This window comes from Mauremys mutica, chromosome 12 (assembly GCF_020497125.1).
Source record: "Mauremys mutica isolate MM-2020 ecotype Southern chromosome 12, ASM2049712v1, whole genome shotgun sequence".
In the NCBI taxonomy this organism is placed as follows: Eukaryota; Metazoa; Chordata; order Testudines; family Geoemydidae; genus Mauremys; species Mauremys mutica.
The window spans coordinates 32,826,858-33,095,889 of record NC_059083.1 but is presented as its reverse complement, the minus strand read 5'-3'; the positions used below and the strand labels follow the sequence as shown (position 1 = coordinate 33,095,889).

Here is a 269,032-nt window from a genome sequence, read left to right as displayed (position 1 = left end):
GTCACTAGAAAGTGTAACATTACTTTTATTTCATTTTCAACCATTTTCTGTTTCTATTCTTTTTCTTGCTTCGTATCACTTAAATCTCTGTCCTTTGATAATAAACCTCTTTATTTTACCATAAATATAGCTCAGTGCCGTTATATTAAGTAGAGCGCTTATTCCTGGTTAAGTCAGGAAAGCTGGTGTGTATGCTTTAGAGACAGTGGATTTGGTAATTGCTGTAAACATCCAATGATGGGGCTGGATGCTGCAGGGAGATTCTTCTAGGGAGTTTAGGAAGTAAAGTGCAGCCAGGTTTAACCTACAAGGCAAAGCAAGGACTGGCAGAGGCCTGAAGATTTTGCTCATGTGGCTACCAGATTGGGATGACAGGGAGCTGTCCCTCAGTTTAGCACCAGCAGATCCCACTTTTGCTAGGACAGAGGGATAACAGGGAGACTTACAGTTCTGGATGCCCTGAGAAGGCATCACACAAAGCCACCCACACATACACATCTGACTGGTGAAACTCAAAGGCCATGTGAAAGTAGAATGAGTTATATTGTAAAAATAAGAATGGATTAAAGAAATGTTGTATGTACCTTTAAGCAGAAATAAGAAATGTTGAAATACAGGTGCCAGGAAAAGAAACATTAGGGATAAACAATGGTGCTAATGGCGAAACATTAACAGAAGATCGGTAATAGTTAGTAAGGAAATAAGATATGCATGCCTAGCCCAGGTAAACTTATCTGATTCTGCTTCCTTTGTTAGCTTGTTAAGTTCTCACCCTTTTATCTGTATAAATAAAATAGTTTGTGTCTTGCATGGTGCTCACATTATCTGGGTGTTATTAGCAGAGCGCTTTGCTAATAAAACAGAGTGGTCTGACAAACTGTGAGTCCTGAGTCTAACTTTGACAATTTGGAGGTTCCACCGAGATGGCAACCGTCTTCACTGGGGCCGTGTGATTCCTGACCGTTTTGTGGGATGACCGTGGCAACCGGCACCTGGGCATTTGGCCTGAGCGGTCCTCCACCAGAACGGAAAGGCGCACGACCACAGTGAAGTCTACGCCATTGAACCTGTTGGTTCCCACTCTGTTCTGGTAGGGATCCCGGGATCTGACATCAGGAATCTGGTCAGGTAATTATTTCTGTGTTTTGTCCGGACTGAGGACTGTCCTGTCTCTGTGTCTATCCATCCTCCTGTAGAGTGTTTGAGTCTGGGTGCCATCTCCGTCCGGGGATCGGCCGACCAAAGGGTTCCTGTCCCCGCGGTCTGAGTGGAATCTGCACAATCGCAGCCGCACCGCACTTTGGGTAAAACCCCTGGTGTGAAAGCAAGGGCGATTGAGGCAGTAGCCTGTGGGCTCCTTTTGTGTGTTGTACCAGGCACCGCTCTGACGAACCCGAATTTCCTCCTTGTGCGATTGGTGTGTGAAGTCCTCCTGTATGGGTAACCAGACGTCTAAGTCGGGACAGTTCCCTAAATGAACGCCGGCTCATTTTACGTATTTAGGATGGGTCCAGACTCCTGTAAGAAGGGTCCGGACTCCTGAAAATTTCTGGAAAAATGGTCTAGGCTAACTCAGGGGGATCCCAAAACTCAGTGGCCACTATTAAAATCTTGGAACAAAAACCGAGTGGACGTCTTAAAGGACAAACTCGGCCAACCTAAAACTAAATTGGCTAAAGAAGAGGTTAATTGTTTCATTCAGTGGTGGGAAGAGGCAAATCATAGCTGGACAAAATCAAAACTCGCCCCTCTCAAATATTCAAATAATAAGTTAAAAGCTTTATTAAAAGCCTCCTCTTCCACCACCAGACCGAGCGCTCCCCTTTACCCCATTCTCAAAAACCCACCCTGGATCGATCCAACCCCCTTAATACTCCCATCTCATTGTAAAAAGGACAAAAAGCCCCTTGTTCTGTTCCCCTTTGTTGTCTGCCTCAGAAACTGATTCTGTAGTGTTCCACTACCAATTCAGCAAAGAAGGTGGGCTCCTCAACTAGCCCCCACCCTTCCTGGTCCCTTTCCTTGAACATTTCTTTCAAAATTGTGAAGTGACCACAATATCACTCACAAACGGTTCATTGGAAAAAAGCAGGATCAGGCCCAGACAAGCAGGCAAGCAACAGATAAAGAAACTGAAAAACAGGTTGGAAGCCCTGAGGGCCTAGTGTCAGGAGTAAGAAAAGCAGTAAGTGCAGGCATGAACCCCTGGAACAATACTTAAAATGGTGAAATCTGAGGTGTGATAAAGGTGTTATTTTGGGAGATAAACAAGTGATTTAAGGAAAGAGAGTGAAAAGTTAACTCTACAGAGGCTGGAGAGAATTACACAGTTAAACTTTGTGAAAATGTTAAAAAGGACCATGTTAAAGAGAGAGAATTCTTGGTTTCTTTGCAGCCGTTCTGAAGGGAAAATGGGCCCTTTTCCAGAAGAATGCCTGTAAATAATCCAAATATATATACAGCTATGTAAAAACAAAGCAGTGTAAAGGAATGTTAAGGAAAAGAAAATGTGTATGTATCTATTTGTCTGTGAAAATATGTAAAGTTCTAAGAATCTAAACCAGCACATCTGGTTTGTAAAACTCCTGTTTTGTAGGTGTAAGATAAATTGTTTTTGTTTTTGTTTTTAATGCCACTAAAAATTCATTTGATTCTTTAATTTAAAGTTTCAAAACTGATAAACCTTTTTGCAAGACACAGGTAATTAGCCTTGTTTGGCTTTGGGATTTAGCATTTAACCCTTAAGGGGTAATTTGATTCTTTATAAAATTTAAAATGTTTTTAAGTAAAGATCAAGTCATGGCTGCAATAGGACAGTCAAAATCAGGAGAATAGGGAGAGATTCTGGAGTCTTTTTGTTTGGTTGGTTGGTTTTTTTGGTAACAATAGCAGATAAGAGCTGTAGTGAAAGAATAAGAAATTAACAGTGACCCTCTGAAGCAACAGCAGAGGTGAGGTGCACAAAACAAAAAGAAGCAAGGTTGCAACACTGAGCCTTAAAATGGCTCTGTGTAATCAGACTGTCACTTTGATAAGTGTACATGAAAACTCTGTAAAAACAAAAGAAACAGTTACACCTTATGCAGGGCCGGCTCTAGGTTTTTTGCTGCCCCAAGCAAAAAAGATTTTGGCTGCCCCCTACCTCTCCCCCCCTGCTACCCCAGCCCTTGGTTCTTTCTTCCCCCCCCCCCACACCTGCACACCCTGCTGCCCCAGCCCTGCCCCCTCCCCAAAAACGTGATCTCCTCATTCACCACGGCAATCCCCGTTTACACTTGCAGTGGGGATCAAACCGTTTCTTCTATTTTTATTTCACTTTACTATAAATCTTATCCCCTCGTCCCCTGCAACCCTATCTTTAGTGCTCCACATGCACATGGAAGGCATAGGGACTAACCCTCAAACCTTGTACCCGGAAAGGAATGGTGTCAAGGTTCTTTCCCCACTCTGAACTTTAGGGTACAGATGTGGGGGACCTGCATGAGGAGCTCTAAGCTCAATTACCAGCTTAGATCTGGTCTGGCTGCCACCATTCACAAGCACTCCCTTCCTTGGGTAGCCTTGAGAAACTTCACCAATTTCCTGGTGAACACAGATCCAAACCCCTTGGATCTTAAAACAAGGAAAAATTAACCATCCTCCTTCCTTTTTCCCACCAACTCCTGGTGGATCCAGATCCAACCCACTTGGATCTAAAAACAGGGAAAAAATCAATCAGGTATTAAGAAAAAGGCTTTTAATTAAAGAAAAGAAAGGTAAAAGAAACCCCCCTGGGAGAGATTAGCATACCAGCTACTCTCACAGACAACAGATTCAAAACACAGAGGATGTTCCCCTGGGCAAAAACTTAGTACACCAATGAAAATACCCAAATACCCAATTTGATTCTACCTCTAATCACACAAGACAGGTTACAAAGAAATAAACATAAACCTATTTATCCCTTTCTAAAACTTACTACTCTGATAAGAGGCTGGTTCCTTGATCTTTTTCATTCTGGCTGAAACTGAAAAATAAACAAAGGAAAAATCCTCCTTCCTTTTGAAACATCTTGTTCCCCCATTGGTTCCTCTGGTCAGGTGTGAGCTAGGCTAGGTGAACTTCTTAACCCTTTGCAGGTAAAAGAGGCATTAACCCATAACTATCTGTTTATGACAGATGGGGATCTAGTAAAGAGGGTTCAGGCAGAGGAGCAGGTGTGGGGGTGCTGGGGGCTCTACACTGGCAGAGAAGTGGCGTGTGATGTACTCACAGAGGAGGGTGGAGGAGAGAGGGTATCGGGAGGGTTTCAGGAGAAAAGGTGCAGGGGAAGGTGCAGGAGGAGAGGGCTGGGGAGAAGGTACAAGGGGAGAGGTGCAGGGAAAGAGAGAGTACAAGAGGAAGGGGTGCAGCGAAGGAGTGATGGGGGGAGGTACAAGTGGAGGGGCTGGGAGTGGGATGGGGGGTGCAAGGGCTGAGAGGGGCAGGCACTGACAGCTGCTTCCCCAGCCCCGTGCAGGCAGAGCTAAGAGGACGGACGCTGACCTCAGGTGCCCAAGCCAGGGGAGTCCCCTGGTGGGGCAGTATCTGCTGCCCTGCTTGGAGCTGGGCTCTGCCTCTCCCCACCTAGGGCAGGCAGCGCAGGACTGAGGCGGGGAAGGTGCACGGCGGGCTGGGTCCGGGGGCAGGAGGTGGCAGCTCCCTGGCAGCTCGGGCTGCCCAGCCACTCGCCCTGTCAGCGCGAGCCGGGATCTGCGCCCCCTGCACAGCCCGGCGGCGCCCTGCACAGCCCACTCGGGCAGGGAAATGCTGCGCCGCCCTGGGGAGACTCAGAGCAGAGCAGCAGAGCAGCAGCGGCAGCAGGACGACTCCCCCCACCCTGCACCCTGGGCCCTGCTTCCCTCCCTCCCCTGCTCCTTACCCACAGGCTGGGCTGCAGTTCAGGCTGCCCTGCCGCTGGGGAGCCCGAGCATCATCCCCCGGAGCTGAGCCCCCCTCGCCGCCGCAGCCGGGCTCAGCTCCAGGGATGATGCTCAGGGCCGCCTGAACTGCAGTCCAGTCTGGGCAACTCAGGCTGCCATGAGCGCCATCTAGCGACTGAATTCAGAACTGCAGGGTCAGTTCCAGCTCAGCCTGAAAGGTTCAGCTGAACATCTTGGTTCAGGGCCGGCTCCTGGCTTTTTGTGCCCCAAGCAAAAAAAAAAAAAAAAGCGGGGGGGGGGAGGCGGGGGCTGGAGTGCCGCCCCTTGGAAAGTGCTGCCCCAAGCATATGCTTGGAGCGCTGGTGCCTAGAGCCGGCCCTGCCTGCACCCAAACTCCCTCCCAGAGCCTTAGGCAGGCGGCGGGGGAGGGGGGACTTGGACCCGTTCTGAGCACCACCAAAAATTATCCAAACCTGCCACCTCTGGGGAGAGGCCCAGGGGAAAGGGCTGGGGCCAGGCAGGAAAGTGACTCTGCACCAACAGCCCCTTCTTGCCCCAGCTCTGCTCCCAAGTGGTGGGGGGGGGGGGTTGTGAGTCCTAGAGCTGCTGCCCTCCCTCAGCGCCCCCCCCCCGCTCCCCTCAGTGCCTACAGGAGCCGAGCCTGCTCCAGCCTGCCTGAGTCACATTCAGTGCGTTCTGATTCGCCCACCCACGCTGCATTGATCAGCTGTTGCTTCTCGCTACCCCCCCCCCTTTCCCACTCCGGATTTCAGCTCCCCTCCCCCGGCAGCATCCCCCCTCCCCTTCCACCTTCCTCATTCTGCCTCCATCCAGGACGGTGGCATGGCGGGGGGGGGGGGGGAACTGGCTGGTGCTTTTTGCTGCTGTTGCGTTATGTCCCCAGCCGGGGAGGTGCTGGGCAGGGGAATTACTGAGAACCCAGCGATCCCGGGGGGGCAGGAACAGCAGCTGGGGGGGGTCACTGACACCCCTGCACTGGCTCACCTGGCAAACTGCCCCTGCCAGGCCCATCCCCCCAGCTCCGGACCCTGCGGGGGCTGGGGGGGCTGGTACTTTAAGAGGAATTTACTCCGCCCCAACCAGCCAGGGACACGGACCGTTACTTTCACTTTTGAAGCGTTTATAAGGCCCAGGCTGGGGGGCTCGGCCCCGTCAATTCAGCTACAGATGTAACACCGGTAACGCTGACGGATCCGGTCCCAAACCCTCCGGCTCCGTGACCCGTGTGCGGAACTGGGGCTGCAGCCTCGGTGAGTGACCGGGGGACCAGGGCCGGATTTAGGGGCACGTAACCGAAGCGACTGCCTGGGTGCCAGGCTGGGGGGCGCCGGGCTCGGGGGCTGTGTTTGTTGTCAGCGATAAAAGGAAAAATCGAACGTTTGACGTGAAATGTTTCCGCTTTTCCTGCGCTCTGCAGGAATTTGCTGCTTAGGATGCGCTCTGCAGCCACACACAAACTGAGCATGCTCAGTAACATCTGCTGAAGCCACCGCCCTTCACCTGGCCCTTATTAGGGATGAGATTCTGCTTGTGGCTTTTTTACAAGGGTTAAAAATGGGCAAAGGGGCGAATCGGAGCAGGGGAGTGGCCAGGGTCTGAGCAGGGGGCGAAAATTGACTGGTCGGGGGGGGTCAAGCAGCTAAAAGCAGGGTTAGGAAGGGGCTGAAGGGCAAAATCAGGGATGGGGGTGGAAGGAGCCGGAGTTAAGTCCAGGGGTGAGGGGGTGCCAGCGGGTAAAACCCCGGCACAGGCAGGGGCAGAGGGGTGGGTGCAGCAGAGGGGATTGTTTATTTCCCCTCTCACAGACAAAAACCTCTCAGCATCGGGTTCCCAGGGCTGGGTTCTTAAAGGCACAGGCATCCCAATGCCTAGTCACTGCAGCTTAACCTACTGAGCTGCTGCAGCAGAAGACTTTATTCAGTGAGACTAGGCCTTCCCTACAGCCTCCCAGACTTAGTGAGGGACAATGGGGCCGGGGAGGTATTATGTCATTCAATCATTCAACCCATAAAGTAGCACACATTCTGCCACACTGAACCCCCCCAAACAGTAACCTAGCTAATAATAATAATAAATAATAATTTCAACTCATAATTAATGAAAAATGTGTGTATACTGTATATGAGATGATATGAGAAATGAAAATGAGCTTGCTTTGGGATTTTACAAGGCACTTATATCATTTAAACATATTTGGTACCTTGAGTAATGATAATACTTCTTGTAAATCACATAAATAGGGGTCTCATGGTCCCCTTCCCTCATCCATTGCAAAGGCACAGGGGTTATTGCTGGCTGCCCTAGGGCTGCAGAAAACCCTATGGGCAAAACATATGGAAAGAACAGGATCAACTTATACAGAGGGCTGAGGGGGGACTCCCATAGTGCATTAACTAACACTTAATAAATACATCAAAATTAAACACATTACAGAGATAAGAGCTTGTCATGACAGATTTTACTTCATGAGAAGGTCCAGAGAGAGAAGACCCAGAGGGAGTAATGGGAGGGGCAATCCTAGGGAGACCAAAGGGGCTGGTAGAGGGAGCAGACAGAAAACAAGGGTAGAGGTAGAGGCAGAGTCACTGCAGGGTTGACCCAGTCTTCTGCCTCTCCCTGTGGGTGGAAACACTGATCACTGTCACTATAGGAGGGAACAGTAGAATGGATTGCCCAGAAGAATGAATGACTTGAAGACAATTTCCTGAGAGACCCTTACCCTTGCAGAGCTTTTCTGGCTCCGACCTTTACATTTCTACACAGGGTGGTTTTGCTGTCGAAGAAAAACTCAGTTCTCACTTTTATGTTTAGGTGCAGCAAAAACAAATACTTTATTATAATACTCTAGTGAACACAAGAGGGAGAGAGTGTCAGGAACTGGGTTGCCCCTTGTCCTGGACGGATCTCTCTCAATTAGTAAACAATTCATAACAATCTTTATACCTTTCTAGCAGACAATGATTAGCATACTTGGAGACGTTGAAGATAAACATTTGCATTTGTTTATACATAAGCCTATTCGCTATCTTATTTGTCTGCAATACTAGAACAGAAAACAAGACTGCAATTCACAAGGTCGTAACGACTTTTCACACAATTCACTCTGCACCAGATACAGGGTAACATCTTAACCTTTGCTAATTAGCTAACATACATTAAGATCCCTTCAAACCTCTATTAATTAATTCTTGGCCTCCACACTCCCCCCTTTTGTACTTTTAGTACAACAAATACCTCAAATCTCAATTTGCATTAAATCATGGATCTCAGAGTCTACAGGAGACATGGCAACATTAGGGGTTTTCATGGGATGTAATGACAATGAATGATTAGTATGAACATGAAAAGTATTATTACCATCATTACGTCTATTACAACAACAACAACAATAACATAATCCCACACCAACTAACAACACTACAAACAATAACATCCCCATAGGAATAAAATAATGGGGTTGTCGTACAGTTTCGGTAACAAAGCACAATATATCAAACTTAGTACATAAAGTAGAAACTCTATAAGCTGTATGAAAGGCATTCTGTTCAGCATGATATATATTCTGAAGCATGTGAATTTGTCCTTGCAACGCAGAGATTCTGCGAACCTCTGGCAACAATGAAAGCAAATTCTGAAACCGATCAGGTACTACTCTAGTCCAATTAAAATATACCTGAAATCTAAGAGCTACATGTAACATTCTATCTGCAGGCCAGTAAATGATATGATTGCCTGCAGCAGTGGTAAGATTAATATGTATATCTTGTAACGTGGTGGTATTAACGTACACACAGCTATCATTAGCCTGAAAAAGTGGGTGTCCTGTAAGGGTAGTTCCTTGACCACTACCCTCCCAGCAAATATGGTCATAAACAGTGACAACTTCCCCTGGCTCCAGTTTCCGTATACACTGAAGCTGTGGTGGTTCTAACGGCCAAAATGTCCATAAATTCCCTAACCCCATCCAAACATCAGCTGTAAGCCCAGGAGCACTAACTAAAAAGCGATTAGGAGAATCAGGTGGCCTCACTTCACAGATATCTCGGTGAATCACCCAATCCCACATGCATCCTCCCCATGGACCCGGCAGGATTCGGTATGTGGGAGCCCACACCCCCTTAACCGGTCCATATGCTTGGAAGGAGCACTGTGAACGTCCACACTTCCATCCAGAAAGTCTCCAAGTATGTCTCCATGGCCACAGATCAGATGGTACTCCTGACGTGTCTGTAAGGGCAGTGGGCCAAGCTTGGTGCACTAGATCATTCCGAATGGCCATCAGCTGGTCATTCAGGAAATCCTGAATTTCCGAACATGCTAGATCCCACTGCAATGCCTTCCCAGCCTCAGTGATATTCAGTACCATCTCTCTCAATAAATTCTGGGTCAGAGAACTAAGGGCGGAAATGACATGTAACTCACCCACCCCAGTTTGTACTTGTGTTAGCTGTGCCCCAGAAATCAGGCCGGTGGCCTTTTCTAATTGGCCCAATTTCTCATCATGTTCCTGGGTCTTAAAAATATTCCAAACAGCAGCTGCAGAATTGGCCCCATCCTACAAGGATCCGGCTAGATCCCTCTTCTTTCTAGAGGAAATAACCCAGGCCCTCTGTTGTGCTAATCTAATGGCAGCCCCTTGTGAACAATTTGGATATGTAGAGGTGATCTGAAAACTAGCTAAAGGCAATGTAAACTTCACAGTCCCTACTGTAGTGTTAAGTACAGTCCACCGATATTCTGGCACATTTCCCCTCAGCGTAGGTCTATACCACATCTGCTGGTTGTAGACCTTCATATATTTCTGAGAGGTATTAATATCAATAGCATAAGAGGGAGTGTATTGCAATAAAGTACAGGTCACATTATCAGTCACCGGAATGGTCTCAATACAGGTAAAATTTCCAGTAGCAGAACAAACTCTTTGGGTAGTCGTTTGATTATTCACTAATTGAGTAACCAAATAACAATAAGGGCCTCTTTCAGGTAACATAGCACAAATTCCAGGAATAACCATCATATCTACTTCACTATGGAACCCATCAATTTCATTTATAAAATCTTGGGGCTGATGTGCAGTAATATTATGGATCCCTATTTCCACTGATCCATTCGTTTTCCACTCAATGGTTCTCTCATATGAAGTTTGGTGAACTTTAAAAAATAGGCTTTCTGAGCAATATTCTAATAAATCACTAAGATGGGAAGGTCTGGGCCAACGAATCTCATTAGAATATACAATTTCGTTTACATCTGGATAAATTACAGAAGTGACGGCCAGGGTTGAGGGGCTAGTGGGAGTAACCTTTGTGGTAGCAAGATGCTTTTGGTAGTCATTATCTGAAAGCCAATTAGGGAGGGCAGTACAGCCCCAGGGTACTTGTCCATAAGCACAGAGCCCTGCCCCTGGAAGAAATCCAAGCCACCATTCAACCCCACATGCCCAAGCACGCTCCCCACAGTTCCCTCCTTGCCAATAAACGATGCTTCGTTTCTTCCACCAGGGCCAGTTCATAATGTCTCTTTTAGTCAGGAATCCCTGGACTCTGGAGGAGTTTGCAGAACGAATGTATCTTCTTCTCTTCCCCAAAAACAATCGTGGTCTAGCATGATAAAGGGAAGAGGGTTGTAATGTGGGGATTCCTTTAGAAAAATCCAAAGGCACAGTAGGTCCGTCAGAGGACAAGGGAGAGGTCACCAGTACGTCACCTTGTCCTCTTTTTCCGCTGTCCAGCAGGAACAGCAGGGCTAGAAGAAGGAGCACGTTGATCATCAGTAGGTGTGTCCTCCCGAGGTGGAGGGGTCTTTTTGCAGTGCGATGCATGGGTCCAGGCAGGTAGTCCTTGACACTTCACAGCAGTGTTGGTAGTCAACAGGACTTGGAAAGGGCCTTTCCAGCGTGGAGCCAGGGCAGTCTTTCGTTGATGGACCTTTATGTAGACCCAGTCTCCCGGTTCCAACGAGTGGCAAGGTTGCACAGGATCCTTCGGTAAGGCTTCCTTCACCTGTGTATAAAAAGACTTAACACATTTCATTAGTGCCTGACAATACTTAAGCTTTATGTCATCCATCAAATGAATGTCCATCTGAGCTAAGGTCAGTGGGGGTGCAGTTGGTAGTCGCATCGGGCGTCCTGTCAAAATCTCATGAGGGCTGAGTCCAGTCTTTCGATTGGGAATGGCTCTCATACTCATCAATGCCAAGGGAAGGGCATCTGGCCACTTTAAGTTTGTTTCAGCACAAATCTTGGCCAGTTTATTTTTTAAAATCCCGTTCTGGCGTTCCACTGTCCCAGCAGATTGTGGGTGATGAGGGCAGTGATGGTTGTGTTGGATCTGCAAAGTTGCACATAACTCCTTTACAATCTGTCCAGTAAAGTGAGTTCCACGATCACTGTTGATACTCACAGGAATGCCAAAACGAGGGACAAAATCCTTAAGCAGAAGTTTCACAACAGTCCTGGCATCTGCCTTCCTGCAGGGAAAAGCTTCAACCCAATTGGTAAATACATCAACTAAAACTAATACATATTCATAACCACAACATTTAGACATTTGAATAAAATCAATCTGAATATTTACAAAAGGTCCCCAAGGAGGAGGGTGGGCTGCCTGCTTAGCTTTAACAGCTTTACCAATGTTGTGTTGTTGACAAATCACACAGTGTTGACAGTAGGAATGGGCAACAGAAGGGAAAATGGGTGCAAACCAATCTCGGGCAACTACAGCAACCATCCCCCCTTTGCTCACGTGTGCCATCCCATGGCATATGCGAGCAAGATAGGGCAATAACATCTTTGGTGCCACCAGGCGACCATCCGGGGCACGCCAAAGATTATCAGAATGTAAAATGCAGCCAGCAGCACTCCAAGAGTGCTTCTCAGTTCTCGATGCTGCCTCCTGGATCTTAGCCAGATCGTCAAGGGAGGCCAGTGAAGGCTGCTCTATCAGTACACAGGAATGTGCAGCCTGAGGTGCAGAAAGAGCTGCTGCCTTAGCTGCAGAGTCAGCCAAAGCATTTCCACGGGTAACTTCATCATGAGGGGTCTTGTGAGCAGTACATTTAACAACAGCTATAGCTTTAGGCAACAAAAGAGCATCCAAAAGAGCAGAAACATAAAAACCATTCTTAATAGGAGAACCAGTGGATGTAAGGAAGCCTCTATATTTCCAAAGCAATCCAAAATCATGAACCACCCCAAAAGCATAACGAGAATCCGTATAGATAGTGACCGTTTGATCTCTAGCCAGAACACAAGCTCGAGTCAAAGCCACAAGTTCAGCTACTTGAGAGGAAAACACTGAAGAAAGGAAAGCACTTTCAACAACAGCACAGGTAGTGCAGACAGCATAACCAGCAACTAATTTACCCTTAGAATCTCGCAAACATGAGCCATCCACAAAGTAAAGGAGATCAGGATTCTGCAAAGGCACATCCAGTAAATCATCCCTAGGACGAGTAAGAACAGACGTTACAAATACACAATCATGCGGGTCTCCATCATCAGGCCCAGGCAACAAAGAGGCTGGATTAAGAACAGGGCAACGAGCCAAAGTAATATGAGAGGAAGATAGCAAAACCAGCTCATATTTGATAAGACGAGAAGCGGATAAATGCTGCGTCCTAGATTTTAACAAGAGTGCAGCCACAGCATGCGGAACACACACACGCAAAGGAGAACCCAAGACAATAGAGTCAGATAACTGAACAGAAAGGGCCGCGGCCGCTACAGCCCGTAAACAGGGGGGAAATCCTACCGCCACAGCGTCTAGGGCAGTACTGTAGTAAGCAATTGGACGGTGTTTGTCTCCGTGCTTTTGCGTTAGTACAGCCAAAGCAAACCCATTACGCTCATGACAGAAAAGAGTAAATGGTTTAGTATAATCAGGAAGTCCCAGGGCCGGAGCAGTAGATAGTCTCTGTTTAATAGCAACAAAAGCACTTTCAGCCTCTGGAGGCCAAGGAAGAGGTTCAGGGGTACCAGACTTAGTCAGATCCTGCAAGGGTTTAATCACTGTTGCATAACCTAAAATCCACTGTCTGCAATATCCAGTCATGCCCAGAAAAGTACGCATTTGAGAAACAGTACTAGGCCTAGGCATATTTAAAAGAGCTGAAACACGAGAATCTGATAAATGACGCTTGCCATGAGAAATATCATGACCAAGATAATAAACCTTGGGTTGACACAGTTGGAGTTTCTCCTGGGATACTTTGTGACCTTTGGCAGCTAAAGCAGTTAAAAGTGTCAGAGTATCAGTTTTACAAGATTCAAAAGAGAAAGACGCCAGCAAAAGGTCATCCACATACTGTATAAGAACTGATTTTCCAGGGAAAACCACATCATCCAGATCCTTCTTTAGGATCTGAGAAAACAGGGATGGAGATTCAGTATACCCTTGGGGTAACCTGGTCCAGGTATACTGACATCCTTTATAAGTAAAGGCAAACAAATACTGACTATCCGGGTGAATTGGAATTGAAAAAAAAGCGGAACACAAATCTACAACCGTAAAATGAGTGGCTGACGGTGGAATACAAGAAAGAATCGTAGCTGGATTTGGAACCACTGGAAAAGAAGGCAAAACCACAGCATTAATAGCACGAAGGTCTTGAACAAACCGATAGGTGTTCCTTCCTGGCTTCTTGACAGGAAAGATAGGAGTATTACAAGAACTAATAGTGGGAATAATAATACCCTGTTGCAATAAAGATTCTATAACTGGAGCTATGCCTGCCACTGCTTCAGGACGCAGTGGGTATTGTGGAATCCTTGGCAAAAGCTTAGCAGGGTCCACAAGAATCTTAACCACTTCGGCAGTTCTAATCTGTCCCACCTCATTTGCATGACGAGACCAGAGATGGGGGGGCACTTGTGACAACAAATGTACAAGGTCAGAGCTGAGTGGAGACTTCGACGCAGCTGGCTCGGATATATGGAGTGTGGCCAACACCAGGTTAGTATTCTCATCAGGAACCTGTAAGAATACGCCATCTGGTGTACAGTAAATGGTACAACCTAATTTACACAACAGATCTCTTCCCAGCAAATTCACAGGAGAAGTAGAACTGAGTAGAAAGGAATGTTTATCTTCTAGAGGGCCAAGACAAATTTCGAGGGGTACTGAGACAGGATGCGAAACAGGACAGTTCGAAATGCCCACAGCACTAACAGACAAAGTGGACAAAGGAACAGAGGGAAACTCTGAGGATCTCAGAGCAGACCTACTAGCCCCAGTGTCCACAAGACAAGTAACAGATTTACCAGCAATATTACAATCAACAAATGGGCCTTCTTGATTAATAGGAATTAAAGGATTCATGATGCAGTTACGTTTCCTCAGGCTGTCCTAGTAAGAGGTTCCTTGTGGGGAGAATACAGGAGCTTCAGGATTTGGGAACTGAGTAGGATTTTGAGCTAACCGATTTGGACACTCATTCCTCCAGTGTCCCTCCTGACCACAAAAGTGGCACGCAGTGCTCCCAGTCGGGGCAGGAGTCTGGGCAGGATATGAGGAACCCCTTCCCATACCTCGCCCACGAGCTCGTCCCCGTCCTCTTCTCATTCCCCCACGACCCCTGAGCTGATAAGTTTGTAACTGTAAAGCCATAAGTTTTGTTTCACTAGTTTCTTTCTTCTGGTCTATGCAAGCCGTACAATGATTTGCAACTGTCACCAATTCCGAAAGGGGTTTAGTTTGCCAGCCAATACAAATAGTTCTCAATGGTTGCTGAACCTTTGGCAAGAGTCCCTGAACAAAAGCAGCTCCTACCGCTTCCCTGGCATTATCAGCTGGATCAGTAATTCCTGAATGCTGTTCAAAGACCTTTGTTAGTCTATCAAGATAATCAGCAGGGGATTCTCCCTTATTTTGTTTACAATTCGCAATCTTAGTCCAATCTGTTTTCTTAGGACAAACTTCTGAAATAGAGGTCAAGAGACGATTCCTAGCCTCTGTCAAAGCATCCCCAATACCAGGGTCGGCATCAGGCCAAGCTGCCTGTCTGTTAAGTCGTTGCTGAACTTCAGCTGGCAGTACTGCTCGTAAAAGCTGATTAATATCTGCCCAAGATGGATTATAGCACTGAATCACTGTCTGGAGCTCTTCTCTAAACTTTACCGGCTCCTCCCTGATTTTAGGAAATTCTTTCACCAAGTTTCTAAGATCTCCAGGCGTCCAAGGGGCATGTACCTTAACCAACCCCCCTACAGCCCCAGCTCCAGGCAAGTCTCGTAAAGGAGCCTGGAGTGCCTGTGTCGTGCTTCTAAGAAAGTAGCCGGCATTGTTACCAGCAGAAGCAGGGTTAACCGGACTACTGGTGTCAGTGAGTAAGGAAGAAGATAATTCTTCCGAAGAAGGAGAATGAACAACTTGTGCAGTTGATATTTGCGGCGGCGAGACAACCACTGCCTGCACAGCCCGAGAAGGGGGGGCCGTGGGGGGAACTGGCAGCGGCTGTGGAATGCTGCTAAAAAAATCCACTATATCTTCTGTAGTCTCCTTCTCACTTTCAGGTTGAACTAATTGAGGATAAAGAGAAGCAGAGGGCTGCACTGAAGCAGGAAGACCTTTGGATGTCTTACATTTAAGTTTTAAATCCTGTACTTCAATTTTTAATTTATCTTGGGAGTCCTTCAGACTCCGCACTCGAGACTCATGGAGTCTCTTTGTTGCTTCCTCCCACCAAGACAGAAACTGCTCGCACTGCGCAGCAGAGGCGTGTGATTTAAGGGTTTCTCTGAGGTATGTACGTTTATCTAATTCAAAGGTACCTTCTAATGGGCATTGTTTAAATGAATTTTCACGCGTGTATAGAGTCCAATCATTTAAATACCTGCAGGTTTGAGGACCATAATGTACGTACATGTAATATGCAGGGGTACCCTTAGGGGGTAAGGTGGAAAGTTTAGACTGTCCCTCCCCCATGTTCCAATCACACAAACTCAGAGGGGTTCCCTGTCCGCGCTCGCAGACCAGAATCTAAGGAGTTCTCCCTACAGGGTACTCACATACAGGAGACACTCACAAGAAAGACTACGACCCTCGTACATCTCCTTTCAGCAAAGAGCGTTGGCTAAAGACTCCATTTCCGGGAGATAAAGCCGCATACTCTAATTGCTTCCAGGGAGACGATCAGATTGTCAGTAGCCCACACAGAAGGGAAAGGGGAGGGAAGATGGGTGCACACACTCCTAGACCCAGGCAGCTTCCTCGCCGGACTATGCCAAGCTGAGTCAGCCCACCGTGGGTCGGATCTCCTAAAGATCCACTAGTTACTGGGCTTGCGTTAGACTACTCCTGATCATTAGCAATCGCTTCACAGGGCAATCTGGGCGTCTTCCAGCAACAAACACTCACACAGGTAAACACACACACACACACCAAGGCCTCTTATCCTTTTTTTAACCCTTTTTTAACCTTTTTATCTCTTTTTAAAATTTGTTCTTTTTATCTTTTTTTTTTTTTTTTTTTTTTTTTTAACCAAGATGCATCGTTACCTGGTCCGGACCAATACTATGAGGCGGTATGACAACCCCTCTTGAGGCGGTAAAACAAAAACCCCTCAGCACCGGTGCATTCTAATGCATTTACCTATGCATTATCTCATGCATTACCTTATGCATGTACCTGTTGGCCAACTCAGCAGTTCCCAGTACTGCTATAAACTAACCTTATTGGGGCCTCTCCCCAATACCACTCTGCATTTGATCCTGCTGCACAGTCAATAAGTTCAGATGGCGTGAGCCCAGCAGAAACAGACGTCCCCCACAGACAGTCCTCCTCCGATACCCCAATAGAGATTTCAAAAGGTCTCTTACCTCTATTGTGGCGCCATGGGGTTCGAAGGGGAACGATCCGTAGCAGCCGTCTGTGTGTCCGTGGGCGTTGCCATCCCGGACGAGCCCCCAAATTGTCGAAGAAAAACTCAGTTCTCACTTTTATGTTTAGGTGCAGCAAAAACAAATACTTTATTATAATACTCTAGTGAACACAAGAGGGAGAGAGTGTCAGGAACTGGGTTGCCCCTTGTCCTGGACGGATCTCTCTCAATTAGTAAACAATTCATAACAATCTTTATACCTTTCTAGCAGACAATGATTAGCATACTTGGAGACGTTGAAGATAAACATTTGCATTTGTTTATACATAAGCCTATTCGCTATCTTATTTGTCTGCAATACTAGAACAGAAAACAAGACTGCAATTCACAAGGTCGTAACGACTTTTCACACAATTCACTCTGCACCAGATACAGGGTAACATCTTAACCTCTGCTAATTAGCTAACATACATTAAGATCCCTTCAAACCTCTATTAATTAATTCTTGGCCTCCACATTGCCCACAGAAATAAAAATCTGCACATCTTCCATGTGGTTTTGGACTAATGGAAAAAAACAGGTACAATTCAAGTGACTTTTTAAATTGCCTATAAAACCGAGTTAACAAAATAAATGAGCTTATGAACAATCAGAAAATCTACTTCTCAAGTTAAAAAAACTATAACTGGACTTCTTGGCAAAGACATTCTAAGTTTTCTTACAGGAGAAGTCACAAACTGTCTGGAAAGGAAGAGTAGACTGAATTACTTGCCTCAGTGAAATTAAATACCCAGAGAATTGCTGGGCCTGTGATGATGATAACCAGGGCTTGCTCACCTGTGGCTCCCCTCCCCCCCCCCCCGCACACTGTGCTGTGGCGGCACTTCCAGGCAGGTCTGCATCTGCAAGCAGGCACCGCCACAGGTGCAGCTCCCACTGGCCATGCTGGCCAATAGACTGGGAGCCTCCCGGCCAATAGACTGGGAGCATGGGTTGGGGTGGGGGCAAAGGCAAAGGGGGAGATTGTAGGGAGCTCTGGAGTGGGGGAGGGGAGTTGTTTGGCAAAAAGGGGGGGCTCTCTGGAGAGGGGTGACAGGGGCACAGGGTCATTGGGGGTCTCTCGGGGAGGCAGAGGGTTGTGTGGGTCTTTGTGGGGTGTGTTATACAGACAAACCCATACAGGATCATTTTAGGGGTCAAGACAAAGATGCCACATTTATTATTGATCTGTAACTATTAGCAAATTACGCACACACACACACACACACAAAATGTAGCTGCTGGATAGTTACCGGTCCTGATTGTAGCTTGAGTTCACAGGTCCTGGCTCGTGGCAGCTAACTGGCCAGGAAAGCTGAGCACGAGGAGGAGCCGGGTCTCTGTTGGGTGCGCACCGATGCTCCTTGATGTTGATAGCAGAACGTTACCCAAAGTCTCTCATCTCACCCTTCCGTTTTATAGGCTTTTAGTTCGGATTCAAAGTCTCTAGGCCTCTGGGTGATCACCCGTCAATTGCAGGCGTGACTGTCAGCCTGGGACCTGGCTTTGATCTTCCTTCTGTTGTTTCTTTTGTCCTTTTCTTTTTAGGGTGGATGCTTCTTGCTTTGTTTAGGGCTGTTATCTAGTTCTTCAGCCATTGGTATTTGAACTTTATCTCATCAGTACGGGCTGGTGCTGAAGGTTGATTCTGTCACCCACACATACCTCATTCACACATCTCAACTAGACTAATAAAATTACAGTATGGCTTGCAAAAATGGAGGCTGCAGCACAAGCCTTCTACAAAATGGAGTACGCATTTTAAAATGGGTTTTGAATTACAATATTGCACAGAAGTTATATTGTAAGTAAAATGGCAAGTGTAATGAAATGGTGAACAGGAGTTACAATGATACAGTGAATAACTAAAAACAATTTCATTCACATCGGTTCTACATTGTCCCCCTTTTGACCTTCAATCCAGGGGCATTGAATGGGTCACACTTTATGCAATTGTTTTAAGGCTACATATTGGGAAACAATGTGAGCTTGTGGTTTTAGCTTAAAATACAGACTTTTCATCCAGCAGCACATACCACACATTATAATTAACATTAAGCTTATCAGAATAAAGAAAACAACAATTGGATGTAACATAATTGTTAAAGTTGAAGACCAAGGGGGGGACCATCCCTTTAAAATATCATACCAATGGTGCATCATGATTTGTTCTGCTTGTGCAGATACTCTTAATATTTCAGATCCCTGATGTAAAATAGCCAAACTGCATGTTTGAACCTGGGTCCGTGTGGTTTCAGTCAGTTGGCTAACTTGTTCATTTGTACAGATTTGTCCAATTGACTTCCAAAGTGAAGTTAAAGTTTAGAATATTACTGGTATCCAGCATGTTAGTTCTTTTATCCTCATGAGTTGGGAAGTAATAGGTTAAACGGGTGGGAGTTTTTAACATAGTTATATTACACATACACTGTTTTACGGGCGGTTCTGAGATGTATTTGTCTTGCCATACAAGCCTCTCTAATCCAATGGCACAGACACAACTTTTCCTATCAAAATACACTTTTGTGGTACTGTTATCTAGTTCATCCCAGTAACATGTTGCCAAGCTTTTATGTTGTAAGGAGCAGGGCTCTTCTAATTTTGGTAAGGGGGGACATACCCATCGTTGTGCAGTCCACCTGGAACACAAGCGATGGTCTATGATTTCCCCTTGTTCATTTAAATACGTCCCCACCAATCGAGGAGCCCAAAGATGTCTGCCTTGAAGAACTGGGAGGGCTATGAAGGGCCACAGAGTAACTTTATATTTCTGTGGTTGGACCCGTATAGTGATGTGCCCCATGAGGGTTGATGTGTACATGTTTGATTCCAGGGCCTTGTACCATCCAGAAACATAAGGGAGGGAAAGGTTATTTTTATGTTTTGTCAGCAGAGGAGTTAAGACTGTCATATCTTTAGCTCGTACCCAGTCCATTTCCCTTTCTGTCAGCATAATAGCTAATATTTGTTGTTCAGAACACCACAATGCTAACGCTGTTTTGTTCGTTATGTCCCTCATGGTGGCATATTGAGCCCAGAACGCCTGGTTAATATGTTTCCAAGTATGCCATTGCAAGTTCATTGTGTCTGCCCCAGTTTGCACCAATTCAGCGATCTGGTGCTCTTGCCCCTGGGCAATAGTACGATGCAATATTTCTACCACACTGGCCTTATTTTTCAGTGCTTCTAGATCTACCAAATTTAGAATTCTGGTTCCTGTTCCTATACCTCCTAACAAGGTATCTGTTGTCCCTCGTCGCTGACGCGGGAAGGGATGCTCTGGTTGTAAGGATTTGAACCATGCTTCAAAGAGGGGGGGGCTATAGTATGCACATTCTGGCCGAGTTAGAGTTAAATTATTCCTGGTCCAGTTTATTGAAAGGTGTAAGGTTACAATTAATGGCGCCACTTGTGCCTCTGTGGGAGGCTGCATCTTAAGCAAATGAGGACAGGGTACTTTTATGGGTTGTGGACCATTTAAAAACAGTACTGTGGTACTTCCTACTAATTTGGTTTCATTCACCCATACTGTTATTGTCCGGGTCTCTAGGGGTCCTGGTTTAAAGGGTGGGAATGTATGGTATCCAGGGAGGACGGGGTGACAATGATGATTGTAATCTACTATAGGCTGGATAGGTGAGCTAACCTCAAATATACAATCATGGTCATAAGGTGTGATATTTACCCAGACATGTAATGTAAGTAGTTCAAAGGGTCCATGTAATGTATGGTTAAATATTGGTACAATTTGGATCTGGTTTCCAGTGGTAAAATTAAACCACTGGATCCCCCAATGTGCATTGGATGTCCCCAAGGTGTATAATTGTGCCAGGAATCCCCAAAATAGTAACATTTTTGCTTCCAGCGGAGTTCTCCTGTAAACGCTTGTGCAATTTGTGAGAGGGAAATAAAATTGTTGATTAGTTTATGATACCAGTATTCTGATTGAAGGCAATCAGCTGAAGCTCTCTAGATTCCTTATAAGGGATTCGATGCCAGTGATACCTACAAAGGGATGAAGCACATGCTATTAAGAAAACAGTTTTATCTGGGATACATGGACCCATTTAAGTTTACCATCTTTCTCAATGCGATATACCAGAGGACTGAGACGATCAACTATGGAATATGGACCCACCCATTTAGATTCTAAGGTGTGATCCTTCTTACCCAATTTTAAATACATTACTTGATCTCCAACCTCCTATAAAGTGGGTTCATTGGTTCTTTGTTTCTGCATTTTCTCATTCATATGTTCAATAGCCTGATTGATCCTGTACTGTAATGTGGTTTTATCCTCTTGTAATTGCTTTAGCCATTGGAAATAATCATTCTGGGTGGCTGTAGGATGATCCTCTGGGTGTATAGTAAAATGTTTAGGATCAATCATTAACTTCATTGGTTGTCCAAAAAGAATTTGATATGGCTGGATCTTAGTTCTCAGCCTGTCACTACTGTGAATGGCAGCTAAGATAAGAGGTAGTTTCTCAGGCCAGTCCTTACCAGTATGGTTTACTACTTTTCGCAGTGCCTCCTTAATTGTGCCTTTCCACCTGGCCAGAGGACTGGGGTCGGTATGGAATGTGGAATTTCTGGGTGATCCCTAGGGCTTGTAACATCATTGTGAAAATTTGTCCCACAAATGCACTTCCATTACACTGCTCTACAGCCAAAATGCTTCTGAAATAAATGTAGTCAAACTTTACAAATTCTGGGTCACTGAGAACGAAAATGATGCTTAAAATTGTTGATTGGCTCTAGTTTTCAAGTTATGCTATTGGGTCAGTATATACGACCGATGACTTGGGAATGGCAGAGGATAAGTGAGTTATAAAGGGAAGGGATCTCAATTTAAACCAGAAATGACTAAAATACATCTTTGACTGGATCTATGAATAAATCTATGACTGGCTTTGGACAGTACTTGCTTTTTAGGCAAAACAATGAATGATGCAATCTGAAGCTGGTATTGCGTCATACATGATATGAATTGCATCATTTTATTCCTAGAAGTCATGGATGATGCAATCATAACGAAGCTTACATCACTCTGCTGAACAAATTGCCCTATATCAGCTCTAGAAATCATACAGTGTCGTGCTCTCTTATTTGTCAGTGTTTGATTTTGCAAAGGGACACATTTCTGTCTAGCCAAAGTGAGCAGAGATGCCTCGTACTTGTGTGAACAGTGCAGATAACTTCTGCTATGTTTGTGGTGAAGTGACTTTTGCATCACAAAAGCGCAGTATAACCACTATGGTTAAGAAAACCTATCACCTTTATTTTGGCTGCAAAATTGGAGATCAGGACAAGAGGTGGGCCCCACACATATGGAGCAACACTTGTGCAACAAATCTTTGCCAGTGGTTGAACAGGAAAAGGAAATCTATGCCTTTTGCAGTGCCAATGATTTGGAGAGAGCCAACAGATCATACCAGCAATTGTTACTCCTGCATGGTGCCTCCAGTTTGGAAAGGTGTGTCAAAGAAGAAAAAGTGGACTGTGCATTATCCAAATATTCCATCAGCTATACCCCCAGTACCCCATGGAGAAGGACTGCCGGTTCCTGATGCACCAGAATCATTCTCACTTGAGTCAGATGAGAAAGAGGAAGAGGATGAAACTTCTGGTCCTGAACCATTAATGTCACAGGACCCACATTTTCTCCCATCCTCCTCCTCTGAACCACACCTCATAACACAAGGTGAACGGAATGACCTTGTCAGGGATTTGGAACTACCCAAGAGTAAGGCAGAGCTGTTGGGCTCCAGACTACAGCAGTGGAATCTCCTGGCAGGTGATGTTAGGGTTTCCATGTTCCGTGACTGTCAAAAGGATCTTGTCCCATTCTTCTTCATGGAAGGTGATCTTGTAGCCTGCAACAACATCGATGGTGTGATGGCAGCCCTCAACATCATTCACGATCCAGATGGGTGGAGACTGTTCATTGATTCATCGAAGACGAGTCTTAAAGCTGTTTTACTGCATAATGGCAATGTTTTGCCATCAATTCCAGTTGGTCATGCAGTCCATATGAAGGAAACCTATGACAACATGAAACAACTTTTGAGGTGCATAAACTATGACCAACATCAGTGGCAGCTTTGTGGCGATTTGAAGGTTGTTGCTCTCTAGCTTGGTCTGCAGACTGGATACACAAAGTACTGCTGTTTTCTCTGCGAATGGGATAGTCGTGCGAGAGATTCCCACTACACCAAGAAAGATTGGCCACTCCGACAGTCATTGGAGCCTGGGAGGAAAAGTGTTCAGCATCCACCACTTGTTGAATCAAGGAAGATTTTGTTACCACCCTTACACATCAAGATGGGTCTGATGAAGGACTTTGTCAAGGCCATTGACAAAACACAAGCAGCTTTCAAGTACCTCCGTGGAAAATTTCCAAGGTTAAGTGAAGCTAAGATAAAGGAAGGTGTCTTTGTTGGTCCTCAGATTCGTGAACTTCTTCGAGATGATGCATTTGACCATGCACTGCGTGGCAAGGAAAAGACGGCATGGAAAGCCTTCCAGTTAGTGGCAATAAATTTTCTCGGAAACAACAAGGCAGACAATTACAGGTTGTTGGTGGAAAACCTCCTCAAGGCATTCAAAAGCCTTGGTTGCAACGTGTCACTAAAGATACATTTTTTGCACTCTCATCTAGATTTTTTTCCACTGAACTGCGGAGCAGTGAGCGACGAGTACGGCGAGCGATTTCACCAGGTCATTGAAACAATGGAGAAACGCTATCAGGGCAAATGGTGCCCATCAATGCTTGCAGACTATTGCTGGACAGTGAAAAGAGATGCTCCATTTAATGAATACAAGAGACAAGCCAAGAAGCGCCGAGTAGACTCTGAATAGGACTAAACTATGTACATAATAGTTTTTTGCCTTTTGTTTCATAATAAATTTTATTTATATAACCCTTTTGCTGATTTTTAAAGTGTTACATAAACAGGACAGGTGAAATATTATAATGTAAAGCAACCATAAACACATGAAAAGACCTAGGTTTACAATTTATGATTAAAACTCTACTATCTACACAATATACATAGACATAAAATGTAAAAACTTAAACACCTTAGAAACAGTAGCCAATCAGTTGTTTTAATTGTCATATTTGAATTCAGCACATCAAAATACATAATAAATAGCACATTTTATCTCTGAAGCAGACGACTTCTCAATAATTGTAGATCAGTGTTATCTGAGTCTATGACCTCAGGGGTTCCATATCTGCACACCACTTCAGTTAAGAGCTTTTTAGCTGTAGTCCTAGCACTGTTATCCCTAATGGGGAATGCTTCCACCCATCCTGAAAATGAATCTATAATAACCAGCAAATATTGGAATCCTTCTTTACTTCTAGGCAACTTATCAATAAAATCCATCTGTATTCTGTGCCATGGTCCCAACCGTCTCTGGTGCATCATTGGTAGCCAGTGCAGGGGACGGGCTTTGTCCTTTGCACAGCGCACACAATTTTGCACCCATGTTTTTACATCATCCTCCACCCCTTCCCAGTCTGCTACCTGCCTTAGCCTCCTTAAAGTCCCTTTGTCCCCTCATGCATGAACTGATGTGCCACGCTGATTAGCTCCTGCCGTTCCGTCTTTCCTGGAGTTTGGCTGCAATGATTACTGACATCGCTAGATGGCAGCAGAGTGTCAGAAATGAGCTCGCTAGCGCGGTTCTGACTTCTAGTTACAACCACTACGTTCTGCTGCTGGGCCAGAGGTGTAGCGAGCGCCCTCCGTACCTCCGACCGAAGGGGGCCCCGCAAGGAAGGGGGCCCCTAAAAGTGGCAAAAAAATGTAAGGTATAACTAGGTAAGTGACATTTATTGACGCTAGTGCACAATCCATGTCGGTTTTACTAACAAAACCGTGAAGTCATTATGATATATCATAATGCTATTGGCTACATCAGTTGTCTGTCGGTCAGTTTCGAATTTTAGTTGGACCCATTCAAAGAATGTGTATTTGCGTTCATAATGGCGGTCGGCGGATAAATGTTATTAATTTAGTTGTTTAGTTTTTTATCATTTCCAACGCAGAAGCGTGCTTTGTGATGTCTAAGAGAACGTATAAGAGCGGAGCTAGTAAACGAAAGGCGGCAAAAGATGCCGAGAAGGAACTTGAGAAAATTCCAAAGTTGTCAACGTATTTTGTGCTGCAATCCAACGTACAGGTACAGGCACATGAAACGGACAGCACTAGCAGCGACGAATCGTATCCAGAAGTATCCAGAAGTGCTTCAAGTGAGGTCGAAGGTGAAGCCAGTTGTTCTACCAAACAAACTGTGACAGATATTCCAGCTGCTGCTGGGAAAGAAGTATCTGAATCTGAACCACTGACTGATGATCCAGGAGAATGGCCATCTATAATATCGGACAGGCAAGTGTGTGATGTTGTTGGACGTGGCCCACCACAGCAGAATGAAAGTTACGAATTTCCATTTAACGAGAAAAGACGTAGGTTCACAAGTACTCATTTCTATCGAACCATGGCAAATGGCGAGAAAATAAGACGTTCATGGTTAATGTACTCAGTTCAGAAAGATGCCATTTTTTGTTTTTGTTGTAAATTATTTGGCACTGGCGACATACCGCTACGTCGTGGAACATCTGCTTGGAAAGCACTGTCAAAAAGACTTCAGCAGCATGAAACAGGCAAAGGTCATCAAGACTGTATGGTGAAATGGTTTGACCTTCGGTCAGGCATAGTAAACCATACATCTATTGACCAACTCGAATTGCAGGCTTTTCTGAAAGAAAGAGATTTCTGGAGAAATGTTGTCAAACACATGGTTGATGTCGTTATTTTCTTGTCCAAAAGAAACTTGGCATTTCGAGGAAGTAATGAAAAGCTCGGCGATCCTTCAAATTGCAACTTTTTGGGACTGTTTGAATTGCTTGCAAAGTATGATACTGTCCTCAGCAAACTTTTACAGACGATTAAGAAGGCAGAGACACATGTTCAGTACCTCAGTCCACAGATCCAAAACGAGCTGATTCAACTTGTTGCCAGTAACATTCAAGAGGCCAATATAGTGCAGCTTAAAAAAGCAAAATATTATTCAGTTATTTTGGTGGACTGTACTCCCGACGTGTCACATGAAGAACAGATGTCTGTGGTGTTACGTTTTGTTGAATGCAACAGTGAAGATGGTGTCAATATTCGTGAAGCATTTGTTGGTTTTCTTAATGTTCATGATACAACTGGCGAGGGCTTATTGGAAGCGTTTCTTGAAAAGGCAAATAACTTAGGAATAGACATTGCTGACATGAGAGGCCAAGCTTATGATAACAGCGCAAATATGAGAGGAAAGAATAAAGGAGTTCAAGCCCGCATGCTAGAAATAAATGACCGTGCCTTGTATGTACCATGTGGAGCTCACACTTGGAATCTTGTGATCTCAGATGCGGCAAAGTCATCGAAATATGCCGTTGACTTTTTTGGTCTGATTAACAGAATATATGTTATCTTTTCTTCGTCACCTTCACGTTGGGATATATTTCAAGAACATATGCCAATATCTGTTAAAGGGTTATCGGACACTTGTTGTTGGGAGTCTAGAATTGATGCTGTGAAGCCATTGCGTTATCACCTTGAAGAATTGTGCAATGCTTTGTCATCTTTGCGAGAATATGCGCTCGAAAAGAAAGATGGCAATACAGCAACAGAAGCCAGTGCGCTTTTAGACCATGTTACTACGTGGCCTTTTGTTCTGACTGTGTACACGTGGTACGATATACTATTTCACGTCAATAAAACCAGCAAATTAATTCAGTCACCAGATGTGTCAATTGACGTACTGCAGGCAGAAGTCGGTGCTACAATGAAGTTTTTGGAAGACTATCGAAATACAGGATATAACTCTGTGGTCACAAATACACGTGAAATAGCAGAACATATGGGTATTGAGCAGGTGTTTCCAGAAACCAGGGTGCAACGTAAGAAGAGAATGTTTGATTACGAATGTGCTGATGATTCGAGTCGTCTTTCTGCCGAAGAAAAATTCAAATCGCAGTTCTTTCTTGTTCTCACTGATCAGGCCATATCTTCCGTTTCATCACGATTTGACCAACTCGTGGAGTGGTATAAGTTGTTTGGATTTCTGTACAACGCTAACAGCCTGAAGCAGTGTCACAGAGAAAATGAACTGGAGAATCACAGCAAAAATTTTGAAAGAAAAATGGGAGACATTGATGCCAACAAACTCATAATGGAATTGAATTGTTTTATTTATGTCATCGAGAAAGAGAGAGGACTTGTCACGACAAACAATTTTTTAACGTACGTATACAAGAACAGCCTTCAGGAGATATATCCGAATCTTTGCATTTGCATCAGAATTCTTCTGACCACACCAGTTACTGTCGCCGGTGCTGAAAGGAGCTTCAGCAGAATGAAACTGATTAAGAATATCCTGCGCTCAACCATGACAGATGACAGGCTTTCTGCGCTTGCAGTTATCTCAATCGAAAATAAGATTGCCAGATCTCTGGACTATGACGCATTGATTAACCAATTTGCAGAGAACAAGGCTCGAAAGAAGTGCTTTGCGTAAATACGGAATACATGTACACTGTAGGCCTATGTATACATAATATGAACCCTGTATATTGTATAAAATAAATACCGCATTCCAGTTTCTGCATTGTAAGGGGCCCCGGACATATGTTCGGAGGGGGCCACGTTCTTTGTTGCTACGGCCCTGTGCTGGGCGATGGCATCGGCTCGGCTGTTCCACATGGCTTCAGCACTGCGCTCTCTGCTGTGAGCTTTAACGTGCCGGATTTTTAACTGATTGGGGTTCCTTATCACCTAAGCATGGATCCATTTCCATTTGTCTAGGTATGCTATCTCCTTTCCATCTGCTCCCTGCCAATTATTCTGTTGCCAGTCAAACATCCAATACTGTATGCCTTTCATGCAAAAATCACTGTCTGCATAGATATAGATCAGTCTGGGAGAGGATTCATATAACTTTAACACTTGATATATGGCATGGAGCTCCACATGTTGGGCTGAGCCATGATCCAAATACCCTTGAATCACTTCCTCCTCTAGGTTTATAGCAGCATACTTAATATACCGTTTCCCTTTAATTACTACCGAGCTGCCATCGGTAAACCAGATATGCTTCTCCTGCCCTGCTGTGTCTAAATCCCTTAAGGGGGGCGCCTCCACCAGTGCAATTCTCTGTTCTAAAGTAATCTCGGGACATTCATGCTTAGTCCCTTTTTCAATTAAAGCATGAGTCAATAAATCAGGTTTAGATACTGTTTCGGTAACGACCCCTCTATTGACCAGGATGAGGGTCCATTGAGCCATGCGTGTATTGGAGACCTTACTCCCGATCAATTTGCCAGATAAGATATATTTGAGCGGAGTATGAGTACTTTGAATTGTGATAGGTGCTGTGCTCGTGAGAGGTTCAAAGGACTGGATTGCCCAAACGGCTGCTAAACATTCACGCTCACAGGGGTCAAAATTCAGCTCAGCACCTTGAAGTTTTTTAGAATCCTATGCTACAGGCACTAGTTTGCCTTCCTCATTGCTTTGTAAGAGAGTAGTTGCCAATGCAACCTCATTTGCAGTTAGTCTGATAACAAAGGGTTTTGATTCATCAGGGAAGCGTAAAGCCGGGGCTGTGACAGCCTCTTGTTTTAAGTTATTTAAGGCGGACTCTTGTTCTGGTCCCCATTCCCATTGTGTCTTTTTCTTTAATAACTTCCATAAGGGAAGTGTGATCTCTGCATATTTATGGATATGTGGCCCTAGGAAATTGAACCCAACCAACAGAACTCGTAAAGAGTGCACATCTGTAGGAGCGGACATATCCAGTAATGCTTTCACCTTGCACTGATCCACTTGCCTCCCCTCCTTCCCAATCACTATACCTAAGTAAGTGACCTGTGGTTGCACCAATTGTGCTTTTTCTAAATGTACCTTAAACCCTGTTTTTTGGATTAATGCCAAAACATTTTCAGTAAGTTTTTGTACTTGTTCCCTGGTGTTCCCAAAAATCAGAATATCATCAACATAGGAGAAGACAAATGATCTTTCCTGCTGGTTCAGACGATCCAACATATCTACCACATATCTACCAATAGTGGGGGAATCTTGAAAACCCTGTGGTAGTCGGCAAAACGTAAATTGTTGGTGGTTTATGGTGAATGCAAACCTATCCTGGGACTCTGGGTGTAGGGGTATAGCAAAAAAGCAGTTAGCCAAATCGATCACTGAGAAGTATTTGGAGGTGGCTTGTACTTTCTGTATAACCTGTGTCATGTCTGCCATGGGTACAGACCCTTTATTAATCCTCCTATAGTCTATAGTTAACCACCAGGACTTTCCGTCTACCTTTAGAGTAGAGAATTAAAAGGAGAGTTAGTTTTTCTAATAACTCCCTGTTGTTCCAAGTCCTGTACAGTCTGAATCAGTTGGACTTCTGCTTCCTTTGGGTAGGGATATTGTTTTTGAGGGGTACCAGTTCACCTACGATCTTAACACAGGCATTGATCTTTCCACAATCTGTTTTACTTTGAGTCCAGACTGTGGGGAATTTTGAGCGCCACTCCTCGGCTTGCTCTGTAGTGAGAGCAGCAACACGTTTACCTCCCCCTTTGGTTACAATGAGATTCTGCTTTTCCTGGTCAGAGCAGTTGGAGGGGATTTCTAGTTTCCATAATATGCCCCCAGGTAAATCGATTATTATGTTGTTTTGATACAGCCAATCTGCTCCTAAAATAATTTTGTCAGTCATGTCAGGGGTCTGAATTAAGTTCCCTTTTGTTCTAAAACCTTGTATTGAGAATGGGACCTGTGCCCATTCCCAGCCTGTACTTGGCTTTCCCTGAAAAGATTTTAAAGTGACTTGCTTTACTCTCTCCTCTGCCTGTGGAGCAGTTTTAATTAAAGAGACAGCAGCCCCAGTATCAATCAAAGCTAGTGCAGGAGTGTGATTCTCCTGCTGGACATAAATGTGCGGTCTCCCTCCAGAGTCCCAGGACATTTTATCGATGAGTCCCCATTGCTGCGCTCCTGTATTATGTGGGGTGCTCATGTCCAGCAGGCCCCCTAGTCCCGGTTGCTCGGGGGGGCACTTGCGGCTATGCTAGTTACACGCTCCTGATTCTCTTGTGCTTGTAGGGCTTCTTGGACTAGATCTCGAGTTGGGGCTCCATCCCAGCGCTAGCGACCTCAGGAGCCCCCTATTCCCATATTGCCACTCTCATTGGAGTAAGTTATTTGCTCAAGCGCAGCCACAAAGGGAGCCCTTCCTTTTTTTACTTGGAGTGCGGGGCCGGAATGAGTGGTGATCTGTTTGATCCCATCTCGGAGCTCAGTCATGCTCGCGGGCTGGTTAGGTGCCCAGACGCTGAGCTTATTGGCATAGTAAGGGAGAAGAGTCGCAGCACAGTCCCTCAGGGCGTCTGTGCCGTATGCTACAGTGTCAGGGTTATTTGCAGGGGCTCCTTGGGCATCTTCAGGGCGGGTGATGCCTGCCATGACCTGCATAAGTCCCCAGCGGGATAGGTACCCTTCAGGGTCTTCATTAGGTTCCTGCATCATGCTAGCCGCATTAGATGTCGGCGACCCATTTGTTCCCCTAGGCTTGCAAACAGGGGTATGAAAGTATTGTTCTCCCTGCTTTCTCTTATCACCCAATCAATGACTCCCTGTAATTCAGGTGCTGCACCGGCGGTCATGAGGCGTTTAAGCTCAGGGACTGTTAAATCTTCTCTGCCTGCCAATTGCAGCACACGCAGAGTCCATTTTGATAAATTTTCCCGGTTAAGGGGTCCAAGCATTTTTGCCATCGCTTGGAGATCAGCTGCTGATACGGGGACGGTTGTAGTAGCTGTGCTAGTCCCTGCAGCTGTGTCTGTTCTTGTTACAGTAACTCTGTTAATGGCTGCAACCGGCCTGTGGGGCTCAGGATTGCTGCTCCGTATCTCTCTTTCCCATACCTCGCTAGATTCCCTCGGGGCATCTTCCCAGTCAGGGACGTCACTCTGGGGATCAAAGTCGCACTCTCCTGCCGTTACCGCTGATGTTACCGCTGCTATCTGGCAGCTTGCGAATCCCAGCCTTTGTTTAAGGTGCTGGATAAGGGACTCGCATCGGCTGTGATTAGCGGGGAGAGCTTTACTTTGTTCTATGGTTAACCTCTTTACCATGCCTTGCAATACTTGATTTCCTTTTTCTATTTTTTCCTTTTCCCCGACCTGTTCCTCTAACTTCTTTTCTCTTTGTTTGCCCTCCCTGATTGCCTCCCGGAGAGGGTCTAACTGGCTTTGCACCCCCGTCGCTATCACTTTCCATCTGTCTGCCTCTTTTTGCATATGAGTGAGTTTTTCATGCAGGGAGGCATTCTCCTCCTGGCAGGATGCCAAGCGGGAGTATAAATCCCTGCATTCGTCCCACAAAAGCCAGATTGCTGCTGAATCCCTTTTAGTTGGAGTAGGCTTGTACAGGATTATATACCTTGCCAGCCTATCCTCCAAATCTGAAATAGTACACACATCTCCCAGCCCCCCTTCAGTCCACGGGCTGTGTCCAAACCTCTGTAGTACTTGTTTAAAGGGTGTGGGTTCTTGGACAAAAGACAGCGTTCCCTGTTTTTCTCTAAAGATGTCTTTAGACTGTGTCTTCCTAAACATTTTCCCTAACAAGTGTGCCATAACCAAGAACAACACAGGAAACCAAACTGATACATATCAGAACACTATAACCTCCAATTCCTAAAGGACTGACTTACAAATAGCAATTTTCCCTTTTTAACTCCTGAAGGAACAACTTAACCTTCTCTGGGCCAGAGGGAGAGACACTAAGCCTCCCTCTGTATTACTCTGCCCCCTACCACTGAGGGTTCATACACCAATTATACAAATTTGATGGAGCTACAAACTTCTCTGGAAGACATAGTGGAGTACAAGCTTTGCTCAGAAAAAAATGTAACTCTAATCTCTTCAATACACACTGCAGAGGCCTTATGCTCCAACTAGCGCTAGTATGAGCTGCAGAATCTTCACACGGCATTTAAAAAGCTATACATTGAATCAGGTATTGGGGGTAGCCAATAATAAAAGAAGACTCAAAGATTTATTTGGACATAAGCTTCCATGGGTGAAAAACCCACTTCTTCAGTTGCGTGGAGTGAAAATTACAGATGCAGGCATTATTATACTGACACATGAAGAGAAGGGAGTTACCTCACAAGTAGAGAACCAGTGTTGACAGGGCCAACTCAATCAGGATGGATGTCGTCCACTCCCAATAATTGAGGCAGAGGTGTCAATACCAAGAGCCCGGGAAAGTTGCTTTTGTAGTGAGCCAGCCACTCCCAGTCCCTATTCAAGCCCTTACAATGTTTACACAAGCCCCATTGATCCTAACTTCCCTCTGTTTGTGAAAATCTCTCCTTCCAAATGTAAACTGCACCTGTCTGTGCCCTCAAGGCCCTTTGCATTCCGGGGTGGGGGGTGGGGAGGGGAGATACTCACCCCAAGGGAGGGCAGGGGAGGCGGCTGCTGTTTCCCTCAGGGAGGTTTCTGGCAGGGAGGGAGGAGCTTTACCTCTCACTGGCAGGCTATCAGGGGTTGCCACCAAATGCAGGTGCTCAGTGAGTGACTCACCTGCCAGCCCTGCTCTCACCTACTTCCTCTCAGTGTGGCTGCACTTTGGGCTGCTGTCCTGGCCTGAGGCAGGTTACAGCCACTTCACCTTGTCACAGTCCAGAGCCAGCCACAGCTTCCACCACCGCTATGTGGTGTGAGCCCTGAGTGAAGTCAGCCCTTGTCAGAAGCCCCCTGCACTTCCCAGCCTCTTGCGGGCGCCAGGGGCCATAGGGGCCTAGGTCCACGTTTCCAAGAGAGCTCAGCTTTGAACTGCTCCCAGGCAGGCGCCTGTGTGACATGGGCAGGTTTCTGGGGGCTCTGAGCAGCCGCACTCGAAAGGGCAGGGCGGGCGGTGACGCACCCCTTACAGGACTGGATTGCACCCAAAATATCACAGACACTGCAGAAAAGGGTCACAAACATGATTTGGGGGCTGGAGCAAACGTCTCACAGTAGGAGACGGAAGGAGATCGATCTGTTCAGTTTAGCAAAGAGAAGATTAAGAGTACGTCTACACTACAGGATTATTCTGTTTTTACATAAACCGGTTTTGTAAAACAGATTGTATAAAGTGGAGTGCATGCGGCCACACTAAGCACATTAATTCGGTGGTGTGCATCCATGGTCCGAGGCTAGCGTCGATTTCTGGAGCGTTGCACTGTGGGTAGCTATTCTGTAGCTATCCCATGGTTCCCGCAGTCTCCCCCGCCCCTTGGAATTCTGGGTTGAGATCCCAGTGCCTGATGGGGCAAAAATCATTGTCGCAGGTGGTTCTGGGTAAATGTCGTCAGTCATTCCTTCCTCCGGGAAAGCAACGGCAGACAATCATTTCGCACCCTTTTCCCCTGGATTGCCCTGGCAGATGCCATAGCATGGCAACCGTGGAGCCTGTTTTGCCTTTTGACACTGTCACCATATGTGTACTGGATGCCACTGACAGAGGCGATACTGCAGCGCAATGCAGCAGCATTCATTTGCTTTTGCATGATAGTAGAGACAGTTATCAGCTGTTCTGTACTGTGTGCTGCCATTGTAAATTGGCAATGAGATGATGGTTATCAGTCATTCTGTACTGTCTGCTGCTGTCATGGGTGCCTGTGGCTGAAGTTGGCTGGGGGTGCAAAGACAAAAATGGGAATGACTCCCCAAGTCACCTCCTTTATGGTATCTAAAAATAGTCAGTCCTGCCTAGAATATGGGGCAAGTGTACTAGAGAACCAGAGAGCACAGCTGCTCCATATCAGATCCTGCAGAAATGATGAGCTGCATGCCATTCACAGAGGGTGCCCCTGCAACAACCCCACCTGTTGCTTCCCTCCTCCCCCAACCTTCCTGGGCTACCATGGCAGTGTCCCTGCCATTTGTGTCATGAAGTAATAAAGAATGCAGGAATAAGAAACAGTGACTTGTTAGTGAGATAAAATGAGGGTGAGGCAGCCCCCAGCTGCTATGATAGTCCAGGCAGGACATTAAACGGTGCCGGGGAGAGGAGCCCAGCATCCCGCTACTGTGATAGTTCAGGCAGGACATTAAGCAGTGTGGGGGAGAGGAGCCCAGCATCCCACTGCTATGATAGTCCAGGCAGGAGATTAAGCAGTGTGGGGGAGAGGAGCTGAGCATCCTGCTGCTATGATAGTCCAGGCAGGACATTAAGCGGTGTGGGGGACAGGAGCCCAGCATCCTGCTGCTATGATAGTCCAGGCAGTACAGAATCTTTTCTTTACACATGAAAGGGAAGGGGCTGATGGAGCTCAATCCCCAGTTGCTATGATGAGGATGGTTACCAGCCGTTCTGTACCATCTACTGGGAATTACCAGGAATCATTCCAATTTTTACCCAGGAGCCCCCTGCCAGCCAGGAGCACTCACAGGCTGATGATGACAATGGATAGCAGACATATTGCACCATCTGGGGGGAGGGGAGGGGAGCAGATACTGCTCTTCACTGCCACAGCATCGCATCTACCAGCAGCATTCAGTACACATAGGGTGACATTGAAAAAAGTCAAGAAACAATTTTTTTCCCTTTTCTTTCACGTGGGGGTGGGGGAGTAAATTGACGAGCTATACCCTGAACCACGCTGGACAATGTGTTTGAACCTACAGGCATTAGGAGCTCAGCCAAGAATGCAAATACTTTTTGGAGACTGCTGTGGACTGTGGGATAGCTGGAGTCTTCAGTACCCCCTCCCTCCCTCCATGAGTGTCCATTTGACTCTTTTTGGCTTTCCGTTACGCTTGTCACGCAGCACTGTGTAGCCTGGAGATTTTTTTCAAATGCTTTGGCATTTCGTCTTCTGTAACGGAGCTGTGATAGAACAGATTTGTCTCCCCATACAGCGATCAGATCCAGTATCTCCCGTACGGTCCATGCTGGAGCTCTTTTTGGATTTGGGACTGCATGGCCACCCGCGCTGATCAGTGCTCCACACTGGGCAAACAGGAAATGAAATTCAAAAGTTCGCGGGGCTTTTCCTGTCTACCTGGCCAGTGCATCTGAGTTCAGATTGCTGTCCAGAGCGGTCACAATGATGCACTGTGGGATACCGCCCAGAGGCCAATACCGTCAATTTGCGGCCACACTAACCCTAATCCGATATGGTAATACCGATTTTAGCACTACTCCTCTCGTAGGGGAGGAGTACAGAAACCGATTTAAAGAGCCCTTTATATCGATATAAAGGGCCTCGTAGTGTGGATGGGTGCGGCGTTAAATCAGTTTAACACTGCTAAAATCGGTTTAAACGCATAGTGTAAACCAGCCCTGAGAGGTGACTTTCTGTCATGGATTCACAAGGCCTGGTCTGTGCCCTGGCCTTCAGCCAGGCCCTTGAGAGTGACCCCTTGATTGTGCTAGACCCCACAATCCACACAATTCCACAGAGGCAAGTCCATGGCGTCAGTGACTCAGAAACTGGGCCTTTGAGCACCAGCGATCCCTGGCTTTCTCCATGGCTCCCTGAAGCAAGTCCAACGAGCCAGACTCCTGCAGGAGACTTGTTCTACCCCTTCAGGGCTCAATGTTCTCAGGGAGTATCTGCAGTGACACCAGGCAGCCTTTTCCACACCAACTAACAATGTGTTAGTCCCCTGGCCTATAGAGTCTGAAAGTCCTTAGGTCAGCACAGAGAAGCAAAGTTTAAGAGAGGGTTCAGCCTGGCCAGAGCTGGGGGTCTGCTGAGCAGGGCTGCTGGAGGCTCCAGCTTGACTCACTCTCTCCCTGTCCCTTTTTGTCTCTCAGTCCCAAGTGAGTTCCTGTGTCTCTGTCAGCCCAGCCCTTTAACACAGACCCCTGACACCTTCTCCCTTTGTGCTCCAGCTCTGGGCTATTGCTCCTCTTCCCTGTAGAGAGGTGGGGGGAAGAAACTTGGTGTAGGAGTTGATGCTCATTCATTGAGGCTTCCCATTGTCTTTTCAAAAGCCTCCATTGATATGGGTTGATTCCAGCCCAGACAGTCCGAGTGACTCTACATCTCAGATACCCTAGCCTGCTTGGCCACGTCCCAGTGAGAGAAGCAATGCTTTCCCCCAAAGCAGCAGCGATGCCAAGGGGATTGGTACAGAGACCTACTGATTGTTCATAGAAATATTTCAGTAAAATTCCCCACCTCTCACATCTTCATGGAGAAAACACAGGATACTAAAGGGCTCTTTAATATAGTGGAGAAAGTCATAACAAGAACCAATGGCTGGAAGTTAAAACTGGACTAATTCTAATTAGAAATAAGGCACAGAATTGTAACCGTGAGGGTGATTAATCACTGGAACAAACTACCAAGGGAACTGGTGAATTGTCCATCTCTTGCTGTCTTCAGATAAAGACTTGGTGGCTTTCTGGAAGATGCTTCAGTCGAACACAAGTTTGGGCTCAGTACAGGGGTAAATGGGTGAGAGTCTTTGGCCTGTGGCACATATAGACTAGATGTCCTAATGGTCCTCTCTGACCTTAGTCTATGAATATTGGGAAATGGGCTAATGTAAACGTAACTGATCCATGGACCAGGGCTATGAAAGTCAGACAACCTGGCACTGTCACTGCATCCCACTCACTCGCTGTCTGGTTTGTTATTTCTCCTGTTCCCCAGACCAAGCTACGATGACGGGGAAGGTTCCCTCGTTCTCCCCCGGCTCCACAGTGAGCTCCGCTCTGCCTGGCTACGTCGCTCTCTTCCTCGCTCTACAGGTTCACAGGCTGGCGTCAGGTAGGAGCTCCAACCTCCTCATTCATGCTGCACTAGGCACATCTGACTAGGGCTCAGAGCTAGACCTCATCTCACAGTGAGGATATTTGCTGGCTTCTTCATTCTGTGCCTTAAGTGAACCCCTTATATTGTCCCACCCACCCCTGGGGCTGGCTCCACAGCTACTTGGGCATTTTGGTTCCCCCCGCTGTGGTTTCCATCCTGTTAATTTAACCAGCTCTCTCGGTCTCTCCTGATGCTGAGTCTCTGCACCGAGACCCCCACATCCTGTGCAGTTCCACAGTGACCAGTTCTCTGTTTCCTGCACTTTTCAATCTGCCTCCTTCTCTCTCTCTCTCCACTCTCTGACCTCTGACTTTACCTTTAAAGCCATTGCCTGCATAGTGATGATCTGTTTTCATATCTTTACACCTTGTCAGCCTTTATACCACCCCTTCTGCAGATAACGAGGCCCCTGTGCTGGAGCAGCACGAAAAGGCCTTGGTGTATCAGAGACCCAGGCCCCAGGGTGCCTATGAGAAGTTAGAGCTTTATTCAGAGATAATAGGGACAGTGTATGACACTCACATGTGAACTCTGTGTGACAGATATTGCAGCCACATGCAGCATTTTGGGGACTATCAAATTCACGTTATGCATGTTCTGTTTATTTGTGTCCCCTTTATCAATGGTATCTATACATGTTATGTGTATCTTTGTGGGCTCGGGATTGTAATCTATGCCATGGGGGAGGGTTACCCCATCTCCTTCAGAATTTGCCAACCATGGGGGGTAATTACTTGAGGGACAGGTAACAGCTCCAGAGAAGTACCACCCCTCAGGAGAATTGCATAAACTGGGTTAGACCAGGTCCCAGAAGCCCAAGAGAACAAAGATTTTTGGTATAAAAGCTGAATTTGAACTGACCAGAGGCCCGAGATCTTGGGCTGCAAAGTGACAGGACCTGTTAACCAAGAGGACAAACCCTTAGAGAAAGGTTGGAAAGACTTTGGAATCTACCAGAGAGTCCCATGTGTCAGATGAGAATTCTTTGGGATAAGTGTAATGTGTATTCAGACCTTTTATTGATTTATGGTAAATTTTTCTCTGTCGGGCTTTTGTCTTTAAATGGTCTCACTTCTAAATCAGGGCACTCTCTTACTGTGTGTCTTACTGCTGAATTAATGTTACCCCCAGCCCCTCACCAATTAAATTTCCTTTTTTTACTGTACATTTCACAGCACAATTCACAGTGACTGGACCTGACCACCCAGTCACTGCCTCCGTAGGTGGGGAAGCCGTCCTGCCTTGCCACCTCTCCCCCAGGATGAGCGCTGAGAACATGGAGGTGAGATGGTTCTGATCCCAGTTCTCTCCATCTGTGCACCTGTACCGTGATGGGCAGGATCAGTATGGAGAGCAGATGCCGGAATATCGAGAAAGAACTGAGCTCTTGAAAGACAACATCACCAATGGGAGAGTTTCCCTGAGAATACGCAATATCCGACTCTCCGATGATGGGCCATATGTGTGTTTTTTTCAGTCTGGTGACTCTTATGAAAATGCTGTATTGGAACTGCAGGTGGAAGGTCAGTAACTTCTGATGATTTAATATCTTCAGTTGGGTAATAAGTGGAGTCACAGGGTTAATTGTGAGATGACACAGTTTTTCTCAGTATAGTGAGGCAGTAACTGTGCTCTGGATAAGGTTGATTCTAGTTTGCTGTTTAATATCCATTTTTTCTAAAAGCAGCAAAGAGTCCTGTGGCACCTTATAGACGAACAGACATATTGGAGCATGAGCTTTCCTGGGTGAATACCCACTTTGTCGGATCCAACGAAGTGGGTATTGACCCACGAAAGCTCATGCTCCAATATGTCTGTTAGTCTATAAGGTGCCACAGGACTCTTTGCTGCTTTTACAGATCCAGACTAACACGGCTACCCCTCTGATACTTGACATTTTTTCTAAGTTCTCTATAATTCACATGCAGACTCAGATTGTTTTGAAAACTGCTGTGACTCATTGGAGTCTGGGGTCGGGTTAGTGGCCCATATTTGAGGTCTTTAGAACAAGGAATTAATGAGACACACAAATACCCCTAAACAGTCAGGTGGCATTAACATGTTGTGGTTATTACAACTATTTTGTGCGCATCTGGGGATGAACAATGACTCTGATCCTCCCCAAACTGATGCCATCAGCTGGGATTGATCTCGGCTCGTGTCTGGCCCCTTCAGGGTAACAGTGATTGATACACAGGGCCCTGTAGCCCAGACCCTGGGAGAACTGAGAAATTCCCCACCCCCAGCACACGTCGAGGCAGGAGACCTGACCCCTGAAGGTGCTGTCAGAGAGACCAGCAAGGGGACAGAGGTGCAGCTAGTTCTGTAACCATGACATGAGGTTTAGGTCAGATGTAGCGAACTCCTGGTCTCCATTCAAACACTGAGCCTGCTGCACACAAACCACCCCTGACTTGCAAAATGTTATCGCCTCGTCTCCCTTGCCCTGAGGATTCCTTGTGGGATGTTGCCTTCACTTACCTCTCACCAAGCCCTAGAGATCCCTGACATATCTGACACCAGACTGCTGACAATACCCATGGCAAGGAGTCTGTGCCCTGCTACTGACACAACCAGGGGCGGCTCTAGGCACCAGCGGGCCAAGCGCCCGCTTGGGGCGGCATCCTGGGGAGGGCGGCAGATGGCCCCGGTGGACCTCCCGCAGGCATGCCTGCGGGGGAGCCGCCGACCCGCAACCGCCAAAGCGCCGCCCCCCGCCAGCAAATCCTAGCCTCGGCTGGGAGTCAGAAGGCTCTGAGCTGCCCGCCGCAGCGGGCAGCGCAGAGCCTTTTAAATCCCAGCCGCTGCTGGGAATCAGAGCCTTCTGACTCCCAGCCGCGGCTGGGAGTTAAGAGGTTCTGGGCTCCCTGCCCCCGCGGGCAGCCCGAGCCCTCTGATTCCCAGCCGCGGCTGGGAGTTAAAAGGCTCTGGGCTCCCTGCCCCCGCAGGCAGCCAGAGCCCTCTGATTCCCAGCCGCGGCTGGGAGTTAAAAGGCTCTGGGCTCCCTGCGCCCGCGGGCAGCCAGAGCCCTCTGATTCCCAGCCGCGGCTGGGAGTTAAAAGGCTCTGGGCTCCCCGCCCCCGCGGGCAGCCCGGAGCCCTCTGATTCCCAGCCGCGGCTGGGAGTTAAAAGGCTCTGGGCTCCCTGCCCCCGCGGGCAGCCCGAGCCCTCTGATTCCCAGCCGCGGCTGGGATTTAAAAGGCTCTGGGCTCCCCGCCGCGGGCAGCCCGAGCCCTCTGATTCCCAGCCGCGGCTGGGAGTTAAAAGGCTCTGGGCTCCCTGCCCCCGCGGGCAGCCCGAGCCCTCTGATTCCCAGCCACGGCTGGGATTTAAAAGGCTCTGGGCTCCCCGCCCCGGCGGGCAGCCCGGAGCCCTCTGATTCCCGGCCGCGGCTGGGAGTTAAAAGGCTCTGGGCTCCCCCCCCCGGCGGGCAGCCCGGAGCCCTCTGATTCCCAGCCGCTGCTGGGATTTAAAAGGCTCTGGGCTCACCGCTGCAGCGGGCAGCCCGAGCCCTCTGATTCCCAGCCGCGGCTGGGATTTAAAAGGCTCTGGGCTCCCCGCCGCAGCGGGGAGCCCAGAGCCCTTAGGCGCGCCTGGGTCCCTAAGGGCACACGGACTGCCCCCCCCCAGCCCAGGGCGGCAATTCAGCGTGCTGCTTGGGGCGGCAAAAACTGTAGAGCCGGCCCTGGACACAACCTGCACAACTCAGCACTGAAATGAGGCATGATCGATCCCTCAAGGTACACCTGCTCTTCTCTGCATATCTCAGTGACAGCTCTGCCAATAGACTCCAAATAATCCCCTCCACTAGTCATTACAGCTACACCAAGAACAGTGCATGCAGCTTTAGTGCATGCAGCCAGTTCCCAGTGGTTATTACCATCTCCAAATGGGTAGAGTTAAGGTTGTTTGGGTTTTTACCTTCACTGTGGATTTCCTGGCTTTAGAGGTCTGAGTTTTGCTGAATGCAGCATTCTGGAAGGGTAGGAGATAATACAGAGTTAAGGTTGCCTGGAGGTAACTAACTTTTTTGTCAGTGAATAGACATGAGGCAGGATTACAGGAAGGTGGCATTGTTTGTGTTGTGTTCCACTGATTTGAATTGCAGCATGTATCTGCCTGCAGGGCAGCTGCATTCCCTGTGTTCAGTGTAGCTGTACTGACCAGTGGAGAGAGTAGTGGGGACAGGGTCTCAGAGCTGTCACTGTGCTATGGAAGGGCAGGAGATAATATCACCAGGCAGCCTGAACTCTGTGCTAACCAAGGTTTTGTCAATGAATTTTCTGGATTTTTTTTTTAACAGAAGGGGAAACATTTGTTGTAGGAGTTAGTGGCCATGTAGGTGATTGTTGTTCTCACCTAGGTTTGCAGTTGCTACACGACTGGGCCTAGGTAATAACCGAAAGCGTAGTATGGTGCTTTTCCATTAGTAGACCTGAAAGAGCTTCACATGATTATCCCCATTTTACAGATGGGAAACTTAGGCACAGAGCAGAGAAGTGAGTTGCCCAAGGTCACCCAGCCGGTCAGTAGCAGAGCGAGGAATAGTCCCAGTCCTGGGAACTCTCTGTTAGGCCACTCAGTTGCTCCATGGTTGCTCACTGCCCCTCCCCCCTGTATGTTCTGTGATAGTGCATTGGGGATAACGGTCGTGTTTTGCAATGTTTGCAGTGGTTAGCTGGTAACAGGGCTGGTGAGAGAAATCTCATCCCAGGTCCCTGCCCCAACACCTGGACAGTTTTATTACACAGCAGCTACTTTAAGCATTTGAGAGGAGACTTGTGTGTCTGTCTCCTTCTCCACCATCCCCCACAACATGTAGCTCCCCTCTGCCCTGCGTTTCTGGGGGCCCACATCACAGGCAGCAGCTTATTGATTGGCCCCACACTCCATCGGTTATGTAGCCTGAGCTGCACACTGAGCTGGGCTCCTCACCCCAACTACCAGACCTAGCTGGGCCCCCTGCCCCTGGTCCAGCCAGACTTCCCCAGGACCCCAGCCATGTTGCAGGCCCACCCAGTCCAACTCCCCCTCCCCCACACACTCTGGCAACCCCACACAGGGGCGATGTGTATTTTAACTATTCATGTCCTGCATTTAAGATGTTTACATTTTCATCACATTCAGCCCCCACCCCACTCGCCCTTGATCACAGATCATACAAGGGGGTTAGACACCCCAAGAATGACAGGGTCTCCCAGATCCCAGGACATACAGTGGGAAGAAAAAGGAATTCAAATCTCTGCAAAAGGGTAGGGCTCCCCCAGATCCCAGAATGGGAAAAGGGAGAATTTGGTGCTGACAGGACTCCCTGCCCCTAAACTTACAACTTCTACTGCCAACACTCACCATATCAAATACCTCCCACCCCACTCCTTCCCCTTACCTGAGGAGGCCCCAACCCTTTTTCCTCCCTTACCACCCATTCCCATTTATCCCCCTCCTCATAATACCCACATGCCTTGCTGCAGACCCAACTCCTGTTCCCATCTCCTCCTCCATCCCCATCACCCCTCCCAGCGAGTGTTTGCCGTGTAATTTATTTCTTTTCAAATATAGTTTCAGCATGTTCAGAATTATCTCCTGGATACAGATTACAGCTCAAAAAAGAAAATCAAAACAAAAAATCCACCCAGCTTGAAATAGGCCTTGTCTACGCTGCCAAGTTTGGTTGACAAAAGTTACGCTGACAATGAAAAAGCACCATTATAATGTAACCCTTCTGCCAGCTGGAGTGGGCAGCAAGAAGGGCTGGGTTCAATATCCAGGGGGTTCCTTTTCGACAATAGAACCAAAACCGCTTGAGCCCCCACCCAGTAAGGTGGGAAAATTTCACTCTACCCTCTGGGCACTTCTAAGAGGCAATTCTTCCCCTCTCGCAAGCACAGAGTCTGAGATAGAAATAGTTTCTTTAATAAAAGTAACCTAGCATTAATCTGAGAAAACAGCACAAGTGATATTCATGAACTCAAAAGCATCAGCAAGATGAGTCGCTGCTCCCGCCGGCCGGATTAAGATCATTCAGATTAAGTTCATTTTATTTCAGTTTAGCTCACCAGTAAAAGTGTGATCTGGGGCAGAAGGCATTACCTTAACCCTACATTTTTTTGTTATCTAATGTCTGTATTTTGTGGTGTGAGTGTGGGTGTGTTTCTTGTCTCTCAGTGAAGTCCAGTTGTCTGCTGCCAACTTCTGTGCTCTGGAAGGGTACAAGGCACAGCTGAGGCAACCTGGACTCCCCAGTAACAAAGTTTTTGGTAGTGAATTAATTTAATGTTTGTCTATACCAGGGGCGGGCAAACTTTTTGGCCTGAGGATTGCATCGGGTTTCAGAAAATGAATGGAGGACTGGTTAGAGGAGGCTGTGCCTCCGCCAACATTCTGACCCCTCCCTGCTTCTCATCCCCTGACTGCCTCCCCGGGACTCCTGCCCCATCCAAATCCCCCTGTTCCCTGACGGCCCCCCTGAAACCCCTGCCCTATCCACCCCCCTGCTCTCTGTCCCTTGACCGCCCCTAGACTTCCTGCCCCTAACTGCCCCCTGCCGCCCAATCCAACCCCCCCCCTTCCTGACTGCCCCCCTGTGATCCCTGCCCCATCCAACCCCTCTGTTCCCTGCCCTCTGACTGCCCCAGCCCCAGACCATCCCCCAAATGCTCCTGCCCACTATCCAACCCTCCTCCCTCACTCCCTGCCCCCTTACAGCGCTGCCTGGAGCATCGATGGCTGGCGGTGCAGCTGCACCAGGACAGGCAGCCGTGCTGCCCAGCTGGAGCCAGCCACGCACCGCGCAGCACAGAGCACCGGATCAGGCCAGGCTCTGCAGCGGCGCTGCTCCAGGAGCTCACAGCGCCACCACCCAGAGCATTGCGCCGGCGGTGCAGTGAGCTGAGGCTGTGGGGGAGGGGGAACAGCGGGGAAGGGGCTGGTGGCGAGCATGCCGGGCAGGAGGGTGCCGCGGGCTGGATGTAGCCCGGGGGCCGCAGTTTGCCCTCCTCTGGTCTATACATACACATGAACTGGTTACAATGAAGTAGTGCAAAACCCTACATGAACGCTCTTAAATGGTTTGGAAATGGTTTATATTAATTAAGCTTGAGTCGATTCCTTCTTGATTTAAGAGTGTCCACCAGGGGTTTGCACTGGTTTAAAAAAAAACAAAAACTTTAACGAAACTGGAGCAAGTTTGTGCATAGAACAGCCCTGACATTAAGATTAATTCTATCAAATTGGAATCTGATCAGATTAACGGACCAGCTGCACTTGTGGACTCACATTCAATTCTCAGTTTAATAGGAAATGGCTTTTGATAACTGAGTAATAAAACGTTTGGCTCATTACTGGGCACTGTAGGATTATCACAAGTTCATTTATTTCTTCTGTAGGTTTGGGCTCTGCTCCTGTCATCTCTGTGGAGGGACATCAGGACGGAGGGATCCGGGTGGTGTGTCGATCAGCCGGATGGTACCCAGAGCCCAAGGCTCAGTGGAGAGATCTCCAGGGGCAGATCTTACCATCAGCCTCTGAAAAAATATCCCCAGAGGCCAATGGCCTGTTTCAAGCAGAGATTGCCATTGTTCTAACTGAAGAGTCCAACCAGAAAGTGTCCTGCTCTGTCAGAACCCCCCGACTCAACCAGGAGAGAGAGTCAGCGATTTCCATAGCAGGTCAGTGCCCGTCTGTGCTGCACATGGATAGATTGAGACGCTGCAGACATGAGCAGAGAGTGTTTATCATTGTGTCTCCTGTTTATTGGCCTGAACCTTCAATGTGCTGAGCACGTCTTGGAAAGTCCTGAATAACCTCAGTTCTCTTTGGATATGTCTACACTGCAATTCAAAACCCGCTGGTGACCCAGGCCAGCTGGCTCAGGCTAAGGGCCTGTTAAATTGTGGTATAGATGTCTGAGCTTGGGCTGGACCCTGCTACATGCACTAACATTTCTATGCTGTGCTGTGATCTACCCCACTTTAAAACGGGAACAGATCAAAGTGCACCAGGGAACTTTTAGTGCAGTGCAGCAGGGTTCACACAGCCAGTTAGAGCTCAGCAGGCCAGTGCACAGTGGATTTACACCCCAGCCTGCCGCACACTAACTGTGCCTATAGACGCCACCATAGAGCAAGGTGGGTGAATTGTGCCTGCTGCCTTAGGGAGACGCCTCCCTCTCTATTCTGGGGTTCTTGTGTATTCAGGTTCTGGATTCTAAGAAATAAAGTCATGATACACTGCGACCTTCCAGCAGGAGTATTTATGTTTGTATCTCACTTTGTGTGTGTGTGTGTGTGTGTGTGTGTGTGTGTGTGTGTGTATACGCGCACACGCTGTGAACATCACAATTCTCTGTGGGGGTGGGGGAGGGAATTCTCCTTTGTTCTCAGTGAGAGTTGTGGGTGCTAAATATTTATGAAAATCTGGGTAATAAAGTCACTTTTCCTGACTAGCACAAGAGAGCCCTGAATATGGCCTGAGCGTTGCTACTTAGATTACATCTGAAAATACCAGCAATAAAAGTTCAGGCCCCAAATATGCAGAAACAAAATCTTACCTAAGAGCACCTTAATTTTTAGAAAAAAAGGTTGTGATTTTATGTGTTATCTACCAAATAACGTGGTTACTATCGAATGAATATTTCATCACTATAAGAGCAAGAACTTTGTATTTGTAAAGCACTATTTGTCTGAGGTCTCATAGTGCTGCACTGCTGGTTAGTCTACGATATGCCCAGTATTACCTGATTGTTCACAGCACACACGGAGAGTTAGAAACAAAACATAAATTCTGTTCCTGAAAGGCTGCTATAGGCTGGCTCTTTGCAGACTAACTGCAGAGGACCCAGATGCACGCTCCCTACAGAGCCCCTTAGCCTGCAAGTAGGACCAGGAATCCCCTCAGGATTTCAAGTGTGAGCTTGTAATTTTTACACAGTTTTCAATACATCACACTAATCACTTAGCAAGGACCCTCTAGACAGCCATTGCTCGAAACCCAGGGAAGAGGAATCTGGAGGAATTATGACTCTGAATCTCCAGGCTCAACTTTTGTTTTTATTAAAATCCTGCATTAACATATTTTGGGCCAGATTCTTTCATGTGGCTGAGGAGAGTCGGGGGTGTCAGGAAGCTGGTCACAACTCTCTGATTCTGAGGGCTACTCTGCACTGGCTGCAGCTTGGGGATCACTTAGAGCAACGTAGGGAATGCCTGAACGTATGTCAGTGGGGATAGGGGCAGCATAATGGAGCTGCAGCCGACCCCCCAGCATGCCCTCTCCCATTTATGAACCATGTTCAGTAACCAGGCTAACTTGGGCTCTCACTGGTTTAATAATAAAGCACAAAGCAGCCACATCTCCCTGTGTATTTCCCTGTGAGATTCTTTTAACTAGTCACAGTGTCACCTTTGTCAATGTCCTGCCTTCATTCTGCGCGTTTGCTCCTAAGTCAATGGCACTTTCTCTTGCAGAGCTGTTTTTCCCGCGAGTCAGTCCCTGGATGGTGGCTCTGGGTGTGATCCTGGCTCTCCTGGCTGTTCTCATTCCCCTGGCCAGTTACTGCTTCTGGAGGCAGCACAGAGCAAAAGGTGAAGTAACAAGAGGCGGGAACTTGGTGAGAGAGAGAGAGAGCGAGAGAGAGAGAAACAGAGATTAAAAAAAAAAAGAGGAGTCCTTGTGGCTCCTTAGAGACTAAGGGCTTGGCTACACTTACAAATTTGCAGCGCTGCAGCAGGGTGTGAAAACACACCCTCTGCAGCGCTGCAAATTGCGGCGCTACAAAGCGCCAGCGTAGTCGAAGCCCCAGCGCTGGGAGCCGCGCTCCCAGCGCTGTCCGTTATTCCCCACAGGGAGGTGGAGTACGGACAGCGCTGGGAGAGCTCTCTCCCAGCGCTGGCGCTTTGACTACACTTAGTGCTTCAAAGCGCTGCCGCGGCAGAGCTTTGAAGCGCTAAGTGTAGCCACAGCCTAACAAATTTATTTGGGCATAAGCTTCCATGGGCTAAAACCCACTTCATCAGATGCATGGCGTGAAAATACAGGAGCAGGTATAAATACACAGCACGTGAAAAGATGGGAGTTGCCTTACCAAGTATGAGGTCAGTCTAACAAGACAATTCAATTAACAGCAGGATACCAAGGGAGGAAAAACCACTTTTATAGGGGTAATGAGACTGGCCCATTTCAAACAGTTGACAAGAAGGTGTGAGTAACAGCAGGGGGAAATTAGGTTTTGTAATGAACCATCCACTCTTAGTCTTTATTCAGGCCTAATCTGATGGTGTCCAGTTTGCAAATTAATTCCAGTTCTGCAGTTTCTCGTTGGAGTCTGTTTTTGAAGTTTTTTTTGTTGTAGAATTGCCACTTTGAGGTCTGTTATTGAGTGACCAGAGAGATTGAAGTGTTCTCCTATTGGTTTTTGAATGATATAATTCCTGATGTCAGATTTGTGTCCATTTATAAATAAATGAACAAAGAGCCCCCTCCTACACCGAAACTCCATCCTGGAATGTGCACCCCGAACCTCCTCCTGCACCCCAACCCCCTGTCCCATCCGTGGTCCCACCCCAGGGCCCAGACCCCCAGCTGGAGCCCACATCCCAACTCCCTGCCCAGCCCTAAGCAACCTCCTGCACTCCAAACCCCTTTGCCCCAGCCTGGAGCCTTCTCCTGCACCCAAAACCCCTCATCCCAAGCCCACACTTCCAGACAGAGCCCTCACCTCCTCCCACACCTCAACCCCCTGCCCCAACCTGGAGCCCCATCCCGCACTCTGAACCCCTCATTTCTTGCACCACTCCAGAGCCTAGGGGAATCCCCGAGCCTCCGCGCCCTGCCCCCTGCCTGTGGGTCAGTGGCCCCTGATAGAAAAACGTTCCCCACCCCTGCTTTAACAGATACGTTATGTGGGTTGAGTCCATGTTTAGGTGCCAGGGATTAACTAATTTTGAGTTGTATGTAAAGTTTTTGTATATGCCCAGAGAGAGCTATGTTGGGCTCATTTCCAAACACTAAACAATCAGAACAATTAACTGTCACTGTCTTGTTCCCTGGGCCTTTCAGAGAATTCTCCGCACCAACTGCCCTGGTGAGCTGTGGCTAGGATGTTGTAATAACACAAACACACTCAGGATTTGCACGGCTGGTCTGACACGCTGCTCACACTGGGCACGATGCTCTAGCTCAGGCTGTGCTCAGCAGTGATAGTGACCTGAGCATCCAGCTTAGGAAGGGCACCTCCACCCCATTCTTTGCTGGGACACCCACTATCTACCACTATTCCCCCTAGGGGGGGCTCTTCCCTGTTATCCCTAGGACCAAGGGGCAGACACCATCCACAAGATCAGGATCTGGCCTAGGATGGAGCCAGCAAGACCCTGTTCCTTATCCAGCCCAGGTTGAAGTCCCATTCCCATCGCTCTCTTCCCTCCCCCATCCCCACAGTCGGGAGCTGGGGCCATTCAAGGGATGGGCACAGAGGGCACCAGACAGGGAACTCGATAAACAGAGACCTTCCCTCCCACAACAGCCATATCTGTTATGAGTGGGTCTAGGACTCAAGCAGCAGGGTCGGTTGCTCTGACCCATAGAGGCCACACCCTGTGGTGACAGGCTGAACCACCCATCGCTGCAGTTCAGCCCCAGGCAGCAGGGGCACAGAGGGCAGAGGTCTCCACAGACAGACCTATCTGTGTGACCGATTTGTCCAGCTCTTTGTTTCTCCATCTCATAACTACAGCGGAGCTGCGTTCAACAGTAATGGGAACTTCACCCTACACGTGATGGAATGAAATCCAACCTCTCGCCCTTTTCTCTCTCTCTGTCGCACTGACACAGATGGGCTGTGAAGGGGAAGGGGCTGAGCAGCTCTGTCTAGCAGCCCACATGTGCCAGGCTCATTGCTGGAGACTATAAGACTTGTCCAGTATTTAACAGGATCTTTCACTTGGGATCCCCCCTTCCACAGCCATGTATAGAGGGAAGGGGCAGGATTTCACCCACAGTGACCATGTGCTGTGTGTTTATGTGCGTGTGTTTGCTCTCCTCTCCAGGAGGCATTTCGTATTGGGGGAGGGGAGGGAAAGGGAAATGTATCTCCTCTCTCCCTTCCTGGTTTAGCATAAAAGTGGTCGCTCTGTATTTGGATGGAGGGAATTGAATTCACTGTTCCTCACCCCAGTAACCTTTGATGACAGGTAGCTGCCCCACTGCCTTCTGCCCCAGAATCTACCATTGCCCCCCCCCACTATCAGTCCTTGCATCCAGCTGTGAGGGAGAAGCACAGAAGTTGGATGTTTCTGTTAAAATGATCAGCAGTGAGATAATTGCAAATGGTGACAATTAAATTGTCATTGATCAGGCTTTAATGTCAGCATCCCAGCCCCACAGCGCTGCCTGCAGACTCAGGTAGATCTCAGTGGGCTGGTGCACTGCTTACACCCAGGTCACTTGCTCAATGCTATCTTCATACCCAGAAAGGCTGGACACCTTTTAATAAATGGAGCATGAGATTTTCACCCAGCCTTCAACCCCTTTATGGTCAGTAAAAGGACCAAAACAGTGCAACTGGACTCCAGAAGGCCTGGATCCAGCTGAGGGAGGATTCCTCCAGTGCAGGCAGTGCAGAGAACAGCTGCAGGCTGCCCTCTGAGGACCCACTCACAAGCCCTATTGTAGGGGTGTAGGGAAGATGGGGCTGGGAACAAGAGGGGGGTGTCGGGGCAGGACCACAGCGCATGGTGCTGCAGAGATTCTGGGTCGTGCTGCTGCCCATATGCTCCCAGGGAGCTGCTGTAACTAAAGGCACAAGCTAAGCCAGAAAAACTCACTTATGGAATAAGTGTATCATATGGAGCATTATGCTGGTATAACATGAGTGGTTTAAATGCCCAACTTATTTTACACTTGTGTTACTTTGCCCTGCAGACAAGCCCTGAGTTACAGCGGGGGCTGCTTTGGCATCCAGACAACCCAGGGTCAGGAGGATACAGGGCAGCGCTTAAAGCTGCCTGTGCCCTCAAGTGCCCCTGGGCTGCAGGTTCTGAGCACAGATTCTCACGCTGAGAGTTTAGATCACATTGAGCAGAGGTGTCCACAGGGTCACCCAGGTCTTTTTCCTGAGTATTTTAAAGCCAATAACCTGCATGCGCAGGTCTGATTATCCTTGTAACGTGCGTTACCTCCCATTCATCAACACTGAATTTCATCAGCCATCCGGTTATCCAAGCTTGGTGCCTCTGAAATAACTCAGACGTCTTTGGTAACCTAAATCATTGTGTGTTAGCTGCACATTTTGCCACTTTAGGGCTTATCCTTTGTTCCAACTCACTGATAAATAGACCAGGGGCTCTCAAACTTCATTGCACCGTGACCCCCTTCTGACAACTACAATTACTACACGACCCCAGGACGTTGGAAGCCAGGGCCAAAGCTGAATCCCAAGTGCTTCCGTCCCAGACAGGGGGGCCTGTAATCTGCCCTCCAGTGCCCAGGGCTGAAGCGCTCGGGCTTCAGCTTCAGCCCCAGGTAGTGGGACTCCCAGGCCCCAGCAACTCTAAGCCACCCCTGGCAACTCCATTAAAACGGGGTCTTGACCCACAGTTTGAGAACCACTGAAATAGACTAAATACCCAACTTTGAGGCTCCCCATTGCTAACCTTTTTCCATATGAAAATTGACCATTTATTCCTGCTCTTTGTTTTCTGTCATTTAGCTGGTTTCTGATCCAGGACAACACTTTACCCCTCACCCCATGATGACTTAGGCTATGTCTGCACTACAGAGCTTCTAATGCCACAGCTGTACCGATGCAGCCGGGCCACTGTAAGATCTCTAGTGGAGTCACTCTGTGCCGACGAGAGAGAGTTCTCCCATCGGCATAATGATTCACGTCCAGCGGGCAGTGGTAGCTATGTGGGCAGGAGAGTTTCTTCCACTGACATAGTGCTGTGCACTCTAACACTTATGCCGGTGTAAATTATTTCACTCAGGGGGTGGAATATTCACACTTCTGAGTGACTTAATTTTTGGAGCCAAAAGTGGTAGTGTAGGCAGCCTTAGTTTCCTTAATAACCTTTTGTGAGAAACTTCTTCAAAGACTTTGAAAGGCTACATCAGTTATGCCATTGGGTTCTCCTTTGTGCCATACTGGACTGACAAACTCACCAACATTTAATCGATTAGTGACACACAAACCTAGTCTACTCTAGGAATTTATACTGGTATAGCTATATTTTTCTGGAGTGTGAATCCACACCCCTGAGAGATGCAGTTTATATTTACCAAGCTAACCCTTGGTGTAGACAGTGCTAGGTCAACGGAAGGCGGGTTACGGGGAGGTGGGTTACCTATGACAATGGGAGAATCCCTCCCCTCAGCATAGGTGGTGTCTATGCCAGGGGTCGGCAACCTTTCAGAAGAAGCTGTGCCAAGTCTTCATTTATTCACTCTAATTTAAGGTTTCGTGTGCCATTTTAACGTTTTTAGAAGGTCTCTTTCTATAAGTCTATAATATGTAACTAAACTATTGTTGTATGTAAAGTAAATAAGGTTTTTAAAATATTTAAGAAGCTTCATTTAAAATTAAATTAAAATGCAGAGCCCCCCCAGACCGGTGGCCAGGACCCGGGCAGTGAGAGTGCCACTGAAAATCATCTCGGGTGCCTACTTTGGCACGTGTGCCATAGGTTGCCTACTCCTGGTCTATGCCAAAGCCCCTCAGCAGCAGTGGTGCAGCTGCACTGCTGTAGGGGTTTAAGTGTAGACATACCCACAGTTTTCTTTTCCAGCTGTGCTGGTTGGACTTTTTCCCATCATTCTCATACAGCTGATTTAGAATTCTGGTTTAGTTCTTGTTTCAGCCAATTTACCAGGCACTGAGGTAAGGCTCACTGGACCGTAATTCTCAGAATTACTCTGGCCAAATTTTTAAAGCTGGGGACAACATTCCCAACCCTCTGAATCTCTGGAAGTGTAGCTGATTTTAATGAGAGATGCGTATTATTGTTAGCAGCTCAGCCATATCGTCTGATGTCATTTCAAAACTCTTGGGCGTTTGCCACCTAGCAGGGATCTACACTGCTCAGAGTGGCTGCTGGCTCTTTAACTTATCACTTGTTCCAGTATCTCCTCTTCGCACCTCGATCCCTGATATTCATTTCCTGAACAGAGCAGCTCCAGGGCAGGTCTCTCCCCAACATTCTCTGTGGTGGAAACTGATGCAAAGAAACCAGTCAGTCTCTCAGCATTGTCCTTACCCTCCTCAATTGCTCCCTTTCCTCCTTGCTGATCCAGGGGACCCATCAATTCTCTCACAGGCTTCCTGATGCTGATGGACTGAAATATTTCCCTGGTATTTGTTTTATCTCTCTGGATGTTCACTCTCCTCCTAATTCCCATCGTGCACTTCACCGGATGTACTGCATGCTCTTTCTGCAGGCTTCACAGGGTTAATATTTTCCACTTGCTGAGGGATCCCTGTTTGGCTCTAACAACCCCTTGCACCTGGCCGGGTGGAGTTACAATATTTCTCCCCTTGCTGATTGCTTTGCTGCTCAGGAGGTGCCAGGCTCTGGTTGCTGATGTAGCCTCCAGGCTGAGTCTAAGGATTTTAACTTCCTTCCTTAAAGTCTTTTTGACTCACTTCACATTATCTTGCAGAAGAGATATTAGGGTGACCAGACAGCAAGTGTGAAAAATCGGGATAGGGGATGGGAGGTAATAGGCACCTATATAAGACAAAGCCCCAAATATCAGGACTGTCCCTATAAAATGGGAACATCTGGTCACTTTATGTGATATTAACTCATTTCTCTTGGTTTTATTTTTAGACAAACTCCAGGCTGAGCTCAGTAAGTTCCATTCCCCCCGTATCACCCTGTGTGACATTGTCTCCTGCTCAGTGTGTCGGTGTTCAGGGGCGTTCTCACCCCTCTGTCTGTGTTTGGTTGCAGGGTGGAGACGTGCCCAGATCTACTCAGGTACTGTACATACCGATGGTGTTTTATCCATGGTGAGACCCACCTCCCCCTGGGAGCTCTCTGCTCCTTTCCCTGCACAGAGCATTTTCCTATGACATTCAATAGGCTGGACACTGCAATGTCACTGGGGTGGAGGGAAAGGGGCAGACAAAACCCAGGTTTCTTGCAGAGCAGGGACCTGCCCCCTTTAGGAAAGGGCTTATTGGTGAGGAAATGCTACCCCCTGGTGTCATCTTTGCAGGGGGTACCTGGGCTCTGCAGGATGGACATTCTTATCTGGCCATCATTTGCATTGAACTGCTCAGCTCTCTCTTCCCAGCAGCAGGGTTTCTATGCTCAGACCTGGATTTAGCCCACAATTTCCTTCTAGCGTAACAGGCCCAGACAGGAGCTGTTCAGTGTCCCCCTGGATCTGGGGGGAGGAAGGCCCTGTCCCCACTGCAAGGGCAGACAGGTTTTTATAACCAGCTTGTGATGCTGCCCTGACCCAGTTGCAACAAATTGTGCCCCCATGGCAACTTTTCTGCCTCACAGCCGTGGCTGAGGGGTGTGTGTGTGTTTGTACCCAGCCTGCAGCCTGACCGTGTGCGCCCCGGTGCAGGCTGGGACAGTCTGGGCAGCTCCAGGAGGGATCAGAGAGCCCAGGGGCCATGCACACACATTGCAGCACCACTGGCCCAGGGGTCCATGCACTCCGGGGTATCCTACCACACAGAGCTGGGAGGGAGAGGGGCACCCAGGGCAGTTACACAAGCACCACTGGGAGTCCTGTTAGGGTCGCCACCTCTGAGGTGCAACAAAACAGGAAACCTGCCTGCTTCATGTACACCCCCTGTCCCCTCACCCGGGCACTGTCTCCCCCGCCGAATCCTGGGAGAGGGCACCAGCCCCCAGAGGCTCCTGCTCCTGGACTGCCCCAAGTACCAACCTCACTCAGCGGGACATGGCGTCAGATCTACCCTGCTGCCCCCAGCGGTGACCCCCACAGCTGGTGCCTGCACAGTGGTGACTGGGCCCTGCTGGCCCTGCCCTCCTGATCTCACTGCTCCAAGATGCCCCATCTCTGCAGCTCCCAGACACTCTGCACCCAGAGCTCCCTTTGCATAGGCACCACCACCCCGCAACTCCCCCGCTACAGCCACTGACACACCTTGGACTTGTCATGTCCTGGGCAGACTCACAGATTTACCAGGAGAGTGACAAAGGGACAATCCTGAGAAAACCTAGACAGGTCGGGTTGACAACTTTCTAATCTCCCAAAACCAAACACCCCTGTCCCACCCCTGCCCTGAGGTCCTGCCCCTGCCCTTCCTCTTCTCTGAGGCCCAGTCCATCCCCCCTCCCTCTGTCGCTTGCTCTCCCCCTCCCTCAGTCACTTTCACTGGGCTGACGCAGGAGTTTGGAGTGTGGGAGGGGGGTTAGGTCTCCAGCTGGGGGTGCGGGCTCTGGGGTGGGGCCAGGGATGAGGGGTTTGGGGTGAAGGAGGGGGCTCCGGGCTGGGACAGGGTGTTGGGGTGTTGGTGGGAATGAGTGGTGTGGGCTCCAGGAGGGAGTTTGGATGCGGGAGTGGACTCAGGCCTGGGGCGGGGAGTTTGGATTGTGGGAGAGGGTGTGTGAGGGGGTTCAGGGTCCCGGCAGCACTTACCGTGGTGTTGCAGTGACCAGGCAAGGTACTGACAAACTTCAACAGGACTTTAGTTTTAAAGTGGAAACCTCTTTACCAAACTGCTGCTCCACCCTTGGTAGCTCTCACTCAGCCTCCTCAACTCCTTCGCCCCCTCCTTCCTGTTTCCTGTCCTTTCGGACTCCCCACAGCCAGTGCTCCCAGTTCTAATAATTACAAACATCTAAACACGACATTCCCTCCTCTCTTAAGAAACTCTCCCAATTAGAATAAACACTGGTGTTCTAACCACAGGAACAAATATGAAACAAGACGCTATACTGTTGGCAGAAATATTACACTGAAAACACTGTAGATACTACATAACATAGGCTATGGCTACATTAGCGCTTCAAAGCGCTGCCGCGGCAGCGCTCCCGCGGCAGCGCTTTGAAGCGCTAAGTGTAGTCAAAGCCCCAGCGCTGGGAGAAAACTCTCCCAGCGCTGTCCGTACTCCAGCTCCCTGTGGGGAATAACGGACAGCGCTGGGAGCCGCGCTCCCAGCGCTGGCGCTTTGACTACACTGGCGCTTTGTAGCGCCGCAATTTGCAGCGCTGCAGAGGGTGTTTTTTCACACCCTGCTGCAGCGCTGCAAATTTGCAAGTGTAGCCATACCCATAGTCTCTAGTGCAGACAGATGGTCGTCTGGGTCTGACAGGCCGTCTCTCAAGCCCCGATTCCAGTGCAATGTCTTGTTGTGTTGGTTCTACGGTGAAGTCATCCAATGCACACTGGGTGTTGGCATAATCTCCTCTTGGTGCATAGGCAGGTGCAAGATAAGAAGCATTCCATACCTGCCCATCAGAAAGTCGATAGGTGTAAGGTCCCTTCTTCTCTATGATTTTAAGAGGAGCTGTGAATTTATGGTCCCCTTTGCGTAAAATTCCAGGTTTTTGTATTCTAATGAAGGAACCACACTCAAACTTTGGTTCCTTAACATCCCACCACTTGTCTGTGAAAGCCTTATATTTTGCTTGATTCCGTTCAACTGTTTTTTTGCACATCATCCTCGGTAGGTGCCTCACGTCGTGCCTTTAACAATCCAGCAATGTTCAGTTTAGTATTCATCTGTTTCCCATGTAGTAACTCTGTGGGTGATCTTTGTGTTGTGGCATGTCGGGTAGCCCGGAATGCGTGCAAGAAATTGGTAGTGAAGGGTATCCACAATCGCCCTTCCAGTTCAGCCGTTTGCAAACTCTCTTTCAAACGTCTGTTAAACCGTTCGATTTCCCCATTGGCGTGAGGGTAATATAGGGATGACCTTCTATGTAAAATGTTCCTCTCTGCAGACTCTGCTAGAAAAGTTTCAAACTCCAGGGAAGTAAATTGGTGGCCACTTCCAGGAGCTGCACGGATCTAGGGCAGGCAGGGAGCCTGATTTAGCCCTGGGCCCCCGCTGCGCCACTGACCAGACTTTTAATGTCCCAGTCGGTGGTGCCAACCAGAGCCGCCAGGGTCCCTTTTCGACCAGGCATTCCAATAAAAAACCGGATGCCTGGTGACCCTATGGACAGGTGCCAACCCTAGGTCCTGTCCACACGGCCCAGTAACACCAGTGGTGAGCTCCAGCCAGTTCGCACCGGTTCGCACGAACCGGTTATTAAATTTAGAAGCCTTTTTAGAACCGGTTGTTCCAGGACAACCAGGTTCTAAAAAGTTTTTAAATTTAACAAAGGCTCGGGCAGCTGTCCACCTCGCCCCGGCCCCAGCTTACGTCCCCCTCCTCCCCTGAACGCTCCGCCCTCCTTCTCCTCCCCCTCCCCTGTTTCCTGCGAATCAGATGTTCGCGGAAAGCCTGAAACGAGGAGCAGGCAGGTAAGCCGGGTGGGGGGGACGGCGCACGTGGCCCAGTCCAGCTCCACTTGAGTGGCTCCTCCTGGCCCCGGCCAAGCTTCCCAGCCCAGTCCCGGCAAAGCACCCCTGGCTTGGGCTGGTCCCGGCTGAGCGGCTCCGACCCAGCCCAGCTCGGGACTCGCGTCACCGGCTCCAGTGCCGGCCCGGGGAGTCGGGTCCCGCGGCTCCAGCCCCGGTGCCGGCCCGGGGAGTCGGGTCCCGCGGCTCCGGCCGAGCGGCTCCAGCCCCGGTGCCGGCCCGGGGAGTCGGGTCCCGCGGCTCCGGCCGAGCGGCTCCAGCCCCGGTGCCGGCCCGGGCAGTCGGGTCCCGCGGCTCCGGCCGAGCGGCTCCAGCCCCCGTGCCGGCCCGGGGAGTCGGGTCCCGCGGCTCCGGCCGAGCGGCTCCAGCCCCTGTGCCGGCCCGGGGAGTCGGGTCCCGCGGCTCCGGCCGAGCGGTTCTAGCCCCGGTGCCGGCCCGGGGAGTCGGGCCCCGTGGTTCCAGCTGAGAGGCTCTGGCCCCGGCCTGGCCCGGGGAGTAAGGCCCCGCGGTTCCGGCCGAGTGGTGCCTGCTCTGGCCTGGCCCGGCTCGGGGAGTTGGGCTCCGCGGCGCCAGTCGTGGACCCGGCAGAGTGGACCCGGTCCCCGCCCCAGGCAGTGTGATAAGGGGGCAGGGAGGAGGTGTTCGGTGGGTTGTGAGGGGGGTGGATAGGGGTCAGGGCGGTCAGAGGCAGGGGCGGCTCTAGGAATTTGGCCGCCCCAAGCAGTCATGCCGGCGGGAGGTGCTGGTCCCGCGGCTCGGGTAGACCTCCCGCAGGCATGATTGCGGAGGGTCCGCTGGTCCCGCGGCTCTAGTGGAGCATCCGCAGGCATGCCTGCGGGAGGTCCACCCGAGCCACGGGACCAGCGCACCCTCCGCAGTCATGCCTGCGGGAGGTCCGCTGTCCCGCGGCTCCGTTGGACCTCCCGCAGGCATGACTGCGGAAGGTCCGCTGGACCCGCCTGCCCCCCTGCCGGCAAAATGCCGCCCCACGCGCGCGCTTGGCGCGCTGGGCTTTGGAGCCGGCCCTGGTCAGAGGGCAGGGAACAGGGTGATTGAATGGGGGCAAGGGTCTCGGGGAGCAGTCAGGAAAGAGCAGGGTTGGATGAGGTGGTGGGGGCACTCAGGGACAGAGAGAAGGGGTGGTTGGATGGGGTAGGGGTCCTGGGGGGCCATCGAGAATGAGAGGAGGGGTTGGGTGGGACGGCAAGGGGCAGTCAGGGGACAGGGAAGGGGGGGATGGTCAGGGGTCCCGGGGGGTGTGTTTCAAGGAACATGAGGGGTTGGATGGGGCACGACCCCTCCCCGGGCGGGCACGACCCCCTCATGAGGCGAGGAGGAGGGAACCTGTTGTTAATATTTTGGCAGCTCATCACTGAGTAACACCCAGCTGAGCCGGGTACAGGCAGCCACATGCCAGCCCAGGCCCCTGGCAGGGACGCTGAGCTGCCAGCTGCCATGGTCACTAACAGTGTTAACTCTCTCACGTGCCACTCACCAGGCTTAGAGCCCCCTGGGCCCAGCCCCAGGAACTGCTGTAACCTAGAACCAGAGCAATGCAGGGCTGGAAGGGACCTCGAGAGGTCACCTAGTCCAGCCCCCCACGCTCGGTCAGGGACTAGACTATCCCTGGCAGGGATTTGTCCAACCTGTTCTTACAAACCTCCAGTGACGGGGATCCCACAACCTCCTTTGGAGCCGGGTCCAGAGCTTCACGGCCCTGAGAATTAGCAAGTGTTTCCTCATCTCCAGCCTCAACCTCCCTTGCTGCAGATTGTGCCCATTGCTCCTTGGACAGGCCCTCGCCCTGCCTGCTGGGGCACTGGCTGTGTCACCAAGTGTGAGCATCGCTGTTATTGCACTGAATGGCTGGCGGCGCTGGGCTGGCTCAGGGGGGCAGTGAGGGCAGCTGGGGCCTTTCGCTCCCCAGTCACCGATCTCAGCCCAGGCTCAGAGTCTAGTTCCCAATGGACAGGAGCTCACATCGTAACTCACTTTAACGGCAGCCTCACCGGCCACCTCCGCAGGGAGGCCAAGGCCTGAATGGGCCGCAGGGACGATTCCTCCCCAGGGAGAGGCTCCAGAAGCTGTCAGGGCTGAGCCACGTTGGCAGGACAGTGAGGGGCTCACACGGCCTCTATCTCATTATACCCTCAATACAGAGAGCTCCAGCAGCCGGGGTGTAAAACCCAATTCATACCCCCAGCACCCAACTCACTGACACTGCCCCAAGGGTCCTCTCCTACTGGGGTTGGGGAGTGAGTAAGGGGCACTGGAAGAGGGGGGCCAGGGGGCCATGGCCCCATCACTATTACCAATGGGAGGGCTATTCCCTCCCACTTTTTACCAGCTGTAGGGGTGAGCGACACTGGGGCAGGGGGCCGGGAGGAGAGACCAGGGGATTAGGGTGTTGGGGAAGAGGTGGTGTGAAGGCAGGGGCTCAGGAAGGAGGGGCAGTGTGAGAGCGAGGGTTCAGGGGTGCGGGGACAGGAGCTCAGGGAGAAGGGCTGGCACGAGTGGGTGACCCCTCTACTTTTAGGGAGCTTCCTTCACTCCTAGGGAAAGCACCATCCCGGATCCTGATCCATGGGCACATCTGTGTATTTGCCGGGTGCACAGAGCTCTCTGTGTGGAGACACTTTCTCGCTCACCCAGGAACCTGTGCTGGGAGGCCCCACTGCCCAGGAGGCCGAGGGCTCTCACTCCCCTGCCCTGGGGTGAAGGGAGGGGCCCTGGGGCTGCTGTTCCCCATCCCAGGAAGGGGGTGAAGGGGATGTGGACACAGACAATGTCCCCTCTTGCTCTGTGAGGGGCAGACCTGGCTCCACCCTGGGCTTCAGAGCCTGAGCTCCAGCCAGAACCTGAAAATCTTTGTGGCTATTTTTAATTTCAAAGAGGGAGCCCTGCGAGCCTGAATCTGTCCACCCCGTTCCAAGACTCACTTCTGCAGGCTGTGTAGAAGGACCCAAAGTGTCTCCAGAGTCTGGGTGTGAAAGTTCCCAGCGTGTCTGACCCAGGGCTGGTTAATGGGAGCGAGGAGGATGGCTGGCACAGTCATTAGATGGAGACACCTGAGCTCCTGGGGCTCTGAGACGGTCTCTGTGACTGTTATCTGCTCTGGGAGATGCCCAGGTGCAGCTGCAGAGGGTCTGTGCCGCTAGCAGCGTCCATGGGACAAATGGCTCTGGGCAGAGAGTTCAGGCTGGAGCCAAATCTCCATTTTCAGCCTAATTTGTGGGGGTGAGATCAGGGGCCCGGGGGCATTTGTCTTCAAAGGGCAAATTAAACAGCAGCTCTGGAGTGTTTCATAGCTGATGTCCTGAGCCTGGCCTGCCTGTAACTGCGTTTCTGGGGATGTTGACAGTCTCTCATTGCAGGTCACTGGTATTGGGACTCCTAAGTTGCTCAGACAGGTTTGCAGTGGAGCTGGGTGAAATGTTTTCGACAAATAGTTTATTTGCTGCAAAATTATATTTCGGGTCAAGAGAAACTATTCGTGAATCCATGTCGGGTTTGCTGACTAGTTTCAATTAAGAGGAAAAGGTGCCACTGCTTCCCTTGTAGCCTTTAGACCAGGGGCTGGTCCCTCAGCTGGGAGCCCCAGGTTCAATCCCCCCGTGTGATGCCAGAGCGTGGGAGAGAGAATGACTCTTCAGCCCACTGAGTTAGGCCCCCACCTGGGAGCCCAGAGTCCAGCTCCTCTGCTCCAGTGACCCTGTAATTATTTTCCATAACCCCAGTGAGGGCCGGCTCCAGGCACCAGCCTACCAAGCACGTGCTTGGGGCAGCACCTTGGGAGGGGGCAGCGATCGGGGTTTGTTTTTGTTGGTTTTGGTTTGGCCAGGTGATGCTGGGGGTGGGGCGGGGACTTGAGCGGCGCTGGGGGGTGGGGACTTGGGCGGCGCGACACGGCACTTGGGGAGGGGTCGGCGCTCTTTTTTTTTTTTTTGCTTGGGGTGGCAAAAATGTTAGAGCTCGCCCTGACCCCAGTGTGGGGAGGGGTTACGGGCCCTGGCACAGCAGTGTCTCAGCCATGTTTGCCAGGGTTTCCTTTCACGGATGTAGCTGCACCGGTGTAAACCCCTAGTGCAGACGCGCTGCGCAGATGTGAACTGGGACTGGTCCCCGGAGCAGCTTCTCCCACATGGAGGGGGCAGTAAGTGGGGAAATGCCCCCTCCCCTCCCCACTGTCCTGGCCTCATTAGCAACAGCTGATTAGCACGCATTTATACCCCTCCCCCTGAAATGCAGACAACTGCCCCCGTGGGGGTGGGGCTCAGCCTGGCGAGGGGAGGGGCTGGCTGTGGGGTTTTCCTGGCTGGAAGGTGGGGCCCGTGGGGCCTGCCAGCATGGAGAGTCCCAGCTGCTCCCCCTGGGGCAGGGCTGCACCCCCAGTGTGTGTGGGGACAGCACCGACCTGCTCTGAGCGAGAAACCAACCACACATGGCCCGAAAGCATCAGAGATTCCCTGGGCCCTGCCTCTCCTTCCCCCCCCTCTGGCTCCCGCCCCTCCCTTACCCTTCCCCCACCCCTGTGAGGGACCCTGGACCCTGCGTCTATTCTGACCCCTCACCAACGTCCCTCCCGCTCTTCTCACTCCCTTTCTGCTCCCCTGGGCCCCTGCCCCTCTACTCCCACGTTTCCTCCCTGGCACATGCCCCTGCCCTCCACCCATCTCTGCCCCACTGCAACAGCCCATCCCTTCTCCCCCTGCCATCCTGGCATCTGCCCCTCTCCCCCAAACATCCTCTGCATCCTGGAGCCCTCCCATCACTTCACACCCCTGCTATGTCCTGGCATCCACCTCTCCCCTTTCCCTCCTCTGTGCCATGTCTCCCACCCCTCCCCTCACCCTCCTCTGCTGTCCTGCCTCCTGCCCTTCTTACTCCCCTCAGCCCTCCTGGCATCTGCTCCTCTCCTTCTCTGACCCCTGGCACCCGCCCCTTCCCTCACCCCCCTGTGCCCACCCCTCTCCTAACCCCTCTCTGCCCCCTGGTGCTTGTCCCTCCCCTCCTCTGCCCTCCCTGTGCCCACCCTTCCTCTAGCCCCACTCTGACCCCCTGGCACCTGCCTCTCCCCAATCCCCTCCCCTAGCACCTCCCTCTACCCACCTGCCCTGCCTCTCACCCCTCTCTGCCCCCTGGTGCTTCTCCCTCCCCTCCTCTGCCCTCCCTGTGCCTGCCCTTCTGCTCAACCCCTCAATCCCCTGGCACCTGCCCCTTCCCTCCTGCCCCCCAAAACTTGACCCTCCTCTTGTCCCCTTCCTTCCTGGTGCCCATCCCCTCACCACCCTCTGCCCCACTGACCCTGCTCTCCTCTCGCCCCTCTGCCACCATCACCCATGCCACCTTCTCCTTATTTGTCACCACTGACCCTCCCCTCCCCCTCTGGCTCCGTGACACCTGCACCCCTCACCACCCTCCAATCCCCTGGTGCCAGCTCCTCCTCTGCCCCAAGTCCCAGCTCTACCCTGGCCCTATCTGCCTCCCTGGTGCCTGCTGTTTCCTTTGGCCCCTCTCCCTGCCTGGTGCAAGTCCCTTCCCTCACCCCCCTTTGGGACCCCTGGTCTCAGCCCTTCCCCTCACCTCAGCACTGCCCCACCCCTCCCCTCCCCCTCTCCTAGCCCCTGGGCCCCTGGTGCCCACATCTCCCTGCACATGCCTCTGCCCCCCTAGGGCCTGCCCTTCTCCACACCCCTCTCTCTGCCCCCCTTCTGCTCACCTCCTCCCTCACCCCCATTCTGCCCCTTTGGCTCCAATGCCTGTTCATTCGCTCCCCCCCATGGTTTCACCTCTTCACTCCTCATCATCTCACCCCTGGGAGCTCACCCTGCCCTTGATTTCCCCTGCCCCATTGGCGCTCCCCCCATTCCCTCACATCCCTCTGCCCCCTGGTGCCTGCCCCTTCCCTTGCTCCCTGCTGCCTCCTGGGGCCCATCCCCTTCTTCTGCCCTGGTGCCCACCCCTCCCCCCACCCCCTGCAGCCCCCTGGAACCTGCCCTTCACACCCCTCTGTCCTCCTGGTACCTGCCCCATCCCTTGCCCCCCGCAGCCTCCTGGGGTCTGTCCCCTTCTTCTCCAATGGAGCCCTCCCCTCCCCTCACCCCCTGCAGCCCCCTGGAATCTGCCCTTCCCTTCACACCCCTGTCTGGTGCCCCTCCCTTCCCTTATCACCCCATAGCCCTTGTGCCTGCCCCACCCCATGTCCCTCCCTCCCCCCTGCTCCTGTCACCTCCCCCTCCCCTTTCCTCTCCCAACATCAGTCTGTCACCTCCCCTCCCCTGCCACCTTCTCACCCCTCCCCCGCTCCTCCTGCCCTTTTCCCTCATTGTCTCCTCACAGGCAGAGGGGCTCTGACTCCCCTCAGGCAACAACCCCTCCCCCCGCCCCAGTGATTAACGGGGCTGCAGGTTAATTTCCCTTTGATCCCAGTGACCAGCCCCTACCCCCGGCCCTGACTCTGTGACTCTCTCCCCAGTGGACGTGACTCTGGATCCAGACACGGCTCATCCCAACCTCGTCCTGTCTGAGGATCAGAAACGTGTGAGACTCGGAGACACTCGCCAGGATCTGCCCGACAACCCTGAGAGATTTGATAGATATGCCATTGTCCTGGGCGCTGAGGGATTCGGGAGCGGGAGGCGTTACTGGGAGGTGGAGGTGGGAGACAAGACAGGCTGGGAACTGGGGGTTTGTAGGGAATCTGTGAGCAGGAAAGGGGAGAGCACATTCTCACCTGGGAATGGATACTGGGTTGTGTGGCTGGAGGAAGGGGAATACAAGGCCGGCACCTCCCTCAGGACCCCCCTCCCCGTGAGCGTCAGGCCCAGCCGGGTGGGGATTTTCCTGGACTATGAGGCGGGCGAGGTCTCGTTTTACAATGTGACTGACAGGTCCCATCTCTTCACTTTCACTGGCACCTTCTCCGGGAAGCTCCGCCCTTATTTCTGTCCCTGGAACAACGCTGGGGGAACAAACGCGGCTCCCCTGATAATCTGCCCGGTCCCAGCTCAGGCCGGAGGGAATCTCGGTCCCTGACAGTGACCCCGCGGCACAGACTGGCCCTTCCCAGCCCTGCTGCTCTTCCTGCCCCCGGTGGTGGGGGCCAGTTACTGCAACAACTGGACTTTCTGTGCTGACCCGACGCTGCCAGTTTCCCTTTTCAGCTGGAGATTCCAGTCGAAAACCGGACACCTGGGAACCCCCAGCCCCCACCTTCCCTGTCCCCTGCCCCAGGGGTAGCAGATGGTGGGGGATGGGGTCATTCACTCCGGTCAGAATTTTCTACCCCTGTGAAATCTCAATATAAAATATGAAAGAAAAAAGATTATTTTAATTTAGAAAACATTATTGTAACAAGGTGTAAATACAAGAATATTTTAATTTACATTTAAACACTATTTTAAAAACAAGTATCTAAATATATTTGTAGAAATGGAATTATTTACATTTTTTTATCTTTCCCTCAAATCTATAGTGAAGTTTAACTTCTCTAAATAACGTCATTTGTATTTCAACTGTAGAATTTCAAGAAATCCAAAATATTTATCTTAACAAAATAAACTATTAAATTGTCAGACTGGGTTGTTCAGTTACAAATGTACAAGTGTCATAAACATCACAACTACACACATGTGCAGCTGCTCTCTCTCTCTTTCTCTCCCCCCCCCCCCCCACCCTTATTGTCTTGACTGGTTCTCTCTGGAAGGCAGGGCACATATGCTCACGTCCTGCATTACATCTTTGAAAATTAATAGTTGAAAAAAATGATAGAATTAAAAGCAGCAAAGAGTCCTGTGGCACCTTATAGACCAACAGACGTTTTGGAGCATGAGCTTTTGTGGGTAAATACCCACTTCATCGAATGTATGTGGTGTAAATTTCCAGAGGCAGGTATAAATATGCGAGCAAGAATCAGGCTAGAGATAATGAGGTTAGTTCAATCAGGGAGGGTGAGGCCCTCTACTAGCAGTTGAGGTGTGAACACGAAGGGAGGAGAAACTGCTTTTGTTGTTGGCAAGCCATTCACAGTCTTTGTTCAATCCTGAGCTGATGGTGTCAAATTTGCAGATGAACTGAAGCTCAGCAGTTTCTCTTTGACGTCTGGTCCTGAAGTTTTTTTGCTGCAGGATGGCTACCTTTAAATCCTGTATTGTGTGGCCAGGGAGGTTGAAATGTTCTCCTACAGGTTTTTGTATATTGCCATTCCTAGTATCTGATTTGTGTCCATTTATCCTTTTCCGTAGGGATTGTCCAGTTTGGCCGATGTACATAGCAGAGAGGCATTGCTGGCATCCCTGCCTGCGCCCTGTGCAGCAGCACTCTTGGATCAATAATCCATAAAAGCAAATACTTTCTAAAACTAAAACAAAATGTAGCCCCTTCTTTTGCAATGTTCTTCAGGAGGCAGCAAACACTTTTCATCGTTGTCCAGTGGGGGATGGACCTGCCCCTTGCCCTGCCACTCTATGCTGCGCTACCTCACAACAAAGGAACTGCGCCTGCAGAGGCAGGAGGGGAGGAGACACACATGTTATGGCAGCACCCCCCCCAGCACCCACCGGGAGTTGACTGACTCTGAGGGGGCTTCCTGGAGTCTGGACCTGAGCAGCTAGGGCTTGGTATTTGCTTTTTTGGGTTATTGATCCAAGAGTGCTGCGTTGTTTCCGTATTCAAAACAGTATTAATCAAGTTGATAGTCTTAGTTAAATACATTTTTCTGACAATAGTGATATTGTGCAATAGAGGGAAACTGTTAAGCGCTTACTGTTTCCAGTCCATTTTTACATTATTTTAAAAATATATAGATCGGCTTACAAGGCAGGTGGGGGTGGGAGGGGAGGCGCAGGACATGGACCCATTCTGGGCACGACCAAAAATTATACAAACCTGTTGCCCCTGCCGCTGTGCCAGCACAACGGTGAATAGAAGTCGTTGCTGCACTCTGTCATTGTTGGAGAAAAACTTAGTTCTCACTTTTTGGTTGGGTGCAGCAGAGTCAGATACTTTATTTTCTCTTTACAATTGCATAGAGGGAGGGAGAGCCCTAGGACACAGGGTTTCCCCAGTCCTAGGCAGGTCTCTCAACAGGTAAACAATTACAGCAGCATTTATACTTTTTGTTACATACAATAATAGGCATCAGCTGCATTTTGTTTATACCTAGGCCATCTTGATATCTTATTTTTCTCACTTCTATTTAGACGCCAGTCTACATTCATTATCGACACAAGGTCGCAACGACTTCTCCCACAGTTCTTTCTCACTCGCCTCACACAATCCTCGCTTCTATAAACCCCGCGTTATTAGGGTTACAGCCAGCCTGACTCTTGCTCACAGAGACTGTCATGCATTGAAATCCCTGTCCGTTCTTGCTCTACTTCCACATCATCCATTAGTTCACAGGGGCACTTGTTACAGCTGTTATTGTGCAGCAATAATAAATACAGAGAACGATAAACAATTCGCTTGGCCAATGTTTAAAAACACTCCAGATGTATTTAACATGGGGAGAGATGCAAAGTGTTTGATTTAACAGGGAGCCATCCGCTCAGGTCCACTTCATTGCAGGGGTTGTAAAGTTAAGTCCAATCCAAACAGGACTTTTGCCTGGCATGAAATCCTGTATGAACCCCCTCCTGGGATCTTCTCATTTCTGTCCCCACCAACTGCATCTGAGGAGGGGGGAGGCCAATGCTTATGTGGCTGCATCCTCCAGACTTTCCAGAGTCCCCCATCCTAGCTGTGAGGGGAGGGGTCTGCAGGAGGGGATTTGCCCATCCCAGCTGTGGAGAGACCCATCCAGACATGCAGGACTGTGGGCAGAGATATGACTGAGAACAGGAGGTCTCATGGGCAGTGTGAGATGTGTATTGAGAATTGATCTTAAAGTCAGTATTTTCTGTGCCCACCAACTGGGGGGTTCTATTGTTTCTGGTTCTGTTTTTGAACATAAAGAATTTAGGGGCAAAAAGAGCAGGGGGGATGGGGAGAAATTAACAAAGGGGAAAGTGAGGCTGAGTCTCAGGGGAAACTTCCTGGCAGTGAGATCTGTGGGGCTGGGCAACCATCTCCCCCAAGGCCAGCACTGGGCACCCCATTATTCCATGTTGCCTCTGGGAACCCTGCATCACCAACCCCCCTGAGACTTTACAGTGCGTATGAGCTGAAACAGCCCCACAGCCACCTCTGGGCCCTGCTCTGGGCTCCTCCCTGTGCTGCCTGCAGGCTAAGTGGGACACAGGCATTGGTAGCAGCCTGGTGTATTGCAGCCTCCAGGATTCCCCAGTGGCAGCAGGTGGTGCTGCCCCCTACAGTACCTCAGCTGCACTGCACAGCAGTTACATTCCTGCTGGGACTTCAGTCCACCCTCCCCCAAGGAGGAGCTGCCCCTGCTGGTGACAGGTCTCTGCAGGGACAGGGCCCCTAAGCAAGAGCCCCTGGTGACAGGGGTGCCAAGTTTGTATCATTTTTGGTGGTGCCCAGAATGGGTCCAAGCAGAGCCATCTTGTCCATAGTACGGACCGGGGCAACCACCCTGGACCCCGCACTTTAGGGGGCCCCATGCTTCGGGGAACATGGAGTCCAAGCAGAGCCATCCTGTTCATAGTACGGACCCTGTGCTTTGGGGGGGCCCACATTTCAGGGGGATGTGGGGTCCAGGGCAGTTGCCCGGTCTGTACTATGAATGGGACCCCGTGCTTTGGGGGGCCCCACACTTCAGGGGGATGCGGGGTTCAGGGCAGCCAGGGGGCTAGTGGGGGGCCTGGCACGGCAGCAGCAAGGTAACTGGCCCCAGCCCACCCTGCCCTGCCGGCTCTCGGCATCGCTTGTGGGAGGGGTTGGAAGCAGGAAAGAGGCGGGGTGATGGGGGTTTGGGGGAAGGGGTGGAGTGGGGGCAGGGAAGGGGCAGAGCAGGGGTGGGCTTTGGTGAGGTTGCTCACTGCTGCTGGTGCCAAGCCCCTCACTAGGCCCCCCCTCGCCCAGGCCGCCCTGGACCCCGTGTCACCCTGAAGCACAGGGCCCGGGGCGGTTTCCCTGGTCTGTCTTATGGATGGGACGGCTCTGAAAATAGAAGCCCAAACATTGGTGGAGCCGGGCCCACGTTTCTAAATATTGGTGGAGCACGGGCACCACGGGCCCATATAACTCGCCGCCTATGCCTGGTGAGTCACTGGAACGCACAGTGCAACAGGGGAGAGTCTAAGGAGCGATCCTGGGGGAAGCAGAATCAATTGTGAACAGGCCCTAAAATGCCAGGGCTCAGGGCTTTGGGCTTTTCTGCCTGCAGCTCATTTCATGAGGTGAGGCCCATGGTGGTGAAATGAATGAATGAGACTGAATTTCCCCTCCCTGTTCCTCTCCTAGGGCCCTCGATTTCGAACTGTGGGCAGAATTTCTGCTGAGTCTGCATCACTCACAGCTGAGAGGAGTTAGAGGGAGATTTTCATGGACAGGTGTAAATACCGTCCACCGTCCCAGCAGGGCATGTGGAGGCCTTCTGCTAAATCCCTGCCCTGTTCACCAGAACCAAACTGGCTGGGCTGGGGCTTCCCCACAAGGAGTTATTGCTCCCCCCCGACACACACACACACTGCTGTAGGTGGCTTCTCAATAGACCACAGAGGGGATTAAAGGTTCAGTTACCCCCAACTCTGTCATCGAAGGCCCCCATTTGCCCATCTCACCCAGTGCCAGGCCCTCTGAGCGTCTCCCATTTCCTGCTTCCAGATTTCTGACACAATCAGTGCAGTTCTGCCTGCTGATGCCTAGAATATTCGCGGAATTGATCAGATGCAGCATTGAAACATTATTGTGTTACACACAGAGAGGTGAAATGCATTGAGTTGAATATAAAGCCTCTGTACCTCAAAGCAGCACCCTGCAACCCCCATATTCACCACTGTCAGATCATTATGATATGTTTAGTACAAAGTATGCCTTGTGAGGTATCATTCTAAAAGTCTTGATCTGTTGGATTGTATGTGTTATGGTATGTGAAGTTATGAATTGTTGCTACATGTGTTACTGAAATATGTTGTCAGGTTGGGAACATCACAACTAGCCTTTCAGGTACAACAACGGAGTAGCCAGACAGCGGTAAATGGCTCATCAACACCCATTAAGGAAAGAACTCACTCTCCAGAGATTGTGTACTATGGAGACAGCTTGACCAGTGGGGACTGACTGACCCCCATGTCACAGCAAAAGATCTTTCCAGCAAGCTGGAAGAAACTATCACAGAAGGGGGTCCAGGCTGGAAAAGAGTCCCAGCCTGCGTATTGAGGAACTAGACCATCTGTCAGGGTGAGACACTGCTTGATTCAAATCCTCTTTAGTTTGTAGAACTTAGACTGGAAATTTATTTTCATTTCTTAGGTAACCAGCTTTGATCTCTACATTTGCTACATATAACCACTTAAAATCGATCTTTCTGTAGCCAGTAAATCTGTTTGATATTTAACTAAAACTGTGTGTTTTGGTTGAAGTGCTTGGAACATCTCAGCTACATTTACAAAGGCTAGTTCACGTCTTCTCCACATCAAGGGAGGGGGCGGACTGGGTAATGAGCTTATATTGGCCGGGCTTCTGACCAGGGCAGAACCAGGGCCGGTGCAAGGATATTTTGCGCCCTAGGCAAAACTTCCACCTCTCCTCCTCCCCCTGCACATCGGTTCATTGTGGGGCAAATTGCAATGAGCCTTTATAGACCCCAGGGGCCAGCCTGCCCAGGGGCTGCTCCCCAGACCAGGTTCCCCCTCCTCACCCCCTGAACTCCCCTGGAGGATGCACAGTCCCCCCGCGAGCCCTTCCCACCCCACCCCGAGTCCACTCACTGGCTTTGCTGGGATCAATATCATTCCCCATGCACCATCTGCAATGACCATCCCATAGGCACTTGCAGAGCCGGTGTACTCGCTGTGACAACCTGGCTGCAGTCACATACATTACACTCCAAACAGCACAGCAGCTGCAACAGTCACACACACTCCTCATTTGCACACAAAAAAGCCCAGCCCACAGCCACAACCAAACCTCACACAGCCTGAATCTGTTAACTGGCCACTTCACCTTGAATCAGGGCCGGCTCCAGGCACCAGCCTACCAAGCACGTGCTTGGGGCAGCACCTTGGGAGGGGGCGGCGATCGGGGTCTGTTTTTGGTTTGGCCTGGAGGCACTGGGGGGGGGCGGAGACTTGGGCGGCACTGGGGGGGGCGGAGACTTGGGCGGTGCGATGTGGTGTGGGGGGGCAGGGACTTGGGCAGCGCAACGCTCGGGGGCGGGGACTTGGGCGGTGCGACGCGACGCGGCTCTGGGGGGCGGGGCCTTGGGCAGTGCGACGCGACATTGGGGGAGTGGGGACTTGGGCGGTGCGATGTGGCGCGGGGGGGCGGGGACTTGGGCAGCCTGACGCAACACAGCGCTGGGGGCGGGGACTTGGGCGGCGCAACGCTCGGGGAGCGGGGACATGGGCGGCGCTACACGGGGCTGAGGGGGGCGAGGACTTGGGCAGTGCGACGCGGCACTGGGGAGTGGGGACTTGGGCGGTGCGATGCTCGGGGGGCGGGGACTTGGGGATGCGACGCGGCGCTGGGGGGGCGGGGCAGGGCGGCGCTCTTTTTTTTTTGCTTGGGGCGGCAAAAATGTTAGAGCCGGCCCTGCCTTGAATGGTCCCTTGAAATGTGTGTTAACTGCTTATGCTAAACAATCTGTTCCAATTTGTATTTAGCAGTGACTGAGTATATTTCCCAGAGGGAAGAAGAGCTCTGCTTGGCTCGGAAGCTCGTCTCTCTCACTAGCAGAAGTTGGTCCAGTAAAAGATATTATCTTGTCCCACAACCACACCCACCAGCTCCAGCCACAGACTCTCACCTCTCCCCACTGCCGGCAGTGCACCACACACATGCAAGCTTAATGTTGCGCAACGGATTTGGCCACATCCAAAAGTTCCTGGAACTCATGTGAGTCATTTGGGATGGGATGGTCAATGTCAGCCTCAAAGCAGGGGCATAGATTCAGCACTTATGTGAATTCCCAAGTCAGGCCTGTTTCTGAGGTCCTTAATGCAGCGCTGTTTGTGTACCCAGGACTGAGCCCAGTAGAGATGCCAGAGGCCAAAGCCGTACCAGGCCCTGAGCAGTGAGCTCTCAGCACCTTCCCCCTGGACACTCCTGGCTGCTGCCTCAGCTAGTTCCTCTCCCCTGCTTGGCTGCTTCTCAGCACCCGCACCAGGAATTCCAAGATCATTGGGCAGCACTCACCTCTGCGTGTCAGGAGCCGCTGCCGCCGGGGGGGGGGGGGGGGGGGTGGGGGGGGGGGGGCAGCGGTGGCTCACACACCCAGGAGCTGCAGAACCGGAGCCCGGTGAAGGGGGGAGCTGGGGGGCGCGCCTGCCCAGGCTGCGGCCCGGCACACCCCCGGGGGCTCCTGCAGTGGATGCATGCAGGCAGTGCCCCCCGTGTGCTCCCCGGTTCCCCCCTCACCGTGCTCGTGCTCAGTGGCTCCCAGGAGTGTGAGCTGCCACCGCCACTGCCCCTCCCGGAGCAGGCTCAGGGCCCCGCACCCCAGTGGCAGCTCACATGCCCGGGAGCCGCAGAGCCCGAGCATGAGGGCATAACAATGGGGGAGCTGGGGGGGCACATGGGAGCCACCGCCCACATGCATCTGCTGCAGCCTGCAGAAGCCCCTGGGGGGGGGCGCCAGGCCGCAGCCTGGGCAGGAGGGGTGGGGGGCACAGCTGCTCCCTGCTAGCGGCACCACTGCCTTTGCAGGGCTGCTCCCCCCCTGCACCGCACCGGCTATTCCATGGCTGGGGCTCGCCGCCCCCGCAAGCCGGTGCTCTGGCTCTTCCGGTGCCTCCGGAAGGCGGATCCTCCCTGCCGAGCCAGGGCACCGCTTTTTGGCACCCCCAAACACTTGGCGCCCTAGGCAACCGCCTAGTTCTGCTAGTGGTTGCACCAGCCCTGTGTGTAAATGCCCCTGGGAGCCAGGGAGGTTGGTGGAGCTCTGCTCCATTCAGTGTCTGAGCTCTGAATGATCAGCATGGCCTGACACGAGCCTCTACCTCCCATAACAACCAGCTCCAACTAGCTAAGCCAGGGCCTCTCAAAGGTGCAGTTCCCCCCTCTTCCTGCCCCAGCCAAACTTATCCATGAAAACAGTTAACAATCAACACAAACACAACTTGGAATTTCAAATTCTTTCAGCTAGAGCCTGGGACATTCTCTTTATTGTTATAATTTTATGTTTTTTTGTGGGGAGGGGGGAGAATTTCCTGTTATTTAATTGCATCCACATAAGGGTGGGTCCTGCCGTTTGGGGAGGGAGGCCTGGAGTACTGTGAAGCATTCCTGCCCCACGCTCACCCTGCAGCGGCAGCTCCTGTCCCATGGGGCTGAACCCTGTCCCACATGCTGGCTGTTGTGACCTGGCACAAGGCAGGGGCGGCTCTAGGAATTTCGCCACCCCAAGCATGGTGGCACGCCACGGGGGGTGCTCTGCCGGTCGCCGGTCCCGCAGCTCCGATGGACCTCCTGCAGACGTGCCTGTGGAGGGTCCGCTGGTCCCACGACTCCGGTGGAGCATCCGCAGGCACGCCTGCGGGAGGTCCACCGGAGCCACAGGACCAGGCCACAATGTCACTCATTCAGATTTAACCCCCTGCCCTCACTGTCATGATCACCTCTCCATCAGTTGGATGCAAACAACAGAGGTGAGCTTAGGGGAGCTGGCCAAGGTGGACAGCCAGGAAGGGGCATTTCAAAAACATGAGGGGGAAGGTTTAAGGGGGAGCTGGGCTTCTGGTCTCTGTAACCTCTACACAGAGGGGTTTACATTTATGAGCAGAGCGGTAACTATTGCAGGGACTGGGGCACTGTGGGGCGGGGGCTGGAGGAACGTTAGGGATCATATAGGCCAGGCCTGCACAACTCATAAAGCGGTGAGGGCCACATTCCTCCAAAGAAAACAGCCGAGGGCCGAAACCTCCTGTCCCCGCAGAAACACCCCGCCCCAGGGCCGCCCAGCCCTGCGGAAACAAACCCTCCTTCCCCAGAGCCGCCCCACCAAAACAGCTGTGGGCCAAAAAGGAAGGTTGGGGGTGGGGAGGTGATATTCTATTTTAAATCAACCAGGGGCTCCCTGCTGAAGAGGTGGTTGGGAGCCCTCAGGGGCAAATTAAAGGGCCCGGGGCGCCGGCGGCTGGGGGAAACCGGCAGGACCGGCTCTAGGTTTTTTGCTGCCCCAAGCAAAAATCAAAAAAAAAACTTGGCTGCTCCTCGTCCCAGTCTTGGGCTCTCCCCCAACCCACACCCCCTGCCGCCCCAGCCCTGGGCTCCCCCGCATCAGTGCCCCCACACACACACACCTCCTGCCGCCCCAGCCCTGGGTCACTGGTAACTCGCTCCCAGGGCGGGTCATTCAGCCGGAATTTTGGATGTGCACAAGACACAGACAGGACTGGTTCCCATATGGTTACAGAGCTGCAGTAAAGTGGAACAATTTTCAGCTTGTGTGACTGGAGGATATCTGGATGCATATTATAAGACTGTCCTCCATAAATGAGGAAAAGTTGAGGTGCCTTTATTATTCTTTTGTACCACTCTTTCTTTCTATGGGGAATTTGCCAATGCAATATCACTGTCTTCCTTTCAAACAAACAAAAAGGCAATGGCTGTTGAAAATAGCAATTCCAGTCCTAATAAGCATTTCTTGCTCAATTTTATCCTGCTTTTTCTACAGCAAGTTACAGTGGATCAGTATATTTGATTTGGGAGAAATGAAGTAACAGCTGCCCAAACTGAGCTTGAGCACTCCTGAATTTTGAGGTGTTCAAATCTGGAAGGCAGGTGCTGGGGGGGGCTGTGGGCTCCGCGGGGGAGCATGGCAGCAACGTGTCTGGAGCTGCATGGAGACAGACACGCTGGTCTGAGTGGAACGGTAAGGGGGCTGGGGGTTGGAGAAGAGGTAGGGCGTTCCGGGGGGCAGTCAAGGGACAGGGAGCAGGGGGGGTTGGATGGAGCGGAGGTTCGGGGGGGGGCAGTCAGGGGACAGGCAGCAGTTGGATGGCCATGGGAGTCTCAGGGGTTCATCAGGGGACAGTTAGGGGGTGAGGTCAATCAGGGAACAAGTAGCAGCGGCATTTAGATAGAGGGTGGGGTCCTGGGAGAGGGGTATCAGGAGACAAGGACCAGTGGTGTTAGACAGGGGGTGGGAGTCCTGGGGGGCAGTTGGGGCAGGGGTACTTGGAGGGGGCAATCAGCAGCCGCGGGATGGGATTCAAAGGGCTCTGGGCTGCCCTCTGCTGCGGACAGTGCAGAGCCCTTTGATTCTCGGCCGCGGCTGGGATTCAAAGGGCTCTGGGCTGCCAGCAGAGCGCTGTGTGTGGGGGATTCAGAATCCCCCTGCGGGCTGCACAGTGAGGCTCCGAGGGCCGGATGTTGTGCAGGCCTGCTCTAGACACCAGTGGGCAGAACCCTTTTAATTTTAGGAAAAAATCAGAAACCAGACTGGAGAAATGGGGCATACATGGGTCCCTGGCATCTGTTTACATGAGCCACCAGTTTTAATCAGGTCTCCAATTGTCTATAGATAAAGAACCAGCTGATGGCTGCCATTCACACCTTCCTCCTTACCAATAACTCACCAGCCCATCTTGTGATTAACGAGGGAGTAGGGTTGACCTAGGGGAGAAGGCCTTAAAAGCCAGAGGCTTAGCAACCAAGAGGAGCTAGTGAAGAGGAAACTGCAAACCGGAGATTTTGAGAGGGAGAGAAGGAAATGAACAAGGTGTGAGTACTAACTTTGGGGTGAGTAAGTTTGTTTGGCTGTTTGAGTTTTCCTTTCTCATGGGTTACTGGGTCAGTCGGGATTGTGTGTCTGGGGATTGTTTGTACCTTTGTTCCCTGGATCATCTCTGATCAGCCTCAATCAACCCTGTGATCACCCTCTCCCTGTGTGATTAACGAGGGGGTAGGGCTGACCTAGGAGAGAAGGCCTTAAAAGCCAGAGGCTAAGCGACCCAGGGGAACTAGTGAACAGGGGAGTTGAGAGGGAGTTTCTGGAAGGGAGACGTAATATAATCGCTATGGTTAGGAAGGGCCACATCGCCAGTGCCAGCACTGCTCCTGTCTCCTCCACCTGCACCTGTATCCAGACAGACAACCATGGATGCCTCTACCCAGATCCTGGTGTGGATTTCCAGAGACTGTGGCCTGTATTTCCCATTCACAGAAAGCCAAGTGGGAGGGACCATCCAGTGTGAAAGGTGCCTGCTGGTGGAATCTCTTAGGAAGTAGGTGGGAGAGCTACTGGAGGAGGTGGCTAGGCTGAGGATCATCTGCGCTCACAAGAAATTCCTCAAGAGTATTCATATGGAGACATCAAAGGCTGAGGAAGCTATCCAGCTACAGAGGACTGCTGTCACACCACCAGGGGAGGAGGACATGGCTCTGATACAGGAAGGACACTGGCTGCTGGTTACTTCTGGCAGCAGGCAGTGCTCCACCCCTACTCCCAACCCACACATCATGGAGATAGAAAACTGATATGCTGCCCTGGCAACGAGCGATGAGGAATCACCCCAAAGGTGGAAGAGGAGAAGCCATGTACCTCCAAGGCTGGGAGAATCGTAGCTACCACTCAAAAGAGGAAATGTGGTTGGTGACTCTTTTCTGAGGGAAGTGAAGGCACCTATCTGTCGCCCTGACATGGCATCCAGAAGGTATGCTGCCTGCCAGGGGCCCATATCCTAGACCTTATGGAGGGATTGTCAAGGATCATATGGCCTACTACTGACTACTACCCCACGCTACTCATCCACGTGGGCACTAATGATACTGCGAGGTATGACCCTCAGCAGATCAGAAGTGACGACAGAGCTCTTGGAGTAAGGCTGAAGGAGTTGGGAGTGTAGGTGCTGTTCTCTTAGATCCTTCCAGTCAAGGGTAGGGGCCCAGGCAGAGATAGATGCATCATGGAGGTGAATGCCTGGCTGCAAAGATGGTGCTGCTAGGAGGGCTTTGACTTCCTCGACCATGGGATGCTGTTCCAGGAAGAAGGACTGCTAAACAGAGATGGGGTTCACCTATCAAGGAAGGGGAAGAGCATATTTGGATACAGATGGGCTAACCTAGTGGGGGGGGGGGGTTAAGCTAGGTTCAAAGGGGGCAGGTGACCAAAGCCCACAGGTAAGTTAAAAACATGGAGACCTGGGAGAAGGGTCGATATTTGGGGGGAGCATGGGCCGTTAAAGGAGGGTTAAGGGACAGACAAGACAGAACTAATGGGGGGGGGGGAAATCAAGTCAATATCTTAGATGTCTGTATACTAATGCAAGAAGTATGGAGAATAAGCAGGAAGAACTTGAAATAGTAAATAAACACAACTATGACATAGATGACATCACAGAGACTTAGTGGGATAATATGCACGCCTGGAATATTGGTATAGAAGGGAACAGCTTGCTCAGGAAGGACAGACGGGGGGAGGAAAAAGGGAGGTGTTACTTTATATATTAAAAATGTACACACTTGGACTGAGGTTGAGATGGAAATAGGAGACCAAGTTGTTGAAAGTCTCTGGGTAAGCATAAAAGAGGTAAAAAAAAATCAAGGGTCATGTCATGGTAGGGGTCTACTACAGACCACCTAACCATGAAGAAGAAGAGGTGGATAAGGCTTTTATTAAACAACAAAATCATCCAAAGCACAGGACTTGGTGGTGATAGGGGACTTCAACTACTCAGACATCTGTTGGGAAAATAACACAGCAGGGCACAGATTATCCAACAAGTTCTTGGAATGTATTGGAGACAATTTTTTATTTCAGAAGGTGGAGAAAGCTACTAGGGGAGAGGCTGTTTTAAATTTGATTTTGACAAATAGGGAGGAACTGGTTAAGAATTTTAAAGTGGAAGGCAGCTTGGGTGGAAGTGATCATGAAATGGTAGCGTTGATAATTCTAAGGAATGGTAGGAGGGAGAACAAAATAAAGACAATGGATTTCAGGAAGGCAGACTTTAGCAAACTCAGGGAGTTGGTAGGTAAGATCCCATGGGAAGCCAGTCTAAGGGGAAAAACAATTTAAGACAATGGGAAATTTTTCAAAGAGCCATTATTAAGGGCACAAGAGCAAACTATTCCACTGCAAAGGAAAGATAGGATGTATGGCAAGAGACCACCCTGGCCTAACCAGGAGATCCTCAATGACCTAAAACTCAAAAAAAGAGTCCTACAAAAAGTAGAAACTAGGTCAAATTACAAAGGATGAATAAACAGCAAAGAATCCTGTGGCACCTTATAGACTAACAGACGTTTTGCAGCATGAGCTTTCGTGGGTGAATACCCACTTCGTCGGATGCAAGAGTGGAAATTTCCAGGGGCAGGTATATATAAGCAAGCAAGAAGCAAGCTAGAGATAATGAGGTTAGATCAGTCAGGGAGGATGAGGCCCTGTTCTAGCAGTTGAGGTGTGAAAACCAAGGGAGGAGAAACTGGTTCTGTACTTAGTTGCTAACTAGATCAATCCTCCCTGATTGATCTAACCTCATTATCTCTAGCTTGCTTCTTGCTTGCTTATATATACCTGCCCCTGGATTCTTTGCTGCTTTTACAGAACCAGACTAACACGGCTACCCCTCTGATAAAGGATGAATATAAACAAATAACACAAGAATGAAGGGACAAAATTAGAAAGGCCAAGGCACAAAACGAGATCAAACTAGCTAAAGACATCAAAGATAACAAGAAAACATTCTATAAATACATTAAAAGCAAGAGGAAGACCAAGCACAGGGTAGGCCCATTACTCAATGGGGGTGAGGGGAACAATTACAGAAAATTTGGAAATGGCAGAGGTGCTTAATGACTTCTTTGTTTTGGTTTTCACCAAGAAGGTTGGTGGAGACTGGCTGTCCAACATAGTGAATGCCAGTGAAAATGAGGTAGCAAAATAGAAATGATCAAAATGATCAGAAGCAAAATAGGGAAAGAACAAGTTACAAATCACTTAGACAAATTCGATGTCTTCAAGTCACCAGGACCTGATAAAATGCATCCTAGAATACTCAAGGAGCTAACTGAAGTGATATCTGAGCCATTAGCAATTATCTCTGAAAAGTCATGGAAGACGGGAGAGATTCCAGAAGACTGGAAAAGGGGAAATATAGTGCCAATCTGTAAAAAGGGAAATAAGGACAACCTGGGGAATTACAGACCCGTCAGCTTAACTTCTGTACCAGGAAAGATAATGGAGCAAATAATTAAGCAATCAGTTTACAAACATCTAGAAGATAGGAAGGTGATAAGTAACAGTCAGCATGGATTTGTCAAAAACAAATCATGTCAAACCAAACTGTTAGCTTTCTTTGACAGAGTAACAAGCCTTGTGGATGGGGGGGGGAAGTGGTCGACATGGTATATCTTGACTTTAGTAAGGCTTTTGACACCATCTCGCATGACCTTCTCATAAACAAACTAGGGAAATGCAACCTACATAGAGCTACTATAAGGTGGGTGTAAACTGGTTAGAAAACCATTCCCAGAGAGTAGTTATCAATGGTTCACAGTCATGTTGGAAAGGCATAATGAGTGGGGTCCTGCAGGAATCAGTTCTGGGTCTGGTTCTGTTCAATATCTTCATCGATGATTTAGATAATGGCATAGAGCGTATGCTTATAAAGTTTGTGGGTGATACCAAGCTGGGAGGGGTTGCAAGTGCTTTGGAGGATAGGATTAAAATTCAATATGATCTGGACAAACTGGATAAATGGTCTGAAATAAATAGGATGAAATTCAATAATGACAAATGCAAAGCGTTCCATTTAGGAAGGAACAATCAGTTGCACACATACAAAATGGGAAATGTGACTGCTTAGGAAGAAGTACTATGGAAAGGGATCTGGGGGTCATTGTGGATCACAAACTAAACATGAGTCAACAGTGTAACACCATTCCAAAAAAAGCAAACATCATTCTGGAACATATTAGCAGGCGTGTTGTAAGCAAGACAAAAGTAATTCTTCCGCTCTACTCCACGCTGATTAGGCCTCAACTGGAGTATTGTGTTCAGTTTTGGGTGCCACATTTCAGGAAGGATGTGAACAAATAGGAGAAAGTCCAGAAAAGAGCAACAAAAATGATTAAAGGTCTAGAAAACATGACCTATGAGGAAGATTGTAAAAACCGGGGTTGTTTAGTCTGGAAAAAAAAAAAAAGAAGCCTGAGAGGGGATATGATAACAGTTTTCAAGTACATAAAAGGTTGTTACAAGGAGAAGGGAGAAGAATTGTCCAAAAAGCAATGGGCTTAAATTGCAGCAAGGACTGTTTAGGTTGGATGTTGGGAAAAACTTCCTAATTGCCAGGGTGGTTAGGCACTGCAATAAATTGCCTAGGGAGGTTGTGGAATCTCCATGACTGGAGATTTTTAAGAACAGGTGAGACCAATGGTGGGCAACATGTGGACTACACATGGCCCATCAGGGGAATCCACTGGAGGGGCTGCCACATAGTTTGTTTACATTTACACGGCCACCCGCAGCTCCCAGTGGCTGCAGTTCAAAAATGTTTAAACAAAATGATTTTTTCATTAGAAAATGACAGAAAAAAAATTAAGAATGAATTTTCCTATTATTGGAATGTTTCTAATTTTTCAATGAAACGATGCTAAATGAGAATATATATTTCAAATTGATTCAAAATAGGAATTCTAATCAAATCAAAACATTTTATTGACCTCTCCCCTATTCTTGCTAAAAGAAGAATGATTGAAAAAAAGAATTGTTTAAAAAATATTTGATTAAAAATGAAAGTCTATAAAATATTAAACAAAACAAAAGTGAATTATTGTTGTAAATGTGTTTTAAAATTAATTTACTACGTTTAGTCCTAGAAATTTCCTCAGGAAATCTCCCCTCCAGTGACTGTTCACACAGTAGGAGATGACCTGTCAACCAATGTATAAATATGCCTTTTTTTTAAATTATGTCATGAAATCCCTAATCAGCAGTGCACTTGAGCTCACGATCTGCTTTAGGCACATGCTTATTTCCCCCTCACTTCAGAAGAACAGGATGCAATTTTCTGATTTGACTGATTGTGGAAATTTTCCTTTTTCCCCTTGAAAATATCAGAAACAAAAGGATTCAGCCCCACAGTCACAGGTAGAAAACTGTAACGTTAACAGGCAGAAAGACAGAACCGCCGGGAGTGGCACAGAAAATCTCGCCCAGTATTCTCGATACAGGAAATTATTTGTTACAAATCTCCCTGGGACCCCACAGAGAACAAGATCGGGCCCAGTGTTCTTGAATGAAACATTCCCGCAAGAGAAACAAATGACTAATTCAACATGCCGCACAAATCTCAAATTACTCTGCTAGGATAATCTGACAAGCACTGGAATGTAAATCATTGGGAATGTCCTTGTAGTGTTTCCATAACGAGTAAAACAAATGACACAGGATTATTGAATCTTTGTGTCATTTACAATCTGGCGAAGCAATAAGCGGTATAAAGGGGATGTAAGGAGACATTTTGAAGCAAAATTAATCAACCTCATTGTAAAACTGCTCAGAAGGACCAATCTCAGGGTGTGATCAAACTCCACAGGTTTTGTCGCGATGATTTACATTGTGACTATTTCAGTTTATCCCATTGCAGGGCTAATTCCCGGGCTACCACATAGCTGCAGCTCTCAGCTTTTCCTCGCCCTTTGGAAAAGAAATATTTATATTGCAAACAGAGACCGGAGCTCTCCTCTTGCAGCATTAGCCGAGATGGAAAGCGAAAGTAAAGTTACACAGACTGTCATGTGACCAGATTGGCGTTTTCTCTTAAAGAAACAGCCACAGCCCTGATATGCTGGAGGGGTCCATGACAAGCCAGCTGACTCCAGCACCGAGGCGGCCCAAGACACCCAGCCCCATGGCCGTTCTCTGCAATCCTCTGCCGAAGCTGGCTAGGGAGGGCTGCTTTATTTCTTCCACAGTGGCAGGACCCTGTCCCCTACCCCTCAAGAGAACTAAGCTCTGCAGCCCCCCTTGCAGCGCACAAACCAGCAGCAGACAGAGCCAGGTGGGTCCCAGGTGCCAGAAGCGGCTGTGCTGTCTCTGCCTCTGTTCATTAGTTTGTTTGGCCATTCAGTTTACTACAATCGACAGAAAAGCAGGAAGAACTCTCGCTTCAATATCATTCTGGCTTCAGATCACTTGGGACACCTGAATGCTTGAGTCTGCTGGGACAGACTCTTCCAGCGCAGCAGGGCTGTAGCTGATCCTTTAGAAGAAGACTGTAATCTCCCTACACAACCAGTGAAATGACTCCAATTTATCCAGTTACAGCATTATTTTTGCTTTCCATCTTGGCAAAGGTTGCAAGATGGAAGGTTGTTTGTGTTCCCAAGATTGGTACATTGGGAACACAAAGTTTTCTTTTAAACAGTGCAAGGAGAAGCAATGAGAAAACTCTGCAGCTATTTCATAGACAGAATTGGCTGTGCAACTTGCTAAACTGAAATAAGTGACATTTTAAGTGACTATCTCACCGAAAGGAGTGAGGTCTGAGCAGTTTCTTACACTACACAGGCCCAGGAGGGGAGAGGAAGGGGCAGGGCCAGAGCTGCTTCTAGCCACGCTGCTGCCCGGTGCAGTGCAGGATCCAGGCTGACTGGGAGAACAGCAGCAGGCTGCCCCCTGCCCAAGCTCAGCTTCTGGGGACAGTGGCCAAGTGAGTCAGAGCCGCTCCCGTTCCCTCCGGCATGCTCAGAGGGGCTCCTGTGCCCAGAAGCTGACCCCGGGCAGGGAACAGGCGGCTGCTGCTGCTGCCCTCCCAAGCCAGGCTGCAGCTTTCTGGCCTGGGGAGGGGAAGGGGGGGCAGCGCAAAGGGTGGTTTCTTTTTGCAGAGACCCAGAGATACAGCCCAGACCGACTCCTAGCTGCCTGGGGCCCCATGCCCAGGGAGGATCCCAGAGGACAATGGCCACTCCAATTGCCTGGACATTTGGCACCAAACAACAAATGACCATGGATGGTCCCCACCCTCTTTAGGAAGAAAGCTGGGTGTGACCAGCTGGAATGGGGTGGGGCCAGGTGGGGTTGTTAAATGGGGACTGCTGGAGGCAGGAGAGAAGCTTCTAAACTGGGATTACAGAGGGGTCAGAGGGCTGTGGGCCGGACCCAGATGGACCATGCTGCACCTTTCCGTTGCCTGTGTTAACTTAAGCACTGTCTGCGCTGTGTTCCAGACATCTAATAAACCCTTCTGCTTTTACAGCATAAGAGTAAGGAATTGGGGTGCATGGCTCCCTCTGGGGGTACAAGTCTCCCTCAGGTGTCCAGCCTAGGTGGACTTGCCAAAGGCTGCTCACTGCGTGAGGCAGGGGTGCTGAACACTCTTAGGTTCGGACCCAGGAGGTGGAGAAGCCAAGTGAAAGACTGTGACCCTAAGGGAGCTGCCACACTAAAGGGGTCCTCCCAGGGACTATTCCAGAGCTGTTCAAAAGCACCAGACTGTGACAGGCAAACACCCACGTTCCTGGAGATGATGGTGCAGAGAAGGGCCTGGGACAGGCCCAGCAGCTTTGCCCACAGTTACCTTGGAGCTGGGTCAATTTTTCAGTGGGTTGGAGAAGGGGGACCTGCTCCCACAGCCTTACTCTGCTCAGTGATGAAGTTATTGCTGGGCACAAAGCAATGCACCCAATGCAGCCCCTAGAAGGCCTAGAGCCATTGTCTCTGTTTGCAGGAGCAAATTCTGAGCCACCCGCAGCATCTGCAGGAGGAGAGAGAAGAGCCCCTGGGACTGAAATCCAAAGGGGACAAGGAGATTGAGAGGGTCCTGGGAAGTGCCCCTGCCCTGTCCAGCAGCTTTGCACCGGGGTGTCAACAACAGCAGCAGGGGGGTGTCTGCGCAGGTTGGTCTCTGGGTCATTCAGAAGGTTAAAGGGTTTTCAGGGTCAATGCAGGACGACACTTCAGGGTCATTTTAAACCGTGTGGAGCAGACTCTGCTCTGAGGTACCTGGTGTAAATCAGGAGTGACAACACTGATGTCATTGGGGTTGGGGTCAATGTTCCCTATAACTTTTTCCATCCATGTGCAGAATGAATTTTCTTATGTGCACCATATTGAGGTAATGTGCAGATGTGGGCCACCGGTAGAAACCAAAAACCTAGATATAATATATATATTTTTAAAAAGTTACCATAGGGATAATTAGTCCAGCCAGGCCAGGTTAGGCATTTTAGAACTCACTACGCAAATAATTACATTTAAGCATAAGATAAATAAAAATTATGAAATGCATAGACTGGTCAAAAAACTAAAATAACACACTTTGAAAGAAGTATCAAGAAGTAACAACAACAATAATACAAGTTTGTGTTGGGAGGTGAGTGTGAAAGACACTGTGTGTGTGAGTGAGATAGAGAACTGCACATTGCCCCTTTAAATACACTGACTCCACTTAAGTACATTGCCCTTTTAAGTAGATCCCCATGTTCAGACCCAACAGCAGCTGCCAGCAAGCTCCTCTGTCCTGAGCCCTGTCTTGTGACCCCCCACCCCACTCTGGGGAGCTGGGGTACAGGGGTGGGGGGAGGGAGACACCCTGACATCAGTGCCTGCCTCCCCACCTCTGCACAGAAAGGAGGAGGCTCCTTAGAGCAGCTCCACGGCGGAGGGCAGGAGCAGCTGCAGAGGGGAAGGGACACCTGAAGTGCCTGGCACTTGAGAGCCTGCTGGGCTGCTGCCTGGTGAAGTCAATGGGTTCAACCCCAGGGTAGCTGGGAGCAGCCTCTGGCTCTGCCTCTCTAGCACTGGGGGCAGGGGGAGAGGCCAGTAACACTGCTGAACATGCACAGATGTGGCAGGGGTCAGGGTGGAGCAAGGGGAGATTTGTGCTGATCCCAGGGGTTGAATGTCAGACGTTTCCAGCGATGCCATTGGGTGGTTTGGGCAGCATCATTTGCCAAGCCCTGAGCTACACTTAAATCTGTTGCTGGTGCAGTGATGGGGACTGGGGTTGAGGGTTGGTGATTTTTGGTGACATTTTTGTACTAGCAAAAGCCCTAGTGCAGACACAGGTCTCCTGGCAAAGATATCGAATGAAACGCTCTGTGCAGCCTAGACAAGGCTTTGTGCCATTTCCCATGATCCCCACTCACCCCATGTCCCTGCATCTCTCTGTGCACCCCAGAGGCAGAGGGAAGTGGAGAGGCAGCTGGTGATGTCCGAGTGCGAGTGGCTGTGCCAGGTCCTGACTGAGCAAGAGCCTCCTGCTGGCCCGGCTGGGAGAGCTGGACCAGGAGATTGAGAGGAGGAGGGATGAAAACCCCACCCGACTGTGCAAGGAGATTTCCTGGCTCAATGTCCTGATTACGGAGCTGGGGGTGGGGGGGAAATGTCAGCAGCCGGTGCCTGAATTGCTGCAGGTGAGACTGTGTCAGACATGCCCCAAGCCCAGTGCAGGGAGGGGACGGCCCCATAGCCACTGGGGGCTCCCAGGGTAATTCAGTGCAGAGAGTGCCGCCCGCCTGTGTCTGCAGGGCCAGGGGCCCTGGGGCTGCAAAGAGATGGGAGCTGGGGCCGGTGGGGAGCCGGGGGAGGCTGGAAAAGGCTATTCTAGCCCTGGGACTCAGTTCAGGGGGCCTGACCACCCCTGCAGAGCAGCTGGTGTGAAAAGGGCTCTGCTCTCCCTAGCACAGCCCTTTAGTACCTCCACCGTCCTGGGGGAGCAGCCTGCGGGGCTGGGAGAGCAGAGTGACCGTCTAGGGCAGGGGGCCGGGCTGCACCATGGGCACTGACTCTGCTCCGTTTCTCCTTCCCCTCTAGGGTGTCAGAAGCACCGTGAGCAGGTACATCTGGGCTCAGTGCCCAGGGACTCTTCCGCTCCAGCTTCCTGCTGATTACAGCAGTGACAGGACCCTGCTGCCTTCAGCACCAGCCCTGAGCCCCCCAGAGACGTTACTGAAATTCAGATTTGGCCATTAAAACTCCCTCCGAGGTCGGGGGTGGGGGGACTTTCTGTGATGGCTGGAACCACCCCCTGGGACAGCCCCAGGCTCTGCCGACACCAGCTCCTGAGCCTGCAGCTGAGGGGAGCAGGGTGGTGAGTATGGGCCCGTAGTGCCCGGGCTCCATGAATATTCAGGGCCCGTGGGCTTGGCTCCACCAATGTTCAGGGCTGGGTCTCTCCTCCGGCCCCACCTGCTGCCCCCACACGCCTCCCAGCCCCTCCTGCTGCTCCCGGGTGATTTAAAAGGGCCTGGGGCCCCCCAGCTGCTGCCACCACCACCACCGGCAGCACAGTCGGACTGCCCACGTGACAGAGCTTTCCCAGCGATAAAAAATAACCACCCGGTGATAAAGCGCTGCCTATACTGGCGCTTTTCAGTGCTAAAACTTTTGTCGCTCAGGGATGTGTTTTTTTACTCCCCTGAACGACTAAAGATTTAGTGCCAAAAGTGGCAGTGTAGACACAGCCTAAGGTGGCTTCCTGCCTGCCTGCTCTGCACCTCTCTGGGAAGTGGCCAGCACATCCCTGTGGCCTCGGAGGGGTGGGGGTGGGGCACACGTTGCCCCCACCCTGAGCACTGAGCCACTGCCAGAGGGGTGTGTGGGTGGCTTTCAGGAGCTGCCGCTGCCCGAGTTAAGCACCGACCCACTGACCCCTCCCGCACCCCAACCCCCTGCCCCATCCCAGAGCCTGCACCCAAACTCCCTCCCAGAGCCCGAACCCCCTCCTGCACCCAAACTCCCTCCCAGAGCCTTAGGCAGGCGGCGGGGGAGGGGGGACTTGGACCCGTTCTGAGCACCACCAAAAATTATCCAAACCTGCCGCCTCTGGGGAGAGGCCCAGGGGAAAGGGCTGGGGCCAGGCAGGAAAGTGACTCTGCACCAACAGCCCCTTCTTGCCCCAGCTCTGCTCCCAAGTGGTGGTGGTGGGGGGGGAGGGGTTGTGAGTCCTAGAGCTGCTGCCCTCCCTGAGCGCCCCCCGCCCCGCTCCCCTCAGCGCCTACAGGAGCCGAGCCTGCTCCAGCCTGCCTGAGTCACAGTCAGTGCGTTCTGATTCGCCCACCCACGCTGCACTGATCAGCTGTTGCTTCTCGCTACCACCCCCCCTTTCCCACTCCGGATTTCAGCTCCCCTCCCCCGGCAGCATCCCCCCTCCCCTTCCACCTTCCTCATTCTGCCTCCATCCAGGACGGTGGCATGACGGGGGGGGGGGGGGGGAACTGGCTGGTGCTTTTTGCTGCTGTTGCGTTATGTCCTCAGCCCGGGAGGTGCTGGGCAGGGGAATTACTGAGAACCCAGCGATCCCGGGGGGCAGGAACAGCAGCTGGGGGGGGGCACTGACACCCCTACACTGGCTCACCCTGCAAACTGCCCCTGCCAGGCCCATCCCCCCAGCTCCGGGCCCTGCGGGGGCTGGGGGGGCTGGTACTTTAAGAGGAATTTGCTCCGCCCCAACCAGCCAGGGACACTGACCGTTACTTTCACTTTTGAAGCGTTTATAAGGCCCAGGCTGGGGGGCTCGGCCCCGTCAATTCAGCTACAAATGTCACACCGGTAACGCTGACGGATCCGGTCCCAAACCCTCCGGCTCCGTGACCCGTGTGCGGAACTGGGGCTGCAGCCTCGGTGAGTGACATGGGGACAAGGGCCGGATTTAGGGGCACGTAACCGAAGCGACTGCCTGGACGCCAGGCTGGGGGGCGCCGGGCTCGGGGGCTGTTTGTTGTTAGCGATAAAAGGAAAAATCGAACGTGTGAAGTGAAATGTTTCCGCTTTTCCTGCGCTCTGCAGGAATTTGCTGCTTAGGATGCGCTCTGCAGCCACACACAAACTGAGCATGCTCAGAACATCTGCTGAAGCCACCGCCCTTCACCTGGCCCTTATTAGGGATGAGATTCTGCTTGTGGCTTTTTTACAAGGGTTAAAAATGGGTAAAGGGGCCAATCGGAGCAGGGGAGTGGCCAGGGTCTGAGCAGGGGGCGAAAATTGACTGGTCGGGGGGGTCAAGCAGCTAAAAGCAGGGTTAGGAAGGGGCTGAAGGGCAAAATCAGGGATGGGGGTGGAAGGAGCCGGAGTTAAGTCCAGGGGTGAGGGGGTGCCAGCGGGTAAAACCCCGGCACAGGCAGGGGCAGAGGGGTGGGTGCAGCAGAGGGGATTGTTTATTTCCCCTCTCACAGACAAAAACCTCTCAGCATCGGCTTCCCAGGGTTCTTAAAGGCACAGGCATCCCAATGCCTAGTCATTGCAGCTTAACCTACTGAGCTGCTGCAGCAGAAGACTTTATTCAGTGAGACTAGGCCTTCCCTACAGCCTCCCAGACTTAGTGAGGGACAATGGGGCCGGGGAGGTATTATGTCATTCAATCATTCAACCCATAAAGTAGCACACATTCTGCCACACTGAACCCCCCCCAAACAGTAACCTAGCTAATAATAATAATAATAATAAATAATTTCAACTCATATAATTAATGAAAAATGTGTGTATACTGTATATGAGATGATATGAGAAATGAAAATGAGCTTGCTTTGGGATTTTACAAGGCACTTATATCATTTAAACATATTTGGTACCTTGAGTAATGATAATACTTCTTGTAAATCACATAAATAGGGGTCTCATGGTCCCCTTCCCTCACCCATTGCAAAGGCACAGGGGTTATTGCTGGCTGCCCTAGGGCTGCAGAAAACCCTATGGGCAAAACATATGGAAAGAACAGGATCAACTTATACAGAGGGCTGAGGGGGGACTCCCATAGTGCATTAACTAACACTTAATAAATACATCAAAATTAAACACATTACAGAGATAAGAGCCTGTCATGACAGATTTTACTTCATGAGAAGGTCCAGAGAGAGAAGACCCAGAGGGAGTAATGGGAGGGGCAATCCTAGGGAGACCAAAGGGGCTGGTAGAGGGAGCAGACAGAAAACAAGGGTAGAGGTAGAGGCAGAGTCACTGCAGGGTTGACCCAGTCTTCTGCCTCTCCCTGTGGGTGGAAACACTGATCACTGTCACTATAGGAGGGAACAGTAGAATGGATTGCCCAGAAGAATGAATGACTTGAAGACAATTTCCTGAGAGACCCTTACCCTTGCAGAGCTTTTCTGGCTCCGACCTTTACATTTCTACACAGGGTGGTTTTGCCCACAGAAATAAAAATCTGCACATCTTCCATGTGGTTTTGGACCAATGGAAAAAAACAGGTACAATTCAAGTGACTTTTTAAATTGCCTATAAAACCGAGTTAACAAAATAAATGAGCTTATGAACAATCAGAAAATCTACTTCTCAAGTTAAAAAAACTATAACTGGACTTCTTGGCAAAGACATTCTAAGTTTTCTTACAGGTGAAGTCACAAACTGTCTGGAAAGGAAGAGTAGACTGAATTACTTGCCTCAGTGAAATTAAATACCCAGAGAATTGCTGGGCCTGTGATGATGATAACCAGGGCTTGCTCACCTTGCACACTGTGCTGTGGCGGCACTTCCAGGCAGGTCTGCATCTGCAAGCAGGCACCGCCACAGGTGCAGCTCCCACTGGCCATGCTGGCCAATAGACTGGGAGCCTCCCGGCCAATAGACTGGGAGCATGGGTTGGGGTGGGGGCAAAGGCAAAGGGGGAGATTGTAGGGAGCTCTGGAGTGGGGGAGGGGAGTTGTTTGGCAAAAAGGGGGGGGGCTCTCTGGAGAGTGGTGACAGGGGCACAGGGTCATTGGGGGTCTCTCGGGGAGGCAGAGGGTTGTGTGGGTCTTTGTGGGGTGTGTTATACAGACAAACCCATACAGGATCATTTTAGGGGTCAAGACAAAGATGCCACATTTATTATTGATCTGTAACTATTAGCAAATTATGCACACACACACACACACACAAAATGTAGCTGCTGGATAGTTACCGGTCCTGGTTGTAGCTTGAGTTCACAGGTCCTGGCTCGTGGCAGCTAACTGGCCAGGAAAGCTGAGCACGAGGAGGAGCCGGGTCTCTGTTGGGTGCGCACCGATGCTCCTTGATGTTGATAGCAGGACGTTACCCAAAGTCTCTCATCTCACCCTTCCGTTTTATAGGCTTTTAGTTCGGATTCAAAGTCTCTAGGCCTCTGGGTGATCACCCGTCAATTGCAGGCGTGACTGTCAGCCTGGGACCTGGCTTTGATCTTCCTTCTGTTGTTTCTTTTGTCCTTTTCTTTTTAGGGTGGATGCTTCTTGCTTTGTTTAGGGCTGTTATCTAGTTCTTCAGCCATTGGTATTTGAACTTTATCTCATCAGTACGGGCTGGTGCTGAAGGTTGATTCTGTCACCCACACATACCTCATTCACACATCTCAACTAGACTAATAAAATTACAGTATGGCTTGCAAAAATGGAGGCTGCAGTACAAGCCTTCTACAAAATGGAGTATGCATTTTAAAATGGGTTTTGAATTACAATATTGCACAGAAGTTACAATGTAGGCAAAATAGCAAGTGTAATGAAATGGTGAACAGAAGTTATATTGTAAGTAAAATGGCAAGTGTAATGAAATGGTGAACAGGAGTTACAATGATACAGTGAATAACTAAAAACAATTTCATTCACATCGGTTCTACATTGTCCCCCTTTTGACCTTCAATCCAGGGGCATTGAATGGGTCACACTTTATGCAATTGTTTTAAGGCTACATATTGGGAAACAATGTGAGCTTGTGGTTTTAGCTTAAAATACAGACTTTTCATCCAGCAGCACATACCACACATTATAATTAACATTAAGCTTATCAGAATAAAGAAAACAACAATTGGATGTAACATAATTGTTAAAGTTGAAGACCAAGGGGGGGACCATCCCTTTAAAATATCATACCAATGGTGCATCATGATTTGTTCTGCTTGTGCAGATACTCTTAATATTTCAGATCCCTGATGTAAAATAGCCAAACTGCATGTTTGAACCTGGGTCCGTGTGGTTTCAGTCAGTTGGCTAACTTGTTCATTTGTACAGATTTGTCCAATTGACTTCCAAAGTGAAGTTAAAGTTTAGAATATTACTGGTATCCAGCATGTTAGTTCTTTTATCCTCATGAGTTGGGAAGTAATAGGTTAAACGGGTGGGAGTTTTTAACATAGTTATATTACACATACACTGTTTTACGGGCGGTTCTGAGATGTATTTGTCTTGCCATACAAGCCTCTCTAATCCAATGGCACAGACACAACTTTTCCTATCAAAATACACTTTTGTGGTACTGTTATCTAGTTCATCCCAGTAACAAGTTGCCAAGCTTTTATGTTGTAAGGAGCAGGGCTCTTCTAATTTTGGTAAGGGGGGACATACCCATTGTTGTGCAGTCCACCTGGAACACAAGCAATGGTCTATGATTTCCCCTTGTTCATTTAAATACGTCCCCACCAATCGAGGAGCCCAAAGATGTCTGCCTTGAAGAACTGGGAGGGCTATGAAGGGCCACAGAGTAACTTTATATTTGTGTGGTTGGACCCGTATAGTGATGTGCCCCATGAGGGTTGATGTGTACATGTTTGATTCCAGGGCCTTGTACCATCCAGAAACATAAGGGAGGGAAAGGTTATTTTTATGTTTTGTCAGCAGAGGAGTTAAGACTGTCATATCTTTAGCTCGTACCCAGTCCATTTCCCTTTCTGTCAGCATAATAGCTAATATTTGTTGTTCAGAACACCACAATGCTAATGCTGTTTTGTTCATTATGTCCCTCATGGTGGCATATTGAGCCCAGAACGCCTGGTTAATATGTTTCCAAGTATGCCATTGCAAGTTCATTGTGTCTGCCCCAGTTTGCACCAATTCAGCGATCTGGTGCTCTTGCCCCTGGGCAATAGTACGATGCAATATTTCTACCACACTGGCCTTATTTTTCAGTGCTTCTAGATCTACCAAATTTAGATTTCCGGTCCCTGTTCCTATACTTCCTAACAAGGTATCTGTTGTCCCTTGTCGCTGACGCGGGAAGGGATGCTCTGGTTGTAAGGATTTGAACCATGCTTCAAAGAGGGGGGAGCTATAGTGTGCGCATTCTGGCCGAGTTAGAGTTAAATTATTCCTGGTCCAGTTTATTGAAAGGTGTAAGGTTACAATTAATGGCGCCACTTGTGCCTCTGTGGGAGGCTGCATCTTAAGCAAATGAGGACAGGGTACTTTTATGGGTTGTGGACCATTTAAAAACAGTACTGTGGTACTTCCTACTAATTTGGTTTCATTCACCCATACTGTTATTGTCCGGGTCTCTAGGGGTCCTGGTTTAAAGGGTGGGAATGTATGGTATCCAGGGAGGACGGGGTGACAATGATGATTGTAATCTACTATAGGCTGGATAGGTGAGCTAACCTCAAATATACAATCATGGTCATAAGGTGTGTTATTTACCCAGACATGTAATGTAAGTAGTTCAAAGGGTCCATGTAATGTATGGTTAAATATTGGTACAATTTGGATCTGGTTTCCAGTGGTAAAATTAAACCACTGGATCCCCCAATGTGCATTGGATGTCCCCAAGGTGTATAATTGTGCCAGGAATCCCCAAAATAGTAACATTTTTGCTTCCAGCGGAATTCTCCTGTAAACGCTTGTGCAGTTTGTGAGAGGGAAATAAAATTGTTGATTAGTTTATGATACCAGTATTCTGATTGGAGGCAATCAGCTGAAGCTCTCTAGATTCCTTATAAGGGATTCGATGCCAGTGATACCTACAAAGGGATGAAGCACATGCTATTAAGAAAACAGTTTTATCTGGGATACATGGACCCATTTAAGTTTACCATCTTTCTCAATGTGATATACCAGAGGACTGAGACGATCAACTATGGAATATGGACCCACCCATTTAGATTCTAAGGTGTGATCCTTCTTACCCAATTTTAAATACATTACTTGATCTCCAACCTCCTATAAAGTGGGTTCATTGGTTCTTTGTTTTTGCATTTTCTCATTCATATGTTCAATAGCCTGATTGATGCTGTACTGTAATGTGGTTTTATCCTCTTGTAATTGCTTTAGCCATTGGAAATAATCATTCTGGGTGGCTGTAGGATGATCCTCTGGGTGTATAGTAAAATGTTTAGGATCAATCATTAACTTCATTGGTTGTCCAAAAAGAATTTGATATGGCTGGATCTTAGTTCTCAGCCTGTCACTACTGTGAATGGCAGCTAAGATCAGAGGTAGTTTCTCAGGCCAGTCCTTACCAGTATGGTTTACTACTTTTCGCAGTGCCTCCTTAATTGTGCCTTTCCACCTGGCCAGAGGACTGGGGTCGGTATGGAATGTGGAATTTCTGGGTGATCCCTAGGGCTTGTAACATCATTGTGAAAATTTGTCCCACAAATGCACTTCCATTACACTGCTCTACAGCCAAAATGCTTCTGAAATAAATGTAGTCAAACTTTACAAATACTGGGTCACTGAGAACGAAAATGATGCTTAAAATTGTTGATTGGCTCTAGTTTTCAAGTTATGCTATTGGGTCAGTATATACGACCCATGACTTGGGAATGGCAGAGGATAAGTGAGTTATAAAGGGAAGGGATCTCAATTTAAACCAGAAATGACTAAAATACATCTTTGACTGGATCTATGAATAAATCTATGACTGGGTTTGGACAGTACTTGCTTTTTAGGCAAAACAATGAATGATGCAATCTGAAGCTGGTATTGCGTCATACATGATATGAATTGCATCATTTTATTCCTAGAAGTCATGGATGATGCAATCATAACGAAGCTTACATCACTCTGCTGAACAAATTGCCCTATATCAGCTCTAGAAATCATACAGTGTCATGCTCTCTTATTTGTCAGTGTTTGATTTTGCAAAGGGACACATTTCTGTCTAGCCAAAGTGAGCAGAGATGCCTCGTACTTGTAGTGCAGATAACTTCTGCTATGTTTGTGGTGAAGTGACTTTTGCATCACAAAAGCGCAGTATAACCACTATGGTTAAGAAAACCTATCACCTTTATTTTGGCTGCAAAATTGGAGATCAGGACAAGAGGTGGGCCCCACACATATGGAGCAACACTTGTGCAACAAATCTTTGCCAGTGGTTGAACAGGAAAAGGAAATCTATGCCTTTTGCAGTGCCAATGATTTGGAGAGAGCCAACAGATCATACCAGCAATTGTTACTCCTGCATGGTGCCTCCAGTTTGGAAAGGTGTGTCAAAGAAGAAAAAGTGGACTGTGCATTATCCAAACATTCCATCAGCTATACGCCCAGTACCCCATGGAGAAGGACTGCCGGTTCCTGATGCACCAGAATCATTCTCACTTGAGTCAGACGAGAAAGAGGAAGAGGATGAAACGTCTGGTCCTGACCCATTAATGTCACAGGACCCACATTTTCTCCCATCCTCCTCCTCTGAACCACACCTCATAACACAAGGTGAACGGAATGACCTTGTCAGGGATTTGGAACTACCCAAGAGTAAGGCAGAGCTGTTGGGCTCCAGACTACAGCAGTGGAATCTCCTGGCAGGTGATGTTAGGGTTTCCATGTTCCGTGACTGTCAAAAGGATCTTGTCCCATTCTTCTTCATGGAAGGTGATCTTGTAGCCTGCAACAACATCGATGGTGTGATGGCAGCCCTCAACATCGTTCACGATCCAGATGGGTGGAGACTGTTCATTGATTCATCGAAGACGAGTCTTAAAGCTGTTTTACTGCATAATGGCAATGTTTTGCCATCAATTCCAGTTGGTCATGCAGTCCATATGAAGGAAACCTATGACAACATGAAACAACTTTTGAGGTGCATAAACTATGACCAACATCAGTGGCAGCTTTGTGGCGATTTGAAGGTTGTTGCTCTCTTGCTTGGTCTGCAGATTGGATACACAAAGTACTGCTGTTTTCTCTGTGAATGGGATAGTCGTGCGAGAGATTCCCACTACATCAAGAAAGATTGGCCACTCCGACAGTCATTGGAGCCTGGGAGGAAAAGTGTTCAGCATCCACCACTTGTTGAATCAAGGAAGATTTTGTTACCACCCTTACACATCAAGATGGGTCTGATGAAGAACTTTGTCAAGGCCATTGACAAAACACAAGCAGCTTTCAAGTACCTCCGTGGAAAATTTCCAAGGTTAAGTGAAGCTAAGATAAAGGAAGGTGTCTTTGTTGGTCCTCAGATTCGTGAACTTCTTTGAGATGATGCATTTGACCATGCACTGCGTGGCAAGGAAAAGACGGCATGGAAAGCCTTCCAGTTAGTGGCAATAAATTTTCTCGGAAACAACAAGGCAGACAACTACAGGTTGTTGGTGGAAAACCTCCTCAAGGCATTCAAAAGCCTTGGTTGCAACGTGTCACTAAAGATACATTTTTTGCACTCTCATCTAGATTTTTTTCCACTGAACTGCGGAGCAGTGAGCGACGAATACAGCGAGCGATTTCACCAGGTCATTGAAACAATGGAGAAACGCTATCAGGGCAAATGGTGCCCATCAATGCTTGCAGACTATTGCTGGACAGTGAAAAGAGATGCTCCATTTAATGAATACAAGAGACAAGCCAAGAAGCGCTGAGTAGACTCTGAATAGGACTAAACTATGTACATAATAGTTTTTTGCCTTTTGTTTCATAATAAATTTTATTTATATAACCCTTTTGCTGATTTTTAAAGTGTTACATAAACAGGACAGGTGAAATATTATAATGTAAAGCAACCATAAACACATGAAAAGACCTAGGTTTACAATTTATGATTAAAACTCTACTATCTACACAATATACATAGACATAAAATGTAAAAACTTAAACACCTTAGGCCTTGTCTACACTACAAGACTATTTCGAATCTACTTAAGTCAAATTTGTGTATCCACAGTAAATACACTAATTCGAATTTCTGAGTCCACAGTAACGGGGCTGGCGTCGACTTTGGAAGCGGTGCACTGTGGGAAGCTATCCCACAGTTCCCGCAGTCCCCGCTGCCCATTGGAATGCTGGGTAGAGCTCCCAATGCCTCCTGGGGGAAAAATGTGTCGAGGGTGCTTTGGGGTAACTGTTGTCATTGAACCGTCAATCACGCCCTCCCTCCCTGAAAGCTCCGGCGGGAAATCTGTTCGCACCCTTCTCTTGTCGGTTACAGCGCGTACGCCACAGCACTGCGAGCATGGAGCCCGCTGTGATCATCGCTGCACTTATGGCCGTTGTCAACTCCTCGCACCTTATCGTCCACCTCTTCCACAGTCAGCTGCTGAGAAATCGTGCGAGGAGGCTCCGGCAGCGCGGTGAGGACAGGAATTCACAGAGTGGCGCAGACCTCTCAGAAAGCAGGTTACACCACGCCGTGGAGATCATGGTGGCAATGGGTCAAGTTCATGGTGTGGAACGGCGATTCTGGGCCCGGGAAACAAGCACGGACTGGTGGGACCGCATAGTGCTGCAGGTCTGGGATGAATCACAGTGGCTGCGAAACTTCAGGATGCGTAAGGGCACTTTCCTTGAACTCTGTGACTTGCTGTCCCCTGCCCTGAAGCGCCAGGACACCCGGATGCGAGCAGCCCTGAGTGTGCAGAAGAGAGTGGCCATAGCCCTCTGGAAACTTGCAACGCCAGACAGCTACCGGTCAGTAGCGAACCACTTTGGTGTGGGCAAATCTACCGTGGGGGTTGCTGTGATTGAAGTAGCCCACACAATCGTTGAGCAACTTCTCTCAAAGGTAGTGACTCTCGGAAACGTCCAGGACATCATAGATGGCTTCGCCGCGATGGGATTCCCAAACTGCGGTGGGGCTATAGATGGGACTCACATCCCTATCCTGGCACCAGCCCACCAGGCCAGCGAGTACATTAACCGAAAGGGCTACTTTTCAATGGTGCTGCAAGCACTGGTAGACCATAGGGGACGTTTTACCAACATCTTCGTTGGGTGGGCGGGCAAGGTTCATGACGCGCGTGTGTTCAGGAACTCTGGTCTGTTTAAACGCCTCCAGGCAGGTACTTTCTTCCCGGACCACAAAATAACGGTTGGGGATGTGCAGATGCCTACAGTGATCCTCGGGGACCCAGCCTACCCGCTAATGCCCTGGCTCATGAAGCCCTATACAGGCGCCTTGGACAGAGAGAAGGAACTCTTCAACTACCGGCTGAGCAAGTGCAGAATGGTGGTGGAGTGTGCTTTCGGACGTCTCAAGGGGAGATGGCGGAGTTTACTGACTCGCTCGGACATCAGCGAAAAGAATATCTCCGTAGTTATTGCTGCTTGCTGTGTGCTACACAATCTCTGTGAGAGCAAGGGCGAGACCTTTTTGTCCGGATGGGAGGTTGAGGCAAATCGCCTGGCTGCAGTTTACGCTCAGCCAGACACCCATGCCAAGAGAATATCCCAGCGGGAAGCGCTGTGTATCCGGGAGGCTTTGAAAGCAAGTTTCCTCAGAGAGCAGGGTAAACTATGACTCTCCACTTGCTTTCAAGAGAAACTGACCCTGGGCCTGTGTCTGTATGTGTCGATTTCGATCTGCGGTTACATACCCCGTTCTCCAAGTTTCCCCCACTTCCAAAGCACGTTTTAAAGCAAATTAATTGTAACACTCATTATTAATAAATCTTTGTTTTACTTTGCATTTCTGTTCAGGTGTTGAAACATGGACGCATACTGTGCTGGGCACGGTGTGCACTGATGTACAGACCGCTTGTTCCATAGAGGAATGACATCCTCCTGCTCCTACATAGGTCTCTGGGGTGGGGGACGGTTGCAAGTGGTTGTGCATGAAGAGGAGGGATTGCAGGAAGGGGCTCAGGGCAGCGGAGAGGCTCGTTGCTACGGTGGAAGTGCATGGTAAGGGCAGCGTGCCTTAACATTAAGGGGGTGGTAGGCGCTAGGACCCTGGACAAGCATACACATCACAGAATGACCCGGGGCAGCATACACCACACAGAGTGACCCTGGTGCCTACTGACTGCAGTGTGTGTGTGCCCTGCAGTTGATCATGGCCCCAAGTCTGTACCCTGGTAATGTAGGCTATACCGTGCAATTATAAATCCCCTCCCCCCCCCATACACAAAAAAATCCTCTGACACGAAAGACGTGTCCGAAACAGTGAATAACAGCAAACAGCTTTTAATAATCTAATACACACTGGGGGGATGAAACTTGGATTTGGGACTGGGTGAGCCTGTAAGGGAAGCACTTCTACAAATTTATAGCGTGAGAGGTGTGTGGTACATTAGCGCTATGCAGTGGTGCAGTGACAGTTCTCACGGCCCCTACCGCCCCGCCGTCTTGTACTTTTGGGTGAAGGGGGGGCAGGACTTCTTGGTGGGGGAGGGCAGTTGCAGATACACTGCAGGGGGGCTCTGTCCTCCTGCCTGCGGTCCTGCATAACATCAACAAGGCGCCGGAGCGTGTCCGTTTGCTCCCTCATTAGCCCAAGCAGCGTTTGAGTCGCCTGCTGGTCTTCCTGCCGCCACCTGTCCTCCCGTTCGATGTGTGTGCGATGCTGTTGACATAGGGTCTCCCTCCACTGTCTCTGCTCTGCCGCCTCGGCTCTGGAGCAAGCCATCAGTTCCGCGAACATCTCGTCCCTAGTCTTTTTCTTTCGCCGCCTAATCTGCGCCAGTCTCTGCGAGGGGGATGCCGGGGCAGTCCGGGAAAGAGCCGAAGCTGTGTGATGGGAAAAGTAACTGATTTCCTTGAATAGATACATGTTTGCGAACAGTGAACACAGTCTAGTCAGTTTCTCTGAACAAGACCATACAGGGCAACAAGTCTCACGAGATCTCAGGACAAGTTCGAGATTTCGGAATACGCTCTCATTGGCTGCGACATTGCACAGGAGAGCGGACAAGTGGGGAGAGATAGCTGAATCCGTCTAGCAGACAGTCCTGGTAAGCCTTACAGTACATTCTGCTTATCAGTTAATGGATAGCTGTGCCCTCCCGCTAAAGGCAATCTGGAAATCATATACTCTGACCCTTTTCCAGCCACTCCCGCCAGTGCACGGGAAAGATCAATGTATGCTTTTCCTATGTGGCCTACAACACGTGGCTGTTAAGCGAGGGTCATTGTTATGCAAAGTAAAAGTCAACCATTCACAACAGTAACAATACACTAATTGCCCTAATTAGATGCAGCATTTCATGAACGAGATTACCCTGATGCGGGTCCCTCGGAGTCACAAAGAGCGGATGCTAAGGGAAGCCCTGCAGAGACCAGGACCATATGCGGCCATGCTTGTGGAGGCGATGATTCCCATCTACATAAGGATGTCCTGGCGCGGAAGAGTGTGCTTCCACGGAGCACCCAACAAGGCACCTCTCCCCAGGAACCTCCTGCGGAGGCTTTTCGAGGACCTAAATGAGACCTTTCTTGAATTGTCCCTGGAGGATTATTGTTCAATCTCTATATGTGTGGACCTACTTTTCATATAGTTTTTCATTGAAAATTTTATATATAGTATTTCTATTTTTTATACCTGTTTTATAAAAAATAAATGTTTACATGTTTATAGCACTTACCGCCTGATCCTTCCCCTGATTCAGAGTCCGGGTTAACGGCCGGGGAGGGTTGGTAGGGGATCTCTGTGAGGGTGATGAAGAGATCCTGGCTGTCAGGGAAAGCGGTATTGTGTTCGCTGTCGCCTGCGCCGTCCTCCACAGACCGTTCCTCATCTTCCACATCGGCGAACATCGAGGAGGAACTGTCCAGGTTCACTATGCCATCCACTGAGTCCACGGTCACTGGTGGGGCAGTGGTGGCAGACCCACCTAGAATGGCATGCAGTGCTTCGTAGAAGTGGCATGTCTGCGGCAGGGCTCCGGAGCGTCCGTTTGCCGCTCTGACTTTTTGGTAGCCTTGTCTCAGGTCCTTGATTTTCACGCGGCACTGCATTGCATCCCGGCTGTATCCTTTCTCTATCATTGCTTTGGAGACCTTCTCGAAGGTCTTTGCATTCCGCTTGCTGGAGCGCAGCTCCGACAGCACAGACTCCTCGCCCCACACAGCGATCAGATCCAGGACTTCCCGGTCTGTCCATGCTGGGGACCTCTTTCTATTCTTGGATTGGCTGGACTCCTCTGCTGGAGAGCTCTGCATCGTTGCAGGTGCTGCGGAGCTCACCCCGATGCCCAGCCAGGACGTCAGATTCAAAGTGCCCAGACAGGAAAATGAATTCAAATTTTCCCGGGTCATTTCCTGTGTGGCTGGTCAGAGAATCCAAGCTCCGACTGCTGTCCAGAGCGTCAACAGAGTGGTGCACTGTGGGATAGCTCCCGGAGCTACTAAGTTCGATTTGCATCCACACCTAGCCTAATTCGAGCTAGCCATGTCGAATTTAGCGTTACTCCACCTGTTGGGGTGGGGTACCAAATTCAAACTAAAGAGCCCTCTAGTTCGAATTAAATGGCTTCCTGGTGTGGACGGTTGAGCGGTTAGTTCGAATTAACGCTGCTAAATTCGAATTAAAGTCCTAGTGTAGACTAGGCCTTAGAAACAGTAGCCAATCAGTTGTTTTAATTGTCATATTTGAATTCAGCACATCAAAATACATAATAAATAGCACATTTTATCTCTGAAGCAGACGACTTCTCAATAATTGTAGATCAGTGTTATCTGAGTCTATGACCTCAGGGGTTCCATATCTGCACACCACTTCAGTTAAGAGCTTTTTAGCTGCAGTCCTAGCACTGTTATCCCTAATGGGGAATGCTTCCACCCATCCTGAAAATGAATCTATAATAACCAGCAAATATTGGAATCCTTCTTTTCTTCTAGGCAACTTATCAATAAAATCCATCTGTATTCTATGCCATGGTCCCAACCGTCTCTGGTGCATCATTGGTAGCCAGTGCGGGGGACGGGCTTTGTCCTTTGCACAGCGCACACAATTTTGCACCCACGTTTTTACATCATCCTCCACCCCTTCCCAGTCTGCTACCTGCCTTAGCCTCCTTAAGGTCCCTTTGTCCCCTCATGCATGAACTGATGTGCCACGCTGATTAGCTCCTGCCGTTCCGTCTTTCCTGGAGTTTGGCTGCAATGATTACTGACATCGCTAGATGGCAGCAGAGTGTCAGAAATGAGCTCGCTAGCGTGGTTCTGATTTCTAGTTACAACCACTACGTTCTGCTGCTGGGCCAGAGGTGTAGCGAGCGCCCTCCGTACCTCCGACCGAAGGGGGCCCCGCAAGGAAGGGGGCCCCTAAAAGTGGCAAAAAAATGTAAGGTATAACTAGGTAAGTGACATTTATTGACGCTAATGCACAATCCATGTCGGTTTTACTAACAAAACCGTGAAGTCATTATGATATATCATAATGCTATTGGCTACATCAGTTGTCTGTCGGTTAGTTTCGAATTTTAGTTGGACCCATTCAAAGAATGTGTATTTACGTTCATAATGGCGGTCGGCGGATAAATGTTATTAATTTAGTTGTTTAGTTTTTTATCGTTTCCAACGCAGAAGCGTACTTTGTGATGTCTAAGAGAACGTATAAGAGCGGAGCTAGTAAACGAAAGGCGGCAAAAGATGCCGAGAAGGAACTTGAGAAAATTCCAAAGTTGTCAATGTATTTTGTGCTGCAATCCAACGTACAGGTACAGGCACATGAAACGGACAGCGCTAGCAGCGACGAATCGTATCCAGAAGTATCCAGAAGTGCTTCAAGTGAGGTCGAAGGTGAAGCCAGTTGTTCTACCAAACAAACTGTGACAGATATTCCAGCTGCTGCCGGGAAAGAAGTATCTGAATCTGAACCACTGACTGATGATCCAGGAGAATGGCTGTCTATAATATCGGACAGGCAAGTGTGTGACATTGTTGCACGTGGCCCACCGCAGCAGAATGAAAGTTACAAATTTCCATTTAACGAGGAAAGACGGAGGTTCACAGGTACTCATTTCTATCGAACCATGGCAAATGGCGAGAAAATAAGATGTTCATGGTTAATGTACTCAGTTCAGAAAGATGCCAATTTTTGTTTTTGTTGTAAATTATTTGGCACTGGCGACATACCGCTACGTCGTGGAACATCTGCTTGGAAAGCACTGTCAAAAAGACTTCAGCAGCATGAAACAGGCAAAGGTCATCAAGACTGTATGGTGAAATGGTTTGACCTTCGGTCAGGCATAGTAAACCATACATCTATTGACCAACTCGAATTGCAGGCTTTTCTGAAAGAAAGAGATTTCTGGAGAAATGTTGTCAAACACATGGTTGATGTCGTTATTTTCTTGTCCGAAAGAAACTTGGCATTTCGAGGAAGTAATGAAAAGCTCGGCGATCCTTCAAATTGCAACTTTTTGGGACTGTTTGAATTGCTTGCAAAGTATGATACTGTCCTCAGCAAACTTTTACAGACGATTAAGAAGGCAGAGACACATGTTCAGTACCTCAGTCCACAGATCCAAAACGAGCTGATTCAACTTGTTGTCAGTAACATTCAAGAGGCCAATATAGTGCAGCTTAAAAAAGCAAAATATTATTCAGTTATTTTGGTGGACTGTACTCCCGACGTGTCACATGAAGAACAGATGTCTGTGGTGTTACGCTTTGTTGAATGCAACAGTGAAGATGGTGTCAATATTCGTGAAGCATTTGTTGGTTTTCTTAATGTTCATGATACAACTGGCGAGGGCTTATTGGAAGCGTTTCTTGAAAAGGCAAACAACTTAGGAATAGACATTGCTGACATGAGAGGCCAAGCTTATGATAACAGCGCAAATATGAGAGGAAAGAATAAAGGAGTTCAAGCCCGCATGCTAGAAATAAATGACCGTGCCTTGTATGTACCATGTGGAGCTCACACTTGGAATCTTGTGATCTCAGATGCGGCAAAGTCATCGAAATATGCCGTTGACTTTTTTGGTCTGATTAACAGAATATATGTTATCTTTTCTTCGTCACCTTCACGTTGGGATATACTTCAAGAACATATGCCAATATCTGTTAAAGGGTTATCGGACACTTGTTGTTGGGAGTCTAGAATTGATGCTGTGAAGCCATTGCGTTATCACCTTGAAGAATTGTGCAATGCTTTGTCATCTTTGCGAGAATATGCACTCGAAAAGAAAGATGGCAATACAGCAACAGAAGCCAGTGCGCTTTTAGACCATGTTACTACGTGGCCTTTTGTTCTGACTGTGTACACGTGGTACAATATACTATTTCACGTCAATAAAACCAGCAAATTAATTCAGTCACCAGATGTGTCAATTGACGTACTGCAGGCAGAAGTCGGTGCTACAATGAAGTTTTTGGAAGACTATCGAAATACAGGATATAACTCTGTGGTCACAAATACACGTGAAATAGCAGAACATATGGGTATTGAGCAGGTGTTTCCAGAAACCAGGGTGCAACGTAAGAAGAGAATGTTTGATTACGAATGTGCTGATGATTCGAGTCGTCTTTCTGCCGAAGAAAAATTCAAATCGCAGTTCTTTCTTGTTCTCACTGATCAGGCCATATCTTCCGTTTCGTCGTGATTTGACCAACTCGTGCAGTGGTATAAGTTGTTTGGATTTCTGTACAACGCTAACAGCCTGAAGCAGTGTCACAGAGAAAATGAACTGGAGAATCACAGCAAAAATTTTGAAAGAAAAATGGGAGACATTGATGCCAACAAACTCATAATGGAATTGAATTGTTTTATTTATGTCATCAGGAAAGAGAGAGGACTTGTCACGACAAACAATTTTTTAACGTACGTATACAAGAACAGCCTTCAGGAGATATATCCGAATCTTTGCATTTGCATCAGAATTCTTCTGACCACACCAGTTACTGTCGCCGGTGCTGAAAGGAGCTTCAGCAGAATGAAACTGATCAAGAATATCCTGCGCTCAACTGTGACAGATGACAGGCTTTCTGCGCTTGCAGTTATCTCAATCGAAAATAAGATTGCCAGATCTCTGGACTATGATGCATTGATTAACCAATTTGCGGAGAACAAGTCTCGAAAGAAGTGCTTTGCGTAAATACGGAATACATGTACACTGTAGGCCTATGTATACATAATATGAACCCTGTACATTGTATAAAATAAATACCGCATTCCAGTTTCTGCATTGTAAGGGGCCCCGGACATATGTTCGGAGGGGGCCACGTTCTTTGTTGCTACGGCCCTGTGCTGGGCGATGGCATCGGCTCGGCTGTTCCACATGGCTTCAGCACTGCGCTCTCTGCTGTGAGCTTTAACGTGCCGGATTTTTAACTGATTGGGGTTCCTTGTCACCTAAGCATGGATCCATTTCCATTTGTCTAGGTATGCTATCTCCTTTCCATCTGCTCCCTGCCAATTATTCTGTTGCCAGTCAAACATCCAATACTGTATGCCTTTCATGCAAAAATCACTGTCTGCATAGATATAGATCAGTCTGGGAGAGGATTCATATAACTTTAACACTTGATATATGGCATGGAGCGCCACATGTTGGGCTGAGCCATGATCCAAATACCCTTGAATCACTTCCTCCTCTAGGTTTATAGCAGCATACTTAATATACCGTTTCCCTTTAATTACTACCGAGCTGCCATCGGTAAACCAGATATGCTTCTCCTGCCCTGCTGTGTCTAAATCCCTTAAGGGGGGCGCCTCCACCAGTGCAATTCTCTGTTCTAAAGTAATCTCGGGACATTCATGCTTAGTCCCTTTTTCAATTAAAGCATGAGTCAATAAATCAGGTTTAGATACTGTTTCGGTAACGACCCCTCTATTGACCAGGATGAGGGTCCATTGAGCCATGCGTGTATTGGAGACCTTACTCCCGATCAATTTGCCAGATAAGATATATTTGAGCGGAGTATGAGTACTTTGAATTGTGATAGGTGCTGTGCTCGTGAGAGGTTCAAAGGACTGGATTGCCCAAACGGCTGCTAAACATTCACGCTCCCAGGGGTCAAAATTCAGCTCAGCACCTTGAAGTTTTTTAGAATCCTATGCTACAGGCACTAGTTTGCCTTCCTCATTGCTTTGTAAGAGAGTAGTTGCCAATGCAACCTCAATTGCAGCTAGTCTGATAACAAAGGGTTTTGATTCATCAGGGAAGCGTAAAGCCGGGGCTGTGACAGCCTCTTGTTTTAAGGTATTTAAGGCGGACTCTTGTTCTGGTCCCCATTCCCATTGTGTCTTTTTCTTTAATAACTTCCATAAGGGAAGTGTGATCTCTGCATATTTATGGATATGTGGCCCTAGGAAATTGAACCCAACCAACAGAACTCGTAAAGAGTGCACATCTGTAGGGGCGGACATATCCAGTAATGCTTTCACCTTGCACTGATCCACTTGCCTCCCCTCCTTCCCAATCACTATACCTAAGTAAGTGACCTGTGGTTGCACCAATTGTGCTTTTTCTAAATTTACCTTAAACCCTGTTTTTTGGATTAATGCCAAAACATTTTCAGTAAATTTTTGTACTTGTTCCCTGGTGTTCCCAAAAATCAGAATATCATCAACATAGGAGAAGACAAATGATCTTTCCTGCTGGTTCAGACGATCCAACATATCTACCACATATCTACCAATAGTGGGGGAATCTTGAAAACCCTGTGGTAGTCGGCAAAACGTAAATTGTTGGTGGTTTATGGTGAATGCAAACCTATCCTGGGACTCTGGGTGTAGGGGTATAGCAAAAAAGCAGTTAGCCAAATCGATCACTGAGAAGTATTTGGAGGTGGCTTGTACTTTCTGTATAACCTGTGTCATGTCTGCCATGGGTACAGACCCTTTATTAATCCTCCTATAGTCTATAGTTAACCACCAGGACTTTCCGTCTACCTTTAGAGTAGAGAATTAAAAGGAGAGTTAGTTTTTCTAATAACTCCCTGTTGTTCCAAGTCCTGTACAGTCTGAATCAGTTGGACTTCTGCTTCCTTTGGGTAGGGATATTGTTTTTGAGGGGGTACCAGTTCACCTACGATCTTAACACAGGCATTGATCTTTCCACAGTCTGTTTTACTTTGAGTCCAGACTGTGGGGAATTTTGAGCGCCACTCCTCGGCTTGCTCTGTAGTGAGAGCAGCAACACGTTTACCTCCCCCTTTGGTTACAATGAGATTCTGCTTTTCCTGGTCAGAGCAGTTGGAGGGGATTTCTAGTTTCCATAATATGCCCCCAGGTAAATCGATTATTATGTTGTTTTGATACAGCCAATCTGCTCCTAAAATAATTTTGTCAGTCATGTCAGGGGTCTGAATTAAGTTCCCTTTTGTTCTAAAACCTTGTATTGAGAATGGGACCTGTGCCCATTCCCAGCCTGTACTTGGCTTTCCCTGAAAAGATTTTAAAGTGACTTGCTTTACTCTCTCCTCTGCCTGTGGAGCAGTTTTAATTAAAGAGACAGCAGCCCCAGTATCAATCAAAGCTAGTGCAGGAGTGCGATTCTCCTGCTGGACATAAATGTGCGGTCTCCCTCCAGAGTCCCAGGACATTTTATCGATGAGTCCCCATTGCTGCGCTCCTGTATTATGTGGGGTGCTCATGTCCAGCAGGCCCCCTAGTCCCGGTTGCTCGGGGGGGCACTTGCGGCTATGCTAGTTACACGCTCCTGATTCTCTTGTGCTTGTAGGGCTTCTTGGACTAGATCTCGAGTTGGGGCTCCATCCCAGCGCTAGCGACCTCAGGAGCCCCCTATTCCCATATTGCCACTCTCATTGGAGTAAGTTATTTGCTCAAGCGCAGCCACAAAGGGAGCCCTTCCTTTTTTTACTTGGAGTGCGGGGCCGGAATGAGTGGTGATCTGTTTGATCCCATCTCGGAGCTCAGTCATGCTCACGGGCTGGTTAGGTGCCCAGACGCTGAGCTTATTGGCATAGTAAGGGAGAAGAGTCGCAGCACAGTCCCTCAGGGCGTCTGTGCCGTATGCTACAGTGTCAGGGTTATTTGCAGGGGCTCCTTGGGCATCTTCAGGGCGGGTGATGCCTGCCATGACCTGCATAAGTCCCCAGCGGGATAGGTACCCTTCAGGGTCTTCATTAGGTTCCTGCATCATGCTAGCCGCATTAGATGTCGGCGACCCATTTGTTCCCCTAGGCTTGCAAACAGGGGTATGAAAGTATTGTTCTCCCTGCTTTCTCTTATCACCCAATCAATGACTCCCTGTAATTCGGGTGCTGCACCGGTGGTCATGAGGCGTTTAAGCTCAGGGACTGTTAAATCTTCTCTGCCTGCCAATTGCAGCACACGCAAAGTCCATTTTGATAAATTTTCCCGGTTAAGGGGTCCAAGCATTTTTGCCATCGCTTGGAGATCAGCTGCTGATACGGGGACGGTTGTAGTAGCTGTGCTAGTCCCTGCAGCTGTGTCTGTTCTTGTTACAGTAACTCTGTTAATGGCTGCAACCGGCCTGTGGGGCTCAGGATTGCTGCTCCATATCTCTCTTTCCCATACCTCGCTAGATTCCCTCGGGGCATCTTCCCAGTCAGGGACGTCACTCTGGGGATCAAAGTCGCACTCTCCTGCCGTTACCGCTGATGTTACCGCTGCTATCTGGCAGCTTGCGAATCCCAGCCTTTGTTTAAGGTGCTGGATAAGGGACTCGCATCGGCTGTGATTAGCGGGGAGAGCTTTACTTTGTTCTATGGTTAACCTCTTTACCATGCCTTGCAATACTTGATTTCCTTTTTCTATTTTTTCCTTTTCCCCGACCTGTTCCTCTAACTTCTTTTCTCTTTGTTTGCCCTCCCTGATTGCCTCCCGGAGAGGGTCTAACTGGCTTTGCACCCCCCCATCGCTATCACTTTCCATCTGTCTGCCTCTTTTTGCATATGAGTGAGTTTTTCATGCAGGGAGGCATTCTCCTCCTGGCAGGATGCCAAGCGGGAGTATAAATCCCTGCATTCCTCCCACAAAAGCCAGATTGCTGCTGAATCCCTTTTAGTTGGAGTAGGCTTGTACAGGATTATATACCTTGCCAGCCTATCCTCCAAATCTGAAATAGTACACACATCTCCCAGCCCCCCTTCAGTCCACGGGCTGTGTCCAAACCTCTGTAGTACTTGTTTAAAGGGTGTGGGTTCTTGGACAAAAGACAGCGTTCCCTGTTTTTCTCTAAAGATGTCTTTAGACTGTGTCTTCCTAAACATTTTCCCTAACAAGTGTGCCATAACCAAGAACAACACAGGAAACCAAACTGATACATATCAGAACACTATAACCTCCAATTCCTAAAGGAGTGACTTACAAATAGCAATTTTCCCTTTTTAACTCCTGAAGGAACAACTTAACCTTCTCTGGGCCAGAGGGAGAGACACTAAGCCTCCCTCTGTATTACTCTGCCCCCTACCACCGAGGGTTCATACACCAATTATACAAATTTGATGGAGCTACAAACTTCTCTGGAAGACATAGTGGAGTACAAGCTTTGCTCAGAAAAAAATGTAACTCTAATCTCTTCAATACACACTGCAGAGGCCTTATGCTCCAACTAGCGCTAGTATGAGCTGCAGAATCTTCACACGGCATTTAAAAAGCTATACATTGAATCAGGTATTGGGGGTAGCCAATAATAAAAGAAGACTAAAAGATTTATTTGGGCATAAGCTTCCATGGGTGAAAAACCCACTTCTTCAGTTGCGTGGAGTGAAAATTACAGATGCAGGCATTATTATACTGACACATGAAGAGAAGGGAGTTACCTCACAAGTAGAGAACCAGTGTTGACAGGGCCAACTCAATCAGGATGGATGTCATCCACTCCCAATAATTGAGGCGGAGGTGTCAATACCAAGAGCCGGGGGAAAGTTGCTTTTGTAGTGAGCCAGCCACTCCCAGTCCCTATTCAAGCCCTTACAATGTTTACACAAGCCCCATTGATCCTAACTTCCCTCTGTTTGTGAAAATCTCTCCTTCCAAATGTAAACTGCACCTGTCTGTGCCCTCAAGGCCCTTTGCATTCCGGGGTGGGGGGTGGGGAGGGGAGATACTCACCCCAAGGGAGGGCAGGGGAGGCGGCTGCTGTTTTCCTCAGGGAGGTTTCTGGCAGGGAGGGAGGAGCTTTACCTCTCACTGGCAGGCTATCAGGGGTTGCCACCAAATGCAGGTGCTCAGTGAGTGACTCACCTGCCAGCCCTGCTCTCACCTACTTCCTCTCAGTGTGGCTTCACTTTGGGCTGCTGTCCTGGCCTGAGGCAGGTTACAGCCACTTCACCTTGTCACAGTCCAGAACCAGTCAGAGCTTCCTCCACCGCTATGTGGTGTGAGCCCTGAGTGAAGTCAGCACTTGTCAGAAGCCCCCTGCACTTCCCAGCCTCTTGCGGGCGCCAGCGGCCATAGGGGCCTAGGGCCACGTTTCCAAGAGAGCTCAGCTTTGAACTGCTCCCAGGCAGGCGCCTGTGTGACATGGGCAGGTTTCTGGGGGCTCTGAGCAGCCGCACTCGAAAGGGCAGGGCGGGCGGTGACGCACCCCTTACAGGACTGGATTGCACCCAAAATATCACAGACACTGCAGAAAAGGGTCACAAACATGATTTGGGGGCTGGAGCAAACATCTCACAGTAGGAGACGGAAGGAGATCGATCTGTTCAGTTTAGCAAAGAGAAGAGTAAGGGTACGTCTACACTACAGGATTATTCTGATTTTACATAAACCGGTTTTGTAAAACAGATTGTATAAAGTGGAGTGCACGCGGCCACACTAAGCACATTAATTCGGTGGTGTGCATCCATGGTCCGAGGCTAGCGTCGATTTCTGGAGTGTTGCACTGTGGGTAGCTATTCTGTAGCTATCCCATGGTTCCCGCAGTCTCCCCCGCCCCTTGGAATTCTGGGTTGAGATCCCAGTGCCTGATGGGGCAAAAATCATTGTCGCAGGTGGTTCTGGGTAAATGTCGTCAGTCATTCCTTCCTCCGGGAAAGCAACGGCAGACAATCATTTCGCACCCTTTTCCCCTGGATTGCCCTGGCAGATGCCATAGCATGGCAACCGTGGAGCCTGTTTTGCCTTTTGACACTGTCACCATATGTGTTCTGGATGCCACTGACAGAGGCGATACTGCAGCGCTACACAGCAGCATTCATTTGCTTTTGCATGATAGTAGAGACAGTTATCAGCTGTTCTGTACTGTGTGCTGCCATTGTAAATTGGCAATGAGATGATGGTTATCAGTCATTCTGTACTGTCTGCTGCTGTCATGGGTGCCCGTGGCTGAAGTTGGCTGGGGGTGCAAAGACAAAAATGGGAATGACTCCCCAAGTCACCTCCTTTATGGTATCTAAAAATAGAGTCAGTCCTGCCTAGAATATGGGGCAAGTGTACTAGAGAACCAGAGAGCACAGCTGCTCCATATCAGATCCTGCAGAAATGATGAGCTGCATGCCATTCACAGAGGGTGCCCCTGCAACAACCCCACCTGTTGCTTCCCTCCTCCCCCAACCTTCCTGGGCTACCATGGCAGTGTCCCCGCCATTTGTGTCATGAAGTAATAAAGAATGCAGGAATAAGAAACAGTGACTTGTTAGTGAGATAAAATGAGGGTGAGGCAGCCCCCAGCTGCTATGATAGTCCAGGCAGGACATTAAACGGTGCCGGGGAGAGGAGCCCAGCATCCCGCTACTGTGATAGTTCAGGCAGGACATTAAGCAGTGTGGGGGAGAGGAGCCCAGCATCCCACTGCTATGATAGTCCAGGCAGGAGATTAAGCAGTGTGGGGGAGAGGAGCTGAGCATCCTGCTGCTATGATAGTCCAGGCAGGACATTAAGCAGTGTGGGGGACAGGAGCCCAGCATCCCGCTGCTATGATAGTCCAGGCAGTACAGAATCTTTTCTTTACACATGAAAGGGAGGGGGCTGATGGAGCTCAATCCCCAGTTGCTATGATGAGGATGGTTACCAGCCGTTCTGTACCATCTACTGGGAATTACCAGGAATCATTCCAATTTTTACCCAGGAGCCCCCAGCCAGCCAGGAGCACTCACAGGCTGATGATGACAATGGATAGCAGACATATTGCACCATCTGGGGGGAGGGGAGGGGAGCAGATACTGCTCTTCACTGCCACAGCATCGCATCTACCAGCAGCATTCAGTACACATAGGGTGACATTGAAAAAAGTCAAGAAACAATTTTTTTCCCTTTTCTTTCACGTGGGGGTGGGGGAGTAAATTGACGAGCTATACCCTGAACCACGCTGGACAATGTGTTTGAACCTACAGGCATTAGGAGCTCAGCCAAGAATGCAAATACTTTTTGGAGACTGCTGTGGACTGTGGGATAGCTGGAGTCTTCAGTACCCCCTCCCTCCCTCCATGAGTGTCCATTTGACTCTTTGGCTTTCCGTTACGCTTGTCACGCAGCACTGTGTAGCCTGGAGATTTTTTTCAAATGCTTTGGCATTTCGTCTTCTGTAACGGAGCTGTGATAGAACAGATTTGTCTCCCCATACAGCGATCAGATCCAGTATCTCCCGTACGGTCCATGCTGGAGCTCTTTTTGGATTTGGGACTGCATGGCCACCAGTGCTGATCAGTGCTCCACGCTGGGCAAACAGGAAATGAAATTCAAAAGTTCGCGGGGCTTTTCCTGTCTACCTGGCCAGTGCATCTGAGTTCAGATTGCTGTCCAGAGCGGTCACAATGATGCACTGTGGGATACCGCCCAGAGGCCAATACCGTCAATTTGCGGCCACACTAACCCTAATCCGATATGGTAATACCGATTTTAGCACTACTCCTCTCGTAGGGGAGGAGTACAGAAACCGATTTAAAGAGCCCTTTATATCGATATAAAGGGCCTCGTAGTGTGGATGGGTGCGGCGTTAAATCGGTTTAACACTGCTAAAATCGGTTTAAACGCATAGTGTAGACCAGCCCTGAGAGGTGACTTTCTGTCATGGATTCACAAGGCCTGGTCTGTGCCCTAGCCTTCAGCCAGGCCCTTGAGAGTGACCCCTTGATTGTGCTAGACCCCACAATCCACACAATTCCACAGAGGCAAGTCCATGGCTTCAGTGACTCAGAAACTGGGCCTTTGAGCACCAGCGATCCCTGGCTTTCTCCATGGCTCCCTGAAGCAAGTCCAACGAGCCAGACCCCTGCAGGAGACTTGTTCTACCCCTTCAGGGCTCAATGTTCTCAGGGAGTATCTGCAGTGACACCAGGCAGCCTTTTCCACACCAACTAACAATGTGTTAGTCCCCTGGCCTATAGAGTCTGAAAGTCCTTAGGTCAGCACAGAGAAGCAAAGTTTAAGAGAGGGTTCAGCCTGGCCAGAGCTGGGGGTCTGCTGAGCAGGGCTGCTGGAGGCTCCAGCTTGACTCACTCTCTCCCTGTCCCTTTTTGTCTCTCAGTCCCAAGTGAGTTCCTGTGTCTCTGTCAGCCCAGCCCTTTAACACAGACCCCTGACACCTTCTCCCTTTGTGCTCCAGCTCTGGGCTATTGCTCCTCTTCCCTGTAGAGAGGTGGGGGGAAGAAACTTGGTGTAGGAGTTGATGCTCATTCATTGAGGCTTCCCATTGTCTTTTCAAAAGCCTCCATTGATATGGGTTGATTCCAGCCCAGACAGTCCGAGTGACTCTACATCTCAGATACCCTAGCCTGCTCGGCCACGTCCCAGTGAGAGAAGCAATGCTTTCCCCCAAAGCAGCAGCGATGCCAAGGGGATTGGTACAGAGACCTACTGATTGTTCATAGAAATATTTCAGTAAAATTCCCCACCTCTCACATCTTCATGGAGAAAACACAGGGTACTAAAGGGCTCTTTAATATAGTGGAGAAAGTCATAACAAGAACCAATGGCTGGAAGTTAAAACTGGACTAATTCTAATTAGAAATAAGGCACAGAATTGTAACCGTGAGGGTGATTAATCACTGGAACAAACTACCCAGGGAAGTGGTGAATTGTCCATCTCTTGCTGTCTTCAGATAAAGACTTGGTGACTTTCTGGAAGATGCTTCAATCAAACACAAGTTTGGGCTCAGTAGAGGGGTAAATGGGTGAGAATCTTTGGCCTGTGGCACATATAGACTAGATGTCCTAATGGTCCTCTCTGACCTTAGTCTATGAATATTGGGAAGTGGGCTAATGTAAACGTAACTGATCCATGGACCAGGGCTATGAAAGTCAGACAACCTGGCACTGTCACTGCATCCCACTCACTCGCTGTCTGGTTTGTTATTTCTCCTGTTCCCCAGAACAAGCTACGATGACGGGGAAGGTTCCCTCGTTCTCCCCCGGCTCCACAGTGAGCTCCGCTCTGCCTGGCTACGTCGCTCTCTGCCTCGCTCTACAGGTTCACAGGCTGGAGTCAGGTAGGAGCTCCAACCTCCTCATTCATGCTGCACTAGGCACATCTGACTAGGGCTCAGAGCTAGACCTCATCTCACAGTGAGGATATTTGCTGGCTTCTTCATTCTGTGCCTTAAGTGAACCCCTTATATTGTCCCACCCACCCCTGGGGCTGGCTCCACAGCTACTTGGGCATTTTGGTTCCCCCCGCTGTGGTTTCCATCCTGTTAATTTAACCAGCTCTCTCGGTCTCTCCTGATGCTGAGTCTCTGCACCGAGACCCCCACATCCTGTGCAGTTCCACAGTGACCAGTTCTCTGTTTCCTGCACTTTTCAATCTGCCTCCTTCTCTCTCTCTCTCCACTCTCTGACCTCTGACTTTACCTTTAAAGCCATTGCCTGCATAGTGATGATCTGTTTTCATATCTTTACACCTTGTCAGCCTTTACACCACCCCTTCTGCAGATAACGAGGCCCCTGTGCTGGAGCAGCACGACAAGGCCTTGGTGTATCAGAGACCCAGGCCCCAGGGTGTCCATGAGAAGTTAGAGCTTTATTCAGAGATAATAGGGACAGTGTATGACACTCACATGTGAACTCTGTGTGACAGATACTGCAGCCACATGCGGCATTTTGGGGACTATCAAATTCACGTTATGCATGTTCTGTTTATTTGTGTCCCCTTTATCAATGGTATCTATACATGTTATGTGTATCTTTGTGGGCTCGGGATTGTAATCTATGCCATGGGGGAGGGTTACCCCATCTCCTTCAGAATTTGCCAACCATGTGGGGTAATTACTTGAGGGACAGGTAACAGCTCCAGAGAAGTACCACCCCTCAGGAGAATTGCATAAACTGGGTTAGACCAGGTCCCAGAAGCCCAAGAGAACAAAGATTTTTGGTATAAAAGCTGAATTTGAACTGACCAGAGGCCCGAGATCTTGGGCTGCAAAGTGACAGGACCTGTTAACCAAGAGGACAAACCCTTAGAGAAAGGTTGGAAAGACTTTGGAACCTACCAGAGAGTCCCATGTGTCAGATGAGAATTCTTTGGGATAAGTGTAATGTGTATTCAGACCTTTTATTGATTTATGGTAAATTTTTCTCTGTCGGGCTTTTGTCTTTAAATGGTCTCACTTCTAAATCAGGGCACTCTCTTACTGTGTGTCTTACTGCTGAATTAATGTTACCCCCAGCCCCTCACCAATTAAATTTCCTTTTTTCACTGTACATTTCACAGCACAATTCACAGTGACTGGACCTGACCACCCAGTCACTGCCTCCGTAGGTGGGGAAGCCGTCCTGCCTTGCCACCTCTCCCCCAGGATGAGTGCTGAGAACATGGAGGTGAGATGGTTCCGATCCCAGTTCTCTCCATCTGTGCACCTGTACCGTGATGGGCAGGATCAGTATGGAGAGCAGATGCCGGAATATCGAGAAAGAACTGAGCTCTTGAAAGACGACATCACCAATGGGAGAGTTTCCCTGAGAATACGCGATATCCGACCCTCCGATGATGGGCCATATGTGTGTTTTTTTCAGTCTGGTGTCTCTTATGAAAATGCTGTATTGGAACTGCAGGTGGAAGGTCAGTAACTTCTGATGATTTAATGTCTTCAGTTGGGTAATAAGTGGAGTCACAGGGTTAATTGTGAGATGACACAGTTTTTCTCAGTATAAGCAGCAAAGAATCCTGTGGCACCTTATAGACTAACAGACGTTTTGCAGCATGAGCTTTCGTGGGTGAATACCCACTTCTTGCATCCGAAGAAGTGGGTATTCACCCATGAAAGCTCATGCTGCAAAATGTCTGTTAGTCTATAAGGTGCCACAGGATTCTTTGCTGCTTCTACAGAACCAGACTAACACGGCTACCCCTCTGATACTTTCTCAGTATAGTGAGGCAGTAACTGTGCTCTGGATAAGGTTGATTCTAGTTTGCTGTTTAATATCCATTTTTTCTAAAAGCAGCAAAGAGTCCTGTGGCACCTTATAGACTAACAGACATATTGGAGCATGAGCTTTCCTGGGTGAATACCCACTTTGTCGGATCCAACGAAGTGGGTATTGACCCACAAAAGCTCATGCTCCAATATGTCTGTTAGTCTATAAGGTGCCACAGGATTCTTTGCTGCTTTTACAGATCCAGACTAACACGGCTACCCCTCTGATACTTGACATTTTTTCTAAGTTCTCTATAATTCACACGCAGACTCAGATTGTTTTGAAAACTGCTGTGACTCATTGGAGTCTGGGGTCGAGTTAGTGGCCCATATTTGAGGTCTTTAGAACAAGGAATTAATGAGACACACAAATACCCTTCAACTGTCAGGTGGCATTAACATGTTGTGGTTATTACAACTATTTTGTGCGCATCTGGGGATGAACAATGACTCTGATCCTCCCCAAACTGATGCCATCAGCTGGGATTGATCTCGGCTTGTGTCTGGCCCCTTAAGGGTAACAGTGATTGATACACAGGGCCCTGTAGCCCAGACCCTGGTCTAAGAGTGGGAGAACTGAGAAATTCCCCACCCCCAGCACACGTAGAGGCAGGAGACCTGACCCCTGAAGGTGCTGTCAGAGAGACCAGCAAGGGGACAGAGGTGCAGCTAGTTCTGTAACCATGACATGAGGTTTAGGTCAGATGTAGCGAACTCCTGGTCTCCATTCAAACACTGAGCCTACTGCACACAAACCACCCCTGACTTGCAAAATGTTATCGCCTCGTCTCCCTTGCCCTGAGGATTCCTTGTGGGACGTTGCCTTCACTTACCTCTCACCAAGCCCTGGAGATCACTGGCATATCTGACACCAGGCTGCTGACAATCCCCATGGCAAGGAGTCTGTGCCCTGCTACTGACACAACCTGCACAACTCAGCACTGAAATGAGGCATGATCGATCCCTCAAGGTACACCTGCATCTCTCTGCATATCACAGTGATAGCTCTGCCAACAGGCTCCAAATAATCCCCTCCACTAGTCATTACTAGATGATCATAATGGTCCCTTCTGACCTTAAAGTCTATGAGTCTATTACAGCTACACCGAGCACAGTGCATGCAGCTTTAGTGCATGAAGCCAATTCCCAGTGGTTATTACAATCTCCAAAGGGGCAGAGTTAAGGTTGTTTGGGTTTTTACCTTCACTGTGGATTTCCTGGTTTTAGAGGTCTGAGTTTTGCTGAAAAAGGCATTCTGGAAGGGTAGGAGATAATGCAGAGTTAAGGTTGCCTGGAGGTAACTAAGTTTTTTGTCAGTGAATAGACATGAGGAAGGATTACAGGAAGGTGGCATTGTTTGTGTTGTGTTCCACTGATTTGAATTGGAGCATGTATCTGCCTGCACTGCAGCTGCATTCCCTGTGTTCAGTGTAGCTGTACTGACCAGTGGAGAGAGTAGTGGGAACAGGGTCTCAGAGCTGTCACTGTGCTATGGAAGGGCAGGAGATAATATCACCAGGCAGCCTGAACTCTGTGCTAACCAAGGTTTTGTCAGTGAATTTTCTGGATTTTTTTTTTTAACAGAAGGGGAAACATTTGTTGTAGGAGCTAGTGGCCATTTAGGTGATTGTAGTTCTCACCTAAGTTTGCAGTTGCTACACGACTGTGCCTAGGTAATAACCAAAAGCATAGTATGGTGCTTTTCCATTAGTAGACCTGAAAGAGCTTCACATCATTATCCCCATTTTACAGATGGGAAACTGAGGCACAAAGCAGAGAAGTGAGTTGCCCAAGGTCATCCAGCAGCTCAGTGGCAGAGTGAGGAATAGTCCCAGTCCTGGGAACTCTGTTAGGCCACTGAGTTGCTCCGTGGTTGCTCACTGCCCCTCCCCCCTGTATGTTCTGTGATAGCGCAGTGGGGATAATGGTCGTGCTTTGCAATGTTTGCAGTGTGTAGCTGGTAACAGGGCTGGTGAGAGAAATCTCATCCCAGGTCCTTGCCCCAACACCTGGACAGTTTTATTATCCAGCGGCTACTTTAAGCATTTGAGAGGAGACTGGTGTGTCTGTTTCCTTCTCCACCATCCCCCACAACATGTAGCTCCCCTCTGCCCTGCGTTTCTGGGGGCACACGTCACAGGCAGCAGCTGACTGGTGGGCCACACACTCCCTCAGTTATGTAGCCTGAGCTGCACACTGAGCTGGGCTCCTCACCCCAACTGCCAGGCCGAGCTGGGCCCCCTGCCCCTGGTCCAGCCAGACTTCCCCAGGACCCCAGCCATGTTGCAGGCCCACCCAGTCCAACTCCCCCTCCCCCACACACTCTGGCAACCCCACACAGGAGTGATGTGTATTTTAACTATTCATGTCCTGCATTTAAGATGTTTACATTTTCATCACATTCAGCCCCCACCCCACTCGCCCTTGATCACAGATCATACGAGGGGGTTAGACACCCCAAGAGTGACAGGGTCTCCCAGATCCCAGGACATACAGTGGGAAGAAAAAGGAATTCAAATCCCTGCAAAAGGGTAGGGGTCCCCCAGATCCCAGAATGGGAAAAGGGAGAATTTGGGACTGACAAGAGTCCCTGCCGCTAAACCCACAACTTCTACTGCCAACACTCACCATATCAGATACCTCCCACCCCCCTCCTTCCCCTTGCCTGAGAAGGCCCCAACCCTTTTTTCCTCCCTTACCACCCATTCCCATTTATCCCCCTCCCCATAATACCCACATGCCTTGCTGCAGACCCAACCCCTGTTCCCATCTCCTCCTCCATCCCCATCACCCCTCCCAGCGAGTGTTTGTCGTGTAATTTATTTTCTTTTCAAATATAGTTTCAGCATGTTCCGAATTATCTCCTGGATACAGATTACAGCTCAAAAAAGAAAATCAAAATCAAAACAAAAAATCGACCCAGCTTGAAATAGGCCTTGTCTACGCTGCCAAGTTTGGTTGACAAAAGTTATGCTGACAATCAAAAAGCACCATTATAATGTAACCCTTCTGCCAGCTGGAGTGGGCAGCAAGAAGGGCTGGGTTCAATATCCAGGGGGCTCCTGTTCAACAATATAAACAAAACCGCTTGAGCCCCCACCCAGTAACATGGGAAAATTTCACTCTACCCTCTGGGTGCTTCTAAGAGGCAATTCTTCCCCTCTTGCCAGCACAGAGTCTGAGATAGAAATAGTTTCTTTAATAAAAGTAACCTAGCATTAATCTGAGAGAACAGCACAAGCGATATTCATGAACTCAAAAGCATCAGCAAGATGGGTCGCTGCTCCCGCCAGACGGATTAAGATCATTCAGATTAAGTTCATTTTATTTCAGTTTAGCTCATCAGTAAAAGTGTGATCTGGGGCAGAAGGCAATACCTTAATCCTGCATTTTTTGTTATCTAATGTCTGTATTTTGTGGGTGTGAGTGTGGGTGTGTTTCCTGTCTCTCAGTGAAGTCCAGTTTTCTGCTGCCAACTTCTGTGCTCTGGAAGGGTACAAGGCACAGCCGAGGCAACCTGGACTCCCCAGTAACAAAGTTTTTTGGTAGTGAATTAATTTAATGTTTGTCTATACCAGGGGCGGGCAAACTTTTTGGCCTGAGGACTGCATCGGGTTTCAGAAATTGAATGGAGGGCTGGTTAGGGGAGGCTCTGCCCCTGCCACCATTCTGACCCTCCCTGCTTCTCACCCCCTAACTGCCTCCCTAGGACTCCTGCCCCATCCAAATCCCCCTGTTCCCTGACGGCCCCCCTGGAACCCCTGCCCTATCCACCCCCCTGCTCTCTGTCCCTTGACCGCCCCTAGACCTCCTGCCCCTAACTGCCCCCTGCCGCCCAATCCAACCCCCCCTCCTTCCTGACTGCCCCCCTGGGATCCCTGCCCCAGCCCCTGACCACCCCCCACATGCTCCTGCCCTCTATCCAACCCTCCTCCCTCACTCCCTGCCCCCTTACAGCGCTGCCTGGAGCATCGATGGGTGGCGGTGCAGCTGCACCAGGACAGGCAGCCGTGCCGCCCAGCTGGAGCCAGCCACGCACCGCGCAGCACAGAGCACCGGGTCAGGCCAGGCTCTGTAGCGGCGCTGCTCCAGGAGCTCACAGCGCCACCACCCAGAGCATGAGGCTGTGGGGGAGGGGGAACAGCGGGGAAGGGGCTGGTGGCGAGCCTGCCGGGCAGGAGGGTCCCGCGGGCTGGATGTAGCCCGGGGGCCGCAGTTTGCCCTCCTCTGGTCTATACATACACATGAACTGGTTACAGTGAAGTAGTGCAAAACCCTACATGAACGCTCTTAAATGGTTTGGAAATGGTTTATATTAATTAAGCTTGAGTTGATTCCTTCTTGATTTAAGAGTGTCCACCAGGGGTTTGCACTGGTTTAAAAAAAAAAAAAAAACTTTAACGAAACTGGAGCAAGTTTGTGCATAGAACAGCCCTGACATTAAGATTAATTCTATCAAATTGGAATCTGATCCGATTAACTGACCAGCTGCACTTGTGGACTCACATTCAATTCTCAGTTTAATAGGAAATGGCTTTTGATAACTGAGTAATAAAACGTTTGACTCATTACTGGGCACTGTAGGATTATCACAAGTTCATTTATTTCTTCTGTAGGTTTGGGCTCTGCTCCTGTCATCTCTGTGGAGGGCCAGCAGGACGGAGGGATCCGGGTGGTGTGTCGATCAGCCGGATGGTACCCAGAGCCCAAGGCTCAGTGGAGAGATCTCCAGGGGCAGCTCTTACCATCAGCCTCTGAAAAAATATCCCCAGAGGCCAATGGCCTGTTTCAAACAGAGATTGCCATTGTTCTAACTGAAGAGTCCAACCAGAAAGTGTCCTGCTCTGTCAGTACCCCCCGACTCAACCAGGAGAGAGAGTCAGCGATTTCCATAGCAGGTCAGTGCCCGTCTGTGCTGCACATGGATAGGCTGAGACGCTGCAGACATGAGCAGAGAGTGTTTATCATTGTGTCTCCTGTATATTGGCCTGAACCTTCAATGTGCTGAGCACGTCTTGGAAAGTCCTGTATAACCTCAGTTCTCTTTGAATATGTCTACACTGCAATTCAAAACCTGCTGGTGACCCAGGCCAGTTGGCTCAGGCTAAGGGCCTCAGGCTAAGGGCCTGTTAAATTTTGGTATAGATGTCTGAGCTTGGGCTGGACTCTGCTACATGCACTAACATTTCTATGCTGTGCATTGATCTACCCCACTTTAAAACGGGAACAGATCAAAGTGCGTCAGGGAACTTTTAGTGCAGTGCAGCAGGGTGCACACAGCCAGTTAGTGCGCAGCAGGCCAGTGCACAGTGGATTTACACCCCAGCCTGCCGCGCACTAACTGTGCCTATAGACGAGCCACCGTAGAGCAAGGTGGGTGAGTTGTGCCTGCTGCCTTAGGGAGACGCCTCCCTCTCTGTTCTGGGGTTCTTGTGTATTCAGATTCTGGATTCTAAGAAATAAAGTCATGATACACTGCAACCTTCCAGCAGGAGTATTTATGCTTGTATCTCACTCTGTGTGTGTGTGTGTGTGTGTATACGCGCACACGCTGTGAACATCACAATTCTCTGTGGGGGTGGGGGAGGGAATTCTCCTTTGTTCTCAGTGAGAGTTGTGGGTGCTAAATATTTATGAAAATCTGGGTAATAAAGTCACTTTTCCTGACTAGCACAAGAGAGCCCTGAATATGGCCTGAGCGTTGCTACTTAGATTACATCTGAAAATACCAGCAATAAAAGTTCAGGCCCCAAATATGCAGAAACAAAATCTTACCTAAGAGCACCTTAATTTTTAGAAAAAAAGGTTGTGATTTTATGTGTTATCTACCAAATAACATGGTTACTATCGAATGAATATTTCATCATTCTAAGAGTAAGAATGTTGTATTTGTAAAGCACTATTTGTCTGAGGTGTCATAGTGCTGCACTGCTGGTTAGTCTATGATATGCCCAGTATTACCTGATTGTTCACAGCACACATGGAGAGTTAGAAACAAAACATAAATTCTGTTCCTGAAAGGCTGCTCTAGGCTGGCTCTTTGCAGACTAACTGCAGAGGACCCAGATGCATGCTCCCTACAGAGCCCCTTAGCCTGCAAGTAGGACCAGGAATCCCCTCAGGATTTCAAGTGTCAGCTTGTAATTTTTACACAGTCTTCAAAACATCACACTAATCACTTAGCAAGGACCCTCTAGTCAGCCATTGCTCCAAGCCCAGGGAAGAGGAATCTGGAGGAATTATGACTCTGAATCTCCAGGCTCAACTTTTCTTTTTATTAAAATCCTGCATTAACATACTTTGGGCCAGATTCTTTCATGTGGCTGAAGAGAGTCGGGGGTGTCAGGCAGCTGGTCACAACTCTCTGATTCTAAGGGCTACTCTGCACTGGCTGCAGCTTTGGGATCACTTAAGCAATGTAGGAAATGCCTGAACTTATGTCAGTGAGGGATAGAAGTGGCATAATGGAGCTGCACCCTACCCCCAGCATACCCCCTCCCATTAATTAACCATGTTCAGTAACCTGGCTAAAGCTTGGGCTCTCGCTGGTTTAATAATAAAGCACAAAGCAGCCATATTTCCCAGTGAGATTCTTTTAACGAGTCACACAGTCACCACTGTCACAGGGTCCTGCCTTCATTCTGCGCGTGTTTGCTCCTAAGTCAATGGTACTTTCTCTTGCAGAGCTGTTTTTCCCGCGAGTCAGTCCCTGGATGGTGGCTCTTGGGGTGATCCTGGCTCTCCTGGCTGTTCTCCTTCCCCTGGCCAGTTACTGCTTCTGGAGGCAGCACAGAGCAAAAGGTTAAGTAACAAGAGGGGGGAACTTGGTGAGAGCGAGAGAGAAACAGAGATTAAAAAAAAAAAAGAGGAGTCCTTTTGGCACTTTAGAGACTAACACATTTATTTGGGCATAAGCTTTCGTGGGCTGGAACCCACTTCATCAGATGCATTGCATGAAAATACAGGAGCAGGTATAAATACACAGCACATGAAAAGATGGAGTTGCCTTACCAAGTGGGGGTGTCAATCTAATGAGACAATTCAATTAACAGTAGGATACCAAGAGAAGAAAAATCACTTTTGTGGTGGTAATGAGAGTGGCCCATTTCAAACAGTTGACAAGAAGGTGTGAGTAACAGTAGGAGGAAATTAGGTTTTGTAATGACCCAACCACTCTCAGTCTTATTCAGGCCTAATCTGATGGTGTCCAGTTTGCAAATTAATTCTAGTTCTGCAGTTTCTCGTTGGAATCTGTTTCTGAAGTTTTTTTGTTGGAGAATTTCCACTTTTAGGTCTGTTGTTGAGTGTCCAGAGAGATTGAAGTGTTCTCCTATTGGTTTTTGAATGTTGTAATTCCTGATGTCAGATTTGTGTCCATTTATAAATAAATGAACAAAGAGCCCCCTCCTACACTGAAACTCCATCCTGGAACCTGCACCCCAAACCTCCTCCTCCACCTCAACCCCCTGCCCCAACCTGAAGCCCCATCCCACACTCTGAACCCCTCATTTCTGGCACCACTTCAGAGCCTAGGGGAAATCCTGAGCCTCCACACCCCGCCCCCTGCCCGTGGGGCTGTGTATGGCCCCTGACTATTTTTTTTTCTGTGGGTCAGTGGCCCCTGATAGAAAAAAGGGTCCCCACCCCTGCTTTAACAGATACGTTATGTGGGTTGTGTCCATGTTTAGGTGACAGGGATTAACTCATTTTGAGTTGTATGTAAAAGTCATGTATATGCCCGGAGAGAGCTATGTTGGGCTTATTTCCAACCACTAAACAATCAGAACAATTAACTGTCACTGTCTTGTTCCCTGGGCCTTTCAGAGAATTCTCCGCACCAGCTGTACTGGTGAGCTGTAGCTAGGATGCTGTAATAACACAAACACACTGAGGATTTGCATGGCTGGTCTGACACTCTGCTCACACTGGGCACAAGATGCTCTACCTCAGGCTGTGCTCAGCAGTGATAGTGACCTGAGCATCCAGCTTTGGAAGGGCACGTCCACCCCATTCTTTGCTGGGACATCCACTATTTACCAAGCCCCTAGGGGGAGCTCTTCCCTGTTATCCCTAGGACCAAGGGGCAGACACCACCCACAAGATCAGGATCTGGCTTAGGATGGAGCCAGCAAGACCCTGTTCCTTATCCAGCCCAGGTCAAAGTCCCATTCCCATCGCTCTCTTCCCTCCCCCATCCCCACAGTTGGGAGCTGGGGCCATTCAAGGGATGGGCACAGAGGGCACCAGACAGGGAACTCAATAAACAGAGACCTTCCCTCCCACAACAGCCATATCTGATGTGAGTGGGTCTAGGACTCAAGCAGCAGGGTCGGCTGCTACGACCCATAGAGGCCACAGCCTGTGGGGACAGGTTGAACCACCCATCACTGCAGTCCAGTCCCAGGCAGCAGGGACGCAGAGGGCAGAGGTCTGCACAGACAGACCTATCTGTGTGACTGATTTGTCCAGCTCTTTGTTTCTCCGTCTCATAACTACAGCGGAGCTGCGTTAAACAGTAATAGGAACCTCATCCTACACGTGATGGAATGAAATCCAACCTCTCGCCCTTTTCTCTCTCTGTGTCGCACTGACACAGACGAGCTGTGAAGGGGAAGGGGCTGAGCAGCTCTGTCTAGCAGCCCACATGGGCCAGGCTCATTGCTGGAGACATTGTCCAGTATTTAACAGGATCTCTCACTTGGGATCCCCCCTTCCACAGCCATGTAAAGAGGGAAGGGGCAGGATTTCACCCACAGTGACCATGTGCTGTGTGTTTGTGTGTGTGCGTTTGCTCTCCTATCCAGGAGGCATTTCGTATTGGGGGAGGGGAGGGGAAATGTATCTCCTCTCTCCCTTCCTGGTTTAGCATAAAAGTGGTCGCTCTGTGTTTGGATGGAGGGAATTGAATTCACTGTTCCTGACCCCAGCAACATTTGATGACAGGTAGCTGCCCCACTGCCTTCTGCCCCAGTATCGGGGCTCCAGAAGGCCTGGATGAGCTGGAGGAGGATTCTTCCAGTGCAGGGAACAGCTGCGGGCTGCCCTCTGAGGACCCACTCACAAGCCCTGCTGTAGGGGCATAGGGAAGATGGGCCTGGGAACAAGAGGGGGGTGTCGGGGCAGGGCCACAGCGCACGGTGCTGCAGAGATCCTGGGACGTGCTGCTGCCCATATGCACCCAGGGAGCTGCTGTAACTAAAGGCACAAGCTAAGCCAGAAAAACTCACTCTTATTATGGAATAAGTGTATCATATGGAGCATTACGCTGGTATAACATGAGTGGTTTAAATGCCCAACTTATTTTACACTGGTGTTACTTTGCCCTGCAGACAAGCCCTGAGTTACAGCGGGGGCTGCTTTGGCATCCAGAGCACCCAGGTCAGGAGGATACAGGGCAGGGCTTAAAGCTGCCTGAGCCCTCAAGTGCCCCTGGGCTGCAGGGTCTGAGCACAGAATCTGACCCTGAGAGTTTAGATCACATTGAGCAGAGGTGTCCACAGGGCTGCCCAGGTCTTTTTCCTGAGTATTTTAAAGCCAATAACCTGCGTGCGCAGGTCTGATTATCCTTGTAATGTGCGTTACCTCCCATTCATCAACACTGAATTTCATCAGCCGTCAGGTTATCCAAGCTTGGTGCCTCTGAAATAACTCAGACATCTTTGGTAACCGAAATCATTGTGTGTTAGCTGCACATTTTGCCACTTTAGGGCTTATGCTTTGTTCCAAGTCACTGATAAACAGACCAGGGGCTCTCACACTTCATTGCACCGCAACCCCCTTCTGACAACAACAATTACTACACGACCCCAGGATGGGGGACCAAAGCCTGAGCCTGCCCAAGCCCTGCCCCCTGGCAGGGGTTGGGGGCAGGGCCAAAGCTGAAGCCCAAGGGCTTGCATCCCAGACAGGAGGCCTGTAATCTGAGCCCCAGTGCCCAGGGCTGAAGCCCTCGGGCTTCAGCCCCAGGTGGTGGGACTCGGGCTTCGGGCCCAGGCCCCAGCAACTCTAAGCCACCCCTGGCGACCCCATTAAAACACGGTCCAAACCCATTTTGGGGTCTTGACCCACAGTTTGAGGACCACTGAAATAGACTAAACACCCGTCCTAATACCTGACTGTGAGGCTCCCCACTGCTAACCTTTTTCCATATGAAAATGGACCATTTATTCCTGCTCTTTGTTTTCTCTCATTTAGCTGGTTTCTGATCCAGGACAACACTTTACCCCTCACCCCATGATGACTTAGGCTATGTCTGCACTACAGAGCTTATAACGCTACAGCTGAACCGATGCAGCCGGGGCACTGTAAGATCTCTAGTGGAGCCACTCTGTGCCAACAGGAGAGAGTTCTCCCATCGGCATAATGATTCTCGTCCAGCGGGCGGTAGTAGCTATGTGGGCAGGAGAGTTTCTCTCACTGACATAGCGCTGTGCACTCTAACACTTATGCCAGTATAACCTATGTTGCTCAGGGGGTGGAATGTTCACACCTCTAAGGGTATGTCTACATTACCAGAGTAATTCGACTCTACTTAAATCGAATTTGTGGAACCGATATTACAAAGTCGAACGTGTGTATCCACACTAAGGACAGTAATTCGACTTTGTGAGTCCACAGTAACGGGGCAAGCATCGACATTGGAAGCGGTGCACTGTGGGCAGCTATCCCACAGTTCCTGCAGTCCCCGCTGCCCATTGGAATTCTGGGTCGAGCCCCCAATGCCTGCTGGGGGAAAAATGTGTCGAGGGTGGTTTTGGATAACTGTCATCATTCAACCATCACTCCCGCCCTCCCTCCCTGAAAGCGCTGGCGGGCAATCAGTTCGCGCACTTTTCTGGTGAGTGACAGCGCGGACGCCACAGCACAGCGAGCATGGAGACCGCTGCGATCATAGCTGCAGTTATGGCCGTTGTCAACTCCTCGCACCTTATCGTCCACCTTTTTCACAGTCAGATGCTGAGAAATTGGGCGAGGAGGCTACGGCAGCGCGGTGAGGACATGAAGTCAGAGAGTGGCACAGACCTCTCACAAAGCACGGTACCCCGCGCCGTGAACATCATGGTGGCAATGGGTCATATTCATGCTGTGGAACGGCGATTCTGGGCCCGGGAAACAAGCACGGACTGGTGGGACCGCATAGTGCTGCAGGTCTGGGATGAATCACAGTGGCTGCGAAACTTTAGGATGCGTAAGGGAACTTTCCTTGAACTGTGTGAGTTGCTGTCCCCTGCCCTGAAGCGCAAGGACACCCGGATGCGAGCAGCCCTGACTGTGCAGAAGCGAGTGGCCATAGCCCTCTGGAAACTTGCAATGCCAGACAGCTACCGGTCAGTAGCAAACCACTTTGGTGTGGGCAAATCTACCGTGGGGGTTGCTGTGATGCAAATAGCCAACGCAATCGTTGAGCTACTGCTCTCAAAGGTAGTGACCCTGGGAAACGTTCAGGTCATCATAGATGGCTTCACCATGATGGGATTCCCAAACTGCGGTGGGGCGTAGATGGAACTCACATCCCTATCCTGGGACCGGACCACCAGGCCAGCCAGTATATTAACTGAAAGGGCTACTTTTCAATGGTGCTGCAAGCACTGGTGGACCATAGGGGACGCTTTACCAACATCAACGTTGGATGGCCGGGCAAGGTTCATGACGCACGTGTTTTCAGGAACTCTGGTCTGTTTAGATGCCGCAGGAAGGTATTTTCTTCCCGGACCACAAAATAACTGTTGGGGATGTGGAGATGCCTATAGTGATCCTCAGGGACCCAGCCTACCCGCTCATGCCCTGGCTCATGAAGCCCTATACAGGTGCCATGGACAGTGACAAGGAGCTCTTCAACTACCGGCTGAGCAAGTGCAGAATGGTGGTGGAGTGTGCTTTTGGACGTCTCAAGGGGAGATGGATAAGCTTACTGACTTGCTCAGATCTCAGTGAAACCAATATCCCCATTGTTATTGCAGCTTGCTGTGTGCTCCACAATCTCTGTGAGAGCAAGGGGGAGACCTTTATGGCGGGACGGGCCGTTGATGCAAATAGCCTGGCTGCTGATTACGCCCAGCCAGACAGCCATGCGATTAGAAGAGCCCAGTGGGAAGCGCTGTGCATCCGGGAGGCTTTGAAAGCTAGGTTCCTCAGTCAGCAGGGTAACCTGTGACTATTAAGTTTGTTTACAGAGAAGCTGAACCTGCCCCCGTTTCTTTACCCAGTTAATGTTGACTATCCTCTGCAGTTACATACCCTGTTCACCCCGTTCCCCCGCTTCCAACACATGTTTAAAAATAAAATACATGGAACTTTGTTAATTAACACCATTTTCTTTATTACTGATTTTGCGGTAAAGGGTTGAAACAGGGACGCAGACTGTGATGGGTAGGGTGTGTAGTGATGTAAAGACCGCTTCTAAACTTGAGGAATGACAGGCTCCTGCTCCTAGAGCGGTCCACAGTGGGGAACTGGTTGTTTCAATGGAGCCTGCCACCCCTCCTTTTCGGGATGCTGTGTGTGGGGGCTATGTGACTTTGTGCGGGGGAGGACGGTTACAGATCCCCTGCTGCATGGCTCTGTGATCCAGGATAAGGACCGCTGCATAAGATCTCTAACCGCCCTCCCCCGCCACAAAGTCACGTAGCCCCCCTCACACAGAACATGAAAACCACCTCCCAGACTGACCAGGGTGCCTAGTGACTGCACTGTGTGTGTGACCTGCTGCTGAACCTGCCCCCGTGTCTGTACCCTGGTAAAGGTGACTGTCCTGTCCAATTACCAACCCCCTTTCCCCCTTCAAACACAGTCTCCTCTAAAAGAACATGACGGAAACAGTAATTAACAGAAAAGTATTTTTTATTATCAACTAGACAGTTAGGGGATGAAACTGGGACGGGGGCTTGGGTGAGGCGGGAAGGAAAGGACTTATCAAAATTTTGGGAATGAGAGCTTTTTTGTAATTGAGCACTCTGCAGGGGTGGAGTGACAGTTTTCACGGCCTCTGCCGCCACTCCTTCTTGGTACTTTGGGTGAGGAAGGTATGGGACTTTGTGGCAGGGGAGGACGGTTAGAGAGAGACTGCAGTGGGACTCTGTTCTCCTGCCTCCGGTCCTGCAGAACATCCACAAGGCGCCGGAGCGTGTCTGTTTGCTCCCTCATTAGTCCAAGCAGCGTTTGAGTCGCCTGCTGGTCTTCCTGCCGCCACCTGTCCTCCTGTTCACTGTGTGAGCGCTGGTACTGCGACATGTTCTCCCTCCACTGGGTCTGCTGGGCCGCCTGGGCTCGGGAGCAGCCCATAAGTTCAGAGAACATCTCGTCCCATGTCCTTTTCTTTCGCCGCCTAATCTTCACCAGCCTCTGTGAGGGGGATACCGGGGTAGGTCGGGAGACAGTCGCAGCTGTGTGATGGGAAAAAGGGAGTGAATTCCTTACAAAGATACATTTTTGCGAAAAATGAACATAGTCTAGTCAGTCTCTGTGAACAAGACCATGCACAGCACCTATCTCATGCGCACTCAGGACAAGTTCGAATTTTCGGCCTTCGCATTCAGTGCCTGGGGTCTTGCACTGGAGATCAGACAAGCGGGGCAGGACAGCAGAATTCATGTAGTAGGCAGACATGGTAAGCCGTAGACTTTTGGCTGCTTAAAACTTAATTTATAGCAGTGCCCTCCTTTCACGGTCAAAGCAATGCTCCTAGCGTTGGCCAGTTCCTGCTGCTGGCAATCCGGAAAGCATGAACTCTGCCCCTGTCCCACCCCCTCACGGCTGTCCCCGGGAAAGAGCCCTGTATGCTGGCCCTCTCCTGCCTCCACCACGTGGCTGTAAACCGCCGGTTATAGTTATGTAAAGGAACAGGCAAGCAGTCCCAATACTAACATTCCCCTACTTCAAAGCAGGCCACCGTGAGCGAGATCACCCTGATGAGGATCAGTCATACAGATAAAGACCGCATGCTGCATGAAAGCCAGCAAAAACCAGGGCCCTATGCCGCCATGCTCGTCGAGGCAATGATACCCGAGTACCTGATGATAGCCTGGCGTGGAAAAGTGTGCTACCACGGAGGACGCAATAAAGCCGCTCTCCCCAGGAACCTCATGCAGAGGCTTTTCAATTACCTCCAGGAGAGCTTTGTGGAGATCTCCCATGAGGATTTCTGTTCTATCCCTGTATATATTGACCTTCTTTTCACATAGTTAATATTCCTGTTCTGTTAAAAATAAATGTTTACATGTTTAAAGCACTTACCGACTGATCCTTCCCTTAATTCAGGGTCCGGGATAACGGCTGGGGAGGGTTGGTAGGGGATCTCCGTGAGGGTGATGAAGAGATCCTGGCTCTTGGGGAAATCAGCGTTGTAAGCGCTGTCGACTGCCTCGTCCTCCTCATCTCCTTCCTCATCTTCCCCATCCGCGAACATCTCCGAGGAACCGGCCGTCGACACTATCCCATCCTCAGAGTCCACGTTCGGTGGTGGAGTAGTGGTGGCGGCTGCACCTAGAATGGAATGCAGTGCCTCGTAGAAGCGGCATGTCTGGGGCTGGGATCCGGAGCGTCCGTTTGCCGCTTTGGTCTTCTGGTAGCCTTGTCTCAGCTCCTTGATTTTCATGCGGCACTGCGTTGCATCCTGGCTGTATCCTCTCTCTGTCATGGCTTTGGAGATCTTCTCGTAGATCTTCGCATTCCGATTTTTGGAGCGCAGCTCCGAAAGCACAGACTCATCGCCCCACACAGCGATCAGATCCAAGACTTCCCGATCAGTCCATGCTGGGACCCTCTTTCTATTCTGAGATTGCATGGACACTTCTGCTGGAGAGCTCTGCATCGCTGCCAGTGCTGCTGAGCTCGCCACGATGTCCAAACAGGAAATAAGATTCAAACTGGCCAGACAGGAAAAGGAATTCAAATTTTCGCGGGGCTTTTCCTGTGTGGCTGGTCAGAGCATCCGAGCTCGGACTGCTGTCCAGAGCGTCAACAGAGTGGTGCACTGTGGGATAGCTCCCGGAGCTATTAGCGTCGAATTCCATCCACACCTACCCTAATTCGGCCATGTCGAATTTAGCGCTACTCCCCTTGTCGGGGAGGAGTACAGAAATTGAACGAACGAGACCTGTATGTCGAACTAAATAGCTTTGTTGTGTGGACGGGTGAAGGGTTAATTCGATTTAATGCTGCTAAATTCGACATAATCTCCTAGTGTAGACCAGGCCTAAGTCACATAAGTTTTGCAGCCATAAGTGGTAGTGTAGACAGCCTTAGTTTCCTTAATAACCTTTTGTGAGGAACTTTTTCAAAGACTTTGAAAGTCCACATCAGTTATGCCATTGGGTTCTCCTTTGTGCCATACTGTACTGACAAACTCACTGACATTTCATAGATTAGTGAGACACAAGCGTAGTCTATTCTAGGAATTTATACTGGTATAGTTATGTTTTTCTGGAGTGTGAATCCACACCCCTGAGAGATATAGTTTATATTTACCAAGCTAACCCTTGGTGTAGACAGTGCTAGGTCAACAGAAGAATCAGCCTAGCTACTGACTTTGGGGGAGGTGGGTTACCAATCATGATGGGAGAATCCCTCCCCTCAGCATAGGTAGTGTCTATGCTAAAGCCCCACAGTAATTGTGGTGCAGCTGCACTGCCGTAGGGATTTAAGTGTAGACATACCCTCAGTTTTCTTTTCCAGCTGTGCTGGTTGGACTTTTTCCCGTCATTCTCATACAGTAGATTTAGAATTCTGGTTTAGTTCTTGTTTCAGATAGTTTACCAGGCACTGAGGTAAGGCTCACTGGACTGTAATTCTCAAAATTACTCCAGCCAAATTTTTAAAGCTGGGGACAACATTCCCAGTCCTCTGAATCTCCGGGAGTGCAGCTGATTTTTATGAGAGAAGCGTATTATTGTTAGCAGGTCAGCCATATTGTCTGACGTCATTTCAGAACTTTTAGGTGTTTGCCACCTGGCAGGGATCTATGCTGCTCTTGGTGGTTGCTGGCTCTTTAACTTATCAGTTGTTCCAAATCTCCTCTTCGCACCTCAATCCCTGATATTCATTTCCTGAACAGAGCAGCTCCAGGGCAAGTCTCTCCCCAACATTCTCTGTGGTGAAAACTGATGCAAAGAAACCAGTCAGTCTCTCAGCATTGTCCTTACCCTCCCCAATAGCTCCCTTTTCCCCCTGCTGATCCAGGGGACCCATCGATTCTCTCACAGGCTTCCTGATACTGATGGATTGAAATAATTCCCTGGAATTTGTTTTATCTCTCTGGCTGTTCACTCTGCTAATTCCATTTAGCCTCCTAATTCCCATCATGCATGTCACCAGATGCACTCAATGTTCCTTTCTGCTGGCATCACAGGGTTAATATTTTCCATTTGCTGAGGGATCCCTGCTTGGATCTAACAACCTCCTGCACCTAGCCGGGTGGGGTTACAATATTTCTCCCCTTGCTGATTCCTTTGCTGCTCAGGAGGTGCCAGGCTCTGGTTGCTGATGTAGCCTCCAGGCTGAGTCTAAGGATTTTAACTTCCTTCCTTAAAGTCTTTTTGAATCACTTCTCTTCTGCAAGATAATGTGATATTAGGGTGACCAGACAGCAAGTGTGAAAAATCAGGAGGGATGGGGGGTAATAGGTGTCTGTATAAGACAAAGCCCCAAATATCAGGACTGTCCCTATAAAATCGGGACATCTGGTCACTTTATGTGGTATTGACTCATTTCTCTTGGTTTTATTTTCAGACAAACTCCAGGCTGAGCTCAGTAAGTTCCATTCCCCCCAGTATCACCCTGTGACATTGTCTCCTGCTCAATGTGTTGGTGTTCAGGGGAGTTCTCACCCCTCTGTCTGTGTTTGGTTGCAGGGTGGAGACGTGCCCAGATCTACGCAGGTACTGTACATACCACTGATGTTTTATCCATGATGAGACTCACCTCCCCCTGGGAGCTCTCTGCTCCTTTCCCTGTACAGAGCATTTTCCTATGACGTTCAATAGGCTGGAAACAGCAATGTCACTGGGGGGAAGATGGAAAGGGGCAGGTGACACCCCAGGTTTATTGCAGAGCAGGGACCTGCTCCCTTTGGGAAAGGGCTGATTGGTGAGGGAATGCTGCCCCCGGTGTCACCTTTTCAGGGCAGTACCTGGGTTCTGCAGGATGGACATTCTTATCTGGCCATCATTTGTACTGAACTGCTCAGTTCTCTCCTCCCAGCAGCAGGGTTTCTATGCTCAGACCAGGCTTTAGCCCACAATTTCCTTCTAGCGTAACAGGCCCAGACAGGAGCTTTTCAGTGTCCCCCTGGATCTGGGGTGAGGAAGGTCCTATCCCCACTGCAAGGGCAGACAGGTTTTTATAACCAGCTTGTGATGCTCCCCTGACCCAGTTGCAACAAATTGTGCCCCCGCGGCAACTTTTCTGCCTCACAGCTGTGGCTGAGCTGTGTGTGTGTGTTTGTACCCAGCCTGCAGCCTGACTGTCTGTGTGCCCTGGTGCATGCTGGGAGAGTCTGGGCAGCTCCAACAGGGATCGGAGAGCCCAGGGGCCATGCACACACACTGCAGCACCGCTGGCCCAGGGGTCCATGCACTCCGGGGTATCCTACTGCACAGAGCTGGGAGGGAGGGGGGCACCCAGGGCAGTTACACAAAGACCCCTGGGGGTCCTGTTAGGGTCACCACCTCTGAGGTGCAACAAAACAGGAAATTTGCCTGCTTCATGTACACCACCATGAGGGGTTTGGGGTAAAGGAAGGGGCTCTGGGCTGGGTCAGGGGTTTGGGGTGTGGGAGGTGATGAGGGCTCTGGGGTGGGGCCAGAGATGAGGGGTTTGGGGTAAAGTAAAGGGCTGTGGGTTGGGGTAGGGGGTTGGGGTGTGGGAGGGGAGTCTGGGCTGGGGCTGAGGGGTTCAGAGTGAAGGAGAGGGTATGGACTCTGTAGTGGGGCTGGGGATGAGGGGTTTGGGGTGAAGGAGGGGGCTCCGGGCTGGGGCTGAGGGATTGGGGTGTGGGAGGTGATGAGGGCTCTGGGTTGGGGCTGGGGATGAGGGCTTTGGGGTGAAGGAAGGGGATCTTGGTTGGGGCAGGGGTTGGGGTGTGGTGGGGGGGCTGGGCTGGGGCTGAGGGGTTCAGAGTGAGGGAGGGGTGTGGGCTCTGGAGTGGGGCTGGGGATGAGGGGTTTGGGTGAAGGAAGGGGCTCTGGGTTGTGGCAAGGGGTTGGGGGGTTGGGTTGGGTGAGGGGAGTGGACACTGGGAGGGAGTTGGGATGTGAGAGGGGTGCATAAGGGGATTCAGGGTCCCAGCAGCACTTACCACGGCTCCCAGGAAGTGTCCGCCAGGTCCCTGCTCCCCCTAGGTGCATGGGTGGCCAGGGACACTGCGTGCCACCCTCGTACCTGCAGACGCTGCCCCTGCAGCTCCCATTGGTTGCAGTTGCTCCTTGGACAGGCCCTTTCCCTGCCCACAGGGGGCACTGGGGGTGTCACCAAGCCTGAGCATCGCTGGTGTCGCACTGTGGGGGGAAATGGGAACCAGCTGGCTCAGGGGGGCAGTGAGGGCAACTGGGGCCTTTCACTCCCCAGTCACCGATCCCAGCCCAGGCTCAGAGTCCAGTTCCCAGCAGACAGGAGCTCACATCGTAACTCACCTTAACAGCAGCCTCACCAGCCATCTCCGCAGGGAGGACAAGGCCTTGTCGGAGAAAAACAGTTCTCACTTTTTGATGGGGTGCAGCAAAATCAAATACTTTATTTATTCTCAAGTAATTGCAAAGAGGGAGGGAGAGCACTAGGACACAGGGTTTCCCCCTCCTAGGCAGGCCTCTCCAGGTAAACAATTACAGCAGCATTTATACCTTTTGTTACAGACAACAATAGGCAACAGCTGCATTTTGTTTATACATAGGCCATCTTGGTATCTTATTTTTCTCACTTCTATTTAGACACCAGTCTACATTCCTCATTATTGACACAGGGTCGCAACAACTTCTCCCACAGTTCTTTCCCACTCGCCTCACACAATCCTCGCTTCTACAAATCTCGCGTTATTAGGGTTACAGCCAGCCTGACTCTTGCTAACAGAGATTGTCGTGCATTGAAATCCCTGTTAGTTCTTCCTCTACTTCCACTGCCTGAACAGGCCCCATGGACAGTTCCTCCCCAGGGAGAGGTGTTGCATCCCAGGCGTATATGAACAAAGCTCTTCAGTCAGTTTGATTGGCAGCAAAGTCCTTTATTTCTCTCCAGCATACATCTTTATACTCTTGAAGCAGGCAAGCAAGCAATTGCTAATTGGTTAACAAAATTAACACAGCCGGAGCTGTGACCCCATAGGGTAATTATCATCCTAACACCTGTTTGACTTATCATCCTATTTACAGTTAGCCGGCCGCTCAAGGCCAGCCCTTTATACACAGTTCCCAGTGTAATCGGCTCGTCCCAGAAGCCTAAACAATCTCAGCATTTCACATTCCATTCCCAACACCTCCCCCCTTTACCCAAAATCAAAAAGGAGGGAAAGAAAAAAGGGATAAAAACATTAGCAAAACATTTCCAACTTATAACAGCATAACACCACAATCTATCACAAGCCAAAATTAAAACTTTATAAAGCCAACCTATATAACCATGCAATTCTTAACATAACCCCAACAACACCAAACAAAAACAAAGCACAACAAATAAATGGTGTAAATTCTACAGGATTCCCCCTTTCTCTATAGCACACCAACTTGTGGCAAACTTCTATTACCAAATCATCCCTCAGATGTCAGGCGATCAAACTGACACTGAGGGAGGGGGGGTCCTAGAAAAAACACAACATAAACCACATAAAACGCAAAAGACAATTCTGGCCAGAAAAACAAACAAACAAACACCACAAAACAAAACATAAAACACATAACATAAATTGAACTCCATAAATAAATGCATGGTACATAAAATGCTATGCAGCTAACACCAATTTTCTTAATATCTAAAAAACAAAACAAAACTACCCCTACTGGGCAAGCAATCATTACATACAATATACAAATACCCTTAGTACCATCAGGCAAAAAAGGAAAATTACATCATCAATTAAATCATTTACAGTAATACAATTGCATCCTGGCTTACTTGTAAATTCAAAGCTATTCACAGCTTAAGGATTCTTACTATTAACTTCTACTTTTAAACACACAAAAAAAAATCACCACTTATATGCCCGTAGCCTAATACAATTACATAGCACAATATACAATCTTCAATTAATGCAACAAAATTATTTATGGCCAAACAATTGCAAACTAATTTCTTTGCCTAAATTTGTTTACAAACATTTCAAAAACACCAAAAACTTTTCTCTTTAGCATCCTTACAAAATTCAACTGCTATTCCCTCCAGCAACCACAGAGTTAACTTTGTATTCTGCCTAACATTACTCGCTTGTAGTTAATTACCTTTTCTATCAACTACACCCTCAAGGTTATCAACCAGTTTTCCAAGCTTGTTGTCTGTTGCCTGCCCGCTTGGGCCCGATCCTTTTTTCCTTTCCAAGCCTCTGTCTATTGCCTACCTGCCTAGGCCCGATCCAAAGCACTTTACATAAAGGTATTTTGGGTCACATAAATTCAAAGCCATTCTCCCAAATTACCTAAATTTATGCCTAAACAACACCATAAACTCCCCCCCCCCTTTGAGAATACTCAACAAACCTTTTGGCTGAGTTTTCTCAAACTTTAAAAACAAAAAACAATTAGGCTCTAAAAAAACAGGGCTAGTAATGGGGGGGGTAATATCATTTACAATCCAATTAGGGAGGGCAATACATGCTAAAAAAAAATTCCACAACACAGGGCGCAGCCTGTAAAATAAACCCCAAAATCCAATCAATACCACATTTTTTAGCAGGAGTCCAAATTTTTTCCTGCCAGTGTGCAATTCTTTGCTTCTTTACCAGGGTCAGTTCTCAATGCCCTTTTAGTCAGGAATTTCTAGACATTGGCAATATCAATGATGTGAGTGTTTTTTCTTCTGTTCCACCACCATCGTGGTTCAAGTTCTATGGGGGAAATTATCAGGACATCATCCTATACATTCAGGCAAAGCAAAAATTATCTCAATCAATTAAATCATTCAGGGAGGATCAAACAAAAAGGATCCTGGCACAGCTAACAAGCAGTTGTTCTCCAGGGGCTCAGGGTGTGTACATCTTGTTGCTTTCTCAGTCATTCCATCCACCATTGCAGCAGTCATCTCTAATACTGACACTGTTGCAGTTTCTTCAGTCCTACTGTTTGCAGCCTCAAATCCTGAATGAGCAGTGGTAATATCTTGGACTAGTTCAGGAAATAGTTTTCCAGGCACTGCTTCTAAAGGCTTTAAAGTTTCAGCTGAGGTTTCCATAGATGTTACAGTTTCTGCAATGATTTGTTCTTCAATTGCTGCAGCTGTAACAGGCACAAATGTTTTTTGAGCCCCAGAGCTTTCAATACTAAAAATGGGTGAGCCAGTATCTGCCAGCTGCACAGCTAAATTCTCTTGCTCCTCTTCGTCTCCCTTTCCACACACAGGCAGTTCTTGAGGACACATGGCGCTCTGTAGAGGGGCCCCATTTACAACTGCCCCTGGGAATTCTGATACTAGGTTAGATGGCGCATCTCCTACATCATTCTGCATGGGGGCCTCAGCTGCAACCGCTTCAGTGGGCTCTGATTCCAAGGTAAACACAGTATCTTCTACCTCTGTCGTCACAGGTGCCTCAGTTACCCCACTCTGCATTGCATCCCCAATAAAAGCTCCCTGAGTGATCTGCCGCTCATCGGATCCCTGAAGCCGAGCAGTTCGTGTGGGCTTGCGCAAAGTGATGTCCATAGCAAAGGCAGTGTGGGGAGGGCCAGTGGATCCAAACCCTCGAGACCCGCGGTCAATCGGGGTCGATCGGGGCACACATCCCTTGAAAGGTATTAACTGAGCAAGACGTGTACCAGCAGTTATAGTCACAGGGGGACAAAGGGCACGTACCATTATCCCAATATTCCCCGTATAATCGGCATCAATAAGGCCAGGCAAAACAAAAATACCTTGTTTTGATGTTGACGAGCGGCCAATCAAAAGGGCACTCAGGCCAAATCCTAATGGACCATCGGTGTTGGAAGGAAGAACTTGAACCTCGTCAGTCTCTAAAATTACATCTGTCGCTGTGGCCAAGTCCACTCCGGCGCTGCCACGGGTTGCTCCAGTGAGGCGTTCCAGGCAGCCAGGTTGGCGGGTGGAGGCACTTGTGTCGTCGCGCTCCTCCGAGGGGCGCTCCGTGATCCGTTTCCCGGCAGCGGTGTTCCATCCTTCTTGTAACGCGCCCAACAGTCGGTGGCGCGATGTCCAAACTTATCACATCGTGTGCAAGCGCCAGTTGCAGCTTCAGGTAACACATCAGAGGCCCGCTGCCCATTTTGCATAGGGCAGTCCCGCCGGAAATGCCCGGGTTTTCCGCAACCAAAACAGGGGCCGGCTGGCCGGGTAGGTTTTCTAGCCCCCCGCTGTCGCCCGAGCAGGGGTTGTAACGCCACGGCCAGTGCAGAGGCCTGTGCCTTAGCATGAATTGCTGCCTTATCCGTCTCCTCAAGCATAGCGGCCCTACCACATGCCTCAATCATTTCCATCAGGGTCGCAGTCTTGGGCAAGGTGGCTAATATACGGCGGCAAGTGGGATTTGCATTCTGGGTTGCAAGATCAAGTCCAACTGCAGTTCTGGCCTCTGGCGTAATCACCGGAAAGGCCTCAGGTGTTAGACCTTCAAGGATGGCTTCTCTTAAAACCCCATGCCAGCGCTGTACCGGATCCAGAGGGTCCCCAGTTGGAGGGTCCCCGGGGCCAGGCGGGGCGGAAGGGCGAGTCGGATGAAAGCGCTTGTGAAGATGCGATCGCGATGATCCAGGTGGAAAACCTTCCAATTGGTCCAACTTGTCACATATATGCTGCAGCTGTCGACCCTGGCGCTCCATCTCCTTATAGAAGGCATTAGACTGAGTAAACTGAGTAAACGTAGTCAAATCGGGATATGGGTTTGATGGCACATGTTCCACCCGAGCCTCCTCTGTCCCCCCACAATCGTGGCACCCCCAGGCCCCATGGACACGGCATGGCTTTGGAGGGGGTGCATACGGCAAGGCTGTCTCCATAGGCTCGGGTGTATCGGGGGGTAACGGGACCGTAGCAGAATCAATCATGTCGGGGCCGATAGCCACACTGGAGGGTAGTGGAGCCGTAGCAGGGGCAACATCATCCATAGGGTAGGGGTTGGAAGCCAAAGGTATCACCGTGTCCTCACCACCGAAAAACTCTCTGGCTCCAACCGGCAACACAGAAGGCATTCCGGGCGTTGGGCGGCAAAGCTCAGAAAGGGCCGCCTGCACTCCTGCCTCGGCCACGAGAGTTTCTACTATCTCCTTCGCCTTATTCCATACTGGACTCAGGGAGAAGGCCTCCTTATCGCCCTGAGCCACCGACTTCCAAAGCTCGGAGCCTAGCCGCTCCCAAACAGTTTTATCAAAAATTGTACTTGGTTGAACAGAAAGTCCCCTTCTCCGTCCCCACCGCAGCAGACGGGATAACGTATCAGAGGGGAGCTTCTCTCCCTGCCGCTCCGCGATGCGCATCAGATATTCATGCACCGTCCTTTCTTCCGCTGATGCAGCGGTTCCCATGTTAGCTGCTCACCTCTGGGCTGGGGTGTGCCTCCCTTTTCAGATGCCCTGCGGCTTGCCGCTCGACACTGAGCTCAGGTGTGCCCCTCTTTTCGGACGCCCTGCGGCTCCTAGCCGCTCAACACTGAACTCAGGTGCGCCCTTCTCTTCGGACGCCCTGCAGCCGCCGCTCGACACTGAGCTCAGGTGCGCCCCTCTTTTCGGACGCCCTGCGGCTCCTAGCCGCTCGACACTGAGACTCAGGTGCGCCTCCTTTTCTTCTTTTCAGTTCAGGCCACCAACACTGTCCTCATTCAATCACGTCGGGGTCACCATTTGTTGCATCCCAGGCGTATATGAACAAAGCTCTTCAGTCAGTTTGATTGGCAGCAAAGTCCTTTATTTCTCTCCAGCATACATCTTTATACTCTTGAAGCAGGCAAGCAAGCAATTGCTAATTGGTTAACAAAATTAACACAGCCGGAGCTGTGACCCCATAGGGTAATTATCATCCTAACACCTGTTTGACTTATCATCCTATTTACAGTTAGCCGGCCGCTCAAGGCCAGCCCTTTATACACAGTTCCCAGTGTAATCGGCTCGTCCCAGAAGCCTAAACAATCTCAGCATTTCACATTCCATTCCCAACAGAGAGGCTCCAGCAGGTGTCAGAGCTGAGCCATGTTGGCAGGACAGTGGGGGGCTGACACAGCTGCTGTGATGTCCTAGTACCCTCGATACACAGAGCTCCAGCAGCCGGCATGTAAACCCCACTCGTATCGCCAGCACTGAACTCACTGACACTGCCCCAAGCCCCCTCTCCTCCTGGGGTGGAAGTGGGTGAGTAAGGGGCACTAGAAGAGGGGGGCCAGGGGCCATGGCCCCATCACTTTTACCAATGGGAGGGCTGTTCCCTCCCACTTTTTACCAGCTGTAAGGGTGAGCGACGAGGGGGGAGGGGGCCGAGAGGAGAGACCAGGGGGTCAGGGTGTGGGGAAGAGGTGGGGTGAAGGCAGGGGCTCAGGAAGGAGGGGCAATGTGAGAGTGAGTGTTCAGGGGTGCAGGGGACAGGAGCTCAGGGAGAAGGGCTGGCACGAGTGGGTGACCCCTCTACTTTGAGGGAGCTTCCATCACTCCGGGGGAGAGCACCATCCTGGATCCTGATCCATGGGCACATCTGTGTATTTGCCAGGTGCACAGAGCTCTCTGAGTGGAGACAGTTTCACACTCACCCAGGAACCTGTGCGGGGAGGCCCCACTGCCCAGGAGGCTGAGGGCTCTCACTCCCCTGCCCTGGGGGTGAAGGGAGGGGCCCTGGGGCTGCTGTTCCCCATCCGCAGAAGGGGGTAAAGGGGATGTGGACACAGACAATGTCCCCTCTTGCACTGTGAGGGGCAGACCTGGCTCCACCCTGGGCTTCAGAGCCTGGGCTCCAGCCAGAACCTGAAAATCTTTGCGGCTATTTTTAATTCCAAAGAAGGAGCCCCGCAAGCCTGAATCTGTCCACCCTGTTCCAAGACTCGCTGCTGCAGGCTGTGTAGAAGGACCCAAAGTGTCTCCAGAGTCTGGGTGTGAAAGTTCCCAGCGGGTCTGTCCCAGGGCTGGTTAATGAGATCAAGGGAGGTGGCTGGCACAGTCCTTGGATGGAGACACCTGAGCTCCTGGGGCTCTGAGAGGGTCTCTATGCCCATTATCCGCTCTGGGAGATGCCCAGGTGCAGCTGCAGAGGGTCTGTGCCGCTAGCAGCGTCCATAGGACAAATGGCTTTGGGCAGAGAGTTCAGACTGGAGCCAAGTATCCATTTTTCAGCCTGATTTGTGGGGGTGAGATCAGGGGCCCAGGGGGCATTTGTCTGCAAAGGGCAAATTAACCAGCAGCTCTGGAGTGTTTCATCGCTGCTGTCCTGAGCCTGGCCTGCCTGTAACTGCGTTTCTGGGGATGTTGACAGTCTCTCCTTGCAAGTCACTGGGATTGGGACTCCTAAGTTGCTCAGACAGGTTTGCAGTGGAGCTGGGTGAAATGTTTTCGACAAATAGTTTATTTACTGCAAAATTATATTTTGGGTCAACAGAAACTATTCGTGAATCCGTGTCGGGTTCGCTGACTGGTTTCAATTAAGAGAAAAAGGTGCTGTCACTTCCCTTGTAGCCTTTAGCCCAGTGGCTGCGCCCTCAGCTGGGAGCCCCAGGTTCAATCCCCCCCGTGTGATGCCATGAGAGCTCGACCCGCTGGGCTCCAGGTGTCTGATGACGTCCCACTGTGTCTCAACACTGCCATGGGCCCTGGGGCAGAGCGTGGGAGTGAGAATGACTCTGCAGCCCAGTGGGTCAGGCCCCAACCTGGAAGCCCAGAGTCCAGCTCCCCTGCTCCAGTGACCCTGTAATTATTGATCCATAACCCCAGTGAGGGGAGGGGTTACGGCCCCTGGCACAGCAGTGTCTCAGCCATGTCTGCCGGGGTTTCCTTGCACTGATGTAGCTGCACCGGTGCAAACCCCTAGTGCAGATGCGCTGTGCAGCTGTGAACTGGGACTGGTCCCCAGTGCAGCTTCTCCCAGATGGAGGGGTCAGTAAGTGGGGAAATGCCCCCTCCCCTCCCCACTGCCCTGACCTCATTAGCAACAGCCCATTAGTACACATTTATACCCCCCCCCAGAATCTTCCACTGTAATGCCCCCCAAGTGAGCCCAATCCAGACAACTGCCCCCGTGGGGGTGGGGCTGGGCCGGGCGAGGGGAGGGGCTGGCTGTGGGGTTTTCCTGGCTGGAAGGTGGGGCCCGTGGGGCCTGCCAGCATGGGGAGTCCCAGCTGCTCCCCCTGGGGCAGGGCTGCACCCCCAGTGTGTGTGGGGACAGCACCGACCTGCTCTGAGCGAGAAACATGGCCCCAAAGCAACAGAGATTCCCTGGGGCCTGCCTCTCCCTCCCACCTCTCTAGCTCCTGCCCCTCCCTTGCCCTTCCCCCACCCCTGTGAGGGACCCTGGACCCTGCGTCTATTCTGACCCCTCACCAACATCCCTCCCTCTCTTCTCACTCCCTTTCTGCTCCCCTGAGCCCCTGCCCCTCTACTCCTATTTTGCCTCCCTGGCACATGCCCCTGCCCTCCACCCATCTCTGCCCCACTGGGACAGCCCCTCCCTTCTCCCCCTGCCATCCTGGCATCTGCCCCTCTCCCCCAAACATCCTCTGCACCCTGGAGCCCACCCATCACTTCACACTCCCGCTATGTCCTGGCATCCACCTCTCCCCTTTCCCTCCTCTGTGCCATGTCTCCCACCCCTCCCCTCACCCTCCTATGCTGTCCTGGCTTTTGCCCTTCTTACTCCCCTCAGCCCTCCTGACACCTGCCCCTCTCCCCACCCTCTCTGACCCCTGGCACCCGCCCCTACCCTCACCCCCCTGTGCCCACCCCTCCTCTAGCCCCACTCTGACCCCCTGGCACCTGCCTCTCCCCAATCCCCTCTCCTAGCACCTCCCTCTACCCACCTGCCCTGCCTCTCACCCCGCTCTGCTCCCTGATGCTTCTCCCTCCCCTCCTCTGCCCTCCCTGTGCCTGCCCTTCTGCTCAACCCCCTCAATCCCCTGGCACCTGCCCTTCCCCTCCCCCCGCCCCCTTCTGCTGCCTCCCCCTTCCCTCCTCCTGCCCCCCAACACCTGACCCTCCCCTTGTCCCCTTCCTTCATGGTGCCCATCCCCTCACCACCCTCTGCCCCACTGACCCTGCTCTCCTCTCGCCCCTCTGCCACCATCCCCCATGCCACCTTCTCCTTATTTCTCACCCTGCCCCTCCCCTCCCCCTGTGGCTCCAGGACACCTGCACCCCTCACCACCCCTCCAGTCCCCTGGTGCCAGCTCCTCCTCTGCCCCAAATCCCAGCTCTGCCCTGGCCCCATCTGCCTCCCTGGTGCCTGCTGTTTCCTTTGCCCCCTCTGCTTGCCTGGTGCAAGTCCCTTCCCTCACCCCCCTTTAGGACTCCTGGTCTCAGCCCTTCCCCTCACCTCAGCACTGCCGCACCCCTCCCCTCACCCTCTCCTAGCCCCTGGGCCCCACCCTTCCTTTATCCTCCCTCTGCCCCCCTGGTGCCCACATCTCCCTGCACATGGATCTGCCCCCCTAGGGCCTGCCCTTCTCCACACCCCTCTCTCTGCCCCCCTTCTGCTCACCTGCTCCCTCACCCCCCATTCTGCCCCTTTGGCACCAGTGCCTGTTCATTCGCTCCCCCCACCATGGTTCCACCTCCCCCACTGCTCATCTCACCCCCTGGCAGCTCACCCTGCCCTTGATTTCCTCTGGCCCATTTGAGCTTCTTCATTCCCTCACCCCCCTCTGCCCCCTGGTGCCTGCCCCTTCCCTTGCTTCCCTGTGCCCCCTGGGGTCCATCCCTTTCTTCTGCCCTGGTGCCCACCCCTCCCCCACCCCCTGCAACTCCCTGGAACCTGCCCTTCCCTTCACACCCCTGTCCTCCTGGTGCCCCTCCCTTCCCTTATCACCCCATAGCCCTTGTGCCTGCCCCACCCCATGTCCCTCCCTCCCCCCCTCTGCTCCTGTCGCCTCCCCCTCCCCTTTCCTCTCCCAGCATCAGTCTGTCACCTCCCCTCCCCGGCCTCCCCTGACACCTTCTGAGCCCCCCCCCCCCGCTCCTCCTGCAATTCCCCCTCATTGTCTCCTCCAGGCAGAGGGGCCCTGACTCCCCTCAGGCCACAACCCCCCCCCCCAGTGATTAACAGGACACAGGTTAATTTCCCTTTGATCCCAGTGACCAGCCCCTGCCCCCAGCCCTGACTCTGTGACTCTCTCCCCAGTGGACGTGACTCTGGCTCCAGACACAGCAAATTCCTGGCTACTCCTGTCTGAGGATCGGAAACGTGTGAGACTCGGAGACAAATGCCAGGATCTGCCCAACAACCCTGAGAGATTTGATCCTTGTTCCTGTGTCCTGGGCACTGAGGGGTTCGCGGGCGGGAAGCGTTACTGGGAGGTGGAGGTGGGAGACAAGACGAGATGGACTCTGGGGGTTTGTAGGGAATCTGTGAGGAGGAAGGGGGAGTTCACACTCACACCTGGGAATGGATACTGGGTCGTGTGGCTGAGGGGTGGGCGATACAAGGCCCTCACCTCCCCCGCGACCCCCCTCCCCGTGAACGTCAGGCCCAGCCGGGTGGGGATTTTCCTGGACTATGAGGCGGGCGAGGTCTCGTTTTACAGTGTGACTGACAGGTGCCATCTCTTCACTTTCACTGGCACCTTCTCCGGGAAGCTCTGCCCTTATTTCAGTCCCTGTAACAACGCTGGGGGGACAAACGCGGCTCCCTTGATAATCTGCCCGGTCCCAGCTCAGGCCAGAGGGAATCTCTGTCCCTGACAGTGACCCCGCGGCACAGACTGGCCCCTCCCAGCCCTGCTGCTCTTCCCGCCCCCAGTGGTGGGGGTCAGTTACTGCAGCAACTGGACTTTCTGTGCTGACCAGACGCTGGCAGTTTCCCTTTTCAACTGGAGTAAAAAACTGGACACCTGGGAACCCCCAGCCCTCACCTTCCCCATCCCCTGCCCCAGGGGTAGTAGATAGTTGTGGATGAGAGACATTTACCCCTGTCAGAATTTTCTACAATGAGATCTCAATGTAAAATATGAAAGAAAAAAAGATTTAGAAAATATTGTAACAAGGTGTAAATACAATAATATTTTAATTTACATTTAAACAGTACTTCAAAAACAAGCATGTAAACATTTTTAGAAATGGAATTATTTACATTATTTATTTTTTTATTCTTCCATCTAATCTATATTGAAGTTTAACTTATCTAAATAATGTCATTTGTATTTCAACTGTGGAATACAAGAAATGCAAAATATTTATCTTAAAGTATTAAATTCTCAGACTGGGTTGTTCAGTTACAACGTACATGTGTTATAAACATCACAACTACACACATGTGCAGCTGCTCTCTCTGTTTCCCTCTCACCCCCTTTATTGTCTCTACTGGTTCTCCCTGTCAGGCAGGGCACATACACCCACCTCCTGCAGTACATCTTTGAAAATTAATAGGTTAAAATGATATAATTAATTAAGCAATATATTTAACTTAACTCACACATGATTATATAATAGTCTTTGAACTTCTGTCAGCATTAATTCATGGGACTTAACTTTCTAGCTACATATAATTGTTAATCAAGATGTGACCCTTCCTTTCTTTTTCTCACATCAATTAAGAAAACACAAATGCTCTCTTCCTATAGATAGAAATCTCTTCTACAATCCCCCATCAGTTCCTGCAACCCCTGGCTGGCAGACCTCTGTGTGAATTAAGCAGCAGGCAGTCTGCCAGGGAACCTCCACCAAGCATCTTTATGATTTTTTATGGTGCATCACAACATAGCAGCAGTTACAAGGAGCCCCCTTCCTGCTCCCTGGTTCAGCCTTTTATACTGCTGCTTTCTTCTCAGCGGTGAGCTAGTGACCACATCAGACTCCATACAGGTGCAAGTGATCCCCTCTGCCCTTCCAAACCCAAACTACTCAGTCCCTTCTACTCTAACTGCACCCAGTGGCCAGGGCCGTCCTTACCCATATGCAAACTATTCAGCTGCATAGGGCACCAAATTGCCCCAAATTTCCTGGTGCCCAACTGTCACGGACTTACAGGTCGTGCCCACTCATGGCCCTGTGCGGTCCGTGTGTATAGGGGGTGCCCCTTCCAATGAGACAGCCCTTTTCCCTGGGGTCCACTCTCTCTCAGGGTTGGCCCCTCCATCTCCTGGAGCTGCACCTCTCTGAGCCTTAGCACGTCTGTCTCTGCTGTGGGCCCCCTTGGGGAGTCCACTTGATCTGGACCCCCCAGGGCCTCCACCCCCCAAAGGGTATGCTGCAACCCGTTTCTCTAGACTGGAGTGACTCTCAGCCAACATAAAACAGCAGTCTTTATTGAGCATTGAATACAGCACAGGAAACTCTCTGATCCTCAGGCCTGGCCTCCCTCAGCACAGCACATCCCAGTCTCCCCTGCATCCAGGTGGACTCTGCCTGCTCCCCCTCTCCAGCCCCGAGCCCCTCTGCTTCCCAGCTGGGCATCTGATATCACCAGCCCCAGGCCCTGCCTCTGTCCATTGTCTCCTTTCCAGGTAAACAGGGTCGTCTGGCCTCCTCTCCTCTCCGCCCTCCTCTGGCTGGAACCGGCTGGTTAGGTCATGGAGTCCTCTCTTCGCAGCCCATTGTCCTCCCACTGGCCAGAACCGGCTGCGTCGTCAGGTCACCAATCTCTGGGGTGTCCCTCCTCCAGGCCATTGGCTGGGGTCCCAAGTTCCCTTTCCGGTCCTCTGCAACGACAAACTCCCTCTCCCCTCACCTCGTTAAATCAGTAACACCCAGTGGCACTGAGTCCCACTCCCTCTGCATGCAAACCATTGGAAAACCATGAAAATATAAGCAAATCCCCCATTTTGTCACACCTATGCAGCTGTGTGCTGCTCCAGAAGCCAGCCTGATCCCCGGCCGGCTGAGCCAACCAGGAAAGCTGCCTCCTACCCCCACTCTGTCCCCACCCCTCCTCTTCCCCAAAGCCCCTGCCCCCACCCTGCCTCTTCCCACCCCGGCTCCACCCCAGCCCCGCCTTCACTCCACCCCTTCTCCTGAGCTACATCCGGGGCACTGCAGCAGTGGTCAGGCCTGTTGTGACAATGCGGTTCTGGCGGGACCCAACCGAGTGTGCCAATTCAGGACCAATTGCTCAAACAGGGCAGTTACAGCCCTAGGCTGGGGTTTTTCCACCTCTAAGGCAAACCAAACCAGCCAGACAAAAAGGACTTCGGTTTCACCCCACTGGCTAACCACAGTCACACAAGCAATTTCCTTAGACACTCCAGTCTCCCAGTATCACCACCAGTGCGACTCGTTATGGGGATGAATGGTTATGAAAACCAACACCCCAGTAAAAGAAAAAGGTTCTCTCAATTCCAAAGAATCAAGCCCCAGGCCCAGGTCAATATACACATCAGATCTTACCCACAAATCACGCTGTTGCCAATCCTTTAGAATCTAAAGGTTTATTCATAAAGGGAAAAAGGTAGAGATGAGAGCTAGAATGGGTTAAATGCAGGGGCGGCTCTACAAATTTGGCCGCCCCAAGCAGTCATGCCCGGGAGGCGCCCCCGAGCCGTGGCAGCAGCGGACCTCCCGCGGGCATGACTGCGGAGGGTCCGCTGGTCGCGCGGCTCGGCTGGATCTCCCGCAGCTGCGGGCGGTTCGCTGGTCCGGCGGCTCTGGTTGAGCTGCCGCAGGCATGCCTGCGGGAGGTCCACTGGAGCCGCCGGCCAAGCTTCCCCTCCGCAGTCATGCCTGCGGCAGGTCCGCTGCTCCCGGGGCTCCAGTGGACCTCCCACAGGCATGACTGCGGCAGGTCCGCCAGCCCAGCCTGCCGCCCCCCCGGGAAAGGGCCGCCCCAGGCGGGTGCTTGCCCCGCTGGGCTCTGGAGCCGGCCCTGGTTAAATGGAATCAATTACACACAGTAATGGCAAAGTTCTTAGTTCAGGCTTGTAGCAGTGATGGAGTAAACTGCAGGTTTACATCAAGTCTCTGGAGAACATCCCCCACTGGGGGATCACTCCTTTGTGCAGAGCTTCAGTTTGTAGCAAAGTTCCTCCAGAGGTAAGAAGCAGGATTGAAGATCAGATGGAGATGAGGCATCAGCCTTTTATAGGCTTTACAGCAAAATGGAGTCTGGAGTCACCTGGGCAAGTCCCTGCACACTTTGCTGAGTTACAAGGTGTATCTGCCTTCTCTCCATGGGTCAATTGTGTAGCTGATGATCCTTAATGGGCCATTAAGCAGGCTAGGCAGAGCTACCACCACTAGAAACACAGCACAAATTTGAAATACAGATAGTACAGAGCTAATACTTATAACTTCAACTACAAAATGATCCATACATGTAGACACCATAATCATAACCAGCAACCCATAACCTGGTTTTAGACACCTTACATGACCCCCTTTACATAAGATTTGGTGCCACTACAGGACCTTGGTTGCAACCATGTTCTATATGGTCCCAGATTAAATCAATAACATCACACCTGTCCTGCACTCAGCAGGCGGCAGGAAGTAGAGTGATCCAGCCCCAGCCTGCTCCGCTCTGCCAGCTCCCAGCTGCACTGCCAGTGAGTGCTTGGGGGTGGTTCTCCCCAGCCCCCCAAGTCCCAAGGCTGGGAGTCAGGGGAGCAGAGAGGAGGGGTCAGGGGACAGGTCAATCCACTTCCTGCCGCCCCATGAGTGCAGGGTTGGGCCTGTCCTGCAATCACCAGGCAGAGGGAAGTGGAGCGACCAAGCCCCAATCTGCTCCACTCCGCTGGCTTATGCCAGGGGGCGGTTTCCCCTCTGCCCCCCAAGCTTGCTTCTGCCCCACAGATATTGGGCACCCCCCCACAGAGGCCTGGGGACACTTCCTGCATGGAGGCCTGGGGTCCCCCTCCCACGGGGGGGGGCAGCTGCTTAGGGCACCAGAATGTCTAGGGACGGCCCTGCAGGTAGCCTGGGTGCTCTCAGTGACCAGGGTGCCGGCTTCCAAAGGGCTCAGTCTGTAGCTGCTAACAGCCCCCGTCACACGGCCATGAGTGTGTAATTGACCATATAGTGAAAATAACACCCAATGAAAACTGTTACCTCATTGTTCAATTCAGAACCTAGATCTGCCAGTGTCTGCTCTGCACTGCCATGTTGGTATATAATGTTACATGTCTTCTTCTCCCCCTCATGCGCTGTCATAGTTCTAAGTGGAAATTCTACCTCTTTTGAAAAATCATCTGTAGCTGTCAGTACATACTGGTATCGCTTCTGTGGTACTGGATAGAGCCCAATTAAATCTGCTCCCCGCAATCCCCAGGGTTAACAACCTGTGTGCAAGAACACAGGCTAGAGTTCTCATTTGGATCTTTCCTATGACATTTTAATTATAATCCCATACATAGTAAGCAAAGTAAACGTTATAATGTGGTTTTTATAATAGTTGATGTTTCCACAAAGTCATCATCTAACTTTTGGTATCTTTCAGACATAAATAAATTCAGGCCCAACTTTTGCAATTGAAAACTTGCATAAATACAATAGAAGTAGTTGCTGCACTATGTCATCCATTAGTTTCACAGGGGCACTTGTTAGAGCTGATTAGAGGCTTAATTGTGCAGCAATAATAAATACAGAACATGATAAACAATCAGCTTGGCCAATGTTTAAAAACACTTCAGATGTATTTTACATGGGGAAAGATGCAAAGTGTTTGATTTAACCGGCCGCTATAGGTGGTAGCGTAGGCGGAGGTCAGAGGAGATGATGTAGTGGCAGGTGGGGGGGTCGCCATCACCTGGGCGTATGCCCTGGGGGTTGGGGGAGGGGCATCTCCAGAGCTAGTAGAAGGAGCAGTGGGGAGGGACGGCTCAGCCCTAAAATGTGTGTATAACACAGCCCCTAGAACGTCACCGAGTGCTTCCTCCAGAAAACCTATGACGTGACTGAGCCAGAGCACATCTTCTGAAAAGACATCTCCATGCATTAGAGCCAGGCGGTAAGAAAAAATCTTTCTTCTGCAGTGACGTGAAGTTAAAGAACATGGAGAAGAAGAAAACCTCTACTCGGGTTGTTACTGGAGCTGAAGCAGAGAGGCCAGGATAAACACGGCTGGGGCCCAGGACTGACTATCAGCAGATCTGCCATTTTCTATTCCTGGCTTTTTGACCATGAGTGAATCTCTTTGCTTCTGTGTCCCTCAGTTTCCACAACTATAACATGAAGCTAATCAAGGTTCTGGTTTTTCTCTCTCCTATTTTGCAAGGCGGGAAACTTAGATACATTTGGGGCCTGTCTACGCTACTGGTCTAGAGTGTCTTTGTAAGCTGATGACCCCCAGCTGTTGTTCAGAACCTCTGGATAACACCAGCTCCTAAGTGTGTTCTGTGCGTAGCCCCTATGGAACAGCTGGGCTGGGCGGCCTTTTCTCGCTGGGCTCTGCGGAGCAGGGTCTGGGCACTAGGGATATGAAGAGGCTCTCAAGGACTCATTCTTGAAAATAAATATCAATGAACTGCAACACAATATAAAGTCATTGCCGCTAACATTGGTGGGTGATAAAATACTAGAAGAGTGGTAATTAATGCTGAGGACAGGGCAGTGACACAGAGCAATAGGATCCCTTGAAAAGCTGGACCCATTCAAAGAAAACAAGTTTGAAAAGAACCAAATGAAAGGTCCTATGCCTAGCAGCAAAGCATGCAGGCCGCACCTACAGAATGGGGACGCGTATCCAGGAAAGCACTAACTGTGAAGAGGATTTGGGGGCCATGCTGGGCAAGCCATTCAACATGAGCACCCAGTGTGATGCTGTGGTGAACAGGGCTAACACCATCATTAGATGTAGGAAAAGAGCAGTGAGTAGCACAGGGAGGTGACACACCATCAGTAAGACTGATCCTGGAATACTGCATCCAGTTTTGGAGTCCACCTTTGAAAAAGATTTTGAAATATTGGAGATGGTACAGCAAAAAGCAATTAAACGTTTTGAGGGCTGGATAAAAATGCCTGCTAGTGAGCTATTGAAAGAGCTCAGCCTGTTTAGATTATCAAAAAGATCGGGAGGTGACATCACTGAAGTGTTGAAGTGACTTCATGGAGAGAAAATATTGGGTATTAAAGGGCTCGTTAATCTAGCAGAGAAACGCATAACAAGACCAGTGGCTGGAAACTCAAAAGAGACCAATTCATATTAGAAATAGGGCAGAAAATTCAAAAGTGAGGATGAATCACCAAAGGAACAAACTAGAAAGGGAAGTGGTGGGAATTGTCCATTTCTTGATGTCTTCTAATGAAGACTAGATGCCTTTCTGGAACGTATTTAGTCAAAAACTAGCTACTATGCTATACAGAAAGCATGAGATATGCAGGCTGTCAGATTACATGCTCTAATTTTCTCTTCTGTCCATAAAGTCTGCTAATTTATGAACAACCGAGCGTAGCCTGGGGAAGAGCATCTCGTGTTCTACTGTGTAGTCGGTGTCATCCCCACAAGAGTCATTGAGTGGGGTGATCCAGGGGAAGCAGCTCAACCATCTAATGTGGCTGGACAGGGGCAGGACATCAGCACTGCAGGGGAGGGGTGGGTGTGGCAGTGACATCACAAGGGCCTTTGGCAGGACCTCAGCCTATTAGACAAAGGTGGTGGGGAGGCGATGATCTCACAGAGAGATCTTGACATCAGCCAGGCAGGACAGGGGTGCAGGACAGGGGCAACCTTGGAGATCCCTGTGGCTTTGCTGCAGCACGTCTCCTTCTCGAGGTTTCTCCTTTAGGACTGAGAGAGAATTCACTTTCACATACGTGAGCGCAAGGAGGACCCTCTTTGGAGTTTTCTCCTTTTCTTGATTTTGCTAGACAACAGACGTCCCTGTATAGAAGGTAAGAGCTTCCAAGAGGTTTGGAACCTGTTCAAGCTGATCAATCAGGGGCCGGCTGATTTTTAGGAAAGGAAAACACTAGATTGTGGGGGCAGCATTTTATTTCCAACTTAGGATTTTGTCCCTGAGAATGACTGGGGACATTGGGGTTTCTCCTGTTTGTTTTCCCTTTTCCTGTCTCTCCCTCCTTTCTCTTCTTCTCTTGCATCTTTGTCCTTTTCCCCTGCTCTTCTTTCACCACCAGGACCTGTCTGTGCATGTGGAGTGGGGGACGGGGAGGGGTGGGTTTGCTGTCCAACACTCATTGCGGGAGGCCCTCCCAAAGACATATGGCTGGAATAGTGCTCTAAGAGTGACTCCCTCCAGTGGTGACCTGGGACATCTGGTGAGAACTCTCAGCTTTCTGATTCTCAGAGTCTCAGTGCTGATTGGGCGAGCATGGGGCTATTGTGAGGGAGGAGACTCAGGTCCTTGTTACTCACTTTTAAGAACAAGGTAATAAGACATAACCAAATATGTGTTTGATTGCTCTTGCTGCTTTTCTCCATTCATTGTCTGAGTAATTCATGATTCTCTCTCTAATGGGCTAGTTCTTCTAAAATACTTACTGAATAATTAGGTTTTAATAAAGCCATAGGCAAACCCATACTTCCAGTCACAAAGGAGTCAGGCGGCACCCTACAGAATGGGGGACAGTCCACTGGAAAGCAGTGACCCTTAAAAGGATTTTGGGGCCATATTGGATGAGCTGCTCAACATAACCTGTCCATGTGAAACTGTGGTAAAAAAGGTTAAAGCCATTCTTGGATGGATAGAGTAGTGAGTATGGAAAGGGAAGTGATCCAGCATTGGGAAGACTGATCTTGGAATGTTGAATCCAGTTCTTGTGTCCACATTTTGAATATTATGTTAAAAAAATTGGAGAGGGTACAGAAAAGATTCATAATTGAGTGATGGGGATGATGCCTTGTAATGAGACATTGAAAAAGCTCAATCTGTTTAGTATGTACAAAAGAAGAATGAGAGGTGAGTTGCTTGACTTCATGGAGAGAAAATGTTGAGTATAAAAGAGCTTTTATCTAGCAGAGACAGGCATGACAAGCCCCCATGGATGGAAGCAGAAATCAGAAAAAGTATAATGACAATGAGACCCAGATTTGTAAGAGGGTGATTCATCATTGGAACAAACTACCAAGAGAAATGATGGCTTCCCCATCTCTTGATATCTTCTAATAAAGACTAGATGCCTTTCTGGAAACTGTTTGAGTAAAAGAAAAACCCAGCTCTTCTGACATACAGGAGGCCTTAGGATTTGCAGGGGATCAGATTAAATGCTCTAATGGTTCCTTCTGGCCATAAAGTCTACTAACTTATGAAAAGCAGATTGTGGCCTGGGGAAGAGCCTCTCATGTTCTACTATGTAGTCGGTGTCATCCCACAATGAAGAGTCATTGAGTGGGGTGATCCAGGGGAAGCAGCTCAACCATCCAATGTGGCTGGACAGGGACAGGACATCAGCACTGCAGGGGAGGGGTGGGAGTGGCAGTGACATCACAAGGGCCTTTGGCAGGACCTCAGCCTATTGGACAAAGGTGGTGGGGAGGCGATGATCTCACAGAGAGATCTTGACATTTGCCAGGCAGGACAGGGGTGCAGGACAGGGGCAACCTTGGAGATCCCTGTGGCTTTGCTTCTGAATGTCTCCTTCTCGAGGTCTCTCCTTGAGGACAGAGAGAGAATTCACTTTCACATATGTGAACACAAGGAGGACCCTCTTTGGAGTTTTCTCCTTTTCTTTTCTTGATTTTGCTAGAAAACAGACGTCCCTGTATAGAAGGTAAGAGCCTCTGAGAGGTTTGGAACCTGTTCAGTCTGAGCCATCAGGTACTGGCTTATTTTTAGGAAAAGAAAACACTAGATTGTGCGGGCAACATTTTATTTCTGACCTAGGACTTTGTCCCTTAGAATCACTGGGGACATTGGGGTTTCTCCTTTTTGTTTTCCCTTTTCCTCTGTCCCTCCTACCTTTCTCTTCTTGCTTCCTTTGTCCTTTTCCTCTGCTCTCCTCCCAGCACCAGGAGCTCTGTGTGTGCAGCGGGGGCCAGGGGGGTTGTGGGAGGCCCCCACAGAGAGGTGAGACTGGAATAGTGCTCCGAGAGTGATCCCCTCGGTGGTGACCTGTGCCATTCTTTGGGCTATTTGATGAGAACCCTTAGCCTCCCACCCCTCAAAGTCTCAACCTTGATTGGCTGAGGAGGGGGCTATTGACAGGGAGGAAACGCTGGTCTTTGTTGTTCACTTTTATGACCAAGCAAATAAGTCACAACCAGTGATATGTTTGATCAGTGCTGATTCTGCTCTCCATTCATTGTCTCGGAGCAGTTCATGAGCCTCTCTAACATTCCAATTCTTCCAAAATACTTGCTGGACCATTACTATGAACAATTGTTGGTCTGTAGCTCATTTGAGAGCAACTCTGCTACTGACTTGCTGCATCAGCTAAGTCAAGTCACTGCTCCTTAGGCCTTGTCTACACTACAAGACTATTTCGAATCTACTTAAGTCGAATTTGTGGATTCGACCTTATGAAGTCGAATTTGTGTATCCACAGTAAATACACTAATTCGAATTTCTGAGTCCACAGTAACGGGGCCGGCGTCGACTTTGGAAGCGGTGCACTGTGGGAAGCTATCCCACAGTTCCCGCAGTCCCCGCTGCCCATTGGAATGCTGGGTAGAGCTCCCAATGCCTGCTGGGGGAAAAAATGTGTCGAGGGTGGTTTTGGGTAACTGTCGTCATCGAACCGTCAATCATGCCCTCCCTCCATGAAAGCGCCGGCGGGAAATCTACTCGCACCCTTCTCTTGTCGGTTACAGCGCGGACGCCACAGCACTGCTAGCATGGAGCCCGCTGCGATCATCACTGCACTTATGGCCGTTGTCAACTCCTCGCACCTTATCGTCCACCTCTTCCACAGTCAGCTGCTGAGAAATCGGGCGAGGAGGCTCCGGCAGCGCGGTGAGGAGAGTGGCGCAGACCTCTCACAAAGCAGGGTACGCCGCGCAGTGGAGATCATGGTGGCAATCGGTCAAGTTCATGGTGTGGAACGGCGATTCTGGGCCCGGGAAACAAGCACGGACTGGTGGGACCGCATAGTGCTGCAGGTCTGGGATGAAACAGAGTGGCTGCGAAACTTCAGGATGCGTAAGGGCACTTTCCTTGAACTCTGTGACTTGCTGGCCCCTGCCCTGAAGCGCCAGGACACACGGATGCGAGCAGCCCTGAGTGTGCAGAAGCGAGTGGCCATAGCCCTCTGGAAACTTGCAACGCCAGACAGCTACCGGTCAGTAGCGAACCACTTTGGCGTGGGCAAATCTACCGTGGGGGTTGCTGTGATGCAAGTAGCCCACGCAATCGTTGAGCAACTGCTCTCAAAGGTAGTGACTCTAAGAAACGTCCAGGTCGTCATAGATGGCTTCGCCGCGATGGGATTCCGAAACTGCGGTGGGGCTATAGATGGGACTCACATCCCTATCCTGGCACCAGCCCACCAGGCCAGCCAGTATATTAACCAAAAGGGCTACTTTTCAATGGTGCTGCAAGCACTGGTGGACCATAGGGGACGTTTTACCAACATCTTCGTCGGCTGGGCGGGCAAGGTTCATGACGCGCGTGTGTTCAGGAACTCTGGTCTGTTTAGACGCCTCCAGGCAGGAACTTTCTTCCCGGACCACAAAATAATGGTTGGGGATGTGCAGATGCCTACAGTGATCCTCGGGGACCCAGCCTACCCACTAATGCCCTGGCTCATGAAGCCCTATACAGGCGCCTTGGACAGTGAGAAGGAACTCTTCAACTTCCGGCTGAGCAAGTGCAGAATGGTGGTGGAGTGTGCTTTCGGACGTCTCAAGGGAAGGTGGCGGAGCTTACTGACTCGCTCGGACATCAGCAAAAAGAATATCCCTGTAGTTATTGCTGCTTCCTGTGTGCTCCACAATCTCTGTGAGAGCAAGGGCGAGACCTTTTTGGCCGGATGGGAGGTTGAGGCAAATCGCCTGGCTGCTGTTTACGCTCAGCCAGACACCCGTGCCGAAAGAATATCCCAGCGGGAAGCGCTGTGTATCCGGGAGGCTTTGAAAGCAAGTTTCCTCGGAGAGCAGGGTAACCTATGACTCTCCACTTGATTTTAAGAGAAGCTGATCCTGGGCCTGTGTCTCTATGTGTTGAGTGAGATCTGCGGTTACATACCCCGTTCTCCAAGTTTCCCCCACTTCCAAAACACGTTTTAAAACAAATTAAATGGAACAGTAATTGTTAATAAATCTTTCTTTTACTTTGCATTTCTGTTCAGGGGTTGAAACATGGACGCATACTGAGCTGGGTACGGTGTGCACTGATGTACAGACCGCTTGTACAATAGAGGAATGACAGCCTCCTGCTCCTACATAGGTCTCTGGGGTGGGGGACGGTTGCAGGTGGTTGTGCATGAAGGGGTGGGTTTGCAGGAAGGGGTGGGTTTGCAGGAAGGGGCGAGGGGTGCCGTCTTTGGATAGGGGTTTGGATGACGGCTGTGGGCTGTGGGTTTGGGCGTAGGAAGGGGTGAGGGGTGTGGGGGAAGGGTGAGTATCTGTCCGTGGATGAGGGCTCTTGCTGGGGCTCAGGGCATCGGAGAGGCTCGTGGCTACGGTGGAAGTGCATGGTAAGGGCAGCCTGCCTTAACATTCGGGGATGGCAGGCTCTAGGACCCTGGACAAGCGTACACATCACCGAATGAACCGGGGCAGCATACACCACACAGACTGACCCTGGTGCCTAGTGACTGCAGTCTGTGTGTGCCCTGCAGTTGACCCTGCCCCCAAGTCTGTACCCTGGTAATGTAGGCTATCCAGTGCAATTAAAAATCCCCTCCCCCCCCTACACACAAAGTCTTCTTACACAAAAAACGTGAAGGAAACAGTGAATAACAGCAAACCACTTTTAATAATCTACTACACAGTGGGGGGATGAAACTTGGATTTGGGACTGGGTGATCCTGTAAGGGAAGCGCTTCTACAAATTTATAGCGTGAGAGGTGTCTGGTACATTAGCGCTCTGCTGTGGTGCAGTGACAGTTCTCACGGCCCCTACCGCCCCTCCTTCTTGTAATTTTGGGTGAGAGGGGGACAGGACTTCTTGGCGTTGGAGGGCGGTTGCAGATACAGTGCAGGGGGGCTCTCTCCTCCTGCCTGCGGTCCTGCAGAACATCTACAAGGCGCCGGAGCGTGTCCGTTTGCTCCCTCATTAGCCCAAGCAGCGTTTGAGTTGCCTGCTGGTCTTCCTGCCGCCACCTATCCTCCCGTTCGATGTGTGTGTGATGCTGCTGACATAGGGTCTCCCTCCACTGGCTCTGCTCTGCCGCCTCGGCTGTGGAGCAGGCCATCAGTTCCACGAACATCTCGTCCCTAGTCTTTTTTTTCCGCCGCCTAATGTTAGCCAACCTCTGCGAGGTGGATGACGGGGCAGTCCGGGAAAGAGCCGAAGCTGTGTAATGGGAAAAAGTAAGTGATTTCCTTGAACAGATACATGTTTGCGAACAGTGAACACAGTCTAGTCAGTTTTTGTGAACAAGACCATACAGGGCACCTAGTCTCACGAGATCTCAGGACAAGTTCGAGATTTCGGAATACGCTTTCAGTGGTTGCGGTTTTGCACAGGAGAGATGCCAAGCGGGGAGGGACAGCTGAATCCGTCTAGCAGCCAGTCCTGGTAAGCCTTACAGTAGAGTCTGCTTAACAGTTAATGGATAGCTGTGCCCTCCCGTTAAAGGCAATCTGGAAAGCATAAAGTCTGAGCCTTTTCCAGCCCCTCCCGGCAGTGCACGGGAAAGATCACTGTATGCTTTTCCTCTGTGGCCTCCAACACGTGGCTGTTAAGCGAGGGTCATTCTTATGCAAAGTAAAAGTCTACCATTCACAATAGTAACAGTACACTAATTGCCCTAATTAGATGCAGCACTTCCAGAACGACATTACCCTGAGGCGGGTCACTCGGAGTCAGAGAGAGCGGATGCTAAGAGAAGCCCTGCACAGACCAGGACCATATGCTGCCATGCTTGTGGAGGCGATGATTCCCCTTTACATTAGGATGGCCTGGCGCGGAAGAGTGTGCTTCCACGGAGCACCAAATAAGGCACCTCTCCCCAGGAACCTCCTGCGGAGGCTTTTCGAGCACCTCTCTGAGAGCTTTGTTGAACTGTCCCAAGAGGATTATTGATCAATCCCTATATGTGTGGACCTACTTTTTATATAGTTTGACATTGAAAAATTTTTATATAGTATTTCTATTTTTTCTATACCTGTTTTTTAAAAAATAAATGTTTCCATGTTTATAGCACTTACTGCCTGATCCTTCCCCTGATTCTGAGTCCAGGTTAACGGGTGGGGACGGTTGGTAGGGGATCTCTGTGAAGGTGATGAAGAGATCCTGGCTGTCAGGGCAAGCGGTATTGTGTTCGCTGTCGCCTGCGCCGTCCTCCACAAACCCTTCCTCATCTTCCCCATCAGCTAACATCGCCGAGGAACTGTCCAGGTACACTATGCCATCCTCAGAGTCCACGATCACTGGTGGGGCAGTGGTAGCAGACCCACCGAGAATGGCATGCAGTGCCTCGTAGAAGCGGCATGTCTGGGGCTGTGCTCCGGACGTCCGTTTGCCGCTCTGACTTTTTGGTAACTTTGTCTCAGGTCCTTGACTTTCACGCGGCACTGCATCGCATCCCGGCTGTAACCTTTGTCTATCATGGCTTTGGAGACCTTCTCGAAGGTCTTTGCATTCCGCTTGTTGGAGCGCAGCTCCGAGAGCACAGACTCCTTGCCCCACACAGCGATCAGATCCATGACTTCCCGGTCAGTCCATGCTGGGGACCTCTTTCTATTCTTGGATTGCCCGGACTCCTCTGCTGGAGAGCTCTGCATCGTTGCAGGTGCTGCGGAGCTCGCCCCGATGTGCAACCAGGACGTCAGATTCAAACTGCCCAGACAGGAAAATGAATTCAAATTTTCCCGGGTCGTTTCCTGTGTGGCTGGTCAGAGCATCCAAGCTCGGACTGCTGTCCAGAGCGTCAACAGAGTGGTGCACTGTGGGATAGCTCCCGGAGCTACTAAGTTCGATTAGCATCCACACCTAGCCTAATTCGAGCTAGCCATGTCGAATTTAGCGCTACTCCACCTGTCGGGGTGGAGTACCAAATTTGAACTAAAGAGCCCTCTAGTTCGAATTAAATGGCTTCCTGGTGTGGACGGTTGAGCGGTTAGTTCGAATTAACGCTGCTAAATTCGACTTAAAGTCCTAGTGTAGACCATGCCTTAGTTTCTCCTTCTGTCAAGTATGAATAACAATCCTCTCCCACCTACCTCGCGATGGGTGGATGATGGGGATCCATTGAAGAGTGTCACTAGTAGGAGTGCAGAATAGGAGGTGTCCTATCACATTGAGCCATATCGGATTATGACATAATATTTTATTTGATTGGTATTTTATTCTTTTGAGATTGTTAAGAGCAGCAACTACTTAGCTCAGACTGAAGCATCTCATCTAACTTTCTAGATCACAGTGTCTCCTCTTTGTGTACGACGAGACAGTTTAATGAACTGTGACAAACATGAAATGCTCTTGTTTTGCAAACAAATATTTGTTTGCAAAACATTTTCATCCTACGTGTTATGATTTCAAGAAACAAAGTGGCTTAGTCTGAATGGATTTTCTTACAGAAAAGGGTTTCCATGAAAATTTTCACCCCTTATTTCCTGGGCTTTATCCCTGCCTCCATGGGGGTTGTTGTCTGTTAGTTAGAACAGGAGTCAGGATTGTTGGCTTCTCTTTCTAGCTCTGTCACTGCTTTGCTGTGTGACACCTTGGGTAGATGCAATGGGAATAGGGTCAATTCTCTAACTCCAGGCAGCAGAGAGCCTGGGTGAGGAGGGAGGCTCAAGCTGTCTGCGAAGGAGAAAGGGATGTTTCCAGGTGTTGAACATCAAGAATTCTAAACTTTGCTAAAATGGCTGTTGGAGAGAAACAAGAAAGAGTTGGGGCCAAACTTTAACCATTGTCTTTTTTAAAGCCCATTCGGGGATGTGAGTCCCAGAAAGCCATAGAGAGGGGGAGCAACTTGCCCAGTCCCACAGATCAGTAGGCAGCAATGGACAGGGGGACTGGACATTAGGGCCTGGTTGCAATTGCCAGCTGTGGGAGGGAGTGTGCAGCAGTGGTTAGTGAAGGGGTCCATCCATGGCTCTGACACTCGGCGTGAACCGGTAGCTGAGGCCCGTTTCCCATTAGTAGGGTTGGGGTCCCATCGCTACAGCCCAGGGGGGCTGGGAGGCTCCGGGAAGGTGTATAAAGTGCTGGGATGTCAGGATCCTGGAGGCGCTGTCACCTCCGCACTAGGGCAGTGTTCTGCACCCTGCTGCTGCTGGCTGACTTTCTCGGTCCCCTGGCAATAAGACAGACTCTTGTTTTCACAGCCAGTCGATTGCCCTAGTGTCATCACCCTGCCTGCTGGCTGGGCAGGGTAACTCCTCAGGTCACCACCCTCTCCAGCCTGCCTTGGGCTTGGGAAGTGAGGAGGAGAGCGAGGGACATCTGCTGACCCTGAACATCCGCCATCCATCATACCATCACCTACAGCAAGTGAGTAGCATTAGGGTTCCTCGGTGGCTTCCCCTGTCTGTCTGGAGAGAGGCAGAAGATCTCCTAAGGGGGATTTCATTTGCAAACAGCCCACAGAGCCCCTCATTCTCAGAGTGGGCAGGGGCTTCTCCAGAGCCATCTCCAGTGTGTTTGGCAAGGTCCCAGCAATGGGGCTCCCAGCCCTTCCCTTATGGGACACTGTTCCCCAGGCTGAGAGTCTCTGAGTTGGGCCAGACCCTGTGAGCTGCTGAGCATGGAAATCAATGGGGAATGAGGAGGGCCCTGGTCTTCCTGTGCCTAGGGTCTTTGTGACTTTGAGATGGGGAATGGTTTCCCTGGAGAACTCCGGACTCCTGGGTTCTGTTCCTTCTGTAGCCTGGGCAGGGGAGTGTGGCCTGGGATGGCAGGAGGGGGCTGCTTGTCCAGAGTAACCGATGGTCTTTGGGACTGACCCCATTGCTCTAAAAGGATGAGACTTCCTGGCTATTGCAGCAGCAGCAGGGATTAGGAGGGGGAACATTGGGGGCAGATCATGCAATGAACTCCTGCCAGTGTGTGTAGCTTGCACTCCCTGCACTCCTGTGGGGGGGGGGGAGAAGGGGCTGCTCTGGTTGGAGCAGGGCTGAGGAGGAACCAAAAAGGCCCATGAGTGAAAGGCTGCCTTGACCCCACACCTGCTCCCCGCTCGGTTCCAGGATGGCCGGGCTCCTGAGGATGTTCAGGAAGAAGGCTCTGCAGGTGGCCTCAGAGCCTGAGGGAAGCAGCTGCCATCTTCCCGAGGGGCAGAGCCACCTCTCCGTCCCCGCTGGTGGGGAAGCAGCTCCTGTCCAGGCCAGAAGGTGGAAGTGCCCAGCCTTCTGGCGAACAAACCCAGCTCCCGGCGCAGGCGCCGAGCTGGGAGAGGCCCCGACCAGGCCAAGATGGAGCTGGCTCAGGATGGGGTTTTGCAGACAGGACCCAGCCCAGGAGGGGTGCCGGGCAGGGATGCTCTGGGGCTTGTTGTGTGGGCAGCAGCAGCCCCAGGAGCCCAGCAGGAGGCATCGCTCTGCCCGGCCCCTGAGGATCTTCCAGCCCCCTCAGGCCAGGAGGTGGAAGATCCCTGTCCCAGCACCAGCAGCTCAGCACGGGACAGCAGCAGCACCTGGGACTCTGACAGCAGCGATGCCGATGGACGCTGCTGCTTTGTTCCAGGTGAGGAGCCAGGCTGGGCTCAGGGAGGGGTGAGGACGGGGATGTGAACACCCTTGGCCCAGACACTCTCCCAGGGATATGGCGGGGGGGGGGGGTCCCCAGCCCAGGTGTCTGGCCTGAGCCATGTGAACCCCACTGACACCAGCAGCAGTCACACAGCTGCCCCTGCTGCAAGGGGACCTGGGGGTGGGGCATCAAGAGCTGCTGCCACTTTGTCCCTTGATGCTCTGGGGCTGGGGGAGTCGGCACCTCCCGCGGAGTCCTGGACAGTGGAGGGGGGGGGTCTCTGCTATGGGCTTCTGAAGCTGTTGGGGTCTGAAGGCATCCCTGAGAGGGAGGTGTGGGTCCCCATCTGCCCTGGGTGCCTGAGGTGGGAAGGGGGGGTCTTTAATCCTACTCTCCCCACCACGCCCCTGTCCTTCCCCCAAGTGGCAGCAGGCATCACCCTGTTCCCTTCTCTCCCTCATGCAGGGACCCCCAGGGATTCAGAGGAGGAGGAAGGGGTGGACATGTCCACAGATGAAGCTGCTCTCAAGGTCATCAGAGAGCAGCTCCAGTGCAGAGAAAAGGTACAAATGTTCCCCACCTGGGCTGGAACCAAGATTGTCCTGTCCCTTCCCAGCATCCCCACCCCCTGCCGAGGGTCTTGTCCCTGATGATCCACCACCCCTAATGGGGACCTTTTACATCCATGATGTGGGACCCCCAAGATGGGGGTGTTTGTCCCACAACAGCCGAGGTCTCCTCCCCCCACAGGCACTGTCCCAGTTCCTGATCCTGCTTGTGTAGGAGTCGTGGGGGATTTGGGCACTAGGCGGGTCATCACAATCCCCCATTGAGGCCTGAGCCCTGGAGCTGGTGTGGGTGGGGCAGGAAGGTCCCTAGCTAACAGGTTCTCTCTCGCTATCCCCCACTCCTGGTGGGTACAGGATGAGGGGCAGCAGCTCAGGTTCCTGCAGGGCATCTACCCCACGTGTCTTGCTGCACAGGACACAGGGCAGGACACGCTGGAGCCGCGCTGCTGCAAGGCGGCTGTGGTGAAGAGGATTGTGGTGAGTGAGACACGTCCTACGGCAGCCGGAAGGAGGAGAGAGACATGGGATTGGCCGGGGTATGGCCGGGCTCATGGGTGGGGGCTGGGTGGTGTTGGAGGGGGCAGCAGAGGGCAGGGATTGCTGGGGCTGAAGGCTGGGGAGAAGAGAAGGGAGAAATTGTGAGATTGGGCAGTGGGGGAATTGTGGGGCTGGAGGGCAGCTGAGACTGGGGGACAAGGAATCACATGGTCCCAGCTCGGTAGTTGGGATGGTGCTGAATGGGGGCAGTTTTGACAGGGAGGAGGGAAGAAGGGGATTGGGACTGAGCTGGGCAGGAATCCTGGAAGGAGACAAGTTTGATGGGCAGGAAGAAATGGGAGGAGCAGGAAGTAGTGGGGGATCCTGCTGGCCATGTGGGGCACTGGCTGTGTAATCTCCTCATTGGGAGGGGTCAGTAGGGCCCGAATCTCTCACGCTCCTTTGTCTCCTTCGCGTCTCACAGGAGCTCATTGAGGAGCTTCCTAAAGACTCTCCACCCAGCGCCATCCTCGCCAACTGCCTGGCTGCAGTGGGCAACCTCGGGTACCGAGACAGACCCCCTCCCCCGCTGGCTCCCCTAATCCCAGTGCTGCTCAGGCCCAAGGCTGGGAGTCACTGTCCCTCCCACTCCCAGGTCACCTCCCAGGAGTGGCTCCTCTGGCAGAGCTGGTGGGGCGGGAAGGTTCACTCTCTCCTGGCTGGGCTGTTCTTTTCACTCCACTAACATTCCAGGGGCCTTGGGGAGGGGCTCACTCCTGGGCTCAGATACAGGAGGGCTGTGGTTGGGGCAAGAAGCCTGGGCTGATTGGGGAAAGTAGGCTCAGCTGTGGCCATGCCCCAATCAGGCCCAGCTGGCCCCTGTAACAGGCTGTCAGCCAGAATCCCAAACAGTCTCCTTCTGCTTGTAGAGGGAGAAGGGCCTGGCTGCTTAGAAGCTAGGGACAAGGTACCTATAGTGGAGCAGGGCTGGGGAAAGGCTGGGGAGCTCCTGTCTGGAAAGCCCCAGGCTGCAGCCTAGCATTAGGCTAAAAGGTACTGGGAGTTGCAGGGGGCAGCCCAAGTGTAGGCAAAGGCAGCGGGTCCAAACCCCTCCGCCTATGATGAGTGGCGGATACTGCAGTCTGCCCCAGTGAATAGGGGCAAGATGGAGACTGGGCAGTAGCCAATTCTGAGGCAAAGTGGGGATAGTGGGGGGGAGGGTTCCCCTGGGAGGGGGAGACCCAGTTGAAGGGGCACCGGGGTCCTGGGAGGGACACGGGGGGCCAGTAGCAGACAGGTGGATCACCGGCCTGCAGAGGGCGCTCTGGGTAGTGGACTGAGCTAATTCCTGAGGCGGGACCAGTAGGAGGCACCGCAGGGGTGAGTCACCCCGTCTACAGTCCCCCACATCCCACTCTGCAGGGAGCAGCTGCTGCAGACTTATCAGATGACATAGGCCAATTGGCAGCTGCATCAAATTTACTTGACCCTGTTCTCCTGCGCACCCCTGTGTGAACCAGGAATAACAGGTTTAATTTCACGTCCTTGTTCCCATGAAAGTGCTGCCCTAACAGCAGCAGGCCATTTCCCTTCTGCCAGCTGCCTCCTGCTGTGGGCTGAGTTGGGAATAGTCATTAGGGACAAAGAGACACGTCACATCCTCATGTCAGCCAGTTCCTGCAGCTTGGACTCTCCTCGGCTCCAGCCAGTCGCTCCATCTTCTCTTGGTGAGGACGCTGTACAGGGAACCATGGTGATATGTGAGCACTGTACATTGCTCTCCCTCAGACTGTGTCTACATTACAGTCTATGCCGGCACAACCCTGTTATGTAGATGCAGCCTGCAGCAACGGGTTTTTCCATTGGTGTAGAAACAGCACCTCTCTGAATGGTATTAGCCATGCCTACAAAAGCCCTCCTCCAGCCTTTACCCTCTAATATCGCCACAGAACTGGGGGGCTGTGGCCCAGATCCACAAAGGGACTTAGATGTTGCAATGCCTAATTTTTAGGTGCTTGGAACAGCAATGGAACAGCCTTGTGGTCCACAAAGCCGGTGTTAGGTGCCTGGGCTCCTTATACAGTGCATGGGGAGAGAGATAGACACCTGAGAAGGGGATCCACAAAAGCCAGCATGTTGGGCCAGGAGCCTCCTGTGACTAAGTGGGAATTTTCTGTAATACTTTTATGAATCTGATGTGTGCCACAGTTTCCCCTATATGCTGCACTGTTACCCAGTGGGTGAGAAAGGACTGTTTACTCTCAGGACAGGCTAAGAGGCATAGATGTGAATGTGATCTACATGTCTTGAGACTGAATGGGTCATTGGAAAAGGACTGACTGAGAGGCCAACCTCATATTAATGGAGAATCCTAGAAGACCATAGGAAACCATTACCTGGTGTGACAGGGTCCCTGGGGTGCAACCTGGACTGTGGGACCCCTGAGCCCTCCAAACCCACCAACTGGAGCTGCATCTCACACCGTGATACTGATGTGACGCTCCAAGCCTCTAGCAGGCACTGCACTTACACAGCCATGCACAGGCAGGGACACACCCAGCAGTGCTACATGAATGATCTCCCTGCCACTCATGAACCATCAATAGGGAGGCTCCAACCAATTCCCCCCAGGTCCGCAGTCTTGCACACCAGAACTGTACTATCTTGCGCTGGTCAGAAGCCTGGTCACTGCAAATTCATTACCTAGTTCGCCACTTCGTCAAAGGAAAGTGGACATGCACCAGCCTTTGTAACCTGAGCAGTTTCCCAAGCACTTTAGACAAACTTACTCAGGGCCGGCTCCAGGCACCAGCCTACCAAGTACGTGCTTGGGGCGGCACCTTGCAAGGGGGCGGCAATCGGGATTTGTTTTTGTTGTTTTTGGTTTGGCCAGGTGGCGCTGGGGGGGGGAGGGACTTGTACGCGATGCTGGGGGGGGCGGGGACTTGGGCGGTGCGACGCGATGCTCAGGGAGGGGCGGGGAGGCAAAAATGTTAGAGCAGGTGTGGCACGTTGCTCGGAGGGGGAGCGGGGGCTTAGAGCAGCGCATCACTCGGAAGGGGGCGGGGGCTTGGCGCATCACTCAGAGGGGTGGCGAGGGCTTAGAGCAGCGTGACGCTCGGAGGGGGGCGGGGGCTTGGTGCGGCGCTCGGGGGCTTGACACATCACTCGGGGGGGGAGGGGGCTTGGCATGGTGCCCAGGGGTGGGGGCTTAGAGCAGCGCGGCGCTCTGAAAGGGCGGGGGCTTGGCGTGGCGCAGTGCTCTGAGGGGGCGGGGCTTCGGGCGGCGTGATGCTCGGGGGGTGGGGTTTTGGCGGTGCGGTGCTGGCCGGGGGGTACGGCGGGGCAGCGCTCTTCTTTTTTGCTTGGGGTGGCAAAAAAGTTAGAGCCAGCCCTGGTGTCAGTGATGTGGCCCTCGGGCCAATGCACTAGTCTTCATGCGACCCTCGTGGTCATTTGAGTTTGCGACCCCTGTTTTAGAAGGTCTGTAGTCACCTAAAGATGTAGTTAGACTTAGACATCTAGTGGGATTTTCAAAAGCACCTAGGTGCCTAACTCCCATTGGAAGCGAGGTGCCCAGGCCAGCAGAATGACTCGGCCAGCAGAATGACTTTGAAAATTCCAGCAGAATGACTCGGCCAGCTCACCACCGGCTGCTTCCCTCCCACCCCACCCCCAACAGGGTCCCACATGGGCACTTACAATTTTTGGCCTCAACTATTTTTTATTATTGTGTCAAATTCAGAAAATTGCAGCAGGATTTCAGAATGTTCTAGGGGAGGAGACCTAGGTCCCCTCATTTTAAAGCCTCCCCCACAGCCCCCCAGAGAGCCCCAGTGGGGTCAGCTCCAGGCCTGGCTTGGGGGGATTGCCAGGATTGTCCCCTCAGGGACAATAACTGCAGGGTCTGACTCCCAAAGAAGAGCCAAGCCCAGGACCCCAGTGAGTGCGATGGGGCCAGTGAGCAAGAGGGAATGTCCCGGCATTTACTTCCCTAGGGACTCATTGCTCATGGCGAGGAATGAAACAGCCACACGGGTTAAGAGTGAGTGTCAGGCCCTGCTGTATAAGCTGCTTTGTGCTGCCTACTCAGCTGTGTCAGGGAAACTGGTCCCAGTGTGATGGAGGGAGGGGTGGGGATGGGGAGTGGGGAGAGCTGGGGAAGGGCAGTCGGTAGCTGGGCCATGGGAAGGGGAGGGAGAGCCCAGCCCCAAGGCTGTGTGAACGAGGGGTCCAGGATGGGTGAATGGGACCTGGGAGCCCAGGAAGCTCTTCACCCCTCTCCCCATGTGTTAGCTCCACCTCAGCCTCTTGCCTAGCCCACCCCCGTCCCATATCCTTGTATCTTTGCACCTGCCTCCATGCCTGGGACACCCACCCTGACCTACTGCCCAGGGCTTGCAGACTTTTCCTCCCATACTGTTGCAAATAACGAAGCCAAGTCAGTCAATCTGTTCCAGTGGAGCACCCCCACGGGAGTTTTCCACGTCCTTTTATTGTAAATGGTTACATAAATCATCCTATTATGCGCATGTGCAACCTCAGTCCAACTACTTGCTCTTTCTGGTAATTGGTGCTTTGTGCATAGCGTGTTCCAAAGGTAAACATCTGGTCGGTGCTTAATCAGTGTGTCTCCTGACCGAGTGTGGGGGGGTGGGAACCACTTCAGCCGCTCTAAATTCGGGGGCGATCTTCCTACCCCCTTAGTGCTTAAGAAGTGTAAAGTTCCTACATCCCCTCCTTTTCTGTTTTGTCCACCCGTGCCTGGTCCGCATGTTTCATGATTTTATATGCATACATGACGGCTGGGGTGTAGGCAGGGGTTTGCGCCGACAGGGTGTAAAACACATCCTAATTATATTAGGAATACACTGAGCAAAGCAACAAAAACCAATCAAGCAGGCGATAACAATCAAAGCATATTGCAGAACAGTTCGGACCCATCCCATGGATGGCAGCCACGCCCAAAGGTCATCCCACCATGATGGGTTCCTGTCCTGCTGAATGTGTTGTGCTAATTCTTGGAGGTTATCTATGTGTGCTTGAATCCGTTTAGAATTGTCTGTCAGATTAAAACAACACATGCCATATACCTCTTCACAACCCACATGGCTAAGCAATAGCAAATAATCAATTGCCGCTCGATTATCTAATATGGCATTGCGAAGCTCCTCCTATTCTTGATTCAGCAAGGCCAAGGCAGCAGACGTATAATTAATATTTTTCGCTAGGGCACATGCCAATCGACTAAGCTGTTAATAATCGGCTAGAACCGCAAGTCGAGCCCATATATTATAACGCATGCGGCTATACAATTCGGATTCGGCCCCAACCGGTAACACACAAAAACAACACAACAATATGGTAAAAGAATTAGCGGTCAAACAAGCAAAAATAGCAGCAGTAAAATTTTCGGGGGTAGGCTCGGCCTTGTTATTCTCCAACGTTTGCTGAGCCTGCTGCGCCAGCCGCTTCACCTGCCCCCAGGTAACCTTTGGTGCCATCTTTGTGGCTCGGCACGCTGGAAAGGTCTCGGTTAGGTTCAGATTGAAGTTGGGTATCGGGTTCTTGAGGCTTTGATGCCACATCATCGTGCCACGGTCGCACGTTTTTGGCAGGGACCCACAACGGACCTGTGGGAGTAAGCACAGCGGCATGCCCCCGTCCCCAGGTTATCAATGGAATGGGGCCATACCAATTAGGGTCCGGGCTCTGCCTATATTTGACAGATGGGCGTGGGAGCGGGGTTTCCGTCTTAAAATGTCGTTCAGTGGCTGTAAAATTCTGAAAGACATTTAAAGTATTTAGGGTAAACAATACTATCGCTAATTGGTTTTGCTTGGCGCCCAGGGTTGGCCCATCATCCCCCACTGTTTTGTTTTGCTTTTTCAGGTACTCTTTAAGTGTACGATTGGTTCGTTCCACAATGGCTTGACCAGTGGAATTGTACGGAATACCAAAGACGTGGTTAATTTGCCGCTGCGTGCAAAAATCCGCAAACCTGTGAGAAATGTAGGCGGGGCCATTATCGGTTTTTATCTGTCGGGGGCGGCCCATAACGGCCACCGCAGCAAGAACATGATTAATTACATGTTTGGCTTGTTCGCCCCATTGGGGGGTGGCCCAAATATAATGAGAGTAGGTATCAATGGTAATCAATTGAGGAAATTGTTGTAGGGGACAACCTTGGCTCGAGTGATCATGAGCTAATTCGTTTCCAAATAAATGGGAGGATAATCAATAGTGCATCTGAGACTAGGGTGTACGATTTCAAAAGGGCTAACTTTACTAAATTAAGGCGACTAGTTAGGGGAAGTGGACTGGGCTAACATATTTAGGGATCTAAGGGCAGATGACGCCTGGGGTTACTTCAGGTTGAAGTTGCAGGAGTTGTCAGAGGCATGTATCCCGAGAAGGGGGAAACGGCTCATAGGTAGCAGTTTTAGACCGAGCTGGATGAGCAAGCGTCTTAGAGGGGTCATTAAGAAAAAACAGAAAGCGTACCAGGAGTGGAAAATGGGAGGGATCAGCAAGGAAACCTACCTTATTGAGGTCAGAGGGTGCAGGGAAGCTGTGAGAAAGGCAAAGCGACGAGTGGAGATGGACCTAGCGAAGGGGATTAAAACCAATAGCAAACGGTTTTTTAGCCATATAAATAGGAAGAAAACCAAGAAAGAAGAAGTGGGACCGCTTAAAACTTTAAACGGGGTGGAGATTAGGGATAATCTTGGAATGGCACAATATCTGAACGAATACTTTGCCTCGGTCTTTAATGAGCCTAATGAAGGGCTAAGGAATAGTGATAGAGGGACCGATGGGAATGAAGATATGGGGGTAGACATAACGGTATCTGAGGTAGAAGCCAAACTTGAACAGCTTAACGGAAGTAAATCGGGGGGCCCGGATAATCTTCATCCTAGAATATTAAGGGAATTGGCGAGGGATATTGATAGCCCGTTAGCGATAATCTTTAATAAATCCCTAAATTCGGGGATTGTACCGACTGACTGGAGATTAGCTAATGTAGTTCCTATATTCAAGAAGGGGAAAAAAAGTGACCCGGGGAACTATAGGCCTGTTAGTCTAACATCTGTAGTATGCAAAGTCATGGAAAAAATCTTAAAAGAGAGAGTGGTTCCGGAGCATGAGGCCGATGGCAACTGGGATAGATTACAGCATGGATTTACGAAAGGTAGATCGTGCCAAACCAACCTGATCTCCTTCTTTGAGAAAGTAACAGATTTTTTAGACAAGGGAAATGCGGTGGATCTAATATATCTGGATTTCAGTAAGGCGTTTGATACGGTACCGCATGAAGAATTACTGGTTAAATTGGAAAAGATGGGGATCGAAATGAAAATCCAGAGGTGGATAAGGAGCTGGTTAAAGGGGAGACTGCAGAGGGTAGTATTGAAGGGGGAACTGTCCAGTTGGAGGGGGGTTACCAGTGGAGTTCCTCAAGGCTCGGTTTTGGGTCCGATTTTATTCAATCTATTTATTGCTGACCTGGGAACCAAGAGTAGGAGTGGGCTGATAAAGTTTGCGGATGACACCAAGTTGGGGGGTATTGCCAATTTGGAAGAGGATCGGGATATTCTCCAGGGAGATTTAGATGACCTTGTAAACTGGAGTATTAGTAACAGGATGAAATTCAATAGTGAGAAGTGTAAGGTTATTCATTTAGGGATGACTAACAAGAACTTTAGTTATAAGCTGGGGACGCACCAGTTGGAAGTAACGGAGGAGGAGAAGGACCTAGGAGTCCTGGTTGATCGTAGGATGACTATGAGTAGGCAATGTGATGTGGCCGTTAAAAAAGCTAATGCGGTCTTGGGTTGCATTAGGCGAGGTATTTCTAGTAGGGATAAGGAGGTGCTAGTCCCGTTATATAAGGCGTTGGTGAGACCTCATTTGGAGTATTGTGTGCAGTTTTGGTCTCCAATGTTTAAGAAGCAGCAAAGAATCCTGTGGCACCTTATAGACTAACAGATGTTTTGCAGCATGAGCTTTCGTGGGTGAATACCCACTTCTTCGGATGCAAGCAGTGGCTTCTAACCATCTGCCACTGCTTGCATCCGAAGAAGTGGGTATTCACCCACGAAAGCTCATGCTGCAAAACATCTGTTAGTCTATAAGGTGCTACAGGATTCTTTGCTGCTTCTACAGAACCAGACTAACACGGCTACCCCTCTGATACTTGAATGTTTAAGAAGGATGAATTCAAACTAGAACAGGTACAAAGAAGGGCCACTAGAATGATCCGAGGAATGGAAGGCCTTTCGTATGAAAGGAGACTTGAGGAGCTCGGTTTGTTTTCCTTAACCAAAAGAAGGATAAGAGGAGATATGATCACACTCTTTAAATATATCAGAGGGATAAATACCAGGGAAGGAGAGGAATTATTTCAGCTCAGTGCTAATGTGGACACGAGGACAAACGGATATAAATTGTCAGTCAGGAAATTCAGGCTTGAAATTAGACGAAGGTTTCTAACCATCAGGGGAGTGCAATACTGGAACAGCCTACCGAGGGAAACAGTGGGGGTGAAGGACCTCCATGACTTTAAGATTAAGCTAGATAAGTTTATGGAGGAGATGGTATGATAGGATAACGGGCTTAGTCAATAGGTCAATTAAGTGCTACACTGGTAAATAGTACAATGGGTCAATGGTATGATATAACCTTTTCCAGAGGGTTTGGCTGGAGAGTCTTGCCCGCATGCTCGGGGTTCAGCTGACCGCCATATTTGGGGTCGGGAAGGAATTTTCCTCCAGGGAAGATTGGCAATGGCCCTGGAGGTTTTTCGCCTTCCTCCGAAGCATGGGGCAGGGGTCGCTTGCTAAGGAGTGGGTGGATCGGCTTATGTGGCCTGCATCTTGCAGGAGGTCAGACTAGATGATCATAATGGTCCCTTCTGATCTTGAATTCTATGATTCTATGTAAATATTTCCAAGGAGATAAAGGGGGATAAAGCGTGACATCCATTTGCCAAATTTGGTTGGATTGAAGACCGCGTGGATTAACACCCAGTTCGGGATAATGATGAAGACTTGCACAATGATTACAGGTTTGAACAATACGTTGGGCTTGAATTAGGGGGATCATAAAATGCTTCGCCAAGGATTTAGCATTTTGATGAAAAAATGCATGACTATCAATGGGATCCGAAAAGAACAGAATGAGTTAACTGAAGAAAGCTAAAAATAACACACTGGCCACAGTCAAGGACACCGCGCACAGCTAAGACTTGGCGGACAGCCAAGAAAAAGGGGGGCTTGGCGGACAGCCAAGAAAAAGGGGGCTTGGAAGCGGCAGAACTCGGCCAGGCACTAACAAAATGTGTTAGCTAAAAGGGGAAGGGCAGTAAACTCAGTCATGAATGGTAAGATGTGATCCAAATTTGCTTAACAAGTCTCTTCCCCATAGGGATACAGCAATGTCCATGATATAGGGTTTAAAGAGAATCTCCTTTCCCCCTTGTCGCGGAGTTATAGCAATCCATCGGGTGCTTTGTTGAGCAGCCTGCAATCCGCCCACTCCCCAAATAGCTGGCACTTCGGATTTGTCCCAGGTGGACAGCCACTGCCGGGCGGAGATGACTGTAACGTCAGCTCCAGTATCCACTAGCCCTTCAAGGGGGATACCTTTGCAGTAATAGGTATGCTTAAATTTTGCTCGTCCTATTGCTTGAGTGATCGCCGCCACCTGAGGATGGGCCTTCGCTAAGGTGGACCCGAAACCCCCAGTGTCCCGGGTCACATTTGTTCCCCCTGCGGGCAAACAGAAGGGAAGGATCACCATCTGGGCCCATGAGTCCCCTTGGTGCAGCTGTTTTGGCATATGAGCCCAAATTTGGACATAAATCTTTCCCACATAATCACTATCTATTACCCCGGGGACTATCTGAATGCCATATTTTCCGGCATGGGAACGAGGGAGAATTAGCCCCATAGTGCCCGGGGGCAGGGGTCCAGAAAGTTGGGTAGGAATCGCCACCACCTCCCCGGGGAAAGTGAGCTCCCTATCTTCCTGCAACAACAAATCAGTTCCCTCACTTCCTAGGGTGGCCGCCAGGGTATCATAGGCGGTGCCTCCTCCCACCTTTGGGCCGGGGCTGGGGGATCGCCCGTGGCCCAGTTTCCCGGAGGTTGGGCATTGAGCGGGGGATTGCTATGGCATTGATTTGCCCAGTGGTAGCCCTTCTTACATCGGGGACAAATAGACCTTGGTTTATTGGACTGCTGTTGCATCCCGGTATTGGCCCCCACCCCCCAGGGGCCCGACACTCCCTCTTAAAATGGCCTGGTTTCCCACAATTAAAACACTTTCCCTGGGGTTTGGACCCCTTCTGCATGGCTGCTGCCAGCAAATTCATCTGATGCACTTGGGTGCCAACATCTGTGCACGCTTTTAGCATTTCTGCCAGAGAGTACTCCGGTTTGGTCACAATGGACTGTAACACCTTGCGGCAGTCCACATTAGCATTCTCATAAGCAAGTTTCCTCATCAATTCCCACTGGGCATCAGGATTATCTACCTGCCTCTGGATAGCCTCCTGTAGTCTGTTAATAAATTCCACATACGACTCTTGAGGGCCCTGGCGGGTGACGGTAAAGGACCGGGAGGGTTTCCCCGTCACCGGTACTTTAAACAGGGCCTTTAAAACACAACGCCCCACAACTTGGAGCGTTACGAGAGGGATATTTGCAGCCTGCTCTCGTATGCTGGCAAACTGTCCTGCTCCATACAGCTGCTCGGGAGTATAGGCCCCCCCCAATGCCCGCCCCTGTTGTAATGCTTCCTGTTGAAATTCACTATCCCAAATAACATACTGCGTGGGGCTTAAAAGCATCCTACAAAGATCCTTCCAATCTTGGGGGAGCATGCTATATCCATTTGCAATCCCTTCTAACATGCCTCGGGTAAAGGTGGATTTCAATCCCGATTCAGTAACCGCCCGTCTCGCCTCTCGGAGAACGGAATAGGGGAGGGCTGTGATCTCCACTTCAGCCTCTCCCTCTGCATTGCCAGGGCGATGTGTCACTGGGAACGCAGCCAATAACTCCCCCATCTCCTCCCCGCTCAATTCTCCCTTCTCCTTTTCCCTCTGTATCATTGCCTGAAAAGGGGACAGCCGAATAATCGGCCGTGAAGAGCCATCCGTACCTGGACATGCATCATGGCATTCGGGTACCGCCTCAGGCGGCTTGGGGGGCAAGATCCGAGGGTAAGGAGGGGGGCCCGAAGGCGCGGGAGCGAGAAGGATAGCCCTGGAGGACGCTCCAATCCCGATTGTCTCCAGAGCCTCCTTACATCGCTGCCAAAGCAGGAGCCACTGCACCGCGGCTCGAGGTTCCGCGTGCAGTGTCGCCCCTATCTTTACCCAATCATCTACCGACAGTGACCCGTGATCCGGGTACCAAGGACATTGGCGATTGATTTCAGCAAGTAGCTGTTCTAACTGACCCAGGGAGACTGGCCTGCCAGCCTGTTTTATGATAGCCTGCAGCTCTTTCGCATGAACTTTCTGCTGAGCTGACAGTTCCTCCCCCATACTCACGGAACGGGGCTTCCCAGCGAGGTTCGGTGCACCAAAGGCTATTCCAGCCGGTGAGCAGGGGGAAATCACGTCGGGGTCACCAGATGTTGCAAATAACGAAGCCAAGTCAGTCAATCTGTTCCAGTGGAGCGCCCCCACGGGAGTTTTCCACGTCCTTTTATTGTAAATGGTTACATAAATCATCCTATTATGCGCATGTGCAACCTCAATCCAACTACTTGCTCTTTCTGGTAATTGGTGCTTTGTGCATAGCGTGTTCCAAAGGTAAACATCTGGTCGGCGCTTAATCTTAGTGTCTCCTGACCGAGTGTGGGGGGGTGGGAACCACTTCAGCCGCTCTAAATTCGGGGGCGGTCTTCCTACCCCCTTAGTGCTTAAGAAGTGTAAAGTTCCTACACCATACACCCATTAGTGAGCCCCTGAGCCCAGCCCTGCTTGGGAGCTCCCAGGGCAGAGACCACACAACATGCCTAGGGCACTGAGGGGGCTACAGAAATAACATGGAATAATAGTAATTCCAGTAATTCTTCAGGCAGAGCAAAGGCATAAATAAAAGGCAGGAGACCGAGATCCAGGGTTGGGGGGAGGAGATGGCAGAGAGAGGACAGAAGGGCTGAAAGCAGAGCTGGGGGAATAATGTGCAGCATGTGATGTGTCCAGCAAGATCAGCTTCTGTTCTAGTTTGTCTGCTGCCCACAAACTGATCACAATTTTCTCAGATTTATTTGTTGTTCAAAAATATTTGCTAAATACATTTGTCAAATACATTGATCTTTGAGGGGTTAGTTATGATTGGACACCCAGGTCACATGGGATTGTTTCTGTTTCTTGATTGGCTGAATGTAACTCTTGGAAACAGGGTTTTGGTGCAAGTATTTGTGATTAAGACTTTGGTGGGGTTGCTTGCATGCTCCAATCATACACATACTTAAGGACCTTGTTGGGTCAGGGCCTAAATGGTCAGACATTGCTTCCTAGGAATATTTTATAACATTCAGTAGAAATCCCTTGTTCGCATGGACATTCCTGCCAGCAAGCGCCTTCGATGGAACGTACACAGGACGAGTACAGAAGGTGCAGGAGCTAAAGGGAATTCATGGTAATCAGGCACCTAACTCACGCAGGCACTTGATCCTAAATAGCTTTTCAAATCTGGCACAGAGATTAAGGGGCAAATTTGTGAAGGTCTGTAGTCACCTAAAGATGTAGTTAGGCGTCTAGTGGGATTTTCAAAAGCACCTACGTGTCTAACGCCCATTGGCAGCTAAGTGCCCAGGCACCTTTAAAAATTCCACTAGGAGCCTATCTGCATCTTTAGACATCAAAACACCTTGGAAATTCTGGGCCTAAGTGACGTGCCTATGGCCACACATAGAGTCTGTAGCAGAGCAGGGAATTATGCACCTTACCCGGGAACTCCCTTCAGAGCTGCACCTGAAGTGTCTAAGATCCCCTGAGCTCTCTCAGCACAGGCAGCGGAGTGTTTAATTATCATTCCCTATCAGTGTGTTCTGGGGCACACAGGTCAGCATTGCTGTTACTCTGTTACCATCTTTCAGATAATAGTCCAATGGTGTGCAATAAAACAGGAGACTCTGCCCCCAGAGGCTCCCACTGGACACCGCTCCCCTCTGCAGCTCAATAAACTGCTGCTTATTGTTACCCTTTGTATCCCTTGCTCACCTCCTGCACCTTCCTGCTGCTGTTATGCAATGTCGTCATCTCAGCAGGATCATAAACGATGAGGGAGGGGAGGTTTCAGAGTGGTAGCTATGTTAGTCTGTATTAGCAAAAACAACAAGGAGTCCTTGTGGCACCTTAACGACTAACAAATTTATTTGGGCATAAGCTTTTGTGGGCTTGAACCCACTTCATCAGATGCATGGAGTGGAAAATACAGGAGTGGGTATAAATACATGAAAAGATGGGAGTTGCCTTACCGAGTGTGAGGTCAGTCTAACGAGACAATTCAATTAACAGCAGGATACCAAGAGAGGAAAAATAACTTTTGTAGTGGTAATGAGAGTGGCCCATTTCAAATAGTTGACAAAAAAGGTGTGAGTAACAGTAAGGGGAAATTAGTAGGGGAGGAAATTAGGTTTAGGTTTTGTAATGACCCAACCAGCCCTAATTCAGCCTTTATTCAGGCCTAATTTGATGGTGTCCAGTTTGCAAACTAATTCCAGTTCTGCAGTTTCACACTGGAGTCCGTTTTTGAAGTTTTTTTGTTGAAGAATTGCCATTTAGGTCTGTTATCGAGTAACCAGGGAGATTGAAGTGTTCTCCTACTGGTTTTTGAATGTTACAATTCTTGATGTTTGATTTGTGTCCATTTATTCTTTTGAACGAGCCCCTGATGGCGTGGCTGATGTGGTTAGGTCCATGATGGTATCCCTTGAATAGATATGTGGACAGAGTTGGCACTGGGGTTTGTTGTAGGGTTTGCTTCCTGGGTTGGTGTTTTTGTTGTGTGGTGTGTAGTTGCTGGTGAGTATTTGCTTCAGGCTGGGTGGGCTGTCTGTAAGCAAGGACTGGCCTATTTCCCAAGGTCTGTGAGAGTGAGGGATCGTCCTTCAGGATAGGTTGAAGATCCTTGATGATGCACTGGAGAGGTTTTCGTTGGGGGCTGAAGGTGGTGGCTAGTGACATTCTGTTACTTTCTTTGTTGGGCCTGTCTTGTAGTAGGTGACTTCTGGGTACCCTTTTGGCTCTGACAGTCTGTTTCTTCACTTCACCAGGTGGGTATTGTAGTTTTAAGAATGCTTGCTAGAGATCCTGTAGGTATTTGTCTCTGTCTGAAGGATTAGAGCAAATGCGGTTGTATCTTAGAGCTTGGCTGTAGACAATGGATCGTGTGATGTGGTCTGGATGGAAGCTGGAGGCATGTAGGTAAGTATAGTGGTCAGTAGGTTTCCGGTATAGGGTGGTGTATATGTTGACCATCGCTTATGAGCACTGTAGTGTCTAGGAAGTGGATCTCTTGTAAGGACTGGTCCAGGCTGAGGCTGATGGTGGGGTGGAAATTGTTGAAATCCCAATGGAATTCTTCAAGGGCCTCCTTCCCGTGGGTCCAGACGATGAAGATGTCATCAGTGTAGCGCAAGTAGAGGAGGGGCGCTAGGGGACAAGAACTGAGGAAGCGTTGTTCTAAGTCAGCCATAAAAATGTTGGCACACAGTGGGGCCTTGCAGGTACCCATAGCAGTGCCGCTGACTTGAAGGTATAAATCATCCCCAAATCTGAAATGGTTGTGGGTGAGGACACAGTCACAAAGCTCAGCCACCAGGTTTGCCGTGACATTACTGGGGATACTGTTCCTGACGGCTTGTAGTCCATCTTTGTGTGGAATGTTGGTGTAGAGAGCTTCTACATTCAGAGTGGCCAGGATGATGTTTTCAGGAAGATTACCAATGGATTGTAGTTTCCTCGGGAAGTCAGTGGTGTCTCAAAGATAGCTAGGAGTGCTAGTAGCGTAGGGCCTGAGGAGAGAGTCCACATAGCCAGACAATCCTGCTGTCAGGGTTCCAATGCCTGAGATGATGGGTTGTCCAGGATTCCCAGGTTTATAGATCTTGGGAAGCAAATAGAATACCCCTGGTTGGGGTTCTATGGGTGTGTCAGTGTAGATTTGTTCCTGTGCTTCTTTAAGGAGTTTCTTGAGCACATGGTGTAGTTTCTTTTGGTAATCCTCAGTAGGGTCAGAGGGTAATGGCCTGTAGAATGTGGTGTCGGAGTGTTGTCTAGCAGCCTCATGTTCATATTTCAACCTATTCACGATGACTACAGCACCTCCTTTGTCAGCCTTTTTTATTATAATGTCAGAATTGTTTCTGAGGCTGTGGATGGCCTTGCGTTCTGCATGGCTGAGGTTAAGGGGCACGTGACGCTGCTTTTCCACAATTTCAGCCCGTGCACGTCAGCGGAAGCACTCTGTGTACAAGTCCAATCTGTTGTTTTGACCTTCAGAAGGAGTCCACACAGAGTCCTTTTTGTGGTGTTGGTAGGAAGCTTTCTGTGGGTTAGTGTGTGGTTAAAATGCCCTGGGAATGGTGGGTAGAGCTAGACATTAACTAGGGTGTCTTGATAACTTTTCCCCCTAATTTTGAATTGCTATTTTTCTCCCTCGTCCTCACTGGACTGAGCCTATTTTCTTGGAAAAAAATAATGTGGCCACATAAAAGAACAGCCGATAAAATCACATTGTTAGTTTCCCTCTGCTCCTTCCTCTTCAGTTACCTGGGGTTTGCCACATTCAAACTGAAAGCTGCAGCCTGAGGCTTATCTGGCACTTGGTTTGGGCTGGGGTTGCACTTCAGCCTCTGGAGCAATAGAACTCGTGGTGTCTCTGCAGAGTCACTCAGAGCAGTCCCAGGACTGTTGTTACTTTCTGACATTTTCATTCTCAGGGGCAGAATGGTGGGAACCCGGAGGAGATTTAATAGACAAGACAGAACTCTGTGAGCTCAGCTCAGTGCCCCCTGTAACAATAACCCAGGGGATTGCTAGGCCCCTAACAATGCACAGTGCAACACACAGGTGATGAGATGTGCGCTAAGCCAAGGTCCAACGGCCAATAGGAATCTGACCATTGACTGCAATGAGGACTGGCTCATGCTCCAAGGCCCGGAGAGTCTCAGACAGGCCAGAGGTAACTGACACAGAGGTAACTTATCTTTGAAAACTCATGGTGATTGGGGGAGGTCCAAGATGACTAGAAAAAAGCTATTGTAGTGCCCTTCTTTAAAAAAGGGAAGAAGGAAGTTCCAGGGAACTACAGGTCAGTCAGCCTCACCTCAGTCCTGGAAAAATCATGGAGCAGGTCCTCAAGGAATCAATTCTGAAGCACTTAAAGGAGAGGAAAATGATCAGGAACAGTCAGCATGGATTCACCATTGACAAGTCATGACTGACTAACCTAATTGCCTTCTATGATGAGATAACTGGCTCTGTGGATCAGGGGAAAGCAGTGGACATGTTATTCCTTGACTTTAGCAAACCTTTTGATACAGTCTCCCACAGTATTCTTGCCAGCAAGTTAAAGAAGTATTGCCTGGATGAATGGCCTATAAGGTGGATAGAAATCTGGCTAGATCATCAGGCTCAACGGGTAGTGATCAACGGCTCCATGTCTAGTTGGCAGCCGGTATCAAGTGGAGTGCCCCAAGGGTTGGTCCGGGGGCTGGTTTTGTTCAATATCTTCATTAATGATCTGGTGGATGGTGTGGACTGCACTCTCAGCAAGTTTGGAGCTGACACTAAACTGGAAGGAGTGGTAGATATCTGGAGGGAAGGGACAGAATACAGAGGGACCTAGACAAATTAGAGGATTGGGCCAAAAGAAATCTGATGAGGTTCAACAAGGACAAGTGCAGAATCCTGCACTTAGGATGGAAGAATCCCATGCACTGCTACAGACGAGGGACCGAATGGCTAGGCAGCAGTTCTGCAGAAAAGGACAGTGGATTAGAATCTGGATATGAGTCAACAATGTGTCTTTGTTGCCAGGAAGGCTAATGGCATTTTGGGCTGTATAAGTAGGGGCATTGCCAGCAGATTGAGGGACATGATCATTCCCCTCTATTCAACACTGGTGAGGCCTCATCTGGAGCATTGTGTCCAGTTTTGGGCCCCACACTACAAGAAGGATGTGGGTAAATTGGAAAGAGTCCAGCAGAGGGCAACAAAAATGATTAGGGAGCTGGAACACATAAACATCATGGTCAAGTCACCTCTCACTCTTCCTTTTGATACACTGAACAGATCGAGCTCTTTCATTCTGCCCCTAGAGGGCATTTTCTCCAGCCCTCAAATCACATTTGTGGCTCTTTTCTGCACCCTCTGCTCTCATTTCGAACATCTTTTTCAAAATGTGGCCATTAGAACCGGGCGCACTGTTCCAGGGTCTGTCTCACCAGTGCCAAAAACGGAGCTAAAACCCCTCCCTGCCCCTGCTCACTGGCGAGGGGGTGTCCAGCAGAGCTGCTTTCCCACCCTTTCTGTCATTGCTCCTCCTCTCCCAGTCAGTTCCTCATCCCCTTTTTTCTGTTTCCCTTCTCCTCCTTCCCCTCCAGGCCACTCCCTTCTCTTCACCTCCCCCTGCCACCAAGCAGGGCAGAGGCCAGCAGCAGGCACCTCCCAGCAGTGACAGCAGAACACACCTTGCTGGGGAAGGAGAGACAGACAGACTGAGACCCCAGCAGCCATGGGGACACCTGGTCAACCAGGGAAGAGGAAACGTAAGGCTGAGGGTCAGGAACCTCCGACTCCAACGTCTTTAGCTGGTAGAAAGCTAGATGATACCATTTGTCACATCTGTCGGGATTATTTGACAGACCCAGTGACTATACAGTGTGGGCATGAATTCTGCCGGGTCTGCATCAGCCAACGCTGTGCGGGAGTGGAGACAGCCACCTGTCCTCTGTGTGGAGAAACGTTCCAGAAAAGGTCCAACATGCAGGTAGGCAGCATAGTACCATTCATCAAACAACTGGGGTTAAAGCCAGGACAAAGGGGGAGGGAAGGGAATGTCTGTGAGGAACATGGCAAAGAGCTCACATAGTTCTGTAGGGAGAATGTCAAAGCCCTTTGTGAGGATTGCAAAGAATCCCTGGCTCACTGCTCTCACACTGGGATTCCCATAGGAAGGGCTGCCCACGAGTCCCAGGTAGGAGTGTTTTTGTTTGCTAATTAAATCCCTTTAGGGCCCTGTGTCATCCTCTCTCTGGACAGTTACCAGTCTGTTGTGACCGGACCTAATCACAGAATCCCATGCGCTTCTAAGACTTCAGCTCTGGGTCTCTCAGCTGCACTCCCAGTTGTAGACCCCATGTCTGCCCCCATTCATTGGGATGTGGTTCTCTGCACCCCACCTGTCTGAAACCCGAGACCCAGAGACACAGCCCTGCCAAGCTCCCACTTGGTTACACATGCTCCGGCAGATTTCCAGCTCACTGTGGGCCCGCTGAGTTTTCAATTGACCCCTGCAGGGACAATGTGTCAGGTGAGCCAGGAACACTGGCTTAACAAAGGGATTTCCTAACCACTGGGACTTGTATTTTTAAGAAAGCACAGAGAGAGTTACAGATCTACACAAAATAACAAACAGTCCTGAGACAAACTGCCCCCATCCTCTGTGTCTGGTCTCACCCCTTCTGTCACTATGGCTACACTACAGCCTATGTTGGCAAAACTTCTGTTGCTCAGGGGTGTGAATATTCCACCCCCATGAGCAACATAAATTATGCCAACATAGGTACCGCAGCTCCCGGGATTGGGTTTTTTATGCTAACAGGAGAGCTTTCTCCCATCGGCATAGAGCGTCTTCACCACATGTGCTGCAGCAGCGCAGCTGTATCGGGAGAGCTGAGCGGCCGCAGCCCTTCTAGTGTAGATGTATGACTCTGAGGTCTTGTGAGCATCTCAGGCAAGGCAAAGACGCTCCTGCTTTCTCGATCTCCATCCTTGTCTTCTGGCATATGGTGGTTGATGGCCCCTCTTGCTCTGAGAGCATCCCTCCTTCAATATAGTCTCTGTCCCCTTTTGCCACATGGAATTGTCTGAGCTCCACGGACCAATCTTAATTGTCAAATAAATTCTTCACTAAGCTCCATCCCCATGCCAATAGCAGAGTCAGACTCCTTGGCTTAGTTACTAAAAGATGTTTTTTCTGCCTTTTAATTTTCTTAGCCTTGCAGGGGGAAGTCAGGTCTGGGAGAGGGCTCTTTAATCCAGCAGACAAAGGAAGTGAGATCTAATGGCTGGAAGTTAAAGTTGGACAGATTTAGGCTAGAAGTAAGGTGCCCATATGTTACCATGAGGGGGATTTACCACTGGAACAACTTACCAAGGGTTGTGGTGGGTCCCCATGACTTTTGTCTTTAAATCATTACTGGGCATCTCTCAGAGGCCTGCTCTCATTCTCAGCCACAAGCTGATGCTGCAGGAATCTCTGGGGGAGGTTCTTTAGCCTGTGCTCAAAAACAGGAGGTCAGACCAGATGTTCAGAATGGCCCCTTCAGGCCTTATTGGCTGTGAATCTATCACTTATTCTGATTAATGCTGCTCCATACAGAAGCGTAACCCTTTGTGGTTGACAAAGGTGCATGGCGGTGTGTTTAGCAAACTGTAGCCATAGAGGGCTGAATAAGTTAGCTACATTATTTGCTCAGATGAATGAAATTCATAAATACCTAGGGAAGCAGGGATGGCTGGGAATTTACCCTTCTGAAATGGGATTGCTCTGATCAGGAGAAGGTTTTGTGCCTGAAAGTGTGTGGCACACCCATGGGGAATGGTCCCTGGATGTTTCTTCACCTGGTTTTATTAAATTATAGAGTATTATTGACAGTTTCCCCATTTCTCCTTTCAGGTGGAGGCAAGAACTTTGAGCAGGTACTGTACATGCATTTGCCTTTGTTATTTTCCCATGCATTCCTGTTCGATGCACTGCAGCATTACTGCACTGAACAGCTGAGCTGAAAGATGACAGAGAATCTCTTCTCTTTAGGAGTGAAAATGTGAACGGTCAGGAACAGGAAGCCATTTCTACTCAACAGCAGGAGCTCAGAGGTAAATGAACACCACTCTCATATTCAGCAGTGCCTACCCCAAGCGCTCACAACTCGTCAGTCAGGTCCCAATACATGACAAGACTGGATAAAAAAAGTCACAAGATTTTGAACAAAACCAATTGTATCACCTCGTTTTTGAACATTTAAGAACATTCCGTGCACCCCATTCCCCACCCCGTACCCCTACAGTCTGTGTGTGCTCTTTCAGGGTGCACAGCCAGTCTCAAGAACACACTTACACATGTGAACATCTCCTGATATTGGGGCATTAGTGCCAATGGTGGAGGTGATGGTGGTGTTACTGAAATGTCGGGTCCGCCTAGCTGAGTGCCAATGACAGCCAGACAGGGATAAGGAAAGGTTGCTTTATTCTGCAGAAGAAAGGAGCGCTTTGTACTAAGAAACAAAAACTCTAACTCCATACAAAAAACAAGAATCTTTATACACACTCACACACAGGCTTCGGTCATGTTAGCATTTGATTGGTGGTTAGCAAACCCTGCACTCCTGCAATCTGCTCAGCAAAAACCAGTTCAGGACTAGCTTCAACTGCCTCTAGACTGATAAGGGAAGACAGTTCAAAAGTTCAGGCTACTGTGTCCCTGAGGTGTCCAATTTCCCCTAATGGTTGCCAGCTATTATAAACTGCTTAACTAGCTATGTGGGGGGGGGGGAACTCTACTGACTGTCACAGTGGCTCTCCAGGTTTGTGTTCAGACTGCACAGGTGGGGGTTGGTCACATACCGTCATGTGCAAATGCTCAGGCTGAGATCATGAGATTAGAGAGGCAGGATGGTCCAGTGGTTACAGAACTAGCCTGCTGTGCCAAAGATGTGCTGTGGGACCTTGGGTGAGTCCCTTAGGGACTGATTATTAAAGCTCTGTAGGTGCCTAAAAATGCAGATTAGCACCTAGTGGGATTTTTGGACATGCCCACTTGTTGAACTCCCACTGATTTCAATAGGAGTTAGGTACCTAGTTGCTTTTGAAAATCCTTCTAGGCGCCTATCAGAATCTTTGGATGCCTCAATCCAGGGGTGAAAGTAACTTAAAGGACTTGCCGGTACTCCAGAGTCCTGCAGAGGGGGAGGGGCTCAACTGGAAGAGGCGTGGCCTCTATCGGAATAGGTGGGGCCTTTAAATCCTCGGGCTTTTAAATCAGGATTTAAAGGGCTCAGGGATTCGGCTGAAGCTAGGAGCTGGGCCCTTTAAATCACCCCCGAAGCTACCAGCTGCAGAGGTCGCTGGGAGCCCTGGGGTTTGGGCAGGGATGAAAGTAATTTAAATTTCTTACCCATATGGTCCAATCACAAGCAACCCACCTCTCCTATGTACTTCATTGATTCCTCCCACTGCATGACATAGATAGAGAAAATAAAGCTACTATTACTACTACCAGTACTGTCTGTAATAAAACTTTACTATTGGAATAAGCCTGAAAAAGTGAAAACTCACTGTCACATTTTTCTCCGTGTCTTCCCTCCTCCTCCAGCCAGGCTGTGGACACTAGGCTCTGTGCTTCCTCCCTGCCTGGCATTGAGCAGCAGCTGCAGGGGCTTCCCTCTAGCTTGCAGCAGGGAGCAGGGAGACTGGCTGAGGGAGGGAGAAGCCTGCCTCCTGCATAAGATCAGTTTAAACTCAGCTGTTCCCTGCATGGTTCAGTAACATTTCAAAGAGGATTTGCAAGCACTTTGGACTTCACAACCATGATCCTATGCTGGGGAGGGAATGGGATAGATTTTAACTTGGAAATGGTTCCTGATTTTGATTGTGTTTTTTGTGTAGAAGAGATCCCCTCATCCCAGGGGCAGAAAAGAACTGCCCCTGCCGTGGTCACACACACCCTCCCTACTCCCCCCAGCTACTGTGAGTGAAATTAACAAGGATGCCAGAAACCACTCCTAACCCGGAGAGCTGAACCACTCAGGGAACAGCTGAGTTTAAACTATTCGTATGCAGGGGGCAGGCTTCTCCCTCCCTCAGGCAGTCTCCTTTTCTTACCGGTCCTCTGTACCGGCCCGTACTGGCTTACTTTCACCTCTGCCTCAATCCCTTGAGGAAACCTGTCCCTCCATGACTCTGGTCCCCATCTGTACAATGGGGATAGTAGTCAGGCTCTACCTCCCAGAGGGGTTGTGCAGATAGATACACTAAAGATTGTGAGGAGCCCAGAGGGGATGGTAATGAGGGCCAGATCGGTACCAAAACAGATTATGGCACCAACACCAGAAGAGTTCAGTCTCCTGTCAGAGTATTCTGCTCAGTACCAGAGATGTGTGTTTAATCCTAAAGAGATGTGGGCAACATTTTCAATACTGTTGTGATCAAGTTACATTGGTTTGGGTGACCCAAAATGTGGTTTGCAATAGTTTAACTTCTGGGTGATTTTAGTTAAAGCTGAATCTTAACTTTTACTTGCCATGGTTTAAAAAGTTTGATTTCTTAAAATCTAAAATTGATTTTAATGCTTTTTTGAAAAAAAAAGTCTGGCACCTCTGCTCAGCCTTCTCTGACACTGAGAGAAATGGTCTGTGTATAATAAGTAGCTATGCTGGTTTTAGCACTGGTTCTAAACAGGGACCTATAGAACTGACAGGCACATGGCCACATTTTCTGTGATGAACTAGATAAACCCAAAGTAGACTGGAGAAGCTCCGTGGGAAATGTACATCCATTTGGAAGGCCATCATGAGACCTAGACCCAACTGAAATCCTGCTTAAGTCCCATTTTTAGGCTCTAAATGGGATGTAAGTGGCTAGGCCTTGTGCTGGTCCCCATGTGAAGAGGAGAATTTCATCCTTCCTGAATGCTTCTGAAATGAAATATAACTGCAGATCCAGTGGGGCACTTAGAAAGTTGTTCTTTCTTCCATGACTAAACTTTTTGTGTCCTGCTCTAAACATTGAGTGCTCACCCGCAGCAAATGTCATATGTAAGGATATGATTCTGTCACAGAGACACGGAGCAGCAGCAGCGGCCTCTGCTGGCAGCCAGTCTCTGACTGTGCTCACAGTGTTAGTCTCCCTCCTCCCAGTAAAAGTCACGGACAAGTTGTGGGCTTGCATGAATTTTTGTTTATTGGCGTGACCTGTCCTTGACTTTTACTAAAAATACTAGGGCTTCGATTAATGGCACCTAACTCACGCGATTAACTCAAAAAAATTAATTGCAATTCAAAAAATCATTGTACTTTTAATCACATTGTTAAACAATAATAGAATACCAATTGAAATGTATTAAATATTTATGGATGTTTTTTCTACATTTTCAAATATATTGATTTCAATTACAACACAGAATACAAAGAGTCCAGTGTTTACTTTATATTATTTCTGATTACAAATATTTTGCACTGTAAACATAAGCAAAAGAAATAGTATTTTTCAATTCACCTCATGCAAGTACCAGAGTGCAATCTCTTTATCGTGAAACTGCAATTTACAAATGTAGATTATTTTTGTTACATACTGTGCTCAAAAACAAAACAATATAAAACTTTAGAGCCTACAAGTCCACTCAGTCCTACTTCTTTGCTAAGACAAACAAGTTTGTTTACATTTATGGGAGATAATGCTGCCCGCTTGTTATTTACAATGTCACCTGAAAGTGAGAGCAGGCATTGCAAGGTATTTATGTGTCAGATATGCTAAACATTCATATGTCTCCCAAGTCCCCGCCCCCTCCCCGAGCGCCACGCCGCCCAAGTCCCCGCCCCCTCCCCGAGCGCCACGCCGCCCAAGTCCCCGCCCCCTCCCCGAGCGCCGCGGTGCAGCGCCCAAGTCCCCGCCCCCTCCCTGAGCGCCGCGGTGCAGCGCCCAAGTCCCCGCCCCCTCCCCGAGCGCCGCGGTGCAGCGCCCAAGTCCCCGCCCCCTCCCTGAGCGCCGCGGTGCAGCGCCCAAGTCCCCGCCCCCTCCCTGAGCGCCGCGGTGCAGCGCCCAAGTCCAAACAATGTAAAACTTTAGCTCCTACAAGTCCACTCAGTCCTGTCCAGCCAATCATTCACACAAACAAGTTTGTTTACCTTTGCAGGAGATAATGCTGCCTGCTTCTTTTTCACAATGTCACCAGAAAGTGAGAACAGGTGTTCGCATGGCACTATTGTAGCCGGCAACACAAGATCACAAACATCTAAAAATATTTAAATAAATGGTATTCTATTATTGTTTAATGGTGCAATTAACCATACAATTAATCACAAAGCCTACGAAGAGCTAAAAATCATTGAGTGCTGAAATCATTTGAGCTGGGGCAGTGTTTCTACCTAGCCTGCAAAGAGCTTAAAATTATTAAGAGACGGATGTGCAGAGGTCACAGCAGAGAGGCAGGTGGTAGTGGAAGGTGACTGATAGTCAGTTGGTGAACAAGTGGCTGGAGAGGTGGAGAGGTGCAATGAGTGGCCAGCAGGGCGGCTGGTAGAGAGGAGAGGCTACAGCTGTGAGCAGGCAGCTGGTGGGAGCAATGACTGGCAAGCAGCCAGCAGGGTAGCTGGCAGAGGGGGACAGTGAGCAAGTGCCCGAGCAGTGGAGAGAGTAAGATGCCTCTTTACACCCCCCTCCACCCAGGGCAGGAGGTGAACTCTGTGGATGCACCTCTGAACTCTGGGTCTGCACTGACCATAGGCGCCAACTCTATGCGTGCTCAGGGACTGGAGCCCCATGGGGAAAAATTAGTGGTTGCTCCCCTCCTCCCCTGCTCCACCTCTTCCTCCCCGCCAGAGCAGGCCGTGTCCCAGCTCCTCTGCCTATCTCCCCGTGCTTCCCGTCCAGCCACCGCCAAACAGCTTTTTGGCAGTGTAGCAGGGTGGTCCCCTGCTCCTGCCCTACAGGGCCGGCTCTAACATTTCTGCCGCCCCAGCAAAAAAAAAGAGCACTGCCCTGACCCCCCCGAGTGCCTCAGCGCACCACCCAAGTCCCCGCCCCCTCCCCGAGCACCGCGCCTCCCAAGTCCCCGTCCCCCCAAGCGCCGTGCCTCCCAAGTCCCCGCCCCCCTGAGCGCCACCCAAGTCCCCACCTCCCCGAGCGCCGCGTCATGCCGCCCAAGTCCCCGCCCCCCCAGCTCCGCGGTGCGCCACCCAAGTCCCCGCCCCCCAGCGCCGCATCGCCTAAGTCCCCGCCCCTTCCTGAGCACCGTGGTGCAGCGCCCAAGTTCCCACCCCCCGAGCGCCGCCTGTCCAAACCAAAAACAACAAAACCAAACCCCGAGGTGCTGCCCCAAGCACGTGCTTGGTAGGCTGGTGCCTAGAGCCGGCCCTGTGCCCTGAAGGGCAGGCTCAGCTGTGGCCATGCCCCAATCAGGCCCAGCTGGCCCCTATAAGAGGCAGTGAGCCAGGAGCCCAGGAAGTCTCCCTCTGCCTGTAGAGGAAGAAGGGCCTGGCTGCAGGGGGCTGGATACAGGGTAGCTGAGTGGAGCAGGGCTGGGGAAAGGCTGAGGAGCTGGGGAGCTCCAGCCTGGAAAGCCCCAGGCTGCGGCCTAGCACAAGGCCAACATGTACTGGGGGTTTCAGGGGCCAGCCCAGGGGTAGGCCAAGGCAGCAGGTCCAAACCCTCCTTGCCAGTGATGAGTAGGTTGATACTGCAGTCTGGCCCACGGCATGGGGGCTAGATGATGATTGGCAGTAGCCTGATACTGAGGTGAGGTGGGGATAGTGGGTTGGGGGTTCCCCTGGGAGGGGAGATCCTAAGACTGGGGGAGTTCCTGCCGGGGGCAGCACCCCAGATAAAGGGGCACTGGGGTCCTGGGAGGGACACGGGGGCCAAGAGGCAGTGGATCACTGGCCTACAGAGGGCGCTCCGGGCTGGAAATTGAGCTAATTCCCTGAGAGACCAGCAGGAGGTGCTGCAGGGGTGAGTCTGCTCATCTACAGGCAGCTTAAGCACACTCTGGGGGGGAAGAGGAGCAGAAATGTGGTGTGCTCAGGGGAGGTGGTGGGGAATAGGCAGGGCCAGGGTGGGGATTTAGGATAAGGAATCGGAATAGGGGCAGGGACTTTGGGGAAGGGGTTGTAATGGGGGCGGGGCCTTAATGGACTTAAGAACCTGAGGGGAAAAGGACTGCCCAACCTACTTGGGGTGGGTCTTTTGCTCATGGTTTATGTTTATGATCCCTGTTTGTGGTGTTTTCCCAAATTAACACCGAGTTACTTCCCTCCTTTTATTAAACGTTTCTTTTCTATACTCAGACTCTGTGTTTGTGAATGAGGAAGTATTGCCTCTTACAGGTGCCCAGGGGTGGTGTGTAAATTTCTCAGGGTTACTGATTGGGGGCTCAAGTTGGTTCTGTGTTGTATCGATGGAAAGGAACTCCTAGATATTGAACCCGGCCCTAGCTGCTGCTGGCTCCACCTGGCAGAAGGGTTACAGTAGTATTAGTGCTCAACTGTAGATTTTTTTCTCTGCTCACAAAGAGCAGAAATTGGCCTTTAGTGATCTGTGCGTTTATAGGGAGCTGGGGTTTTCAAAGCTGCCATGGGGTCTGAATACTCAATTTTTGTTTAAATTAATGGGCACCGAATGTGCAAACGCCCAAAGCATCTGAAGTGCTGTAAACTTTATGGAGAAATTTGCAAGTGTCAGAAGAATTGGGAAGGGGAAATGTCTGTTAAACTGATTTCCCAGAGGGGCTGGAAGCAGGTAATTCAGAGGAGCAGAGAGGAGCTGTGCTTTGTACTTGTGAAAGTTGGAACTAAATGTTGTACCTTTAGAATTGTCACCTACACACTCTGTCACCACCAGGTGTCGACTGGTTTAGTTTGTGGTTGTAACAGATACAATATGTGCTCTGAGTCCATGTTTAGGTGCTGGGGATTAACTCGTTTTGAGCTGTATGGAAAATTTGTGGATGTGCGCAGGGAGAGCTATGTTGGGCTCATTTCCAACCTCTAAAATATCAAGAACAATTAACTGTCACTGTCTTGTTCCCGGGGCCTTTCAGAGAATTCTCTGCATCAGCTGCACTGGTGAGCTGTGGCTAGAATGCTGTAATAACACAAACACACTCGGGATTTGCACGGCTGCTCTGAGATGCTGCTCACACTGGGCACAAGATGCTCTCGCTCAGGCTGTGCTCAGCAGTGACTGGCAGACATGACACGACCTCCATTTCCTGCAGTGTTGGTAACCCAGCGCTGACGCACCAAGGGGACGAGCGCCACGTGGGGAAACAGCTGATCTTAGAGGCAATGCCTGTAGTGGCCCATCCATACACCCCTCCTTGACCCATGCTGACCTGAGCATCTAGCTAAAGAAAGGCCTCTCCACCCCATTCTTAGCTGTGGCACCTCCCATCTACCCAAGCCCTAGGGGCAGGGGCGGCTCTAGAAATTGGGCTGCCCCAAGCAGCGCGGAGCGCTGCGCCGCCCTTCCCCAGTCCCGCGGCGGGTCCCCTCTTCCCGCGGCTCCGGTTGAGCTCCTGCCGGCATGCCTGCGGCTGGTCCACCGGAGCCCGGGACGAGCGGACCTGCCGCAGTCATGCCTGCGGGAGCTCAACCGGAGCCGCGGGAAAACGGGACCCGCCGCAGTCATGCCTGCGGCAGGTCCGCTCGTCCCAGGCTCCGGTGGACCTGCCGCAGGCATGCCGGCGGGAGCTCCACCGGAGCCAAATGCCGCCCCCCCGGGAAACGGCCGCCCCAAGCGCCTGCTTGGCGCGCTGGTGTCTAGAGCCGCCCCTGCCTAGGGGGAATTGTTCCCAGGTATTATTTTCCCAGGGGACAGGCACCACCCACAGGTCAGGAGTTGGCCTAGGATGGGGGTGCAGGGACCTCCACAGACAGACCTTTCTGTGTCTCTCCATTTGTTTCCATATTTTGTAACTACCGCAGAGCTGCTTTAAGCTTCACCATAAATATGTAAACCCAGTTCTGACCCCACTGATTTTAAAATGAGTAAAGGACGGACTTTTCTATTTGATTCTGAATATAATCATACGTTTTTCCCCCTTGGAGGCCCATGGGAAGTGATGGTCCAGGCTGCAGCTAGGGAAGTGAGTGCTGCAGTGCCTGAAGTGGGGGCACCACAGAGCAATGGGGAGATGGGTGGGAAATGAGCAGAGACCCCATTTCAGCAGGGGTTGTGGGGGGAAGGTATTTGCACAGAGACAATTCTGATGGGGTGGGAGGGGGCTACACGTGTCTGATGGAGAAAGTGTAAAAAACACGTGGGATGGAACAATTACAAATAATGTGCTGGTGTTTGAACGAGTGATGGGGAATGTTGCCGTATCAGCATCAGAGCCCAAGCAGTGAACTCAGGGCTGCTCGCGCTGACACAGACGGGCTCTGAAGGGGAAGGGGCCATTTGTCCTAAAACCCCATGGAAACTATGGACACAGCGCCGTGAGTAGCCCTAGACCAGTTGGGCCAGAGTCACTGTTGGGGACTGAGACTTGTCCAGTGTTTAACAGCATCCCTCACATGGGATCCCCGCCACTCCCATGTCCTGGCCTTTCCACAGCCATGTAAAGAGGGAAGGGGCAGGATTTCACCCTCAGTGACCATGTGCTCCGTGTGTGTGTGTGTGTGTGTGTGTGTGTGTGTGTTTGTTCTGGTATCCAGGACCAGGAGGCATTTCGTACTTGGAGGAAGGGAGGGAGAATGTATCTCCCCTCTCCCCTCCCTATTTTAGCAGGCACAGAGCTCACATTGTATTTGGGTGGTGCAGGGAGGAGCCTGTATTCACTGTTCCTCACCGCATCAACCTTTGATGACAGGTAGCTGCCTCAGTGCCCGCTGCCCTTGCCCCACTGCCACCCTCCCCAGTACCTGTCCTCATCCAGCTGTGAGGGAGAAGCACAGAAGTTGGATGTTTCTGCTAAAATGATCAGTAGTGAGATAATTGCAAATGGTGATAATTAAATTGTAATTGATCAGGCCTTAGTGTCAGCCTCCCAATCCCACTGTGCTGAGTGTGAGCAGCAAACAGCACTGCCTGCAGACTCAGGCAGATCTCCGTGGGCTGGAGCACTGCTTACACCAAGGTCACTTGCTCAATTATATCTTCATACCCATAAAAGCTGGGCACATTTTAATAAATGGAGGGTGAGTTTTTCACCCACACTTCAACCCCTTTATGGTCAGTAAAAAGACCAGAGCAGCATAAAAGGGCTCCAGAAGGCCTGGATGCAGCTAGGGGAGGATTCCTCCAGTGCAAGCAGTGCAGAGAACACCTGCAGGCTGCCCCCTGAGGACCCACTCACAAGCCCTATTGTAGGGGTGTGGGAGATGGACCTGAGAAAAAGAGGAGGGTGTCAGGAGAGGGGGCCAGGGCACAGTGCAGCAGAGATCATGGTCTGTGCTGCTGCCCTTCACCCAGGATTTGGCTACACTTGCAGGTGTGCAGCGCTGGGAGTTAAAGCTGTCTTTGTACAGCTGTGTAGGGAAAGCGCTGCAGTGTGGCCACATTTGCAGCATTTGCAGCGGTGTTGGGAGTGGTGCATTATGGACAGCTATCCCACAGAGCACCTCTTCCCATTCTGGCACCATGGGTTGTGGGAAGGGGGCGGAGGGTGCGGGTCATTCTGCTTCCTGTCCCAATGCCCCTTGATGCGTTGCTTCACATCCCAGCAATCCCTGTGTTTCCCTCAACATTTGGCGCCATCTTGCATCTTTCAATGGTTTCTGTGCAGTACGATTCTGTGTTCCATTTCGGTCTGGAGGAAATGGAGCCCAAACTGCTGAGGAATATGCTGACGAGTCTCGCCAGCACATCACGTTTGGCAGTTGAGCTATTCCTTCAGCTCCAAAGTGACAATGAGGAGTTCCGACAATGATAGCGAGTCGCATAATGTGTACAACACGAAATTGCTTGTGGCATTCACAGACATGCTCAGCACCGTGGAACGCCGCTTTTGGGCTTGGGAAACAAGCACTGAGTGGTGGGATCACATCGTCATGGAAGTCTGGGATGACAATCAGTGGCTGCAGAACGTTTGGATGAGAAAAGCCTTTCATGGGACTGTGTGCTGAGCTCGCCCCCACCCTGCGGCACAAAGACACGACAGTGAGAGCTGCCCTGCCGGTGGAGAAGTGGGTGGCTATTGCAATCTGGAAGCTGGCAACTCCAGACAGCTACCGATTGGTCAACCAGTTTGGAGTGGGAAAGTTGACCATTGGAATCGTGTTGATGTAAGTTTGCAGGGCCATTAATCGCATTCTGCTAAGAAGAACCGTGACTGTGGGGAATATTCAGGACATTGTGGATGGGTTGCACAAATGGGTTTCCCTAACTGTGGAGGGGCGATAGATGGGACGCATATTCCTATTATGGCACCCCCCCACACCTAGCATCTGAGTATGTTAATTGGAAGGGGTATTTCTCTATGGTTCTTCAGGCGCTTGTGGATCACCATGGGCGTTTCATCGACATTAACGCAGGCTGGCCTGGAAAGGTGCATGATGCACGCATCTTTCGGAACAGTGGCCTGTTCAGGAAGATGCAGGCCGGGATTTTTTTCCCAGACCAGAAGATCCCAGTAGGGGACATTGAAATGCCCATTGTGATCCTTGGAGACCCCGCTTACCCATTAATGCAGTGGCTCATGAAACCATACACAGGGAGCCTTGACAGCAGCAAGGAACGGTTCAACTACAGGCTGAGCCGGTGCCGAATGACCGTGGAGTGTGCTTTTGGCCGTTTAAAGGGGCGCTGGCGATCTCTGTATGGGAAGTTGGACTTGGGGGAAAGCAGCATCCCCGCGGTTATATCCGCATGCTGTACCCTCCATAATATTTGTGAAGGGAAGGGTGAAAGATTCAGTCAGGCATGGACCTCCGAGGTTCAACACCTGGAGGCTGAATTTGCACAGCCAGAGAGCAGGGCTACTAGAGAGGCCCAGCACAGGGCTGCGAGGATTAGGGATGCCTTGAGGGAGGAATTTGAGGCTGAAAGCCAACAGTAATGTTTGGTGCCTTGCACATGAGTGAAGTGCAGTGGCTACAATGTAAGTAGGAATCTGTATTTCCTAAGCTGATTTGCAGTGCCTGTTTCTTTCCTGGGCTAAGGTATCTTTGACTTTCTGCAATAATAAAGACTGTTTTCAAAGCCAAGAATTCATTTATTGAAAAGAAAATTACTTTATTGACAGACACACAACTTTTTGGGAACCTAAAAGGGCAGGGGGGGTGGGGTGGGGAACTGTACGGTCACAGGCTTGAATATGTCCTGTCTGGAGTGCTGTGCAATGACTACTGCACTTCAGGATGGCTATACTGCATGGTGATGGGGGTTGAGTGCAGAGGGTAAGGGTCGTAGTTCTCAGGGCTAGTTGGTGAAGGTACAGGTGTTGGAGGCAGCTGGTGGTGGTAAGAACCTGGATGCTGGGGAAGGGGGTTTTGAGCTGACATGGGGGCACAATGGAAAGAACTTTGGGACAAGGGCAGTGGGGGTGGGGGGGGGCGCGGTATTGCTCCGCCTGCATGGTTATGAGCACCTGGATAGAGTCTGCTTGGCGCTCCAGGATCCTTATCAGCTGCTTCGTGCTTTTCTTCCTCTGCGCTATGTTTTTCTGGCGGATCCTGCTTTCCCTTTCCCTCCAGTCCTGCGCTTTTTGATTCTCCGTGAGAGATTGCTGCATAACTTTTTGCAGCATGTCTTCTTTGCTTTTTTGCGGCTTCTTCTGGAGGTTTTGTAGTGTCTCAGCAGGGACAGCCGAGATCTCAAAGTTGCATCTGTAAAGCCAAAATGCAACACTTAACAGAGGCCGCATTGTTTATACCAGACAGAGTTATTCCTCCACAGTAACAGTCTTCACAATAGCATAAATTTCCCATGCCAAAGAGAACGCACATAACCCACTGGATCCCCGAAATGGTGAGTAAGGGGGACTGGTTCAGGGCTGTACTGGGGTTTCTGTGCGTTGGGGAAAACAAACAGCTGCAGAGGGCACCTACACTGAACACTATCCCAACATTTTCCACAGGAAGTTATCCTGGAAGATATCTCGCTGCTTCAGGTCACCTGGGAAGCACGGGAGGGTCTTCTACTTCAATGCGGATTCTGCCCTGGCCCCTATGCAGCTTGCCTGTGTCTTGCAATGGTCCCCCCACCCCTCGTGGCACAGTGGCACGGCCGCATTAGCCTGACTGGGACAAAGGACCACAGTGGCTCTCCCAATAAACTTGCGCAAGTGCATTGCCCACGCTCTGGCTGAAACTTTTGAAGAGATTACCGAGGCCGATTACCCCGACGTGATAGACCAAATCAATGCACTGTTCTGCATCTAGGCATGCATGCATGCAGCCCTAACCCTCTCTCCTCTCCCAAAAAAATTCCATCCTGAAAATAAAAGCTGCTTACCGGGAACCCGCTCCTGTGCTTGTCCTCCACCAAGTATTGGCTGCTGCAACTGGCTACCTTCCTCCTGGCTTGAGAAGAGCTCCTGGCTGCATGCCTCCTGGGACTCCAGGGTGTCTCCCCCACCCCATTACCCTCACTCTCGCTTTCCTCCTCCTCCTCCTCCCCCCCTCCGCTCTGAAGTGTCCATGGTGGTCCTCGGAGTGGAGGTGGGGTCACCCCCAAGTACTGCATCCAGCTCTTTGTAAAAACGGCAGGTTGTGGGGGCAGCACCGGAGTGGCGGCTTCCCTCACGGGCTTTGCAGTAGGCACTCCGCAGCTCCTTCACTTTAACCCTGCACTGCAGCATGTCTCGGTCATGGCCCCTTTCCAGCATTGCCTTTGATACCTGGCCAAAGGTATTGTAATTCCTACAACTGGAGCACAGCTGGGACTGCACAGCTTCCTCCCCCCAAACACTGATGAGATCCAGCAACTCACCATTGCTCCATGCTGGGGCTCATTTGCCACATGGATTCATGGTCACCTGGAAAGATTCACTGATTGCACTCCACACCTGTCTGAGCAAACAGGAAGGGGATTTTTAAAATTCCCGGGGCATTTACAGGGCGGGTCTGATAGTTGGTCACCTGAGGACAGGGCAGTAGAGTTCGAACTGATGAGCAGAGTGGCTAGAACAGGCATTCTGGGATACCTCCGAATACCTCTGGAGGCCAATAACAGCGCTTTTGGTAGCCACACTGGCGGAGCAGCGCTGCATCAGCAATGCTATAGTCATTATTCCCTAGGTCGAGGTGGAGTACAACCAGTGCTGTAGCCAGGGAGATAGAGTGCTGTATGTGTCTTGCAAGTGTGGACGGTGAGTGAGTTGCAACGCTGTAAAACCACCAGCAGCGCTGCAACTCTCCAGTGTAGCCAAGCCCCCAGGGAAAAGCTGCCATAGCTAAAGGCACAAGCTAAACCAGAAAAACTCACTCCCATTACGGGATAACAGCGCTGACATGGGGTGTTATACCCATGTAACAAGAGCAGTTTAAGGACTTGTCTACACTTAAATTTTATAGTGCTCTACTTTCTGGCTCAGGGGTGTGAAAAATCCCCTCTCCAAATCTGTCCGGCAGGGATCTAAGCTGCTCTTGGTAGCTGCTGGATCTTTAGTTTGTCCGTTTGTTCCAATATCTCCTCTTCATTCCTCAATCCTTGATATTAATTTCCTGAACAGAGCAGCTCCAGGGCAGGTTACTCCCCAGCAACCTCTGTGGTGAAAACTGATGCAAAGAAACCAGTCAGTCTCTCAGCATTGTCCTTACTCTCCCCAGTTGCTCCCTTTCCCTGCTGCTGATCCAGGGGACCCATTGATTCTCTCACAGGCTTCCTGATTCTGATGGACTGAAATATTTCCCTGGTATTTGTTTTATACCTCTGGCTGTTCACTCTGCTAATTGCATTTAGCCTCCTAATTCTCATCATCCATTTCACCTGATGTACTGCATGCTCTTTTCTGCTGGCTTCACAGGGTTAATATTTTCCATTTGCAGAGGAATCCCTGTTTGGCTCTAACAACTCCTTGCACCTGGCCAGGTGGGGTTACTGTATTTCTCCCCTTGCTGATTCCTTTGTTGCTCGGGGGTTCAGGTAGGGTGACCAGATGTCCCAATTTTAAAGGGACAGTCCCAATTTTGGGGTCATTTTCTTATATAGGTTCCTATTACCCCTCACCACCATCCCGATTTTTCACATTTGCTGCCCGGTCAGCCTAGGTTCAGGTGTCTGGCTGCTGCTGTAGCCTCCAAGCTGAGTCTAAGGCCATGGCTACACTTGCAGATGTGCAGCGCTGGGAGTTACTGCTGTGTTCGTACAGCTGTGTAGGGAAAGCGCTGGTGTGTGACCACACTGACAGTTACCAGCGCTGCAGTGTGGCCACATTTGCAGCATTTGCAGCGCTGTTGGGAATGCAAACTGCTTGGTGCATTATGGGCAGCTATCCCAGCGTTCAAGTGGCTGCAACGTGCTTTTCAAAAGAGGGGGGTGGGGTGGAGTGCGACAGGGAGCGGGGGAGAGAGAGAGAGAGAGTGGATTTTTGGAGCCGACACTGTGTGTCAGCTCCCTGCCTTGCAAATTCTGTGTCAGCTTCCTGCCTTGCAAAATCTGACCATTTCCTCGACCCCTCATTCACTCTTAAATGCAAATAGCCTGCAGACCAGATAAGCAGCTGCTCCAACAGACTCCCTTTCTCCCCACCCCCCGGCGTGCTGTTTCTCTCCTCAAGCAAACACTAGCTGTAGACATTCATCCCCCTGCCTGCCTCATTCACAGCAAACAGGAGCTGTGTTTGTTTTTTAGATAAGCAGCTACCGGAGCCCCAAGTTCACAACAAAACAGAGAGGCATCATAACAAAACAAAGAGAGTAAATTAGTTAAAAGCATTATGGGAAAATTCCAGAGGTCAGTTACAGCGTAGTAAGATTAATCACTGTTTACACTTGCACTCCAGCGCTGCATCACCAGCGCTGCAATAGTTATACCCGAGGCAGAGCAGGAGTACAGCCAGCGCTGCAGCCAGGGAGATGCAGCGCTGTATGTACCTTGCAAGTGTGGACGGTGACTAAGTTGCAGCACTGTAAAGCCTCCACCAGCACTGCAACTCTCCACTGTAGCCAAGCCCCAGGATTGTAACTTCCTTGCTTTAAGGTCTTTTTGACTCGCTTCTCTTTTGCAAGATAATGTGATATTGCCTCATTTCTCTTTGTTTTATTTTTAGACAAACTCCAGGCTGAGCTCAGTAAGTTCCATTCCCCCCAGTATCACCCTGTGTGACATTGTCTCCTGCTCAGTGTGTCGGTGTTCAGGGGCGTTCTCACCCCTCTCTCTGTGTTTGGTTGCAGGGTGGAGACGCGCCCAGCTCTACGCAGGTACTGTACATACCACTGATGTTTTATCCATGGCGAGGCCCCATCTCCCCCTGGGAGCTCTCTGCTCCTTTCCCTGCACGCTATCCTGGTGCCAACCCTTTCCCTCCCTCCCCCTGGCCCCCAACACCTGACCCTCCCCTTGTCTCCTTCCTCCCTGGTGCCCACCCCCTCACCACCCTGTGCCCCACTGACCCTGCTCTCCTCTCACCCCTCTGCCACCATCGCCCATGCCACCTTCTCTTTATTTCTCACCCCTGCCCCTCCCCTCCCCCTCTGGCTCCGTGACACCTGCACCCCTCACCACCCCTCCAGTCCCCTGGTGCCAGCTCCTCCTCTGCCCCAAGTCCCAGCTCTACCTTGGCCCCATCTGCATCCCTGGTGCCTGCTGTTTCCTTTGTCTCCTCTGCCTGCCTGGTGCAAGTCCCTTCCCTCACCCCCTTTGGGACCCCTGGTCTCAGCCCTTCCCCTCACTTCAGCACTGCCGCACCCCTCCCCTCACCCTCTCCTAACCTCTTGGTCCCACCCTCCCTTCATCCTCCCTCTGCCCTCCTGGTGCCCACATCTCCCTGCACACGCTTCTGCCCCCCTAGGGCCTGCCCTTCTCCACACCCCTCTCTCTGCCCCCCTTCTGCTCACTTGCTCCCTCACCCCCCATTCTGCCCCTTTGGCACCGATGCCTGTTCATTCGCCACCCCCCCCATGGTTCCACCTGCCCCTGTCCTCATCATCTCACCCCCTGGCAGCTCACCCTCCCCTTGATTTCCCCTGCCCCATTGGAGCTCCCCCATTCCCTCACACCCCTCTGCCCCCTGGTGCCTGCCCCTTCCCTTGCTTCCCTGTGCCCCCTGGGGTCCATTCCCTTCTTCTTCCCTAGTGCCCACCCCTCCCTCACCCCCTGCAGCCCCCTGGAACCTGCCCTTCACCCCCCTCTGCTGCCTGGTGCCCGTACCTTCTCTTATCCCCCCCATAGCCCTTGTGCCTGCCCCTCTCTCTGCCCCTCTCTCCACCCCCGCTCCTGTCACCTCCCCTCCCCTTTCCTCTCCCAGCATCAACTTCTCCCCTCCCCGTCATCTTCCCACTCCTCCCCCGCTCCTCCTGCCCTTTCCTCTCATTGTCTCCTCACAGGCAGAGGGGCCCTGACTCCCCTCAGGCAACAACCCCCCCCCCAGTGATTAACGGGGATGCAGGTTAATTTCCCTTCGATCCCAGTGACCAGCCCCTGCCCCCAGCCCTGACTCTGTGACTCTCTCCCCAGTGGACGTGACTCTGGATCCAGACACGGCAAATCCCAGACTCATCCTGTCTGAGGATCGGAAACGTGTGAGATTCGGAGACACTTGGCAGGATCTGCCCGACAACCCTGAGAGATTTGATCTTTGTGTCGGTGTCCTGGGCACTGAGCGTTTTATAGGCGGGAGGCATTACTGGGAGGTGGAGGTGGGAGACAAGACTGAGTGGACTCTGGGGGTTTGCAGGGAATCTGTGAACAGGAAGGGGAAGATTATATGGACACCTGAGGATGGATACTGGGCCGTGTGGCTGAGGGATGGGGGATACAAGGCCCTCACCTCCCCCCCGACCTCCCTCCCCGTGAGCGTCAGGCCCAGCCAGGTGGGGATTTTCCTGGACTATGAGGTGGGTGAGGTCTCGTTTTACAATGTGACTGACAGGTCCCATCTCTTCACTTTCACTGGAACCTTCTCTGAGATGCTTCGTCCTTATTTCAATCCTGGTGTCGGTTCTGGGGGTACAAACACGGCTCCCCTGATCATCTCCCCGGTCCCAGCTCAGGACGGAGGGAATCTCTGTCCCTGACAGTGACCCCGCGGCACAGACTGGCCCCTCCCAGTGCTGCTGCTCTCCCCTCCACAGTGCTGGGGGCCAGTTACTGCAGCAATTGGACTTTCTGTGCTGACCGGACGCTGCCAGTTTCCCTTTTCAACTGGAGGTTCCAGTCGAAAACCAGACACCTGGGAATCCCCAGCCCCCACCTTTTCTGTCCCCTGCCCCAGGGGTAGCAGATGGTGGTGGATGGGGGTGATTCACGCCTGTCAGAATTTTCTACCCCTGTAAAAACTCAATGTAAAATACGAAAGAAAAAAGATGATTCTAATTTAGAAAATATTATTGTAACAAGGTGTAAATAAAAGAATATTTTAATTTACATTCTAACAGTACTTCAGAAACAAGCATCTAAACATATTTTTAGAAATTGAATTGACATTTATTTTTTGATTCTTCCCTCAAATCTATATTGAAGTTTAACTTCTCTAAATAATGTCATTTGAATTTCAACTGTGGAATTTCAAGAAATCCAAAATATTTATCTTAACAAAATAAAGTATTAATTCTCAGACTGGGTTGTTCAGTTTACAATGTATATGTGTTATAAACATCACAACTACACACATGTGCAGCTCCTCTCTCTCTCTCTCTCTCTCCCCCTGTCTTTATTGTCTTGACTGGTTCTCTCTGGAAGGCAGGGCACATGCACCCACCTCCTGCACTACACCTTTAACAATAAATAGGTGAAGTAATGATAGAATTAATTAAGCAATATATTTAACTTAACTCACACAAGATTATATAATGTTCTTTGAAATTCTGTCAGCATTAATTCATGTGATTATGAACTTTCTAGCTACATATAATTAGTAATCAAGATATGACCTTCCTTCCTTTTTCTCACATCAATTAACAAAACACAGTCCCCAACCTCAAACACTATCTTCCTATAAATAGAAATCTCTTCTACAATCTCCATTTTTTTTAGTTTATTTTTCTTTTAAAAAATTATTTGCAGGCAATGGACTGTCAGTGTCCTCTGTTGATTCCAATGAATTGCCAGGTTCTTCATGTTTTTGGTTATAAGGACACAACAAATGTAGTTTGATAAAGAAATAGAGAAGGGGTTGTGTTCCTTTACTGAATCATCACAAATAAACTTAATTGTATTATAGACACTGGCACTTAGTGACACATAACATGAAATTTGGTGAAGCTTTATTGGGAAACCTTTCTTCTCAGCCATAAATCAGTTGAAAGGGTGATATTTTTGTTGTCATGTGAGGTTTAGAGTACAAAAAAAATAAAAGCAGCAAAGAGTCCTGTGGCACCTTATAGACTAACAGATGTATTGGAGCATGACCTTTCGTGGGTGATGCATGTAGTGGAAATTTCCAGGGGCAGGTATATATATGCAAGCAAGAAGCAGGCTAGAGATAATGAGGTTAGTTCAATCAGAGAGGATGAGGCCCTCTTCTAGCAGTTGAGGTGTGAAAATCAAGGGAGGAGAAACTGCTTTTGTAGTTGGCAAGCCATTCACAGTCTTTGTTTAATCCTGAGCTGATGGTGTCAAATTTTCAGATGAACTGAAGCTCAGCAGTTTCTCTTTGAAGTCTGGTCCTGAAGTTTTTTTGCTACAGGATAGCTACCTTTAGATCTGCTATTGTGTGTCCAGGGAGACTGAAGTGTTCTCCTACAGGTTTTTGTATATTGCCGTTCCTAATATCTGATTTGTGTCCATTTATCCTTTTCCGTAGGGACTGTCCCGTTTGGCCGATGTACATAGAAGAGGGGCATTGCTGGCATATGATGGCGTATATTACATTGGTGGATGTTGTGGAAGAAAAACTTAGTTCTCGCTTTTTGTTTGGGTGCAGCAAGATTAAATACTTTATTATTTCTCCAGTAATTACCATGGAGGGAGAGAGTGCCATAGGACACAGGGTCCTGGACAGGTCTCTCAACTGGTAAACAATTACATCAAGCCTTTATACCTTTGTTACAGACAATTTCTAGCAATCATGGAGACAGTAAAAAGCAACAAATACATTTTGTTTATACATAAGCTTTTCTGCTATCTTACTAGAAAAAGCAAGACTGCACATTGCAAGGTCGTAATACTTTCACACAGTTCACTCTGTCTTACATTATCTTGCTTCTACAAATCTCACGTCATAAGGGTCACAGTATGGCCTGACTCTTGCTAACTGACTGACACGCATTAAAATCCCCTTCAAATCCTTATTAATTCTTTACTTGCTTCCACACTCCCCCCTTTTGTACTTCTAGTACAACAAACAATTTCAAATCTCAATTCGCATTAAACCATGGAGTTCAGATTCTACAGCAGATATGTCAATCTTAGGGGTTGTCAAGGGATGTAATGACAATGCATGATTAGCATGATCATGAAAGGTATTATTACTATAATTATGTTTTTTTCAAAAACAACAACAATAACATAATCCTAAACTAACTAACAACACGACAAACAATAACATTCCCATAGGAATAATATAATGGGGCTGTTGTACAATTTTGATTACAAAGCATAAAACATCATACCTAGTACATAAAGTAAACACTCTATAAGCTGTATGAAAGGCATTCTTTTCAGCTTGATATATATTCCAAAGCATGTGAATTTGCCCTTGCAATTCAGAGATCCTTTGAACCTTTGGTAACAATGAAAGCAAATTTTGAAACCGATCAGGCACTACTCTAGTCCAATCAAAATATACCTGAAATCTAAGAGCTACTTGCAACATTCTATCTGCATTCTATCTGCAGGCCAGTAAATGATATAATTGCCTGCAGCAGTGGTAAGATCAATATGTATATCTTGTCAGGTGTTATTCTAGGGGTACTGTCTATAAATCAGGTAGGTATACCAGGTGGTCTAATTTCCCAGATGTCTTGGTAAATAATTCAGTTCCACACGCATCCTCCCCATGGACCCAGCAGGATTCGGTATGTGGGAGCCCACACCCACCCTAACCGGTCCATATGCTTGGAAGGAGCACTGTGAATGTCCACACTTCCATCCAGAAAGTGTCCAAGTATGTCTGCATGACCACAGATCAGATGGCACTCCTGATGTGACAGTAAGGGCAGTGGGCCAAGTCTGGTCTAGATCCCACTGTACTGCCTTCCCAGCTTCAGTGATATTCAATACCATCTCTGTCAGTAACTTCTGGGTCATAGAACTAAGGGCGGAAATGACATGTAACTTACCAACTCCAGCCCGTACTTAAGATAGCTGAGTTTTAAGAATAAGGCTAGTGGCCTTTAAGAATAGTCCAAATGGCTACGACACTATTAGCCCCAGCCCATAGGGATCTGCCCAATGTCCTCTTAATCCAGGTTCTCCGTTGTGCTAATCTAATGGCAGCCCCTTGTGAGCAATCTGGGTATGTAAAAGTGACGTGAAAGCTGGATAAGGGCAATATCATTTAAAATCCAATTAGGAAGGGCAATACATACTGAAGGATTTATCCAAAACACAGGGCGCAGCCTGTAGAATAAACCCCAAAATCCAATTAATACCACATTCCCAAGCATGGGTCCCACAAATTCCTTCCTGCCAGAATGTAATTCTTTGCTTCTTCACCAGGGTCAGTTCTCAATGTCCTTTTTAGTCAGTAATTCCTGGACTATGGCAATGTCAGTGGAGTGAGTGTTTCTTCTTCTTTCCTGAAGCAGTTGTGGTTTAGCATTTTACAGGGAAGAATACCAGGACATCATCCTGTAATGACTTGCTTTTTCCACAAAAGTTCAAAGGCACAGTAGTTTGTCAGTGGACAAGGGAGAGGTTGCTAGTACGTGACCTTGTCCTTCTTCCTGCTGTCCAGAAGCACAGTAAAACTAGAAAAAGGAATAGGAGAATTATCAGTAGAAAAATTCTTCTGATGTGGAGGGGTCTTTGTGCAGTGAGAACCCTGGGTCCAAGCAGTCAGTCTGTGGCACTTCACAGCGGTGTCGGTAGGCAGCAGGACTTGGAAAGGGCCGTTCCAGCGTGGAGCCAAGGCAGTCGTGCGTTGATGGATCTGTATGTAGACCCAGGCTCCTGGTTCTAACGAGTGGCAAGGTTGCACAGGATCCTTCGGTAGTGCTTCCATCACCTGTGTATAAAAAAAGACTTAACACATTTCATTAGTGCCTGACAATACTTAAGCATTATGTTATCCAGCAAAGGAATGTCCATCTGAGCTGGGGTTAGTGGGGATGCAGTTGGTAGTTGCATTGGGTGTCCTGTCAAAATTTCATGAGGGCCGAGTCCAGTCTTTCGATTGGGAATGGCTCTCATACACATCAGTGCCAAAGGAAGGGCATCTGGCCACTTTAAGTGTGTCTCAGCACAAATCTTGGCCAGTTTATTTTTTTAAGTCCCATTCTGGCGTTCCACTGTCCCAGCAGATTGTGGATGATGAGAGCAGTGAAGGTTGTGTTGGATCTGCAAAACTGCACATAACCCCTTTACAATCTGTCCAGTAAAGTGAGTTCCACGATCACTGTTGATAGTCACAGGGATGCCAAAACGTGGTACAAAATCTGTAAGCAAAGACATCTACTGTCCCGCAGGGAAAAGCTTCAACCCAAGTGGTAAATACATCAACTAAAACTAATACATATTCATAACCACAACATTTAGACATAAAAATAAAATCAATCTGAATATTTACAAAAGGTCCCCAAGGAGGAGAGTGGGCTGGCCGCTGCACACCAATCTCGTGTAACTGCAGCAACCATTCCCCCCCCCCTTCCCTTGGTAGGCAGCCAAGCGGTGTCCTTGACTGGGGCCAGCGCATGTTAGCCATTCTCTCTTTTTTTTTTTTATTTAACCTACTAAGGAAACTTTTACTCTTCAATTATACACCTTTTTCATACCATGAACACATAAACAGTACTGTTATACAGTACAGAAGTATTATCATTCAATGTATGCCACATATACCCTTTCACTAAAATAACCTTATTACAGAACTTTGGAAGGACAAGCCAGGACAAGCACACCCACTTTGAGAAGTACACTTAATATAACTTCTAGTCCAATAGCTATCCACCATCCCCAGCCCTCTGGCTAAAAGTCTGAGGTAGCCAGAAGGATCCCTTGTACAATATGGGGAGTGGCTATAAGTGACTCCAAATTGGGGAGTGGGTTAACTTTTTATGTCCTTGCTTTTAAAGACTGGCAGTATGCAAATTTTAATAACCACTTTAAATTAAAAGATTTGGCCAATGTAGTTTTTTTTTTACTTAAGAAAATGTATTAGACTTTAGTATATCACATTTTCTGATGTAACCAAACACTCTGTATTCTAAGTTGAACAAAACAAGTATCTGCTGTTTAATTCAACACTTTTGCTTGATTTTAAATTAGACCATCTCATGAAAATATTAAACACAACAATTTTGGCCACGAGACAAACACCACAAGACAGAACATAGAACACACAACATAATTGTGACTGTGCCAGTAAACCATAGTACGTTGAATGCTGTGCAGCTGGCATTCATTTTTTTTTGATTCTTTGAAAGACAAAAACAGAGGTCCACCCCTTCTGGGCAGTTAATTATTGCTTAAAATATACAAATACCCTTGTTGATTTTAGGCAAAACAGAGGAATTACCCCATATTTGTTGGCATACCCTTCTTCAACTTTTTGTTTGGGTGCAGCAAAATCAAATACTTTATTATTTCTCCAGTAATTACAATGGAGGGAGAGAGTGCCATAGGACACAGGGTCCTGGACAGGTCTCTCAACTGGTAAACAATTACATCAAGCCTTTATACCTTTGTTACAGACAAGCTTAGACAATCATGGAGACAGTAAAAAGCAACAAATACATTTTGTTTATACATAAGCTTTTCTGCTATCTTACTAGAAAAAGCAAGACTGCACATTGCAAGGTCGTAATACTTTCACACAGTTCACTCTGTCTTACATTATCTTGCTTCTACAAATCTCACGTCATAAGGGTCACAGTATGGCCTGACTCTTGCTAACTGACTGACACGCATTAAAATCCCCTTCAAATCCTTATTAATTCTTTACTTGCTTCCACACTCCCCCCTTTTGTACTTCTAGTACAACAAACAATTTCAAATCTCAATTCGCATTAAACCATGGAGTTCAGATTCTACAGCAGATATGTCAATCTTAGGGGTTGTCAAGGGATGTAATGACAATGCATGATTAGCATGATCATGAAAGGTATTATTACTATAATTATGTTTTTTTCAAAAACAACAACAATAACATAATCCTAAACTAACTAACAACACGACAAACAATAACATTCCCATAGGAATAATATAATGGGGCTGTTGTACAATTTTGATTACAAAGCATAAAACATCATACCTAGTACATAAAGTAAACACTCTATAAGCTGTATGAAAGGCATTCTTTTCAGCTTGATATATATTCCAAAGCATGTGAATTTGCCCTTGCAATTCAGAGATCCTTTGAACCTTTGGTAACAATGAAAGCAAATTTTGAAACCGATCAGGCACTACTCTAGTCCAATCAAAATATACCTGAAATCTAAGAGCTACTTGCAACATTCTATCTGCATTCTATCTGCAGGCCAGTAAATGATATAATTGCCTGCAGCAGTGGTAAGATCAATATGTATATCTTGTCAGGTGTTATTCTAGGGGTACTGTCTATAAATCAGGTAGGTATACCAGGTGGTCTAATTTCCCAGATGTCTTGGTAAATAATTCAGTTCCACATGCATCCTCCCCATGGACCCAGCAGGATTCGGTATGTGGGAGCCCACACCCACCCTAACCGGTCCATATGCTTGGAAGGAGCACTGTGAATGTCCACACTTCCATCCAGAAAGTGTCCAAGTATGTCTGCATGACCACAGATCAGATGGCACTCCTGATGTGACAGTAAGGGCAGTGGGCCAAGTCTGGTCTAGATCCCACTGCACTGCCTTCCCAGCCTCAGTGATATTCAATACCATCTCTGTCAGTAACTTCTGGGTCATAGAACTAAGGGCGGAAATGACATGTAACTTACCAACTCCAGCCCGTACTTAAGATAGCTGAGTTTTAAGAATAAGGCTAGTGGCCTTTAAGAATAGTCCAAATGGCTACGACACTATTAGCCCCAGCCCATAGGGATCTGCCCAATGTCCTCTTAATCCAGGTTCTCCGTTGTGCTAATCTAATGGCAGCCCCTTGTGAGCAATCTGGGTATGTAAAAGTGACGTGAAAACTGGATAAGGGCAATATCATTTAAAATCCAATTAGGGAGGGCAATACATACTGAAGGATTTATCCAGAACACAGGGCGCAGCCTGTAGAATAAACCCCAAAATCCAATTAATACCACAGTCCCAAGCATGGGTCCCACAAATTTCTTCCTGCCAGTATGTAATTCTTTGCTTCTTCACCAGGGTCAGTTCTCAATGTCCTTTTCAGCCAGGAATTCCTGGACTTTGGTAATGTCAGTGGAGTGAGTGTGTCTTCTTCTTTCCCAAAACAATTGTGGTTTAGCATCCTACAGGGGAGAGGTTGCCAGCACATATCACCCTGTAATGGCTTTGCTTCTTCTTGAAAAGTCTAAAGGCACAGTTGGTCTGTCAGTGGACAAGGGAGAGGTTGCCAGTACGGCACCTTGTCCTTTTTCCTGCTGTCCAGAAGCACAGTGGAACTAGAAGAAAGAATAGGGTAATCATCAGTAGGAAAATTCTCCTGATGCGGAGGGGTCTTTTTTGCAGTGAGAATCCTGGGTCCAAGCAGTCAGTCTGTGGCACTGCACAACGGTGTTGGTAGTCAGCAGGACTTGGAAAGGGCCTTTCCAGCGTGGAGCCAAGGCAGTCCTTCGTTGATGGATCTTTATGTAGACCCAGGCTCCTGGTCCCAACAAGTTGCAAGGTTGCACAGGATCCTTCGGTAGTGCTTCCTTCACCTGTGTATAAAAAGACTTAACACATTTCATTAGTGCCTGACAATACTTAAGCATTATGTTATCCAGCAAATGAATGTCCATCTGAGCTGGGGTTAGTGGGGATGCAGTTGGTAGGCGCATTGGGTGTCCTGTCAAAATTTCATGAGGGCTGAGTCCAGTCTTTCGATTGGGAATGGCTCTCATACACATCAGTGCCAAAGGAAGGGCATCTGGCCACTTCAAGTGTGTCTCAGCACAAATCTTGGCCAGTTTATTTTTTGTAAGTCCCGTTCTGGCGTTCCACTGTCCCAACTGTGGGTGGTGAGGGCAGTGAGTTGCACATAACCCCCTTACAATCTGTCCAGTAAAATGAGTTCCGGGATCACTGTTGATAGTCACAGGGATGCCAAAACGTGGTACAAAATCTGTAAGCAAAGACATCTACTGTCCTGCAGGGAAAAGCTTCAACCCAAGTGGTAAATACATCAACTAAAACTAATACATATTCATAACCACAACATTTAGACATTTAAATAAAATCAATCTCAATATTTACAAAAGGTCCCCAAGGAGGAGAGTGGGCTGGCCGCTGCACACCAATCTCGTGTAACTGCAGCAACCATTCCCCCCCCCTTCCCTTGGTAGGCAGCCAAGCGGTGTCCTTGACTGGGGCCAGTGCATGTTAGCCATTCTCTTTTTCCTCCCTTCTTGGCGTTTTTTTTCTTTTTTTTCGTTAACATACAAAGGAAACTTTTACCCTTTACTTATACACCTTCTTTTATACCATGAACACATAAATATTACTGTTATACAGTACATTAGTCTTATTATTCAATGTATGCCACATATACCCTGTCACTAAAATAACCTTATTACAGAACTTTGGAACAACAAGCCAGGACAAGCACACCCACTTTGAGAAGTTCACTTAATACAACCTCTAGTCCAATAGCTTTCCACCATCCCCAGCCCTCTGGCTAAAAGTCTGAGGTAGCCAGAAGGATCCCTTGTACAATATGGGGAGTGGGTTAACTTTTCATGTCCTTGCTTCCAAAGACTGTCAGTATGATTTTAACAATTCTCAATTAAAAGATTTGGCCAATGTAGTTTCTTTCTCTTACTGAAGAAAATGTATTAGACTTTAGTATATCACATTTTTCTGATGTAACCAAACACTTTGTATTCTAAGTTGAACAAAACAAGTATCTGCATTGCAATGCAACATTTTCGCTTGATGTCAAATCAGACCATCTCATGAAAATATTAAACACAACAATTTTGGCCACGAGACAAACACCACAAGACAGAACATAGAACACACAACATAATTGTGACTGCCAGTAAATCATAGTACGTTGAATGCTGTGCAGCTGGCATTAATGTTCTTTGATTATCTGAAAGACAAAAACAGAGGTCCACCCCTTCGGGGCAGTTAAATACTTAAAATATACAAATACTCTTGTTGATTCTAGGCAAAACAGAGGAATTACCCCATATTTTCTCGTATGTGCTTCTTAGACAGCCCTGGTTCAGCGGCCTCTACCTTATCAGTTAGTTAATTTGCATTAACACAGATGCTCTCCGGTTTGCTTTTTTTTACTGTTAACTCCTGCTTTTAAACACCGACAGAAAACATCACCTCTTACAGTGCCGTTAGAGCCTAATACAATTTTAATTACATAGCACTATATCCATTTTTCAGCTAATTCAACAAAATTGGTCACAGCCAAATTATTACAATCTAATAAATTTATTTGCCTGAATTCATTCACAAACATGTCAAAGACACCAAAAAACTGTTCTCTTTAGCATTTTTACAAAGCTCAACCGCTGTTCCCTCCAGCAACTCCCTTCCAACAGCCACTTTACCAATTCAAATCACCATTCCAAATATCCTTCTGAGTATTTGAAATTCTCATGGTCATATTCACTTACTCCGTCTTTCCACTACACCCTCAAAAGTTTCCAACGTATTTTCCAATCTCTCTGTCTGTTGCCTGCCCGTCTGGGCCCGATCCTTTTTTCTCACTGAGCTGTCCCTATCCTAGGCACAACTTGTGCCACTACCAGTTTAGCTAGGAGGGTGGGCTTCACAACTAGCCCCCACCCTTCTGGTCTTTTCCCTAAAACATTTTTACTCCCAAAGTACTCGAGTCCTCCCTAGTAAGGCTTGCCACCTGGGCAAAAATACATGGCCATTGGGTAAAGGCCATTTACTTAACACATAATCCAAACCCCTTTGGGGGTCTACCCAGAGACCCACCCATTTGTCTGCTGACACTTAAACAGAAAAGAAAAGTACACAGAGAGCAGAGAAAATTACAGTCTAAGCCAGATTTTTCCACTTCTATTACATTGTCCATCACAGGGGGCGGGACAGAATTATCTCAATACAACCTCAGAGCTTCATCGCACATATGGCTTCCACCCTGAGGCATTAGGAACGAGAAGTTCAGTTCCGCTCACACACCCAACGCCCAAATGAACAGAGCAGAAAAACAACAGTAACCGGTTAAACAAAACAGAACAAAACTAAATAGTGCACCAAAACCAAATAGTGTTTCCTTATTCTATTAGAGCTCACCTTTAATCATGCAATCCTTATCATATAACACCAACAATACCAAACAAAGCAAACACAAAATAACAAGGGTAAAACAGATAGATGGTGTAAATTCTGCAGGGCTCCCCCATTATTAAGTGCTCACCAAACTGTGACAAATTCCTGTTACTAATTTATCCCTCATGTCAGGTGATCAGACTGACAGAGAACATAATCAAACTTTAAAGCTTCATTAAAAATAATAAAACAACAATGGAGAGTATTGGGAATGCTCCCACCTCACACAGGAAAAACATGAATGCCCCAAGCCTTAAACCACTTTAATACTCACACATGTCTCACTGGGAAGTTAAGCTTTGCAAATATGGCTAACATGTGCTGGCCCCAGTCAAGGACACCGCTTGGCTGCCTACCAAGGGAAGGGGGGGGGGGGGAATGGTTGCTGCAGTTACACAAAATTGGTGTGCAGCGGCCAGCCCACTCTCCTCCTTGGGGACCTTTTGTAAATATTCAAATTAATTTTATTTATATGTCTAAATGTTGTAGTTATGAATATGTATTAGTTTTAGTTGATGTATTTACCACTTGGGTTGAAGCTTTTCCCTGCGGGACAGTAAATGTCTTTGCTTACAAATTTTGTACCACGTTTTGGCATCCCTGTGACTATCAACAGTGATCGTAAAACTCACTTTACTGAACAAATTGTAAAGGGGTTATGTGCAGTTTTGCAGATCCAACACAACCTTCACTGCTCTCATCATCCACAATCTGCTGGAACAGTAAAACGCCAAAACAGAACTTAAAAAAATAAACTGGCCAAGATTTGTGCTAAAACACACTTAAAGTGGCCAGATGCCCTTCCTTTGGCACTGATGTGTATGAGAGCCATTCCCAATCGAAAGACTGGACTCGGCCCTCATAAAATTTTAACAGAACACCCAATGCAACTACCAACTGCATCCCCACTAACCCCAGCTCAGATGGACATTCCTTTGCTGAATAACATAATGCTTAAGTATTGTCAGGCACTAATAAAATGTGTTAAGTCTTTTTTTATACACAGGTGATGGAAGCACTACCAAAAAATCCTGTGCAACCTTGCCACTCGTTAAAACCAGAAGCCTGGGTCTACATACAAATCCATCAATGCACGACTGCCTTGGCTCCACGCTAAAACGGCCCTTTCCAAGTCCTGCTGCCTACCGACACCGCTGTGAAGTGCCACAAACTAACTGCTTAAACCCAGGGTTCTCACTGCACAAAAACCCCTCCACATCAAAAAAAATTTTCTACTAATAATTCGCCTATTCCTTTTTCTAGTTTTACTGTGCTTCTAAACACCAAAAAAAAAAAAAAAAAAAAACCAAGGTAACGTACTAGCAACCTCTCCCTTGTCCACTAACAAACTACTGTGCCTTTAAACTTTTGTAAAAAAAGCAAGTCATTACAAAATAATGTCCTGGTATTCTTCCCTGTAAAATGCTAAACCACAACTGCTTCAGAAAAAAAAAAACACTCACTCCACTAACATTGCCATAGTCCAAAAATTACTAACTAAAAAGGACATTAAAAACTAACCCTGATAAAAAAGCAAAAAATTACATTCTGGCAAAAAAAAATTTGTGGAACCCATGCTTAAAAATGTGGTATTAATTAAATTTTTGGGGTTTATTCTACAGGCTGCGCCCTGTGTTTTAAATAAATCCTTCAGTATGTATTGCCCTCCCTAATTAAATTTTAAATAATATTGCCCTTATCCAGTTTTCACGTCACTTTTACATACCCAAATTGCTCACAAGGGGCTGCCATTAAATTAGCACAACAAAAAACCTAAATTAAAAGGACATTGGGCAAATCCCTATGGGCTGGGGCTAATAGTGTCGTAGCCATTTAAACTATTCTTAAAGGCCACTAGCCTTATTCTTAAAACTCAGCTATCTTAAGTACGGGCTGGAGTTGGTGAGTACTATGTCATTTCCGCCCTTAGTTCTATAACCCAAAAGTTACTAACAAAAATGGTATTAAATATCACTAAGGCTAAAAAGGCATTGCAGTGGGATCAAAACCAAACTTGGCCCACTGCCCTTACTGTCACATCAGGAGTGCCATCTAATCTGTGGTCATGCAGACATACTTGGACACTTTCTAAATAAAAGTGTAAACATTCACAGTGCTCCTTCCAAGCATATAAACCGGTTAGGGTGGGTGTGGGCTCCCACATACCAAATCCTGCTGGGTCCATAAAAAAAATGCGTGTAAAACTAAATTATTTACCAAAACATCTAAAAAATTAAACCACCTGCTATACCTACCTAATTTATAAACAGTACCCCTAAAATAACACCTAACAAAATATACATATTAATCTTACCACTGCTGCAGGCAATTATATCATTTACTGGCCTGAAAATAAAATGCAAATAAAATGTTGCAAGTAGCTCTTAAATTTCAGGTATATTTTAATTAAACTAAAGTAGTGCCTAATCGGTTTCAAAATTTGCTTTCATTGTTACCAAATGTTCAAAAAATCTCTAAATTGCAAGGGCAAATTCACATGCTTTAAAATATATATCAAGCTAAAAAAATGCCTTTCATACAGCTTATAAAGTGTTTACTTTATGTACTAGGTATAATGTTTTATGCTTTGTAATCAAAATTGTACAACAGCCCCATTATATTATTCCTATAAAAATGTTATTGTTGGGCGTGAGCCCAACAGAGAGACAGACGTCCTCAGGGACAGTCCTCCTCCGATACCCCAATAGAGATTTCAAAAGGTCTCATACCTCTCATGTGGCGCCATGGGGTTCGAAGGGGAATGATCCGTAGTAGCCGTCTGTGGGTCCGTGGGCGTTGCCATCCCGGACGAGCCCCCAATAAGACAGAGTGAACTGTGTGAAAGTATTACGACCTTGCAATGTGCAGTCTTGCAATTTCTAGCAATCATGGAGACAGTAAAAAGCAACAAATACATTTTGTTTATACATAAGCTTTTCTGCTATCTTACTAGAAAAAGCAAGACTGCACATTGCAAGGTCGTAATACTTTCACACAGTTCACTCTGTCTTACATTATCTTGCTTCTACAAATCTCACATCATAAGGGTCACAGTATGGTCTGACTCTTGCTAACTGACTGACATGCATTAAAATCCCCTTCAAATCCTTATTAATTCTTTCCTTGCTTCCACAATGTGCAGGTGAATGAACCGGTGATGGTGTGGCTGATCTGGTTAGGTCCTGTGATGGTGTCGCTGGTGTAGATATGTGGGCAGAGTTGGCATTGAGGTTTGTTGCATGGATTGGTTCCTGAGTTAGAGTTACTATGGTGCGGTGTGCAGTTACTGGTGAGAATATGCTTCAGGTTGACAGGTTGTTTGTAGGCGAAGACTGGCCTGCCACCGAAGGCCTGTGAAAGTGTGGGATCATTGTCCAGGATGGGTTGTAGATCCCTGATGATGCGCTGGAGGGGTTTTAGCTGGGGACTGTATGTGATGGCCAGTGGAGTCCTGTTGGTTTCTTTCTTGGGCTTGTCTTGCGGTAGGAGGCTTCTGGGTACACGTCTGGCTCTGTTGATCTGTTTCCTTATTTCCTCGTGTGGGTATTGTAGTTTTGAGAATGCTTGGTGAAGATTTTGTAGGTGTTGGTCTCTGTCTGAGGGGTTGGAGCAGATGCGGTTGTACCTCAGTGCTTGGCTGTAGACAATGGATCGTGTGGTGTGTCCGGGATGGAAGCTGGAGGCATGAAGGTAGGCATAGCGGTCGGTAGGTTTTCGGTATAGGGTGGTGTTAATGTGACCATCACTTATTTGCACTGTGGTGTCTAGGAAGTGGACCTCCCGTGTAGATTGGTCCAGGCTGAGGTTGATGGTGGGGTGGAAGCTGTTGAAATCGTGGTGGAATTTTTCCAGAGTCTCCTTCCCATGGTTCCAGATGATGAAGATATCATCAATGTAGCATAGGTAGAGGAGGGGTGTGAGTGGACGAGAGCTGAGGAAGCGTTGTTCCAGGTCAGCCATAAAAATGTTGGCATATTGTGGGGCTATGCGGGTGCCCATAGCGGTGCCACTGATCTGGAGGTATATATTGTCATCAAATTTGAAATAGTTGTGTGTGAGGATAAAGGCACAGAGCTCAGCAACCAGTTGTGCTGTGGCATCATCAGGGATACTGTTCCTGACAGCTTGTATTCCATCAGTGTGTGGGATGTTTGTGTAGAGAGCTTCTACATCCATGGTGGCTAGGATGGTGTTTTCTGGAAGGTCACCAATAAAGGTTCCCTAGGAAATTCATCACAATTCCTCTGGATTCTCTGTCCACCGCCTTCTGGAATGCTCTGTAAAAATAGTGACTGGTCTAATTGCTCGGAATTAGCTGTTGACCCTAATTTCTTGAAGAATTAGCTGAGCAGAGTCTGAGGAGAGGCACATCACATTGCATTGCTAGGACTACTTTTTATTTTAAATGTAACCCTTCTGCCAGGCCGAATTGATAGCAGCAAGGGCCGGGTTCAATACATAGGGGTCCCTCCCCTACAACATAATGTGAAACCAGCTCGAGCCCCCACCCAGCGACCTGGGAAAATCTTACACACACCCCTGGGCGCCTCGAGGAGGCAATACTTCCCCTCTCACAAGCACAGAGTCTCGGTGTAGCAGAAAAGGTTTAATTACATGAGATAAACACAAGCATTAAATTGGAAAAACACCTCAATTAGCATTCATAGATTAAACCGTGAGCAAAGATCCACCCCAGGAAATTGGGCCGTGTCCTTCTCCCTGGGCTCTTGAGTCCAGCAACCCTCAAATCACCCCAAGACTCCAGAGTCCAATATCCCAAATGTCCCTAGAATCCAGCAACCCAAAGATCACCCACAGTCCCAACAATCCCATAATCCAAAAGTCTCTGTCCCGGGTCAGTGCAGCCCCAGAGTTCGAGAGTCTATCTGCAGATGTCCCTGTCCCCACCCCCAGCCTGGGTAGAAAGGGGCACCTTACGTGATCCGTGGGGTTCTGCTCCCGCCTTCTCCACGAACTGCTCCTCCAACCGTCCTCACAAACTGCTCCACTCCGCCGCTGCTTTGCTCCACCAGCTGTTCCATGATCCGCTCCAGCCATCCCCACAAACTGCTCAGCTCCGCTCGCTCCGTGGGCCGCTCCACCCATCCCACAGCTGCTCCGCTCTGCCAGCTGCTCTGGTCCACCAGCCGTCCCCACAAACTGCTCAGCTCCACTCACTCCGTGGCTCCACAAACTGCTCCACTCCGCTCTGCAGTATAGCTTCAGGCTCCCCCACTAGTTAGCACAGTACTCAGTGCTCTCAGCTCAGCAATTCCAGCTCTTTAGTGATTTCAGCTCACAGTAGGGGAGCCCCAGTGCTAGTGCACCATTAGCCCAAAGTGAGTTCAGCTCAGTAACCTGTATCTAGATTCTTAAGGGAATCAAAAATCAACTCTGATATTCCACAATGGAGAGAGGCATAGGTGGGGCTGGTGCTTCCAGCTCACACAAGGCACCTGCACCACCAGGTACAGATACCTGTCCCCAGCCTCTCTCAATTCACTGGGTTTTGGAACCCATGTCCCTTGTCTAGCAAGTACTATTTAGTTGATAATGAAACCCTTTATCATAAGACAGTTTTGTAGTTCCTCATTTACTTAATCAGGGTGACAACATTTTATTCCTCCTGCCCCAATAACAAAGAAATTGGGGATCCCACAGCTGTGAAAATAACCATCCCAGGCTGCTGTGAGCTATACTAAGTGGAGTGGGTTTGCCAATGCAAATGCACATTCCTGAAATTCCTTTCCCCACTCCAATGCAGATTCTTGAAATTCCTTTGCCCACTCCTCATAATTTACCACCAGATGTCAGGGTAGAGCTCATCCTGACTCTGCTTACATAAACGTGATGTGTTATGAACATTTTCAATGCAATAATTCAGTTTTGAAGATTTATTCACAATATGCCATTCATGGCAGTGTGCCCTAAACTCACCTTAATTATTTGAAAATAAATACTCTAAAATTATCCTGTGATGGATTCATTTGTGTTTTTATCCAGTCTGTTGCTGTCTAGGTGGCATGGGCTACTGAAGCTATCTTTTTTTTTCTAGTTTTTTAACACAGGGAAATTTTAATCTACAAATAGATAATTTTCCCCTAAAATTTCCTTCAGAAATATCTGTCTTCCTTTCCCTATTTCTCACTGAATTATGTGTAATTACTGTGGTTTCTTATCTAATCTTATTGTGTTATTGCATGGGAAAATATATTGGAAAATATGTTAATATACAACATGGTTTTTACTCTCTGACAAGATATAAAAATGTGTTGTCACTCACAATTTACAGCATGAAGTGTCATGAAGAGATTGCAGGAAATGTTCATTTTAAAGTTTCTAACTCTGAATGGGCTCCCCCATCAGTTCCTGCAAGCCCTGGCTGGCAGAACTCTGTGTGAATTAAGCAGCCTGCAGTCTGCCAGGGAACTTCCACCAAGTGTCTTTATTATTTTGTATGGTGCATCACAACATAACAGCAGTAACGAGGAGCCCCTTCCTGCTCCCTGGTTCAGCCTTTTATACTGCTGCTTTCTTCTCAGCACTGAGTTAGTGACCTCATCAGGCTCCCTACAGTTGCAAGTGATTCTTTCTGCCCTTCCAAACCCAAACTACACAGTCAGGGCCAACTCTGGCTTTTTTGCCGCCCCAAGCAAAAAAAAAAAAAAAAAACCTGTGGGGCAGCCGGAGCCAGGGTGAGGGGGACTCCCTGCCCCTGGCAGATGTGCCCCTGGCAGCAGAGTGCCCACACGGGCAGCACGGGGGAGAGGGAGGGGAAGAGAGTGGGGGGAGAGAGAAGGGAGTTGGCAGGGCTTCCTTCAGCGAGGTGCTCGCCGTGCGGCCCCTCCCGCCATGCCGCCTGCCGGGAGGTCTCTGCGCCGCTCCGGTTGGCGGGGAGGGAAGGCTGCGGGCTGCCGGGCTTGCTGCAGACCTGGCACCAGCTGGGGCAGATGGAGCACGCAGCCCGCTCCCAGCAGGGTGCTCCCCTCCTCCCCGCTGCCTCCCCCTACAGGGTGGCCGGAGCACAGAATAAAAAAAAAAAGGGCGGACGTGCTGCCCTAGAATTGTGCGGAATGCCGCCCCATAGAATCTGCCGCCCCAAGCACAAGCTTGCTCAGCTGATGCCTGGAGCCGGTCCTGTACACAGTCCATCCTACTCTAATTGCACCTAGTGGCCACGGCCGTCCTTACCCATATGCAAACTATTCAGCTGCATACGGCACCAGGAAATTTGAGGCACCAAAATGCCACAAATTTCCTCGTGCCTTATGCAGCTGCATGCTGCTCTAGCAGCCAGCACGATCCAGTGCTTCTATATTGTGATGCCAACTTTTCCCAACCTAGCCCTAAAAATTTCCCAAATCTGGTGAAAAATTCCCAGATACAGTTTTTTATTTCAAAATCTCAAAGGAATATAATATGTGTGTTTTTAATAACTATATAATATATATTATATCCAAATTATTCTTATTCGTTCAAGATGTTTCACATTTATTATAATTTTATACGCATAGACATGTTTTTCAATTTTAAACTTATGTTACTTATACAGTAAATACAATATTTAACACATGAGGAGTAGGATTGAAATTATAGAAAACAATGTATTTTACACAAATTTCACTAAGGTATTACAATACAAAAGTATTAATACAAAAGTATTAATAAGGACAGCATGTGCCCTGCAATGTACTGTACATCAAAGTTACTTTGAAAAAATAAAAAGTAAACATATAATTATAAAATAAGATAAAAAAGCAAACACAAAGAACAAATAACACTTTTATATAATTTTCCTTATTATTATAATCTCTGAGTATTATCCATTTTCTGACTCATGGTCTCAGTAGTCACTAGGAACACCATTACCATCATTAATATTTTTATTAGTTTTATCACTGTCATTTTTACTCTTCATATTTTTATAATGTAAATACGAGTGCTTAATAGTAATTATAAAATTAGCACATTTCTCTTGTTTTGCTTTCAAAGCTGACCTTATAACTACACTAGAATTGAGTGTTTAATGTGTTTTGGTTGTCATACAGTTTCTTTTTTTGGTTTTTATGTCTGTTACTATGGAAAAGATTCTTTCACATGCTGCATTTGAATGCGGTAATGTGAAAACCTTTTTAGCCAGTTCAGATATATTTGCAAACATGAATTGACCCGAATAATCTAAATTCATGTTCATTTTTTCTACAAGTTCCTCAGTCTCACTTTGCATCAAAACATTGCTAATTACATTTATCTTTCTTTACTGTTACAGCCTCAGCAATTTTGGAATCAGGGAAACATTTTTTAACTACTTCAGTCAAGTGTTCTACAGATTGAATACTGACATTGTGTTCAGCAAAGTAACAGGCCATTCTGATCTCTGCATTTTTAACTTGCTCTTCACATTTTTGTGCTGTTTTAATTTCACAGTCTTGTTTATTAAACATATCATCAAGTTTCTTTGTATTAGATACTGTCTCAACCTTTTGTTTATGTTTTTTACCATTAGTCTGCTTATCTAACTCACTAGTACCTGCCTGGATTTTTACATCACAACATTTGCAATAAGCTAAAAAAACAATGGTTTTCTACTTTCTGCAACCAATTTTTGTATTTACCTTCTTGAAGCCACGAGTTTTGAAAGGCTTTTTTTGAAAGTAGATGACTTCTCTTTTGGTGGAAGTTCACCCCAAGACTTCAATACTCTGTCGGGGGTGTTATCCCGTTGTTTTCATTTCGTTTTGGATCTTTGTCTCCTCCTGCAGTCCTCTTCCTCTTCTCACCAGCCTTACCGGTCTCTTTATTCATTTTTTACGTTAGATAAAAATGGAAAGAGATCTCTGAAAAAATGGAATATGATAATTAGTATAATGTATATTTCAATTTATATTAAAATCGAAGAAGGGAACATATTATATTTTATTACCTAACACAGTAGACGAAGATATTTAATATTTGCCTGGAGGAAAGTGCTGTTACAAATTTATGAACAGTCAAACGCTCTGGTCCACATTCTCTGTGCAACTGCAAGCACGAAACACCACCAATAGGAGAGCAGCACAGCCCGATTATGAAAATCACGTGACAAATATTCACCAATGGAAGAACGCATTTTGACGGAAATTTAAAAGAAGCACAAATATTTTACTTTTTATGAAAACTTCCCAGGATTTTTGAGATTTGGAAAGTCTTTTTCTTTTTATGAAAATTTCCCAGGATTATTTAGGTTTTGAATGAAAATTCCCAATTTCTCAAGTTGAAACATTTTACTCAAAAATTCCCAGATTTGGGGAAATTTCCTAGGATATAGAAGCACTGCCATGATCCTCCAGCTAGCTGAGCCGACCAGGAAAGCTGCTCCTGCCCCTGCCCCTGCCCCTGCTCTGCTCCCACCCCGCCTCTTCCCCAAAGCTCCCGCCCCCACCCCGCCTCTTCCCACCTCTGCTCTGCCCCAGCCCTGCCCTCACTCCACCCCTTCTCCTGAGCTACATCCCAGGGCACTGCAGCAGGGGTCGGGCCTGTCCTGCACTCACCAGGCAGCAGGAAGTGGAGTGACATGGTCCCAACCTGCTCTGCTCCGCAAACTCCCAGCTATGCCGCCGATGAATGCTTGGGGGCTGTTCCCCCACCCCCCAACTCCAAAGGCTGGGAGTCAGGGGAGCAGAGAGGAGGGGTCATGGGCCAGGTCAATCCACTTCCTGCTGCCCCATGAGTGTGGGGTGGTGTCTGCCCTGCAATCACCAGGCGGCGGGAAGTGGAGCGACCCAGCCCCAATCTGCTGCACTCTGCCAGCACGTGCTGGGGGGTGGTTTGCCCTCTCCCACCCAAGCCCGCTCCTGCCTCACAGACATTGGGCCTGGCCCCCCCGCAGAGGCCTGGGGACACTCCCCACACAGAGGCCTGGAGTCACCCCCCCACAGGGGGGCTGCTTAGGGCACCCCAATGTCTAGGGACAGCCCTGCTGGTAGCCTGGGTGTTCTCAGTGACCAGGGTGCTGGCTTCCAAAGGGCTCAGTTTACAAAAAGCTAACAGCCCCCTGTCACACGGCCATGATTGTATAGTGGAAATAACACCAAATGTAAACTATTACCTCATTATTCCATTCAGAACCTAGATCTGCCAGTATCTGCTCTGGACAGCCATGTTGATGTATAATTTTACATGTTTTCTTCATCTCATGTGCTGTCATTATTCTAAGTGGAAATTCTTCTGCCTCTTTTGAAAAATCATCAGTAGCTGTATCCCTTCTGTGGTACTGAATATAACCCATTTAAATCTGCTCCCAGCAATTCCCAGGATTTCACAACCTATGTGCAAGAACACAGGCTAGAGTTTTCATTTGGATCTTTCCTATGACATTTTTATTATAATCCCATCTATAGTAAGCAAAGTAAATGTTATAATGTGGTTTCTATAATAGTTGATGTCTCCACACAGTCAGAATCTAACTTTTGGTGTTTTTCAGAGGTAAATAGATACAGGCCAAACTTCTGCAACTGAAAACTTGCATAAATACTCTGTCACTGTGCCAGCACAGCGGGCAATAGAAGTCGTTGCTGTACCATGTCACCCATTAGTTCACAGGGGCACTTGTTATAGCTGATTAGAGGCTTTATTGTGCAGCAATAATAAATACAGATCATGATAAACAATTAGATTGGCTAATTTTAAAAAACTCTTCAGATGTATTTAACATGGGGAAAGATGCAAAGTGCTTGATTTAACCAGGAGCCATCTGCTCAGGTCCACGTCATTGCAGGGGTTGTAAAGTTAAGTCCAATCAAGCAGGACATTTGCCTGGCATGAGATCCTGTATGAACTCCTGCAAAGCATATGACAGAGACAGCAGGGTGACCAGAACCTTCTGTAACTCCCTGGGTTCTCTGCTGTCTTTCCAATGAAACCAGAGAACGTTACCCAGAGCACTCAACAGTCTCCTTGGAGATCTAAGAGAGACTCAGACCAAGCAGGGGAAACACAAACTGCCTGATGGAACCAGCACAGGATAATTGAAAGGGCCTCAAATGCCACAGCTCTGGACAGTTTCTTGTCCCTGAAGAAGTCAACCCTATTTTAATCTACAGTCTGTGCACTAAGAATTTCTGACTTACCCAGCAAGGCAGAAATAGAACCCAGGTCTCCTGATTCTTAGTCCAGTGCCATAATCATGAGACCATTCTGACTCCCCTGGAACATGGTTTCTTTACACCCTCCGTGCTGGGCCAAGGGGCAGTCCCTCCATACGTGTCCCATCTCCCAGCAGAGGTAGCACCGGGCCTCCCCCATGGAATAATGCACCCAGCAGTGGGCTCCATGGTAAGGGACGAGGAAGAACCCCTCGAGTGTCTCTCCATCACACGCCGCTGGTGGCAGTTGAAGTTGCACCTGCCGGCAGAATGAGAGGATGTGATGGAGGGTGGGGTCTTTGCAGCCAAATGGAAGACCAATATAAAATCACTGCCGCTAACATTGGTGGGTGATAAAATACTAGCAGAGCGGTAATTAATGCTGAGGACAGGGCAGTGACGCAGAGCAATCGGATCCCTTGATAAGCTGGATCCATTCAAAGGAAACAAGTTTGAAAAGGACCAAATGAAAGATCCTATCCCTAGCAGCAAGGCATGCAGGCCACACCTACAGCATGGGGAAGTGTATCCAGGAAAGCACTAACTGTGAAGAGGATTTAGGGGCCATGCTGGGCAAGCCATTCAACATGAGCACCCAGTGTGATGCTGTGATGAACAGGTCTAATGCCAGGCTTTTGCGACCAGGGGCTGCTAACAGGGAGTTTCACAAGGGAGTTCTCCAGGTGAAGGAGGAGCAAATACAGCATCTGTGAGGTAAATGACTGTCTGTAGTGTGTGTGTGTTTGTGTTTGGGAGTTACTTGCTGTGAGCTGTGTGCTGAGCTTGTGTTTGTCAGTCTGTTTGTTTGGTTGGTTGTTTGAAGGACCGTGTGCTCTGGCTGGCAGTTGGAGGCCGTGAGCTTCAAAGGAAAGTTTGAAAGCTCGAAGCCTCTGGTAATTGGCTGAACCTTAATCAGTGGGAGGGGTGTTAACTCAGGCCAGGGCTCTATAAAGCCACGCACAAGCGACCAGGGGCTGCTAACAGGGAGTTTCGCAAGGGAGTTTGGAAGGGAAGTGGGAAGGGAGGCGGGGGTCCCTTGTTGGTCCTACCTGTTCCCCTGTAGTCCCCTTAAAATCTATAATCCAAACCATATTCCAAAACCATTTTCTTTAAACCACCCTTTCATTAACTAGGAGACAATGCAGGCAGAAGCCCAGCAGCAGAGTGGAGGCTGGCCAGTTTATTGCACTGAGTATTGCATGTATGATTACCTGCCTTGTGGGCGGGTGGCATATGTGTGCAGTCGGTGCAAGGAGCTCCTGGCCCTCAGAGACCATGTACGGGCTTTGGAGACCAGGGTGGGGGATCTGGAGGAGCTAAGAGAGGCAGAGAGGTATGTTGATGAGGCTTTCTGCGACACTGTAGAATTGTCCCACCTCTGCTCAGACAGCCTCTGTGCTGTTGAGGAGGAAGAATGGCCCAGGGAAGTAAAGCAGTCAATGGGAGCAGAGGGAAACCTTCCCATAGTTGGGACCCTCCTTCCAGATGGTGCTGGGGTTGCCTCTCGCACTGAGGTTGCCTCTCCGGGGGAGGGAACTCCAGTTGCTAGGAAAAGGCAGGTGTTAGTAATGGGAGATTTGATCATTATAAACATAGATAGCTGGGTTTGTGATGACCGGGAGAACCATATGGTGACTTGCCTGCCTGGTGCGAAGGTTGCGGATCTCTCGAGGCATCTAGACAGACTTATGTGTAGTGCTGGGGAGGAGCCGGTGGTCGTGGTACATGTAGGTACCAATGACATAGGGAAGGGTAGAAGAGATGTCCTGGAAGCAAAATTTAGGCTACTAGGGAAGAGACTGAAATCCAGGACCTCTATGGTGGCATTCTCAGAAATGCTCCCAGTTCCACACGCAGGGCCAGGTAGGCAGGCAGAGCTTCGGAGTCTCAATGCGTGGATGAGATGATGATGTAGAGAGGAGGGGTTTACGTTCATTAGGAACTGGGGAAACTTTTGGGATGGGGGGAGCCTATACAGGAGACATGAGCTCCACCTAAACCAAAGTAGAACCAGACTGCTGGCACTAAACATTAAAAAGGTTGTAGAGCAGTTTTTAAACTAGGAGATGGGGGAAAGCTGACTGCTGCAGAGGAGCATGTGGATCGGACACAGACTTCGCTTAGGGGAGAGTCTGATGACAGGGAATCTCCAGGTTATAGTCAGGAACAGAGGACGGAAGAGGATAATGTAAGGGCCAGATCAGATGATAATCAGTACATAAAAAAGAATCTGGCACATCAGAAAAAGGCAGACAAATAAACAGGGACAAGTTTTTAAAGTGCTTGTACACAAATGCTAGAAGTCTAAATAATAAGATGGGTGAACTGCAGTGCCTAGTGGTAAAGGAGGATATTGATATAATAGGCATCACAGAAACCTGGTGGACTGAGAGCAATCAATGGGACACAATCATTCCGGATTACAAAATATATCGGAAGGACAGAACAGGTCGTGCAGGGGGAGGAGTGGCACTATATGTGAAAGAAAATGTAGATTCAAATGAAGTAAAAATCTTAAGCGAATCCACATATTCCATAGAACCTCTATGGATAGAAATTTCATGCTCTAATAAAAATATAACATTAGGGATCTATTATCGACCACCTGACCAGGACAATAATAGTGAAGATGAAATGCTAAGGGAAATTAGAGAGGCTATCAAAATTAAGAAGCCAATAATATTGGGGGATTTCAATTATCCCCATATTGACTGGGAACATTTCACTTCAGGGCGAAATGCAGAGATAAAATTTCTCGATACTTTAAATGACTGCTTCATGGAGCAGCTGGTACGGGAACCCACAAGGGGAGAGGCAACTCTAGATTTAGTCCTGAATGGAGCACAGGAGCTGGTCCAAGAGGTAACTATAGCAGGGCCGCTTGGAAATAGTGACCATAATACAATAGCATTCAACATCCCTGTGGGGGGAAGAACACCTCAACAGCCCATCACTGTGGCATTTAATTTCAAAAGAGGGAACTATACAAAAATGAGGGGGTTAGTTAAACAAAAATTAAAAGGTACAGTGACTAAAGTGAAATCCCTACAAACTGCATGGGCGCTTTTTAAAGACACCATAATGGAGGCCCAACTTCAATGTATACCCCAAATTAAGAAACACAGTAAAAGAACTAAAAAAGAGTCACCGTGGCTCAACAACCATGTAAAAGAAGCAGTGAGAGATAAAAAGACTTCCTTTAAAAAGTGGAAGTCAAATCTTAGTGAGGCAAATAGAAAGGAGCACAAACACTGCCAACTTAAGTGCAAGAGTGTAATAAGAAAAGCCAAAGAGGAGTTTGAAGAACGGCTAGCCAAAAACTCCAAAGGTAATAACAAAATGTTTTTAAATACATCAGAAGCAGGAAGCCTGCTAAACAACCAGTGGGGCCCCTTGACGATCGTAATACAAAAGGAGCGCTTAAAGACGTTAAAGTCATTGCGGAGAAACTAAATGGATTCTTTGCTTCAGTCTTCATGGATGAGGATGTTAGGGAGATACCCAAACCTGAGCCAGCTTTGTAGGTGACAAATCTGAGGAACTGTCACAGATTGAAGTGTCTCTAGAGGAGGTTTTGGAATAATTGATAAACTCAACATTAACAAGTCACCGGGACCAGATGGCATTCACCCAAGAGTTCTGAAAGAACTCAAATGTGAAGTTGCGGAACTATTAACTAAGATTTGTAACCTGTCCTTTAAAATGGCTTCTGTACCCAATGACTGGAAGTTAGCTAATGTAACGCCAATATTTAAAAAGGGCTCTAGAGGTGATCCCGGCAATTACAGACCGGTAAGTCTAACATCGGTACCGGGCAAATTAGTCGAAACAATTGTTAAGAATAAAATTGTCAGACACATAGAAAAACATGTTGAGCAATAGTCAACATGGTTTCTGTAAAGGGAAATCATGTTTTACTAATCTATTAGAGTTCTTTGAAGGGGTCAACAAACATGTGCACAAGGGGGATCCAGTGGACATAGTGTACTTAGATTTCCAGAAAGCCTTTGACAAGGTCCCTCACCAAAGGATCTTATGTAAATTAAGCTGGCATGGGATAAAAGGGAAGGTCCTTTCATGGATTGAGAACTGGTTAAAAGACAGGGAACAAAGGGTAGGAAATAATGGTAAATTCTCAGAATGGAGAGGGGTAACTAGTGGTGTTCCCCAAGGGTCAGTCCTAGGACCAATCCTATTCAACTTATTCATAAATGATCTGGAGAAAGGGGTAAACAGTGAGGTGGCAAAGTTTGCAGATGATACTAAACTGCTCAAGATAGTAAGACCAAAGCAGACTGTGACGAACTTCAAAAAGATCTCACAAAACTAAGTGATTGGGCAACAAAATGGCAAATGAAATTTAATGTGGATAAATGTAAAGTAATGCAAATTGGAAAAAATAACTTCAACTATACATACAATATGATGGGGGCTAATTTAGCTACAACGAGTCAGGAAAAAGATCTTGGTGTCATCGTGGATAGTTCTCTGAAGATGTCCATGCAGTGTGCAGAGGTGGTCAAAAAAGCAAACAGGATGTTAGGAATCATTGAAAAAGGGACAGAAAATAAGACTGAGAATATATTATTGCCCTTATATAAATCCATGGTACGCCCACATCTCGAATACTGTGTACAGATGTGGTCTCCTCACCTCAAAAAAGATATTCTAGCACTAGAAAAGGTTCAGAAAACGGCAAGTAAAATGATTAGGGGTTTGGAGAGGGTCCCATACGAGGAAAGATTAAAGAGGCTAGGACTCTTCAGCTTGGAAAAGAGGAGACTAAGGGGAGATATGATAGAGGTATATAAAATCATGAGTGATGTGGAGAAAGTGGATAAGAAAAAGTTATTTACGTATTCCCATAATACAAGAACTAGGGGTCACCAAATGAAATTAATAGGTAGCAAGTTTAAAACAAATAAAAGGAAGTTCTTCTTCACACAGCGCACAGTCAACTTGTTGAACTCCTTACCTGAGGCGGTTGTGAAGGCTGGGACTATAACAATGTTTAAAAGGGAACTAGAGAAATTCATGGTGGCTAAGTCCATAAATGGCTATTAGCCAGGATGGGTAAGGAATGGTGTCCCTAGCCTCTGTTCATCAGAGGATGGAGATGGATGGCAGGAGAGAGATCATTTGATCATTGCCTGTTAGGTTCACTCCCTCTGGGGCACCTGGCATTGGCCACTGTCGGTAGACAGATACTGGGCTAGATGGACCTTTTGGCTGACCCAGTATGGCCGTTATTATGTTCTTATGCCATCATTAGATGTAGGAAAGGAGCATGAATAGCATAGGGAGGTGACACACTGTCAGTAAGACTGATCCTGTAATACTTCATCCAGTTTTGGCGTCCACCTTTGAAAAAGATTTTAAAATTTTGGAAATGGGGCAGCAAAAAGCAATGAAACATTTTGAGGGCTGGAGAAAAATGCCTGATAGCGAACTATTGAAAGAACTCAGCCTGTTTAGATTATCAAGAAGATCGAGAAGTGACGTCATTGAAGTGTTGAAGTGACTTCATGGAGAGAAAATATTAGGTATTAAACGGCTCATAAATCTAGGAGAGAAAAGCATAACAAGACCCAGTGGCTGGAAACTCAAAAGAGACCAATACATATTAGAAATAGGAAACAAATATTCAACAGTGAGGATGAATCACCAAATAACAAACTAGAAAGAGAAGTGATGGGAATTGCCCATTTCTTGATGTCTTCTAGTGAAGACTAGATGTCTTTCTGGAACGTGTTTAGTGAAAAACCAGCTACTATGCTATTCAGAAAGCATGTGATATGCAGCGTGTCAGATTACATGCTCTAATTGTCTCTTCTGTCCATAAAGTCTGCTAATTTACGAAAAACTGTGTGTAGCCTGGGGAAAAGTGTCTCATGTTCTACTTTGTAGTCGGTGTCATCCCCACAATGAAGAGTCGTCGAGTGGGATGATCCAGGGGAAGCAGCTCAAACATCCAATGTGGCTGGATAGGGGCAGGACATCAGCACTGCAGGGGAGGGGTGGGTGTGGCAGTGACATCACAAGGGCCTTTGGCAGGATCTCAGCCTATTGGACAAAGGTGGTGGGGAGGTGATGATCTCACAGAGAGATCTTGACATCAGCCAGGCAGGACAGGGGTGCAGGACAGGGGCAACCTTGGAGATCCCTGTGGCTTTGCTTCAGCACGTCTCATTCTCGAGGTCTCTCCTTGAGGACTGAGAATTCACTTTCACGTACGTGAGCGCAAGAAGGATCCTCTTTGGAGTTTTCTCCTTTTCTTTTCTTCATTTTTCTAGAAAACAGATGTCCCTGTATAGAAGGTAAGAGCCTCCGAGAGGTTTGGAACCTGTTCAGTCTGATCCATCAGGTGCCGGCTGATTTTTAGGAAAGGAAAACACTAGATTGTGGGGACAGCATTTTATTTCTGACCTTGGACTTTGTCCCAGAGAATTACTGAGGACATTGGGGTTTCTCTTTTTTGTTTTCCCTTTTCCTGTCTCTCCCTCCTTTGTCTTCTTTTGCATCTTTGGCCTTTTCCCCTGCTCTCCTTTCACCACCAGGACCTGTCTGTGCATGTGGAGTGTGTGTGGGGGAGGGGTTGCGCTCCAACTCTCATTGCGGGAGGCCCTCCCAAAGACATGTGGCTGGAATAGTGCTCTAATAGTGACTCCCTCCAGTGGTGACCTGGGACAGCTGGTGAGAACTCTCAGCTTTCTGATTCTCAGAGTTCTCAGTTCTGATTGGGCGAGCATGGGGCTATTCTGAGGGAGGAGACCAGGTCCTTGTTACTCTCTTTTAAGACCAAGGAAATAAGCCATAACCAAACATGTGTTTGATCGCTCTTGCTGCTTTTATCCATTCATTGTCTTTGAGTAATTCATCATTCTCTCTCTAATGGGCTAGTTCTTCTAAAAGACTTACTGAATAATTAGGTTTTAATAAAGCCATAGGCAAACCCATACTTCCAGTCACAAAGGAGTCAGGCACCATCCTACACAATGGGGGACAGTCCGCTGGAAAGCAGTGACTGTGAAAAGGATTTCAGGGTCATAGTGGACGAGCTGCTCAACACAATCTGTTCATGTGAAACTGTGGTAAAAAAGGTTAACGCCATTCTTGGGTGGATAGAGCAGTGAGTATGGAAAGGGAAGTGATCCAGCATTGGTGAGACTGATATTGGAATGTTGAATCCAGTTCTTGTGTCCACAGTTTGAATATTATGTTAAAAAAATTGGAGAGGGTACAGAAAAGATTCATAATTGAGTGATGGGGATGATGCCTTGTAATGAGACATTGAAAAAGCTCAATCTGTTTAGTATGTACAAAAGAAGAATGAGAGGTGTGTTGCTTGAGTTCATGGAGAGAAAATGTTGATTATAAAAGGGCTCTTTTATCTAACAGAGACAGGCATGACAAGACCCCATGGACGGAAGCAGAAATCAGAAAAAGTATAATGACAATAAGACCCAGATTTGTAAGAGGGTGATTCATCACTGGAACAAACTACCAAGAGAAATGATGGCTTCTCCATCTCTTGATATCTTCTAATAAAGAATAGATGCCTTTCTGGAAACTGTTTGAGTAAAAGAAAAACACAGCTCTTCTGACATACACGAGGCCTTAGGATACGCAGGGGATCAGATTAAATGCTCTAATGATTCTTTCTGTCCATAAAGTCTACTAACTTATGAAAAGCTGATTGCGGCCTGGGGAAGAGCCCCTCGTGTTCTACTGTATAGTCGGTGTCATCCCTGCAATCAAGAGTCATTGAGTGGAGTGATCCAGGGGAAGAAGCTCAAACATACAATGTGGCTGGACATGGGCAAGGACATCAGCACTGCAGGGGAGGGGTGGGTGTGGCAGTGACATCACAAGGGCCTTTGGCAGGACCTCAGCCTATTGGACAAAGGTGGTGGGGAGGTGATGATCTCACAGAAAGATCTTGACATCAGCCAGGCAGGACAGGGGTGCAGGACAGGGGCAACCTTGGAGATCCCTGTGGCTTTGCTTCAGCATGTCTCCTTCTCGAGGTCTCTCCTTGAGGACTGAGAGAGAATTCACTGTCACGTACGTGAGCGCAAGGAGGACCCTCTTTGGAGTTTTCTCCTTTTCTTTTCTTGATTTTGTCAGAAAACAGATGTCCCTGTATAGAAGGTAAGAGCCTCCGAGAGGTTTGGAACCTGTTCAGTCTGAGCCATCAGGTGCCGGCTGAATTCTAGGAATGGAAAACACTAGATTGAGGTGGCAGCATTGTATTCCCAACGTAGGACTTGTCCCTTAGAATCACTGGGGACATTGGGGTTTCTCCTTTTTGTTTTTCCTTTTCCTCTGTCCCTCCTACCTTTCTCTTCTGGCTTCCTTTGTCCTTTTCCTCTGCTCTCCTCCCACCACCAGGAGCTCTGTGTGTGCAGCGGGGGCCAGGGGGGTTGTGGGGGGCCCTCACAGAGAGGTGAGACTGGAATAGTGCTCTGAGAGTGATCCCCTCGGTGGTGACCTGTGCCATTCTTTGGGCTATTTGATGAGAACCCTTAGCCTCCCACCCCTCAAAGACTCAACTTTGATTGGCTGAGGAGGGGGCTATTGACGGGGAGGAAACTCTGGTCTTTCTTGTTCTCTTTTATGACGAAGCAAATAAGTCACAACCAGTGATATGTTTGACCCATGTTGATGCTGCTCTCCATTCATTGTCTGGGAGCAGTTCATGATCCTTTCTAACATTCCAATTCTTCTAAAATACTTGCTGAATAATTACTATGAACAATTGTTGGTCTCTAGCTCATTTGAGAGCAACTCTGCTACTGACTGGCTGCGTCAGCTAAGACAAGTCACTGCTCCTTTCTCAGTCTTAGTTTCTCCTTCTGTTAAGTATGAATAACAATCCTCTCCCACCTACCTCGCGCTGGGTGGCTGATAGGGATCCATCGAAGAGTCTCACTAGTAGCAGTGCAGAATAGGAGGTGTCCTATCACATTGAGCCATATCAGATTATGACATAATATTCTATTTTATTGGTATTTTATTCTTTTGAAATTGTTAAGAACAGCAACTACTTAGCTCAGACTGAAGCATCTCATCTAATTTTCTAGATCACAGTGTCTCCTCTGAAAGGAGACTTGAGGTGCTCCGTTTGTTTTCCTTAACCAAAAGAAGGATAATAGGAGATATGATTGCACTCTTTAAATATATCAGAGGGATAAATACCAGGGAAGGAGAGGAATTATTTCAGCTCAGTGCTAATGTGGACACGAGGACAAACGGATATAAATTGTCAGTCAGGAAATTTAGGCTTGAAATTAGACGAAGGTTTCTAACCATCAGAGGAGTGCAATTCTGGAACAGCCTTCCGAAGGAAACAGTGGGGGCGAAGGACCTCCATGACTTTAAGATTAAGCTAGATAAGTTTATGGAGGAGATAGTATGATAGGATAACGGGCTTAGTCAATAGGTCAATTAAGTGCCACACTGGTAATTAGTACAATGGGTCAATGATAGGATATTGTTAGCCTTTTTCCAGAGGGTCTGGCTGGAGAGTCTTGCCCGCATGCTCGGGGTTCAGCTGACCGCCATATTGGGGGTCGGGAAGGAATTTTCCTCCAGGGTAGATTTGCAGTGGCCCTGGAGGTTTTTTGCCTTCCTCCGAAGCATGGGGCAGGGGTCGCTTGCTTAAGGAGTGGGTGGATTGGCTTATGTGGCCTGCATCTTGCAGGAGGTCAGACTAGATGATCATAATGGTCCCTTCTGATCTTGAATTCTATGATTCTATGATTCTGTGATTCTTTGTGTATGACGAGACAGTTTAATGCACTGTGACAAACAGAAGATGCTCTTGTTTTGCAAACAAATATTTTTGCAAAGAATTTTCATCCTAAGTGTTACGATTTTAAGAAACAAAGTGTTTTAGTCTGAATGGATTTTCTGACAGAAAACGGTTTCCATGAAAATTTTCACCCCTTATTTCCTGGGCTCTATCCTTGCCTCCGTGGGGGTTGTTTTCTCTTAGTTAGAACAGGAGTCAGGACTGTCGGCTTCTCTTTCTGGCTCTGTCACCGCTTTGCTGTGTCACACCTTGGGTAGGGGCAATGGGAATAGGGTCAATTCTCTAACTCCAGGCAGCACAGAGCCTGGGTGAGAAGGGAGGCTCAAGCTGTCTGCAAAGGAGAAAGGGACGTTTCCAGGTGTTGAACATCAAGAATTCTAAACTTTGCTAAAATGGCTAGGGTCTTTGTGACTTTGAGGTGGGGAATGGTTTCCCAGGAGAAGTCCGGACTCTTGGATTCTGTTCCTTCTCTAGCCTGACCAGGCCCAGATGGAGCTGGCTCAGGATGCGGTTTCACAGACAAGACCCAGCCCAGGAGGGGCGCCAGGCAGGGAGGCTCTGGGGCTTGTTGTGTGGGCAGCAGCGGCCCCAGGAGCCCAGATCTCACTCCCAGCAGGAGGCATCACCCTGCCCTGTCACTGAGGATCTTCCAGCCCCCTCAGGCCAGGAGGTGGAAGATCCCTGTCTCAGCACCAGCAGCTCAGCATGGGACAGCAGCAGCGCATGGAACTCTGGCAGCAGCGACACCGATGGACGCTGCTGCTTTGTTCCAGGTGAGGAGCCAGGCTGGGCTCGGGGAGGGGTGAGGACGGGGATGTGAACACCCTGGGGCCAGACACTCTCCCAGGGATATGGTGGCGGGGGGGTCCCCAGCCCAGGTGTCTGTCCTGAGCCACGTGAACCCCACTGACACCAGCAGCAGTCACACAGCTGCCCCTGCAGCAAGGGGAACTGGGGGTGGGGGCATCAAGAGCTGCTGCCACTTTGGTCCTTTATGCTCTGGGGCTGGGGGAGTAGGCACCTCCCGTGGAGTCCTGGAATGGGAGGGGAGGAGGGCTCTCTGCTATGGGCTTCCGAAGCTGTTGGGGGCTGAAGGCATCCCTGAGAGGGAGGTGTGGGGCCTGATCTGCCCTGGGTGCCTGCGGTGGGAAGGGGGGGGTCTTTAATCCTGCTCTCCCCACCATGCCCCTGTCCTTCCCCCAAGTAGCAGCAGGCATCACCCTGTTCCCTTCTCTCCCTGGTGCAGGGACCCCCAGGGATTCAGAGGAGGAGGAATGGGTGGACATGTCCACAGATGAAGCTGCTCTCAAGGTCATCAGAGAGCAGCTCCAGTGCAGAGAAAAGGTACAAATGTTCCCCACCTGGGTTGGAACCAAGATTGTCCTGTCCCTTCCCAGCATCCCCACCCCCTGCCGAGGGGATTGTCCCTGATGATCCACCACCCCTAATGGGGCCCTTTTACATCCATGATGTGGGACCCCCCAGATGGGGGTGTTTGTCCCACAACAGCCGAGGTCTCCTCCCCCAACAGGCACTGTCCCAGTTCCTGATCCTGCTTGTGTAGGAGTCGTGGGGGATTTGGGCACTAGGCAGGTCCCCACAATCCCCCATTGAGGCCTGAGCCTTGGAGCTGGTGTGGGTGGGGCAGGAAGGTCCCTAGCTAACAGGTTCTCTCTCGCTATCCCCCACTCCTGGTGGGTACAGGATGAGGGGTAGCAGCTCAGGTTCCTGCAGGCCATCTACACCGCGTGTCTCGCTGCACAGGACAGAGGGCAGGACATACTGGAGCCGCGCTGCTGCAAGGCGGCTGTGGTGGAGAGGATTGTGGTGAGTGAGACACATCATATGGCAGCTGGAGGGAGGAGAGAGACATGGGATCGGCAGGGGTATCGCCGCGCTAATGGGTGGGGGCTGGGTGGTGTTGGAGGGGGCAGCAGAGGGCAGGGATTGCTGGGGCTGAAGGCAGGGGAGAAGAGAAGGGAGAAATTGTGAGATTGGGCAGTGGGGGAATTGTGGGGCCGGAGGGCAGCTGAGACCGGAGGACAAGGAATCACATGGTCCCAGCTCAGTAGTTGGGATGGTGCTGAATGGGGGCAGTTTTGACATGGAGGAGTAAAGAAGGGGATTGGGACTGAGCTGGGCAGGAATCCTGGAAGGAGACAAGTTTGATGGGCAGGAAGAAATGGGAGGAGCAGGAAGTAGTGGGGGATCCTGCTGGCCATGTGGGGCACTGGCTGTGTAATCTCCTCATTGGAAGGTGTCACTAGGGCCCGAATCTCTCATGCTCCTTTGTCTCCTTTGCGTCTCACACGAGCTCGTTGAGGAGCTTCCTAAAGACTCTGCACCCAGCGCCATCCTCGCCAACTCCCTGGCTGCAGTGGGCAACCTCAGGTACCGAAACAGCCCCCCCGCTCGCTGGCTCCCCTAACCCCAGTGCTGCTCAGGCCCAAGGCTGGGAGTCACTGTCCCTCCCACTCCCAGGTCACCTCCCAGGAGTGGCTCCTCTGGCAGAGCTGGTGGCGTGGGAAGGTTCAGTCTCTCCTGGCTGGGCTGTTCTTTTCACTCCATTTACATTGCAGGGGCCTTGGGGAGGGGCTCACTCCCAGCTCAGATACAGGAGGGGCAGCAGGCTCCAGGGAACAGGCGCTATTCCTGTCCTGCCACTGTCTGTCTGTGACGCCTCGGCCTTGTCATTCCCTAGCTCAGTGCCTCAGTTTCCATTCTCTCCAGCCTGTGCCTATATCTCTGTGGCTTCGTGTCCGTGTTGGTGACAGTCCCACCCCCATTCTGCACAGTCTAATACCAGCTCCTCTCTCTTGCCAGCACCATGAAACCTGCCCTTGAGCCTGACCTAGAGACCCACCTCTTGCGAGCTGCCCTTGGCTCCGTCTTCACCCTGGGCACGGAGATGGAGACCATCAACATCCAGGTACATCCTCATCCTCCATCCTCCTCCTCTTCCAGAGTGGTCATTGGTCCCTGCTCCCTTGATTTGCTGGAGCTCCAGATTTAGGGGTGGGGTAAGCAGAGATGGAACAAGCTGCAGGGTTGGATCCTTCTCTCCAGAGGATTACCCCTCCGTGGGGGATTCTTTCTTTCTTTCTTTCTTTCTTTCTTTCTTTCTTTCTTTCTTTCTTTCTTTCTTTCTTTCATATGTCATGTTTTGCCCAGCAGCCCAGCTTCGATCCATAGCAACTTGGCTGTTTCATCCTCTTCTGCCTACAAGGACCTCTGCAGAGACCTGCTAAGCTCATGGATCAAAGATCCCGGTGTCATCAATCCTTGCTAATTGCCTGCAGCAGGATGTGAAGGAGAGAGGCCAGGATATGTGTTTGAGAGTCTCCCCAGTGCTTCCCAGAGACCCCTCTTCCCATCCTGTGGCAGGCGTAGGCCCAGTTTCCCTAACTCTGACCCATGCTTTGCAGGCTCTGCACAAAGTCATGCCAGAGCTCCTGGATGCCATGCTGGGGAACCTGCTGGCAGAGTCCCCAGATGCAGACCGGCTCCACTTCATCTTTGAGGTGAGCCCCATAAGGAGGGGTGGGAACCAATTTTACCTTAAGTCTTTGGGGGACAGGTAAGGAGAGACTGGAAGATCCATTTTCTACTCTGTCCTCCTAGTTGGGTCCTCAGTGGGGCGTCCTTGGTTGGGGAGGTCAGTGCAATGCAGTGTCAGGTCCTGCTTTCTTGAGGGACAGAGGAAGGAGCTGGGACTTCAAGCCAGAGCTCTGCCTGGTTCTGTTGAGCACTAACTACAGGTCCCCTGGCTGTCTTGGTGAATAAGAGTCTGAAACACCCCCCACCCCCAAGACACAGAGCCCATGAGATTCCGGAGCTGGTTCTCAGAGAAGAGGCACATGCTCCTTCCTAGAGAAACAGGAGGACCCCAGGGAATCAGCCCTTCTCTCTGGTATGCTCTGAAATTCCTGGGGGGATTGTGCTCTCAGTGACTCCCTACATCCCACCAAGGATTTTAGTAGCAGGGAAGGGCGAAGGGTTTCAGTCTCCTTTCTGGTGAACTGTTCAGGAATCAGGAGTTCTGGGAGGATGGGACCAGCCCCGACACCGAACCTTGTCCCAAGCTAGAGAGACCCTGACACATTGTGACCTGCAGGATAGAAGCTGCGTCCTGGGGGGAAGAATCCCCTTCTAAAGCTCTGTGATCAATGACTCAGCTATTCCCCCCTGAGCATAATGTCTCGGGCCCCTGGGGCTGGGGGTTGGGGGGGCTCATTTGCAAAGCACCCCCTGCCCATTGATCCTGACCTGCCTCCTTTCCCCACAGCATGTCAACCTCTGGATCGTGTCCAGGGTGTCCCAGGAGAGAGCCAGGGCCATTAGGAGCAGCATGGCCCTTCTCAGATACGCAGTCACCCTCTCTGAGTTTGACGTAAGTGACCTCTGACCCTAGCTTGCAGCTTCCTGACTCCAGGCATAGGCAGGCTGGCTCCAATGGGCTGTAGGATCTGCTGCTGCAGGGGCTGTGGGTTCGGAGTGTTCCTCAGGGGGAGGCAGAGTCAGAGCAGGGAACAAGACAGGCTTGAGTCAAGTTCTTCTTGTCTTGGTTAAGTGTTGTCCCTGGGCCTTTAAGGGGACCATGCTCCAGCCCCTGCTTGGCAGCCCAAAGCAGCTCCTGGCTCCCTTGGCAGCAGAGCAAATGAAGGGTCTATCCCAGGCTCCTCTCCCCCAGAATCTCCTGCAGAGGGGCTAAGGGGAAGGAGCCTTCTGGCCCAGGAGGGGACAGGGAGCTGACAGGAAAATGCTGATGGAGTCCCCTCTCCTCTCCCTTCCATTAGATCTCAGCAGAGTTCCCTAGGATGGGTCACCACATGGCACAGCTGGCTCTGTTTGTCAGTGACCCAGACAAGGACATCAGCCGGCAGGCCAGGGAGGGGACTTACCGGCTCTACCAGCTGCTGCTCCAACAGAGGGGTAAGGAACCCGCTGGCACACAGAACCCAGTAGGGGATGGAGAGTGACCACAGGTGGATAATGGGACCCCAGACAATTTCTCTCAGCCTGACCCCAGCTGGAGGACAAGTCTCTCTCTGCCCTGTTCTTCTCCACTCCACTGTGCAGCCACCAATGGGATTGGAAGGACACAGAAACTGCAACCAGAATGATCAAATTGTCTCTCTCTCTCTCTCTCTCTCTTCCAGCGCTGACCATACACAAGGCAGAAGATCTGTGGTGCCATGACTGGCACAAGGACAGCAGGCTCCTGGGCTATAAGAACACAGCCAGGGTGGGGGAGGTAAGGACACTGTGGCAGGGTAGGACACAACTCAGGGAGTGGGGCTGGCTGGGGTCCCTGCAGTGGATGCCTCCTGGAGACAGGACAAGAGCCCACTCCTTATTTCCAGCTCAGAGTTCCTCACCCAGCACCCAGTGGGACAGGCTGGTGGTAAAGGTCCCACATTGGAACCTCGCTAGTTGCCGTGATTTGAGTGTCTTACATGGAGCCATTGCTACGTGGCATAAGGAGAATCCCCGGGTGGGTGAGTTAATAGATGATTATGGCTCTGGGTGTCTCTCTGCTCCTTGTCCCCCTGGCTGATCCCCAAGTGTCTGAGAGGAGAGCACTGGGTCAGTCAGTCACTATTGCTTCATCAGACCCTTGTTCAATTCCCTGCACCCTGTAGAAGCAGAGAAAGGAGTTGGGGGTTTGCCCAATTCCATTGCCAGTCAGGAAGCAGAATGCCCCAACCTGGGAACTGGGTAGGGGACACTGCGAGCTCCAGAGCCAATATGGACCACATGCGCCCCCCTCATGTCTCCAGACCCGGCCAGGAATCCCAGCCACTGTTCCAAAGAAGCACATTATCACTGACCCAAGTTGCGGCTACTTGCTGCACAAGTAGAAAATCAAAGACCCTCCCCTCACTCCTCCCCCTGTCTCACAACTGTGGTGAGAACATCCAAACCTTGGAACACACCATAACTCAGTGCTCCCAGATTGGAGCCAAAGGTGAAATGGGTGATTTCCACAACATCACAGAGGAGGCCTTGGAATGGCTCCTGGATCTACAACTGCATCTACAGAATGCTGCTCTATAGATGTCATGTGAGAGAGACTGTGTGAGCTTGTCCTGCCTCCCACAAGCTGAACTGCTGCAGCAGAAGAAAAGTTTCCGAGGAGTGTGTGTGATGAGGCAGGGACATGAGCCTCCGTATCCTGGTCAGGTTCCAGACTGGATTCCCTTTGGAAGAAACCCAGGAGCTGCAGAGGCCTTACCCAGCTACTAGAGAAATCAATAATTTGGGGAGGAATAGACCTTTGGTCTGTCAGCTCCAAACCCCCGCCTCCCACGCACACTCCTCTAGCCACTGAGGTGCAGGAGATCTCTCTGCTGGAAGCAATACAGGGTCCCCTATCATCTCTGTGCGCTGCACAGCAGAGTGGGCCCTGCTCACCCACATTAGAGATCCATTTCCAGCCCATCATGGCCCCTGTGATAAATTGCCCTCCAGAAAGAGCCACTGGAGGCTTTGGTCTCTAAGCATCTGCCACCTTTTAATAAAGGGGCTTCCCTGAGCCATGGGACCCTGAAAGCCTCCTGGGGAATGAACTGCCTTGGCTACAGCAGCTCTCTCACCCTCCCTTTGGGGCACCAGATGCTGAGGCCATTCTATCTCCAGGACTTGGAGGCTGGCTCTGGGCAATCTGCTACAGCCTCGTGTCCTGTTGGTTTTAGGTCTTTGGAAAATTCTTCTCTGAGGGGCAGAGAAGATCCTTCCTCCAGACAGCAATGCTGGCGATCCACGACCCCCTGCTGCATGTCAGCCAGGCTGGGCTGCTCCTCACATACTCCATCCTGGGGGAAGCCCAGAAGCTGATGGGGGACAAGGTGAGCAGCTGCATTAGACTCAGGAGATTGGGGCGGGGCCCAGGGCTCATTCCCATCCTATCACCATTCACTGGCCTGGGAGCAAGGAGCCTAGTGGGGACTTGTGGACTTCATGGACTTGTGTTCTTCGGATGTGATGCTCTGCTATCACTCCTGGGAAGGGCAGGAGAGTCCCCTAAGTGCCCTTTGTGAACCTTTCCTTCCTCACAGAGCTGCACCCATTTCCCCATGGCCTAGTGTCCATGTCACCCGAGCCACCACCCGGAGCTGCTCCCATCATTGGCCGCCTGGGAGGCCCAGGACTGATGGGTGATGGCGACTGGCCAGGCAGGTCTGAGGCACATGGTTTGGGGAAGCTTGTCCTGCCTCTGGCAGGGCTGGACCCGCTCCAGAGAGAACGGGAGGATTCAGTCAGCAGGGGCCGCTGACCTGCCCCATTCACCAGGGCTGCCATCCTGTGGCTTCAGCATTTGTCACTGGGGTGACTTGGGGAAAGGTCTCAACCTCCCCCCATCTCACTTCACTGCTGCCAGAATCCCTCCTGCCCCCCTCCCTGCCCTACCTGGGTGGGGATGGAGGCCGGGGTGGAGGAGAGGGTTCTACGAACTTGAGCGGTGACCCCAGGTGGGTTGGAGGTGGAACAGCTGTCAGGGGCACTGAGGGGAGGTGGCAGGAGCTAACTCTACAAGGAGGGGGGTTGGCACTGGAGCTCACTAGAGAGGACAACAAGCCTCCATCCTGGGGATCAGGAGGGTGAATCCACCTCTCAGACATGAGCAGCTGCTGGGGGAAATGGTGCTGGTTCCAGGTGCCCTTAATCCTCCCTGATTCCTTGGCAGTGTCTCAGTCTCTGACATGTTCTCGTTCCCCTGCAGCTGGAGGATGTCACAGCCAAGGTGATGTGCCAGCTCCGCATCATCCGGCACTTGCACCAAGTGCCCGAGACGCTCCAAGGGCTGCGCCTCATCTGATGCCCTTAAAGGTTCCCTTCCAATGTTCAGCAACTCCCGCTCCCTGCTGCAGGTACTGCTCTGTCTCACTGTAAATGGGGGCTAGTGGAAGGGGAAATGGAGGCCCCTGTCACTGACAGAAACTCTCTCCCCTCTCTGTGGACCAGGCTCCTTCCCTCTGACCCCAAACGTCCTTCATCTGGGGCATGAGCTCTTCCCCTCACTCCCGTACCCCTCCCCTCTTTCCTTGCTCTGACCCCCATCCCATTCCCCCTGCTCCCAGGCACAGCTCTCCCTGCCCCATATGGCGCAGAAGGACCTTTGTGTCATGGCTGCAGACTGTCTGCCCAACTGAAGCTCAGGAAGCTCCACATTTGAGGAGGTGAGGATGGGCCAGAGGCTCAGGGCCTGCTTCACCTCCTGCCCTTTATTCTTCCTTTGGCCCTTCTATGGGCTCTCAGAGGGTGACATGAACAGGAACCTCCCCCTACCTGTCTTCTAGGCCCTGGGTGGGGGTGACAGCCTCCCAGATGGGGGCAGTCAGAAGCTGAGCCACCTCAGGGAGCAGTGGGGACAGGTCACCTTGTCCTATGAAACCAGGCAGGGCTAGTTCACAAAGAGGCTGAGAGGGAAGACCCCACTCCCTCATGGAGGTAAAAGCCATTTACTTCTTTGGGCATATGGGTCTCCTGGGGGAGAAATGGGATCCCTGCTGCATAGCCTGGTTGGGAGCTTCCCCCATCCCTGGGACAGAGACATCTCCATCAATGTGCCACTCTTGGTTTTTTCCTAGCAAGAGGCTCCCCAGAGATGTCCTCAAACCTGTTCTCCTGGGAGCCTTTCTGGGAGGAGGCTCCCATCCCTCAGTCTCCAACTCCATCATGCAGTCTCATTCACATAACATCTCCGCTCTCCAGCTCCACTTCCCACAGCAGGACAAACGAACCTTCAGCTCCTAGAGACCCGACTCTGACCTCCTTCTGATCAGCAATGGGGTTTCACCATCCCCTCAACAAACCTGTCAGCCTCTGAATGATGAATGTCAGAGTCACCAGAACCAGCAAAACTCCAACTGCAGCCAATTGAGCCTTTGTGAACTTAGCCCCTCTGGAAACCAGGTCTGAACTCATAGACTCATAGACTTTAAGGTCAGAAGGGACCATTATGATCATCTAGTCTGACCTCCTGCACAATACAGGCCACAAAATCTCACCCTCCCACTCTTATAATAAACCCCTAACCTATGTCTGAACTATTGAAGTCCTCAAATACTGGTTTCTAGACTTTAAAGTGCAGAGATTCCTCCAGCAAGTGAACCGTGTCCTATACTGCAGAGGAAGGTGAAAAACCCCCAGGGACTCTGCCAATCTGCCCTGGAGGATAATTTCTTCCCGAGCCCAAAAATGGCGATCAGCTAAACCCTGAGTATGGGGGCAAGACTCACCTCAGCCCAATAAAAGCAAGACTGGGCAGCGCAGGTCTGCAACAGGGAAAGGAGAGCGCTTTCCCCTGGGCTGCAGAGCCTGGGGCTTAGCCAAACTGATTACAGAATGAGTCCTACCTCAGAGGGACCATGTATTGGCCCCAAAAGAACTGGGCTATGAACTGGAATGAGAACTAGATAGGAAGTTGAAAGCAGCAAGGAAAGCCTAGAAGGGAACTTGAGAAGAGAGGTAGGATGTGCCCTGGGAAACCTACAGCAAAGAGAAAAGAGCAGCCCTAGCTGTTGAATACAGAGCCCTGGGCTGCTACCAGTGTCAGGGTGGGACCAAGTTTCTCTACTGGCCTCAAAGAAGGGGACATACACACACACCCAGAGAGGGTTACCAAGCCCAGCAAGGGAGCTGCAGGCTGAGCCAGAGCCCCAGCGAGAGCAGAACTTTTTTCTCTGGGAAGACCTCTTTGGACTTTCAGTGTGTGACAAGCTGAGCCCCAAAAGCATGGACTAAAGGTGGTGAGCCGGCCAGAGGGCCGAATTACCAGGCAGAGAGACTGCCATGGTGCTGGAGTGACCATCGATGGAGGACCAGAGGGCACCTAACAATGAGTAGATTCACTGATTATTGGCATAGTCAGCAGGATTGAATTCCCCCTGTCATCCATGAGGGCTCATGGAAGTCTTGGTTCCTGAGGGAAGGTCCGTCCCCCGAAGTGGGATTTCCCATCTGAGTTCCAGGGACTGATTAAGCAGGGCTCGGGTTTCTCCAGCAGCTCCTAGAAACCCAACAGAAGCAGAAGGAAGTGCAGGCAGAGCTACAGATGCAGCTGGCAATCTTGAGGGAGCAGCAGCAATACCTGTGAGAGATCCTGCAAAGGGAAATCAACCTGCTACGCCCATGGACAAAAAGAGCAGACTCAGCGTGCATGCTGGGGCTGTGCTGAGAAGGTTAGCCCAGGAGAGCAGGGCATGAGAAAGTGTACAAGCATAGCCTAATGCCAAAATGGGAACAAAAGTTCTTCGGTTTGGGTGCAGAGAAGCAGGCCATATCGAAAGACCCGGCCTGCATAGGAAATTCCTGAGTGGCAAAAGGAGAGGCCAGGGCCCCAAGAAGGTAGAAAGAAAGGAGAAGGTGTCCTCCTGGACAGACACATGTGAGGCAGGCCAGGTGGAGATGGCAGGGATGGCTGTGGACCTTGCAGACCCTCCTCCAACACACCTGTCGGGTGCTGCAGGGAGGTGAAGGATGAAATGGTTGGCACAGAGAGGAATCAGTCACGAGAGTTGAGCAGTGGTGTGTGCTCAGACCTTGATGGAAAAGGTTTTGGGGGATGCAGCAGCAGTAAAAAAAAGGCTACAGAAGAAGCTAGTGGCTTCCGTACAAGGCTCTGCAAGCAGTTGTTAATGAGAATGAGTGGCTGCAGGAAGAGAAGGATGGCCTCTGAGTTCTGGTGAGTACGAGGCTGTACGAGTGCACAGCCGGTGACAGCGACGAGATGGTGAGGGATGAATACTGGACAAGAGTAGAACTTGCCCCTGGTTGGTCTGGATTTTTAGGAGGAGGGTATATAACAGGGTGGCTTGGCCTGCAGCTGCAAAGCCTGGAGATGACTAAGTGAGCCCCACCTGAGAGGAAACAAGGGAAAAAAGCAGCAAAAGTACAGAAGCAGCCCTAGCTGTTCAGTATACGGCCTTGGGCCAAAACCTGGAGTCCAGGGCAGCACTGGGTTCTCCCACCGTCCCTAAGGAAGGGGAGATAGAAGACCATAGAAACCCAAGAAGGGCAGATCAAGCCGAAATCAAGTGGTGGAAGAGCTCCCCATGAGGGTGGAAGGCCTTGTTTCTCTTCAAGACATTTTTTGACTTTGTTTGGAAGGAGCGTGACCCAGGAAGGAGTGGACTAAAGGACAGTCATCTGGTTGGAGGGCTGAGTTCCCAGCCAACAAACTGCAAGAGTGGCTATCAATGGGGTTGCTCGCCCAGCTAGAAAGCTGTGAGACGAGGCCTGGCCAGGATCTAGCGGTGAGTGAACTCTGGTACAAAGCTGCTTCCATTACGGAAACAGCCTGGTATTGGAGCGTGGGTGGGGAGACCAGGGAGATGGGAGGGGTTACTGAGGTTGGGGTAGGGAAGAAGCTGTGGGGCTGGGAGGGGAAGGACATGGCCCAGCTTGTGGGAGGGATCCTGCTGGTTGTGTCTGGAGCACTGTGTAGCCTCTTCTATGGGAAGTTCCCATAGGTCAGTGGGGCCTGAATCTCTCCTGCTCCTTTGTTCTCTTTGGGCTTCACAGGAGATGTCTGGTGAACTGCCCGTGGACTCTGTGCCCAGCACCACTCTGAAATTCTTTGCTACCTTTGAAGAAACAGGGCACAGCTCAGCCTGTTAGGTAGGCTGGAGACTCACACTTCACTCACACACACACAACACTGAGGTGCTTTGGGAAGCATAGTAACAAAGAAGAGATTTAAGTGATACTAAGCAAGAGAAAGAGACAAATGTCAAACAGACAAACAAAGCAAAACACACTTTGTAGTGACTAAAACTGAATCTTAAGAGTCACAATCTTGGCCTTAGCAGTTTGCAGACCGACATCTCCGCTTTCCTAACAGACCTTATTTGATGTCCCTGTATGGTACAAAAATTCTCTGTCGAATCCGGTGATTTGATTGCTTTGCCTTTCGGTTTCAGACCCTTTGTTCTCCTTCTGGGGTGCCTGGACCCTGATTGTAACATCTCTCTTCCAGTCTCTGTCCCAGCCTCTCACACAGATGAATGCTGCAGCCAGCCCAGCTCAGAGAGCAGTGGGGAGAGATGATCTCATCCTGTCAAACCAAGCAACATGGGTCCCATTGAGGCTTAGATGGAAGATCCCATTCATCTCCTGGAGGTAAGAACCGTTCACTCTTCTGTGCACTTGGGGCTGTTGCAACAAAGAGGGGGCTCCTGTTACATAGCCTAGTTGTCATCATGACTTTGTTTTTTTATTCTCAGAGGATGTGTCCGGGATCCTGGAGACTGTTTTCTGCAGGAGGTTTGAGCGGGGAGAGATCACTCACTGTCATGACCCCTTGGTCATTAACCCAGGTCTGCAGGGTTCATGGGAGCAGCCACACTCCAGCAGGCCACCTGGAAGCCTCCTAAAAACTGCTTACCTAGGACTTACGAAGTCCAGAACCAGTTGGAGGCTCTATCCCTAAGGCCTTATTGGCAGAGTCCCAGAGCAGCTAATCGGCCCCTGGGACCTCCTTAAACCAACAGCAGGAACAAGAAGCTGTGTGAACACCCGAGCTCCCCTGTCTTCTGGACCATGTGTTAGCTGTTCCTGCTCCCACTGCCCAGGCTTGATTTCCTGGCATCCTGACTCGCTGTGACTCATCTGATTTGAGGGTTTGGACACAATTTGGTCTTTTTGGTCCCGACCCCATTCCCCCCCCCAGCCCTGACCCCCAGCTCCGAGCCCAGCCCCTCAGAGCTGGGCACTCCCTCAAACCCATCCTCCCCACCCAGCCCTGACCCCCAGCTCCAAGCCCAGCCCCTCTGACCTGGGCACCCCCCCGGCCCCATCCCCCTCACAGCCCTGACCCCCAGCTCTGAGACCAGCCCCTCTGAGCCAGGCACCCCCCAACCCCATCCCCCCCAGCTCTAACCCCAAGCTCCGAGCTCAGCCCCTCTGAGGTGGGCACCCCCCAAAACCCATCCTCCACACCCAGCCCAGACCCCCAGCTCCAAGCCCATCCCCTCTGAGCCGGGCACCCCTTCGACCCCATCCCCCACAGCCCTGACCCCCAGCTCCGAGCCCAGCCCCTCTGATCCGGACACCCCCCTGACTCCATCCCCCCCACAGCCCTGACCCCCAGCTCTGAGCCCAGTCCCTCTGAGCTGGGCACCCCCGACACCATCCCCCACAGCCCTGACCCCCAGCTCTGAGCCCAGTCCCTCTGAGCTGGGCACCCCCAACACCATCCCCCACAGCCCTGACCCCCAGCTCCGAGCCCAGCCCCTCTGAGCTGGGCACCCCCCCGACCCCAGCCCCCCACAGCCCTGATCCCCAGCTCTGAGCCCAGCCCCTCTGAGCCAGACAACCTCCGACCCCATCTCCCCCACAGTCCTGAGCCCAGCCCCTCTGAGCTGGGCACCCCCCAACCCAGAGCCCAGCTCCCCACCCAGCCCTGGGCAACAGCAGCACCACCCCCAGGCGACAGCCCATTGGCACCAACCATCACCCAGCAACAGCCCATTATGTAATTGCAAATGTAGACAGACCAGTAAAGCATTTAATGTTTTTAAATCATGTATTTGGTGTATTTTCAAATTATTACAAATTAATTTTTGAATGTATTTCACTAGTTATTTTTTACATTTCCAAATACATGTTACTATAGTATTACAACTTTTTTTTATGGAAGGGGCCCCCAAAATTGCTTTGCCCCAGGCCCCCTGAATCCTCTGGGCAGCCCTACCCAGTGTGTGTGAGGAGCCGGGGAGGGAGGGAAACGGGGTCCCCTGGAGCCAAGCCCGGGCTGCGATGGCGGCGAGGGGCTCCTGGAGTGTGTGAGGAGGTGAGCGGCCGGCTGGGCTCGTTGGTGCTGAGCCCGTAGCCCCACAGCCGGAGATCCTTGCCTTCCCACCCGCCGGGGCTGGGCCAGGGCACCGTGAGGCTGAAGAGCAGCAGGTCCAGGGGGCTCTCCAGGTCCTCGGCCGCCAGCATGTCGGGGGTGAGGGCGGTGAGCGCGAACTGATCCACCTTGGCCACCAGCAATGCTGTGAAGCCCAGGGAAGGGGCCGTGTTCTTTGCGCCACCCCATAGCTGCACCACCACCTGGAAGTACTCCCGCTCCGCGCCACCCAGCAGCTCCACCCGCATGGGGACAGAGTCGCAGCTGGGCCAGGGCTCGGCTGCAGCGTGCTGGTAGCGGATCCCACGTTTGGGGGGAGCCCAGTTCTGGGGCAGCAGGGGATGTGAGTGGGGGGGCACCGGTGGGCAGGAGGGGGAGCTCATGTCTGGGGGGTGGAAGCCAAAAAAATTTTTGCTTGGGGCGGCAAAAAACCTAGAGCCGGCCCTGTCCCCCACCACAGCTGCTTTTCCTATGGGAATCTCCCTAGCGCAGAGGAGAAATCTGCTCTTCTCTTAGAATCAGTCCTGGCAGCAATTCGGGAAGTCATAGAAGGGACGGTCTGCTAAGCTCCCTCTGCAATGCCACTGTCAGAGACCATTACTGGTGGGTGCCAAGTGACTGCGCAGGCAGCTCCCTGAGAGACTCCTAGGGGCAGGGTAGTCGTGTTTCATGGTGACCTCTGAAAGCCATGCAAAGAGTGCAGCATTGACGAGACTCCCCTGCTGTAACAAAGGGTTTCTGTTCTTCTACACAGTCAGCCAGTGAGGCCAGTTTGCAGAACGTGGAAGAGCTGTTTGGTGATGAGTTGGAGGATTCACCATATAGGTGGCAGCAGCTGCAGATCCTGGAGTCCCTATGGTAGGGTTACCATGCATCCAGATTTTCCTGGACATGTCCGGCTTTTTGGTTTTTAAACATCTGCACTGGGAGGAATTTGTAAAAATCTAAAAAGGTCCGGGATTTCCCTCCCAGTGCAGAGCGCAACGCAGCTAACACGGCAGCTGGGCTGGATTGAGCTGCTCGCATCCAGGCCTCCAGCAGTCAGAGCCCCTCCCCTGCTCCCCTCTCCCCTGCAGGATCAGCGCACGGTGCCGGCAGCGCTCGGGGGGGGGCTGGGCTCCACAGGGCAGCGCAGACTGTGTCTGGCTCCGCACACCAGACACACTGCGCTGAGCAGCATGGTGAGGGGGGCTCGGGGGCTGGAGAAGGGACAGGGGGTCCCAAGGGACAGTCAGGGGACAGGGAGCAGGGGGGGTTGTATGGGGCAGGAGTACTGGGGGGAGCCTGTCAGGGGGTGGGGCTGTGGAGAGGGGTCAGGGCAGTCAAGGGACAGGGAGCAGGTGGAGTTATATGGGTGGGATGTTCGGGGCAGTCAGGGGACAGGGAGCGGTTGGATAGGTGTGGGAGTCCCGGGGGTCTGTCGGGGTCGGGGTGTGGATAGGGGTCATTGCAGTCAGGGGACAGGTAGGGGGTGGAGTTCTAGGGGTCAGTTAGGGTGGGGGGGGTCTAAGGAGGGGGTAGTCAGGGACAAGGAGAAGGGAGGCTTAGATAGGGGGTGGGGTTCCAAGGGGCAGTTAGGAGAAGGGGTCCTGGGAGAGGGCAATCAGGGGACAAGGAGCTGGGGGTTTGGATGGGTTGGGGGTTCTGTGGGGGGCAGCCAGGGAGCAGGAAGTGGGAGCGTGTGGATAGGGGGCAGAGCTACTATTCCTCGCCATGGAGTGTCCTCTTTTTTGAAAGTTCAAATTTGGTAACCTTACCCTATGGGCGAAGCGTCCACTCCTGACAGTTCAGGCTAACCTCCCCCATTCTCAGGGAGTCTGTGGCTTTAGCTGCTTGGCCTGCCTGCCGAGACAGAGGACTCAGGTATTTCCATCAGGCTGCTCAGTTGCAAATGCAGCCACCCAAAGAAGTGAAGAATGGAAGTGAAAGAGCAAAGCTGGACCATCCGCTGAGCTGCTGCAATCAAGTGAGCAGAGCCTGGGAGAAAAGAGGGAAAGCTCGAAGGTGGCTGGTGGCTGTACGGAGCCCGGGGAAGAGAAATAAATAGTTAATGAGGAATCCTAGGGGCATTGTCTTGTGTGGTGAAGGGTTTAAAATGGGTCTATTTACTATCACGTTAAACTTTAAAATAGCTGGTGTGACAGACCCAAACCAGTGGGATACAGGAGTCTGCTGGAGGGCAAATATACTGGTCACTGGATGAGTAGTTCTCTGTTCCCTGAGTGACCAGAGCAGGGGCTGCACTAGAGTAATCAGGAACCTGCTAGACCCAATTAAGGCAGACAGGCTGATTAGAACACCTGCAGCCAATCAAGGCAGGCTAATCAGGGCACCAGTCAGGCAGTGGGGAGCCAGAGGAGAGGAAGTACGTGTGAGGAGCTGGGAGCAAGAGGCACAAGGGAGAGGGAGAGGGTGAGGGTGAGTGAGAGGGTGTGCTGCCGGAGGACTAAGGAGTACAAGCGTTATCAGACACCAGGAGGAAGGTCCTGTGGTGAGGATAAAGAAGGTGTTTGGAGGAGGCCATGGGGAAGTAGCCCAGGGAGTTGTAGCTGTCATGCAACTGTTACAGGAGGCACTATAGACAGGGAACCTGGAGTAGAGGGTGGGCCCAGGTTCCCCCCAAACCTCCCAACTCCTGATCAGACACAGGAGGAGCTGACCCAGACTATGGGGAGCAAATCTGCCAATAAGTGCAGGACCCACCAAGGTAGAGGAGGAACTTTGTCACAATGGGTATGACTCTAGGGCAGCAGGAGCGCTGCCGCTTTTTTGGTGCCCTAGGTGATGGAAGGTTCCACCCCATAAATGGCGCCCCTGACAGAGGCGGTGGAAGGTCCCACCCTCAAAATACTGCTGACTACTGGGGCAGCCAAAGATCCGGCTGCTGTGGTCGCCATGCTCCCCAAATGTTAGTGCCCTAGGCTCCGTGTCTGCCCCCACAGTGGAAGAAAAAGATCTCGCTGCAGAACCTGTCCATGGTTCTGCGGCAGCTGAGAGCGCAGAGCAGCATGCCCAGAATGTCATGGACAGCCTCCAGCAGGCCAAGCTGGCTGTCCAGATGGACATGCGGGACAGCTACTTGTGGTGTGAGTGACAGCCCCTTTCCCTTCCCTAGGCAACCTCCCGCCCACTCCCTGCCCCAAGGGACTCTGGGACCCCACGTGGTGCCACCTGGGAGGGGCTCAGGCTTCCCAGCATGTTCTGCAACTTCCTGCCCTTCACCAGACACAGAGCCAGGGTCAGCACCTCATCTTGACCTTCTGCCTCCCCACCCAGACCTCTTCTGCCCTCAATTCAGGCACAGGGTTCCCTGAAAAGGCAGACGTGGAGTTCTGAGTAAGGAAACTGCCGGCTGCTGTTTGTTTGTACTGTGTTCAGGGCACAGGAATGTCTGGACATTGTTTGTAACTAATACAGATTGCACCAAAGAAATACCTCACTCCTATAACCAATTTCTCCTGCCAATGGAAGAACCTAGCCAGGCCCCAAACACTGGCTAATTGCTGAGGTCAAAGGAGCAATGGTACAACCCGAGTCAGAATCTAGACCTGTGGAGGCAAATGCGTTGGTGGGAAACATTTGCGGGGAGCTCCAGCAGCAAAGAGCCTGTGCAGAGGAGCAATTGCTGCTAACTGTGGTCTTGAGCATGTCCAGCTTTGTGTGCCGAGCAGTCCCCATTGTCCCTTCTCTCAGGCCTGACACTCTTCTGCCCAGAGTCAGACAAAGCCCAAACTGGCTCATATTTCCCCCCAGCAGAACCAGTCCACACAGTGATTACAGGGTCAGTATTGGGCCAAGGAGATAGACCACATCAAAGACTGGTGAAATCACCATTATCACCCAACACTGCACAGACTGGCCTAGTGCCTATGGGGAGGGTCAGTGAGATGATTATCAGACAAACTGTGTCTGGGCGTGTCCATCCGTCTCCTTATCCTCTTCTCCCAGGTTCTGGGTGCAGAGGGAAAGGTTTGTCCCATAAGGTGCTAAGTTAGCCTCCAGGTTTTGCTCTGTGTGAAGTCAGGTAAGTCACTTATTCTGTCTGGGCCTGAATTTCCCCTCTTCTAAAATGCGGGAAACAGCCCTTCCCCATCTCACAGCAGAAGAAGCACTGTGGGGGGCTGAGGAGGCACATGGGGTCATGTGTCCCCCAGATTTAATGTTTGGCTTGTAGTGACCATGTTCACACAGACTGAGCATGTTTAGTAACATCAGCTGAAGGTGCAGCCCTCACTCTGTGCCCCCCCCCCCCCACACACCATCGGCAGGTCTGGGTCGTCTCTGCACAGCAGTATGACGAGGCTAAGCCCATTGGTGTGTGTGACATGCTCAGACAGTGCAGGGACGGGGGCCAGATAAGGACCTGCAATCGCTAGAAGTGCAGCTGTTTCCTGCCACATCAACTCCCCAAAACTTCACATTGGGGTTGTCACAAACTTTCCTGATTTCACACTGACTCTTCACTAGCTGGTGTTTCTCTTAACACCCCAGCTCCTGGAATCCTGTGATTAACTGACAATCTCAGCTCTCACTTTAACAAAGGTCAGTTTCTTGCTCTCATGGCTGAGAAGAAAAAGCTGAGAACATGGCAGCTCAGAAACAAACACACACTCCAGAATGCAATTTTTTAGAAGAAAACACTCGTGTTTCCTTCAGCCAAACTCAAGATTTTGGATGACGTGGTGCTGACTGTACTGCCTTGGCAGTGATCAGTTTGTTTCCAGGCCTCTTGTCTCCAGCAAAGGCTCTAAGGACCTAAACATAAAAATGAACCTTCTAATTTATCTCTTCACTTCGCCCCCAATACAGGGGGCCTGTGCTCATTTGCTGCTTGGGCCCACAGCCCGGCTCCATGTGCATTCCCACACTTTGCCCTCTCTGTCTACTTCCCTTTCTATTAACTCTTCTGTTTTAGATAAATGATGGCACTAAATTAGGGGGGTCTCCAGGGGTAGCAGATAGAGATTTAAGGCCTGAGTTCTCAGTGGCACAGGACTGCCAACCCCAAACTTTTGAAAATCATGAGTCGAGACCCCCAGAATGACACAACTGCCTGTTATGAGACATAAAAATGATAAATGTTGAGTTCTTTCGATTTGCCTTCTGGCTTCTCAGCCCTTTAGGCTGCACTTAGATCACCTTTTTATAGCTTTTCTCTGTAACCAAGAAACTTCCTTTGTTTAGGAAACAAAAGCCAAAAGTCTCACCTTGTCACATGCTTCCAGGACCTGGGGCTTTAACAAACACACCAAATATCAGGTAAAACCATGCTCTGAAGTGTCCCTAGCCTCTGTTTGCCAGAAGCTGGGAATGGGCGGCAGGGCATGGATCACTTGATGATTCCCTGTTCCATTCATTCCCTCTGAAACACCTGGCATTGGCCACTGTCAGAAGACAGGATAGTGGGCTAGATGGACTATCGGTCTGACCCAGTGTGGCCGTTCTTATGTTCATGAGACTCATTCTAAAATCCTGAATGGTGGCAACGCTTTTGACACTGCATCTCCTTTACACTGAGGCAGAGCTGCCTTAGCGTATGTCACAATCAGGCCTTTGAAACATTGATTCCAGTTTAACCAAGTTTTTGGCCTGTGAATTGAATATCCCTAGACTCAGAAGGAATAGATTTTATTGGTAGATGTCAGTTAATGTTGATCTCACTGTATACACACAAACCATGGAAAAATATTTCCATTGATAAGTGAAATTTTCAAATAGGCACAGTAAGAAAAATGCTGCTTGAGAACTTACTAGAGTTTGATTTAAGGAGATTTACTTAGGGCTTGGCTACACTTGAAAGTTGCAGTGCTGGGAGTTACAGCGCTGGTCATGCAGCTGTGTAGGGCCAGCGCTGGAGTGTGGCCACACTGACAGCTACCAGCGCTGCAGTGTGGCTACACTTGCAGCACTTTCCAGCGCTGTATTGAGAGGTGCATTGTGGGCAGCTATCCCACAGAGCACCTCGTCCCATTTTGGCGCTGAGTATTGTGGGAAGGGGAAGGAAGTGTGTGGGTCATTCCGCTTCCTGTGCCAACGCCCCGTGGTGCATCGCTTCACATCCCAGCATTCAGTCTTTCTGGCAACGTTTGGCACCATTGTGAGTGTCTCTGTTTTACTCTCTGTGTGTGAATCACGATTTCTGTGGGAAATGGAGCCCGAGCTGCTGAGGACTGTGCTGATGAGTGTCGCCAGCACAACACGTTTGGCAGTCGAGCTATTCCTTCAGCTCCAAAGTGACAGTGAGGAGTCTGACGATGATATTGATATCGATTTGCCTGCCGCGTGTGACACTACAGTGCTTGTGGCATTCACGGAAATGCTCAGCACCGTTGAACGCCACTTTTGGGCTCGGGAAACAAGCACTGAATGGTGGGATCACATCGTCATGGAAGTCTGGGATGACGAGCAGTGGCTGCAGAACTTTCGTATGAGAAAAGCCACTTTCATGGGACTGTGTGCTGAGCTCGCCCCCACTCTGCGGCGCAAGGACACAAGATTGAGAGCTGCCCTGACGGTGGAAAAGCGGGTGGCTATTGCAATCTGGAAGCTGGCAACTCCAGACAGCTACCGGTCGGTCGGGAACCAGTTTGGAGTGGGAAAGTCGACCGTTGGAATCGTGTTGATGCAAGTTTGCAAGGCAATTAATCGCATCCTGCTAAGAAAGACCGTGACTCTGGGGAACGTGCAGGACATTGTGGATGGCTTTGCACAAATGGGTTTCCCTAACTGTGGAGGGGCGATAGATGGGACTCATATTCCTATTCTGCCCCCCCCCACCTGGCATCAGAGTACGTTAATCGTAAGGGGTATTTCTCTATGGTTCTCCAGGCGCTTGTGGATCACCGTGGGCGTTTCATTGACATTTACACAGGCTGGCCTGGAAAGGTGCATGATGCACGCATCTTTCGGAACAGTGGCCTGTTCAGGAAGATGCAGGCAGGGACTTTTCTCCCAGACAGGAAGATCACAGTAGGGGACGTTGAAATGCCCATTGTGATCCTTGGAGACCCCGCTTACCCGTTACTGCCTTGGCTCATGAAACCCTATACAGGGAAGCTTGACAGGAGCAAGGACCGGTTCAACTACAGGCTGAGCCGGTGCCGAATGACTGTGGAGTGTGCTTTTGGCCGTTTAAAGGCCCGCTGGAGATCCTTGTATGGGAAGCTAGACTTGGGGGAAAGCAGCATCCCCGCGGTTATATCCGCTTGCTGTACCCTCCATAATATTTGTGAAGGGAAGGGTGAAACATTCAGTCAGGCATGGACCACTGAGGTTCAAGTCCTGGAGGCTGAATATGCACAGCCAGAGAGCAGGGCTAATAGAGAGGCCCAGCACAGGGCTTCAAGGATTAGGGATGCCTTGAGGGAAGAATTTGAGGCTGAAAGCCAATAGTAATGTTTGCTGCCTTGCATGGGAGTGAAATGCACTGTTTACACTGTTATTCTATTATCCCTAAAATGATTTGCAGTGCCTGTTTATTTACTGGGCTAAGGTATCTTTCACTATCTGCTATAATAAAGACTGTTTTCAAAGCCAAGAATTGTTTTATTGAAAAGAAAAAAACTTCCTTGACAGACAGACAGACACACACACACAACATTTCATGAACACAAGAGGGCAGGGGTGTGGGTTATTGAACTGTACAGTCACAAGTTTGAATATGTCCTGTCTGGAGTGCTGTGCAATGAATCCTGCACTTCAGGGTGCATATACTACATGGTGATGGGGGTTGAGTGCAGAGGGTAAGGGTTGTAATTATCAGGGCTGGTTGGTGAACGTACAGGTGTTGGAGGCAGCTGGTGGTGGTAAGAACCTGGATGCTGGGGAAGGGGGGTTTGAGCTGACATTGGGGCACAAGGCAAAAAGCTTTGGGACGGGGGGGGTGGGGGAGTAGCACGGTAGTGCTCTGCTTGCATGGCTACGAGTGACTCGATAGAGTCCGCTTGGCGCGACAGGATGCTTAGCAGCTGCTCTATGCTTTTCCTCTTGGCCACTGCATTTCTCTTGTCGATCCTGCTTTCCTTTTCTCTCCACTCCTGCAAGTTTTTACTCTGTCTAGCAGAGTGATCAATAACAGTTTTCAGCATGTCCTCCTTGCTCTTTCGGGGATTTTTCCTCAAATTCTGCAGTCTCTGTGCTGTGGTAGATCTGGTCAGTCCAGCAGTCAAGGTCACTTTAGAAAGGCAGAAATGACAACATTTAACAGGGTAGCATTGTTTTCATTATCTCATCCAGACAGTAATTCCCACACACTGAAGGAGTTCTTAGTCCTCACTTTAGCATTCTTTTACCACACACACAACAGAAGACACGAAATGGTGAGTGAGGGGTGCTGCATAGAGGTAGAAGTGGGGCTTGAGTGATAGAGGGGTGCTGGTTGCTTCAGGGAAGTGCACCGAACAGCTGCAGTGATAGAGGGGTTGAGTGAAGATGCAGCTGCAGGGGTGATCTTCACTATCTCCCTATCTCTATCACTATCTTCACTAAAGAGTCTCCCAACATTTTTCACAGGAGTTACTCCTGGAAGATATCTCCCTGCTGTGGGTCACCTGGGAAGAGCGGGAGGCTCTTCTACAGCAATGTGGATTCCGCCCTGGACCCTATGCGGGTTGCCTATGTGCAGCAATGGTCCCACCACCCCTCGTGGCACAGTGGCGCGGACGCGTTAGCCTGACTGGGACAAGGACCACAGTGGCTCTCCCTATAAACCTGCGAGGCATATTTCCCACGCTCTGGCTGAAACTTTTGAGGAGATTACTGCAGCCGATTACCGCGACGTGATAGACCACATCAATGGGCTATTCCACATCTAGGCTGGCATGCATGCAGCCCTAACCCCCCTTCCTCTCCAGAAACATTTCCACCCAGAAAATAAAAGCCGCTTACCGGTAACCCGCTGCTCTGCTTGTCCTTCTGCAACTGCTGGCTGCTGCGATTGGGTACTTTCCTCCTGGCTTGAGAAGAGCTCCTGGCTGCATGCCTCCTGGGACTCTGGGGTATCTTCCCCCATCCCAGTAGCTTCACTCGAGTTTTCCTCCCGCCCCCCGCCGCCTCCGCCTCCTCCTCCTCCTCCTGTCCCCCACCCTGCTCAGAAGTGTCCATCGTGGTCCTGGGATTGGCAGTGGGGTCACCCCCAAGTATCGCGTCCATCTCCCTGTAAAAACAGCAGGTCGTGGGGGCAGCTCCGGATCGGCGATTCCCCTTGCGGGCTTTGTAATAGGCACTCCGCAGCTCTTTAACTTTAACCCTGCATTGTAGTGCGTCCCGATCATGGCCCCTATCCAGCATGGACCTTGATACCTGCTCAAAGATATCGTAATTCCTACGGCTAGAGCGCAGCTGGGACTGCACAGCTTCCTCCCCCCAAACACTAATGAGGTCCTGCAATTCGCCAGTGCTCCATGCTGGGGCTCGTTTGCCGTGTGGAGGCATGGTCATCTGTAAAGATTAACTGATTGCACTCCACACCTGGCTGCAGCAAACAGGAAGGAGATTTTTAAATTTCCCGGGGCATTTAAAGGGCGGGTCACCTGAGGCAAGAGCAGTAGAGTGCAAACTGATGAGCAGAGTGGCTGAACAGGAATTCTGGGATAACTCCTTATTCCCTGGAGGACAATTAAAGCGCTGGTGAGTGTCCACACCTGATGAGCAGCGCTGGATCACCAGCGCTGCACTCCTTATACCCCAACCCGGATGGGTTTTCAGCCAGCGCTGCAACCAGGGAGTTGCAGCGCTGGTTGTGCCCTGCAAGTGTGGACGGGGTGTAATTGCAGCGCTGGAAAGCCTCCACCAGCGCTGCAACTTGCAAGTGTAGCCAAGCCCTGAGTATATTCTGACATGTGATGTTGACAATTTGTGTTTTAACAGTTACACTTTTTAACTTTTTGACTCTCTATGTCGACTGTCATAAACTAATTTATTGTCTGACTAAAATATTGTCTGAATGCCCCTACCCCAGTTTCCCACAACTGTGAACAATAATATGGATAAAAACTGAAATTCTGAAAGTTTAAATAGATAAATACAAAATAAGTCTTACAAATAAATATTATTCTTTTTCTGTCAAAATTACATATTAAATCAAATGAATTATGCCAAGCCTAAATATCACTCCTTGGACAAGCAGTTCTGTCAGCTCAGCAGGACAAGGGGAAGCTGATGTCAGTGTGAAGCCCCAGTGACTCCCTCCACACACACCAGCAGAGGGGGCTGATTGCAGGATCAGAGCCTTGTTTGGACATTTCTCACCAAAGCCCCCAGGGCTGGAACATTATGGGTGATCTGGCTCCAGCTCAGCAAACAGCCTGAGTCAGTTCCAGGAAGGGAAACACCCAATTGCTGCTGCTGCAGGGGGGGCATATTTCTGAGCTCAGGAAAGTGAAACTAACCCTGTGACACTGTCCAGAGGGAGCCATGGCCACAGACAACCCCGTGGAAAGTCTCCAGGAGGAAGCTACGTGCCCCGTCTGTCTGGAGTATTTTAAGGACCCAGTGACTATAGACTGTGGGCACAATTTCTGCCGAGCCTGTATCGCCCAGTGCTGGGAGGGATCCAATACAGACGTCTCCTGCCCTCAGTGCAGAGAAACTGTGCAACAGGGAAACCTCAGGCCCAACAGGAAGCTGGCAAATGTTGTAGAAATGGTCAAACTGCTGAGTTTACAGGCAGCAAAGGGAGCAGGAGAGGAGAGGGTGTGTGGGGAACACCAGGAGACTCTGAAACTGTTCTGTGAAGAGGATCAAACTTCTGTCTGTGTGGTTTGCCATCTGTCCCGGGCTCACAGAGCTCACACGGTGGTTCCCATAGAGGAGGCTGCCCAGGAGTACAAGGTAGGGAATTGCTGTCAAGTTTAATGGGTAATAACGTTGGATTTTAATTACAGGCTGTTTTCACTGAATGTTACCTGTCATGGGTGTGATGCATCATTCAGCTCTGTAAAGCCTTCATTGTACGGGAGATGCTATCACAAAATGAATGATCTGGCAGTGCGGCGACAGAATCAGAATACCAAGTCTTAAAAGATACCTGCTGTGGGAAACTTTTCTCTGAGATTCTGAATGTTTTTCACACTCAGCTTCCACTGCTGAAATAAGGGGACTTTTTACACCACGGCTGGTGTTAACGATCAGTGAGGTTTAAATCACACGAGCTGCAGGCCAGTCTAGGTGAGTGTGTTACCTTCAGACTGGAGAACTGATCATTTAAATTTCAACACTGTTAATTATTTTGTTCCCCCTGTGAGAGCAGAGAGGGAGAATTACAGCTCGGAACCATTTATTGCCCGTGACGCCTCCTTCCAGTGCCACAAGCGGGTGATGTTTGGGAGATGCCACCTCTTATTTCCCCCCGGTAAAGGAGGACCAGGCCCAGAGAGCTCAGCGGAGTCCGGGGGTACATTCCAGCCCCATGAGGGGAGTCCGGCCCCAGGAGCCCCTTGGAGCCAATCAGCAACTCCATCCTGTTTTGAACAATGCACCATTTCAACAGATCATGTGTCTCCTTTTAGTGACTCACGTGGGCGGAGCTTATTTTGTGGGTGGAGCTTCAAAGAATCCAGCCACCTTTTCCCCTCCCCCATTCTGATCCTGCCTCATCGATTAAGCTGTTTTGCTGGATGCAAAGGCTGCTTTTCCGCCTCCTGTCTCTCACTAGCCCCTGCTGGCTTCCTCCCTCCCTCCTTCACTGCTTCCCTGCAGCAGCACCGCAGGGGTGTCACTGAGCAGCCCCCCAGGAGCTCGGAGCAGCAGCTGCAGCAGCAGCCTGGGCCCTTGGGCAGAGGGCAGGCGAGAACTCGATGGCTCAGAGAAAAGAGAAAAAGTGAAACGGGGAGATCTCAGGAGGCAGCACAGAGTGGGGCTGACTTTGCTGTGCTGTGCGAATGAATCACACGCTGTCAAAGGGGAAGAGAGCCCTGGGTTATTCCAGCTCTGGGGCAGTTATAATTATGGGTGGCACATTCCCCCAGACCGAGTGTTCCCTGTTCCTCACTGACCTCCAGCCACATCACAGCTTCACCCTGTGCAGTTAATGGGACTGCGCTGGCTCAGGTGCTCGGCTGCTGCCTGGGGGAGGCCACATGGGAGCCTGGACAGAGGAGAGCACAGTGGGGTCTTGTTCCTGGCCTGGGTCTGGGTACAGTGCAGCAAGGTGCTGCCCCAACCGCTTCACTGGCACCGGCAGGAGGGATCGTTCAGAACCTTCCCAGCTGTTTCCCCTCTGGCCTGTGCTCAGTGATGTGAAGCTTTAGCTCAGACACAGGCTCTGAGAAGTCCTGAGTGTCTGCAGGGAGCAGAGCCCCTGCTCTGAGACTGCCGTATCTGCTCCCATGAGGCCTTTGGGGCAGGCAGAGCCCAGTTTGCTGCCTCCTTCCAGGGTATTTACTGCTCGTGTATGAAATGCCAATATGGACAGTACTGTCCACCCATCGGACAGGCAGACTAATGGCTGTTTATCGCACATGATGTCCCTGCAGGAGAAACTCCAGGGAGCCCTGGGCCCTCTGAGGAAGGAGCTGGAAGAGGCCCTGGCTCTGATGTCTGCAGAGGAGAAGAAAACCACAGAGTGGCAGGTGGGTATCTGGGTTTATTCCTCCCTGAGCCCTTCCCCCTGCAGCGTTCCCAGGAATGACGGGGCCGTAAAGCTCCAGGATGAGGTTATGAACCTGCTCTGGTTGTTTGCTCCATTGCACAGGATTGGTGCCAGCTATGGGCCGGAACCTCCCCTGCGCCCAGATCATTGCCCTGCCCACTGCTCCACCCCCATTAGGCCTCCTCTCCCCGAGGCACCACCCACGCTCCCCTCCTGCTCTGCCCCATGCCCCACTCCCACTCAGCCCCATCCCCAGCCACAGCCGGCATCCCTCACTCCTTCCCCGGCGCCGAGGCCAAAGCCTCTGCCTCCTTCCCCCCGGGGGTGGGATTTGGGGAGGGATCCAACAGGGAAAGGAGGGGGCGGAGATAGGGCGGGGGCGCAAGCCCCCTCCGGTCTCTGCCTGTGGAGGCAAAATAACTGCCTATTCGCATCCTGACAGAACATCGGTTGGGATGCAGCACAATGAAGTAAATATCGGAACAGTCCCGATAAAATCGGGACGTCTGGTCATCCTAATCCCATGCCACCTGCAATAACAGACTACGTCTTTACAAAGCACCCTAGACAACCCCGAAATGGAACTGGCCATATGGACTCTGAACTAAAACAAACCCATTATGGTACATTTCCCAAAGAAGTAAATCTCCTTACAAAACTGATACTGATCTAATCCCCTGCTTCATGGACAGAGGCCCAGTCTGTGTAACTCAGCATCTGGCTCACGTTTTCTCTGTGCCTTTCCTATTCTTCTATTTCAAGGGGAAAGTGCAGAATAGGAGAGAGATGATTGCAGGTGAATTTAACAAACTGCACACACTGCTGAGAGAGGAGGAGCAGCTGCTTCTGCAGAGCCTGGAGGAGGAGGAGAGGGAGACTCTGCAGAGACTAAGGGAAAATGTAATCAAACTCTCCCAGCAAAGCTCCTCTCTGCAGCAGCTGTTCACAGAGATTGAGGAGAAGTGTCAGCAATCAGTTGTGGAGCTGCTAAAGGTGAGACTGCATCAAAATTCTCCACCCATCCAGAATTAGAACTCAAATCCCTTGGTCTGGATTCCAACAATTAGAGTAAATGTGTTCTGTGGTTTACTGACAAACAGAACATCCGGCTAAGGGCTCCATCAGTTCCAAAATATCCCAGTTCATGTTAGAGGGGAATTCTCCTCATGGAGACCCAGTGAGGCTATGGGAGAGTAAATGGATGATACAAGAATGATACTGAGCTGAACCCATCCCTGCTCTGACTCCAGAACATTGGACCCAACCCAGTCGATAAACACAGATACTGATTGGTTGGGTCCCTAGAAGGGATAATCCTTTAGCTAAATCCTTGTCTCACCTACATAAATGAAAAAGTGTTAATGCACAATAGTGTACAAGATTTTACCACAAAACAGTGAAGCCTGGGAGGGTTGATCTATTTTCTAGATGAAAGTTTCATGCCCAGAGTGAAACTCACACAGTTTTATGCACATTGTGTTAATACAAAACATTGATTCTCTTTTTCCTTTCAGGATGTGAAAAGCACATTGAGCAGGTGTGTTTCCTATGTTCATTGCTCTTATATTCTTGGTGGTGGTTCTGGGATGCTGTGTGTACAGCGCAGCTGAGTGATGATGGGACGTTTTCTTCATAGGAGTGAGAATGTGAAACTCCAGGAACCAGAAGCTGTTTCTACTGACCTGAAGAACGTGTATAAAATTTCCCTTGACATGAGGGAAGCGCTGCAGAGATTCGGAGGTGAGTGGATTCTACTGGGACATTCAGCTGTGTTGTGCCTGGGGCTCTGGACAGAGCCTGCGACCCCAGGACACGCTTGCACCCAGCTGACAGGCTTGGAGCTGTGATAGCTGGAGGCTGATGCGCTGAGTGCTGGGCAGTTTGCCTGCTACTTACAGCCACCTGCTGGTACTTGTCCAGGTATCTGACCAGGCCCCATCACTCTGACATCCTGACCCCTCCATGGCTGAGTTACCACGTTCAGTCATTTCAGGGTGTCTTGGCAAGGTTCCTGCCTCAGTTTATTCTCTTCAGCACTCCTTATATTATGCCTCACAGTCTAAAAGATCCCGTCCTGTGGTCACTCTGAGTCCCAGTAAAGCCCAAAATAATATATTTTCCTTCACTCTGCTCCAGCCTCCAGCTCTCACTGCAGCTCCTCACTGTTCTCAAGTCAGGAGCCCTCAGTCCTTCCCGGAGCTGGGCTTGGATTAGTTTCCATCATGGAATCGGATGTCTCCAGCCCTCCTTCCTGGAGCTGGGTCATTTCAGACTGTGCCTTTATTCTCTGCAGCCACTTTCTCCAGCCAGGGGCAGCTCTCCAGGGTTCTGTCCTGCTCCAGCTGCTGTTGTCATTGTCATCTCTGGCAGCTCCTCCCCCTTAGGGGAGCTCCTCTGCCTAGGACACTGGTCCCCAAACTTTTTTGATCAAGCCCTCCCTTGCCTGGTTTGCACCCCCACCCTGGGAGCTGCTGTCAGGAGCTGGGCCAGGAACGGGGCTCCAGTTGGGGCCAGAAGCTGGGGGCCATGGCTGGGAGTGGACCCGCAGTTGGGGCCGGGAGCAGGGGGCTTTGGCTGGGGGCGGAACCATGTTTGGGGCTGGGGCTGCAGCTGGGTTCTCAGCCTGGAGCAGGGCCGGGAGTGGGTGGCTGAAGTCGGGGCCGGAGATGCAGCTGGGGTTAAGGGGGGGGCTGGAGTGGAGCTGGGGGCAGAGCAGGGCTGGGTGACGTTCCCTTCCCGCCACCCATGGGGGCTGGTCCAGGCCCTGTCAGGCCCCCCAAATGTTCCTCCACAACCTCTAGGGGGGCATGACCCACAGTTTGGGGAGCACTGCTCTAGGAGCCCCTTCCAGGCTCCTTGCTCTGGTGAGCTCTCCTGGGAGCTCCTCTCAGCACCTTCCTGTCCCTAGGATCCCTTCAGCTGAGCCCTGGTTACCCTTTATCAGCCTCATTAGCTGTTTCACTGCCGACTAGCCACCTAGGGATTTAATTACTTCCAGGTTGGTCTGGGTTGTCTCATTCTCCCTTACAGGAGCCTGTCACAGGTGGTCTGGTCCCTGACTCCCCTAAAAGGACCAGCCCTCTTGATACATTTCCCCCCACCCCCAGAGCCAAACTGTATTCAAAGGGAGGCTTGACCATGGCTGACACTTGGTTATGTTCTGCTAGAAAAGTTTCAAACTCCAGGGAAGTAAATTGGTGGCCACTTCCAGGAGCTGCACAGACCTAGGGAGGCAGGGAGCCTGCCTTAGCCTTGGGCCCCCGCTGCGCCACTGACCAGACTTTTAATGCCCCAGTCAGTGGTGCCAACCGGAGCCGCCAGGGTCCCTTTTCGACCAGGCGTTCCAATAAAAAAACAGACGCCTGGCAACCCTATGGACAGGTGCCAACATTAGGTCCTGTCCATATGGCCCAGTAACACCCTGCTGAGCCAGGTACAGGCAGCCACATGCCAGCCCAGGCCCCTGGCAGGGACCCTGAGCTGCCAGCTGCCATGGTCACAAACAGTGTTAACTCTGTCACCTGCCACTCACCAGGCTTAGAGCCCCCTGGGCCCAGCCCCAGGAACTGCTGTAACCTAGAACCAGAGCAATGCAGGGCTGGAAGGGCCCTCAAGAGGTCACCTAGTCCAGCCCCCCGCGCTAGGTCAGGGACTAGACTGTCCCTGGCAGGGATTTGTCCAACTTGTTCTTACAAACCTCCAGTGACGGGGATCCCACAACCTCCCCTGGAGCCGGGTCCAGAGCTTCACTGCCCTGAGAATTAGCAAGTGTTTCCTCATCTCCAGCCTCAACCTCCCTTCCTGAAGATTGTGCCCATTGTTCCTTGGACAAGCCCTCGCCCTGCCTGCTGGGGCAGTGGCTGTGTCACCAGGTGTGAGCATTGCTGTTATTGCACTGAATGGCTGGCGGCACTGGGCTGGCTCAGGGGGGCAGTGAGGGCAGCTGGGGCCTTTCACTCCCCAGTCACCGATCTCAGCCCAGGCTCAGAGTCCAGTTCTCAGCGGACAGGAGCTCACATCGTAACTCACTTTAACGGCAGCCTCACCGGCCATCTCCACAGGGAGGCCAAGGCCTGAATGGGCTGCAGGGACGATTCCTCCCCAGGGAGAGGCTCCCGCAGATGTCAGGGCTGAGCCACGTTGGCAGGACAGTGGGGGGCTCACACAGCCTCTATCTGCTTATACCCTCAATACACAGAGCTCCAGCAGCCGGGGTGTAAAACCCAATTCGTATCTCCAGCACCGAACTCACTGACACTGCCCCAAGAGTCCTCTCCTACTGGGGTTGGGGAGTGAGTAAGGGGCACTGGAAGAGGGGGGCCATGGCCCCATCACTTTTACCAATGGGAGGGCTGTTCCCTCCCACTTTTTACCAGTTGTAAGGGTGAGCGAGGATGGGGGAGGGGGCCGAGAGGAGAGACCAGGGGGTCAGGGTGTTGGGGAAGAAGTTGGGTGAAGGCAGGGGCTCAGGAAGAAGGGGCAGTGTGAGAATGAGGGTTCAGGGGTGCAGGGACAGGAGCTCAGGGAGAAGGGCTGGCACGAGTGGGTGACCCCTCTAAATTGAGGGAGCTTCCATCACTCCTGGGGAGAGCACCATCCCGGATCCTGATCCACGGGCACATCTGTGTATTTGCCGGGTGTACAGAGCTCTCTGTGTGGAGACACTTTCACGCTCTCCCAGGAACCTGTGCTGGGAGGCCCCACTGCCCAGGAGGCTGAGGGCTCTCACTCCCCTGCCCTGGGGGTGAAGGGAGGGGCCCTGGGGCTGCTGTTCCCCATCCCAGGAAGGAGTGAAGGGGACGTGGACACAGACAATGTCCCCTCTTGCACTGTGAGGAGCAGACCTGGCTCCACCCTGGGCTTCAGAGCCTGAGCTCCAGCCAGAACCTGAAAATCTTTGTGGCTATTTTTAATTCCAAAGAGGGAGCCCCGTAAGCCTGAATCTGTCCACCCCGTTCCAAGACTCACTTCTGCAGGCTGTGTAGAAGGACCCAAAGTGTCTCCAGAGTCTGGGTGTGAAAGTTCCCAGCATGTCTGACTCAGGGCTGGTTAATTGGCGCGAGGGGGGTGGCTGGCACAGTCATTAGATGGAGACACCTGAGCTCCTGGGGCTCTGAGATGGTCTCTGTGACTGTTATCCGCTCTGGGAGATGCCCAGGTGCAGCTGCAGAGGGTCTGTGCTGCTAGCATCGTCCATGGCACAAATGGCTCTGGGCAGAGAGTTCAGGCTGGAGCCGAGTCTCCATTTTCAGCCTGATTTGTGGGGTTGAGATCAGGGGCCCAGGGGGCATTTGTCTGCAAAGGGCAAATTAAACAGCAGCTCTGGAGTGTTTCATCGCTGATGTCCTGAGCCTGGCCGCCTGTAACTGCGTTTCTGGGGATGTTGACAGTCTCTCATTGCAGGCCACTGGGATTGGGGCTCCTAAGTTGCTCAGACAGGTTTGCAGTGGAGCTGGGTGAAATGTTTTGGACAAATTGTTTATTTGCTGCAAAATTATATTTCAGGTCAATAGAAACTATTCGCGTCTAAACACTGCCATGGGCACTGGGCCAGAGCGTAGGGGTGAGAATGACTCTGCAGCCCTGTGTCATGTCTCTCACCCCTCCACTCACCCTCCTCTGCTGTCCTGGCTTTCGCCCTTCTTACTCCCCTCAGCCCTCCTGACACCTGCCCCTCTCGTCACCCTCTCTGACCTCTGGCACCCGCCCCTTCCCTCACCCCCCTCCTCTTGTCCCCTTCCTTCCTGGTGCCCAGCCCCTCCCCATCCTCTGCCCCACTGACCCTGCTCTCCTCTCGCCCCTCTGCCACCATCACCCATGCCACCTTCTCTTTATTTCTCACCCCTGCCCCTCCCCTCACCCTCTGGCTCTGTGACACCTGCACCCCTCACCACCCCTCCAGTCCCCTGGTGCCAGCTCCTCCTCTGCCCCAAGTCCCAGATCTACCCTGGCCCCATCTGCCTCCCTGGTGCCTGCTGTTTCCTTTGCCTCCTCTGTCTGTCTTGTGCAAGTCCCTTCCCTCACCCCCCTGGTCTCAGCCCTTCCCTTCACCTCAGCCCTGCCTCACCCCTCCCCTCACCCTCTCCTAACCTCTGGGTCCCACCCTCCCTTCATCCTCCCTCTGCCCCCCTGGTGCCCACATCTCCCTGCACATGCCTCTGCCCCCCTAGGGCCTGCCCTTCTCCACACCCCTCTCTGCCCCCCTTCTGCTCACCTGCTCTCTCACCCCCCATTCTGCCCCTTTGGCACCAATGCCTGTTCATTCGCTCCCCTCCTCCCCTGCCATGGTTCCACCTCCCCACTCCTCATCATCTCACCCCCTGGCAACTCACCCTCCTCTTGATTTTCCCTACCCCATTGGAGCTCCCCCATTCCCTCACACCCCTCTGCCCTCTGGTGCCTGCCCCTTCCTGTGCTTCCCTGTGCCCCCTGGGGTCCATCCCCTTCTTCTCCCATGGAGCCCACCCCTCCCCTCTCCCCCTGCAGCTCCCTTCACCACACTCTGTCCTCCTGGTGCCTGCTCCTTGTCTTGTCACCCCTTGTGCCTGCCCCACCCCTCTGCCCGTTCCTCCACCCCCTCTGCTCCTGTCATCTCCCCTCCCCCACCTCCCCTGACACCTTCTCACCCCTCTCCCGCTCCTCCTGCCCTTTCCCCCCATTGTCTCCTCACAGGCAGAGGGGCCCTGACTCCCCTCAGGCCACAAGCCCCCCCAGCCCCAGTGATCAACGGGGACGCAGGTTAATTTCCCTTGATCCCAGTGACCAGCCCCTGCCCCCAGCCCTGACTCTGTGACTCTCTCCCCAGTGGACGTGACTCTGGATTCAGACACGGCAAATCCCGAACTCGTCCTGTCTGAGGATCGGAAACGTGTGAGACACGGAGACAAATGCCAGGATGTGCCCAACAACCCTGAGAGATTTGATCCTTGTGTCTGTGTCCTGGGCACTGAGGGGTTCGCGGGCGGGAGGCGTTACTGGGAGGTGGAGGTGGGAGACAAGCCTGACTGGACGCTGGGGGTTTGTAGGGAATCTGTGAGCAGGAAGGGGAAGGTCACAGGCACACCTGGGAATGGATACTGGGTCGTGGGGCTGAGGGATGGGGGATACCAGGCCCTCACCTCCCCCGCGACCCCCCTCCCCGTGAGCGTCAGGCCCAGCTGGGTGGGGATTTTCCTGGACTATGAGGCGGGCGAGGTCTCATTTTACAATGTGACTGACAGGTCCCATCTCTTCACTTTCACTGACACCTTCTCCGGGAACCTCCGCCCTTTCTTCTGTCCTGGTGTCAACGCTTGGGGTACAAACGCGGCTCCCCTGATTATCTGCCCGGTCCCAGCTCAGGCCGGAGGGAATCTCGGTCCCTGACAGTGACCCCGCGGCACAGACTGGCCCCTCCCAGCCCTGCTGCTCTTCCTCCCCCCAGAGGTGGGGGCCAGTTACTGCAGCAACTGGACTTTTTGTGCTGACTCGACGCTGCCAGTTTCCCTTTTCAACTGGAGGTTCCAGTCGAAAACTGCGAAACGCCCAGCCCCCACCTTTCCCATCCCCTACCCCAGGGGTAGCAGATGGTGGGGGATGGGGTCATTCACTCCTATCAGAATTTTCTACCCCTGTGAAATCTCAATGTAAAATATGAAAGAAAAAATATTTTAAATTAGAAAATATTATTGTAACAAGGTGTAAATACAAGAATATTTTAATTTACATTTCAACAGTATTTCAGAAACAAACATATAAATATATTTGTAGAAATGGAATTATTTACATTTTTTTAAATTTTTCCCTCAAACCTATAGTGAAGTTTAATATCTCTAAATAACATCATTTGTATTTCAACTGTGGAATTTCAAGAAATCCAAAATATTTATCTTAACACAATAAACTATTAAATTGTCAGGTTGGGTTGTTCAGTAACAATGTACATGTGTCATAAACATCACAACTACACAAGTTGTTCTCTGTTCTGTCTCCCCCCCTCTCTTTATTGTCTTGACTGGTTCTCTCTGGAAGGCAGGGCACATACACCCACCTCCTGCACTACACCTTTAACAATTAATAGTTGAAAAAATGATAGAATTAATTAAGCAATATATTTAAGTTAACTCACAGAAGATTATATAATAGTCTTTGAACTTCTGTCAGCATTAATTCATGTGATTTTTAACTTTCTAGCTACATATCATTGGTAATCAAGATATGACCCTTCCTTTCTTTTTCTCACATCAGTTCACAAAACACGGTCTCCAACCTCAAATGCTCTCTTCCTATCGATAGAAATCTCTTCTGCAATCTCCAGTTTTTAGTTTATTTTTTTCTAGAAATATTATTTGCAGGCAGTGTACTGTCACTGTGCACTGTTGATTTCAATGTACTGCCAGGCTCTTCATGTTCTTGGTTTTAAGGACACAACAAATGTAGCATGATAAAGAAATAGAGAAGGGGTTGTGTTCCTTTACTGAATCATCACAAATTAACACAATTAAAGATGCTGACACTTAGTGACACATAACATGAAATTTAGTGAAGCTTTTTGGCAAACCTTTCTTTTTTACCATAAGTCAGTTGAAAGGGTGATATTTTTGATGTCATGTGAGGTTTAGGGTACAAAGAAAAGAAAGTTGCTCCAGGAAATTCATCACAATTCCTCTGGGTTCTGTCCACCACCTTCTGGAATTCTCTGTAAAAATATCAGAGGGGTAGCCATGTTAGTCTGGATCTGTAAAAGCAGCAAAGAATGCTATGGCACCTTATAGACTAAGAGACATTTTGGAGCATGAGCTTTCGTGGGTGAATACCATACTCACTTGCACCTGACGAAGTGGGTATTCACCCACGAAAGCTCATGCTCCAAAACGTCTGTTAGTCTATAAGGTGCCACAGGATTCTTTGCTGCTTCTGTAAAAATAGTGACTGATTGATCTAATTCCTTGAAATTAATGATTGAGACTAATTTCTTGAAGAGCTACTGAGCAGAGTCTGAGGGGAGGCACATCACATGGCATTGCTAAGACTACTTTTTGTTTTAAACGTGATGTGTGATGAACATTTTCAATGTAATAATTCAGTTTTGAAGATTTATTCACAATATGCCATTCATGGCAGAGTGCTCTAAACTTACCGTGATTATTTGAAAATAAATACCCTAAAATTATCTTTTGATGGATTAATTTGTGCTTTTTATCCAGTCTGCTGGTGTCTAGGTGGCATGGGCTGCTGAAGCTATGTGTTCTTTCTAGTTTTTAACACAGGGAAATTTTAATCTAAAAATAGATGATTTTTCCCTAAAATTTCCTTCAGAAATATCTGCATTCCTTTCCCTATTTCTCACTGAATTATTTGTAATTACCGTGCTTCCAATCTTATTGTGTTATTACATGGGGAAATATGTTGGCAAATAGGTTAATATACAACATGGTTTTTACTATCTGACAAGACCCAAAAATGTATTGTCACTCACAATTTACACCATGAAGTGTCATGAAGAGATTGCAGGCAATGTTCATTTTTAAACTTCTAACTCTGAATGGGCTCCTCCATCAGTTCCTGCAACCCCTGGCTGGCAGACCTCTGTGTGAATGAAGCAGCAGGCAGTCTGCCAGGGAACCTCCACCAAGTGTCTTTATGACTTTTTATGGTGCATCACAACATAGCAGCAGTTACGAGGAGCCTGCTCCCTGTTTCAGACTTTTATACTGCTGCTCTCTTCTCAGCGCTGAGCTAGTGAGCTCACCAGGGTTCCCCACAGAGAGCTGGGAGGCTCCAGGCAGCAGTTCAGCTGGCAGCATGGAGCAGGGCAGGCTCAGTCCAGCTCAGAGCAGGAAACCTGGGCGGCAGCTAGGCTGGGAGCAGGGTGAGCCATGAGGCATCCAAGCTCCAGGCACGGAGGGCACAGCCAGGCTAGGACAGGGGCGCCTCAAGGCAGCTGGGCCCTAGTTGGTGCCCCATACCTGCCCCCAGAACAGCCTGGCTTTCTAGTCATTGGAGCCATGAACTGACAAGTATGACAGCCAACAGCTGATGTGAGACAATGTCTACACACACACTGCATGGCCCTAACCACACCCACATAAACCCTGCGCCTCTCGTGGAGGTGGAGTTATTATATCAGTGTAGTAGGACAATTATATCAATGGGAGCAAGGCTGTAGTGTTATACTAACATAATCAGGTTGATGTAAACTGCCTTACGTCAATCTAACTCTGCAGTGTAGGACCAAGCCCCTATTCCCTACCCTATACTCCGGGGAAGCCTCCTCCATGGGACCCACCCTTTGAGAGCAGTGAGCCTGGGATTGAATCCAGTCACATATTCACTGGGATTGTCCAGCATTCCCAGGGAACCAAAGCATCCAGTTCTTGCCAGGCACGTTCTAGACAGAGGCAGAATCAGAAAGTCCCAGTTGTTGAGCTGAGGCTCAGGACCTCCCTCCTCTGGTCCAGACCACGGGAGGCTGGTCGCCTGCCATTTCCAGTGCACAAGCAAAGTGGCATGAATCCCTGCGCAGGAGGCGTGCGTTGGGGAAGGTGGCCTGTGACTGATCTCTGGGTGGAATGTCGGGAGAGGATTTCTGGGTGTGATTTCCGGTGTTGGGTTGGGTTTGCTTTGGTTTGTGTAATTCCTTCTCTAGGTAAGCAGGGAGGGATGTAAGGCCAGATTTTCAGAGGTATTTAGTGCCTACCACAACAGGATCTTCACTGGTCCATGACTGGTAAGCTCCTTGGCGCTACAAGAATAAATAGTAATAAGAAAGGGATAGAGAGGAATCAGTCGGTGACTCTCCTATTCAGTGGCTGCTCCAGCCTTCCTGACCTTTGCATGTGGCCTGGACTTTTAATGTGCAGAGACAGCACAGTCCCAAATCTTCCATAGATCCAGAGTGCACTGCATCAAAGTAATTCCCAGGCTCTTATCATAGTGATGTGTGTCTGTCTGGGCCCTGGTGGTGGTTAGGTCTCAGCTCTGGTGCGGAAACAAATCCCGGAACAAAACCCTGATCCTGCCCCCCAGATAACTGCTGTTTCAAAAAAACACAAAGCCAAACAGTTAATCCTCATATCTGAACAGACAGGTGGGGTCACAGATCTGCACCATTCATCGAGTGCTGCTTCATTTTTGTGCCACGAGAGGGCTGAATTTGGAAGTTACAAATACTTATTCCCCTCCCTAGTCAAGAAGGAGCTGATCCCACAGAGCCTAGCAGAACCTTTGGGTGTATCCAAGCCCCACTGAGCAGCTGCCCCACTCAAGGGGCCTAGGGGATCTCAGAGGTGCAGGATATTTCAAACATCTGCCCCAGTTACTGTGAGCAGCATCTGAGTTTGGTGACTCACATGGGTGGCACTTATTTTATGGGAGGATCTTAGAATACTTTCTCCAACATCCTTCCCCTTCTCCCCACTGCTCCCCTAACCTGTGCCCTGATCTGTATATTCCTGTCACTCAGCTGGATTTAACATCCTCCTCAGAACAAACGGATCCCTGTTGTTGCTTGGAAACAAGCTGGAGGTAAAATTCTCGGTTCTCACATTCAGGTGAGAAACATCAAACATCAAACCCCAGGGCAGCAGCAAACACCAACACAAGTCACTGGCCTGCTGCCCTCGGCTCTGATGAGGGGTCTAAAAAAAAGTTATTGATTGTAAAAGACATCAATGTTGTCATTCACCAGAAGATCTGAGATCATGTCCGCCCCAAGGCAACATGTCCTTTGGTGAGCCCGTCTTTTGGCAGCTCTGTCCCTGCACAACACCCTGGCATCTGAGCCTCAGATGGACCCTTTCCATGGAGAGTGAGGTGCAGGACTGAGGAGAAGGCTGAGAGGTGCCATCTCCCCTCCATGTGCTCAGCACTCATCCCGGGGGACAGGACCCAGGTAACACAATATCCTCACCTGTGATGGCAGTGACAGGGTGACCAGGGCCAGTCGCTGTGAGCTGGGCAGGGAATGTCCCAGGGCAGAAGGAAAATAGACACAAACTCCCCTGGTGCTGGCATCATGTTGCAGATGCTTTCCCCTAATGGATGCTACTGCTCCAGCTCCCTCTGTGCTCCTAACTTGTAACAACTCCTGTCATCCCAGTACCATGGAAACATCAGCCAACTGCTGGGGGATGGTGACAGTCAGTGGGAGTCAGGCACCTGCCTGCCAGATTGGTGGCTCGGTAAGGCTGCCCCTGCATCCTCCCAGCCCCCCTGTGGGGCAGGTGAGTGTCACTCAGCTCTTTTCGAGGGGCAGGAGTGGAGGTTAAATCCAATAGGACAGAAAACAAAAGTCTCACTAGGGATCCCAAGTCACTGGGGTCCGTGTAGGGGCAGTACATGGAGGGTGGGAAGGTAAAACCCTCCCACATCCCAGGCCCAAGTCATTGGCATCCAGCCCAGCCCCCTCAACTCTCACAGTCACTGCGTCCCCAGCCCCTGGGCGGGAGTCCTGGCTGCAGCCCCTCTGCAGCACTTGGGTCACTGGAGAACCCTGCCACGGTGCTCAGAGTAGCAGCAGCCCAGCCTGGTCACTCTATACAGGCCTCCCCACAGCCCCCAGGGGTTCATTATTCGGGGAGGGGGGCTGTGGCTCTCCAGGCCATGGGGGATTTTCACCTACAGAGCAGCAGAGTCAGAGCAGGAATCAGCTCTCGGCGACCCCAGCTCCTTAGCCCTGTGCACAGGGCCATAAAACGCTGCCTCCTGAATGTGACACAACAAACACGAACACAGTGAAATAGCAATTATTCCTGAAGCTCAAGTAATAGACAGGGGTGATTTTGTGGTTGCAGGTGATCATTTTATTTTCAGATATTTCAATGCTTTCATTAATTGAGACCATAGCTAAACCGTTATAATCTGTGGCGTCTGGTCTGGCATGCAGCAAACTGCAGGTGTTCCACATGACAAACATTTGTCACACATTTTGATTGCTGGTGTCCTACCAGCATCGATAACTGTCACCTGCCCCTGTTCACAGTTCAGACAAACCTGTATCCTGCTGGGGACCTGGGGCAGGGGGTGGCGTCAGAGGGAAGATGAAAACCTGGAACTGACCCTGACACTGCCCCACAGCTTATCTAAAGCTAGAGAGGCTGATTTCAGGGTCCAGAGTGGGATATTCCCCACTACGGTAACCAGGTGTCCTGATTTTATAGGGACAGTCCCAATATTTGGGGCTTTTTCTCATATAGGGTCCTATTACCCCCACCTCCTGTCCTGATTTTTCACATTTGTGTAACCCTTCTGCCCCTGAGTTGGCAGCAACAAGGGCCGGGTTCAGTATCCAGGGGTTCCGTTTCAATAACGCAATGCAAAACCGTCTCGAGCCCCGACCCAGTGATCTGGGACAATTACATACCACCCCCTTGGGCGCCTCTAGGAGGCAATACTTCCTATCTTGCAAGCACAGAGTCTGAGTGTAGCAAAATTATTTTAATAAAGGAGGGAAACAATGTGGCATCATATTGGGGAAACACCACAAACAGGATTCATAACGTGAACCGTGAGCAAAAGACCCACCAAGTAAGTTTTGGCAATGTCCTTTTCCCCTTAGGGTTTTATGTCCAATCACCCCAAAGTCCAACAACCCAAAAGTCTCTGTCCCTGGTCAGTGCTTCCCCAGAGTTCAAAAGTTTATCTGCAGAGTTCCCCCCCCCCAACCTGGGTGGAAATGAGGGGGGGCACACAGGGTGTTAAGGGGCACCTTACATGGGCCAGGGCCAACTGCTCCCCCTCTCCATGGAGTTC

The 269,032-nt window shown here is 49.9% G+C and overlaps 3 protein-coding genes across 4 annotated transcripts; all 3 read left to right on the top strand.

The window, feature by feature from the left end:
- Positions 1-37,908: 37,908 nt before the first annotated feature.
- LOC123346504 (butyrophilin subfamily 1 member A1-like) lies at positions 37,909-63,262 on the top strand. The gene is given in 6 exon segments (XM_044983944.1): positions 37,909-38,185; positions 44,048-44,329; positions 46,127-46,243; positions 52,484-52,504; positions 52,607-52,633; positions 62,644-63,262. Coding segments are annotated over 6 exon segments (1,269 nt in total). The 5' UTR covers positions 37,909-37,923; the 3' UTR covers positions 63,204-63,262.
- Positions 63,263-85,697: 22,435 nt separating this feature from the next.
- Positions 85,698-197,471, top strand: LOC123346488 (butyrophilin subfamily 1 member A1-like). 2 transcript variants are annotated; one of them, XM_044983918.1, is made up of 8 exons: positions 85,698-85,803; positions 111,252-111,368; positions 112,589-112,936; positions 117,908-118,189; positions 119,976-120,092; positions 130,017-130,037; positions 195,585-195,611; positions 196,867-197,471. In XM_044983918.1, the coding sequence occupies exons 2-8, from the start codon at positions 111,263-111,265 to the stop codon at positions 197,424-197,426; spliced, it is 1,461 nt and encodes a 486-aa protein (XP_044839853.1). In that variant the 5' UTR covers positions 85,698-85,803; positions 111,252-111,262; the 3' UTR covers positions 197,427-197,471. The 2 variants fall into 2 exon arrangements, with proteins under 2 accessions (XP_044839853.1, XP_044839852.1); XM_044983917.1 differs by lacking the exons at positions 195,585-195,611; positions 196,867-197,471 and adding exons at positions 130,139-130,165; positions 141,738-142,376.
- A 55,460-nt stretch (positions 197,472-252,931) lies between these two features.
- LOC123346496 (E3 ubiquitin-protein ligase TRIM39-like) lies at positions 252,932-262,748 on the top strand. Its single transcript, XM_044983932.1, has 6 exons — positions 252,932-253,542; positions 255,186-255,281; positions 256,064-256,294; positions 256,816-256,838; positions 256,938-257,041; positions 262,107-262,748. The coding sequence occupies exons 1-6, from the start codon at positions 253,126-253,128 to the stop codon at positions 262,664-262,666; spliced, it is 1,431 nt and encodes a 476-aa protein (XP_044839867.1). The 5' UTR covers positions 252,932-253,125; the 3' UTR covers positions 262,667-262,748.
- The last annotated feature ends 6,284 nt before the right edge of the window (positions 262,749-269,032 follow it).

Bases quoted from the DNA above. Each gene is read 5' to 3' on its own strand.
- LOC123346488 (XM_044983918.1), top strand. From the start codon at position 111,263: ATGACGGGGAAGGTTCCCTCGTTCTCCCCCGGCTCCACAGTGAGCTCC. The intron at 111,369-112,588 runs GTAGGAGCTCCA...TACATTTCACAG, and splicing joins GGTTCACAGGCTGGAGTCAG to CACAATTCACAGTGACTGGA. The intron at 195,612-196,866 runs GTACTGTACATA...CTCTCTCCCCAG, and splicing joins ACGCGCCCAGCTCTACGCAG to TGGACGTGACTCTGGATCCA.
- LOC123346496 (XM_044983932.1), top strand. From the start codon at position 253,126: ATGGCCACAGACAACCCCGTGGAAAGTCTCCAGGAGGAAGCTACGTGC. The intron at 253,543-255,185 runs GTAGGGAATTGC...ATGTCCCTGCAG, and splicing joins AGGCTGCCCAGGAGTACAAG to GAGAAACTCCAGGGAGCCCT. The intron at 256,295-256,815 runs GTGAGACTGCAT...TTTTCCTTTCAG, and splicing joins CAGTTGTGGAGCTGCTAAAG to GATGTGAAAAGCACATTGAG.